The 288,358-nt window shown below is 44.1% G+C and overlaps 4 protein-coding genes, 1 long non-coding RNA gene and 1 other non-coding gene across 57 annotated transcripts in view; 2 read left to right on the top strand and 4 right to left on the bottom strand.

Annotated features, from left to right (window-relative positions):
* The window catches only part of Pde4dip (phosphodiesterase 4D interacting protein), a 196,936-nt gene extending 170,316 nt beyond the window's left edge, over positions 1–26,620 (top strand). For 5 of the 33 annotated variants that reach the window (XM_017591081.3, XM_039103044.2, XM_039103045.2 and 2 more), the window contains 20 exons: positions 319–435; positions 954–1,482; positions 2,907–3,142; positions 4,370–4,421; positions 5,382–5,605; positions 6,158–6,310; positions 8,290–8,475; positions 11,843–12,091; positions 12,850–12,981; positions 13,605–13,724; positions 15,521–15,710; positions 16,234–16,358; positions 19,001–19,234; positions 20,638–20,757; positions 21,548–21,768; positions 22,488–22,631; positions 23,616–23,754; positions 24,005–24,051; positions 24,844–24,895; positions 25,601–26,617. In XM_017591081.3, the coding sequence (XP_017446570.1) occupies positions 319–435; positions 954–1,482; positions 2,907–3,142; positions 4,370–4,421; positions 5,382–5,605; positions 6,158–6,310; positions 8,290–8,475; positions 11,843–12,091; positions 12,850–12,981; positions 13,605–13,724; positions 15,521–15,710; positions 16,234–16,358; positions 19,001–19,234; positions 20,638–20,757; positions 21,548–21,768; positions 22,488–22,631; positions 23,616–23,754; positions 24,005–24,051; positions 24,844–24,895; positions 25,601–25,743 (3,413 nt within the window). In that variant the 3' untranslated portion in view covers positions 25,744–26,617. Of the gene's footprint in view, positions 1–318; positions 436–953; positions 1,483–2,906; positions 3,143–4,369; positions 4,422–5,381; positions 5,606–6,157; positions 6,311–8,289; positions 8,476–11,842; positions 12,092–12,849; positions 12,982–13,604; positions 13,725–15,520; positions 15,711–16,233; positions 16,359–19,000; positions 19,235–20,637; positions 20,758–21,547; positions 21,769–22,487; positions 22,632–23,615; positions 23,755–24,004; positions 24,052–24,834; positions 24,896–25,600 lie in introns of all 33 variants that reach the window. The other 28 variants (NM_001389234.1, NM_022382.2, XM_039103040.2 and 25 more) reach the window with 21 other exon arrangements.
* LOC102550575 (uncharacterized) lies at positions 19,642–38,705 on the bottom strand. 3 transcript variants are annotated; one of them, XR_010063889.1, is made up of 3 exons: positions 35,245–38,705; positions 26,821–32,657; positions 19,642–23,833 (listed from the first exon to the last, which is right to left on the bottom strand). It is a non-coding gene; the product is annotated as an uncharacterized LOC102550575 (long non-coding RNA). The 3 variants fall into 3 exon arrangements; XR_010063890.1 differs by lacking the exon at positions 19,642–23,833 and having other exon boundaries at positions 25,810–28,684; positions 28,765–32,657; XR_010063891.1 differs by lacking the exon at positions 19,642–23,833 and having other exon boundaries at positions 25,810–28,659; positions 28,765–32,657.
* Trnaq-cug4 (transfer RNA glutamine (anticodon CUG) 4) lies at positions 37,211–37,282 on the bottom strand. Its single transcript has one exon. It is a non-coding gene; the product is annotated as a tRNA-Gln (tRNA).
* An 8,301-nt stretch (positions 38,706–47,006) lies between the features above and the next one.
* Prkab2 (protein kinase AMP-activated non-catalytic subunit beta 2) lies at positions 47,007–62,614 on the bottom strand. Of its 7 annotated transcripts, none has more exons than XM_006233011.4 (8): positions 62,458–62,613; positions 62,062–62,239; positions 58,471–58,637; positions 57,113–57,206; positions 56,784–56,904; positions 54,113–54,246; positions 53,416–53,484; positions 47,007–51,033 (listed from the first exon to the last, which is right to left on the bottom strand). In XM_006233011.4, the coding sequence occupies exons 2-8, from the start codon at positions 62,212–62,214 to the stop codon at positions 50,956–50,958; spliced, it is 816 nt and encodes a 271-aa protein (XP_006233073.1). In that variant the 5' UTR covers positions 62,215–62,239; positions 62,458–62,613; the 3' UTR covers positions 47,007–50,955.
* Positions 62,615–70,153: 7,539 nt separating this feature from the next.
* Positions 70,154–122,881, bottom strand: Fmo5 (flavin containing dimethylaniline monoxygenase 5). 3 transcript variants are annotated; one of them, XM_063281297.1, is made up of 9 exons: positions 122,723–122,881; positions 97,052–97,228; positions 90,466–90,654; positions 88,653–88,815; positions 87,311–87,453; positions 82,788–82,987; positions 79,237–79,589; positions 72,255–72,327; positions 70,154–71,240 (listed from the first exon to the last, which is right to left on the bottom strand). In XM_063281297.1, exons 2-9 carry the CDS (start codon positions 97,184–97,186, stop codon positions 70,895–70,897), a joined length of 1,602 nt encoding a protein of 533 aa, XP_063137367.1. In that variant the 5' UTR covers positions 97,187–97,228; positions 122,723–122,881; the 3' UTR covers positions 70,154–70,894. The 3 variants fall into 3 exon arrangements, with proteins under 3 accessions (XP_063137367.1, XP_038957658.1, NP_653340.2); XM_039101730.2 differs by lacking the exon at positions 122,723–122,881 and adding an exon at positions 122,535–122,670; NM_144739.2 differs by lacking the exon at positions 122,723–122,881 and adding an exon at positions 97,346–97,658 and having other exon boundaries at positions 70,162–71,240.
* On the top strand, positions 102,263–188,753 carry Chd1l (chromodomain helicase DNA binding protein 1-like). Of its 10 annotated transcripts, none has more exons than XM_063281904.1 (24): positions 102,263–102,539; positions 117,889–118,199; positions 127,721–127,833; positions 128,772–128,878; positions 129,390–129,504; positions 130,449–130,480; positions 133,831–133,912; positions 137,551–137,713; positions 140,280–140,435; positions 141,068–141,160; positions 141,750–141,846; positions 153,285–153,358; positions 154,697–154,807; positions 157,948–158,062; positions 158,935–159,088; positions 160,662–160,830; positions 167,520–167,668; positions 169,082–169,245; positions 169,795–170,006; positions 170,985–171,083; positions 172,959–173,029; positions 175,385–175,499; positions 176,284–176,392; positions 177,638–179,618. In XM_063281904.1, the coding sequence occupies exons 2-24, from the start codon at positions 118,145–118,147 to the stop codon at positions 177,714–177,716; spliced, it is 2,634 nt and encodes an 877-aa protein (XP_063137974.1). In that variant the 5' UTR covers positions 102,263–102,539; positions 117,889–118,144; the 3' UTR covers positions 177,717–179,618. The 10 variants fall into 10 exon arrangements, 8 of the variants coding, with proteins under 8 accessions (XP_063137974.1, XP_008759576.1, XP_008759572.1 ...); XM_008761350.4 differs by lacking the exons at positions 102,263–102,539; positions 117,889–118,199 and adding an exon at positions 122,539–122,740 and having other exon boundaries at positions 177,638–177,734; positions 178,027–179,618; XM_008761354.4 differs by lacking the exon at positions 117,889–118,199 and having other exon boundaries at positions 102,369–102,539.
* The last annotated feature ends 99,605 nt before the right edge of the window (positions 188,754–288,358 follow it).

The raw sequence follows: 288,358 nt of genomic DNA, 5'->3' as shown, positions 1-288,358 counted from the left end.
TGCCCTGTCCATTAAGGTAGCACTATATCAAATTAACCAAAATTAGACTTTCCAAGTTCACGTGCCCGTGTCTCGTTGAATAACGAACACCCCCTCAGTACAGCAGTTCCCCCTGGACAGTGCTGAGTCCACTGAGGCACTCACCAGGATTTTGAAGAATCTGTTATGGTGCAAAGGAAGAAAGAAACCATCACACGGAGAGCCAAGTCAGCTACTGACAGCCTGGAGATCAGCAAGTCCAGATGTTAGTCTGTGGCTGAGGGAACATGTGGGATGTCCAAACACCCTGTAGCATCCACTGTCTCTTTCTGAACACAGGTGAATCCCTGGTGAAGCAGGACAGCAAGCAGATCCAGGTGGACCTTCAGGACCTGGGCTATGAGACTTGTGGCCGAAGTGAGAATGAAGCTGAACGTGAGGAGACCACCAGCCCTGGTGAGTACACAGTGTGTGGGGGCCTCCTTCTCTCCCCGGAGTCACGCATTGCATTTTGGATGTCTAAGGCCACTGCCACTCATGATGCGCAGTGGGGGCAGGGAAATTGGGGCTAAAGGAGACCCAGGACCCACAGAAGGACAGGAACTTTGCAGATCTCTTCAAAATGAGATCATCAGTTTGAGATTCTCTAGTTTCTGACACACCAATAGTTTTACATCATAGCTGTCAGTAAACTCCAGAGAAGCAGTTTGTTCTTTAGTCCTTGTGCTCATTTTACATACGTGAGGCTTTGTTAATGTCTCACTTAAGGACACAGGACACTGGAAGGTTTGAATTCTGTGTCTTTGGCAAGAAATGCTAAATGTGAATGTCTGTCTACAGCCAGAACTAAAGGAAGCCCTGCCCCGGGTTTTATCCCGGTACTTATTTCTGTGACCAGCCTGCCCCCACCCCCACCCCAGAGTGTCCACAGCAGCACGCCCAGCTTTTCTTCAAGTTGTTTCTGTCTCTTTCAGAGTGTGAGGAGCACGGTAACCTGAGGCCTGTGGTGCTGGTGGAGGGCTTGTGCTCTGAGCAGGGGTACCTGGACCCTGTCTTGGTCAGCTCACCTGTGAAGAAGCCCTTGGAGAACAAGCCAGGGAAGCGAGAGGAGTTCCAGGCACAAGGAACTTCAGACGACAGCTCTCTCCTGAGGAAGGACATCCGAGATCTGAAAGCCCAGCTACAGAATGCCTACAAGGTCATTCAGAACCTGAGGAGCCGGGTCCGGTCCCTGTCTGCCACAAGCGATTACTCATCGAGTCTGGAGAGACCCCGCAAGCTGAGAGCCGTGGCAACCCTTGAGGGGGCCTCACCCCACAGTGTCACTGATGAAGACGAGGGCTGGTTGTCAGATGGCACCGGGGCTTTTTACCCTCCAGGGCTCCAGGCCAAAAAGAATCTAGAGAATCTCATCCAGAGAGTATCCCAGCTGGAGGCCCAGCTCCCCAAAACTGGACTAGAGGGGAAGCTGGCTGAGGAGCTGAGGTCCGCCTCGTGGCCTGGGTAAGGGGGGACCTGTTCAGGCCTTCACCTTGAGTGATGTCTAAGTCTATAATCAGAACGGGGCAGCCCTGGCAGTGGTAAGGGAGAATGCATCCTGGTAATCAGAAGGGGACTTATTTAAATAGTGATTGAGCTGAGGGATCATGGGGACAGCCAGAACCACATCGGATGGTGGTGGCAGATCTCTGGGCTGTCCTGTTACAGCTGTTAAAAACATGACAGTGGTATATGTGATATAGGGTAGTAGTGACACTAGTCCCAGCCGCCTGACTTGAAGTCTGCAGCTTAGGAGCTGTGCAAAGCACGAAAACGTTCCCAGTCTACTGGCTTACCTACGACATGAAGAGAAAAAGGAACCCGATTCCAGGACAGTTGTTGGGCTTAATTGAACTACCATGTGTGCTTAGGTAGTGTCTGCCATATTGTTAAGTTCTCAATGCTGGCTTCAGTTATTACGGTTTCTGATACTTTATGCTGAAAAACACTGATCAGACATAAAACTCAGCCTCTGTCCTAACTAGTGCTGAGTAATAAACCATTCCAAGACAGCGGCTTTACCATCTCATGATTCTCTGGGCTGACTCGATTCAACTGAGTCTCCCACGTGGCTGCTATCAGATAGAAGCTGAGGCCAGAGTGCTCTGAAAGGCCTTTTTGAGGTGCGCATGGATTCTTTATCCATGACGAGGCTTCTGGCTTCTCTCTTTGACCTCAAGGATTTCTCCTCTGATTGATTTCTCATGGTATGGTGGTCTTCATTGGTGTTGCTCCTGTGTGAAAGCGAGTATCTAGGACAGGATGTAGATCTTGCTAGGCAGGTAAAGAACTCTCCCTCAACTTGGCACGGTGAGGCCTCCATTGTGCTATCTAGGTTAACACGGACACAGAACCTTCCAGATCTAACTATGTAGAGAATAATCTTTCTTGCTGGTGGAAGACTGGCAAAGCCATGTTTCAGAAGAGTGTATAATGTAAGAGACTATAATTACTGTCTTTGCAAAATGCCATCTGCCACAGTATCGAGCATAGAAGAAATTCATGCATCAGATGAGATTTGAACCAGAAGATAGACAAGGTCCTAGGTGGGCCTGGGATTTAAAAAAAATTCTAAATATTTATAGAGTAGCTACGGTGTCCACCTATATTGGAGCTGTATGAGAGGTAAGATGTGGGGGTTCTTTACTCCCACAGGATTTATGGTTTGGCTTTAGCTAACATTCTAGAGAAGCTGAGAACAATGGTGTCCTCTGAGAGCTGGGTCCATAGTTTCTCAGCATGGAATTCGCCTTTAAACACCATCCATGGACAGTAGGAGTCTGAGCCGGGAGCTTCTTACGTATGTTCTCACAGAGGACTCCAGGGGCCCCCATCACTTACCACTCACAGTTTTTCATTCCTCCCTGCTTTTCTCTTTCCTGCACTAGAAAATACGATTCTTTGATTCAGGATCAGGCCCGAGAACTGTCATATCTGCGTCAGAAAATACGAGAAGGGAGAGGGATTTGTTATCTTCTCACCCAACATTCGAAAGATACAGTCAAATCTTTTGAGGACCTCCTGAGGAGCAACGACATTGACTACTACCTGGGCCAGAGCTTCCGGGAGCAACTAGCTCAAGGCGGTCAGCTGACAGACAGGCTGACCAGCAAACTCAGCACAAGTGAGTCAGCCCCTGGCACAGTCCTGGCCTTAGGTGGCCACCGTTTGTCCACAACAGCATTTTATTCCGGAGTCCAGGTTCCCCTCATGTCTTGGGGGCCATTTCTGAATCATGGCTCCTGTCAACAGCACCGAGCATGGCAGCTAGAGCCAGGCATACTGGCTTTGAAATCCCAGGACTCGGGAGGCAGGGACAGAAAATTGTGAGTTTGGGTCAACCTACAGGAAAAGGGATATGCTGTCTCCCACACAAAAGAAGGTTGATATGGGAAAGTAACGTTACACGCTCTTGAATGTGGGAGCCGTCAGCCACAGAATGTGGAGGAAAATTCCAGAGAAGAGCTGGGAAAGTCTTGTGATCAGTGAGAAAACGTATATTTCCGTCTTTAGCACCGATTTAGACATATGAGGTCATGGTTGTGACCACCATGTCAGGGATAGTCTCCTGGTGAGATTAGCTGAACTACCTGCTCACACCCTAAAGAAGCATTACCTCGCGTATTCCCTCACAAGTGGATCAGGAGACAATCTAAAAATATTAACAGTGGCAGTCATGGCAGTGCGAGGCCAAGATTAGAGAAAGGGACTGGCAGGAGGGGTAGGGGTAAGTGTGGGCAACAGAGGACTTTATGATCAAAGTATCTTCCGTACATCTATGAAAGCCTTATGGCGAAATCCATCGTTTTGTATAGTTAATTTATGTTGATTAAAAGGATATAACTCAGGGCTGGAGAAGTAGCTCAGTAAGTAAAGTGCTGGTCTGGCAAGCAAGAAGACCTGGGTTCAATCCCCAGAATCTACAGAAACAACCCGTACATGGTAGCACACACACTTGTTATCACAGCCTCAGAGAGCCAGAGACAAACGGGTCTCCTGGGCTCGCTGGCCAGACAGCCTAGCTTAGCGGGTGAGGCCAAGTTCAGTAAGGGACTGCCTCAGACAAGATGGGAAAGTGGTGAATGGCTCCTCTGAGCAATAATACCGAAGGTCGTCCCCGGCCTCAATAAGCATGCACCCTCCCACACATATATGCATATGTACATGCATACCCACATGTACATATGTACATGTATTCACATGCACACACAGAGACATAACTTGAACACTCAAAGTAAGTTTCCTGAACCTGTGTGTGGCCTAAACACTCTTCTCTGTCCTAGTGGGATCCGTGTTTTCTAAGGTGTGACACAATTCATTTAACCTGTTACTTTTTAAATTTGATTTTCAGAGGATCATAAGAGTGAAAAAGAAGAAGCTGGGCTTGAGCCACTGGCCCTCAGGTAATTCCGCAGTCAGTGTGGTAAAGGGATCCAGTCAGGGTAGCCCCAAGCTCACAGATGAGGCAGGGAAGTGGACGAGACTGATGTAGCAGATCATTGAATACTTATCGGTTTGCTTCCAATTCTTTCCTTTTGATAAGATTTTTTCTTTGCTGAAGTGATGTTTCAGGCATGGTAAGATAGAAGCAGTCTGATCCATGACCGAACCATGTGTGTTTCAAGAGTCTACTTCCTTTCCCTGCTCCCCACCCCATGAGTTTCCTACAAGGTTGGCCTGCCCTGGGTTTTATTGACAGCTAGCTTAGTGGTCACTCAGTGTCCTTGGAGAAAGAAGAATCCCATGAGAGTTTACAGAGAAAGAGGCCCAGATGGTGTAGATCCCTGGAAGGCAGGAATTCCTCAGGGGAAGTGTTCAGTTCGTAATACTCATGAACTCACTGGCTCAGGGACGTTTGTGGCCTCTGGTCTGTGCTCTTTGTGTCATGATTGTGCCTCAGACCCTGTAAGTCCTTCTCAAAATGCCTATAGTAAGGGACATGGCATTTGTGGGTCTTCTTTTTTGTTTCTTATCTGTCACTGACACATAAAGGGCCTACACTTGAGCCACCCAGCTGACTCCGCTTAGCCTAGTTTCAGATGTTGTGACAATGTTTTGTTCCACATTTTTTCAAGGCTCCTTTTGATTTTTATATTTATTGGAGATGCTAATAGTCCTCAGACTGCCACTGTCTAGTGGCCACCCATTAAGCGTCCATGCCTTAAGGGACTGGCTGCGCCTGTGCTGGTGCTCAGCATGTGGCCAGTCCACTGCAGGGCTACTCCCACCTGTCCATTTATGACCCGCATACACTCTATGTCCAGAATGATGCCCTTGGCTTACGTGGGTTTTGAGGGCTTTAGTGAAGATTAGCTGGCCTGGGTTACCTTGGCTTCACCTGTGACCTACTCCTTCCCCACCAGGCTCAGCAGGGAACTACAGGAGAAAGAGAAAGTGATTGAAGTCCTGCAGGCCAAGCTGGATACCCGGTCTCTCTCACCCCCCAGCAGCCATGCTGCGTCTGACTCCCACCGCTCTGCCAGCAGCACATCCTTCCTGTCGGATGACATAGAAGCCTGCTCTGACATGGACGTAGCCAGCGAGTACACACACTATGAAGAGAAGAAGCCCTCACCCAGTAACTCAGGTAGCATCTGCTGTCAGAGTGGTATCTTGGGTCTAGACTGAGAGGAGACCTTGGGATCCAGGCCTTATAGTCAGTCCACTTTGGTGTGTAGCTTGGCTCTGGGACTAAGTCCCTCCCGAGCACAGGCTAACTAGGGTGAGGATCCTAGTCACTTGAGTCCTGCCATCAGGCACATGGCGCCATGTAATTCCAAGTGAGAAGATGGTAGCCAACCATTACTTCTCATCGTTTCTGTCTGATAGACCTCCTTCTTTAAGATGGAGTGCCTTATGTCCTTGCAGTGTCTGCACAGTGGCCCCTGAGTATCTGTGGGCTCCCACAGCCTCTGCCATAGGAGCTCCTTCAGGATTTCCAGGTTCTGATCTCCCTCTGTCCCCTAAAGGCAGTTCTCTTACTATCTGAAAGCAAAAAAATGAATACTGCAAAAGGCCTTGTCCTTGGGGCCTTCCATGATGGCCAACCTCTGGCCCTGGTACTCCTGGATACTACAAGGCCTGGGTTCTAGTTCTCTGTGGAACACCAAGCGTTTTCTCTCCTTCACGGGTTTTGTAGACTCCATCCATCATTCAAGTCATTCTACTGTCTTGTCTTCTAACCCATCAGCAGCCAGTGCATCTCAGGGGCTTAAGGGCGAGCCCAGAAGCAGCTCCATCAGCTTGCCAACTCCCCAGAACCCCCCTAAGGAGGCCAGCCAGGCCCAGCCAGGTATGCAAAAGCCAGTGGGGGAGTAGCTTCATCTCTCTCCCAGCTGCCTGCTTGGTTTCCTTCAGGAATAAGGGTGGAAATTGCTATCATGCCCTACCCAAATCAGGAGACCATTCTCATTTAACATCTGTGTCTGATTTTTAAAAATTAGAAAGTAAGGCATCTGCAATAAGCTTTAGTCTGTGAACTGGTTTTGACAAATAGCTGGCCTTTTAAATAAGCACCTCCATTTCTTTCTCTCACTCACCCTGGGGAGCAGAGGCAACATTTTTATAGGATTACTATAACCAAAAAACAGAAAGAGACATCTACTAATTCCATACATATCGCCTTCTTAACCAGTCCAGTGCTTTTCCATGAGTGATGAAGCAAGCTTCAGAGTGAAATGCTCTCATCTTATATCACCATTGGTGGCTTTGTGAATGGTGCATATGTATTTTGGTAACAATGAAAGGAGTACATTCACTTTCATGTCTCAGCATAGCTGTCAGAGGTTTCATTGATCATCACAGTTCTGCTTCAGAGATGGCAGAGAAAGGCCAGTGCCTGCTCCCTGCCTTCCTCCATGGCTGGCTACTTTCATGTAATGTATGATGACGTCTGAGGTCCAGAAAGGCATGGTCCCATTTCTTCAGCCTTCCCAAGGGCAAGTCAACCACAGTCTTGAGCAAGAAGGCTATATACCTGCACCTGGCCTCTGTGCGAGCAGCAGCTGGACCAAGAGATCCCCCAGCATAGACAACCTACCGAAAGGCTTTCAGCTCAAAGGGAGCCTACAGTCATTGGCTTTAACACCACACTGCCTTCCCGAAAGATCCCTGGGCTGCATCTCTGGGTAGTTTGGCTGTGTGCAGCGCCACTCTGATGCAGTTTCAGCACCATGGGACCAATGATGTATTGTAGATGTGGTCATGTCTTGTAAATCAGACCTCCTCCTCAAGATAATCTTGATTTCTGCCCTGCCCCGCCCAAAGGAAAGGGGAAACAGGTTAAAGCATCTGATTTTCACCGTGTTTCTAATGATTTGACTGCCCATGGACTGCATGGATCTCCAAGGGAAAAGTTGCTTGTTTTTTGTAAACTTCTGGGCTCTACTCCCAGGGTTTATCATTCTACTACTGTTCTGCACTGAGGCAGGTCTATGTGTGCTAAGATTGGTGGTGCACATGTCTAATCCAGCACTTATGAGTATCATGATGACTTGAGGCTAGTCTGTATGGCATAGTAAGATCTTGTCAAAAGAAGGGGGTGGGAAGAAAAGGAGAAAAAGGAGAGGTAGGACCTTTTAAGAAGAAGAGGGGGGCTGGAAAAAGGAAGGAGGAAAAGAAAGACAGTACCCTCCTGGAAAAAAATGATCAAAGTATATCCCACACATGTACAGACATGTCACAATGCAGCCCATCCAATGAAGATAAGCTAATAAAAATATTAAATAGTTCTCTCAGACAGCTTTGCAGGGCACTAACGCAGCCATACCCACATGGTTGCTTCTCGTCTTATGAGTGAACACATGCTTTGGATTTCTAAAGTTTGTTCCCACCAAATCCCCACACTATACCTAAAAATAATGCCTGGTCTGGTCTGCCTTTCCATGGAAGATCCTGATGCAGTTACAAACAAAACAAAACAGAAAGTTCTAGATCAATGGAATGGATAGTCTTTTCCCAGAGCGAAGGACTGGTACCGTAGGGGAGTCATTCTGACGTTTGGTAGGATGAGCCATGCTGCCTCTGTAGCTAATTGCCAACATGATGAACAGAGGCTATATATATGCAGGTGAGCCTGACAAAGGGATAAAGAGGAGAGACCTCCAGGCTGCTTCTTAGGAGTAACTTGCCGGGCCTTGCTGGCTTAGCCCACACCGCAGCAAATACTGGCCATGTGACAGTCCGGGTCTGATCAGGGAGTGGTCGACTTTCTGTTTCTCTCTTGCTTTCTCTCTAATGATGTCTCCTCTCTCCCTAACTCTTTATTTCCAGGCTTTCACTTTAACTCCATACCCAAGCCGGCTAGCCTTTCCCAGGCACCAATGCACTTCACTGTACCCAGCTTCATGCCTTTCGGCCCCTCTGGGCCTCCCCTTCTTGGTTGCTGTGAGACACCAGTGGTGTCCTTGGCTGAGGCTCAACAAGAGCTGCAGATGCTGCAGAAGCAGCTGGGAGAAAGTGAGCACTGTCGTTGCCTTGGTGTGCTTTTGAGTGGTGGCCCACTTGTGGTTGCTCTGCATGGCTTTGGCTTAATGGTGGTAAAGGGCAAAGCACGTGTTACAGGTGGCAGATGCAGGCAAAGCTCGCTTGCTTCTTGTCTGAAATGCATCTTCTCTTGTCTCTGGGGTGTGCACATCAGCTGTGGGAGGTATTCAGAGACCTGGCACTCACAGACTGCTAACAGAGTTGGCCCAACACTGTATGTTAGTATACATCCCTGGCAGACTGGGAAATACTTATCGGTGGGTGGGATAAAGAAGTTATGCTTTGCCCTTGTGGGGGGACATAGCTAGTAAAGCTATGACCACATTCATCGACTGCTTTGGGGGGCTAGCATATCTCTTGCTGCAGACTGCTCTTAAGTGCCCAACATCATTGGCTTAACATACAAAGGGTGGTGTCTAGATTCAGAAGCAAACTCTGGTAGAGACTCTTTTCTTGTTGTTCAAAGTTCATTCTACCTTCCCCCAAAAGGAAATAGGACATGTAGATGGATAGGCTCATAAGCTCGGGCTGTGATGGTGGTTGGAATTATGTCCACCTGACTCCACAGGTGGTTAATCGTGATTGCACAGTTCACAGAAAAGCATCTGCTGGGTGTGCGCACTGATGCCTCATTGTAAGACTACGAATGTAATCCCTTTAGGTGTAAAAAACAGAATAACTATTAAAAACAACTAGTAAGAGTTTGAGAATTATGCTAAAGTCACATTCTGTGCCCACGACAGAGTGTGGGTGAGCAAGAGAAGAGTCCCCACACCTCGGGTGACCACAGATCACAGCCTAGAGTTTAAATCTGTAAAACTTCTGATGGCATTTGGATCAGCTTGAGTGTTTTTGTTTGTTTGTTTTTGTCAATCCCCAAAATGGATAGTTTGTCTAATTGAACACTCAGCTTGATTTACAGAATGCACTGGACCACAACAATGCTAATCCAGGAAACACTGCCATATGAAATCTAAGGGAATAAATCTGTCACCAGATTTCTGTAAAGCATCAGTGTAGGACTTACATAACACTACTATAGTCCTGCCTGAGCCTCACAAGAGTCCTATGCAGTGCATGGAGTTAGAGCGGGCAACTAAGATTCTAGGTAATCGCCAAGTGGGAGAGATGAGAGATGGGCTTAGAGCCTGTCTTCAGCTCCTGGTGTCTGATTTCCCCCAGACCTTTGCACTAGGATAGTTTAGATGCTCTGCTGCTTAGGCTATGAGCTGAGCCCAGTGAAAACACTCTGTTGATTCTTTCTCTTTAGAGACCAGCTGACGGTCTAGGACTTATGACCCAAGACTGTTGTGTTAGCAGTTCTGACACCAACAAATATGTCCCATGCTGAGATGGCATAAACATTCTTTGGCTTCTATTTCTTTCTCTCCAATCCCCCTTTTCTATACCTTTCTATGGCTGTCAACAGATCTCTATGAAAAGGAAAAAAATGGAAGGAGAACCCTATGCATAAAATGGTCCTTTGTGGGTTGGAGTTATAGTCTCAGGCCCTTGATGTTCGTTCAGATGGTCCCAGACTTCGTAAAGAATACCGTAGCCTTTCCTTTTCCCATCTGAAGGTGTGGTCCTCTCTGAGGGACCATCACACAGTGCTCACTGTCTATTGTGAATCACTTTTCCATGTAGACACTGGCACATGGTAGCTTCCCAGGTGTGTTGGGGGCAAAGAGCTCCCAGCATGATGTCTTTGCATGCTATGCGGCAGGAGCTCTGGATGTATAACCAGAGGAAACTGGATAACAAGGATATCCATCACTGGTACCAATCGATTTAAAACCTCTCATGACCCTTGCCTTGTTTAGGAATCAGGCAGCATTAGGTATGAAAGGAATCAGAAATCATATCATTGTTAAGTCCCTACTAAAAAGTATAAATGGTTAAATCCATAGTCTCCTCTGCTTTAATGCTAATGAGTGGCTAGGATAATGGGGAAAGGAAAGACCTACCACAATACTTCTTCAAACTTTACAGCCTGTTAAAATCTCCTGAGATGAATAAGTGTCCAGTGCTCAATATGTATCTTACACCTAGCTGTGGTAGCCCAGGTGTGTGTGTGTGTGTGTGTGTGTGTGTGTGTGTGTGTGTGTGTGTTTACCTCAGTTGATTCTAGCAGGTAGCCCACATAAGACCTTGTTCTAATTGAGGGTAAAAATGTGTCAGTAGCAGTTGTACTAACCCTCGCCCAGAGTCTGAAGTGCTTGGAGGAAATGATGGACTCATTCCTGTTGGCTTAGAGGGAGTCATCTGTCTACTTTGCCTGTGTTGCTAATCATTGGAAGAGATTGGGCTTCCACACTGTCTGAACTATGGCCCTGTGCATCCCTTTGCATGCCCCCAACACTCCTTCCCTATTCTTGGCTTTAAGAAGCAGAAGCAGTAATCTAAGCTCTGCATAGGAACCCTCCTTTCAGACACTTCCTAGACAGTTCAGAACCAGGCTAAATAGGACATCACCTGAATTCCTGCCTCTGCTTAAGGGGCTCAAGGAGAGACCTGTGTTTTCATAGGGTCTTTGAAAGCAACATCCTAGGAAAGAGGAGCTCCCACTGCTCTCCTTAGGATATGTTTGATGATTAAGGCAATGGTCTTTGTCCTTCCATGCTGTGGTGACCCCCAACCATAAAATGATTTTGTGGCTACTCCATAACTGTAATTTTGTTACTGTTATGAATCACAATGCAAATATCTGATATGCAAGATATCTGATATGCAGCCCCCATGAAAGAGTCACTCATCCCCAAAGGGGCTGCACCCCACAGGTTGAGAACCATTGCTTTAAGGTTTGATGACTGTGGAGGGGATCCAGGTCACAACTTTTCTTACACAGGGGTTTTTCCAGCCTGAACAAAGAGTTCTTCAATCTGGAAAAGTCATATCCACTGTCTCCCTGAAGGAGACATTGACTAGTTAGCCTGGAGTGATGGCAAATACAGACAAACAGATGCTACCATTAGTGGGTGTACCCAGTCAGATAGGCCGTCACATTCTTTATCCCTCACTATGGGATGACTCATACTTCCAGAACTTTTCTGGATTTGATCATAAGGAATAAAGTAGGAACGAGGAGTAGAGCCCCTGGGTTTTTCAAACCCTTCAGCATCCTCTGCCTTGGTGTCTCCTGCTCGGAAATGGAGAGGGTGAAAGTCAGGCTTGAGGCTTTGAGACTTCATCTAACTGATATTCTGTGGTGAACTGGGGTACTAACCTCCCCCCAACCCCTGCCCCGTGTCCACCACTAGTCTCCATTCTCAGCCATCTCAATGTCCTTTACTGCTCTTGGCCGCTAATACCATCTCTTACTATGTTTCTTTCTGCCCAGGTGTTAGCATTGCCCCTCCCACCTCCACATCCACGTTGCTTAGCAACCACACAGAAGCTAGCTCTCCCCGCTACAGCAACCCTGCTCAGCCCCACTCCCCAGCAAGGGGCACCATAGAGCTGGGCAGAATCCTGGAGCCTGGATACCTGGGCAGCGGCCAGTGGGACATGATGAGGCCTCAGAAAGGGAGCATCTCTGGGGAGCTGTCCTCAGGCTCCTCGATGTACCAGCTTAACTCCAAACCCACAGGTAATGTACAGAGCCCGGACTTTCTCTTCTCAGTCAGGAAATAAAAAGAAAGGATACAACTCCTCTACTCCTCAAATATGTTCTATATACAAAACTCAGTCACACCAAGTAGAGGGGTGTAAACTAAGACAAAAAGTACAATGCGGCTCAATCCCAAGAGCAAGAAACTGAGTTTCCAGGAGAAAGCCGGAAGTGAGGCGACTAGCAGGGCTACTTCTCCTGGGTCCTTCGGGGTCCTAGATCCATGCAGGGGATTCCTTCTTCCTGCCTGACTAAAAAGTGACATGGGGAAACATCGAGCATCAGCCCTTAGTTTGGTAGGTTGAAGGCATGTGGTGTTTACTTTGGCCTTCTCTCTAGGTGGGAAAGGACGGATTTTGCTAAAAATGGAGTCATTTATCAGGAAAAGGGATTGAAAAAAAGTCAGTGAGGCTTTCCCTGTCACCCCAAATCCACACCCGAGAGATGGGTCCACCTTTCCAGATGGCAGTTGGGCTCAGATCTGTCAGTTATTTTCTCAGTGATACAGAGCTCGATTTGGTCGTGGATGGAGGCCTATGGGCTTTCCTTAGCAAGGGACCACCCTGTGGTTACAAAGCTCCCTTCTTACTAAGTGAAGCTGACTGATGTGTAAAAGGACACTGGGCAAAAGGAAGGCCACATTAAGGGCAGTCTGAGTTGTCCACCGGCAGAGTTCACCTCACCCTCGTAACCAGCCTTGTGTCTCCTGCTTCTGCCTTGTCCTGGGATGGCTGCAGGGGCCGACCTGTTGGAAGAGCATTTAGGTGAGATCCGGAACCTGCGCCAGCGCCTGGAGGAGTCCATATGTGTCAATGACAGGCTACGGGAGCAGCTGCAGCATAGGCTCAGCTCCACGGCCCGAGAAAATGGTATGCAAGGCCCAGTCTCTGTCCTGACTGAAGGGAAGGCCACTAGGCAGAGCCTCACACTTTTCTCATCATTCTGATACTCTTTGCCTAACTTGATTGTCACAGTCAAGCGAAGGTTGGAGGGTTGAGGAGCCATTACCTCTGATTTGCACTCCGAGCCCAGAGACTGACTTTCCTCAGGCAAAGATTTGGCCTCTTAGCCTCAATCTGTTAATATGCAGCTGGCTGGTTCACTGTGTCCTTGTGATTGGTAACCAGTAGAGGCAGGTCTATGAGGACCCAACCCCCCCACCCACCCACTTCACCCAGGGGCCATTAGTCCCTAACTCCCCCACCCAACAAGATGTTGTCATTTGGGTGTCACTCTCTGTACATGCAATTGCTCCTTCCACACAGTAGACCCAGCTAGTCAGGGAGGAAAAGCTTCTACACAAATAGGGTGGCTGCAAGTGCTGGGTGCACACAAAGGCCGCATGCTCTGCAAACACATACTACTCGGCACCCAGCCACTGTGTTCAAGTTAATCCTTGAGGGCCAGAGATTGCTGCTGGGTTTGGAACAGCAGATCTTTGAGGGGATGGAAAGAGCAACTGTTACATGAGACGTGTGTTTCCCCCGGACAGGTTCCACCTCTCACTTCTACAGTCAGGGCCTGGAGTCCATGCCTCAGCTCTACAATGAGAACAGAGCCCTCAGGGAAGAAAACCAAAGCCTGCAGACACGGCTCAGTCATGCTTCCAGGGGTAGGTTGTGCAAAACCAGACTTCTACTTCCTCCTAGGACTGTCTCTCCCCTCACCAGGGCAATCACCAATCAAACAAGCAAAGAGAAGGCTTAAGACTGTGGTTCTCAACCTGTGGGTCAAGATACTTTTTGGGGAATCAAATGACTCTTTCACAGGGGATGCCTAGACCATCAGAAAACACAGGTGTTTACATTCTGATTCACAACAGTAGCAATATTACAGTTATGAAGTATAACTTTTTGGTGGGGGTCACCACAACATGAGGAACTGTATTAAAGGGTCACAGCATTAGGAAGGTTGAAAACCGCTGGCATAAGAGATCGTAACCCTGGCCCCCAGGCTCCTAGGTTCGATGACTGAATAACCCTAGGAAGCCTATCCTTTGAAAGCCTGCCTACATCTAAGAGCAGTGTCTGTTCTGTCAGTTTGGAATCCACCCCCTGTCTGCTCACAGCTAATTGGAACCACAAAACCAGGGACCATGCGTGTCTGTGTTCTCATGCATCCCAGAACAAGTACAGCTCTGGGCAGCTGTCTGGGTCCTGTTCTCCCTTCCTCTGCCTTCCCCTACAGTTCCCTTCAGGCTGCTCTCTGGTGGTCCTCCTATGGTTCCATGCCCTCTAGAACTTTCCCAATCCTACTTAACACTCATCTATAAGTGGATATTATTGCCCATGTGGCCTGGGAGGCAAATTACATAGTATTAATGACTTGATTAAATCAATATATAACTAATAACAAATGATTTTTATTTATAAATATCTATTGAACAGCTGTTAAAAGACTGAGAGAGATAAATGAAAGGATTAAGTCCAGAATGAAAGAATGCTTGTAGAGGCAAAAGATGAGAAGAATTGTTTCTAAGGTAGCTACTTAATACGTTTGTGCTAAGTCAGTTCAGAAAGACATGAGAGGCAGGGCCCCTGCCAGTAGATAACCAAGACTGCTGGATGAAGGCAAGGCAGAGAGATTAATCTACCAGTGCATGCTGGGACAGAGGAGGACAACCTCATGGATAGGAAATAGTGATAGAGTTCCAAATGAACACAGTTGTACCTAAGGATTAGCCTTATATAAAAGAGTCCCTATAGATCATCTTCAAAAGTTTTGACCTGGGCTCAGTGGTTAAAAGCACTGATTGCTCTTCCAGAGGTCCTGAGTTCAATTCCCAGCAACTACATGGTGGCTCACAACCATCCGTGATGGGATCTGATGCCCTCTTCTGGTGTGTCTAAAGACAGCTACAGTGTGCTCATATACAAGAAATAAATCTTTATTTTTTTCCTTCAGAGCTGGGGACCGAACCCAAGGCCTTATGCTTGCTAGGCAAGCGTTCTACCACTGAGCTAAATCCCCAACCCAAAATAAATAAATCTTTAAAAAAAAGTTTTAAGTTTTGACCTGAGAGATGTCACATGCCAGAAAACACCAGCTGTCCCAATTTTCAAAATGCTGAAAAGAATATATACTAAAAACCATAAACAGGAAATTATCACTGGTCTTTGATAAGACTGAAGATGTACAGTGGCACAGCTAAATGTGAGCATCTAGAAAACACTGAGCTTCAGCAACCCGCTGCCTCCCCTAAGAGCAAGGGCAGATGTTGTTAAACGGAGGGTCAGATACCACAAAGAAACACCACCCCCACACAACCCCCGTATGTAGGGCCAGCTAAGCAAAGCCAGACTGCTCAGCCACACAGGACCTTCCTTCTCCTGGCCTCACGTGTGTTTGGGTTTGTCTTTCTAATGAGCTTTAGGTCATGACATAAATGCCCCTGCGCCCTGCTTTCAGGACACTCCCAGGAAGTGGACCACCTGAGGGAGGCTCTGCTTTCCTCAAGTTCCCAGCTCCAGGAGCTGGAGAAGGAGCTGGAGCAGCAGAAGGCTGAGCGGCGGCAGCTTCTGGAAGACTTGCAGGAGAAGCAGGATGAGATCGTGCATTTCCGAGAGGAGAGGCTGTCCCTCCAGGAAAACAACTCCAGGTAAACAGGGCCTTGGCACGGAATAGCTTCACTTTTCAGTGCAGAAGGAATATTGACAAAGCAGTAGTTTCCTCCTTTGGAAACCTCAGTTTCTCCTTTACTAATCCTGCCTCACTTTCCTGCCTCACTGGTCACTTGGAGCAAAAGGAAGATTGCAGATTTTTTATACTACAAAGTAGAGAGATGAAATCCTGTTACAGAGGTTTCTGTCTGCCAGAGACCAGCAGGAGAGCATTCCCATACTTGCCATTAGATGTATGACATCACTCTCTTCATGAAGTACAAGTTGCTATCCTAGGGAAAGCCCTACATGTCTGTCAGCGTGGAGAACACTGTAGGGCAGAGGGGCCTGTAGTGTGCTTACACTGCTGCCTGTGCATGGACTTCAGGCTAACTTTACCTGCCCCAGGCTCTGCTCAATGAATGTGATGGCCAAGCCAACATCCCAGGCCAACGAGGCAAAGGTTGGCTCACAGCTCATTTCTCCCACACGGCTCAGTGAACCCTTGCCTCTCCTTGGCAGGCTGCAGCACAAGCTGGCCCTCCTGCAACAACAGTGTGAGGAGAAACAGCAGCTCTCCCTGTCCCTGCAGTCAGAGCTCCAGATCTACGAGTCCCTCTACGAAAATCCTAAGAAGGGCTTGAAAGGTATGCGGACCCTCTCCCAATTCTCGGTAAAACCCAAGGGTGAGGCACTGTTGACATGAACAGATCAAACCTAGGAACCCTTAAGGACAGACTGCAAGAAATCACTTCACCCACTTAATAATAAAAAGCAACTTAATCAGGGGCAAGATTATAGCATGGTCTTGTTTATATAAAGAAATACCCTGGGCTGGAGAGATGACTCTGAGGTTAAGAGCACTGTGTGCTGAAGGATAGACCATGGCGGCCCATACAGTCAGCATCTTTCCTGTCTCCCTTCCCCATGTGGAGAAATGGATTCAAAACCAAAAGGGGGAAAATGCCTAATGAAGTAGAACTAATAGGTCTCAGGTTTCAAGGCTAGGTTTAAATATCAGGTACTTTACTAAGCAGTTTCTCTGTCTGGTGAAACAAAAATCTAGTATTTGAGAATCCAAATGGAGGAGGGGAGAGAAAGGAAATTAGAGCTGGAGGTCTAAGGAGCTCACCAGGCTGAGAAGGAAAGGCAGAAGTCCAGGACTGTGGAGCAGTGTGTAAGTCTGCCTGTGGGAGCCCCTCGGTACTGGAGAGGTGAGAAGTCAGGGCAGCGGGAAGAGTGACTGCTGCCATGTAGAAAGCCTAAAAGCTGAGCCTGGAGTTTACTTTCACCGAAGACAGCTCCATGGGGAAAACAAAGTTTCAAGATGCTAAGTCTGGTAGAACATACTAGTCAGGAATTAGGAGACCTCCAATCTGGGGAGAACTTTAGATAAATGTGGAGATGTTCTAGATTAAAAGACAAGGTGCTACTGGGGAGATAAAGGACAGCAATAGCCATGCTAATTCAGAAGGAGGATAGCACATAAGGCCTCAGCCCTGGACAGGGAACCAAAGGCATCGAAGGCATAGTTTGTCCTAGGAAAAATAGGGCATCATCTGGTTATCCAACATCAAAGGTCAGCCTGGAGACACGAGTCACACTGTGGGATGGAGCAGGTGTGTGTGTGCGCGCGCGCTCGCGTGTGTGTGTGTGTGTGTGTGTGAGAGTGTGTGTGTGTGTGAGTGTGTGTGTGTGAGTTTGCATGTGTGTGAGTGTACATGTGTGTGAGTGTGCATGTGTGTATGTGTGAGTATGTGTGCGTGTGCATGCGTGTGTGTGTGCATGTGTGTGTGTGTGTGTGTGTGTGTGTGAGTGTGCGTGCCTGTGACGACAACTAGGCCATCAACTGGAAGGGGGTGGTTATATTGTTGAAAGGAGAAGGGGAAGGGGGGAGATGATATAATCTTAAACTCGATAAGGGCAATGGGTGATGGGAATTTTTTCCAAAATATTAATCAAAAGTTAGTGAGAATTTAGAACTAGAGGAAGAGAAAGTACACTAGAACTTTCATCTCTGAAGCTGCTTCATCCTGACTGCCCCTCCCCCCCCCACACACACACTGGGTGTGTGTACCCCTTTCATGCACTGTTCTGTTAGTGCTTTCTTGAGTTCATTTCAAACCAATTACCACTAATGCTCCATAATTCTTTCTTTTGAATTCCAAAGTCCAGCAAGGCAGCTAAACTGCAGGCTTCTCCATGTACTTGGATGACAAAGCCTATCTGAAGTGATGGGAGGAGAGCCAGTCTCTGTCGGCTTAGACTGTCCACATAGGCTGTGACAGAAATAATACGTGTTGGGCTAAGGGCTGTGGGCAAGATGTGCAGTGCAGGTAGTAGAAGGTGTAATAGGGTCTTGGTAAAATCCAAAACTAATTCTGCCCTTCAAAATATAAGTGGCTGTCTTAGTTAGGGTTTTACTGCTGTGAACAGACACCATGACCAGGGCAAGTCTTATAAAGGACAGCATTTAATTGGGGCTGGCTTACAGGTTCAGAGATTCAGTCCATTATCATCAAGGTGGGAGCCTGGCAGCATCCAGGCAGGCATGGTGCAGGAGCCGAGTTCTACATCTTCATCTGAAGGCTGCTAGTGGAAGACTCAATTCCAGGCAGCTAGGTTGAGGGTATTAAAGCCCATCCCACATGACACACCTACTCCAACAAGGCCACACCTCTTAATAGCACCACTCCCTGGGCCAAGCATATATAAACCAATGCAGTGGTTCTCAGGTTTCAGGTAAGAAATGTTGAATTCTAGACTGCTGATTAGCTCTTTCTATCCATGTGTCAAATACATGTGGTAAATGGAAATGAGAAATTGAAACTTCACTTAGGAATTTTGAGCCCGGGTCTAAGACCTGACTGACTTCCCTGTGGCCTGCTCCCAGAAGCCCCATGTGTTTGGCTTATCCTCTCTGCATATAGAATCCATCAAACCACCTCCCTCGACCTTCACTCCTTTTTAGTTCAGTGCTGACCTGCTTTCTAGCCTGCAGGATAAAATTTAACTGAGAGACAACACAGCAGGCTTAATCTCACGTGCCAGTCCAAATCCCCGTGGGCATGCATGACTAAACTGATCTTCAGAGAAATCCCAGGCTAGTTACATGCAGCCTTGCTGCGCTCTCCGTGCAAATAAGAAGGGTTGTGTCTCACAGACATGGGGCTGAGCCCCTGAGACTCCAGTGGGACCCTTGGCAGAAAGGAATGTCACAGAGCCATATTTGACTATCACGTGGACATGCTTGGTCGGTGCCACTGGGTTCCCTCCCTTCTGCTTTCAGCCTTCAGCCTAGATTCCTGTTACCAAGTCCCGGGTGAGTTGAGCTGCCTGGTGGCAGAGATTCGAGCTCTGAGAGTGCAGTTGGAGCAGAGCATTCAAGTGAACAACCGTCTGCGGCTGCAGCTGGAACAGCAGATGGATCACGGTGCTGGCAAAGCCAGTCTCAGTTCCTGCCCTGTTAACCAGAGCTTCTCAGCCAAGGCGGAGCTGGCAAACCAGCAGCCACCCTTCCAAGGTAAGTAAGAAGAGGGAAGCCAGAGCTTTCTGCTCTGGGGTGTCTGGGGGACAGGGGACAGTCTTGCTGAACCGATCGGGTGAGGGTCAGGCACAATCCAGGGACGCTCCGGGGCCTCCTGATTGACAGCCTGGGAAGTAGGGTCAGGCCTCCAGAATGTGATTTTGCCTCTTACAAGCCAGCATGCAGCATCCCTGGACGTGAAGCTCAGGGTAGAGAGGTAATTACAGCTGAAACTTACTTTGTCTACTTTGGGCAAAGTATTTAAACACTCAGGTGTTTTAGTCTACGCCACTTGAAAATGGGGCTTATAAAAAATATAGCCCATATAACCATATGGGCTATATTCTATAGCATTAAATAAAATAATTGTCAAGGACTTGAAACAATAAAAGTTGATTCCTCATATTTATGTAGTGCTTTAAAATTTACTAGTTCCCTCAAATATACAAGTTCATTGAAATATACAAGTTCATTCCCTCTTTTGTATTTCTCATGAGAAAATTGAATCCCAAGACATTTAATAGGCAAGCAAGGGTTACTGGGCCAAGGGATCAGGATCAGGACCAGATGACTGAGCTTTGCTGTAGTTAATAACATCCAGGGTGAGGACCAGACAGCTGAACTGCAACCTTTGTGAACCCATTCATTCTCTGGTAAACTCTTTGTTTTTGTCAGTGACATGTCAAGTGATCTCCTACTGAGCCTTTCTCCTGGTCTTCTCTCTCTCTCTCTCTCTCTCTCTCTCTCTCTCTCTCTCTCTCTCTTTCTCTCTCTCTCTTTCTCTCTCTCTCTCTCTCTCTCCCGGTCTTCTCTCTCTCTCCTGGTCTTCTCTTCTCTCTCTCTCTCTCTCTCTCTCTCTCTCTCTCTCTCTCTCTCTTCTCTCTCTCTCTCTTTCTCTCTCTCTCTCTCTTTCTCTCTCTCCCGGTCTTCTCTCTCTCTCTCTCCTGGTCTTCTCCTCTCTCTCTCTCTCTCTCTCTCTCTCTCTCTCTCTTTCTCTCTCTCTCTTTCTCTCTCTCTCTCTTTCTCTCTCTCCCGGTCTTCTCTCTCTCTCTCCTGGTCTTCTCTTCTCTTCTCTCTCTCTCTCTCTCTCTCTCTCTCTCTCTCTCTCTCTCTCACACACACACACACACACACACACACACACACACACTCATATTTATATTTCACTTCACTTCAAGTCATAATGGTACTGGACCCTACATGCAAACTTATATCCAAAATCGGACTTATAAAATACCTACTGATCTTTTGAACTAGAAATGACATTCTCAGGAAACATTCACAGTGCTCTGCCGTCTCCCCGTGCTGTGGCCTATGAGCGCCGGTTCCCTGGGGTTGATCTTGGGCTGTGCACATGCAGCATTTTGTTGACCTGACACAGTGGCTGTTGTGTTCCCTAGGTTCAGCTGCTTCCCCTCCAGTCCGGGACGTTGGCTTGAATTCTCCAGCCGTGGTCCTCCCCAGCAATTCGTGCTCTGTTCCTGGCTCAGACTCTGCCATCATCAGTAGGACAAACAATGGTAAATACAGCTACAAAAGGACTCAGGTGGTGATGGGAAATTATTGATGCAAACAACCTTTGGTTGGCTCTCTGGCCCTGCCTCACCTATGCCTAGCGATCTTTCTCAGCCTCATGCTATGCACAGGCCTCTGCCTTGGTCGCTCTGTCATCGCCCTGCCCTTGAGTAGGGCTCCTGTGTTCAACATCCTTTACCCAGAAACCTACTCAGTAATAGTATTTACCCTGACTGGTTCCCCTGTGGAAAGGCGTCACAGTATCCTTCCTTTTTGCCTGACGAAGTTTCCTGAGAAAGCAGAGCAGGTGAGAAAGGTGTGCTTCTGGCTCACCTCTGCAGGTTATGCTCCACCAGAGCAACGGGGTCACAGGACCTTAAGGGAGCTGTCGCACAGCATCTGACATCAGAACCAGAGAGCCAGGAACACGTGCATGCTAGCATTAGAGCCCCTTCATCACTCCACCCAGCTCGTGACAGGAAACAGTCCTGTCCACCATTAAGGTGTGCCTCCCCACATAAGTTAATGTCATCAAAAGGATCCACCATAGGCAAGCCCAGAGGCCACGCCTCCCAGGTAATTCTAAATTTTGTCTGGTGACACTATCGAAGTCTCTATCAAAGTGACATTAAAACGACTGTGCAGAACCCAGGTGCTCTGTGGACTCTGCCACCCTGCAGAGTGACTTGAAGGCTGACTTGCTTCTTGCCTCTCTCATTGTCCCTCTGGAGTTGGAGTTGGGGCCATTATTATCTACAACGATGGGTCCGACTTCTGCTTCTTTGTCTGCGCTAGGTTCGGATGAGTCTGCAGCAACGAAGACCCCTCCCAAGATGGAGGTCGATGCTGCTGATGGCCCATTTGCCAGTGGACACGGCAGACACGTCATCGGCCATGTGGATGACTACGACACCCTACAGCAGCAGATTGGGGAAGGGAAGCTGCTGATCCAAAAGATACTGTCTCTCACGAGGCCAGCACGCAGCGTCCCTGCACTGGACGCGCAGGGCACAGAGGTGGCCACACCTGACCTCTTAGTTACTCCCGTCCTCTGGCTGTAACTCCTTTGCCCCAGCCTTCCTTCTGTGCTTCCCATCTCCCAGCAGCCGGGGAAGTGGCTTATGTTTATTCTGTAGGGACCCTTCTCTGTCTCCCAGAGAAGGCTGACTTGATATTTTGATGGAGAACTCCAGAAAACCCTGCACTTTGATAGGAGTGCTGGCATTGGAAGGGAGCAAACCTGATAACCCAGGTTTCCCTGTTCAGACTGAGCGGAGGAGGGGAGGCAGCCATCAAAGCTCTACAGGGCACTTAGAGGTTGAGAGGGAGTAGGCACCAATGATGATGTCATTTGAGAAGCTGGACACTCATGGGTGCTTGCATAGGATAGCCGAATTCATCTACAAGGACCCACTTTTGAAGAGCAAGATAGAGTTCCCTATTGATACGCACAACAAGGCACCATAGACATGCTCTGTCCTCTGTGGTTGCGTTAGAGACAAGGGAGGTACAGCTTCTTAGTGGATGTAACACAGGGATGAGTTTTGAGGGCTTATAGGGCAGGCATCTGGGGGAAGGGTTCCAGGCAAAGGGACTGGGACTGTAAGGGGAAGCCAGGGTTTCCAGCAGGCCTCTCTTCTGTGCTTGTTGACACAGGAAACATGAGCCCCATGCTTGGAGCAACAAGATGCCCCAGTTCCAGTGATATTCATGACTCCCCGTCTTCTTTCCCCAGGCACCAGGTACCAAAAGTGTCCATGAGCTTCGGAGCAGCGCCAGGGCTCTGAACCACAGCCTAGAAGAGTCAGCTTCCCTCCTCACCATGTTCTGGAGAGCAGCTTTGCCAAACTCTCATGGTTCTGTACTGGTAGGCGAAGAGGTAAGAGGCTGTGGGTTCGGCTGGTTAAAGCCTACTTTTCCGTGCCAGTATGGCCCCGCCCTGCTCCTGACTCCTTGGCTTTCTTGATGGTCCAGGGTTATATGGAGAGTTGGGATGGGCAGAATCTTCATGGGACCTCCTGGAGCCTCAGAGCTGCCATGGCCCCATCGCTACAGTTCTAACATGTTCATTTCCCACCCTCCAACTCTTGATGAGTCACCAGAGAGAAGCAAAGAGTATGGCAGGTAGACACAGTCAGCCTGCATATCCAGACATTTCCAGGTCTTGTACCCTGAAGTTTAGCTGAGCTGGTCAAGAGACCTGCTTGTCATTTGGCCTTCCTCATCCCTAAGGTGCATGTGATCAAAAGTCCATAGGCCAGCACCATGAGCAAATGGCCTCTTAGCCATGTTCTGGGATCTCAACAGTTTTTACAGTTTGTGTCTCTGGGTCAGGCCTGGGAAAGTCAGCCACCTCCTGGGGTCTCTTGTCTCTCAGGTGGGTTGTGGCCAGCAGAATGTTAGAGGCATTTTAGGATCTCCCCCAGACTCCAGCTGCAGATAACTGTTACTGCCGTCTTTATGGGCCCACCTGTGCTAATTCAAGGTGCTTCATATCTCTGTGGTGGCAGATATCTGTAGACAGTGCCACTGTCCTCTGGCCAGTCCCCTCTCTTCAGATATAACATCCCTGAACTCCTAAGTGTCACTCATGATGAGTAATTGAGGATATTCTACTGGACCAAACAGAGCTCTGGCTTTCGTTTGGGATTTGGTGTTGGTCTAGAGCGAGGTTCTCACCAGCAGGCTTCAGTTTCCCTCCCCATTTCTGTCTGATGGCCTGGTCCTCAGCTGTCTCCTGCTGGCATTAGGGGAATTTTAATGGCGGGAATTCAATAAAAAGGTGAGAAGATAGCAATCCACTGCAAAGCTCAGGGTGTGTTTAGCCTGGGAAATGTTGTCTGAGTCTATCCCTCCTCCTCAGGGAAAACTGATGGAGAAAGAACTCCTAGACCTGCGAGCCCAAGTGTCCCAACAGCAACAGCTCCTTCAGAGCACTGCTGTGCGTCTGAAGACGGCCAACCAGAGGAAGAAAAGCATGGAGCAGTTCATCGTGAGCCATCGTAGGTGTCCCTGGAGGACATAGGGGAGGGCTTTTCCCGACTCCCAGTCTTGCAGCTCATGAACCAGAGGGACTCAGGACTGTTGAGAGAGGAGCGAATGAGATAATGGGGGTGGTGGTGGGGGTTATAGAAGGACGTGGCTAGCAACAGACCACACCCAGTAGCAGAGAAAGTGCTTTAGGGAGACGTGCCAAGCTAGCCCGACTCAGCTGATAATTTCCACATCTGTGGGGCCATTTTATGTTTCCAGTGACCAGGACCCATGATGTCTTGAAGAAAGCACGGACTAATTTAGAGGTAAGGACAGTGCTGTAGCTCCAAGCCAGCCATACCCCTCAGCCCACTGCTCTCATCCTGTCTGTGGGGCCCCTTGCTAGCTGACACTCTAAGAGGTTTCTGGTTCAGTGTAGGGTGTGGTCCCTCAGCAAGCCCCGCCTCCCTCCCCTGACCTCTCTGGGTGCCCTCATCTTTGTCATTCTCCCTCCCTTTCACTCTAGTTTTCTGTCCTTTATGTGGGATTGGTAGGCCAGGGAAATGTAGTGCAGTTGCCTCATGAGGACAGAGACATTTGGAGTCTTCCTGTGAGACCCACTGTGCACTCAAATTTCCTCAGGGGCTCTCTGGAAAAGAAAGCAGAGTAGAACCTTACAAATTGCCCCGGATGCACTGTGAGGTGGGAAGCATCCTTGTCTGTAAAGCTTCCGAACAATCTTTATCCTGACTCATTGGTGTAGAAGAAAACCTGAAAATAAACACTGCCTCTTAAGAGGAAAGATGGTCTACCCCTGGTAGGACTTCTGTACGATTACCACAAATGCCACAAATGCCAAGTGCTGCCTCTTCCCCCGGAAGAGGGTGAGAAAAGACTTGGTGCAGATGATGTGGCTAAAGATCAGAAACCATTCTCTGAGGGTAGGCTTGCCGCTGCCAGAGAAGCTGAGCATCTATCTGCTCAACACTTCCTAATCTCAGCAGGGCTAAGACCCACGCGGAAAGGGGGCTGGTCTGTGATGTAGCACACTCTTTTATCTTGGTCTAACTTCCCTTCATTCTTCTCTGACAACTCCTTTCTTTCCCGAGCCTCTGTAGCACAACACTTACAAGATTGCCTCTGTGCAGCCATATTCCTGTCCCAGCCAAGGTAACCCAGCATCCTCTGCAACACTGGCTCAGCCTGTGGAAGCTTTCCTCTCTGTTTCCTTAGGCCCCTGGAAGGCTGTCAGTGCTAGGCCTGTCACTAACTGGCTGTGTGGCTTTGGCTGACCCAAGGTAGACCTCAGCTCCGCTTGCCTCTGAGGCCCTGCTGGCTCCGCCCCTCTCAGAAAGCTGGGACGTTAGGGGCTGGGGATTTAGCTCAGTGGTAGAGCGCTTACCTAGGAAGCGCAAGGCCCTGGGTTCGGTCCCCAGCTCCGAAAAAAAAGAACCAAAAAAAAAAAAAAAGAAAGCTGGGACGTGCACTTAGCAGGAGGACTTCCCGCTGAATGTCCTCACAGCTCCTCTTTTGCCTAGCACTTCTTTCTTGGGAAATATGAAGGACCCTCTTGGTTTCCGTTTGCTTATTTGCTTCGGACTACTTGATTTGGAACATGAATGGGCTCCTGAAGGAAGATGGGCGGGGTCTGGCCACTCGACGTACAGAGGTATAAGTAGCAAGAGTCCAGGGGTGTGAAAGGCTTCCATCTAGTCTGGCCTTCAGGAGCTTCTCCAGGCCACACTCCCCCCCCTCCCCTGTGCTTCCTGCCTTCCTAACCAGGCTCCTGGCTCCAGCAATATTTGCCTCTCACTCCAGCCTCCAACAGGGCCTGAACACTCATGCTGACTAGGTGTGTTTTCTTCTTGTCTGCAGATGAAATCCTTCAGGGCCCTGATGTGCACTCCAGCCTTGTGACCCTTGCCTTCCAGGAGCCACATAAAAGGCGAAGCCAGGAGTCCTTAAAACAGCAGGAAGGGTGGGCCTGCCCGCCCCTAGTACAGCTGCCTGTCTGCTGAGGAATACCTGGTCCGACTCCTCCCCTGCTGGAGCTCCACGGAAGGGCTCAGAGATGTGTCCACATGGGACAGGCAGGAAGGAAAGTGGCATCCTGACAATGAATATGATTAGCCAAGGCCCACTGGGCCCAGCACTAAGCAAAACTCATGTAGACTGTGTAGAAGGCCCCCCGGCACTGCTTCTAGACAGCCTCAGCAGCACGGTGCCCACCTCGTTACAGTTCTCACCTCAGTATCTGTCCTCAAGATAGCCAACTCAGGGGAACTAGGACCTTACCACCCACAAACAGGATGTATGGTCCCAATGCCAACGCTCCTCAGACAGTTGTAAAAGCACACATCATTGAGTGGCAGCGTCCAGCCGGACACTGTTGGAGACTACCAAACCCCTCACTGACCCAGTCTTGGGCCAGGCCAGCTCTGTGGGCCAAGTCTGGTAGTACTTTGGTCTCTACCACCACACCAGAGAGAGTCTATATAGCAAATGTGGTAACTTGTAGGTGCCCTGCACTTAGCCTAGCACCTTCTGTTTCTTACGTGATCTCAAGTTGAACCAACTTCCTTAACTCTGCTGTCCCCTGTAATCCTAACTTCCCTCAGGGGAATTGGAGACTGGTGGCCACATCATGCCTATTGAATGTCTAGTGAACAGCATATCGGTGCCTCTTAATGGCATGGGCAAGGCCTGCTCTGTACTGAAGACTGTGTCTTCACAGTGCTCATAGGACGTGGGTGTGTGTATAAATGTATAATATAGATTTATATATGTCGCTATGGCTATGTGTTGAAGGCCAGCATAATGTGCAGAGCGATGGGTGAGAAGACGCTAAGCAGTCTTTCTTATGGCTATTAAAGCTAACTGTGTATAAAGAAATTACTTCCCTTTGCTTCTCATTTCTGTACCAGTTCCCAGAACAAGGATATAGAATATGAAAGACATGCTGCCACCATCTTGTGTCCCGCAGTGTGCGCCTTATCTTAGCTAGTCTGCCAAGGACCCCGAGTGTGAACCCTAGTCCCCCATGGATTCCACTTCAACAAGACGAAATAGATGATCATGAGCCAGGAAAAACTCACCAAACTGCAGACACAGTGTGTGCATGTGAGAAAGGCACTGCCCACAGGAAGAAGAAGGTAATCAGTAGAACAGCCACCGCGGGTGATAAAACCTGCAGTTCTTAAAGAAGTTAGGTGTGAACACATATCTGATATTGAGGAAGGGAGCATGTTTACAAACAGTGGTCCATTTTGACAACCATGAAGTTCAGCCTTCACTATTACAGGCTCCCCTGAGACAGAGCAGCTGACAGAAATGCTTCCCGGTGTCCTAAGCCAGCTTGGTGCAGACAGTGTGACTACTTTAAGGAGACTGGATGAAGCTGCCCAAACAATCTGCAGATGGAAAAGCACCATTTCCTACTGGAGAGGAGGAGGAGGAGGAGGAGGAAGAGGAGGGAGAGGAGGAGGAGCAGGAGGAGGAGGAGGAAGAGGAGGGAGAGGAGGAGGAGGAAGAGGAGGGAGAGGAGGGAGAGGAGGAGGAGGAGGGAGAGGAGGGAGAGGAGGAGGAGGAAGAGGAGGAGGAGGAGCAGGAGGAGGAGGAGGAATTAGTAGTAGTAGTAGTGGTAATAGTAATAGTTAGTGGTGGTAGTAGGAGTATAGCAGCAGCAGCAGCAGCAGTAGTAGTAGTTCCAGCTCTTGTGGAGAATTTTGATAAGACTTCTAAGAACGAGACAGACTGAACTGAGACAACTTCTGAAGGACTCACAGAAGTTATAGGAGCTGCTATTTTAAATCATGACCACTTTTAAAATTCTTCTATGGATCTGATAAATCTAGATCTCTAACATTCTAAGTCCAGGCCAACTGGACACTTCCACACTTTTTTTGTGTGTATATACAATTCATTCTGTGTGGCAAATTAAGCTGAAGCAGCCAGGGAATAAAATTTTAAAAAGATAATAAAATGCTTGGCCTAGTAAAAAAGGAGAAGGGGGAAGAGAAAATGAAGAAGAAGAAGAAGAGGAAGAAGAAGAAGGAGGAGGAGGAGGAGGAGGAGGAGGAGGAGCAGGAGGAGGAGGAGGAGGAGGAGGAGGAGGAGAAGAAGAAGAAGAAGAAGAAGAAGAAGAAGAAGAAGAAGAAGAAGAAGAAGAAGAAGAAGAAGAAGAAGAAGAAGAAGGAGAAGAAGAAGGAGAAGAAGAAGAGGAGGAGGAGGGAGAGGAGGAGGAGGAAGAGGAGGAGGAGGAGAAGAAGAGAAAAAGAAAAAGAAGAAGAAGAAGGAGGAGGATGAGGAGGAGAAGAAGAAGAAGAAGTAGTGGTGGTGGTGGTGGTGGTGGTGGTGGTGGTGGTGGTGGTGGTGGTGGTGGTGGTGGTGGTGGTGGAGGAGGAAGTGGAGGAAGAGGCAGAAAAGGAACTAGTGGAGAAAGAAGAGGGGTGAGGGGCAGCAAGAGGAGGAAGGGGTGAGGAGGGGGAAGAGGAGAAGCTATCATTAAGAAACCCAGAGGCAGAGCTGGAGAGATGCTCAGTGGCTAAGAGCACATGCTGCTCTTGAGAGGGCATACATTTGGATCCCAACAGCCATGTCAGGTGACCCACAACTGCCTCTAACTCCAGCTCCTGGGGTATCCACTGACACTGGTCTCTGCAGACTCATGGTGTACCCATGCTACCCCCACACCATATACTTTAAAATCATAAAAATAAATTTTAAAAAAGCCAACTGAACAATCACCAGAAGCTGGAGAGAGGGCTCAGTGTTAAGAGCAAGCACATGCTGCTCTTGAGAGGACCCAGGTTCAGTTCCCAGAACTCACCTGATGGCTCACAACCACCCACAGTACAGGCTCCAAGGGAGGCAGCGCTCACCAGGATGACCCACTCTCTTCAACTTGGCTCTACCACTGACCCTTTGCCGCTTCCCTAAAAAGGTCATGAAATTAGGAATCTATTGAGAAGCCAGTCCACTCGTGAAGTCAGAGCTCTCTGACTGACTGTAACTGCTGGTGCACCCAGCGCTTCACTGACCTCAGCACTCTCAATCCAAGGACTTTGAAGGGGAGTCCAGTGTTGGTCACCAGGGACAAGGAGGCATCGGAAGAGACGGGGAGATTTTCATCAGAGGATGCAAAGCTTCAGTTTCACAGAACTGAGTTCTAGAGACCCAAAGGACAGCATTGGAACTGCAGTTAATGTTTTCTACTCAAAATATGCAGACATTAGGTCTAAGTGTTCTCAGCAATACTTATACACAATGCAACAGAAAGGATAGACAGACTGGGCTGGGAGAAGGCTCAGTGGGTAGAGGAGCTTGCCAACAAGCCATGACATCCTGAACAGTGGAAGAAGAGAACCGAGTGCTTCAAGTTACCTTTGACCTCCGCACACATGACCACAGGCATACATAATAAGTAAATAAATAAAGGTAATAAAAAGTCAGATATACTAATAGCTCACTGTAGCAATAGTTCATCATATATACACATCATATATATATGTATGTATGTGTATGTCAGAGTAGATATATTGTCAATATATTCAATTTCAATATAAAACCTTTCCAAGATAGTTAAATATTGACAATACAAAGCATATAGCAAAGATACAAAAATCCATATACTGAATGTGGGATTTGGGGAGTTTTTGTATGCTTTAAAAAAAAGTCTGTTTATTTCTCCAATGGCCTCAGGAGGAAGGAGGAGGCAGAGGAAGAGGAGGAGGAAGATGAAATACCACCCCTCTCAATTTTAGCTTACTAGGGGGAAGTGATTAATGCTTTGTCAACCTTAGTCAGACTCCTCCTGAGGTCACCAGTGCAGAAAGGCCATACCACCTGTGCTTGCACCGTCAGAGCCCTATATGCCTTGACCTTTGATTCTGAAACCTCAGCTGCTCTAACCTCGTGGTCCACACTTGTATAAACCTTCTCCAATCTTCTACTTGGGTTCACTGGTCCCTGGTCATTTAGAGTTACGTAGAACCCACCACCATCATCATCATCTTCATCATCAGTGTCAACACATGGAGTCGTTCAATATGGTCCCTTCTCACGGCACACCCTGACATCATACACACAGCTTATTTTAAAGCCTTAGTGGGCTACACCGCCTTGAAATGCGTGAAGCGGAGCCACTTAGCGACCGTCTGGCTCTTATTCAATAAGGGGAAATACTGTGTTATCTGTTAAGCCATCCAGCGTATCCGACATCCTACCCCATCCCACTATTGGGTTTTTCAAGTCCTTAAGCCAACTGCTGTGAGTGACCCTTTTCTCTCTTACAGCTCTCATGAGCAATCTGTCTGAATGCTGCAGCTCCTATACAACACATGCATTAACCAGTTAGAGATGCCAAAAAGAAGAGACGCTTCAATTCCTTGCCCACAGCAAGGTCAGCATGTGGAAATCTGGAAAGCTTCTACTCTTAGCCTAGACTATTCATTCTAATAAGCATCCCACATGACACTCTCCTTCCTGTGAGGCCACTGCCTGCTGCCCAGATGCTAAGTCACATCAGGTCTAGCCTCTCCCCAGGGTGTTTCTCCTCTCTTCCTGCTCAGTCAGGCCTGGTCCCTGAAGGCTCCAGATGCAGAGGACAGCAGGACACCAGGACAAAGGTCCCTTTCCTGGTGGAGTATCATGTGAGCTGGGTACCTGGAGGCATCTTGGGGTAAGGAAGTCCTGTGGCCACTTCACTCAGCTGAGCTTTAAGATTAGATGCTCAGCTAACCCGTGCCCTTGTCAGTTGCTCTTGGTAGCCCTACCTGAAGGCTGTCAGGGCCACCCTGGGTAAGGAGGGCCTTTAAATTCTGTCTGAGGAAGAAGAGTGCCTCTCTCCCTTTAACTGACCTTAACTGCCCTAATTGGGTCAGCTGTCATGCTTGAGTTTCAGTTGGAAAACTGAATTCCCTTAGGTAGGAAAGAAAGGAAAATACATAATTAAATCCCAGTGAATAAAAGGTTATTAGAACGTTGACAGAAGCTAGGCGATGGTGGTGCATGCCTTTAATCTCAGCACTCAGGAGGCAGAAACAGGCAGGTCTCTGTGAGTTCAAACCCAGGCTGCTCTACAGAGTTCCAGGACAGTCAGGGCTGTAGAGAGACATCCTGTTCTGGCTAGAATATAAACACACCCTTAATACTCACCTTTAATCCCAAACAACGAAGGTAAAGTTAGTTTGCAGAAGGAAACACCCATGTTTGAAAGTGATGTCTAATAGAGTGGCAGAAAGTGACAAACCAGAGAAAGATTTGACAGACTAGGAAACGGTCAACACTCATGAGAAGAGAGGGGAAGGGGAGGTACTTAAGGGAGAGACAGACAGCACAGGAGGAAGAGGGTACAGTACAAGAACACAGGAGAGTTCCTGGACAGCAGTGCAGTGGAGTTAAGGGGGAGAGTAGAGCTGCAGAGAGGGAGAAGGAGGCAGTTTAACTGGGAGAGTTGTGCACAGACACATTGAAGAGAGAACAAGCTAGACACAGGTACAGACAGATGAGCAAGAAAATGAGAAGAAGCCAGAGGATTAGAAAAGAGTGCTAGAGTTAGTTTGAAGCCAAGCCAAGCAATTCAGAGGCAGAGAGAAAAGCCAGTTTGAATCAGTCAGTGTGGAGAAGAGGTTGAGGCAGAACGCTGAGTTGACCAGCCAGCCGGAACTCAGAAAGAACTAGGAAGAGGTGGACTTACGTAGCAGTAAGTCTCAGGCTGAAAACATTCTAGTCCTAGACTAGACGGAATGGAGACTAGAAGCCTCCAGGACTAGGCCGAGGTTAGCAGAGGGAGGCGGAGAGCCCCAGATGACATTACATCATCAGGCCAATAAAAGTTACTTTAAAACAAACAAAAACCATTGCTAGATACACTATGAGGATATCTCCTGAATTTTTCAAAAGTAAGTTCTTGGCCTTGTCCAGTAATTTTAATTGTTAATTATACTACAAGGGTGGGTTTCTGGAGACCAGTAGACTGCAAGAGTTCTTGTACTCTGCAGGTTTTTTTCCTTGAATACTACCCCTGTAGTAGTCAGGGTTCTCTAGAGGAACGGGACCTATAGGATGAATACACATATATACACACATATAGTTTATTTTTTGGCTTATGTTAAAATAGTGACCGTAACTATCTCACATCCAAGGGATCAAGAACCTGTGGTGGAGGTTGGGCGCTGTGGCATTTCCAATCTGGTTACTCTTCCCTGTTTACTTGACTGGATTCACAGCCACCTAGAAGACACACTTCTGGGTTTGCCCCTGAGGGAGTTTTCTAGAGAGGTTTAATGGGAAAATGGAATATCCAGAAGGCATGGCCCAGATTGAAGGTGGATCTTCCCACCTCAAAAGATCCAGATTGAAAGTGGGTCTTCCCACTTCAAATGCCCGTCACGGGTGGATCTAGCCACTTGGATTTTGGTTCATTCCAGATGTAGTCAAGTTGACAACCAAGAACAGCCATCCCACCACCCAATTCTGGGCCCTTCCTGCTCCTCTAGCTCCTCCCTGTGTGGCTGTCTAAACATGACCTGTGAGTACAACATGAAGGTCGGTCATGAAGGACCGTCAACTGTGGGGTACCGTCTGGAGAGACTTTTCAGGTCCTTTTTGTACCCAAATTCCAGGATCCAGAGTCCACCGCTGCCTCTAAGCCTTCATCCGCATCTCATTACTAAGATGGGCCTGTTGGTTCCTGCTGTTGACGTCTCACCTGCTGGACTTAGAATTTCAAGCTCCTTTCAGTGTGAACTGGTGAATTCTGTACACTCCAAGAGCTCAGCACACACCCCGCCAAGCTTCGTTAACTTAGAGGCCAAGCTCTCCAAATAAGTAGAGATTTTTGTCTGTGTGGACAGGGCAAAAAAGTGGCAGAACAGGTGCTGCTTTATTCTATTTCCAGCAGGACGAAGGTCACCGCTTGTCAACCATTTGCCTGTCAGAGAGTAAAGAGTTTAGCTCTATGTCCACATACCTCCCACCACCCTCTGCTCCTGTTTTCACTGCAAATATTAAAAAAATTGTTTTAATTCTTTATAACTTATTTGGTCTAAACTTTGAAAATACACACAAAGTCAAAATAAATGGATTGTAAAGTAAAACTCCAAGGCCATCCTTGGCAGCACAGTGAGACTGGATCACACTGGACTTAACAGAGTCAAAAATAAGAAAGAAGGAAAGAAAGAAAGAAAGAAAGAAAGAAAGAAAGAAAGAAAGAAAGAAAGAAAGGAAGGAAGGAAGGAAGGAAGAAAGGAGAGGAAGGAGAGGAAGGAAGAAAGGAGGGAGCCTGTAGTCAAAAAAGTAGTCCCTTTGCAGAAAAGTTCATCCACACCTGAAATGGATGGTTTCAACGAGGTTTTGGATTTTTGATCTGGGGCTGTATCTGTCACCTACTTTGAACTGATGTCATGGTTAGATGGAACTGAAGAACTTTAGGGGAGAAAATGATCTTTCTTTATACTGGGGAGAGACAACTCAATGTCTTCCTCAACCTGAGTCTGTCACCTAAGAACACCCAGGAAGTGTTCTATGAAAGAGGTCCTTGGGGATCAAAATGCTACTAAGGGAGCTAACGAGATGTCTTAGCCACTAAGAGTTTGCTGCTCTTGTCAAGGACCAGAGTTCAGTTCCCAGCATCCATGTAAGACCACTCAGAACTGAGGTAACTCCATCACCAGGGGACCTGACACCTTCTTAAACATAGATACAAATAATAAATATTAAAGTAACAGGTTCCCACTTTACTCTTTCCAAGTTTTAATTCTTAAGAATCTCCAAATTAGAGGATGTGAAAACTTTCACAAGTGCATATTCATTTAAACCTTACCAGCGTTTACCAAATCTTCCTGGAAAATGTAAAGAAAATGCTGTCTAAAATGGCAGTGTGCCTACCACCTCATCGGTGACCTTAACCTGGGGATGGTGTGAAGCAATACAGTTAGAGAGGAAACAGCAGGTGGAAGGAAGAGTGGATCCTGAAAATATGAGGGCAAGGAAGTGGGGGCGGGGGGCGACAGGGACAGCCATGAATGTGTAGAGAGCACTATTTTCTCCTTAAGTCCAATGCCCTGCTCCTGACCATCACTCTGGGTGGCATACCAAGGACACAGTGTGATCTGTAGGAGCTGTTTTGAGAAGCTCGTGGGTGACCAGGTCATGAAGATTCCAAGCACGAACTCACACACCGTTATGCTCCCCCTCGGGTGTTCCGGGTACAGCAGTGTGGAGGCTGCAGGCACCAGGAGGCGGGAAACAGAATGTAGCTACCTGAGTGCCTACACCTTCTCCTACTCATCGCTAATAAGGGCAACTAGGGCTTTTCTTTGGACACACCTCTAGGTGGGCTTCTCTGGGAACCTACCCAAGTAAAACCACATTTTGTGTGCTTTCCTGGGGGCTTTTTCCCGGGGGCTCCGCAGGCAAGGAAGAAGGCTCTCTGTGGTTGTGAAATTCCTAAAATTTTAACAGTTGATTTTGGGGCTGGAGAGACGGGAGCATTGACTGTTCTTCCAGAGGTCCTGAGTTCAATTCCCAGCACACATGGTGACTCACAACCATCTGTAATGGAATCCGATGCCCTCTTCTGGTGTGTCTGAAGACGGCTACAGTGTACTTATTTAAATAAATCTTTTTTTAAAAAAAAAGTTAATTTCGCCTTTTGTGGCAGGACATTGCCTGTTTGGGGTTCACCCAAAAGATAGGGCCAAGAGAATACATATTCTTCCCCATCTTTTCCCGTAGCCCTTTCTATGTTGACTATCTTTGCCCCCCCCCCCAAACACACACCTCACCACACTGTCTCTCAGGAAAAGACAGTGTGTCAAGGAGGACTGGGGTTGGACCCTAAGCAGTGGGGAATGTTACAAGGGGAAGGCAGAAAGGAAAGCACAAAAATGAAGGGGGAAGGAGGGATTGGAGTCAGTGAATCAAATCCTGCTCCGGAAAATCATTGGAGGCCACTTGAGGGTTGGGACATAGACAGCTACAAAGAAAAAGCAAGGGAAGCTTAGGGCAGGGATTTTCCATCGCAAAAGAAAGCTCCAGCAACATGAACCAGGCTGGGGCCTTCCTAAGGGCCTAAAACGCCCTTCTTTGTGTCCAGTCCCATAAAAGTATTTGTTCTCATTCCAGAAGGGGAAAACTTAAAGAATAGGCAGCGTTGTGTTTTATAAAAAGAAAGAACCAGGAATATGTTTGGTAGAGTTGTGGTATGGTGAGGTGGAAGAGGGCGCCTCTGCCAGCCCATGCTGAGGCACCCCTTCCCCCTGAGGGCCGTCATATAGTATAGAACAGCTTATTTAGGGCATGGGGAGGGGAGTGAGGTGGGGTGAGGGGTGGATTTGCAACCCTACAGCCAATCAGAAGCTGCTCAGCACAGTGATTTCATGGTGTGGTGGTGCAAATGTTAGACTCCGGATCCAGCGATCCGTGTTTGAATTTCAGTGGGAAATTTCCCACTTAGAGGAAACCAAAGTTGCTGTCTTTTACTGTGAAGCCTGAACCCGGCTTGAAGGCATACTCACTTTGTTTCCCTTCTGAGTCGGATATGATCCCAGTATCCCTGCTGCTCCTCTCTCCTGGTTCTTGCTCCTCAGGAGTCAGAGTCACAGAAATGCAGTTCTCATTTGCGGGAGCTCCGTGGAGAAAGTGCTGGCCAGTTCATCCTTGCAGGCCTAATTCCAGGCGTGTGTTATATATATGTTATATTGGTGGAGTGACTGTGTTCTTTATTTATACTTACTGAGTGCAAACCGTGGGGGTGAAAAGGGCTTTCCCAGACTCCAGCATGTTTATTTCAAGTGTCCTCTTCGATGGCTAATCTTGGGTGGTCAACTTGACAGTGTGTCAAGGAAGAGAGAGCCCCATGTGGGGAGTTGCCTAGATCAAATTGTCTGGTGGGCATGTCTGTGGATCATTCTCTTTAATGTTAATTGGTGTAGGACGGCCCAGCCCACATTGGATGGTTCATACCTTAGGCAGGTATGCGTGAGCTGAATAAGAAAGCTGAGCCAGAGCCTGAGAGCAAGCCAGCAAGTAAGCTCTCTCCACACTTTCTACTTCAAGTTCCCACCTAAAGGTCCCGTCTTGACTCCCCTCCACGATCTATGAAACAAAATAAACCCTTTCCTACCCTAGCTGCTTTTGGTCAGAATGTTTTAAATCAGCAACAGAAAAGCAAACTAGAACACCCTCAAAATGTCTGTTCTGGAGCAGGCTGGTCCCCAACTCTGTAACAGGGAGGATTATGCAAGATCTATGGCAACTATTGTCTGTATTTTTTCTACCAGTGCCCTAAGGTATCCCGCAGAGATGGGGCAAGTAAGGGGCCTCAGGAAGCTTATGGGCGTTTCTCTTTCTATCTCAGGAGCTGGCCTGCATCGTTACTTCGGATCTTCACAGACTGTGGGCCCCGGTCAGAGTCCATAGAGGAATGGGATGTTTACCCCAGCATTCGGAACAAGAGCAGTCAGTACCCACTGAGTCACGGAGGATGGGCTTCCGCGGGTAGCAGAGGAGCCAATGAGCACTACCGAGAGAGGGAAGCTGTTGAGTAGCCAGAGAGGTTTACTTTCCTGAGAAACACCAACCCAGATCTGAGGGGCTGAAGATCTTTCCATTCTGGCTCCTCAGGTTACCTGGGGGAGGGGACCGCCTCCTTGGCCAAAGCATTGGGACTTTTTTTTTTTCCCCCAAATCTCCCTCACCTCTCTCGACCATCTCTGTGGCATTTCTTTTCAGGTCCCAGACTGAACTCTCTAAAAAAAAAGTTATACTTTTCAGTATTTCGCAACTACCCAAAATTCCAACCACAGGAAAACAATTATTTAAATTTCTCCAGGCGCCTATACGTGAAGACTATTTATTTTCCTCTTACATTCCCACGGCCTTCTCCAACGGAGTTTTCCTGGGGCAGAGCTCTGGGGCTGAAGCTTCAGCTGCTGACTTCGGGCTAGTGGCCCGGGGAGGAGCCACTGCGATCTAAGCTCAGCTTTTGATCTCAATTTAGAAAACTGCTGCGGCCTCTACTGGTTTCAATAGAATCTCAGAAGTTTAATGAACTGAAACGCATTGAAACTGCTCAAACCCAAGAAGGGCTAAGCTGGTTTAAATTCCCTTCAACAGATGCAGGAACAGGAGAGGGAGCGGCGGGTGTGCGGGAAGCCAGGACGTGGTACGCTGCCTCGCGGGTGTGGGAGATCTTTCGTCCCCAGGTCACCTGAAAACATGGCAGACCTGAGGGTCGCGGAGTCGCGGTATGGCAGCGAGCCCCGGGCCAGGCCGGTCGCAGAGGACAGGATATCCTATTGCGGTGTCGTGTTCAGGCAGCTACGGTGTGGATTGGTGTCTCTGAACGGAGAGATAGGACGCAAATGCGGCAGGCAATTGATCTAAGGCAGGTGTGATGCCAGGGCCTGCTCCCCTTTCCTTCCTGTGCTAAGTCAGGGATATGAACGGAAGGAAAATAGTTCCTGTGTGAACTAAAGAGATAGGTCCCACCGAGATTTGAACTCGGATCGCTGGATTCAGAGTCCAGAGTGCTCACCATTACACCATGGAACCATATATGTGGAGAGGCTTTGACTCACGATAGGTGACCAAATCCATTTTCGACTTCCATCGTGCCCACGATTTCTTCATCAAGCACTTTTCTTACAGTCAGGATCAGAGCACCCTAATTCACAACCGGAAGAATCGCACATACGATCGTTCTGTTCCGCTCTTGGCGTGTGGGGTGTAGCGGGGTAAGTGGCTCTCAGAGAATGAGAAAGTGGACTTAACACTTTGGGAGCAGGGAAGTGCAAGGCGGTTTGTTCCTATATAGCTGGTCTCTTGTTCTGATTTACAATCCCTTGCGCAGGCGCTCTCTGGCCCACCCCCCGGAAAAGGTTTATTTTGTTTGTAATTTTTCCCCCGTATTGTCCAGAAAGCTCTAATGATTTCTATCCCGATTCCCTAATTTCTCTTCCAGCCCTCACCTCTTTACTCCTTCTTAGTCCTTGTCCCTCTCTTTCGTGCTCCTCAACCCCCGGCGCAGCCCAGGCCACAAATCATCGGGAAGTTGCAGCCATGGGAAGAAAGGAAGGCGGGCCCCCTCTGGAGGAGCGTCGCAGCATCTCTGGTCAGAATGCTGTAGGGTCTGTACAGGAGACGGGGCGAAACGATCCGGGCAGCCCTTCGAGCCAGGGCAGCGCTGGCCTAAGGTGAGTACGGGACAGAGTCAGAGGTAGGGTCTCAGTGACGCTTCGCTGAATCGCCCGGAACTGCAAGATTGTGCTTGAGTACAGTGTTTCTTTCGAGCTGGTGGCAGCTCCTCTCAGCGCCCCCTCGTGGCTACATCAGCACGTGTACGGAGAGAGAACACGGGTCTTTGATGCCATTAAGATGAGGAGAAAACTAGGTGATACTTGCCACTTTAGAATGAAAAGGTCAGCAAACTACAGCTGAGATCGATGTAGGAGGGGAACACGCGCTTCCGTCCTGGCGTCAGGTGGTAGTTGAGAAAGCATCTACATTTTACTATTCAGAATGTGGGTGGTTTCCCAAATACAGTCCTAGAGATCACGGGAAAGCACATGACTGTGTCATAGACCCTTAAAACTGCTGCAGCTTAGACCTGCAAACACCGGATGGCACAGACTGTCCCACTCAGACCTCCACAGCTAACATCTGGCCACTACTAACTCTTTTTGTCTTTTGAGACACAGTCTCTTTGTAACAGCCCTGGCTGTCGTGGAACTTGCTTTGTAGACCAGGCTGGCACTGAACTCCCAGAGAGTCTCTTGCCTCTGCCTCCTGAGCGATAGGATTAAAGGCGTTTGCCCCCACCCCCACCTACTAATTCTTTAATGGCGGACAGAGCTTTAGAGTCTGTGTGGGAGTAGACACTGAGGCCATGGATTTTCCTTAGACTGGGTTATATTAGTTTCAATAGGTGCTGAGGTTTGGATTATAAATCTTCAATACCCCTCGCTTCTCCTAAGGTTCGTGTGAAGACTAGGCTCCAGCACTTTTGAGCACAGATTTCATCAAGGGAGTATTAGGAAACGCAGCCTGCTGGGAGAAAGTGGGTCAGCGAGGGGCAACTTTGAATTGTATGCCTTGTACAGGTTTCTTTCTCTCATTCTCCCTCTTCCCTCAACTCCTGACGGCCATGGACGGAGCATCTCCACAGGGCCATATGCTCCCTGCTCTGACATGCATTGACTGTGGTAAAGATCCTGCCTCACCTTGGGTTGACAGCAAGGTGCCAGCCAAGCACGGGCAGGAACCTCTGAGATCACCAGACCAAAGAAACCTTTTCATGCTTCGTTCTCAAAAAATAACAGCAGGGAATTGCAGCTTCGGTTGTTTTCTGGTCAATAGTGGTTGTCCTGGGGCAGCCTAGAGGAGTAGAATTTAATTTTTCTCAAATTATCCTTTTATTAAATGAGTACAAAGCAAATAGATTCATGTATTTAAAAAGAGAAAAATAAGAAAAAATAAGAAAGATGGCTCAACTGTTCCCAAATATGGAAATAATTTAATCTGGAAAGAAGAGTTTCTCCAAGGAGAAAGTCCTGAATATGTGACAGACACATATTCCTGGGAAGATTCAGGGAATACAGCTCCGACTTCCTGTGGCTGCTTGGAGATCAAAAGATGGTTTAGCCAAAACCATCCAATGGAAAAAAGATAGCCTTTTCAGCAAATGGTGCTGGTTCAACTGGAGGGCAACATGTAGAAGAATGCAGATCGATCCATGCTTATCACCCTGTACAAAGCTTAAGTTCAAGTGGATCAAGGACCTCCACATCAAACCAGACACACTCAAACTAATAGAAGAAAAACTAGGGAAGCATCTGGAACACATGGGCACTGGAAAAAATTTCCTGAACAAAACACCAATGGCTTATGCTCTAAGATCAAGAATCGACAAATGGGATCTCATAAAACTGCAAAGCTTCTGTAAGGCAAAGGACACTGTGGTTAGGACAAAACGACAACCAACAGATTGGGAAAAGATCTTTACCAATCCTACAACAGATAGAGGCCTTATATCCAAAATATACAAAGAACACAAGAAGTTAGACCGCAGGGAAACAAATAACCCTATTAAAAAATGGGGTTCAGAGCTAAACAAAGAATTCACAGCTGAGGAATGCCGAATGGCTGAGAAACACCTAAAGAAATGTTCAACATCTTTAGTCATAAGGGAAATGCAAATCAAAACAACCCTGAGATTTCACCTCACACCAGTGAGAATGGCTAAGATCAAAAACTCAGGTGACAGCAGATGCTGGCGAGGATGTGGAGAAAGAGGAACACTCCTCCATTGTTGGTGGGATTGCAGACTGGTAAAACCATTCTGGAAATCAGTCTGGAGGTTCCTCAGAAAATTGGACATTGAACTGCCTGAGGATCCAGCTATACCTCTCTTGGGCATATACCCAAAAGATGCCCCAACATATAAAAAAGTCACGTGCTCCACTATGTTCATTGCAGCCTTATTTATAATAGCCAGAAGCTGGAAAGAACCCAGATGCCCTTCAACAGAGGAATGGATACAGAAAATGTGGTACATCTACACAATGGAATATTACTCAGCTATCAAAAACAATGACTTTATGAAATTCGTAGGCAAATGGTTGGAACTGGAAAATATCATCCTGAGTGAGCTAACCCAATCACAGAAAGACATACATGGTATGCACTCATTGATAAGTGGCTATTAGCCCAAATGCTTGAATTACCCTAGATCCCTAGAACAAACGAAACTCAAGATGGATGATCAAAATGTGAATGCTTCACTCCTTCTTTAAATGAGGAAAAAGAATACCCTTGGCAGGGAACGGAGAGGCAAAGATTAAAACAGAGACTGAAGGAACACCCATTCAGAGCCTGCCCCACATGTGGCCCATACATATACAGCCACCCAATTAGACAAGATGGATGAAGCAAAGAAGTGCAGACCGATAGGAGCCGGATGTAGATCGCTCCTGAGAGACACAGCCAGAATACAGCAAATACAGAGGCGAATGCCAGCAGCAAACCACTGAACTGAGAATAGGTCCCCCGTTGAAGGAATCAGAGAAAGAACTGGAAGAGCTTGAAGGGGCTCGAGACCCCATATGTACAACAATGTCAAACAACCAGAGCTTCCAGGGACTAAGCCACTACCTAAAGACTATACATGGACTGACTCTGAACTCTGACCCCATAGGTAGCAATGAATATCCTAGTAAGAGCACCAGTGGAAGGGGAAGCCCTGGGTCCTGCTAAGACTGAACCCCCAGTGAACTAGACTGGTGGGGGGAGGGCGGCAATGGGGGGAGGGTTGGGAGGGGAACACCCATAAGGAAGGAGAGGGGGGAGGGGGATGTTTGCCCGGAAACCGGGAAAGGGAATAACACTCGAAATGTATATAAGAAATACTCAAGTTAATAAAAAAAAATTAAAAAAAAAAAGATGGTTTAGGCACGTGGCTTAGAGCCTCTATAGGAAACTCTCCCAGCCTTCTTCTACCCACCTCTCAATGCCACTGTCTTCTTATATTTGAGAAGTGGGACTTGAATTAATGATTTCATGATTGAACTTGATTTCCCACATTTATGATGACTTAGCTGCCCCCAAAACTCAGGACCACTGAAGAAGGGAGGCAGAAAGATCATAACAGCCAGTGGACAGGGAGGACCAAGTCAACTGTCTTCGGGACATGACAGAACCCATGAACTCACAGTATCTGCATTTGCCAGACCAAGGCAGTGCTCTAGAGTGAAACGGGAAGGCCTTATGAGCCCCCATCCCTGGCTTAGAAGCTATTGGCAGTTGATAGCTTCTGGGGGGAGAACAGTGCGGCTCCTGGAGGTCTACCACACCCATTTGGATGGTCCAAAAATCCATGGGTATACAGGCAGCATAAATTAAGTGCCATGAGATTAAAAAGAAAACAGACAAGTTGCGAGAGAGGGAGGAGTTGGGGATGGATTTGGGAGCACTTGGGGATGAATACGATCAAAATATACCATATTTGTGTGCAAAGTTTAAAGAATAAAAGTATTACTTTTAAAAATGACCCAGGGCTGGAGAGATAAGTCAGTTGGTAAAGTGCCTCTGGGGTAGATTGAAGTCCCAAGTTTGGATCCCTAGCAAAACACCTGACATGGCAGCGTGTTCCGTGTTCCCTGCCAGTGTAGAATGGGGGCGGGGCAGACAGGACGGTCACTGGGGCTTGTGGACCAGCTAGTCATTTGCAATAAGTGAGCTCCAGGTTCTCTGAGAGACTCAGTCTGAAAATCTAAAGTGGACAGCAATAGAGAGAAATATCTGCAAAAGTGGCCCTTTTATCTTGGGGTACCCAACAGCTGTCTGATTAGACAGACATGTGGCCTCCTCAGCAGGAGGATATTCATGCCTCATACTGTAAACTTAGCTACTTATGTCTGGGGAAGTCCCAGAGGAGCTACTACTGCCAGGTTCCTGAACTAATATAATCTTATTGTTTTCTTTTTCTTTCTTTTTTTTTTTCGAACCCAGGGCCTTGAGCTTGCTAGGCAAGTGCTCTACCACTGAGCTAAATCCTCAACCCCTTCTTTTTCTTTTTTAATGATTTATTTATTATATATAAGTACACTGTATGTAGCTATCTTCAGACACACCAGAAGAGGGCATCAGATCTCTTTACAGATGGTTGTGAGCCACCATGTGGTTTCTGGGATTTGAACTCAGGACCTCTGGAAGAGCAGTCAATGCTCTTAACCACTGAGCCATCTCTCCAGCCCATCTTACTGTTTTCTAAATACCTGTCCTTATCCTCACAGGTAATCGTAGCTTTCACCCACCCCCACTTCAAACAATCTTGTTTTTGGGAAAGATGGAGATAATTACAGAGATAAGCAACTGGTGAAAATGAAGAAAGTTAGGGGCTGTGGTGACATCTGGTAACATCTGTATCACAACCCCTACACTTAAGGTTCAACGGAGATTACAGAGAAGGGAGCAGAACAGTTGGTTGTGAGAAACAGAGGCTTGGGGTATTTACTGTTAGATAGCATTCCCTAGACACGACAGAGAAGATGTACCCATGACTATCAATTTGGTTGCCAGAACAAGCATGATGACACCAGTTGACATGCCAAACATATCCCACATGGGCTCTCCCCTAGATGAAAAGCTACAGTAGCCAGTGGCTGCTGACAGAGGGAGGATCAGTTTCTTCCAGGAATGAGTGTTCATATAGGAGCTCCAATCCCAAGTGGTCATCCCAGCACATACCTAGGAGCAAAGGTAACTTGGCTCAGTAGAATGAATGTGTGTGTGTGTGTGTGTGTGTGTGTGTGTGTGTGTGTGTGTGTGTTACATATATATATATATATATATATATATATATATATATATATATATATAAACAATAAAGTAAGGGGTCATGAATCTTGAAAGGCAGCCACGGGTGGATGAGGAGTGTGGATGATATAGACACGCTGTTCACATATAAAATCTAAACAAAACCCAAAAAACCTGCCTTTTACATTAAAAGAAATCTATTGTATATAATATCAGTGTAAGAGGCCCTTAGATCTGCGGCCAGTATCACAGCGATTAAAGCGTGAAATGTTATTGATTGGAGTATGAGGCACTAAGATGAATGTTGTCCCACTCTCTCCTTCCTTCTACACACTCAATCCCCTCAAAGCCCCTGTTCTGTAAGCTTGCCTCTAGACTTCACTGACTACTTAAGTGAAAGGTCATTACTAATGTGTTGTGGTAAATATTAATTGGGGGTTTCTGCCCCATCCTAGATAATTCAGTTCCCAACCCTTTTTATTTATAATAATCCTTAAAGTACTAGAGCTGGGCAGATGTCAGCCCTCTACGCTAATTTGCCTACTCCCCTGTCTGTAACCCTGAAATATCACTTGCCAGGTTCCGCCTGGGCCACTGCTACTCCAACCGGCCAGTCTTCATGGCTCCAAGCTCACAATCTACCTACCAAGAGTCCCTTCTTCCATGTCCTTCTTCTCTCCTATAGCCCCTGACCGAGACCCTAAGCCCCTGAACTGCAGCCCTGCCTACCTCTCTTCTGCCCAGCCGAGGTTTACACAACAAAAGGTGATATAGTGAGAGCAACCAGGTCTTGCGGTATAAAATTTAGCATTTGAATATAAGCAGCAGCACATCAACCACCTACACTAAGAACTAATTTTTACTGGCATTCCTTAGGTGTTTCTCACCAAACCTACTGGAGCCAAGTTGAAGCAACAAAGTCATGAATTAAGAAAATAGTTCCCGAAAATTCTTTTATTTCTTTGATTACATTCCTAGATTACCACCATATCTGCCATTTCACTCCGTGTACAACAATAGGAAATTCCTTAAATGTTTTTCAGCCTTGTACAAAATGTATACACACACACACACACACACACACACACACACACACCCCACACACACACGGAGAGGACAGGGAGGCAGGGAAGGGGGAGGGGGTGTATAAAATGGAATTGGAAGTGATATTGTCTGTTCATATATGATGTAATATAAAATACAGAAAGCCTTAAGGATTACACACATACACAAATTAAATTTAACAAAATGACAAGATAGAAAAATCATCAAACAAAAAAATCAATGTTTTATAACATTTTATAACATTTATAACTTTTTACTATATAAAAATTTTTAAGTTTTATTTATTTAATGTATATGATACACTGTCACTGTCTTCAGACACACCAGAAGAGGGCATCAGATCCCATTGCAGATGTGAGCCACCATGTGAATGCTGGGACTTGAACTCAGGACCTCTAGAAGAACAGTCAGTAATCTTAACCACTGAGCTATCTCTCCAGCCCCATAAAATTTTATATATAACTTTACTATATAAAATTAATAAGTCCACTTATGGTAGCCTGAAATGAGTAAAACATGAGCCAAAAGACCCCAAAGCTCCATATCACAGAACCTAGAAAATGTGAGGTCACCCTATGCTCATGAACAAGATATGCTGTCCCTTTGTACCAACAGTACTGTCAAGTGAGCAGTATTACCAGCAAGTGACCAACACTACTCAAAGTGATCAGCACGTTCAATGTAACCTCTCAAATCCCAGGGTTGTTTTTTTTTTTCAGAAATAGAGAAAAAAATCCATCTTACATTCACACAGACCCTCATGAGAGATTCAGAACTGCCCAAAAAGCATCCTCGGATCAAAGTAATATGTTGACATCAAAAAACAGCTTGCAGGAGTTGGTTCTCCCATTCCCTGTAGAGTCTGAGGACCAAATTCAGGTCACCAAGCTTGGTGGCAAGTGCCTTTCTTTACTTGTGGAACCATCTCCCTGGTCCAAAAGAACACTATGAAAGAACCCCACTGAAAGTAAAGGACTTTGAGCGGCTCATGACACGGGAACTGCCACAGAAACAAAAGGTGAGGTGGGGACTGGAAGGATACAACAAAAGAAAGCCACAAAGCCTAGAGACGGTAGAAAGCACCTGGCAACCCAAGTTTGACCCTCACAGAGTTCTGGCACCCCCTGTGGTCGTTTCTGTGACCAGAACATACAGCTTTTGGAACATTCTTTCACAAGCAAGACCCCCTGCTGTCTACTCTGTAGGCCATCTCCAGACTGGACTGTTGTGCAGTTAACTGGGTTCACTCTTAGTATAGGTTCCTACACTCATTCATGTAGGCTTCCTTACACAGCTGGCTATGAATGTGCTGCTCCTCCCTCCTCCTTCTCTGTGTTCCCACTTATTGTCTCTGTAAGAAAGCTGACCTTAGTTGACTCAAGAAACCAATGTAAGGGGGACTCAGTTTGAGGATAATCCAGAAACACTCCCTCCCCCTAAGGAGTGAAAATTCCTGGAGACTCAGGATATAATGTTTTGCTGGGGCAGACACAGGTGGAAGGATGTTTTGCTATAATACATGAAAGGAATGTAAATATGACCCTACAAGACCGGGAGCTCAAGCACTGGTTTGCTTTGCTCCACCTCGCTGGTCTTTGCTGACCATATGCATGTATTGGTTCACCCTGCATTGCATTACTGAGCTCCACTTGTGGGGGCTGCAGATCATAGAAACTCACCAAAGAACTTCTCGTGGTATTCCTGCGGCGTCCACAGACTCAGTTGAACGTCCAGGCTCAGTTCCTTCTGGATGGAACTGCTGTTGTGCACTCATGTGGTGTCTGCTGCGTGGACTGGACTGCAGCTGCTGATTTGTGTTTGGTGTTTGCTACTGGACTAAACTTTGAACAACGAAGATTGGAATTGCCCCCAAAGAACTATTTCTGAAAAGGTCCACTTCCCCATATCCTAATAACCTTTCTTTCCCACTATCTTTGGTGGGTGGTAGGGTAGAAGGTAGGTTGAACCCTTATTAAAGTAGCTTGCAAAAAAATATGTGCCTACATCCCTACTTGTATGAAGGGACAGAAAGCAAACACTGTAGTCTATGTATAAACTCCCCCACCACCACAAAAAAAAAAACAAAAACAAAAACAAAAACAAAAAACCAAAAAAGCAAAACAAAACAAAAAAACCCAACCAACCAACCAACCAAACAAACAAACAAAAAAAACCCAAAACCCATGTGATGATTTGCATATGCTCAATCCAGGGAGTGGCACTATTAAGAGGTGTGGCCTTGTTGAAGTAGGTGTGTCACAGTGGGGATGGGCTTAAATAGCCTCAACCTAGCAGCCTTCAGATGATGTAGAACTCTCAGCTGTGCCTGCACCATGCCTGCCTGGATGCTGCCATGCTCCCACCTGTAAGCCAGCCCCAATTAAATGTTGTCCTTTATAAGAGTTGCCTTGGTCATGGTGTCTATTCACAGCAGTAAAACCCTAATTAAGACAATCCACGTCAGAGATCTGCTGTTAGAATACAGTATAAAATCTAGTAGACAAGTAGAGAGGGGTCAGGATAGTGGTTCCCAGCCCTGTGTCTATTAGAGTCACCTGAGAATTTTAAAAGTTCCTATGTGTGGGGTCTACACCTAAGATTTCCACTTACCTCAGTTGGAGGCGGCGGTTAGCCATTAATAGGCGTAGGCTCTTCATCGGGGACATAATGAGCAGCCAGGGGTGATAATCATCGGCCTAAGATCTCAGCTAATCTAGCATAGGACAAGAGCTAAACATACAGTTTGGAGAAAATGCTGGAAACGAATACATAAGAGTTGCAGTCCTGTAGTTAATGTTAGCATGGCCTGGGACAGAGATGGTCTCTACTTTGTCCTGTCGATTGACAGTCTTCAGGCTCTGACCAGGCTTCTGACGACTGAATCAGTAAGTAACTCACATTTTATTGCTGCATGATGCTTTTATTAAAGTTTTATGGAAAAACAAACCCACATTTTTGTGTGTTACATTATACAGTTTTCAGGCAGAGTCTGGTGGTGAGTCACGCGTGGAGAGAAGCTTTAAAGTCTTGACTTGTGTCCGGTTGTGAATCAGTGAAGCAGCTCTGCACGCCGCCATCAAAGGTCACAAACAGCACCATTTAAGAGACTCACACTTACTTAACTGCCTTCAAATTAAGTCACCCCTGCCAAATGACAAACTCAAAGTGCTACAGTGTAAACAACCAATACCCACCAAATCCAAATTCGCCTCGTATAGGCCACCCAGCACAGAATTTAGGACAAACTGATGCTGATGTCTGGCTGTCCTAAAACGCTGGGGAAGGTACTCTACAGAGAGGAATCCAAGATGGCCAACCCCTGCCATAACACTTACTCTAGGTGTCGCCTGACTATGTAGCCCAACACCTACAAATCCCTAATATTTAGTATTTCACATCAAACTTACTGCAAATGTTCTGTGCCACACTTAATTCAAATCAAGTCCACCTAACGTTGGAAGTACAAACATGTTTATTTTGAATGAAGCTTGCTACTTCAAAGCAATGGTGAGAAGAAATCAAGCTGAGACAGATCCACTTTAAAATCCCAGAGGCAGTGGATCCTACAAGAGACTTGTGATTTTTTTTCCCTTTCCTATAATTGAAAAAATAATTGGCTTTTTTACTCCAAACACTTATGTTCACTGAAGAAATCAGTCCTTCAATCTCCAGTTGTGACTGTCACTTAAGGTCAGACAGACTCCTGACCCAGAGTCCTGAAAGACCCTTCCTTCTTCCAGGTCTCATATTCATGAGGAACTGGAGTCTGCAGCAGACAGAAGACAGCAAGAACGTGGCTTTGAGGATTAGTGATGACACATGAACAAAGTATTTATCTGCTCTTAAGCCCCAAGTCACAAGAATACGAGGACAAAGTATCTCTGAGGACAGAGTGAATATCACATACACACATGTGCACGTGCACATACACACCCACACATACAGGGACTATTGCATATTGTTTTGAGGTCAAACATTTAAAAGCCCTGTTTCCCACTTTCAAGTCACATCACTCTAGCAGCATGCATGTAACAGTGACACTTTTCAAAAGGTTTACGTAAGGTCCACCAGGTCTGCAAGAAACCAGAACCTACAGGGGTGGGTGGGACACGGCTCCTCTTAGAAACGGGGAATCTTCCTTTCTACTTCAGACCCAAGAGACCAGGGCTCTTGAAGCTAGCTGTGCCTTCAGGGGTGTGGCCTACATTGGCTAATTCCTACTCAGGTCTAGGTTGACAGGGCATTAATAACCATGGCGCGACAGCTCTTCACACTGTCTAGGTCACGTCCACCTTGAGACCCTGGTGAACCTGTCATACTGATAAGGGAAGTCAAACAGAATGCAGAGGAAAAATAGAGAATAGGGCAACAGGACAAAGACAACAGTTTCTGGGCTGCTAAGTTTTTTGTACAATAAATAAAATCCAAGGATCCAGGTCCTGTCTGCTTGAACTCTTTAAGAGGAAATTTCCAGCGCCGACCCTCCAGTTTCTTGCTATCACCCTTTGGCCCATTCACTGCTTTCCTTTCCTCAGAGCCATTGCTCTACACTACAGGCCTTCTTATGGGCTGGTTTACTCTACCAAGTGACCCTGCAAAATTCTCATAGGCGGGAAAAGAAAAATGTTTTGCCTTCATTTATTTCTGAATTCTGAACCCAACTTCTTACTCTAGAAAACAAGCTGTCCCTTAAAGTAACTAAGACAAAAGCAGTAATCCCTCTGCCCCATCACAAGTGTTTCCTGGTGACAGGGGCAGAGCTCCCCAGGGCCAGGGGCCAGGGCAGGGACAGCACTGTCGAGCCCTTCTGTCTCCTTCATGTCCAGAGAAGGATCTGAAGGTTACCAGCACTGACCCCTCTATCAGCCCGAGAGACTGGAGACAGTGTTCCCCTCCCTTCTACTGCTGCGACTGTGGAGTGAAACTGAGTACACAAACACACAGACCACCCCAGCTCTCACTGTTAACAGGAAGTACAGATAGACAATCCCTCTGTGAAACAATCAAGACTTTGAACCCTCCTAGGTGGCCTGTTTCTAAATCAGCACTGAGAAAAAACAGAAAATAAATAAATAAATAAAACCTCCCAGTGTGACTGAAGAGTCTTAAGTTGATTAAAAACCAAGATGAGACTTTGGTTTTCAAAATGGCACATTATTCAGAAAGCTGACTGGACCACGAGGGTTCTCCACAGAAATGAGGTGGCTTGCGATGGCTGAGGCAGCACTTACTGCCAGGACTCATTTACTTCTCTACTATTCCCTGCGAAACATCCCGTCTTCCTACCCATGCTTGTGCTCGCAGAGGTCTCACAGCTTTCCCCTCCCTTCTACTGCTACGACTGTAGCATTGCTGTCCCAGCAACGTGTGGCAAAGCCAGGAGGTAACTGAACTGACCGGAAGGTCTCTTTCAAACGTGACTGGCCCGTCTCAGGAGACAGGAAGTCTCTCGACCACAAACAGTGCTTGATGTTTGACTTGCATTTATCTGTCAAAGGGAAGTGTCGAGATACTGGAGAATGTTCTCTTTGACTCCTGAGTAGGTTGGAATACTTCTCATTCAGTGGTTATCAGTGACCCCTCTCCCTCATCAGACACATTTAAAACGAAGAGGCAAAAGAAAAAAAAATACTTGGTTAATATTTGGTGTGAAGAGCAGTACCCTACCCTAACCCATGGTTATGAACGCCAGGGCAGTGTCCCTTGCCTTACATGTCTTTAAAGGTAGGGAAGTCCAGTGTGAGCATCCAGTGAGCCCGCATGGACTTGTGTCTAGAGCTGTGCTTGGGCAGCGAGGTGCACACGGCTGGCCACATTAACCCAAGGCTGGAGAGCTGCCTAGACTAGAGAAGAAAATCTTAAGAACCATCTGTCAAGGCCCAAGGTTCTTTAATAGCCCATTAAAATTGATGGATATGCTTTTTTTTTAATTAAAGAAAAATGTAGGCACATAAAAAAACTTTCAGGGATGAAAGATATGGAAGGTTTCCCTAAGTGCAAGCCTGCCTACAAGCTGAGTGCTCTGATAAAGAAAACCGGAGACAGGCCCACACAGCCAATACACAGGACCAACCGAGACACAACGGTGTGCATTTCTTTTCTCTAGATGTTAAAGTAAACTGCAACACACAGGGTTAGGCCTTCACTGAGCTAAAAAGGAGACCCTGGCACCTCAGGCTCTAAGGTGAGGCTCATCCCACAAACTCTTCAAAAGGGTTCCTCGCCCAGTGAGTTTTGCATTACTGGGTCATGTATGAGATCTGAGGGAAGTCATTCCACAGGGTACATAAAATGAGGAGGGTTCTTGTGGAGCAACTAGTGCCATATAAACCACGGTGGATTGTGTCACACAGTGTGGGATACAGAATCAACCCATGCAAGGAAAGCCACCCGCACGAGGCAGCTCTAAGTAGGGCAGTGGCCTGGCACACTCTGACCCTTGGACACCAGTGGTCCAGGACCTCTGCCCAACAAGGATCCTAAGAGTTTGCTATTCTCTCACTTTAGAAAAAGAAGCTTCCGGTACACCCATTCCTGCAGCCACAGCTTCCCAGTCAGGCCCTGGCAACTACCCACAGGCAGAGAGAGTGTGGACAGCTGGGCCAGGAGGCTTCTGGTAACCTTCCTCTCATATGCATATATATGGTTTTGTGTTTCTTAAAATAAACTCCATGAACTCATAAAGCTCTCGTCTGCAATCAAAGGCAAAGCAGAGCTCCTACCAGAGGCTCTGACACACACATCAGCCTCAAAACAAACAGCCTGCCAGGCTCAGAGGAGGCCAGCTCAGTTCAAAGGCAAGGGAGATGCTTCTCCAGAATCCTTGGAGGCAAGGAGTGATATCTCCTTCAGATGGGCTTATACAGCAGCGTGGTGACGTACTTCTTCTTGTAGCGATGGGTTGCGCTAAGGACCATCACACTGTCCTGCAGAGGAGAGGAGCACACACAGCTAAGTCATTCATTTGAATGGGTGGCTGCTGGCTTTTTCTGGCTCTCAGGCTTTCACAGTCACTCATTATTGTGGCAAAATACTCCATCAAGAACACGGTAAGGGAGTGAAGGGTTATTTTTGGCTCACAGTTCTGGAGCACATCACACGTGTGCACAACTGTGTGCAGCATGCTTTCCCCACTTTATCCAGTCCAGGGAATGGTCTGCTAACATTTAAGATGGGTCTTTGTATGCCAATTAATGTATTCAATATAATTTCCCCGTAAGTATGCTCAGACTCCTGTCTCTGGCTGTCCTAAGTTTTTTTTTTTTTTTTTTTCAAGTTGATAACACTACCAACACATTTACTTTTAAAGAGACAACTTAAGGGGTTGGGGATCTAGCTCAGCGGTAGAGCGCTTGCCTAGCAAGCGCAAGGCCCTGGGTTCGGTCCCCAGCTCCAAAAAAATTAAATAAATAAATAAAGAGACAACTTGAAATAAAAGAGGCTGGTTTTGGGGTTGGGGATTTAGCTCAGTGGTAGAGCGCTTGCCTAGCAAGTGCAAGGCCCTGGGTTCGGTCCCCAGCTCCGAAAAAAAGAAAAAAGAAAAAAAAAAAAAGAGGCTGGTTTTGCTGTCAAATCTAACTCAGTTCCAGTCTTAGTTCCTGTTGTGGTGTTGGTTGGTATTCCTGAATAATTTATTCAGTGGTCTCTACATCCCCCCTGCCCACCTTAACTCTTCTGTACAAAGGCTAGCAGTCCCCAGTAGCTATTCTCTGACACATACAGGAAGGTTATGAAGAAATTCTAAGTTACTACTTTATTCCGCTTCCCATTCCAAATTATACTAATGGTCTCAAGCCTAGCAACAAAAACAAATGTGCCAGCAACCATTCCCAGGACGAAATGTCAACTGTAGTAAGGGAAACAGTCCTTCTCAACACTCATTTGTGAGCCCCAAAGCAGGTCCAATGGCCACTTAGTGCCCAGGATGAACTGCAAACATCCTCTCTGACCTGGACAGAGTTGTGGATTTCCTATTCTCCCTTAAAGGAAATCTCAGACGTCCAATCTGCGGGTCAATTCCAAATGGCTGAACAACTGAAGAACACAAAGTCAAGCTGACCCAACAGGACTGTCACTTGTACTACAAGCCACACAAAGGAGCAAAGGCGCCAACTGCCAGGATGTTCTCCAGAGCACCGGTCACAGGAGACAAAACTCAGTCACATCTCCAAGAACCCCAGAAGTCCATTGCAGAGACCACTGCGGCTTGCTGTCTTCCTTCATCCTAGACTCTCTGATGAACGTGTCTCACACACACAAGCACTCTGGCTAGACTGTGCTGACAGCTCATGGCTGACACATAGCCTACCAAGGGGGAAGTAAGGCAGACGCATCCCTGCTCAGGAGAGCTGTAGACTGGAGAGCAGGTGAGAGAAAGGTGAGCAGACCTGTGTGGTGACAGACAGGAAAGCTCACAGGCAAAGCTGAGAGGTCAGAACCTCAGGCCTGTCTTATATTCACTGGCAATCTGACTTCACTGAGTCTTAGTCTCTATAAGACAGGGGTCAAAAATAATAATACTTACCTCTCAAGGTTACCGTAAAGATGAAATTCAGCAAGTTAATATTTTATATATGACCACACTCTTATTAAAGTCAGCTCTATTAGAAGTGAGGCTGAATCTCTTTGCTCTAGCTGCACATTTAAGAAATACGAGCAGCTTATAGGGAAACTACAGGGAGCACCCTGCATGTGCTTATGCCCAATCTCTGGGGATGAGACCACTCAATCTGAAGGCTCACCACTTCTCCAAGGAGTTCAGTGTGTAGACAGTCACAGAACTACACATTTATGTCAACAGCCAAGTCACAAAGACACTAAAGCAATGGAGAAACCAAGGGGTGGGAAATAGGAACCTCCAGTCAGGAATCCCTTCCTACGTAAGAGATGGAAACACCTGGGCAGACACAACTAGGACGCGGCCAGGCAGCTTGACGCCCCATTTTAAAAGGTAAAGTTTATGTCTCATTCAAGCATTTGTTGAAGGAAGCAGATGCTGAAGTTTGTTCTGCAGATGGGATCCAGCCACTATGAACTCAAGCTTAAGTAAAGAGATGAGACAAAGGGTCCAGCCACCCAAGGGAACTTAGAAGCAGAAAGGCCCCATGACTGACAGCTCAGCCCGAACACAGACCAGAGACTAAGGTTTAAACTCAACAGCCTTCGAGTCAGGAAGAGACAGCTCCCCTATACTCTCTCAGTGCCAGGCGCAGCTTTAAAAGCAGCAGCGAGTGAGTTACCACTGATGAGCTTGAGGGACCCTTACCCTTCCACTTGGGAGGCTGTGGAAGACCAGGGCTACCACTTACCTTAATGGACAGCGCATAGAGATGGTTCAGCATAACATGATTGGGCTCAGGAAGTAAGGCTGGGTCACACTAGGAGAAAAGACAACCCCCCAAATGTGACTAACGAAGAAAAACCAAACAGTGTACTCTCTAGACTGTTGAGAACTCTAAATAGGATCACTTTGTCTCCTACAAGTCATGCATTCCCAGACCAGAAAATCAAAAAATCCCTAGTCTAGGGCAGAAATGCTAAGCCCCAACATCTGCTAATTTTCTTTAAGAGAATTTAAAACGAAAACTTTGCTTAGAAATATAGATGGTTTGGGTTAAAGGGAAAAAAATCTTCCTAGGAACTATCAATTATCAACTAAGTGAAACCGTGGTTAAAAATATTTAATATAAAGTTGTGAATTTCTGTATATCCCCAATGAGAGTACCCCTTATTTTGGGTTATAATATAAGTCACAATACAGATCAATTCTAGCAGTTTGGTTCTGATTTAACCAGAAACAGAAACATCCATAAATTCTGCTACTGGTACCTAAAGAAGTTACAGTTCAATCTAGGAAAAGGAAGCCCCCATGCACAGATGCACACATGGTCTTATCACCGTAATTATGACACATCTTTGTCATAATTCTAGCCCAATGTTACTAATTCTGGCCTTGATGGTCCTAGAGATCCCCAGATGCTCTAGCAACCTGCTCAGTATACTCACTGAAATATTAGTGTCCTTGTTAAGAATAACTTGGAGGAGGTGAGGGGGCAGGATGGGTGGGGATTTGAATCTCTCCTCAGATCGAAACACATACATTTCTTGACCATAAGGCCCTGGGGGTGAGCTGGACAGGTCTGAAAAATATTTATGCAAATGTGAAGGAAAGTTGAAGGTTAGTGAGAATGCATGGGGAAGCTTGCATTGCGGCCACTAATCTTAAATGCAGTACAAGTCCTGGAACGCAAGAACCTGTGGCCTACTGGAACTGGCGCTGTCAGGCTGGAAAGGAAATCAACCTCCACATGGACCAGGAAGCTTTCCCACAAGGGAACATGATGTAAGGAAAAGCTGAGCGGTCAGGACCTAGGCTCAAGGAAACCAACCCATTTGTCAGCCATCTGACCTTGGACAGATCCCTTTGATATGGTCAGTGTGTTCATTCACAGATAAATATCTTCCTAACCTTCAATGCTTTAGGGGAAATAAAAGTGACAGTGGTTAAAATGGTGTTGTGGACTCAGTGTGAAAAGATTAGATTCCATATTTTTCCCTACCAAAGCCACAGACAACAATGTTACACACTATAAGTGTACAGTGATTGCAGTGGACAGAACAAATGCAGATGTAATCAAGAAAGTACAGATGTCCAACCATAATGTGACACACTTCATACTCACTGGGATGGCTGCCACTGAAATGGCAAATATTGGCAAAAATGTAGAGAAACTCGAAGCTTCAAACTACAGAACTCCCACTGTGGGCAGATATGTACAATAGTATAGACACTTTGGAAAACAGTATGGTTGTCTTCAAACTGTTAAACTTTGTAACCCAGTCATTCATTACAGTACATTACTGGATGTAACACCTAAGATAAAATGTAAGCCCACACAAAAGCCTGAGCATGAGTGTTCATAATCAATATTTATGATGGCTCCGAAGAGCAAGCAAAACCCAAATGTCTGTCAACAATGAATGGAGAACCACAAAGGGACTGTCATACCATGCACTTCTGCTCAGCCATAAACAGAGGCAAAGTACCGACACTTGTTTCAACAAGGACGAGCCCCGGAGCCTGCTAGAGTGAAAGAAGCCACACAGTGTCTGGTTACATTAGAGGAGGTGCCCGGAACAGGCAGATCAGGCAGCAGACTCTTGGTGACAGGCGCAGGGCCAGGAGGAAGGGATGGAGGCAGTCCATATTTTGAGGTGACAACAGTTCTAAAACTCGATATACTAAAAAAAGCATGGATAAATTGTACAATATAAAAAGATGTGTTTCGTGGTATCTGGATTATACTTTAAAAATGAAAAGGTTAAATCTATAAAATTAAATGAACTATGTTTTCACTGTTTTAACATTTTTACATTATAGCTCCAGAGAAAACATTCTAGTAATGGTTCACTTTAATAACTCAGATTTGCTTCAACATATAAGGTAGAACAATGCTGTGTTATTAAACAAAACCTCAAAAATAGACAGAACAGAGAACTTTTCCAGGAATTTTCAGTTGTTCTGGTCACTTTATCCACAAAGCACCATTGGGAGCTAACACAGGGCAATGTTCTCTCATCCTTTCTACTGAAAGGACAAGATGAATGGTGAAAAGTCACACACACGGCCACACTCACTACCTGCACGCCCCTAATTAACGTCTCCGCCTCACACCACTGGCTTAGGAAACCGAGTGACCTAAAGTGTGTGTCCTCCAGCTACACCTTCATGACTCATTGCCATACCCACTGGTTACTTGCAGATCATAAGATAATCACAGATCTAGTGGCCTCAGAAACCTTTTAAGACCACTGCCCCTCCCGCCAGTGAGGATGCTCAGGTTGACTTTCTGAGGTTATAACTAAATCTAAGTAGGTAGTTACTGTGCTGTGGACTATTTGTCCCCTGTCCTAGAGATTCTGCTATGGGGTCTGCCTCAGTTATTATGACTGAGGCTCACTGAGGGTCCAAGCCCGTGAGTTTACTGCTGGGAGCTGGAGTACAATGGCATGACTAGTAGCAGAGGCAGGCTTTGCAAACAAGGGCCTTGTCTCATTTTCTTTGCTCAGCGGATAAAGTGTGCAGCTCTCCAGGCAGGCACACCTCCCACCATACAGTAACAAGACAATGTGCCTCTGCTGTCGGAGTGAACAAGCACTTAGAAAGACCTGGGGGAAGGAGTACACATGAAACAAAACATCCAGGACTGTCCCTGCAGATTCAATTCTACATAGAGCAACTATTGGTTTGGTTTTTTTTCTCACACTCCCTCAGTGACAATTATAGTTGTAGGCTCTCATAAAATCATAATTGCCAGTTGAGCTCCCAAACTAGCTGATTCAGGTTAATAAGACAAACTAGACGCATCTAGCCTCTACAGGTAATATCACCAGATGCTCACGGAAAGTGTGAAATCTTACTGGAAATAGCATTTGATACCGCAGACTACTGGTGGATTACATAAAGGTAAAATGGAGAACAGTGTGTCAGAGTAAGAAAGGCAGACATTATACACATGGGACTTGTGTGCAAGCATGTGTGCACACATGTGTGTGTGTGAGATTATAAGATTCCGAGAAAAACATGAAAATGCAAAATAAAACAAGAAACCAGTTTGGGGAAGGAATATGCATTGTAAGAAAGACATAGCAAGAGAAAGCAATAGGATAATATTACCTCGACATGATGTCTCGGAGCTTTCCATAGAATCTAACTTTAAAGCATCAAATACTTCAAAATCAGATTTCTTGACATGGATCAAATTATTAATTGTGCCAAGCTGACTGGTAACCACAGGCTGAAACAGTGAAGAAATATAAACAAACAAATAAACAAACAAATAAATAAATGAAATAAAATTGGATTCCCTTTTAAATCTATATCATCACCCAAGTGCCCCTCTACTTTTATGACAAGTCCCTAGTAGGAAGCCTGTTGCCCACTGAACTGGAGGGTAGTGAGTCACAAGGAAGCCACTGAGGCTCCGTTGCAAATCCAGGCCTTACCTCTGATGGATCATGAACCCACTGTCCATCCACAAAGAACTTGTACTGGTGCTCTCCCTCGGGAAGATCCAGGATGGCAACAAAGTCATTATGACTAGAGAAGAAAACAGAAGGTCAAATAGGCCAAGTTCCTTAAGAAGACAGAGTGTGAAAAAGTAAGAGGAAATGATGGGGCTACTACAATGGCCTCCTAAGGCTTCCTAAGCTACAGTCCTTGTGCTCACCTCACCCCACGGTACAAATCCATTCTCTGCCTCTGTATCAGTCAACACATGTGCTTGTCAACCTCTCCCACTAACTCTGTTCTCCATCACGTGTGTGTGTGTGTGTGTGTGTGTGTGTGTGTGTGTGTGTGTGTGTGTGTTGGGGGCGGGGAGGGGAGTGATTGCCAAAATGTTTAGATTTCTTAGAGCTAGGGAGTTGTGCTCAGCCACTATGAGTGCTTGTTGTAAGCTTCAGGGCCTGAGTGTGAATCCATGGAAAAAGCTGGGCATGGGTACACACACACACACACCCCTCTGTAACTCTAGCACTGGGGGAGGGGGCGGGGGCAGGGCAGAGACAGGCAGACCCCAATCAACTGCTGACCAGTAAAACTAGTTGAAATGGAGATATTGTGGTTCAGTGAGATTGTCTCAAGGCAACAAGGCTGAAAGCCACAGAGGAAGATTCTTGGGGCTTACTGTGGCCTTCACATGCACACATATGGGTACACATGTCTGCATGTACATGCATGCACATGTACACACATACACACAAACACACGTTACACACAAAGCAGTATTCACAAATATGATTAACATAAAAGATAGGTTTGGGTTGGGAATATTTCAGGGTACCCTTTCCATAGTTTGGTGAGTCTTTTCTGGAAAATGACCCCATTATGTAGAGGGTCACTCTGACAACCACTTACATCATTCACTACTGTGTTGTCAGCGATAACTGGCATTATACCTAGAATGTCACAATGTATTTTACTTTAATACAGAAATCAAAGCAACAGGATTAGTGATTTCCAGGCTTCCTCCAGACAGGAAATGGCTTGAGAAGCACGGTCCTGAATGGCACACACACAGTGCTGTTAGAAACTCCTGAGGCCCTCTCTCTTCTTAAAAGGCAATCGGGCTGGAGAGATGGCTCAGCGGTTAAGAGTGCTGACTGCTCTTCCAGAGGTCCTGAGTTCAATTCCCAGCAACCATATGGTGGCTCACAGCCATAATGGGACCCGATGCCCTCTTCTAGTGTGTCTGAAGACAGCTACAGTGTACTCACATAAATTAAATAAATTATAAAAAAAAAAAAGGCAATTAGGTGCCGATTCCTGCATGCTGCAGACTCAACAGAATGCCTGTCCTCACCTCTTAATCAGAGGGATCTTGGTGCTCCAATTGTTGAAAGACCCAGAGATGAAGACCTCCTTGCCCCCTTCAGACCAGCGGATAACAGTAGGCCGGGCCTGCTGGGTGGGCTTCACAGAATCATCCAAATCCTGCTGCCAGGGTACAAACTCTTTGTCCCCAGGGAGCTGTAAGAAGGAGTAGGTCATCCCTAGAATAAATTATGACCCAAGGGTTTTTAAGATGTCCCAAAGGTTTTTAAGGGGCATTAAATTAGGCTTCAACTAAAGTGAGACAGCCCAAATTCAGCAACTAAATCAGAGAATGAACAAACTATAGAAAAGAACTATGGCTCACATCAGTCTCCTCAGAGAGCCTTTGGATCACCCAAAACCCTTCCTTCAGACTACCAGTTCAGCTTGTATGCAGGCAATTAGGATATGCTCCTGAACACCTCATAAGGAACTAGAAGAAAGTATGGTTCTTTAAAAGAAAATTAAGCCAGCTACATGTTTTTCAGAGGCAAACAGTTCTCTGGCAGTTACAATTAAAGTTAGAGATACCAAAATTCCTAAGTAACTAACAATGCTGTTTAGCTACTTGGTTGTACAATAGGGCATTAAAATTTAAAGGGTTGGAGATGTAGTTCAGTGCAGAGCACTTTCCTACCGAGTCTGAGGCCCTGAGTTTCATCTCTAGCACCATCATCCATCAATCGACATGAATTCGGAAACCACATCACTGACCCGGTAGAGCTGAAGTGGTTATGAAACCTTACTTGCTTACTTAGGCCAGGTTCATAAAATCACCTCAGGACGATACATGACATCCTGGAGCTCTAGGAGCACAAGATCAAAAGCAGCTTCCTTGAGCAAAAGCAGTTCCATTACTTAATGGGATTTATAGGGTTCCGAGGCCATCCTTCAGGACAGGCGTGGGCCAACCGCAGCCGTGAGCCAGACTGCTTTTACAAAGCTTCCGTTTGGAAGCAGCCATGCACGTGTGTACCTGTCATCTACAGCTCACTGCCACCATGCAGACCTGGGAGATTATGACCCTAAATTATGTGTATTAGTTGGCCTTTTACAGAAAAGGTTTACTCACCCCTCCTATGGAATGGCTTCACTGGCTGGTAAATAAGACTGCATGGTACCAGGTCAAGCATGGGTTAGAGTAAGGAAAGTCTAGCTCGTTTATTTGGGCTTTCCCCTGCTTTTTCCAAAATACAAAAAGTTTACCTTCCATTCTGTGTCTCGATAGTCCTTAAGACTACAGTACAACTACAAACCAAAGCAAATGGAAAAGGAAAAGGAAGGGACTTTTACATTATTCAAGGGACTGGATTGAGACAAAACTTTGGCCTCTGTAATCTCAGAGCAATGCACTGGGGCTGACAGTTGCATTGGGAATGTTTCCATAAGCCTCAAAACAACCCTCAAGTCTGAGTCCCGCAAAGGATTTTGTGAATATATTTTTTTAAAAAGCCTTCAGGTAACAGCACTCTTATCACGTTACAATAAACAAGGAGAAGCATTTCTTATTTTTCTCTAGGGGGTCAAGTTCTCACTGTGGTCCAGACTGGCAGTGATCCTCCTCCCGCTCTGAAACAGCTGAGATCACAGCTGTGAGGCACCATCATGTCAGCTTTAAACAGTCACCTTTTGAGGTACGTCCTAAAATGTTAGAAATACTACTTGTTGACCTGTTTGAAATCTGTTTCAGAGTGGTTGGTAGGGGAATGGCTTGGATCACAGAGGCACAGTCATTTAATGACCTTTTAGCACCATTTAAAACGGGTGACATATACGTAGTTCATTTCACTGTTCATTTTATAAGTGTGTCAGATTTCCCATAAGGTTTTTAAAGCATTCTTGGGGGATCCGGTCATACAAATAGGACTGAGGAGCACTGAGTAAGACTATTAATAAGCCTGACCTTTGAAACAAAGATGCCCCCAACCCTACTATTCTTATCAATTACTTTTATGACTTAAGGATTTTCAGTTTAGGATTTGAAAACTCCAAACTATTAATATGCCTGGCTTTGGAGCAAAGCCCTTCCACTTATGACATGACATTTCTGTGGTAGGAGTGACTGCAGCTGACTAGCAGAAAAACTGTTTACTGGAGTTAAACCCTCAGCGAAACCATCAGAACAGCAGCAAACCAGCAATTCAAATTACGGCCTGCAAATGTTTAAGGAAATTTAGTGTGGAGAGGGAGAGTACATGGGCTATGAAGTTTTCTGTCTGGGTAAGACATGGGTAATTGTTTGAACTACTTTTCTCATCTCACAGCAAGATGTGAGGGAAAGAATGATCCAGAACAGGCCTAAACGCACACAGAGCAGCCTGGCTCTTATTCAGGACACCAATTACTGCAGTCACAGTTTGACTGTACCCAAATCCTGAGTCATCAATGTAGGAACGAGCAAAAATACACGGCCTGTCTGTCACCCTGGACAAGCTTCGGAGAAGAAAATCTAGGCTGAGTGCAGGGCCCAGATAATGAGGAATCCTAGAGGAGAGGAAACAGGGAAGAGGGAACCCCAAGAAATGGCGTTCTAAATCAGGATCGAAGAAAATATGGTATATAATCCAACATTCATGTGCCATCAAAGCGGTAAATAAAACTCTTGTTTACTATCTTAAGTCTCAGTTCACTGGGGTGAGAAATGTCAAACACACCCCACCACCCCACCCAAAAACCACCCGAAGGCTTTTCTTTTTCACTTCAGAGAGCCGACCAGGAGAAATTAAATGTATTTAACGCTGACATTTCTAAAAGTAATTAGGAACATTAGAGTAGTAATCACACTGCTGTCAGCTCCGTCTGGCTCTTCTTTTGGGTGACCAAAAGTGGCCTCTGGCTGAAAGTCTGTGGAATTGAGAGCAAAAGTCTTCAGGGCATGAGAGGGTGGTTTTGAGCCTCGGGAACATTTTGAAGTACTTCTGAGGAGTGAAGGGAAGTAAGTTGCTCTCCAGGGAAGTGCAGCAAGGTGTGCAAAACGCTCAGCTACATTTTAAAACGGCACTGTTTTTTCCTTTTTTAAAAAAACTGAGCCATTAACCAAATGATGTCCTGTACTGATTCCCAAGACTAGGGGAAAGTATTCAAATAATCAAGTGATGGCTGCTCAGCCACACAACGGTGAACGAGGATGGAGGAGGGATGCAGAGCACTTACGAGAGAGCAAGAACGAGATCTACACTGAGACATTTTCAGGGAGAAGAAACCATCTAGCTATCTTGAGGGCAATTGAGAAACTGAGCTCGTATCAAGAGCTCAGACAATGCACCCTTCGAAGTTTCCACCCGCGCTCACTACCTATTCTTCCTGCAAGCTCTAGAACAGGGCAACCTGCACGTACAACCAAGGATGGGGCGGGCAGGGGATGGGTCTTTGGTACCCGTCCTAAAAGGCTGGCCCACAGATTACTCAAAGCAGCAGGAAAACAACTCCGCGCCTCTATCCTAATTTGAGGTAGTACCTACCAGGAATTAGCACCCAACATTTCTGTCCGCGCACTAGCCTTCTAATTTAAAAGCCCATAACCCTTGAGAATGAGGAAGAACCAAGAAGGGCGGAGCAGCCCGCAGCCCCGCTACCTCACCTTGGAGTCCGGCAGGCTGAAGACGCTGGGGTCGTCGGTGCTTCCCACCATGATCTTGTGCTCCTTGCCGGGGCCATGGCCGCCACCCTCAGCTCGAGCAGCCTTGGCACCGTGGCGCTCCCCGGACACCCGCTCACTGGTGGTGTTTCCCATGGCTGCAGCTCGAGTCCGGGGCAACCTGCCGCGGGGAATGACACCAGGCGGGGAACACCCCCGCGGCCGCGTCAGGAGCGCCCCGGCCCCGCCCCTGCGCCCGGGAAGGGAATCCCCGCCGCAGGAGACCGCGCCCGGGGTCCCCTCCCTTACCCGCTTCACGGACGCCTAAGCTCGGAGAACCGGCTCCAGGAGCCCTCGCTGCCCCACAGCCCGGGTCCCGCACACCCCCACGCCGCTCACCTCTGGCGATGCGCTCCGGGCTCGCGTGGCTACACGCACGCCGGCTGTTCGGCGTACAAGGAGACCAATAAAGTTATTGAAATTGAAGCCGCGCCCCAAGCCAGCGAACCGGGTTTCCTCCTAAAATGGCTACAAGGCCGGCGACGCGGTACCGCCTCTGCCTCTGGCCCCGCCCACAAGGCCTCTTGTTCCACCCCCTGCGCTCCAGCCCCGCCCCCTCCTCAGCCTCGGTCGCCTGCCTCTCTAGCCACCAGCACTTAGGCCACCTCTGTGGTGGGTGCGTGCGCAGCTCCGGCTTGGGGCGGAGCGGAGGGTGGGGTCGGGGTTGGGGCTGGGAACGACCCGCCTAGGTTGTGATAGCTGGGCGCGCCTTGCCTTCCTAAGCATTTTGTCTATCCGTGGCACACGCGCTTATTAGAAAAGCCGAAACCGAGGCCTCTCCGTGCCCTAGGTGCAGAATTAGAACCTGTACTTTATCAAACAACTTGACAGCGGTGCATAGCGGATCCACATTCGAGTGGTTTTCATACTCCGCGTAGACCTCTACAAAGCAACCTCTTTTTAGTTGTTCCAGGAGGTATGAAATAAAGAATGGGACAGAGAATTGACGAGACACGTGATGGCAGGTACTGGCATAAGGCTTACTTCTATGTGGTACCCAGCTCATCAAAGTGGTGTTTGTTCTCTTACTGTGATTAGCTGCGGGGATGCTTGCATACAGCGAAAGAGTGAAGTTTAGTCAAGGAGTCAAAAGGGGAATTGAGAGCACAGGGTAGTCTGGGAAAATATTGAGGGAGTATTGATTTGAAACCAGTCGGCTAGAAGTGAAGACAAAATAGGCTGGTGGAGGGCCCAGTGGGGTCAAAGGACTCTGGATACAGGAGAAGCTGGGTGAGCTGAGACAGTGAGAGAGGTATCCTCTGAGAGTATCGTGTTTGCCACTGAGGTTTCAGTGCTCCTGAAGTCATTAGCATTGGCAGTATCTTAGATCCGATCAAGGGTGTAGATTGATGAGATGAGGCAGACCATAAAGCCATTAGAGTTAAGAAGGTTATAGGGGAGCCTAGTGAGATGCCGCCGTGGTTAAGAGCACACGTTGCTTTTACAGGACACGGGTCTGGTTCCCAGCACCCACAAGGTGGCTCACAACCATCTGTTCCAGGGGATCCAACACCTTCCCGTGCACATACAAACATGCAGGCAAAACACTCAAATACAGATTAAAATTTTTGAAAACTAAATAATAAAAAGGAACAGTGAGATAGCAAAGAGAGTTGGAGGTCTACCTTAACATTGACTCCCTTCCTGCTTACTAAAGCATTGACTCTAACCTTAGGATATTGTCTGTCTCCACCGAGATGCATTTCTTAGCCTCCCTAATCGGTAGATAGGTAGAATGTTATGTAGAATTTCTCCATTTCTTTTCTTTGTGTATAGGACGCCCATAGAATGGCTAGACCTCTAGCAGCCACTTTGGACCAGGAGTTAGCTAAAAGCACTGGAATAAAAAAGGGAACTAAGCTGGGCATGGTGACGCATGTCTTTAACCCCTGCAGAGGCAGGCAGATCTCTGTGAGTTCAAGGCCAGCCTGCTCTACAGAACAAGTTTCAGGACAGCCAGGGCTACATAGCGAGACCCTGTCTCATCCACCACCTCCCCTCCCAGAGAAAAGAAAAAAGAAAAAAAAAGGAAATGTGCAGCTATCAAATCATCTCATAAAAGATGTCTTCCAGACATTTTTTTTATATTCGAGGGAAATAAATGTCAGTCTTGTTAGGCCATTGTTGTCTACCACAAATGTAGCTGAGCCTAATCCTACTTAATACATTGGATCGATGGAGTACTAATTACGTAGATGTTAAAATCACCTTCAGGAAGGACTGTGTCTATAGACATAGCATTGAGCTAGGTGCTAAAGTCGTCACTGAATGAAGGGGGAATAAACAGGACTATAAATAACTCCGGCTGGGACAGGTAGTGGGTGCTTCAAAAGGGCCGGAGCATCGGAGAAGCAAGAAGAGACAGCGGCAGGAGTCTGTGCTGCATCGTGAGAATGGAGGGAGAGATAAGTCCTGTTTTCTGTTTTAAGATGGGGACCTTTTAAGACCTGCTTGATTGAAGAAATACATTGTATACCGATGCCTGTTTCAAACCATACAGTGCGGATCTAATGATCTGCCCAGATTCACATCAGTGGTCTCATCCAGAGAGTTTTCTGCAAAAGCAGTTTGCCTCAAAGTTGGTTCTAGACACTACTAAGCACTCTTTAATCTCCTTTTAGAAGAGTGATAGTCACTATTCGATTTAATCCTTTAAAAACATATTCATTTTTACCTCTCATGTTACGTATGTTCATTCAATAATCATCACTAGTTTGCTGAGGCCCCACTATGCTCCAGGTGCTAACACTGGGCACTGGGAATACAGATTAATTAGTAGGCATCTATCTGAATTACTAACTCAGGGAGGGATGAGGTAAAGGAATATCTGTTTTGTGTCATGTGGTAAGGACATCCATCAAATGTGATTGGGGGCTGGGCAGTGGTTGGTGCATGCCTTTAATCCCAGCACTCCTGAGGCAGAGGCAAGCAGATCTCTGAGTTTGAGACTAGCCTGGTCTTCAGAGTGAGTTCCAGGACAGCCAGGGCTACACAGGAAAAAAAAAAAACTGTCAAGAAAACAAAACAAAACAAAACAAAACAAAAAACTTGGTGGGGGGGGAAGGTGGCTGAGGAATTGAGTATATCAGAATCTACAAGATGAGATGAGAGCACAGACATCACATCAGGGGGTGAGGAAACCGTTCCTCGAGGGGATAACAGAGGAACTGAATCTTGAAGACATGTGGCTATTATTCAGTGGAAAAGTGTGAACTTATTTTTAAAAAAAATGAAACAAAACAGTACAGCAGAGAATGGTGCCTTGCAGAGCTCCAGGTCGAAAGTCTGGAGTGGGTTATGTCTTGCTGTTAGGCAAGATAAACTAATAGTAAATACAATTACCCTGTTTATGTATACCCTGTCCTAAATGTCCGTTTTCTTGCTGGGGACTACTAGTTTAATGTGCTCAGCCTCAAGGAGCAACTTATCTAAGCGATTTTACCAAAGCCCCCAATCATAATTTATACTTATCTATCACAGGAAACAAAATTGTAGTAAGTATATTATGGTTTCTTAGAGCAACCTAATCTGAACACAATCGAAGAAACAGTCATTTAAATAAATGGTTCCAGCCTTCTTTTTTTTAAAAAAAATTTTTTTTCATTTATTTTATCTGTTAAGAGTGTTGTCCTATGAGCACCACGCACATACAGTGCCCACGGGGGCCAGAAGAGGGAGACAGATACCCTAGACTTGGCGTTACAGACAGTTGTGAAGCACCATGTGGATTCTGGGAACCAAACCCAGGTTCTCTGCAAGAGCAGCAAGTGCTCTTAACCACTGAGCCATCTCTGACTATCCAACATTTGTCTGGGAAAATTTTAGTATGCTGTAATTCAGGTCAAATTCTGAATTTAAAAACAAAACAACCCAAACAAAACAATCTTGTGTAACAACAGTTTTAGATTTAAGTTGCAAAGACAACAGGGAGACTCTACATGCTCTACACCCAGTTTTCCTCATGAGAACACGTTAGGGTGGCACATTTATTAATTTAATGCCAATATGGACACCTCAGTTTTTCGCCAGAGTACACACTATTACTAGTCCTTCAGTTTTTACTTTGTATCTCTTTTTCTCACCACTGATACTTCTTCCCTCACGGCTTTTGCATACTAGGAAGCCTTCTCAGACTTGTTTTTGATGACTTCAACAGTTCGAAGATAGTGAGGTATTTGTAGGTCATCCTGAGGTTGCCTGGTACTTTTCTCATGTCTATCCTGGGCTATCATCTGACGGAGAAACACCCCAGAGGTCTTTTCACACGTTCGACTACCAATGATTGCCGATGTTTGCATTGATGTGGGCCCCTGACTGAGGTAGTCTGTCTGATTTCTCCTCTGCAGTTCTTCCTCACCTCCTCCCTCACTAGATTCTAAAGGAACTTAATCTATGCAGTGCATCTAAGAGAGTTCTGCTTTCATTTCCTTGAGGGGCAAGAACATAAATAATCTGGAATTCTGTGTGGGAGCAGTGCTTACCCCATTCTGCCAATGTTCCCAATCATTTATCTATAACAGCATGGACTCACGTATCTTTGTGTTTCATGTTATAATCCAATACTAGGTTATTTATTGCTCAATCTTTTCTTTTTCCAATTTGGCCGCTGGGGCCGCTTTGAAATGATCTCTATGCCCCCTTGACAAGGGCTACTCAGTCCGTTTCGTCCGTTTCCTTATTCTGCGGTGTTACAAGGATACATCTTTTGGGTCATCAGATTTATATTAGGTGGGTAAGTGATGTAATCTTTTAATATGGCCAGAAGAGCAAAATGTGTAAATCGATGAGCCCAGTACATGTTCATCAGTAACGAGCTTTGTTTCTTCAGGTGTTTTAAGTTCAAGGTCCTGTTCTAGTTTTATCTTCTGCTTGGTTTAGAAATCAACGATGTTTTTGTAGTTTTACATATTCTAAGTGGAACGAGACAGTCAAATCGATTTAAAAGTACTCGCTTTGAACGATCCTGTGGTATTAGTGTCGATAAGCAGAGACTCCATTCCTGGCGGTGTAGCACTTAAATATCTTTACGCGCTAAGTGAGAGGAACTTTACATTGTAAAAGAAGAAAAATAGAGACGCCAGGCTTCAGTTTATTTTTGAACAAAAGCAATCTTCAGATTTAAAAAAAAAATCCCAGACCAACTTTAATAATGACTAACATTCAGTTTCTAAAGGACTGGGGAAGGAAAAGGGGCCCAGAAACCAGAAACCAGGGCTCAGCGCTCAAGTTCACAGAGTACACTGACATATTAGGCAGCTGTCCACATCTGCACATCATCAGGAGAGTTTGAATTCTCATGTATCTGAGTACATGCACTTATTTGTGTTAGGCCACTCCTGCAGTGGGGCAAATTACCCCCTGCTTTAATGACTGGCAACAATCCATTCACAGACACACTACACAGCACTTTTGTTCTGGAGATACACTGCCTGGCACATCCAGTACCTGACCGCAGGGAGTTAAGTGCTTCTTCGATTCTGCAGTTCCTTTCTGCTCCTGCCTTTCTGAACTACACGCAGCACACAGGAAGAACTGGTCTGGGCTGTATGCCCCTAGTTAATAGTAATATTAGTTAATATTAGTTCTAACTGAAAATGTGGACAGTCTCACTGATTCCTACTATGTAGACTCTGAAGGAAGGAGGGGGCTGGGCTGGGATAACCACACTTGCTGACCCCACCTCAACTGTTGGCATTACTTACTCCTTCAGCCGGAGCCTAATACTAGCCCTTCAAGATCAAGCCAGGGTAGCTAACTAAAAGCCTGGAATTCTTTAATCAACCTGTTGGAAGACAGCAAATTATTTAAAAGACTTTTAAACCTAGAAGGGCAATTTCCTCATTTTGTATTTTTGGTTGTTGCTTAAGCCAAGTTCTTGCTATGCAATCCTGGTTGGTCTGGAACTCACAGTGTAAACTAAGCTGGTCTTGAACCTGAGGTGACCTTTGCCAGGTCCGGAATTACAGGTATGTTACACTATGTCCAGTCTGGTAGTTTCTTTTTTTAAGAAAATAGAAGCAGGAGATAGGGAGACAGCTTGGTGAATAAGAGCATTTGCTGTGAAGGCAAGTGGACCTGAGTTCAAATCCCCAGCACCAACCTTAAAGATGGGCCTATTCAGTTACTAAAATTAATAATTAGTTAATTTATAAAATTAATGTTATTAAAATTGATAATGGATCACATTAAGAGTTCTGTGGAACCTATGGGCACTTGATTTTTGACAAAGGAGCCAAAACCATCAAATGGAAAAAAGACAGCATTTTCAGCAAATGGTGCTGGTTCAACTGGAGGTCAACATGTAGAAGAATGCAGATCGATCCATGCTTATCACCCTGTACAAAGCTTAAGTCCAAGTGGATCAAGGACCTCCACATCAAACCAGATACACTCAAACTAATAGAAGAAAAACTAGGGAAGCATCTGGAACACATGGGCACTGGAAAAAATTTCCTGAACAGAACACCAATGGCTTATGCTCTAAGATCAAGAATCGACAAATGGGATCTCATAAAACTGCAAAGCTTCTGTAAGGCAAAGGACACTGTGGTTAGGACAAAACGACAACCAACAGATTGGGAAAAGATCTTTACCAATCCTACAACAGATAGAGGGCTTATATCCAAAATATACAAAGAACTCAAGAAGTTAGACCGCAGGGAGACAAATAACCCTATTAAAAAATGGGGTTCAGAGCTAAACAAAGAATTCACAGCTGAAGAATGCCAAATGGCTGAGAAACACCTAAAGAATTGTTCAACATCTTTAGTCATAAGGGAAATGCAAATCAAAACAACCCTGAGATTTCACCTCACACCAGTGAGAATGGCTAAGATCAAAAACTCAGGTGACAGCAGATGCTGACGAGGATGCGGAGAAAGAGGAACACTCCTCCATTGTTGGTGGGATTGCAGACTGGTACAACCATTCTGGAAATCAGTCTGGAGGTTCCTCAGAAAATTGGACATTGAACTGCCTGAGGACCCAGCTATACCTCTCTTGGGCATATACCCAAAAGATGCCCCAACATATAAAAAAGTCACGTGCTCCACTATGTTCATTGCAGCCTTATTTATAATAGCCAGAAGCTGGAAAGAACCCAGATGCCCTTCAACAGAGGAATGGATACAGAAAATGTGGTACATCTACACAATGGAATATTACTCAGCTATCAAAAACAATGACTTTATGAAATTCGTAGGCAAATGGTTGGAACTGGAAAATATCATCCTGAGTGAGGTAACCCAATCACAGAAAAACACACATGGTATGCACTCATTGATAAGTGGCTATTAGCCCAAATGCTTGAATTACCCTAGATGCCTAGAACAAATGAAACTCAAGACGGATGATCAAAGTGTGAATGCTTCACTCCTTCTTTAAAAGGGGAACAAGAATACCCTTGGGAGGGAATAGAGAGGCAAAGATTAAAACAGACACAGAAGGAACACCCATTCAGAGCCTGCCCCACATGTGGCCCATGCATATACAGCCATTCAATTAGACAAGATGGATGAAGCAAAGAAGTGCAGGCTGACAGGAGCCGGATGTAGATCTCTCCTGAGAGACACAGCCAGAATACAGCAAACACAGAGGCGTATGCCAGCAGCAAACCACTGAATTGAGAATAGGACCCCCGTTGAAGGAATCAGAGAAAGAACTGGAAGAGCTTGAAGGGGCTCGAGACCCCATATGTAAAACAATGCCAAGCAACCAGAGCTTCCAGGGACTAAGCCACTACCTAAAGACTATACATGGACTGACCCTGGACTCTGACCTCATAGGTAGCAATGAATATCCCAGTAAGAGCACCAGTGGAAGGGGAAGCCCTGGGTCCTGCTAAGACTGAACCCCCAGTGAACTAGATTGTTGGGGGGAGGGCAACAAGGGGGGGAGGATGGGGAGGGGAACACCCATAAAGAAGGGGAGGGGGGAGGGGAATGTTTGCCCGGAAACCGGGAAAGGGAATAACACTTGAAATGTATATAAGAAATACTCAAGTTAATAAAAAGAAATCTAAAAAAAAAAAAAAGAGTTCTGTGGAGTCAGCCACTTATTTATTAGATTGACTTAGAGATGCCACCTTATTTCATAAACATCAATGAACATTTATTTAGCATGTGCCACATGTCGGAACTTAGCTAACAATGTATTTTCTGTCTTGCCCATATGATACCCTCACTGTATTAATCACGAGGCCAGAAGTTCCTCACTGTCTGCACCCTTGATCTTGGACTTCCAGCCCTCAGCACCAGATGTTCTTCTTTCTGAACTGTCCCTCTGTGGGGATTCCAGGAATAGGCACATGGGCTCTGCTTACAAGGTCAAGTTCTAGCCAGTAAGCGCTTGATGATGTGAGCAGTCTTTTCAAGAGGTGTTGTCATCCAACGAGGTCTAGCTGTGCAATATTAGAAACACAACAGAGTCAAGCACTAAGAGAACTCTGCTAATGACATACAAAGATGACAAGAGAGGTCTGAGCTCACGGCCTGGAAACTACCGGGAGAAATTAGAGGCTCAAGAGAGGAGATGAATTAATTAATGAAAACCCAGTATCACAGAAGGAAAAACAAGAAAGATTAATGATTGATGGAGGAGAGAGAGGGGGAGGAAGGGAGAGAAGAGGAGGGAGGCAGAGAGAGATTGATTGATTGATTGATTGACTGATTGTGATTGATTCCTGTGCAGTATGAAGCTGAGTGTTCAGTCTTGTCATTTCTGAAGGTGTCGCTAGATGGCGCTTTCCAGTGGAAGCGGGAGCATTGAGCTGCCACATCTAAAAATAAGCCAGGATGACAGCCAGGAAAGTGACAGCCAGCATGAGGACACGCACAGTCACCAGTGACGTCCCAGAGCTGTCCCTTTCCACCACTCTTGTCATCAGAGGCTTTCGTATACGATCTTCTGTGGTGAGAATAGTTTTTCGGGCTCCAGCCCACTTCCCCGGGCCCTGTAGACGATACTGGACCGGAGTACAGGGTCCTACAAGTAACTGGAATGCCAGCTTAGGGTCGGTGAAGGCCAGAGACAGGAGATTGGGCCTGACACCCACCAAATCTGCAATCTCTTCCATGGTGTCTATATAGTCTCCCTGGATGGTATGACGCTGGCTGTCCACATACCTAAAGCAAAGAAGACCGAAGTTTTAGGCTATCAGCAATTCATGTAAACAGCAAGGCAACTAATCAGCTAATCGGTGCTTTGTGTGTCTATTTGGGGTTTTGATATCGTGCTTAGAACTGCGAAAAGAGTTAGGACGATCTGTTACCTTTCGTAAGGACCTTACGATGCACTAGACTGTAGGTTGATGTCAGTATGCATGTGAAGGCGGACAAGATAAAACGAGAGCGCGCAGCGGTTCGCGTGACGCGCACCTTTATTGTTTACAGCAACAAGACTAACGCATAAACACTCTGCTCAAGAAAGTCAAACATGAGGGTTGGGGATTTAGCTCAGTGGTAGAGCGCTTGCCTAGCGAGCGCAAGGCCCTGGGTTCGGTCCCCAGCTCCAAAAAAACCAAAAAAAAAAAAAAAAAAAAAAAAAAAAAAAAAGAAAGTCAAACATGGATAAGCCTTCAGGTAAATATTCTGGTCTGGATGGGAAGATAGAAATGGAGAGAGAAGGTAGATAAGAGGGCTGTGGCAGCTTCAGGGCTTGCGGAGGGAGTTATAATGCGTGGGTGGTGGGGCGTGGGGCAAAGGATGAGCAGGACCAGCAACTCCGCTGCACAACTTCAGGAGTCAAAAGGCTGGAAATAGAGCCCCGGGTAAGAGCTGTTAGAAAGGCTTACTGCTTGCCCCTACAGGCAGGGGAGCGTTATCCGAGTATAATTTTCCTCTTTCAGCTGACAGCACAGCTAGCGTTTAAGTGACCCTCACCAAAGATACACCCCATGTTCATTCGGTGTGGTTTTTTCCCCTCCTCAACTTCTTTTAGGCCCTAAGCATAGCCTTTAAACATGACCGATAGGATTCTCTCTCCTTCTTCGTCCACATGGAAACCACAGGTGCCATCATTCCCTCTGCGTCACAGTGTAATAGAAATCCTTAAGCCCACACATGGAAATTAAATATAGCACAATATTCTCCTTATTGAGAAATACAAAGTGTCCATATGTCTTCCTGAGAGCTTCTTACCTTTTTGCCATTTCCTCTCGAGTCTTATTTATTTCTGCCATCATTTCACTTTGGGAGGGCAATTTCTTTAGCCCTAAAGAGAAAAAATTAAAACAGAGGCTTTAATTACTTCAGAATAAGCAGTGATCCTATGGCAATCACCACACTGTGGAGAATTCAAAGAACTACAGGGCCTCAGAAGGGGTTATCAAATGCATTCAGTCCTGTCACTACCAGGATGTGAGGGTAAATGTTGAGCACTGTACATCTGGAAAGCAGACACTGGAAATGCTCCCAAATCCAAATTTCTTTTGAGCACTAAGGAGATGTCTTAAGGTGCTGGAGAGATGGCTCAGAGGTTAAGAGCACTGGCCGCTCTTCCAGAGGTCCTGAGTTCAATTCCTAACAGTCATATGGTGGCTCAAAACCATCTGTAATGAGATCTGGTGCCCTCTGGTGGCCTGCAGGCATACATGCAGGCAGAGCACTGTATACATATATATGTGTGTATATATATGTGTACACACACACACACACCACGAAGATGCTATAAGTAAAAGATGCTCCACAATGATCTCACGTATCAGGTTGCACCCAAAGGCAGGCATGGCAGTATAAAGTCCCATAAAATGGCTATGCACAATGGTATATAGGAAAAAGCAATTAATTTCATGTTTAGACTAGGGTCTCAGCCCAGAGATAACCTGTTACACAAACGCAAACTGCCCAAACTCTGCAACTGGGGATACTTCCGGACCCAAGCATTTCTGATAAGGAGCCCCCCTCTTTTCCTCTGAAGTATACTGATGTGCATAGGTTACTTTAGTTTGCCTTGCAAGATATATTTTAATTATTTCTCTGATTTTTGAGATTATAATACAATTATATTTCCTTTTCTCTTCAAACCATCTTTTACACCCCTTCTTGCTCTTTCAAAGTTATGACCTCTTTTTTCATTTATTACATGTATATATGCATGTGCATATATGTTCCTAAATATAACCCGTCCAGTCTGTATAATGTTACTGGTATGTGTACGTTTTCAGGGCTGATCATTTGGTATTGCATAAGCAACTGGCGTGTTCTCCCTGAGGAGGACTATCTCCTCGCCTGCTCTCAGCATTTCTTACTGCCTATAGTTTTTGTGCAGCGTTGATGTCCTGTGCTCTTTCCCCTTCTACTTAGGCATGTCTATTTGCGGTCCTTGTTCAGTTCATGTTTGTCTCTATTTGTGGTCCTTGTTCAGTTCATGTTTGTGTCTATTTGCGGTCCTTATTCAGTTCATGTTTGGGTAGCCATGTTGGTGGGACTTTTGGGGTGCAACTTCTGACATTATTACACAGTCTCACAGAAAACTCCCTGATCCTCCAGACATTACAATCTTTCCAGCCCACTTTAAGGGATGTGGAAGGGCGGGGAAGACAGCCATGCACTGGTATCTTGATGATAAAGACATTTATACTTCAAGAGAAGATGGAGGTAAGACGACTCATCATGATATTTTATACTCAAGTCCCATGGATGGTCAGCTTTGCTGAGTTCTGTTATTTGATAGGAGATGGGGGTACAGTCGAGGGCAACTCATAAACTCAATCTTCACAAGTAAGTTTAAGTTCTGTGTGCAAACAGTTCCGAAAGTGATGCCAATGGTACCAGCTAGATAAAGTCCAAATAGTATCTGAGCCAAAATGACTCCAGACTAACCAGTCTTCCTCACAGAAAATGACTCCAGACTAACCAGTCTTCCTCACAGAAAATGACTCCAGACTAACCAGTCTTCCTCACAGAAAGTGACTCCAGACTAACCAGTCTTCCTCACAGAAAGTGACTCCAGACTAACCAGTCTTCCTCACAGAAAGTGACTCCAGACTAACCAGTCTTCCTCACAGAAAGTGACTCCAGACTAACCAGTCTTCCTCACAGAAAGTGACTCCAGACTAACCAGTCTTCCTCACAGAAAATGACTCCAGACTAACCAGTCTTCCTCACAGAAAGTGACTCCAGACTAACCAGTCTTCCTCACAGAAAATGACTCCAGACTAACCAGTCTTCTTCACAGAAAAGTAGGCACTGGGCACATTCCATAAAACTCTGAAACATTTAATTTTAGATTGAAATAGAGCTTCTCTAATGCAATAAAGACTGCTATTAAGCAATTTTCTTACTTCTCCTTAAACATGTGTGGTCACGGAGACTTTATGTATTCCCAAAATGTGGCACGACTGTTTGGCTGCTCTATTTGCTGGAACATTCTTTGTAGTAACCCTCACATCTACTTTTACACCACTTGAAACACTGGGCCTAACTCTGCTTTTGGGTGAGGGTTGCGTTTTAACACGTGGCAAGCTTTGAAACAAGAAATTACAACTCTTTAAAGTCATTTTACTATTAGGGCAATCTTAAGTCCCTTTTTAACAGACTACACGTCCTCTGCCATTTTGGTGGTTTCCCTTTTCTGAGCACACCAGACACTCTTCTGATAGTCTTTCTAAACATGGAATCCAGAAACCCAGTACCCAAGAATACCCTTCTGTGTTTTCCACGTGTTCTCTCATCTGAGCCATGAGAATTGTCCCTTACAGTTCAGGAGGAGACACTATAATGCTTCCTGCTTCAACCACAGGTTTTTAGGGTGTTTAAGAAACTCATGTGGGGGTGCTGGAGAGATGGCTCAGCGATTAAGAGCACTGACTGTTCTTCCAGAGGTCCTGAGTTCAATACGAAGCAACCACATGGTGGCTCACAATCATCTGTAGTGGGATCCAATGCCCTCTTCTGGTGTGTGTGAAGACAGCTACCCTGTACTCATAAATAAAATAAATAAGTCTTAAAAAAAATCCAGGCCACTTCTCCTGATTTAACTAAAAGCTTTACTTTTAATAATGGCGCACATTATGAAAGAGGTCTCCTTTCTTGGCTGAGAGACAGCCAGTTCATTTTTAAAAATTCTATAGCTAAGACAGACAAAGATGTGTAGAATAATCTGATGTAGTTCTTTCTTGATTCATCACCTCTACTTTGATTTAAGCATTCCCTTGTTTAAATATAATTTTTAAAATTGTGTTTAAATTTCGCTGGTCCAGTGTTCACAAATAGCATATGGCCCACTGGATAGAACTGAGAGAAATTGAGAAATGATAAAAATTGGAAAATTTGATCAACCATCAGCCATGAGTTTTCAGTAGGGAGAGAAAGCTCTAATTCCAACAAAAACTCTTGATTATTTTAAATTAAACAGTAATGGCAATAAATTGTAGTATTACAACTGTATAAGGAACCTTAGTCGGTTCCCTCTGTTCTGTACTGCATTACATCATCCTCCCAGCCAATTAAGCCAGGCAGGCGGAGGCTCCTTCCTGGTTTCCTTGCATTCCTCATGATTTCAGAAGCCATCTGTTTTATCCTGAAATGGTGCCGGCTGACAGGTTCTTCTTCTCAAACTGATGTTATGCATCCGTCAAAATTTCACTCTACGGTTCTGGTTGGACCCTTCAAAACAATGCTGAGCAAATCTACTTTCTTCTACGGGCCATGCATTTGAAAATTTAAAAGGAAAACCTTGTTCTTCCTTAGGTTTGACTTCTGTAGCCTAAACTTCTTAGCCACTTGATATGCATTCAGATGGTGTGCTTTCAAATCCCTTAAGTCCTATGTGTCTTTTATGTGTCTGATTGTTCTCTCTGCCTGCCTGTCTGTCTGTCTGTCTGTCTGTCTGTCTGCCTGCCTGCCTGCCTGTGCACCATGCTTGGTGCCCCTGCAGGTCAGCATCAGATCCCCTGAAACTGGAGTTACAGGTGTTTGAGCCACCATGCGGGTGCTGAGGAATGAGCCGCAGTTATCTGCAAGAGCAGCAGACGCTCTTCACTTTTGGGCCATCTCCTCAGCCCTGTTTGGGCCATTTTTATCTCTTCCTCTCTTCACTACATTCTTGCCTTTTTTTTTCCCATCCCAAAATTTATTTTCAGGTTGGGGTTTTAGTCTGATTAGAAAAGAACAGTTTTACTATCCTCAAACCCCAGGATTCCACAGTGATGTTGGATTTCAGGAGGTCTTCAGCAAGGCTTGTCACCCTAATCAAATGAGCAACGGAGACGACTGAGAAACACTAAACTTCCACAGAGAAGATAGGTTGAACTCGACTCAGGTTCAGTGAAAGTGCAGAAACATTAGTCACTAAGGTAAGCTCTGTCCATCCTGAAGACAGGCTGGTGGTAGCTTTAAGATTTCATCTTGATTTTTGACTAAGGAGCCAAAACCATCCAATGGAAAAAGATAGCATTTTCAGCAAATGGTGCTGGTTCAACTGGAGGTCAACATGTAGAAGAATGCAGATCGATCCATGCTTATCACCCTGTACAAAGCTTAAGTCCAAGTGGATCAAGGACCTCCACATCAAACCAGATACACTCAAACTAAGAAGAAAAACTAGGGCAGCATCTTGAACACATGGGCACTGGAGAAGATTTCCTGAACAGAACACCAATGGCTTATGCTCTAAGATCAAGAATGGACAAATGGGATCTCATAAAACTGCAAAGCTTCTGTAAGGCAAAGGACACTGTGGTTAGGACAAAACGACAACCAACAGATTGGGAAAAGATCTTTACCAATCCTACAACAGTTAGAGGGCTTATATCCAAAATATACAAAGAACTCAAGAAGTTAGACCGCAGGGAGACAAATAACCCTATTAAAAAAATGGGGTTCAGAGCTAAACAAAGAATTCACAGCTGAAGAATGCCAAATGGCTGAGAAACACCTAAAGAATTGTTCAACATCTTTAGTCATAAGGGAAATGCAAATCAAAACAACCCTGAGATTTCACTTCACACCAGTGAGAATGGCTAAGATCAAAAACTCAGGTGACAGCAGATGCTGGCGAGGATGTGGAGAAAGAGGAACACTCCTCCATTGTTGGTGGGATTGCAGACTGGTACAACCATTCTGGAAATCAGTCTGGAGGTTCCTCAGAAAATTGGACATTGAACTACCTGAGGACCCAGCTATACCTCTCTTGGGCATATACCCAAGAGATGCCCCAACATATAACAAAGACACATGCTCCACTATGTTCATAGCAGCCTTATTTATAATAGCCAGAAGCTGGAAAGAACCCAGAGGCCCTTCAACAGAGGAATGGATACAGAAAATGTGGTACATCTACACAATGGAATATTACTCAGCTATCAAAAACAATGACTTTATGAAATCCATAGGCAAATGGATGGAACTGGAAAATATCATCCTGAGTGAGGTAACCCAATCACAGAAAAACACACACAGTATGCATTCATTGATAAGTGGCTATTAGCCCAAATGCTTGAATTACCCTAGATGCCTAGAACAAATGAAACTCAAGACGGCTGATCAAAATGTGAATGCTTCACTCCTTCTTTAAAAGGGGAACAAGAGGGCTGGAGAGATGGCTCAGTGGTTAAGAGCACCCGACTGCTCTTCCAGAGGTCATGAGTTCAATTCCCAGCAACCACATGGTGGCTCACAACCATCTGTAAAGAGATCCGATTCCCTCTTCTGGTGTATCTGAAGACAGCTACAGTGTACTTATATATAATAAATGAATAAATCTTAAAAAAAGGGGGGGGGAACAAGAATACCCTTGGGAGGGAATAGGGAGGCAAAGTTTAGAACAGAGGCAGAAGTGGCCCATACATATACAGCCACCCAATTAGACAAGATGGATGAAGCAAAGAAGTGCAGGCCGACAGGAACCAGATGTAGATCTCTCCTGAGAGACACAATCAGAATACAGCAAATACAGAGGTGAATGCCAGCAGCAAACCACTGAACTGAGAATGGGACCCCTGTTAAAGGAATCAGAGAAAGGACTGGAAGAGCTTGAAGGGGCTCGAGACCCCATATGAACAACAATGCCAAGCAACCAGAGCTTCCAGGGACTAAGCCGCTACCTAAAGACTATACATGGACTGACCCTGGACTCTGACCCCATAGGTAGCAATGAATAGCCTAATAAGGGCACCAGCTGAAGGGGAAGCCCTGGGTCCTGGTAAGACTGAACCCCCAGTGAACGTGATTGTTGGGGGGAGAGTGGTAATGGGGGGAGGATGGGGAGGGGAAGCCCATATAGAAGGGGAGGGGGAGGGGCTGGGGGATATTGGCCCGGAAACCGGGAAAGGGAATAACAATTGAAATGTAAATAAGAAATACTCAAGTTAATAAAGAAAAAAAAAGATTTCATCTGGAGATGCCTTGTAGCCTTCAGCAAGGCTTGTCACCCTGCTGACTCACACCAGATCTATTATCCTAAACTCGGACACCTTTTCACACAGAGCTGAAGTTGGAAGAGGGGCCTAAGGGGGGAGGGACAAAGGACTTGAGAAATCTAACATTCCACTTTCTGAATGGTTCTCTAAGCATCTCTTAGTTCAGTGGTTCCAAACCTTTGTAATGCTGTGACTCTTTAATATAGACACTCTTTAATAGTGACCCACAACTATAAAGCTATTTTCGTTGAAACTTTATAACTGTAATTTTACTACTGTTATGACGCCTAATGTACTGATATGAGACTATTGTGGAAGGACCATTTGACCTCCAAAGGGGTCAACCCACAGGCTAAGAACTGCTGTCTATGGCTGACTTTACCTCCAATGAAAGAATCATTTAATGCTGCACATATATACGATCTGCTTACAACCTAGATGAGTAGATTCTAGTCTGTAATGAGCATTGGAGTCACCTTGAGAACATTTTTCTCAATGATCGTAAGGTAACACTGCCTCTGAACTGAGCATTTCAAGGAATGGGATTAAAGCAATGGGAGTTAAGAAAGATTTCTGATGTGATTTTCATGTGTATCTACGGATATAAATTACTACTTTTGGAGTCACTGAAAATGAAACTTCTGGCACTAGCTCTGTGCCCAGCACTGTCCAAATCATACTTGCCCTGTAGGTATTTATAAGCACTTGTCTGGGTATAGTTAAAGCGTTTCACCAACCTGTCAATGTGCATCATCACTTACCTTTGAACACCTGAGTGGCCCAGCGTCCTTGGAGCTCTGAAATAGGCATAATGGCTCCCAAGGGCTGAATTAAACCGATGATTGCAAGAGTTGGTTTTTCCAGGTTAGGGGGAAAGACCTTTTTATACAAGGAGACCTTGTTTTGGACTACTTTGACAGAGTCCTCAAGAAAAGGAAAGGCAAAGCTGTAGCCTGTGGCAAAGATGACCACATCAATGTCATCCTCCCTGGAGCCATCTTCAAATATGGCGGCCGTCTCTGTGAATTCCTTCACATTGCCTTTCACCTTCACCAAGCCAGAAATGATACGATTGGGCAGGTCATCGTTTATCGTTGGATGCTGACCCAGAGCACTGTAAGTGGGTAAGGAGGATAAAGAGGTGAGGTGAGAGGGAAGAAAGAAATAAGCATGTAAACTTCTGCTCTGGTGGTCAAAGGCACACATGCTCACCCTTCTATCTGGCTAAGGGAGCTGCAGAAGGCCTACCATATACTAGCTCGGAATACATCAGGACATCAGTGCTGCATAGCTTGGAAAGGGAGGGTACTGGGTGAATGAAGGGCGAAGAATTTTATCTGAGGAGTGTGTAAGTGGTTTCTCAGGTAACAGCAATGTTCTGAGGTATGGTCAGGATACTGACCAATAGTTTTCAGATAACTCTCAAGAAACGGCAGAAATAGACCAGAAACATTATGTTCAGTCCAGTTCCAGTTCCAAAGGCCCAAGAGATAGACTTAAATCATTATTTTCCAAACCACAAACAGATCACATATGTATAGCAATCTATAGTCTATATGCAGATAGCTTTTCTGTGAATTAAATTACTTGACTCTCAGTCTTCATGATGGAAGTTGGGTAGGTGTCATTATCCGTGGTTTATAGATGGGAAAACAGGCCTGGAGCAGTTGCATGACTTCCCAGAGTTCCACAGTTTAAGTTCTTAGACTGTCTGTCAAAATAGCTTTGTATACTTCTGATGGGGTGAGGAGTGTCACCTGGTGATATCAGGGAGTAAGGTGCCAGGCGTCTGCTTCCAGCTTCTTGAGTCTTTTCTTTTTAAATTAATTATTTATTTTATGCATGTGAGTACACTGTCACTGTCTTCAGACACACCAGAAGAGGGCATCGGATCCCATTACAGATGGTTGTGAGCCACCATGTGGTGCTGGGAATTGAACCCAGGTCCGTTGGAAGAACAGCCAGTGCTATTAGTCACTGACTCATCTCTACAGACCACAGAATGGAGATTATTAAAGATACTATTATGTTACCTGCTTCTTAGTATTTCTCTTAAAGGTTGGATTTATTATTTATTTATTATTATTTATTATTTTAATTATTATTTATTATGTGTGAGGACATGTGTGTATGTATATGCGCCATGTGCAAATCTAGCTCTTGTAGAGGCCAGAGACATTGGATCCTCTGGAACTGGTGATACAAGGGGTTGTGAGCCTCTGCTGTGGGTGCTGGGAACAGAACCTGAATCTTGTGCAGGAGCAGAAAGTACTCTCAACCCCCCAATCATCTCTCTCCAGTGCCATTTAAAATACCTGTATGGCTTTGCACTGGCTCCTTCTAAACCTTATTTAGAAGACCAAATAAGCTTTCATGCCTCATGAACATGAATATACTTAATGTAATGTAATAAAGGAAAGACCATTATACAAGTCAGAATTTAGAGATGATCAGTACTGTTTCTATAAAGGTCTATGTTAAAAAAAGAGAACTGGAATTATTATTTCAGATTAAGAAAAATTATGAATATATAACAGACTGTAGGAGTGTGAGCAATACACTTTAGAAAGCATAAAAAGCTATAAATAATACTGTTGGGGAAACTGTTGAAACTTTAACATGCTAATATTTTAAATGTATTTTTATCAATTATAAATTTTCTGACTGTGATACCTGTGTCATGGATATTCCAAAGAATGTCCTTTTTCTTATGTGATACATGCTGAAATATTTTAGGTAACATGCCTTAATGATTACAAGGCACTCTCTCGCGCGCTGTTAAAACATGTTCACCTACGTATGTGCACATGCTGCACAGACGGCGATCTATGGATACTTCTGGAGGGGACGGAAAAGAAAGAAGATATAGTGAGCTGTTCAAATAGGAAATCTAGGTGAGAGGTGTACGTGAGTGGACTTTGTATTTTCTAATTGCGCAACTTTTATATAGATCCAAACACTTAACAAAAATAAAACAAAGCCAGGGGAATGATGGCTCAACAGGTAAATATCTCTCCGGGCAAGTCTGACAGCCTGAAACTATACAGTAGAAAGAGAGGAACGCCTCTCACAGGCTGTCCTCTGGCCTAGACAATGTGGACCCTGCATGTGACTCTGCCCCACCATCAAATAAATAGATAAAATAAAAAGGGCACAAAATAAAGCATTTTAAAAAAATTAGTCTTTAGAAATGTTTCCATAGAAGTTTTAACAATGATCGATTGTATGTGTGTGAGTGTGCGTATGTGTGTCTCTCTGTGTGTATGTATGTGGGTTCATGTGCCACAGTGGTGTACAGAGGTCAGAGGTCAACTTGTAGGGGCCAATTCTTTCCTTCTACTGTGTGGGTCCTGGGGATTGAACTCATCACGCTTGGCAGCCAGCGCCTTTACTCTGGAACTGTGTCACCGCTCCAGGTCCATTCCTTGAGTTCTAATGTCACTCTATGTTCCCACTGTAGTCCATGCTTTGCTGGTGCCCCCCCCCCCCCACACATACACACATGCACTATAGTCCTGGAGACTGAATGCAAACTCACACACACACACACACACACACACTATAGTCCTGGAGACTGAATGCAAACTCACTCAGACTGAGTCATCTACTGTGCTATATTCCAACCATCTTGTATTTCCACCTCTTCTCATTACGTTGCTCAGGATGGCTAGTTTTGATCTAGGAGTCGTCCTGCTTCCACTTCCCCAGTAGCTAGGATTCTCGTAATCCTGTACCACCAGGTCTGTCTCTGTGTGGATTTTTCAAAAACCACGTTTTCTTTTCCTTCTTATTAGCATTTTTAAGGCAGCATTGATTTTCTAGAATGTGCGTCATTTCTTTTGTGTTGACCTTCGACAAGTTACTTTGTCTTTATAAGATTCAATTTATCTTTGCTTAGAGAATGAGCATTAAAATAAGACCGGCTGAAAGGCTGGGAAGATAGCATAGGGCTCACTGAGCTCTCCACTTACAGAAAGTCTCCAGAGGCAGGGTGTTACCAAGACGCCCTTTCCCGTCTATCTCGCGCACGGGGTGATGAGTGCAGGCTTGTTGGATGAGCGAGCACTATCGCCCACTACTGTTCCGCTGCTGTCGTTGAGGGACATATATGAAGAACTGACAGAACGAGAGAAGAGCTCCTGCCAATGGAACATGCTGAAATCCTACAGAGCAGCAAGTCGGAAAAGGGAGTTCTGAGCCTGTGGACGTTCTTAAAGCTTCGGTAACAGCAGTGCTACTACGAGCCCACGTCAGTGGCCCTTGTCTTTGTGCCTTGGCCATCTCCAGCCCCACTCCCATCTTGGAAACGTACCTGTGCTTAGGCTTCAGGCCAAACATTTCATGATCAAACCTTTGGTTCAACTGTTTTTCCATATATCTGTTTTTCAGGGCTGAGCCACAGATCTTTGACAGATAGTTGGTAATTCGAGAAGAAAGCAGAATATCAATAGGATATCCATGTTTCCCTACGCGGTTCAAGATCCAAGCTCCTCTCCTGGTACTGAGGAACACCTAGGGCATGGGAGACATGGTTTGTTGTGATCAGTCTGCCTCACAGTCCTTCAGAAGTAGCCCCATTCTCCTGAAGGTTAAGTTCAAACTCACCAGTGTTTTAGTCCCACAGAACCTTGTCAACAGAACGCCTTGCTGTTTCCTTCCTATACACTCCTATGGTTAAGCTGGTGTGTGCGCTGGCCATGGATACACCTTGCTGGGACCTCCTGCTACTTGCAAAACAAGCCCTTTTCTTATAAAGCCGTGGTTTTCAACCTTCCTAATGCTGCAACACTTTTATACAGTTCCTCATGTTATGGTGACTCCCAACCATAAAACTATTTTCTTTTTAGTTTTTTTTATCTTTATTAACTTAAGTATTTTTTACTTACATTTCAATTGTTATTCCCCTTCCTGGTTTCCAGGCCAACATCCCCCTAGCCCTTCCTCCTCCCCTTCTACATGGGCTTCCCCTCCCCATCCTCCCCCCATTATCACTCTCCCCACAACAATCACGTTCACTGGGGGTTCAGTCTTGGCAGGACCCAGGGCTTCCCCTTCCACTGGTGATCTTACTAGGATATTCATTGCTACCTATGAGGTCAGAGTCCAGGGTCAGTCCCTGGAAGCTCTGGTTGCTTGGCATTGTTGTACATATGGGGTCTCGAGCCCCTTCAAGCTCTTCCAGTTCTTTCTCTGATTCCTTCAACGGGGGTCCCGTTCTCAGTTCAGTGGTTTGCTGCTGGCATTCACCTCTGTATTTGCTGTATTCTGGCTGTGTCTCTCAGAAGAGATCTATATCTGGTTCCTGTCGTTCTGCACTTCTTTGCTTCATCCATCTTATCTAGTTTGGTGGCTGTATATGTATGGGCCACATGTGGGGCAGGCTCTGAATGGTTGTTGCTTCAGTCTCTGTTCTAAACTTTGCCTCCCTATTCCCTGCCAAGGGTATTCTTGTTCCCCTTTTAAAGAAGGAGTGAAGCATTTCCATTTTGATAATCCTTCTTGAGTTTCATGTGTTCTAGGCATCTAGGGTAATTCAAGCATTTGGGCTAATAGCCACTTATCAATGAGTGCATACCAAGTGTGTTTTTCTGTGATTGGGTTACCTCACTCAGGATGATATTTTCCAGTTCCATCCATTTGCCTATGGATTTCATAAAGTCATTGTTTTTGATAGCTGAGTAATATTCCATTGTGTAGATGTGCCACATTTTCTGTATCCATTCCTCTGTTGAAGGGCCTCTGGGTTCTTTCCAGCTTCTGGCTATTATAAATAAGGCTGCTATGAACATAGTGGAGCATGTGTCTTTGTTATATGTTGGGGCATCTCTTGGGTATATGCCCAAGAGAGGTATAGCTGGGTCCTCAGGTAGTTCAATGTCCAATTTTCTGAGGAACCTCCAGACTGATTTCCAGAATGGTTGTACCAGTCTGCAATCCCACCAACAATGGAGGAGTGTTCCTCTTTCTCCACATCCTCGCCAGCATCTGCTGTCACCTGAGTTTTTGATCTTAGCCATTCTCACTGGTGTGAGGTGAAATCTCAGGGTTATTTTGATTTGCATTTCTCTTATGACTAAAGATGTTGAACATTTCTTTAGGTGTTTCTCAGCCATTTGGCATTCCTCAGCTGTGAATTCTTTGTTTAGCTCTGAACCCCATTTTTTTTTGGTTCTTTTTTTTTTCGGAGCTGGGGACCGAACCCAGGGCCTTGCACTTCCTAGGTAAGCGCTCTACCACTGAGCTAAATCCCCAGCCCCTCTGAACCCCATTTTTAATAGGGTTATTTGTCTCCCTGTGGTCTAACTTCTTGAGTTCTTTGTATATTTTGGATATAAGCCCTCTATCTGTTGTAGGATTGGTAAAGATCTTTTCCCAATCTGTTGGTTGTCGTTTTGTCCTAACCACACTGTCCTTTGCCTTACAGAAGCTTTGCAGCATAAAACTATTTTCATGTCTACTTCATAACTGTGATTTTGCTACTCTTATGAACCATAATGTTATATGGTCTTTGCAATGTTATATGGACTTGTATAATGGTCTTTCCTTTATTATATTACATTGAGTATACTCATGTTCATGAGGCATGAAAGCTTATTTGGTCTTCTAAAATTCCTGTTTTCTGATGGTCTTAGAATGACCCCTGTGAAAAGGTCATTTGATTCCAAAGAGGGTCGAGACCCACAGGTAGAGAATGACTGTCATAAACCCTCCTGCATCCATAGTATTTTGGGTTTCAGATCAAATCTGCTCCTTCTGTCAGGACACCGCTGACCTTCCAAGGCGATCATTTCTCTCCACCTCCTGAACTTTTCCTAGTACTTGCCACCTATAGAACTCATTAGAAAGCACAGAGATGGGGCTGGAGACATGGCTTGGTGGGTAAAGCACCTGCAGCCACATAAGCTCCATCCCTGAGGCCTACATGGGGGAATGAGAGAGCCTGCTCCTGTGGGCTGTCCTCTGACCCCCACAGATGCATTACTCCATGCACACCACTCCTTCCCCACACAGAACAAATAAGTGTAAGCATTAAAAAAACACCTATAAATCCATAAAGGTGAAAGTGACTGCACATCACTTAGCCCAAAACCCTTAGTCATTTTTTGCTGCCAACACTGCTTGCAGTGTTAGAAAACCTTGTTAATCATTCGTATAGTTTATATTATACCATTTGTCACCAACAACCCCGTTAGAAATATCATAAATATCTATCTCATTTATTTATAAGCTCTGGACCTCTGAGTGTGTTTCCACAGAGCTATATATAGCCTGTGCACCATCTCCCAGCACATCGATCTCACTCCTTATTGATATTGGTTACCTATAGCCTATAAGTAAGCTGCTGAGACTGGCCCTTCACATTTTAAGTGACACAGTGACTCTTAAGGAAGGCCCTGCCATCCCCACTTTATGGTTGAGGGGCACGGAGAGAGCAAATCATGCAGCCTAAGGTCATATAACTAGAGAGTGGCAAAGCTGACCTTCCTACCGTGTCTAAGAACTATTTCCCTGATTGTTGAAAACATGAAGGCTGCTGGTGGAACTATAGCAGACTATAGTCTTCCTGTGTTGCACACTGGCCAAAGTCCATGTTCAAAACTGACTACAAGCTATGTTCAGTTACCAGTAAGATTATTACTTCTCCTCATCTGCCTCTCCCCTAGAGGTGGGTTCTAAGGCTGTAGGAAATGTGTATTGCTTCAAGGTCTTTTGTCTAGGCTCTTAGGCAGTGGGCTGCCTGTCCGCAGCGGGAGGACCTTTCCTCCACACATACATTTCCACCAATGGAAACCCAAGGGCTCGTGTACTGATGCTTCTGCATATCACAGATGAAAGCATGTGCACATTCCTAAGAAGCAGATGGTCTGCGTGTAAGCTGCACACCCTCGGGCAAGGTTGGACTGTGCTCAGAGGTGGACTAAGAAGCTCCCCACTTACTCAACAGTGACAGCAAAAACATACAGCCCAAGATTATTGTGAGAAATGGCGTTTTTGTAAACGGTGATATACAGGAAGCACTCGATAAGTGTCTTGTGCCCGTTACGCTTTAATTTCAGTTTCCCATCTCTACCTTTTTACAATAAACAACATATTTATAAATCGTATCTTAAAAGGACTGTGTAAGGAAACTATTTAACCAGTGTAGTCCTGTCTCTTCATCAATTCACTACTCTATTGGCAATAGGGAAATGTCTACCTGGTTTTTAGTAAATGTGATGATGCTGTTTTTCTGCAAATATGCTTCAAATTACTTTAACAAAAATCCTCAATGCTAAAATTTTCTTAAATGATATTTGCTCAGTAACTCTGCCCCATAATGCTTCTTCTCATGCCTAATCATGAAGGTGATTTCCTACGTTACCCCAGGAGTTAATTCTACACTTACTAGGAAATCATGACATAAGCACAAAAGGACATTTCTCTTCACAAAATTATGCTGGGCTGGAGAGATGGTTCAGTGGTTAAGAACACTTGCTACTGTCACAAAAGACCCAAGTTTGGCACTCAGCTCCCACATCAGGTGCTCACAGCTTCAGGAGAATCTGATGCCTCTGTATTCATGTGTACACACACATGCACACACACACACACACATACACACACACACAGTATAATAAAAATAAATCTTTAACTTCCTTGATACATTGATTGCATTACACATTTGATTTACAGGATCTATACGAAGCATCAGCCCTAATGCTGAAGCTTGGGCAGCAGACAAGCCCCGTGTATTTGCTGCTGGCCTGGGTGGGACCTGTGCCAGTCTCTACACTCCTTGGTGGTCCTACCTCCTTGCTAAGAGTGAAGCAAAGTAAACCACTCATTCATGCAAACCTGCTTGGCTGTGTGGCTGATCTCTACGGCCAGATCTCCTCCAGAATTCCCAATGCCAATGACAATGACCCTTTTCCCGGTAAATTCCACTGGGTTCTTATATTCTCGACTGTGGAAGTACTTTCCTTTGAACTTTTCAATTCCTAGAAGAGAAGAAATAATTATTGGGGGTGGAGCGGTTTGTATGAAGGTTATTATTTGTCAAAGCATGTATTGTTCCCTTTTGTGGAATTTAAAGTTTAACCTTCTATTTTCCACACTCTCCTTTATTAAGCAACTCTTCTTGCCTTTCTGAACACTTTTGCTTCTTTCTTCTCCCACTGCCTTTGTGATTCCCTGCCATAAGGCATCTGCATTTTGAATTTGCAGATACAAGTCCAGATGGCCTCAGAAAACCTCCCTTCTCCTCTATCTGTTCAACGCCACACCTCTATGTGCACATTGGGCATACATAGAATGTATTTTTAAAGGGAAAAGGTCCAGGCCAGAATCATGAAATAAAATGCTTTAAGCTTTTGCTTCATTCTTAGAAATTCATTATTTCCACTGTTTTCTTCTTCAATTTAAGAAAAATCTCTGATTCCAATTAGCACAAATCAGGGACTCCAGCCTTCCTTTTGGTCCTTGGGAAAACACAGTCACCATGAGTTTAAATACAGTCCCGTGCTATTGGACAGAGAGACAGTCATTCTGAGAAGCAGGTTGAAGATGGATTTCATCACTGGACAGATACTATACACACCTAGGTGGTACAGGTCAGTCAAAAGACGCAGTGAACCTGAGTGTGTGAGGCTGTGTTGGTATAATATGGCCTATGATTGTATAGCACAGATCTCAAATACATAGGGTTCCACAAAGTATAGTATTGTAAATGTATAATCAGCAAGTTACTTATTGCCCAGTGTTATGTATTTAACAGGTACTCATGCTATAACTTTAAATAACTTGACAGTGCCATAGATTGGTACACCAGTGTCACCATAAACAGTGTCTCGTGCCTGAGTATCACAGTGGCTAAGCCCTTACTAGACAGCAGGATATTTTCAGCTCCATTACAATGTTATAGGGCTAACGTTGTACATGTAGTCATTTCTTGACAAAGATGACATTCGTGGCTCATGACAGTAGACATGATAATCTTCCTCTAGCTTCCAAACTGTAATCCTTTCCACTTTCAAAATGGCAGTAATACGAATTACAAAACACAGGGGAATGCACTTAATTAGGGTAAGGCTTTATTTTTAAACCCCACAGTAAGAATCACTCAGACCATTCCCCTCCCATTCCTCAGAGGTCATACCATAGCCATGGCTGCAGCGTCTTCCCTCAGTGGGTCACTCACCAGGAAAGCTGTCCAGGGGCAGGTGAGGGTCCGTGTGATGACCTGTGCAAACCAGGACTCCATCGAAGACGTCTACCTGCTCTTTCCCTTCATGCTCAGTGACCACTTGCCACTGGCCTGAGGTAGAGAAATCAGGCTGCTTCTTCACGCTGCACACTGTGGTCTAAAAGTGACAGGGATCTGTAGTTATAGCCTATAGAGTATATGTCTTCCCTGAGACAACTCCCTACAGAATGTTATATAAACAGTTGTCACGGGCACCGTCACGGGGTTTCTGTATGACTATTTGATTCGCACACAGCGGGAACAAAGCTTGGGGCTTCTGCCAAGCATCAGCGACATATTCACTAATGGCCTGTCCCTCCTCTATCCCCTGCTATCCCCACCTCCATGTCTGCTTCTCCCAGTGCAAACCAGGAGTGGCTGGCCTTTAACACATGACTAAGATACAGGTCTCCCTTCATTGGGACTGGAACACCATCCCGGTGGCCCTCCTTGTATGTGATGGAGTCTTCCTCTGCCTTCTACAGACGCTTGTTTTACAGGTGACCCTAAAGAGGCTGTGAGATGAGATGGCTGGTGGCATAATTTTTAGCTTTGTAATAAATAAGTAAGTAAGTAAGTAAGTAAGTAAATAAATAAATAAATAAATAAATAAATAAACAAGGATTCCTCTGCGAGGCTTAAGTACACCAAGAATGTGTTCCGGCCTGTGTCTGAAGCCTCGGGCACAGGGTCTCAGTGGGCCGAAAGTGATCCCACCTAGATCCGATATCTTGGCCCACACAGTGGTCTCTGTCCTGAGCATTTACACAGGCTAGGGCCTTTGCTTGGATCACACTTCTGTTCCTTCTTCTCTTGGCAGACTCCTATTCATTCTTCACTCAGCCCGGACACAATCTGCTCTGCAGTCGACCTTCCCTGGAGGCTGATGCCTGGTGTCTTCCTCTGAGCAGCGATGGGAGTCTCCTCAGATGTTCCTCTTCACTTTCATTTTCATTGTTTGTTTGTTTGTTTTTGGTCTCTGCATTTTTACTGCTTAGCCCAGAGCCAAGCTTATTCAAGTAATGAATACACAAAGGGCAGTCTATGGGCTGCATGCCAGGCCTTGAGAGTTGCCATTGAGTGTAACATTGATCATGATTTAGCAGAAGAGTCAGGAAGGTTTGGGCTTTTGCAGGGTGTCATAAATATTTTTTTTCCCAATGGGCACAATTTCAAATCATAGAAACATGCTAGAAAACTTCAGAGAAAGAAGGAACCAGAAACAATCTGGGACAATCATGTTGGTTTGTAAGCAAGGGAATTTATAGAAATTGAAGGTGAGAAACGCTGTGGCCTAAGAGCACAAGTTAATCTGTGGTTGAGCAAGGGCCATTGTTCAAGGCATGGCCCTTCATTCAGTGAACTTCCTCTCCCCAGAACTGACCTCTCTGCCTCCCCGCTGGCTTCCCAACAACCATAGCACGGGGTTGAAATTACATAAAACAGCATGTGGTAAAGCTAAGTGATCTTGGACATGGAGATTTTAAAGGTCTGACTCCCACCAGTCCCCCTCGTCAGTTTTTATTAAAGCCAGCATGAAAGGAAAGCATGGTAAGCACCCTAGCAGGTGGCTTCCTGTTTCTTCAGCCACGATGTATAGGATAGAGGGCTTTCCTTGAACGTTTCCCAAGAACCAAGAGGGCCAGAGGAGAGTCTTTGTGTTGTATATGTCTCTTTCAAGTAAGTCTCCACAGACAACATAGGTAAATGAGCTTTGTGATTCACTGACGTGATGAACAATTTCAAACAGGAAGTAAAAACCTCTTACCTTGAATTGGATATATTTGAGAAGGCCAAACTCTTTGGCGTACATCCTGAAATACTCCAGGACCTGGGAGTTGTGCATGAAGTTAGGGTAATGATCTGGAATAGGGTAGTCACTGAAACACATCATCTCCTTGGAAGTGTTGATGATCACAGACTTATAAATACTGGCCCTTCCTTCCTCAGGGTTTTCCTGTGCAAATAAGAAGTATTTATGGCAACCTGAGGATCAACCTTATGAAATACAAGTAGCCAATGAACATGTAAAAAAGTCACACACACACACACACACACATACACACACACACACACACACACACACGCACCCCATACAATGTCAAATCTATTTTTTCTTTTTTCTATTTTTCGGAGCTGGGGACCGAACCCAGGGCCTTGCGTTTGCTAGGCAAGCGCTCTACCACTGAGCTAAATCCCCAGTCCTATGTAAGAATATTGAAAGGGGCCTATTATAACTTGAAATGAAAGAGTAATATGCATACTATGAAATTAAATGTACATCCTAATCATCTAGTATACATTACATATACTTATGTTTATATAATTACATATTGTATATAACCTCTCCCTTGTTTAATATATCTCCTTTGAGTACACTGTATTAATTATATATAATTTGTACATATAGTCTGAATAGGAAAATAGTTTATTATAAAGGTGGAATTTTTTCTTTCATTTTTATTAAAATGTTTATTAAACACTGACAAGGACAGAAAACTCTCAGTGGACTAGTATAGAAAGATACTTTCTCAAGTCAATAAGAGACAATTTAAAACATGCAAGTAGACGATAGCTTGCTAAACAGTAAGAGACCGAGTGCTTTGGTTTGATTAGGAACACAAAGATGTTCTTTTGGGACATTCCCAGAGAGGATTGCACTCGAAGTCCTAGCTGTATGCCCTACAAGTCCTGAAAGAGGAAATAAAAACGAATTTCGTGACCAATTAGGTGAATGTTTATGAAAAGCAAACCCCAAAGAACGAAATGTTAAACCGACAACTACACAATACAGGCAGGCCATGGGAGAGAGGAGAACACGGCCAGGCTGGGAGAGCAAACAGAGCCAGGCCATGTGAAAGCAGGCCCACACGGCCAGGCCATGGGAAAGCAGGTGAACACGAGTCACTGCAGGGTGAGAGGTGGCTCAGTTGGTTCAGTGCTCACCTTGCAAGCATGAGGACTAAGTTCAAGCCCCAGAACCTACATTAAGAAATGCCTGGTGTGGCAGGCTAGAGAGATGGCTCAGAGGTTGAGAGCACTGGCTGCTCTTCCAGAGGTCCTGAGTTCAATTCCCAGCAAGTACATGGTGGCTCACAACCATCTATAGTGATATCAGACACCCTCTTCTGACATATGTATACAGAATACTGTATGCATAATAAGTAAATAAATCTTAAAAAAAAAAGCCTGGTATGGGGTCATGTGCTTGCAATTGCAACACCAAAGAGGTGCAACACCGAAGAGGTCTAGGCAACTGAGCCCTGGGGCTTGCTGCCAGACAACCTCATATTCTTAGCAAGTAGAGACTCTCCTAAAAAATGCACCATGCCTGAGAGCAACACTTAAGGTTGCATACATAGGAACTGTACACGTACACACTTGTACACACACACACACACACGTATGCACACGCGAGCACACACACACAGAGGGGGGAGGGGAAGAGGAGGGAGGGAGGGAGGGAGAGACAGAGAGAGAGAGAGACAGAGACAGAGTCAGTCAGTTCCATAGCCAGGCTTGACGTTTGTAAGCTCGGCACTCAGAAGCACCTGAAGGCTGCTGACGTTCGGTGTCAGCATGAACTACATAATAAATTCCAGACAATCCTGAGATATAGAGCAAGACCCTCAAAAATAAACAAGTTAGTAACCTGAAGGGTTAAAATTTCTAAAAGTTAGTCCTGAACAAAGTCTGACTATGCCTAAAAGAATTTGAGATAGGGCTCCAAGGACACTGGCCATCTGGAGCTACCCCTGGAGCTACCTCCCTTCCCTTCCTTCACCCCCTGATACGAGTCATCCCTTAGCTGAGCGAGATAAGACACCTTGCCCATACTGCCAAGATGCTAGAATGCTTTGTTAATACAATTCCGCACAGAAAAAAAAATAACTGTACACCCTTTGTACTAACCAATTTGTTTTCCCTATATAAGCTCCGGCCTAGAGAGGCTCGGGGCTGGACTCAATCTCCTGTGTGAGATATGTGTCAGCCCGAGATCTCGTAAATAAAACTGCCTCTTGCTGATTACATCAAGACTGGCTTCTCGTGTTTCCTGGGGGTACCCCAACCCGTGACTGGAGCGAGAGTCTCCCCAGAATCTGGGGGTCTTTCAACCTACCTGTATGTCAGAAATGAACCACTGAAAATTTTAATTTTAAAAATAGACCATGTACAAGCCCATCCTCCTCTTAAATGCTTAGGTATTGAAAGAGCAATATGACTAAACTCCAAAACACAGATAAAGAGATCAAACATAGACATAACTGAAAGCTGGCATCTTCATGGATTGGAAGAGTCAATACTGTGACGATCCTGCTCCTCCTACTTGCCCTGAAAACACAGCTAGTCCCTGGCAGCATTTCAGCAAACGCTGTATAGGTATTAACAAATGGATTCTGGAGACTTCTGGAAATAGCCAACAGTCCTTAGGTGTGGCTGGCCATAGTAACTTTCTTCCAAAGGCAGAAAAGATGAACTTTACACCAGCCAAGCCTGACCAACTCCACTGAAAGTTGTAACACAAGCAGGGCCAATCATTACAAGAAAGGATACCCTTGATACACAGAAAGCAGGAATTCACCTCCAGGATCTTCTTCAGGCTAGCCAGGAGTAAAAGACCAAACAAATTCAAAGGAGGCTATTCTACAAAATACCCAACCAGTCCTCCTCAAACCTACCAGAGATAGCAAAACCAAGGGGGTAAAAGAAACAAAGCAAGAAAATCTAAGAAACCATCCAAGCCATGAGGAGCCTTGAGAGATACAACTACCAAGTCTTAGGGGGATCCTGGAATAGAAAAAAAAAAGGCATCAGAAGAACAAAGTAAATCTAAACAAAGCAAGGGCTTATGAGACTTCCTGCCTCACTGGTCATGATCAATATATCCCACTAGTGTAGGATGCTAACAATGGAAACGAGGCAAAGTCCCAAGTGCCAGGGTAGCAGATGTTTACCACCATGCCTGAAGAACACATATAAAATTATTGTCAGAAAGTGTTAGTCTATATCATGAAGAAGGAGGCAATACTAGGGAAGGTGAGAAGAAAAAGAACAGTGGGAGGAGAATCCGAATGACAGCATCTGAGAGGGTGTTCATGAGGCAGGCAAAGACAGGATAAAGCAGTCACAGGAAAACATCGGGAGTGGCCGGTGACAAGGAAAGAAAACACCTGGATCACAGGGATCGGTCACTGAAAAGGGAGCTCTAGTGTTCTTAACTGGATACGGGGTGCCCGGGGCAGAACCTCAAAGTGCTGGGTTCAGATCTATATAAGACATCTAAAATTAATTGATCAATTAACTTAATGGCACCAAGAGAAGGACAGCATGACTCCAAATAGTAAGCAAGGGGGTGACAGAAACAACTTCAGTAGATGAATTCGCAGGAAATCACTAAGGATGTGAAGTGTCCATGAGTGTCTGGTACCTCAGTTTCCACAGCTATGTGACGACCAAGTGTGAGAATGAAGGCTTGTGGCTTCAGGAGCATCCTAAGCAGACAGAAGGACAGTATGCTCCTCAGGGATATTTATGTATGTATGTATGTATGTATGTATGTATGTATGTATGTATGTATGTTTTTGAGACAGGATCACACTATGTCTCTCGAGCTGGTCTGGAACTCCCTGTGTTCACTAGGCTGGCCTCAAACTCACAGACATCTGCCTGTCTCTGCCTCCTGTGTGCTGAGATCAAAGGCATGTGCCACTGTGCCCAGCTACATTTTAAAGTCTGTTTATTTAAAACTCCATCTGCCTCTGCCTCTCAAGTGCTGGGATAAGGGGTGTGGGTCGTCACACCTGGTTCAGAAACCGGTTTAAACATATTGGGAAGTTCATACATGTAGACATGCCAGGCATCATACATGCTAGCTCACACATGCCAGGCATCATGGGTGACTCTGGACTAGAATGCTGAACCATGCAGATGTGTCTAACAAAAGCCAGGGTATTATGCCAAAACATGGCTCACTGATTTACATAAGGTTGGCACAATTCTGCCAAGGGGACGATCAGAAAATAAATAAAGTTCATTGACTCTTTCAACAACAGTCATTTCAAGATACTTTAGCAATGAAAACCACAAACCTGATTTTCTGGCATAATGTTAGATACTCTCCTGGCCTCCACCCTTCGGTTGCTGATTTCATGCTTGTTTTGGAATTCCTAAACCTGGCTCTGGTGCTCAGCAGAGGTACCAAGTGCGTAGGTCCCAATCCATGCCAACTAAGTAATAACTGGCATGACACACTGATCACCCAGAATTGTCAGAAGTGACCGGCACACTTAGTCACTTCCTGCTCGTAATAACTTTACGAAGTAGGCACTATGTAAGCTCTTTCTTGAAGAAACAACAGACACAAAGAAGTGATTTCCCCTAAGTTCCACCCCTTCTAGGTGACAGACACGGGCTTGGAAGCTAAAATAATGTTCTCAACCCCTACGCTTACTGGAATCCTTTTGAAATTTTACTGGATTTCAAAAGTAGACTTTTCTCTTGATTACAAAACCAACCAACCAACCAAACAAAAAGCCTAATCAACAAGCTTTTCAGCCCAAGGCTGTGATAAAGGAATGGGGGTGGGGGGTTCTTAGGGAATCCATTCCCCATCTGAACGAGAACCAAAGGCTAACAGAGCAGACGTCTCCTCTGTCCAGAGTCATGGTGCAGTCAGGGCTGCACCTCCATTTAACTGTGGAGTGACATGCAGCTGCCTTTAAGGATGTGGCTGGCACGGCTATATTTTATGAAAAATGGAACCCACTCATGGGACTTCAGCACTACTCTGAAGATGAGTTCAAGAAGCAAGCCCAGCGTGTGCCTGTGTGGAAGTCAGTGAAGTTAGCTGACATTCACTTAATAAGTAAGTTTGTTTAAGGCAGGGTCACTCTACATAGTCATGGATGACCTGGAACTCACGTGTAGACCAGGTTGGTCTCCACCACACAGGGATCTGCCTGCCTCTGTTGCCCCAGTGCTGGGATTAAAGCATCCAGCACCATTCCCAGCTCATATTTTAATCTTATTAGCACGTGCCTGGTTAGATATGCATAGGGTTCAAATGAAACTGACGAATAAGGCTAGAGATGAGCAAAGGCCAGGGAATTTGACCTCTTCTCCAGGGAAGGGAGGTTTAAAGCACACAGGACAATCTTATTTTTATATTCTGTTCAGTGACTAGCATGGTCAGCGTTACCTCAGGTGAGAAGGAAATTTGTGTGCATTAGTGTGAGTGTGTGTGTGTGTGCGTGTGTGTATGTACATGTTCTCTCCCCCTCTCTCCCTGTTCTGTCTCCTCTGTCTCTGTCTGTTGATGTCTGTCTCTGTCTCTGACTCTTGTCTGTGTGCGCGTGTGTGTAGTACATGAAGAGGCTAAAGGTCAATGTTGGCTGTTCTCCTTAGCTGCTCCCCACCTTACGATTTGAGATAGGACATTTTCCTGAACTTGGAGCTAGAAGACTGCTTTCCCCGGTAGCTGGAAAGTCTCAGGACTCCTCCCATCTCTGCAACTGTCCCCACAATTGGGATTACAAGGGCTTGCTGCTCCACTAGGCTTCTTACTTTCCTTTAGTTTCCTTTCCTTTCCTTTTGTTTCGTTTTGTTTCCTTTCCTTCCTTCCTTACCCCCTCCATCTCTCTCTCCCTCTCTCCCTCCCTCCCTTTCTTCCTGGTGAGTGTTAGGGATGAAGCTCAGACCTTCCTGTTCCTGTACTAAGTACTTAGCGTTTTCTAGAAAAGCCACCTTCCCAGCTTCCCAATAATAATAAATTATTATTATTATTATTATTTTATTTTATTTTATATGTGTGAGTGTTTTGCCTGCATGCATGTTTATGGGCTATGCTCACACTTGGTATCAAAAGAGGGTGTCAGGTCCCCTGGAGCTGGGCTTTATGGTACTGGTGAGCTGGAACTGAACTCGGGTCCTCTGAAAGAGCAAATGCTCTTATCTGCTGCATCGGCTCTCCAGTGCCACTCCAGGAACTGCTTTCAATAGAGAAGATTGAAGGCCTTGCGAACAGACCCTAGGCTCGATGTCTATTTCAGGAGCCGGGGACAAGCAGCGAACTTCTAACGTTTGCTACTCTACCACGTCACAGATTGTTCCCCGTGAAGTTCAGAAACAAACAAGCAAACAAGAAGCTCTGGTCTGCGTGCCGTTTTCATGGCAACAAAAAAGGGAAATAAGTGGCATTTCACTTTGTAGCCGGTCTACAGAAAGGAACCGGCCTAAAATCTGACTCCTGTCATTGCGGAATTCAAGTAACTACCTTGCGCAGCCTGTATGGGATAACAAGAGTAGCTACAGAGTTGCACAGAGTCCTTCAAGTCTTAGGGGATAAGGAGATTTACCTGGTACCTCCACAGTCCTCCGATGTCATCAGACATTTCAAAGCAGACAGGTTCCAAACCCTCTTCTAGGCAGCACTTGATGCAGGTGAGCCCGCTGGCTCCTGATCCAATTACAGCGATCCTTTTCTTGGCCATGGTCGCCAGAAAGCTTCACTGGTTGGGTTAGAGTCACTTGTCCTAAAGAAAGAATGACAAGAGAGAGTGAACATACATCAGGCCACAGGTAAGATCTGGGCCGGGACACGCAAACCAATGTACCAAGAGTTGTGCCTGGACCGCGGCACAGGAAGGTACCTGCTCAGGGCACTGCTCCACTAGCTCGGGACTAAGCGGGGGCTACAACTCCTGGCAGAGCAGCAGTGCCTCAGATAAACACTGGCCAATGGGGAGGGGCTGTGCCGTCCCACCTCCTATCCCGCCCTCCTAAGGGCGTGCACCCTTCTTCCGTAAACGCAAAGGAAACAGCTCAGAATGTTTTGGGAAGAAAACAATAACATTATATATGTTTTAATCTATAGCTTCTCAGCAGCACTCCCACAGGGAGAGCGACCCTCCAGGCTCCATCCCTTCCTACTTTTCCTTCAGGGTTCACTTTCAACTTCCCGCTAAACTCAGCCCTTCAGAAGCAACCCTTGTTCCTTTGTTTAAAAAGTGAACTTTCTATAATCCCTTCAAACAGGTGCTTGTCCTGGCTACTCCTCTCCTCAGATCTTTGAGCCCACTATTACAGTAGGAATTTGATATTGCAGCGTGCTCGGCTGACGGCTGGGGGGAGGAGGGGACAGTGACGAGTGCATTGTGCTTCCTAGGTAGAAGAGCTTCCAGGTCAATGCAGGAAATCAACGCATATGCACATAATTTCAATCAAATGCATACTTTAAAAAAAGTGACTTTTCGCCCATATTTTCCATTTTGAAATGTAACTTAAACATTTCAAATGTAAAATCGGGTAAAACTACCCATCTAATGGCTCTAGGATTCATGTATGGCAGCAGCATGCAAATGTGCATTTGTAGACAGGGCGAATTGTGTCTGAAGCCTTCAGTCGTTATTGGCCCTGTATAACACTACTTGGTGTATTTACTGACTTTGCTCAACATGGTTTGGTGGCAACAACACAAGTCCTTGGCTCTGAGGGCTCAGTATCTCCCTTCCAGACCAATGGTCAACATGGGGGTTTACTGTACATAGTTCAAATGACCTAAAGGAAATCAATTGTATAACCCTCTCAGCAAACCCAGGAGGCAAGCACTACTCTAATCACCTCCAGTGTGCAGTTGGAAATCATGGAGCAAGACAGGGAGGCAACCCCAGCAGGCTGGCTCCAAGCACCTTACTTCTGCATGCAGCTCCCTAGCACCTGAGGAGTTTAGCAACAAGCCCTTCTCCCATTGCCTCACTTTTCTGTTGTTCTTTCTTTTTGCCTAACACCAGCTATTACCTGTTCCTATGTTAGTTGAACTACTTTTTAACTGACCTATCACTTCGTTTGTTTCGACTACTTTAAAATGAATTTTAAAAAATAATTCACTGGCTTGGAGAATCGTTTTGCTGTCTCAGGAAGACTCCTGCAGACTGTGTTGTCTCAGTGAATGGAAACATAGCAAACACGAGGAGTGGGAACCTACGACACTCTACCTCATAGTGGGTGCACAGAGCCTCCAAGCTCATACAGGATAGAACTGACCATGACCAGTATGGTCTTGCCCCTCATTGAATTCTCTCTGGAAATGGTCTCACAGACATTCCTAAAGTTGTGCCCACAAATCTCCTAGGTGATTCTACACCCTGTCAAACTGACAATGAATATTAACTGTAACACCAGTGTTCATAGTGCCTATAAAGGTCAATGAGAGTGTTACTGCATTGCAATCTTTTAAAAAATTTTGTTTATTTTTACTTTAGGAGCATGAGTGTTTTGACTTTATGTACGTCTGGACAGTATGTACATGCCTAGTGCCTCCAGAGGCCAGAAGACTATGCCTGATCTCCTGGAGCTGGACTTACAGATGGTTTTGAGTTGCCATTTGGTTGCTGGCAACTGAACCCAGGTCTTCTGCAAGAGCAGCTGGTATTCTTGTCTTCTGAGTCATCTCCCTGGCTATGTTTTCTTTCTCTCTTTCTGTCTTTCTGTCTGTCTGTCTGTCTTCCTTCCTTCCTTCCTTCTTTCCTTTTTTTTTTAAAGGCAGCTTACAACTCTTTTTTTAAAAAGATTTATCTATTTATTATAAGTACACTGTAGCTGTCTTCAGACACACCAGAAGAGGGCATCAGATCCCATTACAGATGGTTGTGAACCACCATCTGTTGCTGGGATTTGAACTCAGGACCTCTGGAAGAGCAGTCAGTGCTCTTAAGGGCTGAGCCATCTCTCCAGCCCCCCATTAGGCTTTCTTATTTCCTACTTCTTTTTGCTAAGTCTGCATTTTGCTTACATTCATTCAATAACTACCCTGCTCTGGAGGACACTTGTAAGCTGGTCTCTGTGTAAAGTGGAATGGGCCTGAGTCTTGGCTAAAGGCTGGCTGTGAAGCCAGTTGCCTCACTTGCAAACTGATTGTGGCATGACCCCGGCTCACCATTGGGGAGCTTATTTGTTACCATAGCAAAGTCTGTAACAGTCACCAGGAGTTCAGGGGTCACACACACACACACACACAGCACAATACCGATTGCATGTCCGCCATGTTGTAGGTACCTGGTTCACAGAAAAGGGGGAGGGAAAACTCATAAGGACACAGAGAGATACATCACGGACGCTGGGGGAGGCTGAAAACATGACCCCAAAGGTATCCACATCCCAGCTCCCTACAACCTGAACGTTACCTTATATGACAAAAAGCCTAGCGGTTGGGAGGAAGCTAAGTTCCTGAGGCAGGAAGATCATCTCGCATAACCTGAGTGGTTCCCCTGCAAGGGCAAGGATGCATTTTAGAGGGGGAGTGTGTGGGAGATAGCAGACTATAGAACCAGAAGACCATTGGTCACTGGAAGCAGGATGGAGTGCAGAGGCTTGAACAAGCAAGGAGACATTATCTCTCCCGCAGCCCCCAACCAGGTGAGGCCCCAAGATGCTGACCACAGGATCAACATGTTTTAAGTTTGAGAGAATGGTAAGGCTATCACTTTAAGTGTTCATAAAGTTTTGATCCCCCCACCCCCAAGTCAACTGAATAACTATAAAAAGGGTTCGATAAGAGGGGCTGGAGAGAGCTAGCTCAGTGGTTAAGAATACTGGCTGCTCCTGCCCACTTCCGGCCTCCATGGCTACTAAGCATGCACGTGTTGCATTTACACGCACGCAGGCAAAGCATCCACACACATAAAAAACAAAGCTTGGCTTTGAAAGAGGCAGAGTATAAAGCAGCTGGTTTGTGTGGTGTGGAGAATGGTTTACAAGAGCCGTACGGCTGCGTTTGAATGAGTGACTGTATCATGTAAGCGGTGTGCCAGGTAAGGGACTAAGTTATGAGAGAAACAATAAAACGCCATCAAAATGGATGCTCAAGATATCTAACAGAAGCCGACTGGGAAAGCTCCACTGAAGTCGCCCGCTGGAGTTTCCAATTGAGAGTTCAGTGTTCTCTTTGAGGCAGATAGCTAGAGTTATTGGTTAAACTTTTTTTATTTAAAAAAAAGATGAGTATTTTATAGCTGAACTTTTTGTTTTTGAATGTATTTTTATATTATGAGATGAATAATAAGAACCTTTATTGGAAATGGCTTATATGTTAGGTTTTTATTTTTCCATGTTGTGTAGTGTGGATATTTACATGTAAGTTTCTCTCTGTGTCTGTCTGTCTCTGTCTGTCTGTCTGTCTGTCTGTCTGTCTGTCTGTCTGTCTCTCTCTCTCTCTGTGTGTGTGTGTGTGTGTGTGTGTGTGTGTGTGTGTGTATGCACGCTGGCACTTGGGTAGGCGTCGTGTGGAGTGGAGCGTTGCCTCTCCTGATCAATGCCAGGGGAACTGGAGTGAGAAACCAGGGAACCCAAGGCAGCCAAACACTTGAGTGTAATTAGCAGGACAAGGCACATTTTCATTATTATAGTTCTTTGAAAACAGAGTTAGGAGCTTACAGTTCAGCAGAGAAATCTGCTTCATAGCCAGCACGTTCAAGGTTGTTTAAAGCACACCAATGTTAGTTGTCAAAAAAAAAAAAAAAAGAGTCTGAGTTACAGGACAGCTTTTATTCTAACTGTTCTCTAGAAACTGATGAAGGCTGCAGGCATTCCTGCGTCCTCCGTATATGTGATAGTATTCCGAATTCCTTCTTGAGAAATATCAACACAGAGGATCCATACCCATCACAAACACATTAGATCCTCAATTCAAACCCCAACAGCAGAGGCTGATGCCGAGATCATCCTGGATTGCTCTTCTACCTCATCCAACCGGGCAGGCTCTCGCAGTGAAGCCACGGTTTGCTGCTATGGCTAGTGTTGCTAATCACTAGTTCTGGGGATCCCATCTCTGCCTTCTATGGCTGGCAGACCACCATGCCATCCTAGCATTGACATGGTTTCCAATCCTCTGACATTTTTTGGCAAGGGTTTAACCACTAAACCATCTCCCCAGCCCCCTAAAGTTGTTTTAAAGGCGTGTTTGCTGTTCTTATTTTGGAGCTAGTATTGTTATTTTGTTACAGAGTTAGGGGGAGCAGCCTATTCCCAGACAAGGGGCCTTGGAGGGCACTTTGATACAAACACATTTGAGTCTCAAATGGGAGTTAGGGACCATGTGTTTGGAGGGCACTAGCCTTTTAGTTTAACAATGTATATTGTTGTAAATAATATATTATATAGTATATAATGTATTTATATATAGTATAACAAATGTTATACTTGGCCTTTAAGTTGCTCATGCATTCTTATAGTGTACTCTAATCCTGTTACTCTTTGCTCATTTACTTGGCAGCATAAAAGAACACTCTGCTCTGTCTGAGACTCTATCAGGAATGACAGCTAAACGCCTTAATGGAGCTTCCCCTGCTAGATGTTTGTAAGCCTCTAATTTGATGATAACTTTCTTCCGCCATTATTTGCACTTTACTTAAGAGCCTTACCCTACCGAAAACTCCAGTTAAATGATTTAATAGGTCTTCCCCAGTTGATTCCTCCAGATATTTTGAGCACCCGACTTGACAATGTTTTACTTTCTTTGTACCTCTCACTTGTTAATCATTCTTTTCCTTCAGTTTGCTATCGTGGACTTTTGGATGAGAACGGCCCCCGTGGGCTCCTAATATTTGAATGTTTGGTTCCTAGTTGATACGGCAGTTTGGGAGAGATTAGGCTGTGTGCCCTGTTGAAGGAGGTGTGTCACTGGGGGTGGGCCTCAAGTCCTCAAAGCCCAGCTCTAGATCCAGTCTCTCTCATTCTGCTTTATGCTGTGGATCAGATGTAAGCTCTCAGCCGCTGCTCTAGAGCCATGACTACCTGCCTGTCGCCATGCTCCCTGGCGTGACGGTCACAGACTCACCCTCTGAAACGGTAAGTCCCCAATTAAATACTTTCTTTTATAAGTTGCCTTGGTCATGGTGTCTCTGCACAGCAAGAGAACAGTCACTATATCAGCTGTGTACTTGAGAAACTCACTCAAAACCAAAATATCTATCATCTATCAATCTATCATATATCAACCTATCATATATATCAAAACCAAAACAACTATCATAAATCATTCTTTAGATCACACAGAACATAACTGGCATATTATGATTTACGAGATCTTTAAAGGTTTCTTTTCTTTTTTTTTTTTTAAGATTTATTCATTTATAAGTACACTGTAGCTGTCCTCAAATACACCAGAAGAGGGCATCGGATCTCCTTACAGATGGTTGTGAGCCACCATATGGTTGCTGGGAATTGAACTCATGACCTCTGGAAGAGCAATCGGGTGCTCTTAACCGCTGAGCCATCTCTCCAGCCTCTTATGAGATCTTTAAATGTCACTCTATAATTGCAGTTTTAGACACTGAAGACCTTTGCCCTCCTAATTCTTGCAGTGAACACTCGGAGTGCTAGGTGTCTGTGGGTACAGCTCTGTTCCTTCATCACCAGCTTCATCATCATCCCACGCGGCTCCTTCCATTTTTAGAAAACATTTTATTTATTAATTTGTTTTATGCACATGAGTGCTCTATCTGCATGTATACCTGCATGCTATCTGATCACGCTATAGATGGTTGTGAGCCACCATGTGGTTGCTGGGGTTTGAACCCAGGTCCTCAGGAAGAGCAGTCAGTGCTCTTAACCACTGAGCCATCCTCCAGCCTCCCTCCCACTTTTTATGAGTTCCTTCTTTAAATCAGATATAGCATCTTACAGATGTATAGATATTCTTAATCTGCTACATTGGGCCATGTATGGAATTTAGAATCAACTTTTCTTTACAAAAAATAAAATTGAAAACAGTAAGTAGGCAAGAAAATAGTGAAGAGTATTATAAAAGATTATACTTTTGATGAAAAGGGCAAATGTTTTAAGTAAAGATACATTTTCTATAAGAATTTTGTCTTAAAAATTAAAAATAACAACAGCTCTCCCAAAGGTACAAAGCCAAGTCACAGGAAATCTAAGTTATACAAGGTTTACAGAGGATGAAACTTAAAGATAAGGTATGGTTAATGATAAAGCTCACAGGCTTACCCCATGGAGATGAGTCACTCAAAAATGAAGCTGATAGATTGACCCTTGACCTGTGGGATCAATCAAGACCCAGGGAACTATGGGGCCTCTCTGGTAAGTCATTTGTCCTCTTAATCAGGAAGGTCATGGAGTCTCCAAAGACTGGACTTTAATCAGTACACATAGAATAGAGAGAATTGTCAATAGAGAGGGAAATGTCCCCTAATTGTGATCCTAATTCACTGATAAATGATCCAACAACATCAACAAGTTCCTGAGAGCACAGAACAACTGAGAGTGCTGAGAGTACTTAAGTACCTGCGAGTCACCCCCAAAGTCTCACCTCAACTGACTTTTCACAGCTTATCTGTGGCTGTATATGTGGTCCTAAACTCCTACCCAACAACAAAACAAAAGCTGACTTCTGGGGAACCACTTTTAGTCAATTGAAAGAGACAATTTGTCAAATTCCATAAAGTTATTACCTGGGTTCACTTGTCCAAAATTAAAACCCTGTTCTCCAAAATCCACTCAAACAAACCAACCGAACAAACAAACAAAAACAAAAAAAAGGCCCACTAAAACAGTAGACCAGTTAAACACACTTTTCTCTGCATAAGTCACACACTCCCCCAAAATGTGTATTGCTTGGGACCCTCTGCGGCTCAGAGGCTCTGACTAACTTTTAGTCTCTGAGGCAGCCTCGGCTAGTTTCTACTAAATGGCGCAAATGTCCAATCTGATACACCATCGTTTTCCTGCTGCTGTAGACTTAATAATCTCCTGACAATACCCCAATCACAACTATCACAGAAAACACCAACATACATGATTCTATGACTTTCATCTATACCAACCAGAAAGGGTAAGAAAATAATGGGCTCGTTGACAATAGCAAGCAAAAGTAGACAATTCCTATGGATATTCCAAAAAGAAATATTCAAAAACTATATGAGGCAAACAGTAAACTCTGAAAGTCATAGAACAGGCCTGTTCTATTTTATTCCTAGTAAGGAATTTTAATACTGTGAAGACAATCAAGTCTCGGGCTGCAGAGATGGCTCAGTGGTTAAGAGCATTGTCTGCTCTTTCAGACACACACTCATACATACGGGAGACTTCTGATCACACACTCCTACATACAAGAGACTGCTGACCACACATTCATACATACGGGAGACTACTGACCACACACATACTCATACATACGGGAGTTGAGCAGTAGTAAAGTTGTTATTTCAAATCCCTGGGATAAAAGATGACTGCTCCCTGCTTGGGAAATAAATTAGATTTTGATTTTATGAAGAATAAAAAACAAACCTGAGAGACGAATGTTTAAAGAAAAAGCCCTAGATAAACAACTAAGAAAATGCTGATGTAATAAAAAGCTTTTCTTTTCTTTTTTTTTTAAAGATTTATTTTATTAATATGAGTACGCTGTAGCTACCTTCAGACACACCAGAAGAGGACATCAGATCCTATTACAGATGGTTGTGAGCCACCATGTGGTTGCTGGGACTTGAACTCAGGAACTTTGGAAGAACAGCTAGTGCTCTTAACCACTGAGCCATCTCTCCAGCCCCATAAAAAGCTTTTCTTATTAAAAGATAAAAACTATAAAAAGATAAAAAAGAAAAAACTATGAAAACAGTTCTACACACAGAACTCCAAACTTCTACACATAAGGGATGCTTGACAAGGGATAAATCACAGCAATGTCATAATTTTCTACATGGAAACATTTATAACATATTCACCAAAGGATTAAGATCTAAAATGTTTGATCATAACAAAAAATGAAGTATATGGATAGCTTTTTTTTAACAACAACAAAAGCCTGGCCAACCAGTTTATAAAATGGTATTCGATTAGATAAGTAGCCAAAGAAATTTTAGACCGTGAGATCTATTTCCCTCATAAGACTACAAAACAAAAGGTTGGTTTATTCAGAGCTAGAGAAGTGAACCAGAATAACCCACAACATAAGTGGAGAGGGGCGGTGTGCCTCCCTGGAGAACGGCGTATCAGCGTTTATCCCAAGTGTAAGCTCCGTTTGCCCATCGATTCCCTTGCCAGGTTCCTGCAGAAACAGCTGCACATACTTGTGAGCAAAACTGTATATCACAACTTGCAAGTGAGCTCGCGTTTAGCTGCAGTTGTCAGACTGTGAGGACTCTAGCACTAAGTAGTTTCCAGGAGGTCAACATTTTTTCATTAATTTTATCATTTCTGAAATGAGAAATAGAGCCCATTGAGATGGCTTAGTGCAGTAGAGGCTCTCACAGATGAGCCTGACAACCTGAGGTCAATCGACCGCTGGGACCCATGCGATAGATGGTGAGAACCGATTCCTGCAAGTTGTCCTCTGACCATGTACCAGGACATGTGCACATAAAATAAATAAAATTTAAAAAACCCAAACCAAACCCAACAACCTTGTAAATGCAGAATAGAATATTTCCTACCTGAAGTGAATATATGAGCTGGCATGCACCCAGATTGGCATTAGCAGTAAAAAATTGGAAACCATTCCATATATATTCAGTATAGGGAAGGACTCTATTATTGTGTGATAACCATACTAATTCTAGAACTCTATGGAGATGCGTTGATACCCTTTTAGTGAGAGTCATTCATTCTGGCATAGGAAAGGGTTACCAACACAGCCCTTCCTGCTTTGGAGAGCTTTCCTCTAAGCTAGCATATTTAGAACTTCAACTCATGCTATAGCAAAACTGCTGCATCCAGCATGGCTCCAGCAATACACTGACTGAGGATGATGAGGGAATGAGGAAACAACAGACAAATGGACACGGAAAAGCTGGGTTTGAATGGACTGGGTTCTCTCATGGAGAAACTGCAGTACCCCAGAAGTTCACCGTCGTTATACAGAGTTAAATAGAGAGGTTACTGCCACCACTGCACAAGGAGGCGGGACTTACGATACACAGCTGGAACACAGAGACAGGGGTAGCTAGCTAATCTTGGTGGGAGCAGTTTCTGTGGGAAAGCGGTCGTCAGGCCATAAATATCCAGAGGGAGAAAGCTTCTGTGGACATTTTCTGCAGGCACAGTTAACATCCATGCATGGACCATAAGGGAAGGTTTTGCCATTTCCCTGAGTCTAACCCAGGGGGGGCTCTGTCATTTCCCCATGGGTCTGAGACTAAGGGTCCTGGACATGACTGTGCCTACGTCAACAGCACACACTGACTCAAGACTTCATTCACTCACTTCCTTTCTCTGCCTCCTTATACAACATATCCATCCATCTACATTACAAAAAACAAATCCACGGGCTCTTTCCACTGGAAAACACTAGAAGTCATCGAAGTCATATGAGTGAGGGCTTGCACGACCAATCACATCACAGAGAAGAACGTGGACACTTGAAAATAGGTAATGTGCCAAATCTGGCTAACCATGACCTCCATAGCATGTGTGTGTGTGTGTGTATGTGTGTGTGTGTGTGTGTGTGTGTGTGTGTATCTTCAGAGTCCACACCTATATGCTCTAAAAATAGGGAAACTACTATCTTTATGGACACACCTCTCCCCCAGCTAATGAGATTCCCATTGAACCTCAACAATGAGGTTTAACTTCCTATTTGTCTTCATTGGTGCAATTCAGACACTGTGTGATTCTCAACTAAAGTCTTTGGGTCCTTCACAATACCCTTGGACATTCAAATTCACTTTTAGTTTCTTATAAATCAAATGTTCACCTCATATGGTAGGTAACATCATTTCTCCTCATTTAAATAACTATGTCACATAGGCTTTTTGAAGCCTTTTCTAATCACTAGAATGGCCTGATTATAAAGACTATGACAGTTTTGGGGTGAAGACAGGAGCACCCCTGGGCTCACATTCTAGTTGTGTCTTAGGAACGTAAGCACGTATGCACCAGGTATGTTCATTTTTCCAACCTAAGATTCAGGCTTTATGGAACAAGGGCATAGGAGATCTTGGGGTTCCTGCTGATTAGGGAAAAGAAAAAGAAGGCTGGAAGAATCCTTAGGGTTGTGGTTTTGGTTAGAGATAAGTGCCCAAAGACATTTGGGGACCATTTTGCCTTTGTGGAACCTTATAATTTAGATAACCTGCTCTTTATGTGGAAATATGCTTGAAAAGCTAAATTCCAAAGTCAACAAACTCAGACTTTTCAGAGGCTATAAAGTGAACCACACAGACCACTTACTGCTCAAAAAAGAACAGAAAATGTGAAGTCGTATAGAACCAATTTGATGGCAGAATGATAGTCAAAGGCATTAAGGGAAAAAAGAAACCAGGCAAATGAAAGTCCCGAGGGTAGGTCTCAGTTCAGAGTTGCCTACAATATCCAGGCTATGTTCTCAAACATTTACTTGACAACATTCCAGTGCAGTGCCCTTACTGAGGAGGATGGATTTCCTGAAATGACTGGGCTTTTAATGTACTATGTTGCTGTAAAATTAGAAAAAACTGGTGTCTTTTATCCCGTACTAGATCTGGCACCGTAGTGCCCCAAGATATCTGGTAGATATCTTCATCTCAGTCAGCAAAGCCTCTCACCCGCTTTGCTCTATTCTATATCACACTGCCGATGGCTTCTCTGAGCCTGGCAACAATCTCTCTACCCATCTAGTTCCTAAGGCAGGTTGCCACCATGCCAGATATAAATATCCCAATTCCATGGCGGCCCAATATCTCCAGCCACCACATACTCTCTTAAATTCAATTAAATCACTACATGAGAGAACACACAACACAATAACCTCTGATCCAGTTGATAATATATAATTTGCCTACCTAGACACACAAAGCCCTGTATACATCCATCCCTTAAGAATATTGATAACGACCTGTAAATGTGCAGAGAGGAATCTTAACATCAGCCTCCATGTTCTCTCCGCTGCCTCTCCCCATCTCCTGTTCCTGTCTCCTCCCCCCTTTAAAACTTTTCTCCTGCCCATCCTTCCTTCTCATCCAATAACAGGCTTCGTTCTATCTTGTACCTGCCTTCACCTGTATAATGACACCATTCTACATTGCTACATATTGTTTTCTACAACAGACAAGATTTGGTCACTGATGCAATGAAGGTTGCCAGGGTAACCAACTGATTTGTGGATTGGATTTGAGGCCTGCTCTATAGGAGGGAATTCACACTTGGTCAAAAGTCTATAGTTTGGGATGTCCAAAAAGCCCAGTAGGAAATCTCAGAAACTGTCACCCTGCTAAATGGTCACATTGTTAAAGTGCCTTCTGACTGTCTAATGGGCAAGGGTGCTGTGTAATGCTATCTTTTGGATATGGTATGGTCAGTGGACTCATGAGCTCACTGTGTAAGACCAGCACAAGATGAAGTCAACAAGATCACTGCATTCCATCAGGAAACACTAATCAGACTCAAGGGTTTCAAAAGGAAGGAGGAAGAGGAGGGGCAGGAAGTAGAGAGGGGGAATGTCTTGGTGTATAGGAGGGGATATGATTAAGGTTCAATGTTTACATGTGTGAAACTATCATAGGATAAATAAAAGACAACCTATTAAAATATGTCAGCTGGATGTGGTCGTGAGCACCTTGTATCCTAGCACTCAAGAGGCAGATGTAGATGAATCTCTAAGTTTGAGGCCAGTCTGTTTTACAGAGTGAGTTCTAGGACAACCAGAACTCACTGTAGAGAGACCTTGATTCAAAAAACAAAAACAGACTTCCAGTTTCTAGCTGGCGCCCAAACCTTGCTGATCCTGGCCCACAGCTCCCTGCTCCCAAACCCTGTTGGAGAGAGAGCTCATCACCCAGACGTGTGGGCACTCCTGAGACTACAGGGCAGGAGAGACTTCCACTCCTGCCCATCTTTTCCCACATCTCTGGCCCAAGAGGAAACTGTATAGGGCCTCTGAGAACAGGAAGATAGGGGCACTTAAGCTGCAGGAGCCCTGCGGTCCAGACTGCGCCCAGATCTGAAGGGACCCGGTCAAACAGCTCTCTGCACCCAAATCCCGTGGGAGAGAGAGTTTGACCTTCAAAGGGGCAGACACGCCTGGGAAACCAGAGGAGATTACTTTCTGCCCACATTTCTGACTCTAGAGGAAAACACCTAACGCCATCAGGGGCCCCTGTGCACAGGGACCCAAAAGTAGGGGCAGGCCCTTCTGGTTGCTGCCCTCACGGACAGCTGAAACCCAGCACTGAGGAGCGACTTCATGTCCGAGACCAGAGGTAAGACCAACTTTTCTGCTCCAAGTGACGTGCCTGGTGGACTCAGGACACATGCCCACAGGAACAGCTGAAAGCCAGTAGACAGGAACGACTACACACCTGAAAGCAGAACACTCTGTTCCCATAACTGGCTGAAAGAAAACAGGCAAACAGGTATACAGCACTCCTGACACACAGGCCTATAGGACAGTCAAGCCAATGCCAGAAATAGCAGAACAAGGTAACACCAGAGTCAACCTGTTGGTGAGAGGCAAGCACAAGAATCCAAGCAACAGAAACCAAGACTACATGGCATCATCAGAGCCCAATTCTCCCACCAAAGCAAAAACTGAATATCCAAACACACAAGAAAAGCAAAATCTAGATTTAAAATCACATTTGATCATGATGATGGAGAACTTTAAGAAAGACATAAAGAACTCCTTTAGAGAAATGCAGGAAAACACAAGTAAACAAGTAGAAGTCCTTAGAGAGGAAACACAAAAATCCCCGAAAGAATGATAGGAAAACGCAATCAAACAGGTGAAGGAATTGGAAGTGGAAATAGAAACAATAAAGAAAGCACAAAGGGAGACAAACTTGAATATAGAAAACCAAAGGAAGAGACAAGGAGCCGTAGATACAAGCTTCACCAACAGAATATAAGAGATAGAAGAGAATCTTCTCAGGCGCAGAAGATTCCATAGAAATCATCGACACAACTGTTAAAGATAATGTAAAACAGAAAAAGCTACTGGTCCAAAACATACAGGAAATACAGGACACAATGAGAAGATCAAACCTAAGGATAATAGGTATAGAAGAGAGTGAAGACTCCCAGCTCAAAGGACCAGTAAATATCTTCAACAAAATCATAGAAGAAAACTTCCCTAACCTAAAGAAAGAGATACCCATAAACACACAAGAAGCCTACAAAACTCCAAATAGATTGGACCAGAAAAGAAACACCTCCCGTCACATAATAGTCAAAACACCAAATGCACAAAATAAAGAAAGAATATTAAAAGCAGTAAGGGAAAAAGGTCAAGTAACATATAAAGGCAGACCTATCAGAATTACACCAGACTTCTCACCAGAGACTATGAAAGCTAGAAGATCCTGGACAGATGTCATACAGATCCTAAAAGAACACAAATGCCGGCCCAGGTTACTGTATCCGGCAAAACTCTCAATTAACATAGATGGAGAAACCAAGATATTCCATGACAAAACCAAATTTATATAATATCTTTCTACAAATCCAGTGCTACAAAGGATAATAAATGGTAAAGCCCAACACAAGGAGGCAAGCTACACCCTAGAAAAAGCAAGAAACTAATCATTTTGCAACAAAACAAAGAGAAGACAAGCACACAAACATAATCTCACATCCAAATATGAAGATAACAGGAAACAACAATCACTATTCCTTAATATCTCTCAACATCAATGGATTCAATTCCCCAATAAAAAGACACAGATTTAACAAACTGGATACGTAATGAAGACTCAGCATTTCGCTGCCTACAGGAAACACACCTCAGAGACAGAGACAGACACTACCTCAGAGTGAAAGGCTGGAAAACAACTTTCCAAGCAAATGGTCTGAAGAAGCAAGCTCTAGTAGCCATTCTAATATCAAATAAAATCAATTTTCAACTAAAAGTCATCAAAAAAGGTAAGGAAGGACACTTCATATTCATCAAAGGAAAAATCCACCAAGATGAACTCTCAATCCTAAATATGTATGCTTCAAATACAAGGGCACCTACATACATAAAAGAAACCTTACTACAGCTCAAAGCACACATTGCACCTCACACAATAACAGTAGGAGATTTCAACATCCCACTCTCATCAATGGACAGATCATGGAAACAGAAATTAAACAGAGACATAGACAGACTAAGAGAAGTCATGAACCAAATGGACTTAACAGATATTTATAGAACATTCTATCCTAAAACAAAATGATATATCTTCTTCTCACCACCTCATGGTCATTTTTCCAAAATTGATCATATAATCAGGCAGAAAACAGGCCTTAACAGATCCAGAAAGACAGAAATAATCCCAGCGTCCTATCAGACCACCATGGGCTAAAGCTGGTCTTCAATAACAATAAGGAAAGAACACCCACATATACATGGAAATTGAACAATGCTCTACTCAATGATAACCTGGTCAAGGAAGAAATAAAGAAATGAAAAACTTCTTAGAATTTAATGAAAATGAAGGTACAACATAACTCATAAACTTATGAGACAGAATGAAAGCTGTGCTAAGAAGAAAACTCATAGCTCTGGGTGCTTGCAGAAAGAAACAGGAGAGAGCATATATCAGGAGCTTGACAGCACACCTAAAAGATCTAGAACAAAAAGAAGCAAATACACTCAGGAGGAGTAGAAGGCAGGAAATAATCAAACTCAGAGCTGAAATCAACCAAGTAGAAACAAAAAGGACCATACAAAGAATCAACAGAACCAAAAGTTGGTTCTTTGAGAAAATCAACAAGATAGATAAACCAGAAAAACCCTTAGCCAGACTAACCAGAGGAGACAGAGAGTGTGTCCAAATTAACAAAATCAGAAATGGAAAGGGAGACATAACTACAGAATCAGAGGAAATTAAAAAAATCATGAGATCCTACTACAAAGCCTATATTCAACAAAACTTGAAAATCAGGAGGAAATGGACAATTTCCTAGACAGATAGCAGGTACCAAAGTTAAATCAGGAACCTATAAACCATTTAAACAACCCCATAACTCCTAAAGAAATAGAAGCAGTCATTAAAGTCTCCCAACCAAAAAGAGCCCAGATCCAGATGGGTTCAGTGCAGAATTCTATCAGACCTTCATAGAAGACCTCATACCAATACTGTCCAAACTATTCCACGAAATTGAAACAGATGGAGCGCTACTGAATTCCTTCTATGAAGCCACAATTACTCTTATACCTAAACTACACAAAGACCCAACAAAGAAAGAGAACTTCAGAACAGTTTCCCTTATGAATATCAACGCAAAAATACTCAATAAAAGTCTTGCAAACCGAATCCAAGAGCACATCAAAACAGTCATCCATCATGATCAAGTTGGCTTCATCCCAGGTACGCAGGGATGGTTTAATATACGGAAAACCATCAATGTAATCCACTATATAAACAAACTGAAAGATAAAAACCACATGATCATTTCATTAGATGATGAGAAAGCATTTGACAAAATTCAACACCCCTTCATGATAAAAGTCCTGGAAAGAATAGGAATTCAAGGCCCATACCTAAACATAGTAAAAGCCATATACAGCAAACCAGTGGCTAACATTAAACTAAATGGAGAAAAACTTGAAGCAATCCCACTAAAATCAGGGACTAGACAAGGCTGCTCACTCTCTCCCTACTTATTCAATATAATTCTCGAAGTCCTAGCCGGAACACAGAAAACAAAAAGAGATCAAAGGTATACAGATTGGAAAGGAAGAAGTCAAAATATCACTATTTGCAAATGATATGATAGTATATTTAAGTGATCCCAAAAGTTAAACCAGAGAAGTACTACACCTGATAAACACCTTCAGCAAAGTGGCTGGGTATAAAATTAACTCAAATAATTCAGTAGCCTTCCTCTACACAAAAGAGAAACAAGCCGAGAAAGAAATTAGGGAAACAACACCCTTCATAATAGTCCCAAATAATATAAAATACCTCCATGTGACTTTAACCAAGCAAATGAAAGATCTGTATGATAAGAACTTCAAGTCTCTGAAGAAAGAAATTGAAGAAGATCTCAGAAGATGGAAAGATCTCCCATGCTCATGGATTGGCAGGATTAATATAGTAAAAATGGTCATTTTACCAAAAGCAATCTACAGATTCAAGGCAATCCCCATCAAAATTGCAATCCAATTTTTCATAGAGTTAGACAGAACAATTTGCAGACTCATCTGGAATAACAAAAAACCCAGGATATCTAAAACTATCCTCAACAATAAAAGGACTTCCGGGGGAATCACTATCCCTGAACTTAAGCAGTATTATAGAGCAATAGTGATAAAAAAAACTGTGTGGTATTGGTACAGAGACAGGCAGATAGACCAATGGAATAGAATTGAAGACCCAGAAATGAACCCACACACGTATGGTCACTTGATTTTTGACAAAGGAGCCAAAACCATCCAATGGAAAAAAGATAGCCTTTTCAGCAAATGGTGCTGGTTCAACTGGAGGTCAGCATGTAGAAGAATGCAGATCGATCCATGCTTATTACCCTGTACAAATCTTAAGTCCAAGTGGATCAAGGACCTCCACATCAAACCAGTACACTCAAACTAATAGAAGAAAAAGTGTGGACAAATCTCAAAGACATGGGTACTGGAGAAAATTTCCTGAAGAAAACACCAATGGCTTATGCTCTAAGATCAAGAATCGACAAGTGGGATCTCAAAATACAAAGCTTGTATAAGGCAAAGGACACTGTTGTTAGGACAAAATGGCAACCAACATATTGGGAAAAGATCTTTCCCAATCCTACAACTGATAGAGGGCTTATATCCAAAATATACAAAGAACTCACAGTTAGACTGCATGGAGACAATAATCCTATTTAAAAAATGGGGTTCACAGCTAAACAAAGAATTCACAGCTGAGGAATGCCAAATGGCTGAGAAACACCTAAAGAAATGTTCAACATCTTTAGTCATAAGGGAAATAAAAAAACAACCCTGAGATTCCACCTCACACCAGTCAGAATGGCTAAGACCAAAAACTCTGGTGACAGCAGGTGATAGCCAGGATGTGGAGAAAGAGGAACACTCCTCCATTGTTGGTGGGATTGCAGACTGGTACAACCATTCTGGAAATCAGTCTGGAGGTTCCTCAGAAAATTGGATATTTTACTACCTGAGGATCCAGCTATACCTCTCTTGGGCATATACCCAAATGATGCCCCAACATATAACTAAGACACGTGCTCCACTATGTTTATAGCAGCCTTTTTTTATAATAGCCAGAAGCTGGAAAGAACCCAGATGCCCTTCAACAGAGGAATGGATACAGAAAATGTGGTACATCTACACAATGGAATATTACTCATCTATCAAAAACAATGACTTTATGAAATTCGTAGGCAAATGGATGGAACTGGAAAATATCATCCTGAGTGAGCTAACCCAATCACAGTAAAACACACACAGTATGCACTCATTGATAAGTGGCTATTAGCCCAAATGCTTGAATTACCCTAGATGCACAGAACACATGAGTCTCAAGAAGGATGATCAAAATGCAAATACTTCACTCCTTCTTTAAAAGGGGAACAAGAATACCCTTGGGAGGGGATAGGGAGGCAAAGTTCAGAACAGAAGCTGAAGGAACACCCATTCAGAGCCTGCTCTACATGTGGTCCATACATATACAGCCACCAAACTAGATAAGATGGATGAAGCAAAGAAGTGCAGGCTGACAGGAACTGGATGTAGATCTCTTCTGAGAGACACAGCCAGAATATGGCAAATACATAGGCAAATGCCAGCAGCAAAGCACTGAACTGAGAACGGGACCCCCGTTGAAGGAATCAGAGAAAGGACTTAAAGAGCTGAAGGGGCTTGAGACCTCATATGAACAACAATGCCAACCAACCAGAGCCTCCAGGGACTAAGCCACTACTCAAAGTCTATACATGAACTGACTCTGGGCTCCAACCTCATAGGTAGCAATAAATAGCCTAGTAAGAGCACCAGTGGAAGGGGAAGCCCTTCGTCCTGCCAAGACTGAACCCCAGTGAACGGGATTCTTGTGAGGAGGGCGGTAATGGGGGAGGATGGGGAGGGGACACCCATATAGAAGGGGAAGGGAAGGCTGGGGGATGTTGGCATGGAAACTGGGTAAGGGAATAACATTTGAAATGTAAATAAGAAATGCCCAATTTAATAAAGATGGAAAAAACCAAAAAAACAAAAATAAAACTCCAACCAATGAACCAACCACTTCCAAAATACCTCATATATTATTTGATGCTAAAAATGGATTATCACCTTAAATTTATAATGTATTTTTCCCTTTTTTGAGAAGGAAAACTGAAGTCTCTTTCGTTCACTGTAGGGCACTGACATCCTCTTCAGTCCAAAAGTAAAAATCTGCACAAACTTCTCTCTGTAGTTGCCGCCATTACAGCCTTGTGTCTGCCTCACTGGATGCTGCCAGTGAGCTACTGTGACCCCAGGGAGCAAGGACACAGAGAGCAAACATGACCTGCAGGTGACCTGTGCTTAATCACGCTTGTTTTGGAAGGAGCTGCGAAGGTCATGGTTTTAGGGGTAATTTAATGATCGATAATCTCACTGAGATGCTGTTGCCAGATGCTTGCCTTCATCCGTGGAGAAATCACAGGAAGAATTTAAATGAATACACCTGTATAGCGGGTTAGGACTTGACTTATTTCCAGTTAAGGCTGACTCATGAGAATCATCACCATGTTTCTTCAGCTTTCTGTGCTGTGACTGGCCCATCCCGGGAATCTTCCCTGTGTGTCAAGGTTTTAACAAATACAGGTCTTAAATTTGGAATTGCTTCCACACACCTGGCTTAATCAGTCGGGTACCTATTCTGGGGCAGGCAAATGTTTAACAATCATAAGGCAAACATAACCAGTACGTTGAGACATTGCAGTCATGCGTACAATGTCTAATGGCAGAAACGTGCATCTCCAGCACCCCAAACACCTGTTCTTGTGTTGGAACACTCATAGTTATTTCTGCTGGTTCATTTCAATCTTCAGTTAACTTTGTCAAGCACTGGCACCTTACTATACAAAACAACAGTAAAGATTGTTCTTCCTATGCACCTGTATCCCTGTCCCTCTAACTGCCCTCCTCCATCCTGACCCCACCTCTTCTCTGCGTGCTGGTTGGAATGGGGATAGGCTCTCAGCTGGCAGCACTGCTAGGGGAGGTTTCAGAAGTGTTTCGGTTTGCTGCAGGAAATATGTCATTCGAGAAGACTTTGAGAACTTAAAGATTTACATTGCTAATTTGATAGCTCTCTCTTGGTGCTTTCGGTTTAAGATATGAGTGCCACATGCCACGTGATGTGGATGGATGTTTATCCTTCTGGAACCAGAATGTCAAATAAAGCCTTCCTTAGTCTTAGTGTTTAATCACAACAACAGAAAAGTAACTAAGCTACTCTAGTATCTACTATTCTACCCCTCTATATCCATGATACCAAGATTTTTGGTGTCCAGCTGAACTGAGAATGTCCCATATTTTTCTGTCTGTGCCAGACTCACTTTGTTTAACATGAGCCATCTGGGCTCATTCACGTTGTTGTAAAGGAGAGAATTTTGTTCCTTTAATGACTGAGTGGTAGTCCATCATGTGTGTGGTGACTCATGCCCTGAGTTCTGGCTCTCAGAAAGCTGAGGAAGTGAGATCATGGGTTCAAAGCCAGCGTAGGCTACATAGTGAGTACAGCATGGACTACACAGCAAGACTCTTGTCTCAAAAGGCCACATACATACATGTACATATATGTGTACATGCACACATACCCATATCGGTATGTTACACATGTATGCATATGTATTACAATTTGTATGTATATATGTCACCTTACACATACTCATTGAATGAAGCAAGCTGTGTGTGTATAATGAAGTTGAAGCTTGCTTCACACACAGACACACAGACACACACACCCTCACACATTGGGCAGATGGAGCACAGCTCCAATCATTTCAGATACATACATATAACATGCATTAGGTGGACGGGGAAAACTTCAACAGGCTTCAACAACTTCAACAACTTTATTTTTTCTCTTAGACTTTTTATACCCTCTAAGACAAAAGTTCTCCAAAAGATTACCTCATAGCCATACTCTCTAAAAACTGTCACCATAAGAACAGGTTCTTTAAGAACAGACTGAAATCATTACACAAAAGGAAATTACAAGAGGATTATTGATTGTGTGTTCTTTTGGAACTCACACTTAACTAAACTTCTCCCATCTATCTGTCTCTCTACAAGGACATTGTAACCCCAAAAGCAATAATTCTGTTGTAAGCACACGAAGACCCACCTTCCGGAGAGGGATGTGTACCGCTGTCCTCGGGAAGGCTGTGGAAGAACCTACACAGCCGTGTTCAACCTGCAGCGCCACATACTCTCCTTCCGTGAGGAAAAGTGCCCATCTGTGTGTGAGCACGCTGGCAGTGGCCAGACGTTTGCAGTGAAACAAAGTCTCATGAGGCACAGTGTCGTGCACGGTCCTGACTAGAAGAGGATGGAGCTCAGGCAGACCACCTCGAGAGACGCAGCTTGGCCTCTCGCCTCAGCGGGTACGTCCCTCCTAAGAGGAGACAAGAGCCAGATTGCTCCTTGCCTAACAGCGCGGAGTCCAGCAGCGGCCTGGAGGCCAAGATGCTTGCCCCAGCTGCGTCACTTACTGTCCACTAGTCAGGAAGGACTTCAGAGCAGCCAGCAGAGGCTTCTGGAGAAGCAGGACTTCTCATTAAAATCATTGACACAGGAAAAAAAATAATTCTGTTGTCACCGATTAACAACATTTAAGCAAGCCCGTCTATAGTAGCATTTTTTTCCTATGCTTAGCTGACAACAATTTGTATTTAATAGAAATAGATCCTCATCTGCCTTACGTCTTATTTTTGAAGAGTTGTTCAGCTAACCTGGCGAGTCATCTATTGTCTATTCTGACACTCCTTATAGAATGGTTTACTCTTTGTTCATAACCCCATCTTCTCATGGTGCACACCAAAACCTGTGACTGCATCCCCAGATCATAAGCTCCAGGGACTGAGACCCAACCTAGAATGAATGTTTTATTTGATCGTTAACCTATCGCAAACCTATCTCTCTCCCAAGTACAACTGTGTGTCTGCAGTGCATGAGAGCTCACTGTGTTCCCTTTCTAGCCTATGAGGCCCTCACTACTCTGCAAGGCACGGGGCATTCTACTCTTTTTTTTTTTTTTCTTTTTTTCGGAGCTGGGGACCGAACCCAGGGCCTTGCGCTTGCTAGGCAAGCGCTCTACCACTGAGCTAAATCCCCAACCCCAGCATTCTACTCTTTCTTCTACCTTTATTATATCTTCCTGGCAAAAGAACCTCAACCATCTCCTTAAACTTTCTATCAACTACTCTAACTTCCTAAAAACTATTTTAATCAAACCAGTTCTGTAGTCATTAGTTCATCTGAATAATATTATTTTATGAAAGTCCATCTTCATATTGATCTGCAGGAAAGTCACGCAACGGAGTGAGATGTCTCCCAAGAGGCAACCACCGCAGGCTATAGGCAGTGAGGGTCTCCCCAGACCCCTTCGCACCACGCTAGATATATGAGAAATACAGCAATGACGGACACGAGGAGGCCCAGCAGCAGCAGGAAGCCACCCAGAGATGAAGCCCCTGGCTGCTGTGCCTCTCCACTTGCCCACTGCAGTCCCTCCTGCACGGTGTCCACTAAGTCCACATTGTGGCTATTATGAGAAAAGCAGCTGCAGTGAGCATGGAGGTGAGATAGTGCTCTGAAAGCGACCATCGCTTCTTTAGATAGATATGCAGTAGTGGGGCCGCTCTGTCATATTACTGTTCTATTCCTAGATGGATGAGGAACTCAATATTTTCATGATTGTGCTCATTTGTGTTCCCACCAACAGTGAATGGGAGTCCCTCTGTCTTCATGTACTTCCAGGATTCTTGACAGTCTCCAAATCCCTCATCCTTCTTTCCTTCATTTGACTTTTTCTACCGTGTATGCAGGCTGAATTCCAAAAGTCAGCCCTCTGCATTCCGTTTCTCTATAGGTGACTCTATAGGTAAGAGTATAACTAGATATAGGTATCTATCTACGTAGCTGCTCTTCACCGGGACAACCATAAACCACCTCCTGCCCATGCTTTCGCAATGGCCTCCTGTCTCCCTGCTTCCTCCTCGCCTTCTATAGACTCATTCCATATATGATCCAGGGTAAAACCTGGTACACAGACCTGGGATTTCCCAGCTACTCTTTTTTCTTAGCTGTGTTTTAAATGTCAGAGTCTCTGGAATATTTTAAGTTAAAAAACAGGAGTGCTTTTGAATAAGTGCTTTGGCAGACATAGTTAGCAGATTGGAACCTGGGGGGAAGAATGAAGTGAGACAGAGAGACCAGGTGCAAAGGCATCCCGGAGAAGCCCTTGAGAGTCCCACGTCCCTCACAAGGTTTTGAGGAAGCACAGCCACAGACAAGCTGTCCTGCACAGTCAGTCCAGTCCCACGGTGCCACGCTGATAGCTTTTGTTCCGCATCAATCATCTTCTGGATTTTATTTTTTATTTATTATTAGATTGAGGGGAGGGAAGTGTGACAATGTGTGTGGTGTGTGTGTCTGTGTGTGTGTGAATCCTGTGAGAGTCAATTCTCTCCTCCTACCATGTGGTTCCAGAGATATAACTTTGGTCTTCAGGCACACACAACAAGTATTTTTACCCTCTCAGGGGAGCTACACCAAATGACTAATTAAAACACGCTTAAGGCCAAAATACTTTTGCCTCAAGATACTACTCTTCTCTCATTCTAAAAAAAAAAAAAAAACAAACAAAAAAAAAACAAAAACAAACAAAGAAAACAAACAAAAAACCTCAAACTTTACTTCATACAGACATTTCCCGAAATTGTTTTCTGTACTTAAGTGAAGAACCAGGTGTGATGGTTTTTGCAAATGCTTGGCCCAGGGACTGGCACTATTAGAAGGTGTGGCCTTGTTGGAGGAAGTGTGTCACTGTGGGGGTGGGCTTGGGCTTGGAGACCCTCCTCCGAGCTGCCTGAGGGTGCTGAGTCTGTTCCTGGCTTCCTTTGGGTGAAGATGTAGAACTCAGCTCCTCCTGCACCATGCCTGCCTGCTGCGATGCTGCCATGTTCCCGCCTTGATGATAATGGACTGAACTTTTGAACCTATAAGCCAGCCCCAAGCAAATGTTGTCCTTTATAAAACTTACATTGGTCATGGTGTTTGTTCACAGCTAACTAAGACACCAGGTTGCACTTGAGTGGAGAACAACTCAGAAGAACTGGAGTGCCTCAGGCTATGGTGTTGGCATTGCCTGCCTGTATTATTAACTGAATTCTATTTCCCCAGTACAGGGGAAATCTGGCACATGATGGTCGGCAGTGTTGGTTAAATGACAACTGACATGCAAAGCCAAGCCCTTAGTGAGCATTTTGGGTGATTTGGGGATCCAAGGGTATGACCAGAGGTGCTCCCAGAGTCCTGATTTAGGGGACTCTCAACAACCAGGTCCGGCCATTTACCCCTCCCCCCTAAATCAAATGGAAGAAATTAAAGTGAAGTACAGAATGGATTCAGTACAGCTCTATTGGGAAAACAGGGGGCAAATGTGCTCAGTTCTACTGGGAAGGGACAGAGAACACACTATATTCTTATATTTTTGGTTGTGAGCCTAGCCTTTAACGGCTGAGCCATCTCTCCAGCCCAACACACTATATTCTTAAGAGCCCACTAGTACTTCATACTGTAAACAAGAATCTTCAAGTACCCACTGAGAACAGTTTCTTTGTTTTGAGTAAATCTTTAACCTTGCTCCATGAAATGGTTGTAATACTAGTGGTGACGTGATCCCAGAGGGATGCAATGACCGTGGTGTATCTGACACCTCCCCTTTTGATCTGGTTGATAAGTATCTAAGATCTGGTTCTTTGTGTTCCTGGAGAAGTCTGTATAACAGGACGGGTAAAGTCCCTTAGTCATTAGAGGGCTACTTCTGCATAGTGGGGCCAGCCTTGGTTTTTCATAGGACAATGAGGCCATTAGTTTTTGTTTGTTTGTTTGTCTGTTTTTTAATCACAAGTAGATGTTCTGTTTGAATGGCTACTCTTGGAATCCTGAGGGGGAGGAAAGTTCTCTCACACTTTATTTTTTGGTTCTTTTTTTTTTTTTCTTTTTTTTTTTTTTCGGAGCTGGGGACCGAACCCAGGGCCTTGCGCTTCCTAGGTAAGCGCTCTACCACTGAGCTAAATCCCCAGCCCCACACTTTATTTTTAAGACAAGGTTTAATGCAGCCTAGGCTGGTTTCAAACTTGTGTGGCTGACGATGACCTTGAGCTTCTGGTTCTCCTGCTCCCACCTCCCCAGCGCTAGGATTACAGGCGCTCATCCTCATGCCCAACTTACAGGGCACCAGAGGCAAGCATCCTGCCAATTGAGCTTTGATATTTATTATTATTTATTGACACCTTCCTGCTATAACTCACAAATTCTCTTGCCTTAGCCTCCCCAGTGCTGAGATTATAGGAATGTACACCAGGTTCCTTTCTTTGAATGTGTTTTATCACTAACGTATCTTAGGAGATAAAGTTAATGCTATTTTGGTGTTTTCAGTCATAAATGAGGAGAAAGGTTAGATAAATATAGGATTCATTGACCTTGTAGTACCAGTTTTTAGGCATACACATCTTAACTGAAAACATGGAAAGCTGCTCAGGAATCTGACCCAAAGTTTAAAGGAGACAGATAAGAAATTAAGAGGGGAGCCTGCTAAGCTTTGAGGCTGCTGTTAGCTACCCACGGAACCCAAATTAGGAGTCAGAGCTTTTAGCAAAGGCAGCCTCTAAGCTCCAGTCGCAAAAGCACACTTAGACCAGAGCCTTCCGCACCTTCATGCTTCTGCGGCGTGTGAATGCGCGCGAACTGTGCCCTCTGGCGGCGGCGCGCGGGAGCGAAGGCGCGGGGCCGTGGGCGGAGCCTTTCGGGATGGCGGGTGGCTCGCCGCGCTTCTTGCAGGCGCTGCGGGCCGGGGACCGACCCGAGCCAGTGCGGACGCGGGTGCAGGAACAGGACTTACAGGAGTGGGGCTTGACTGGTGAGCCGGCCGGGGAGGCCCGGGAGGGGGCGGGAGCCGGGAAGGTGCGCGGCGGCGCAGGCCTACGCGGGGACAGCCCGGCAGCCAGAAGCTTCCGGGTTACTCCAGCTCCTCCCAGTCTCCGTTTCCCCGCGGACTGGGCATGCGCACTCACTTGTTGCGGCTTCTTAAAGCTACGCTGGTCGCGTTGTCCCGCAAAGTTTGTCCTGTCCTTTACCTCTTGTGCTTTGGTGTTAAGCCCACTTGCCACTACGAGTCCCATGTGTGGGGATCCCACATGTGGGAGCCCCAGGTGTTCAGACACCAGGTGTGTAGGCTCCAGATATGGAGACGCCAGGCGTGCAGACCCCAGTGGACCGGGAACCACCGCATCCCGCGGCGTCCTCTATTCAACACCCCTAGACTCCTTTCCTTATGTATTTTCTGGGAATGTAGTGCTGGTTTAACGGAAAGTCATAATGGCTCATCAATTGTCCCATATGGTCTTGTATTTGGGTTTTTATTAGGTGGCCTTGGCTCTGGGAGGGAGCATTGGTCAGCCCAGATGAGAAGCACGTTAAAGCTACGTACACATTCATACACAGATTTACATTATGATAGGTTTGTTTTGGATTTAGATAGTTAATATTATTTTTCATTGTGGCTTTTTTAGACACCCGTACTGTTATTTTACCCTCTTCTTCTGAGTAGTTAGCTAGGTTTCCAGTGCTGGGCAGACATGTTTTCCCTCTTACTGAGCAGGACTTTCTCCTCCCTCCCAAAAGTGTGCTCCTCCCTTACCATGCCCCCATGTGTATCTGATTTAAATCTGTGCAGATCAAATCCAGCTGCATGTAATACCCCAGGAGGAGTCGATATGTGTAGGGGCATTCTTGTTACTAGAAAGTGATCAGATAGGAGGTTGCAGGTTCAAATGCATGGGGTAGATAATCAAATGTATATATTACCACAGCCAAATACTTATTATAGTTATGAATTTAATACTTTAGATTTGTCATTTTATGTGTGAATGTTTTTCCTGCATGTGTGTGTATGTACTGCATGGGTGCCTGGTACCTATGGAGGTCAGAAGAGGACATTGGAGCCTCTGGGGCTGGACTTCCAGAGTTGTGAGCTTCCACGAGGGCACTGGGAGTCTTGAGTCTCTGCAAGAGCAACAGTGTTCTTAACCTCTGAGTTGACTGTCTTAACCCATAGCTGTGGACTTTTAAATCCTCATCATAGTGTATCCAGAATACAGAGTGCGGAATGTTTGTATGTTTCTTCACATTGAGCAACACTGGTAATTTCTAATTTGAAAGGTTTAAGTAGATTTTTTATGGTTTACCAGAATGTTTATTTGGTTATTAGTAATGGTGGAAATTTGGTTATGCATCTTTGGATTAAAAAGAACCTTAGGACTTTTTTGGTGTGTGTGTGTGTTTGTTTGCTCTGTCACTTTGGCCCTCTTCCTGAGAGTGAGAGACTAACCTGGACACTAGAGGTTAGGAAGCAGAATGTATTTTCCCCATAGAACCAGTTCTCCGTGGTTCTGTTATGATTTGGTTGTACAAAAGGAAGCATGTAATTTGGAGCGGGAAAGCCACAGACAGTTTGGAGTTGGGGTTGAGGTGTTTCCAGTTTTTTTTCTTGGCTCTGACCGTGGGCTTTGGCTAGGACAGCCTCTATGTTGGCGTGGATTAAGGTGATCAATCAGTTTCTGGAGCTGACTGTGCAATGGCCTGGGTTTTTGTTTTTGTTGCTTCCCATTCTTGGAGGTTGACTTGGTGGGCCAGTTCTGTGGTGCTGACTCACTGTTCTATCCAGGTGCTAACCTTAAGGCTATTCCTCTAGTCTTTTCAACAACTTTACAGTGATCTAATTCTCTGTATTAAACCCTAATTCTCTGTATTAAACTCTTTTTCTGTCTAAACTACTTAGGATAATTTCTATCTCAACATCTGACTCTTTTTTTTTTTTAAAGATTTATTTATTTTATGTATGTGAGTACACTGTCACTGTTCAGACACACCAGAAGAGGGCATCAGATCCCATTACCAATGGTTGTGAGCCACCATCTGGTTGCTGGGATTTGAACTCAGGACCCCTGGAAGAGCAGTCAGTGCCCTTAACCGATGAGCCATCTCTCCAGCCCTGTTTTTAGGTTTGTTTGTTTGTTTTTGTGGTTTCACCTCTCTTCCTGCAGTGCTGAAAACCTCTGTGTGCTGGTTTGTGTTAAGTCATCATTTTCTTGTGACAATCACAAGGGAGTTCTGTGCCTGGGTCAGGGGCTGCTTGCGTATTTAAAGAAAATGTTATTTCTTCTCCTTACCTGCTGTCTCACCATGGATGCCACTTTGTTTTTCCTTTCTGGATGTTTTGTTTTGTTGTTTTCCTAATACTGGTGATGTCTTCCAGTTGTTTGGATGTGAATATCTCTATTTGCTTTATCTCTTTGTTTTTCTCATCCAATTTTTAATTTGAATATTTTCACTTCGTTTTTGAGTTCTTTTTCTATTCTAGATAGTAGGATTTTCTCTTACATATATGAACTCGCAAAACAATTAGTTTGCTCAAATTTATCAGATTTATTTTATGTATTTTTTTGTTTGCCTGTTTTTGGTGTCAAGAGTAAGACTTTGGGCTGGAAGGATGGCTCAGTGGGTGAAGGTGCTTGCATGTAGAGACCTAAAGACCTGAGTTCGGGTCCTGGTGCTCCAAGGTGGTGGTGGGAGAACCGACTCCCAAGAGTTGTCCTCTAACCTCTATAAGTGCACTGTCACTCATGTGGCTCCACTAGCACATACATGCATGTACCCTATGCACAAATTAAAAAGGAAAAACGAACTGTGGTCTCTATAGAGCATAAAGATTTTGTGCTTGAGCCTGTGATCTATTTTGACTTAATTTTTGTTCCTTAAGTTTTGATGGAGTGGTTCTTTTTTTTTTCTTTTAAAGGTTTATTTATTTATTATATACATTGTAGGTATCTTCAGACACACCAGAAAAGGGCATCATCAGATCTTATTACAGATGGTTGTGAGCCACCATGTAGTTGCTGGGATTTGAACTCAGGACCTTTAGAAGAGCAGTTGGTGCTCTTAACCACTGAGCCATCTCTCCAGCCTGCTTAAGTTTTAACATATTAGGTTTCTATTTTCATTCAGACTGGTGTAGTTCTTTCCCTTGAGACTTTTGAAATGGGTTATTTAAAAGATTTGTAAGTATGTGTCCTTTAGTTTCCTGGAGCTTGAAGCTTCCTTGTTACATTTGGCTGCATCGTGGTCAGCACCGTTGTATCCTTTGAGGCTTGTCTGCTGGCCTTTAGTTTGGTGGATATTCCACAGCACAGAAGAGAATGCATATTCCACACTGTTGGGCGCCAGCAGGCCTGTGGTCCTGTTTGAGAAACACATTTCCTGGGGTTGGGGATTTAGCTCAGTGGTGAGAAACACATTTCCTTTCTCTTTCTAGCATCCAGAGGTTGACGGTTTGGACTTGCTCCCTGGCTCCAGGCGTAGAGCCAGCAACTTTGTATCTTTTGGATCCTTCTTCTGTAGGCATTGCTAGTGTCCATGTGCCTTTCTCCTTTGTATTTGTTCTAGTGATAGAGCAGCTCTTCCCACCCCAATTAACCCTCATAGACACTCTAAGAGATTTAGTTACATCTTCTCAAGCTGACAGGATAAACCAAAGCATGTTACTTGTAAAAAGTAACAGGAGGGCATCCGGTTTGGAGGAGTTTTTAAGTCTTTTAATGGTCTGCAGGGTAAGAGTCTCAAAACGAGGCTCCCACAGGTTTACCTTCTTCTGCCTCATCTATAACTTTAAATTTGCTCACTTACCCTCCTTTGCCAAATTATACATTTCTCATGTTTCTCTCTTATCCCTGGATTCTCACTGTAAATCTGACTAAAAGTAGTAAGCAGAGTCTGTGCCACAGTCTACATGCTGAATTGTATTGAAATTCCTTTTGTTAAGAATTTTGAACCATTTTGAATTCAGCCTCAGGACCCCAGCAGAACAAAGGCAGTTAGTTTCCCAGTGTGCACCAGGTCAACCCCCCCCCCCCCCATCCTCCCAAAATCTGTTCTCTGATCCATACTCCTGAATTCCTGTTGGCATTCTGGTTTTCTAAATGCCCACCAGTGTCCAGCTTACAGGACTCTAGGTCTTCTTTAGGCTACAGCTCTAGGCTCTTAACTTCCCGCTTGCAAACCAGTTCTATAAATCACAAGGCCAGATTGATCACAGCAGTGACCCCATTTCTTGGTACCAATTTTCAGTGACAGAATAGCCGATGAAAGTAATTTAAGGAAGGCAGCATTTATGCAGACTTAGGATGTGGAGATAAAGGCCACTGCAGGATGCCTGGTAGTTGGAGCCGGTCCCAGAGAGGGCAGGAGGAGGAGGCAGCTGACGATACTGTGGCACAGGCGAGCTTGGGTCAAAGGTGGAGTCAGACTGTTGCTCCAAGGTCTTCCTCTAGTTTCTTCCTCCACTTCCTCCAGCTGAGCCCCACACCCTAATGCTTCCACCAACCAACCAAATTGCGTCTCTTGCTAGGACCTAAGTTTGAAGTAAATGAGCCTGTGGAAGACATTTAACATCCAAGCACTGTGAAATACATACTCTTTCTGTCGACCCATTGTTCCTTGTTGAAGCGTGGTGTGAAGTAGTCCGGTCTGCCTCTCTCCGTAGCATGCACAGCCCCTGTGCTGTTTGTCCATGAGCTACGTTAGTAATGCTCGTCTCCGGGACTGAGTAGCAGGGATGTGAGGCTCCGTAGACTTTCTGTCAGGTGGATTAGGTGACAAAGACAACATGCTTTAGGAGTCTGAATGAGTGACAGATGGTGACCAAGTCTGCATAAGAAGTAGCGGCGAAGTGAGTGCCGTGGCTGGTCAGATTTGGAGTGTGGGAGGTGAGGCTGCCATAGAGCCCGAGGCTTGCCGGAATTTCTGCTCTTCTCTTCGGACCGCTTCTGTTTTTTATTTCTAGGGATTCGTCTACGCTCTTACCAACTGGAGGGAGTCAACTGGCTAGTCCAGTGCTTCCATGGCCAGAATGGCTGCATCCTGGGAGACGAGATGGGCCTGGGGAAGACCTGCCAGGTATGTTAGTGTGGACCGAGCACGGCTCACGTCCACACAGCTCATGGTTATCTTTACACGCTCAGTGCAGCACTGTGTTTCTTTTTACTCTTCTGGTTTTTTTTGTTTTTTTTTTTCGGAGCTGGGGACTGAACCCTGGGCCTTGCGCTTGCTAGGCAAGTGCTCTACCACTGAGCTAAATCCCCAACCAGCACTGTGTTTCTTACTAGGGGATGAAATACATAAAGTAGCATGCTGAAGGATTGAGATCTTAGAGCTGCTTTTTCTAGTCTGAGTTTTAAAAATGGTTCCATTGCCCTTGTTTGACCTTTTTTTTGAGTTTTTTTTTTTTTTTTTAATATGTGTTTGGGAGAAGGCATGCTAATGGCCCTGGCCCAGGACTTTTCTCTATAAAAAAATAATTTACCCATTTTAGCATCAAGTGGATTATGACTTCCTTAGCAGTGTTTTGTGTGGTATCCACTTTCTGGATCTCTCTCAGGATAACTCGGTGTGAATGTGGTGCCCTGTGGTTTCTAAATTCAAAGCTAACTAGTGGTATTAAAGGAAGCAGCATACAGTGTAGAGACCCAGAGAGTCAGATCGTTAGGACGCTGTTAGGCAGGCGGAGTATTGATATTGACTCTTCAGCCGAGATGATGAGCAAAACTGTCATTCGTGGGTTTGGGTTGACAGACAGCCCAGTTGCATCATACCACATGGTTAATCACATGGGCTGGGGCGGTTCTAATCTATAGAATCTTAAAGACAGGGTAGTCAGGATACACAGGCAAATGCCATGGTGATAGCACTTCACATTCTGACATTCAGGGCTCTTATCAGTCGTTTGAGGGTGTGTGTGTGTGTGTGTGTGTGTGTGTGTCCCAGTGGTTGTAAGGATCTTGTGATTATTTCCCATGAGGAAGTGTGATCAGAACTGGTATTTTTCTCTGTTCCAGACCATCGCTCTCCTCATTTACTTGGTGGGGAGACTGAACGACGAAGGGCCGTTTCTGATCCTTTGTCCCTTGTCTGTTTTGAGCAACTGGAAAGAAGAGATGGAGAGGTGCGGAGTGGATTAGATGAACTGTTATTTTTTGCATTGCTTAAGATATTCTGGCTGGTGTAAAAAAATATGGTAAAATAACAGTGTCTTATGCAGCTAATGAATTTATTCTAGAAGGGCTGAACTGAAGCAAGGTAGGTAGGCACTGGGGATCCAGGAGAATGGTCCAGGTCTTATTACTTCTGTCTGGCAACTTAAAAGTCAGTATTCATTTTTAATGAAGTTTATTGCACTGAAGAAAGCTATCCTTTTCATATCGATGTAGGGAATGACTAATGTGAGGAAAGTTTTCTTTTAAAAGCCAGTGCCATGCCTTTAGACAAGGCCTAAACATTTACATCAGGGCCTAACCATGACCCTAGGCATAGTTTGGAGGCCCCTTGACTCTTTCTGGATGCCAGGCCTGCTGGGGTCTGCACGTTGCACTGTCTCATGCAGTGTGGCTTGGTAACCTACACTGTCCCATGGGTGGCTCTAACATTGCCCTGTCTGCCTCTTCTCTTTGCTTCAGATTTGCTCCAGGTCTTTCCTGTGTGACATACACAGGTGACAAGGAAGAGAGAGCCCGCCGTCAGCAGGACCTAAGACAGGAGTCGGGTTTTCATGTGCTGCTGACGACCTATGAGGTAGCCATCTGCTTCTCTAGCAAGAACTCCTAACGTGGGTCAAAGGCGTTATTAAAACCACTGTGATTCTATTTAAGCAGAGCATACTTTAGGGGGTCTGGAGGGAAGAAAGTGACCCTTCACCTCATTCTCAAAGGGACTTTGTGACCACAGAAGTGAAGGATCATGGGGCTTTGTGTTGGTTAGCTTCCTTCTCTGTCATCTCTGCTGCTTCGTAGGGGGTGGTCTTGGAGGAGGCACTTGAGCGCCTCTTGGATGAACAGAAGTGGTGAGGGAAAGGGGCTCTTGTTTGGTAACTAGAGCAGGGAAGTAGGGGATACTTAGCGTCTTAGTTACGGCTTCTCTTGCTCTGATGACAATAATACCTAAGGCAGCACAAGGAACAAAGAGTTTATTCATCTTATACCTAACAGTCCATCACTGAGGGGAGTCAGCAGGAAGTCAAGGCAGGAGCTGATGCAGAGGCTGCGGGGCAATGCTGCTCCGTGGCTTGCTCAGCCTGCTTCCTTACAGAACCCAGGACCACCAGCCCAGGGGTGGCCCCACCCACAGCGAGCTAGGCACCCCATATCAGCCATCGATCAAGAACACACTCTACAGACTTGGCCACAGGCCATTCTGGTGGGGGCAGTTTCACGACTAAAGTGCTCTCCTTCCAGTGACTCTGGCTTGTGTGCACTTGACTCAGAGCAGGCCAGCACACGTACCTACAGTCTCATTGTTAGTTCTTGTTAGATGAAGACTTGGGCGCTTGTAAGCGAGATCTTCCCCTTAGCTGACTCCCTTTTGTCTGGACTTGGTAGGACGCTCAGTGCCTCATGTCTCACTAGGGAAGCAAAGGCAGAGCTGTTGTAACCAGAGAGTCCCCAAGACAGGCAAGTAGCTGGTCAGCCCCAGAACATCCCAGCACCAGCCTCCTTAACATGTCTCCCTTACTTTTCCAGATTTGCCTGAAAGATGCCTCATTTCTAAAATCGTGAGTAGGTTGCGCTGCCCAGGACCTGTTGCATGAGCCGTGAGGGTCACCTGTTCCCTTCCTGCTGTGGAATTCTGCCCTCCCCTGTGTTTGTCTTATTTTGAAGTCTTGATGGCTAACATAGATTTTATGGCTTCTGTTTAACATTTTCTTTTACTGAAGTAAGCATAGTATCTCGTCCACAAGAGGAATGTATGTTTTCCCCTATATTCCCTTTCGTCTATTTTAATATCATTTTACTTGGAGGAGAGTACTAGAGACTGAAGCCAGGATTGCACATGCGAGGCAAGAGTACTGCCCGTGAGTCCTCAGTGTCTCACCCCTTCCTTTTCTTTTTAACTGGCCGGTCTGTCTGCTCACCTACTCTCCCTCACCATGTGTGTCTGGATCTGTGTGCTTGCCTCTGTGTGTGTGTGTGTGTGTGTGTGTGTGTGTGTGTGAGAGAGAGAGAGAGTCTGTGTGTGTGTGTGTGTGTGTGTGTGTGTGAGAGAGAGAGAGAGAGAGAGAGAGAGAGAGAGACAGAGAGAGAGAGAGACAGACAGACAGACAGACAGACAGAGAGAGTTGATACTCCATCTTCCACTGTTTTCTGTCACTGTGCAGCACATTCCAGACTAGCTGACCCTTGAGGTCTGATTCTCGTCTGATGTCCCCTTTGCCATAGGTGTGCTGGGACCACAGATGCACTTTTGACTTTTTTAACTTGGGTTGCAGAGACTCAACCTAGGCCACCAGGCTTGCACATCAAGAACTTTTACCTGCTGAGTCAGCTCCCTGACCCCGTTAATGGTCTGTCACTGGAAAGGAACTAAGAGAAAGCTCAGCAGTACCAGGAAACTTGGTCAGAGGGCAAACTCACAAAGACACAGTTCAGTTAGGAGTGAGAAGTGCGCGGAGGGTCTAAAGAGGTGGCTCAGTGGTGAGCGTGCTTGCTGCCCTTCCAGCAGACCTGAGAGAGCACAGCCCACACCACTGGCTCGCAGCTGCCTGAAAAAGGCCACACCTCCTAATCGTGCTACTCCCTAGGGCCACGCATTCAAACACATGAGTCTGTGGTGGCCATAACCCCTGCTGTGAGCATGCACATGTGCACACACACACACACACACACACACACACACACACACACACACAAATTTAAGAACTCATAAAACCCCTCTTAGACAGGTTACTCTACAGATGAAGAAGATGAAGCTTGGGTAGCCCACAGAGGCCAAGGTCCTAGTTCTGTTTCTGTTGCTGTGATAAATATGTGACCCCACACGGAGAGGGAAGGGCTTATTTCACCTTACAGTTTACTGCTCATCACAGAGGGAAAACAAAGAAGGAGCTTGAAGCAGAGATACTGAGGGAAATACGTTTACAGCCCACTGTTCCTGACTTCCCCAGCTAGCAGGCCTGGGGTTGACACCACCCACAGTGGGCTAGGCCTTATATCCATTAGCAATTAAGACATGCATCAGAGATGTGGTCACAGGCCAGTCTGATGGGGGCAGTGGCTCAATTGAGTTTCCCCTTCTCAAATGTGTCAAGTTGACAACCAAGATTAGCTGTTTTTACAGTTAATGAAGCAGGGCTTCGGTGGCAGCACCCAGTGCTGCCAACCCTCCTATGTATCTAGCTGCACCGAGTGTTGCATTCTCAGGAGAAACGCTGTCTCTCTGTCTCAGGTAATCTGCTCTAAGCACATTGGTAGGAGGGCTTAAGGACGTAATAAATGAGGGCCATTTATAATGTTGACTCCCACAGCTTAGATGTATTCTATAGTGTGGTGACGCTGTCCTATGGGCAGTGTACACCTCTCATGGCCACTGCCTACCCGTGTACTTTATCCATCTTGAGTGCATCTTGTCCCTGGGCTCCTTGTGCTCTCCCAGGGTCTCTAGTCCTTCCCCCATCTGCAGAAGATGAATGAGATAAAGGGCACAGGCCCCCGAGTTCCTTCTCCATCTATCGGTGCAGAATTTTCTTCCCATCTCCGTGGTTTGTGGTTTGTCTGTTTTTGGTATAGACTCTTCCTATGCAAACCAAACCTGAGGATCTGAGCTCTATCCCAGAACCCACATGGGGAAGAAAAGAATCAACTCCTACAAGTTGTCCTCTGACCACATACACCATGGCACACACATGCCACCCCCAGATAAATACATCTAAAAGATAATGTCTAAAATATAATGCGATATCCCATGATGTTTACAAGCAAAATTAAGTCTTAATAGGTTCTACATTTTATCTTTTGTTTGACTTTTTTTCTTTTTTGCAATTTTTAAGGACATACAATATTCATGTCTTGTTTGGTTAATTTTTTGTTTGGAGACTGTTTTGCATGTAGTCCTGGCTGACCCTGCTGTGTAGCTAAGGCTAGCCTCACAGTTGTGGTATCCTTGTACACCTACCTCCCAAGTGCTAGGGTTACAGATGTGTTCTACCACGCCCAGCTAACCTTCGTATCACAGTGACCACATACGCCTTTTCATGTAACCATATGCTTTATCAAGTATTAATACACATTTATTTTCAACTTTTGCAATTTTAACTAATATATTCCAGAACACACTCATGGATATATATTTACCATATTTGGGGAAGACGTGCAATGGAATTCCCAAAATATTTGTCAAAATGTGCTTTTATAGCCAAAGCATAGTGATCTATGCCTGTGATCTCAGCACTTGGGAGGCTGAGGCAGGAGGATTGCACATTTGAGGCCTGTTGGAGCTGCATAGAAATATGCACGTGCGTGTGTGTATGTGTATGTCCTTTTTGACTGGGACTTCCTGATAAATTGTTCTAACTATGAACATACAGCAAATCACGCTTTGTAGGAATCACTGAGGACCTTAGGGTCCACAGAGGAGGGGAGGAGGGGGCCGTCTCTGTAGTGCCTGGTTCTGTTCAGGACTTGTTTAAACCCACCTTTTTGTCTTCTGTGGCACAGCTATCTCTTTAAGGTTTCTTATGGGTTTGACTCTCAGTTCTGCTCTGGTAAGCCTGACCAAATTACCTCAACTTTCTGAGCCTCCGTCTCCCTATTGGTCCCATTCTGTCTGCTCATCGTGTCCTTTTGGACTAAACACACAGAACTACAAGTTCAGGACCTGGCACTTGGTTATAAATGTTTTTCCTCTCTCTGGCTTTGGCTCCTTCCTTCCTGCCTGCCATCTTCTCTGTCGTGGGGGGAAGTTCCTTGAATGAACCGCCTTGTGCCGCAGCTGTTGTCCAGTCAGTAGGGAGGTGCTTCGGACGTGTCTCAAGGCCAGCTGTGATAGTCTTTCTAACAGTAGTTGCGGTTCTGTAGCATTCTAGACGCTCTGAGTTGCACAAAGCTGAAAGTGGATTTTCTCTCACAGCTTCTCTTGGAGTGTCCTTGCTGTGGATGAAGCTCACAGATTGAAAAACCAGAGCTCCCTGCTGCATAGGACACTTTCAGAGGTAAATTCACAGGGTAGCTTTGGTTCTCATCTAAATGCCTGCTGTTGAAGATCGACTTTTAAAGAGTGGTTTTCATTTGAACACAAAGTTGAGCAGCAGATGCAGAGACACCCCTCAAACCCTCTATTCACACCTTCCCTCATCATCAACATCCCCGATCAGAGCAGTGAATTTGTCGCAAATGCTGGAACAGTTTTCACATCATCACTCAGAGTCTGTAACTCACAGATTCACTTTTGATATTGTAGAGGCTGCTTGGTTGGGAGAATTATACAATGGCATCTACCCACCATTGCAGTATCATGCATGGTGATGTCACTGCTCTGACAATACTCTGGAGCCCCGCTTCCTCATCCCTCCCCCTAAAGAACGTTAACCAGGTGCATTCTGTAATTACAGCAGTCTGGAGGGTGAGGGAAGACGGCCGCACAGTCAGACCTTTTTAACAAATAGTTAGACCTGAATAGCATAGACTCAACTGAAACCTTTTCTTTCAGTCAGATTACTTCCAGGCTAAATAATCACTTGGGGGTTTGGGGGCAGACAGAATATGTAATGTCTTTCCTTTTACCTTTTGTAAGGCAGTGTTTATTAAAATCTGGTTGTCAAATGTGACCCCACTCCAGGAAAGCGCATTGCACTTTTGGAAGCATTTCACCTCTCTTTGATCATCTTGGTTTCTTTGCAGAAATGACCTCACTATAAATCTGTTTCCCTAGCAGACACATTGGGCATGTTGTGCCTCTTTCCCACTACCTGTTCCAAGCATTTAGTGGCCCACACGAGGACCAGTTCCATACCGTCGAGTCCTCTGCTGTCTTTGTTATAAAGTGTGATCCACTGTTCTCGTCTTCTCTTGGCTTCTCACACTGTTCTGGAAACACGGGCATGACTCCCCGGGTTTTTCAGAGATGTTTGTGAAAAGTGGTCTTTCTCCTAGCTGAAAGGCTCGATCATTCACGAGACTCCTCGTTTTGGTAGTGATGAAGTTTGGCCCCATCCCATAACAAATCAGGTCCAGAGAGGCGTCGGAAAGAAAACCTTTGATCAGTGTTCTGTAGTTACTGGCCTAGAAGTTGCATTTTTGGGTGTTTGAAAGCAGATAGGTTCTGTGGAGATCGCTGCCCCCTCATAGGCATCTTCTGGCTCTGGTACCATTGCCTTCATCTTGGGGACCCTTAACAGTGCCTCTTTCCCAGGAGGTTTTCACGTTAGTCCCTTTGTGCTGCTTTAACGCGGTGCCACAGGCTGGGTCAGAACAAAAAGACATTTATTTATCTCACAGTTCTGAAGGCTGGAAAGTCAGATCAAGCTGTTGGGGACTTTGCACTGTGATCTCATATGGCAGAAGGGCAGGAGAGAGAAGAGAAAGCTAGCTTAATGATTCTCTTAAGTGCCCATGATCCCATTCAAAAGGAGCGGCTATGGCCTAATTACCTCTTAGAGGGACACCCCCTCATACCGCCACGTTGTGTGTCTTGTGGAGGGAGCACATTGAGTGATGGCAGTCGTCATATTCTAGGTCTCCATCCTTGTAAGAGAATGCTTCATAAACTCCTGTGCCAGTTTACTGACGTAGAGTGAGAGAAGAGGCAGGCACAGTAAAGGGGCCCCGGGCTTGTGGATTTGACATGGGGAGATTCATTTTGGACAGGTCAGCGTTCCTTTTAGGTCCTTTTGGATTGCAGATCATTGGATGGTTGAAAAGAGAATTCGTTTATTTAGGTGAGCTATAGTGACACTTGGGAGGCAGAGGCAAGCAGGTCTCTTAGTTTGAGGCCAGCCTGGTCTACACAGTGAGTTCCAGGACAGCCAGGGCTTCATAGTCAGACCCCGTCTTAAAAAGAAGAGAGAGAGAGAGAGAGAGAGAGAGAGAGAGAGAGAGAGAGAGAGAGAACACGAGCGAGAGAGCGCGAGCCAAACAAAACCATTTATTTATTTATTGGACTGAAAGGTGGGAAAGTGGATTGATTCTGTCTGTTTTTATATCTGTCAATTTTAATACAGTTTTCAGTTTATTTATGAAAATCAGAAGTGATCTAAATGCGAAAACAGTTAGTGCCAGACTTTTTATGTCATACTCACAGTGCATTTACCAACTAAAGTTGCCATTATGTGGAAAAATACTTAATATTTAATAAGGAATGTACTTACATAGTATTTTATACACAGACCTTGTAAAGTACTATAAAGGCAGATTGTTTCTGACTTTTATTTTCCAGTTGTAAGTTTTGATGCAAAAAAGGACTCTACTTTGAATCAAAAATTTTATGCATGTCCTAGGAAAAGCTAAATATCATGACTAGTGGTTACCTGTGTGAGCCTGCAGTTTTTGATCTTCTCAACTCTTTACTGAAATACACCTTGTGAATTCTGATTACCATACTTTAAAAAGAATAAAAAGAAATCTCAGTCCAGATAGCTGAAGTACTTCAAAAACATCATCTAACCAGCAGAGCCGGGACTGATGGGTAGGTAGTGAATGGACATTTCAGAAAGAACAAAAGGAGGTTGCCAAGACTTCTGTAGTAAGCTCTAACTGGTCACGTCACATCACTTTTTACTCCAAAGGCAGTGTGTCCTCTTATGATTCACCCAGAGCCAAAATCTAGACAGACAAGAAAAGGGAAAGACCCCATGACCCACTCCTGCATTAACATCTCAGTGTATCTTGTATGTGCATCTGTGTATGTGTGCGCATCTGCATAGTGGCCACTGTATTTTGACATTTAAAATAGCAGACATAGGGTTTATGGCGTTTCTATCTTGTTACATTAATTTTGATAGCTCCTGTTACGTCAGCTTAGGGGTTGACCAACCTTGATCTAATGTCTCTTGTTAATGTTTTTCTTTCTCCTTCTGAGCAAAGCAAACTGATATACGGAGGAAGCAGGGGCGGGGTGGGATTCCCAGCAGTAGGAGGGGTCCCAAAGGAGGACCTGATGTTCCTGTTTCTCTTAACTTTTTATTTCATCACCAATTACTAGTATTTAATTACTGAAAGGAATTTTCTATTTTTGGCTTTCTCATTTGTTCCCGACTGTTCAGGAATATCGTGTGGCACAGTGTCTGGAAAAATACAGAAGTCTTGATAGTCCATAAGGTTTTACAAAAGACATGGTTTTGGTATCAGTCTTGCTTCTTACCTGTAGTGTTAGGGCTCCGTGTGTTAGCTTTTTACTTCTCCATCTCCACATGCACATACATACATGTCTCATTTGTCTCAGTAAGCTCCCCAATGTCATGTGCAACCCATAATTTAACTCTCTAAGACTAACAATAGTGTATCCCATGCTGCTCTGTAACACTTGTGCAGGACGTGGTGTATTGCATCCTTACAATGCTGTCTTCTTTGTAGGACTCCTCCTCCTCCTCTTCCTCCTCATCCTCCTCCTCTTCCCTCTCCTCTTTCTTCTCCCTCTCCTCTTCCTCCTTCTTTTTTCTTCCCCTTTCTTCTTCTTTCTTCTTCTTCTTCCTCCTCGTTCAAACTGGAGTCACTTCCTTTATCAAATAAAACACACAGCCGGAACCGGAGCTTGCCCGTGTCATGTACCTTAGTCCTTCCCACTCGTTGTTGGGTAACCCAGACTTTCCTCCAGCCTGTGGGGGGTTTAATTTTGTTGGTCTGTGTGTTTGAGTTCTCAGTGGTTTTCCGTCTCCTGCTCACCGGAACTCCCATCCAGAACAGCCTCCAGGAGCTCTACTCTCTTCTCAGCGTCGTGGAGCCTGATCTCTTCTGCAGAGAGCAGGTGGAAGATTTCGTTCAGTGTTACCAGGACATTGAGAAAGAGTCCAAATCAGGTAGGTCTCTCTCTTCCTAATCATCCTCAGGAGGGTTTGGCACAGAAGCTGCCACCATATCTAATAGTTGTAGATAGAAGATAGACAACCAGAAGACCCGGGAGGCAAGGAGCCACAAACAGAAGGCCCGTGCTAGATGCCTTGCTGTCCTCACTTGTCGCTTATGCTTGACTCTCTGGGGCTCATTAATTCATTTTTGAAAGAGGTGAGAGGGTCCCTACCACAGGCCATACTGCCATGCAGTGCCCTGTAGCACTCTTTCTTTTTAACCATGCAGTCAAACCACTAGTTTGAGAGAGGTGAGATGTGCAAGTGTATGCGTTTGTGTGTATTGGGGATGGGGAGGAGGGGCATGCTTTATCCTTCATGCAGGTGGTAGCTTTCTCTTGTACCTTTGCCCCTCTGTTCCATAGAAATATCTGACTGCTTATATACTACCCTCGAATGCTTATCCAATATAATGATTGTGTGTGTATGTACTGGTTAAGTTTGAGTTAGAGGGGCTTTTCCCAGCAGAAATCTTGGACTGTAGGCTAAAGATTTCTCCTATATAACTCCCATGATAAGTTATAGTTGCCAGATAAGTTTTAGCCATCCCATCAGATATGATAGGGACATACTGTGCTACCGTGTTGCCTCTTGTTCTGTGAGAGTCCAGTTTAGCTGGTTATCTATCCTGCATGTTTATTTTCTATGTCTGGCAATCCTAACGTAGTGAGATTCTGATTTAGAATGGCTTTGACGTTCTAGATACCTGGTGAGGGAACAAAGGGTTTGATGCCAAAAGAAACAGATTTGAATGCTGACAACGTTGGCAGTCAGCTCTGTGGCTTTGCTCGTGGAGCAGTACTTGTCTCTGATATTAAAATGGGCACAGTTGCTTGCACAAATTCTAAGCTGTAATGCTGCTCAATAGGAATAGATGCAAAACACCCTCCAAATAGGAGAGCCTCCCATACCTAGGACTCTAAGTAAGAGCAGAGTTCTTAGGTGTCCCAGTTCCTGGGTTAAGAGCTAATGGCAGTGAAAGCAGCCAAGAGGTGGAGTAGGAGGAAGAAGTATAGACAGACAGACAGTCCTCCCCTATGATGTGGCTTGGGGTTTTTATGTTGTGGAACAATGCACACTCAGTGGAAAATGCATGCAGATTTTGACCTGCTGCCAGTACCCAGCATTTGTACAGATTCATGAGGCACAATGTAGTGTGTGGATTCATGGATACACTGGGTAGTGATGGAACGGGCCTATCATCTCTTTATGATGAGTGCTTTCAGATGCTGCCTTCTGCCATAGTACATTGTATATGTGCATGAAATTGTCAAAGAAGAAAATCAGTAAAGGTTTGCATAAAAATGCTTTCTTCTTAACTCCGTTGTGCTGTATAGCACATTATTGCTATATAAATGTAAGTGCTCAGTATCAGTGATTGTGAGGGAAATGCAAATCAAAGCCACAAAGAGGACTGGAGATTGGGCCCAGGGCTTTTCCTGAGGACCCAGGTTGTCTTCCCAGCACCCACGTGAAGGCTCACAACATCTGAAACTCCATTCCAGGGATGACACCCTCATCTGATCTTTGTAGGCATTTCACACACATGGTGCCTTTACACACATGCAGGCAAAATGTTAATACACACAGAATTCAAATAAATATTAAAATACAAAAAAAGCCTACAATGACGTACCATTTACCCCCCTTCCCCAAGATCCCAAACGCCAACGAGGGCGTGGAGACTGATGGGTTAAATAGAAATCAGTAAATACAGAGGTGAGGTGCCTCAGAGAGCTAAACAATGCAGCTACTATCCTAGAACACCACAGTCCTGTGAAGGGAGCGGAACCACGCCCACATTGCACTCCTCATGGTAGGCAAGCTAGATAAAGGTCACATGGCACAGATACCCACCAGGATACTGCTTAGCCGCAGAAACTCAAAGATTCTGTCTTTTCCTGGGTTAGTGATGGGGTAAGATTTTCTCCGCTCAGGCTGGGCAGGCATCAGCACTCGCTTCTCAGTCAGCCATGAGAGTGGGCCTTCATGGCGCCTGCATTGCCGAACCGCCTGAATAGAGCTGCCAGTGACGTTGATTCTCTCTGTGTGTCTGTCTCTCTCTCCTCTCTCTCTCTCCTCTCTCTCTCTCTCTCTCTCTCTCTCTCTCTCTCTCTCTCTCTCTCCCTCCCTCCCTCCCTCCCTCCCTCCCTCCCTCTCTCTCTCTCTCTCTCTCTCCCTCTCTCTCTCTCTGTGTGCGCGCGCGCGCGTGCACGCACTAGCAAGCGTGTGGAGGTCAGAGGACAGCTTGTGTAGGTCCGTGTTTTCTTTCTACCACACGGATCCCGGGATCAAGCTGTGGTCATCACACTTGACAGCAATCACCTTCACCCATCGGCTGTCCTGCTGGCTCTCAGCACTGTATTTATTAACTTTATTTTCCCTAACTGAAAACTTTTTAAAGCATTTTTAAGGTAGACCAGGATAAGCCATGCTGTTTGGTAGATTCCGAATCGTGTTCAGTGGCGGAGTGCCTGCCTTCATTCTACACTCTTACCTATCCGTCTTTCTTACACAGCCAGTGAGCTGCACAGACTCCTGCGGCCTTTCCTCCTGAGGCGAGTGAAAGCTCAGGTGGCCACAGAGCTTCCCAAGAAGACAGAGGTGGTGATATACCATGGCATGTCAGCACTGCAGAAAAAGTACTACAAGGCCATCTTGATGAAAGACCTAGGTATGGGGCTGTGGCTGTCGAGAAGCTGAGAGGGCGTGGCTTTCAGGCAGGAAGTGCTCAGTAATCAGGCTCCCTCTGTACAAGAAGTACAGGAAGGGGCGGGGTCTTAAGTTCTGAGGGATTCTCAGGTGGGCTGGGCTGGCAGTGAGGGTGGCTGGGGCTCTCCAGAGTAGCTCAGAGTTGGTTGTTGAGTTCAGTTCGTTCTTTCCTCTGGCCCCATTTTCCTTACTGCCTTGAAGCCAGCACTTCTGAGCGCTCTAGTCCTGCCCTGTCTTTCCGGCCCATTGGACGCCTAACGAGCTGCAAAATGTTGTTGACTCAGACTCACCGGGAGGCGTGGGGAGTAAGAAGGGAAGCATCTCTTGATTTCCATCTTGTCTCGTCCTGCTCCCCCACTCCAGAACAGTTAGAGTGGGAAGGGTGAAGGTTGGAAAAAGGATAGTAAGGTGCTAAGTTCATTTTACAGTTTAGTGTTCCTTCTTAAGCGAGAGGGATGGCTAAGCAAGCTTCACACATGCCTTCCGTCCAGTGGGAGGCTACATGTGTGATCAAGTCTGTGAGGCTGTGGAGATGTGGGAGGAGAGGGTTGCTTTGGTAATCTTTCATTCCTCCTATTGTCTTTATGATTTCAGATGCATTTGAGAACGAGACGGCAAAGAAAGTCAAACTCCAGAATGTCCTAACGCAGCTTCGGAAGTGTGTGGACCACCCATATCTGTTTGATGGTGAGTGGATAGTGCACAGTCCCTCCTCACTGTTTTGTTAACAGTCTGTCCCTAAGACCACAGCAAGGTGCGCCCCTCGGGGAGGTGCGCCCCTCAGGGAGATGTGCCCTCCAGGGAGTTGTGCCCCTCAGGGAGTTGTGCCCCTCAGGAGGTGCGCCCCTCAGGGAGGTGCGCCCCCCAGGGAGGTGTGCCGTTTGTATCTTTGGCTGCAGTGAGGTTGGTGGGTTTATGCTCACTTTTTTGTATCAGTGTTACCTCACACATCTCTGTTGGTTTCTTAACATTCTTCCTAATATCCTTTTAGATTATGTTTTTCTTTTCTTTTCTTTTTTTTTTTTACTCCAAGGTTCAGTCATAGACTCTACACTATGTTTGTTTTGTCTTTTTGTTCTCTGAGAAGGTGGACATGTTTTAAGCTTATTTTCTGCTGACCCCCACTCCCCTCTCTTGGTATTGACATTGGAAAATCAAAGTGTTCTCCAGAGCCGCAGTTTGGGTTTCCCTGGGTGTCTCCCCACCGTTCATTTCTCCGTTAGGGAGTCTGCTCCTAGCCAGGCACATTACTGGAGATGGGTTCTTTCTTCCCTAGGTGTGGAACCAGAGCCCTTTGAAGTTGGAGAGCACCTGATTGAGGCCAGTGGGAAACTTCACCTGCTGGACAGGCTGCTGGCATTTCTGTACTCTGGGTAGGCAATGGGTTTACCCTGGACAGGCTGCTGGCTTTTCTGTACTCTGGGTAGGCAATGGGTTTACCCTGGACAGGCTGCTGGCTTTTCTGTACTCTGGATAGACAGTGGGTTTACCCTGGACAGGCTGCTGGCTTTTCTGTACTCTGGGTAGACAGTGGGTTTACCCTGGACAGGCTGCTGGCTTTTCTGTACTCTGGGTAGGCAATGGGTTTACCCTGGACAGGCTGCTGCTGGCTTTTCTGTACCCTGGATAGACAGTGGGTTTACCCTGGACAGGCTGCTGGCTTTTCTGTACCCTGGATAGACAGTGGGTTTACACTTAGTACTTTGAGCTGGTAACCATTAAAACCCAAATGGTGAAGAGCCATTTCTTGAGATTGGTCCAAGTTTCCTTTCTTCAGGGCCTGGATTAGGGTTCTCCCTTCCCTGCTACTGCTCCTGGCCCTGCCATCCCATCCCTGCACCATCATCCTTTTGTCAGGATTCCTATAGCCATTAGGATCCCAAGTCAGCATTGGCAGTGTCCTCTGATGTGCCGTCTGACTCACCAGTGTGTGGTGTCCTTATCTCTGTGACCTTGTTCTGTTCCCCCAGGACAGAGACAGCACTGATCTCTTCTTCCACGATTGCCTGTTAGCAGCTTGTGTTGAATCAGTATTTATCACAGGGACTCAGTTAGTGATTCCGCCCAGGTACTCTTCAGGTCTTAGTTCAAACTCAAGGGGAACTTGGGGGACATTTTCTCAGAGACAAGCATTGGCCATCAAAAGATCTTGTGTAGTAGTGTTTTGCTGCTTGGTTTTTAGCTTGTTCTCCGAGGAAGAAAAGGGATGACTTCAGGTGTCATCAGAAGTACTGCCTATGTTTTCCGAGACTCAGTCACTTACTGGCCTGGAGCTCAGCAGTTTGCCTAGACTACCTGTCCAGCAGGCCTAGGGGAGCTTCTGCCTCTGCCTCTTTGGGGCCGAGATGCTGTGCCTGCCACAACTCCCAACACTTTTTACATGGGTTCTAGAGAGCAAGCTCAGGCCTGGTACTCATGAGGCAGGCCCTTTACTGATTGAGCCATCTCCCCACCCCTAACGTCCCCCTAGCCCATGACGTCATTCTCCTTATTTTATTTTTTTTAAAGATTATATGTATTTTATGTGTTGTCAGTTTTGCCTACATGCATGTTATAGTCAGTGTACCGTGCATGTGCAGTAGCCATACACAGGCCAAGAGAGAGTGTCGAATCCCCCGGAACTGGAGTTACTGCTGGTTGTCAGCTGCTTGATGGGTTCTTGGGGTCAAACCCAGGTCCTCTAGAACAGAGCAGCCAGTGCTTTTAAGTGCTGAGCCATCTCTCCAGCCCAAGACTTCATCTTTCTTTTCTTTTCTTTCTTTCCCATGCAAACACAAGTTTATTTTCCGACGCATTGGGACCTTCAATCACCCCCTTGTGGCGAGTGACTAGAAGGCGACCCCGAATGGCTATAACAAGCAGTTCTTATACTTTTTAGGGGTACAGGTTACATCAGCAAGGTTATAGTTTAAACTTATTGGCTAAGCGTTTTGACCTTTGAATCTATTGGCTAGCAAGCACACGACATGTGATTCAAACTCTTATCTGGGACCAGAGGGTCAGGTAACTGTCAGTACATTCTGCAGCGTTTCAAGAATGTCCTGTTCTAGGGGCTGGGGATTTAGCTCAGTGGTAGAGCGCTTACCTAGGAAGCACAAGGCCCCGGGTTCGGTCCCCAGCTCCGAAAAAAAGAACCAAAAAAAAAAAAAAAAAGAATGTCCTGTTCTTGCTCTTTCTAAGAATTGTGGCTGGAGAATTGAACTTGGCCTAGCCTTGACCCGAGGCGGGAAGCTGGTACTTAGCCTAACCTTGACCTGAGGCAGCGGGTGTAAGGCTGGCGAAAGCCCCTGGGGTCCCCAAGAGCTACCTGCCTTCTACCAGGCCAAGCCTCTTTATAGCTCTTACCCTTTAGTAAGAACTAGGGTCCTTCATTCCCCCCTTTTTCTTGCACAAGCTCCAATCCTAGAGCTATACTCAGATGTCTTGGAGAACTAACTCATATTCTTCAGGTCTCGTCCTCAGGGTCTCATGTCGTTGGCCCAGGACCATCAGCCGCACTGCACCTGTTCTCTCTCTTATGAAGGCTCTAAGCTTGTTCAATATGCAGGGTCCAAAGGTCAACAGTAGTAGGAGAATGATTAAGGGTTGTAAGGGGGTGGATATGAGGGTGGTTAACCAAGGGGAGGCATCAAAAAGAGAGTGATACCAGCGTTTGGATTTTTTTTTCTTTTTGGCGCTGCTCTTAACTTTCTCATACTTTGGCTAGGGACTCTCTAACCCCCGAGTGATTTACATAAAAACAGCATTCCTCATGTACTGCAGCAAGATGTAGTCCTCCCTGTTGTGAAAACACCAAAGCTAGACCTCTTCTGTTCTGTAACGCAGCCTCCACCAGGGAATCAACATAACTTTCTCAATGGGAGATGGATTTCCCTAGGCATTGAGTATCTTCAGCAATATGTGCTTTGAGGCCGTTATAATTCTTACCTTGTAGGGTTAACGCCGAAATCCTGGTACCTGCCCAGCTAGGCCTGCTCCCAAAATATGGCCAAGGTCAAAGAAACAGGTTCTCTTTTCTGGACCATTAGGCTTCCAGTCGGGTTCACTAGTAGAGCCTAGAGGACAGTTTCTTCAGAATAATAGGTTATGAGGGGCACCGACTAGACTAGTACACAAAACCCTTTAGGGTGGGAGGAGTTGAGAATTTCCCCATGTACACCAGGGGTCAACCCTGTGGTGCAAGCCCAACAGTCTTGACTGGGGGGACTATCCAGCTTGAAGGTACAGAAGAGTTAGTCTGGTTGCATACATGTAGATGGGGAGTTGGAACCTCTCCAGTACCGCCTGATATGGCCTGATATGGTCTGTAAGGTCAGTGCAGGCCCCTTGAGACCATCTGCATGTCCCATCATCTTCTGAAATGCTATACTCTGCAGCCAGTCTCATTCCCTCATAGAAGGGAGGCTTTGTATTCTAACATAACCAACATGAGGTGGTGAGTTCAGGCTGTGAGACATTTAGGATCTCGAAGGTTTTAACATCATAGACCAGAGAGGGTCTACCAGTTCAGAGGGCTTGAGGAAAGGAATGGGGGTTGAGGTCCCGGAGGGGCAGGTGCTCAAAGAGGCTAGGAGCTACAGGCTTTAAGAGGTTGGGTCAATATTGTCTTAGAGGGTGCTAACACTGGGTTAGGTCCCAGCGCTATGGGTAAAAGGTCAGTAAGTGGCTGTACCAAAAGTCTAATGGTAAAAAGTAACCCAGGATCATATCCTCCTGTGATCCATAGTCGAAGACCCCAGGACTTCCCCATTTCCCATCCCTTAGCCCGTTTTCCTCTGTCTGAAAACCTAAGCTTTACCAGTGTACCTGTGCCTTCCCTAGCTATGGTGACAAGGTCCTCCCGTGAGGTTGTCCAGAGGTTATTACCTCCCACAGACGTCTCGCATCCCCATGCTGCACAGTAAAATTGCTCTGGTCCTCCATACTTGGAGGTCCTATTTCCTCCTGGGCAGATGTAGAATGTTCTCCATCGGCAGCTGGGATATGAGTCCCTTAGAGTCTTTTGAGTATCAGAATCTGGCCATGAACCTTCAGCCAGTTTACATAGATCAAATGTTAGGTCGGGAAACCAGGAGCTACTCACAGGTTGTCTGGCGGTTTTGAGTGGAGCCCAGTATCCCGTATCGGGGTTCTCCACTATCCAAGGGTTGGTGGGAGTTTAAGGCCGCAAAGCGGCCAGGCAGGAGGAAGTACCATAGCCCCTTCATGGTGTCTCTTGTCCAATGGAGGGGTGGGAATCTTGAGCTTGAGCGGATTGTCTGTCTTGATTCCTGGGAGTGGGGTGTCTGCAGGTTTCACATGAGAAGCATGCACCCAGGCTGCAATACCGTCCACCTTGAGGGCTGTGAGAGTGGTTAGCAGCACCAGGAAGGGTCCCTTCCACTGAGGTTCCAGTGACTGTGTCCGATGCCTCCGGACATAGACCCAGTCATCAGACTGGAAACGTGAGGGGTCTGTGGCATCCCTGACATCAAGCTCAAGCTGTTCCTCTGATCACTGTTCCTCGTGACCTCATAGGGGAGTCTGGCTTCCCGGCCAATGCACCAAATGTAAGGCTCGAGTCTTAACTACAGGGAGACCCCCCAAGTGAGACTCGAGAACGGAGTTCAATGCAAACGCAAGAGGTTTATTTTCCAGCACAGCGGGGTTGACCTTCAGTCAGCCCATCATGGCGGGTGAAAATTGATCCTGAAACGTCATTCTTTTTTTTTTTTTTCTCTTCCATTTTTATTAAATTGCATATTTCTTGTTTGCATTTCAAATGTTATTCCCTTTCCCAGTTTCCTGTCCATCAGCCCCCTAACTCCTTTCCCTCCCCTTCTATATGGGTGTTCCCCTCCCCATACTTCCCCCATTACTGCCCTCCCCCAACAATCCCCTGTACTGGGGATCGAACCTTGGCAGGACCAAGGACTTCCCCTTCCACTAGTTCCCCAACAAGCCTATTCATTGCTCCCTATGAATTTGGAGCCCAGGGTCCGTTCATGTACAGTCTCTGGGTAGTGGTTTAGTCCCTGGAAGCTCTGGTTGGTTGGCACTATTGTTCTTATGGGGTTACAAGCCCCTTCAGCTCCTTCAGTCCTTTCTCTGATTCTTTCAAGAGGGGTCCCGTTCTCAGTTCAGTGGTTTGCTGCTGGCATTCGCTTCTGTATTTGACATGCTCTGGCTGTGTCTCTCAGGAGCGATCCATCTCTGGTTCCTGTCGGCCTGCACTTCTTAGTTTCATCCATCTTATCTAGGTTTGGTGGCTGTATATGTATGGGCCTCATGTGGGGGGCAGGCTCTGAATGGGTGTTCCTTCTGCCTCTGTTCTAAACTTTGCCTCCCTATTCCCTCCCAAGGGTATTCTTGTTCCTCTTTTAAAGAAGGACTGAAGCATCCAAATTTTGGTCATCCTTCTTGATTTCATGTGTTCTGTGCATCTAGGGTAATTCGAGCATTTGAGCTAATATCCACTTATCAATGAGTGCGTACCATGTGTGTTTTTCTGTGATTGGGTTACCTCACACAGGATGATATTTTCCAGTTCCCTCCATTTGCCTATGAATTTCATAAAGGCATTGTTTTTGATAGCTGAGTAATATTCCATTGTGTAGATGTACCACATTTTCTGTATCCATTCCTCTGTTGAAGGGCCTCTGGGTTCTTTCCAGCTTCTGGCTAGTATAAATAAGGCTGCTGTGAACATAGTGGAGCATGTATCTTTGTTGTATGTTGGAGCATCTTTTGGGTATATGCCCAGGAGAGGTATAGCTGGGTCCTCAGGTAGTTCAATGTCCAATTTTCTGAGGAACCTCCATACTGATTTCCAGAATGGTTGTACCAGTCTGCAATCCCACCAACAATGGAGGAGTGTTCCTCTTTCTCCACATCCTCGCCAGCATCTGCTGTCATCTGAGTTTTTGATCTTATCCATTCTCACTGGTGTGAGGTGGAATCTCAGGGTTGTTTTGATTTGTATTTCCCTGATGATTAAGAATGTTGAACATTTCTTTAGGTGCTTCTCAGCCATTCCATATTCTGCAGCTGTGAATCCTTTGATTAGCTCTGTACCCCATTTTTTTTTCTTTTTTTCAGAGCTGGGGACTGAACACAGGGCCTAGCGCTTGCTAGGCAAGCGCTTGTACCCCATTTTTTAATAAGGTTATTTGGCTCTCTAGAGTCTAACTTTTTTGAGTTCATTGTATATTTTGCATATTAGCCTTCTATCAGATGTAGAATTGGTAAAGATCTGTTCCCAATCTGTTGGTTGTCATTTTGTCCTAATGACAGTGTCCTTTGCCTTACAGAAGCTTTGCAGTTTTATGAGGTCCCATTTGTCAATTCTTCATCTCAGAGCATAAGCCATTGGTGTTCTGTTCAGGAAATTTTGTCCAGTGCCTATGTGTTTGAGGCTCTTCCCCACTTTTTCTTCTATTAGTTTGAGTGTATCTGGTTTGATGTAGAGGTCCTTGATCCACTTGGACTTAAGCTTTGTACAGGGTGATAAGCATGGATCGATCTGCATTCTTCTACATGCTGACCTCTAGTTGAACCAGCACCATTTGCTGAAAATGCTATCTTTTTTCCATTGGATGGTTTTGGCTCCTTTGTCAAAAATCAAGTGACCATAGGTGTGTGGGTTCATTTCTGGGTCTTCAATTCTATTCCACTGGACTATCTGCCTGTCTCTGTACCAATAACATACAGTTTTTATGAGTATTGTTATGTAATACTGCTTGAGGTCAGGGATGGTGATTCCCCCAGAAGTCCTTTTATTGTTGAGGATACTTTTAGCTATCCTTAGTTTTTTGTTATTCCAAGTGAATTTGCAAATTGTTCTTTCTACCTCTATGAAGAATTGGATTGGAATTTTGATGGGGATTGCATTGAATCTGTAGATTGCTTTTGGTAAAATGGCCATTTTTACTATATTAATTCTACCAATCCATGAGCCTGGGAGATCTTTCCATCTTCTGAGATCTTCAATTTCTTTCTTCAGAGGCCTGAAGTTCTTATCATACAGATCTTTCACTTGCTTGGTTAAAGTCATACCGAGGTATTTTATATTATTTGGGACTGTTATGAAGGGTGTTGTTTCCCTAATTTCTTTCTTAGCCTGTTTATCTTTTGTGTAGAGGAAGGCTACTGATTTGTTTGAGTTAATTTTATACCCAGCCACTTTGCTGAAGTTGTTTATCAGGCTTAGTAGTTCTCTGGTGGAACATTTGGGGTCACTTAAGTATACTATCATATCATCTGCAAATAGTGATATTTTGACTTCTTCCTTTCCAGTTTCTATCCCTTTGACTTCTTTTTGTTGTCTGATTTTTCTGGCTAGGACTTTGAGAACTATATTGAATAAGTAGGGAGAGAGTGGGCAGCCTTGTCTAGTCCCTGATTTTAGTGGGATTGCTTCAAGTTTCTCTCCATTTAGCTTAATGTTAGCTACTGGTTTGCTGTATATGGCTTTTACTATGTTTAGGTATGGGCCTTGAATTCCTATTCTTTCCAGGACTTTATCATGAAGGGTTGTTGAATTTTGTCAAATGCTTTCTCAGCATCTAATGAAATGATCATGTGGTTTTTATCCTTGAGTTTGTTTATAAAGTGGATTACGTTGATGGTTTTCTGTATATTGAACCATCCCTGCATATCTGGGATGAAGCCAACTTGATCATGATGGATGACTGTTTTGATGTGCTCTTGGATTCGGTTTGCAAGACTTTTATTGAGTATTTTTGCATCAATATTCATAAGGGAAATTGTTCTGACGTTCTCTTTCTTTGTTGGGTCTTTGTGTGGTTTAGGTATAAGAGTAATTGTGGCTTCATAGAAGGAATTTGGTAGTGCTCCATCTGTTTCAATTTTGTGGAATAGTTTAGACAGTATTAGTATGAGGTCTTCTATGAAGGTCTGATAGATTTCTGCACTAAACCCATCTGGATCTGGGCTCTTTTTGGTTGGGAGACTTTTAATGACTGCTTCTATTTCTTTAGGAGTTATAGGGTTGTTAAAATGGTTTATCTGTTCCTGATTTAACTTTGATACCTGGTATTTGTCTGGAAAACTGTCCATTTCCTTCTGATTTCCCAGTTTTATTGAATATAGGCTTTCATAATAGGATCTGATGATTTTTTGAATTTCCTCAGATTCTGTTGTTATGTCTCCCTTTTCATTTCTGATTTTGTTAATTTGGACAAACTCTCTGTGCCCTCTGGTTAGTTTGGCAAAGGATTTATCTATCTTGATTTCCTCAAAGAACCAACTTTTGGTTCTCTTGATTCTTCATATAGTCCTTTTTGTTTCTACTTGGTTGATTTCAGCCCTGAGTTTGATTATTTCCTGCCTTCTACTCCTTTGGGGTATATTTGCTTCTTTTTGTTCTAGAGCTTTTAGGTGTGCTGTCAAGCTGCTGATGTATGCTCTCTCCTGTTTCTTTCTCCAGACACTTAGAGCTATGAGTTTTCCTCTTGGTTCAGCTTACATTTTGTCCCATAAGTTTGGGTATGTTGTACCTTCACTTTCATTAAATTCTAAGAAGTCTTTTATTTCTTTATTTATTTCTTTCTTGACCAAGTTATCATTTAGTAGAGCATTGTTCAACTTCCATGTATATGTGGGCTTTCTTTCTTTATTGTTATTGAAGATCAGCTTTAGTCCATGGTGGTCTGATAGGATGCATGGGTTCATTTCTATCTTTCTGTGTCTGTTGATGTCTGTTTTGTGACCAATTATATGGTCAATTTTGGAGAAGGTACCATGAGGTGGTGAGAAGAAGATATATCCTTTTGTTTTAGGATGGAATGTTCTATAGATATCAGCTAAATCAATTTGGTTCATGACTTCTGTTATTCTGTCTATGTCTCTGTTTAATTTCTGTTTCCATGATCTGTCCATTGATGAGAGTGGGGTGTCGAAATCTCCTACAAGTATTTCATGAGGTGCAATGTGTGCTTTGAGCTGTAGTAAGGTTTCTTTATGTATGTAGGTGCCCTTGTATTTGGAGCATAGATATTTAGGATTGAGAGTTCATGTTGGTGGATTTTTCCTTTGATGAATATGAAGTGTCCTTCCTTATCTTTTTTGATGGCTTTTGGTTGAAAGTCAATTTTATTCGACATTAGATATCAGCTTGCTTCTTCACACTATTTGATTGGAAAGTGTTTTTTCCAGCCTTTTACTCTGGGGTAGTGTCTGTCTTTATCTCTGAGGTGTGTTTCCTATAGGTAGTAAAATGCTCTGTCCTCTTTACATATCCAGTCTGATAATTTGTGTCTTTTTATTGGGAAATTGAGTCCATTACTGTTAAGAGATATTAAGGGGGGTTGGGGATTTAGCTCAGTGGTAGAGCGCTTGCCTAGCAAGCACAAGGCCCTGGGTTCGGTCCCCAGCTCCGAAAAAGAAAAGAAAAAAAAAAGAGAGAGATATTAAGGAATAGTGATGGTTACTTCCTGTTATTTTCGTATTTGGAGTTGGGATTATGTTTGTGTGCTTCTCTTCTTTTGGTTTTGTTCCAAGGAGATTACTTTCTTGTTTTTTCTAGTGTGTAGTTTACCTCCTTGTGTTGGGCTTTTCCATGTATTATCCTTCGTAGGGCTGGATTTGTAGAAAGTTATTGTGTGAATTTGGTTTTGTCATGGAATATCTTGGTTTCTCCCTCAATGTTAATTGAGAGTTTTGCTGGATATAGTAGCCTGGGCTGGCTGGCATTTGTGTTCTCTTAGGGTCTGTATGACATCTGTGCAGGATCTTCTGGCTTTCATAGTCTCTGGTGAGAAGTCTCGTGTAATTCTGATAGGTCCGCCTTTATATGTTACTTGACCTTTTTCCCCTACTGCTTTTAATATTCTTTTTTGTTTTGTGCATTTGGTGTTTTGACTATTATGTGACAGGAGGTGTTTCTTTTCTGGTCCAATCTATTTGGAGTTCTGTAGGCTTCTTGTATGTTTAAGGGCATCTCTATTTTTAGGTTAGGGAAGTTTTCTTCTATGATTTTGTTGAAGATATTTACTGGTCCTTTGAGTTGGGAGTCTTCACTTTCTTATATACCTATTATCCTTAGGTTTGATCTTCTCATTGTGTCCTGGATTTCCTGTATGTTTTGGGCCAGTAGCTTTTTCCGTTTTACATTATCTTTGACAGTTGTGTCGATGATTTCTATGGTATCTTCTGCCCCTGCGATTCTCTCTTCTATCTCTTTTATTCTGTTGGTCGTGCTAGCATCTATGACTCCTGATCTCTTCCCTAGGTTTTCTATCTCCTGGGTTTTCTCTCTTTGTGCTTTCTTTATTGTTTCTATTTCCATTTTTAACTCGTTGATGGTTTTGTTCATTTCCTTCTCCTGTTTGGTTGTTTTTTTCCAGTTCTCTAAGTGATTTTTGTGTTTCCTCTTTAAGGGCTTCTACTTGTTTACTTGTGTTGTCCTATAATTCTTTAAGGGTGTTATTTATGACCCTCTTAAGGTCCTCCATCATGAGGATTAAATATGGTTTTGAATCTCTATCCTGCTTTTCCAGTGTATTTGGATATCCATTGTTTGCTTTGGTGGGAGAACTGGGCTCTGATGATGCCAACCAGTCTTGGTTTCTGTTACTTGGGTTCCTGCACTTGCCTCTCCCCATCGGGTTGTCTCTGGTGTTAGCCATTCTTGCTGTTTCTAATGGTGGTTGACCTTCCTGTTGGCCTGTGTGCCAGCACTCCTGTATACCTGTTTTCCTATTTTCTTTCAGCCAGTTATGGGAACAGAGTGTTCTGCTCTGAGGTGTTTAGTCGCTCCTGGTGGCTGGCTTTCAGCTCTCTGTGAGGGCAGCAACTGGAAGGAAGGGTACTGCCCCTACTGCTCCTAGGTCCCTGTGAGCAGGGGCCACAGGTGGCGCTAGGTGTTTTCCTCTTAAGTCGGAAATGTAAGCAGAGAGTAGTCTCCTCTAGGTTCTCAGGGGTGTCTGCACCTCTCAGGGTCTACCTCTTCCCCACTCCCGGCAGGATTTGGGTTCAGGGAGCTGTTTGACTGGTTCAGTTCAGATCCAGGCACAGATCTGGACGGCAGGGCTCCTGCAGCTGACTGCTCCCATATTCCTGTGTCTAGAGGCATTATGCAGTTTCCTCTTGGGTCAGGAATGTGGGCAAAGGTGGGCAGAAGTGGCAGTCTGTCCTGCCCTGCAGTCTCAGGATTGCCTGCACTTCGGGGTGAACAGCTCTCTCTCACACGGGAATTGGGAGCAGGGAATTGTGGGTCGGGATCAGAGAGCCTAAGACTTCATTCTTAATCCATCATTTATCTTTCTTCTTTCATCAAGTGTCTTGGGAAATGAAATGTCATTTGCCCACTTCTAAAGGAACCATCTCTGAATTTTTAATTAAAATAACTAATACGAGTGACTTTCTCCCGAATAAGATTAGCGATTGATAGATGGCTGGCCATGGTTTTCCAGGTCTTAGCATTTGCATTTGTGTTTGAATTTTACATGTTGCTCTATATAACTAATGTGTTTTATCTTGCTTTTGGCGTGAAAGCTTGTGTTACTTTCAGTTGACTGAGTTGACATTCCAGTGAGGTCTCTGGTCCATCTGGGGCTGCCCGTAGCCTGTGGTGTATTGACAGATGCCCTTGGGAATTTCTCCACTATAGCTCAAGAACTGCCACGTTGCAGGGAACAGAACATTCTTTACATAACGTTCTTAGGGTTTTCGAAGAAGGCTTTAAGTTATATTTATACCTTAGTATTTCATTTATTTATAAACTTGGGTTGTACTTTACCAAAGAATTTTGCTTGAGGGAAATATATCTTAAATATTAATAGAATTGTCACCTTTATTTTTTTCTTGCCAGGGGCCACCGGGTTTTACTCTTCTCCCAGATGACCCACATGTTGGATATTCTGCAAGACTATATGGATTACAGAGGTGATTCCCCTCACCCACCTCATTCCCTGAGTCACATACGGAACAGTCAGTCACACGAGGCGAGGGAATTACAAAGAGAAAATGTCGCCACACACTCTTCAGAGTCGCAAGCAGAGGAGGGGTGTGGAGGAAGCAGTGCAGCACAGAGGGATGTGTGGCCGGAAGTCAGCAGCTGCGCTTCCACTGCAGCACGCGGGGATGTGTGGCCGGAAGTCAGCAGCTGCGCTCCCACTGCAGCATGCGGGGATGTGTGGCCGGAAGTCAGCAGCTGCGCTTCCACTGCAGCACGCGGGGATGTGTGGCCGGAAGTCAGCAGCCGCGCTCCCACTGCAGCATGCGGGGATGTGTGGCCGGAAGTCAGCAGCCGCGCTCCCACTGCAGCATGCGGGGATGTGTGGCCGGAAGTTAGCAGCCGAGCTCCCACTGCAACATGCAGGGATGTGTGGCCGGAAGTCAGCAGCCGCACTCCCACTGGTTACGTGGTTTGCGGTTATGGGCACAGGGTCGGATGCTGGCAAAGTGTTACATGTATAATAGACAAGTTTCAGTGGCAGTAACTTTCAGGGTCATGAAACATTCATTTCAGCAGCAGAGCACATACTCAGAGCCACTAGACAGACGCAAATACAGACATCCCACAAAATCAACGGGAGAGGCCGGGCCAGTTCTTAATTATTTAACACTAAGGGGTGGGGGTGATACCTGAGGATTCTGCTTAGCATAAAATAAAACGGAACAGCTGTAACTGTGGTTGACCTCAAGCCCCCGGGTGAAGGGGGATGAGCTCCAGACCTCGCAGTTTGAGTTCGACTGCAGTTAAGTCCAGACTGGAACTTACTGTACTAATTATACTTGATGCTCCTCTAATACCGTGGGGTGCCTAGGAAGGGCCCTCTTGGGAATCCCCGGAGTACAAGCAGAGCTCATGTTCAGAGTGCTCTCTCGTCTGGATCGAGATGACAGGAGGACACGCTCTCCTCCAGCTTCAGAGAAAGGCAAACACTGAGCCTCCAGACACAGTCCCTCACCTTCCCCCCATCCTTCTGCTTACCAAGCTCAGTCTGCCATGGGGCGACTGTTCACGACTACTTGGGAATGGTCAGAACTACATATTAACGCCACGTCAAGTGCATTTAAGAACATGAATATGTTCTGATGTGTTCTCTTGGAGAATGGTAGTACTGCCTCCTGAAATTCCCATGGGAATGGTTAGAGGTAGAGCTTCTGTCTGTACATGGAAAGGGTAGAACTGATGTCTGCTTTGGATTGATCTTTGTTCGTTCCCCAGAGTCCTTGGAAAGAATTAACAGGTTGCCCCGCTTTCTCCTCTTTGTCAAGGGTACAGCTATGAGCGTGTGGATGGCTCCGTGAGAGGAGAGGAGAGACACCTGGCCATTAAGAACTTTGGAAAACAGCCCATCTTTGTTTTCCTCCTGAGCACCCGGGCAGGTAGGCTACACAGGTCTTGACAAGACCAGGCAACTGGTCTGGTAGAGAGCTTGACATTCTAGCCATTAGTCTCTAGCGTCTCTGAAAGATGGGGTCGTTACTGAGGGGTCAGAAGGAGGGAATGGAGGCCGTTGCTATGGTTGATGGAGGGGCTGGACTTGTAGCATGGGACCTTATACCCGAGCTGTGGGCCCGTCCAGGAGCTGCGACTGAAGCCTGAGTCCTTCGAAATCATTCTAACCTGCTTTGACTCCTGCCCTGGACGTCCAGAGAGATTTCCGTGGGAAGTTTTGTGCACATGCCTGGATGCCGATCTTCTTCCCAGCTCTGACAGGGGGTGCGAGAGCCAGTTCCCTTTCTCCAGGGTTACTTCTCCAACAGAGCAAAGGTTAAAATTCGGTTAGAGTAGATTGTTAGCTAATTAGAATTAGGACAATGTTTATATATATAACTTTAGTCATAAATATTATTTATCACATTCATGGGATGTTATCAGGAAGAGGGTGCCTTTAGCTTTTGGAACAGGTTTTGGATCATCTTTAAATAACTTGTTAACTCACATTCTCAGTTCTGTCACTTTATCTCTTTAAGAAACCTTTTTACTTATGTGCACGTGCCTGCTTGTTTCTGTGTGCGTGCAGGTGCACTGGGAGGAAAGAAGAGGGTGTCAGGTCTCCAGACTGGAGTCACAGTTGTGTCAGCCAGCAGACAGGGGCAAGAGCAAGAGCATGTTCTCTGCAGGAGCAGTGCGCACTCTTACCTCCTCTCCAACCCCTGGCTCCCTGTTTCTGATCAAGTGAAATCTGGAATAGACGTGGTGAATACAGAAATGTGTGTTCCTCTGTTAGAGAGAGATCAGCATCTCAACGAAAAGGTTCAGTCTTATTAGGAAGCGTTCACCGAGTGATTGGTATAAGGGCGTCTAGAAGGAGCACGGGATAGAATCTGTGGCGAGGAGATTATTTTCCAGAGTATGCCCTATAATAATAATAATAATAATAATAATAATAATAATAATAATAATAATGTATAATAATGTATGATGTAATCGGATCCTCTGGGCATGTCTTTCTCCCAAGGCCACAGCCTGCATCTCAGTCCTTCATTTATATCATCATCTGTCTGTAGCAGTGTGAAGAGAAACTTAGAGGGTCAGGTCAACCAGTGGGAACACAGTTCTACTTGTGATATTTAAAAATGTCATCCTTTGAGCTCTTTGTTTGAAACGTCTGAGGTTAGGAAGAACGAGCAGATCACACTGCAGTTGACTTCCTTGGAGAGCCCTGAGCAGATCCTGTAGGAGCAGAAGCACCTGGGCACTTCTTTTTGCAGAAGCAGACCATGGTACTCACTGCCATGGTTCTGCTGCAGCCATGCCGCAGTCTCAGCACTCACCATCCAGGGTCCAAGTGTCTCTGTGGATGAGTCATGTTGCCACCAGGGGGCAGCAATAGCTCATCAATATGTCTCAACAATTATGAGCAGACTTACTGAAAAGATACCACTCATGGACTTGAGTGTTAGCATGCATGCTCACGTGGCAGGTACAGGGCCCTAGGTGCCTCTCCTGGCACCGCAGGGGAAGGGGAACCCACCCCTCGTTGAGAAGAGCTGCATTTTGATAGCCTTAACCTGGGAAGGACGGTGCACATCTTTATAGAGTGTGAGGCCCTAGGGACCAGATCACCGGTGGTGATGTTGCAGATTTCTAAATGAGACAAGTACCTGGAGCTGCTCAAAGTGTGGTGAACAAGGACAGGCTCTGGAGCTGGCGCGATGGAACAGCCTGCAGCACTGGCTGCTTAGGAAGCTCAGTGTAACCGACTGCCTCAGCCTGCAAGCTTGAGTCAGTCCTGGGCAACACAGTAGGACCCGGTCTCAAAAAAAGAAAAGAAAACAAAAAGGAAAGAAAGAAAAAAGAAAAGAAAACCTCCAAGGGCAACCACAAAAGAAAATGGACCTAACAGGTTCAAGAGCCATACATGGAAGACCCAATCTTAGCTCTTTTGTCTTCTAGCTGTGCAACTTTGAATAAGTGTTTTGACTTCTCTGTGTTTCCATCTCCCTATCAACAAAAGGCGATGATGAAAGGCTGGAGCCCATGAGGTGGTTGTGTGGGGTATGAGAAGGGTCTGTGCAAACTGCTCAAACGTAGCCAGTGATGCCTAAGTGTACTAGCCCTGCTAGGCAACCTGGCTCCCCTCAGTACTCAGTCTTTATCCACTCTTTATCCCAGGTTTGATTTTATATGAAAGCTTAATTAGAATATCCCTGCCTGGCTTGTCTTGAGACCCAGCTGGGAGTCAGTAGTCCTTCTGAGAGGTAACCTTTAATTCAAGCTCTCGGAATAAGCCCCATCAGGTTCCCTTGTTTCAGCTGTGATCTCTAATGACCCTGACAAGCGCCGGTCCATTTTGTATTAGTTTTCACATTAATCAAAGAGAAAAGGCTGTAATGTGCTTTCACGGTTCTTTTAATTCCCGGAACCCATGGTTGCATCTCACCCTGCAGCACCAAAGAAAGCCCAGAAAGTGACTGGTTGTGTCACACTACATATGGTCAGAGTGGACACGGTTACAGAACACCTGGCTAAGGCTTCTGTAGGGAGTGGGGCACACAACACAGGATGTGGGGACCAGACATGGGGACAGCACACAGTCTCTCATTCTGCCCAGGAGCAGCAGCACACCTCCTCAGCATATCAGAGATCTTGCTATAGCCTGGCTTGTGAGTGTGGGTAAGGGCTCTTCCCTTATGAACACCCACACAGATTGTCCTATGCTCACGGCTCCTTTCTGAAGGAGTCTATGTCCTTTTCTCTGCAGATTGTCCTAGGTGAAATGCAGCCAAATGTTTTAAATGAGGGGGGAGGGCAGATATAAAATTGCTTCATGCTCCCGACTCGAGCATCTTCCGTGGTTGCTTGTCAATACTCCCCCATTCTGCTGTGCGTGATGATTCAGTCCTCCCAAGTCAGGCCAGAGGAGGTTAAGGGAGCAAGTGTGACCATACCAGGCTCCAGAGCTGTGGGTGAACATCCGTCTGACTGATTTCAGTCGATCAGTGAGAGCCTGTCTGACTGTCTTTATTCTCCCGTCCTTGTCTGTGCCTTGGGTGACAGAATTCTCACCTTGTTCCAGGCGGAGTGGGCATGAACTTAACAGCAGCAGATACCGTTATTTTTGTCGACAGTGATTTTAATCCTCAGAATGACTTGCAGGCGGCTGCCCGAGCTCACCGGATCGGCCAGAACAAGTGAGTGAGTTGAGCATCGGTGGTTTTCCACTTCCTCGGTCTATTAGACACTCCTGGGCTAGGAAGGAGGGAGAAACAGAGTCCCTGGTGACGGCCCCAAATGGGGATTGGAGAGGCTCCAGTGTGAGCTTAGCTTCGCTGCCGGCCCCTGCAGCTGCCCCGGCTGGGTCACACTGTGGTCCACACTCATTCTGTTGAACAAAGAGCCAGATTATGAAAGGATTAGAAGGAATTGTTAGAAATTATTTACTCATCGAGCTAAGAACGGCATCACTATAAACAAACAAGCAAACCAACCAACCAACCAAAGGCCAAAGAAGTGAGCTCAATAATGTTCTTGTAGATTTGTCTCATATTGCTTTACTTGGGCATTTTTAATCTTATTGGCCTTTTGCTCATATGTTATGGTTTTCAATCTTGAGTTTTTATCAGTTTTATTTGTGTGTGTGTGTGTGTGTGTGTGTGTGTGTGTGTGTGTGCATATGCACATATGTATTTGTTTCTTGTAGGTTTTTTTTTTTTTTCTGGTTTGGTTTTTTTTTTTTTTTCTCTACCTTTTTTCTAAGAGAGAAAGAAGGCCTGGCGTTGGATGGGTAAGGAAGGCCTGGGACCTTGAGGATGATAGTGACCGAGGAGGTTTTCCTTGGCTGCAGATGACATACTTCCTTTCTCCCTTTGTCCTTGCCTCCACTATTGGAAAGGTTCAGAGGTAACTGAAGGCCGGCCGTGTCTTGCAAGTACCCAGGGCCCAGTCACGGCGTCCTTCTAACAATGCCCTGTGTAGGGACGGTGCTTGCTTTTGCGTCCTTTCAGGTGTCTTCTCCTGACTTCGTACACACTTATCACACTGCTGTTGTTGGACTCGCTCACAGGTCTGTTAAAGTCATCCGGCTCATCGGCCGAGACACCGTGGAAGAAATTGTGTATAGGAAGGCGGCCTCCAAACTGCAGCTTACCAACATGGTCATAGAAGGAGGCCATTTCACCCTAGGAGCCCAGAAACCTGCAGCTGAGGCCGACTTACAGGTTAGGATCAGTTCTTACCCTCAGGCTCACCCGGTACCTGGGTAAGTTGTACCTGCCTTGGTGTCTGCTATGTGTAGGGGACTGTAGGTGTAAACATGAGCAATATGTGTGTGTGTGTGTGTGTGTGTGTGTGTGTATCTATATCTATATCTATATCTATATCTATCTATATCTATATCTATATCTATATCTATATCTATATCTATATATATATATATATAGAGAGAGAGAGAGAGAGAGAGAATCAAAGGGGTGGGTGCCAGGCTGTCTAACCTGGGTTTAAATCCAGGCCTCATCAGTCACTGCTTGTGTGGCTTGAAGCAGATACCATAATCTCAGGGCTATACCTTCTTTGCTTTCCTCAAAGTGAGGGCTCTATTAGTTATGTCTGAGGACACTGAAAATTAGAGGATTACAAACAAAACCCAAGGTAATCATAGCAATCGATTCTGTCTTAGTTTCTTTTCTTCTTGCTTTGATAAAACACCAGACAAAATCAACTTAAAGGAGAGCAGGTTTGTTTTAGCTCACAGTTCAGATTCAGCACGGCAGGGAAGTCAGACCTCAGGAGCCCAAAGCAGCCGATGTCATAGCTACAGTAAAAAGGCAGGGGCCATGACGGGTGTGCACAACCCCATTCTCTACGGGCCAGGATACAAATGCAGGAAGTGCTCTGCCCACTCTTGGTGCAGCTCTTCCCACCTCCGTGGACCTAATCAACACGGCTTTCCAGTGTGGCTGGAGGCATTGAGTGCAGATCTCTCCTCCGAATCCCATCACAGGTAGTTGGCTTTCTTTGGCTTTTAGTACCAAATGCAGAGTCAGTCACATTGGTTATGTACAGCAGTGTTAAATATAAATGTATCCAGATGTCGGTGCTTCAACGAACTGTGGAAGGCATTCACAAGCTATTACAGCGTACCTTAAAGGTTTCCAAGTTGCAGATACAACGGGCTAGAGATAAACATTCCAGTCATAAAGGGCAAGACGCAAGTGAGCCGGAGTTATTGTTCGAGAATATGCAGAGTCCGGAGCTAGGAAATGCCATCTGAGCCCTGTGTGAATGACCCAGTGAGTGGGTGAGGGGACTCGGAGAAGGGTGAAGGAAGGAAGCAGAAGACAGTCTCTGACTGGGTGTTGGAACCGGCCTTTGCCACAGTGGCAAGCAGGGAGCACTGTGGAAGCAGATCGACAGAGGGGTCACCCAGTGATGAGATCCAGAGGTTTAGCAGGGAGAATCCAGCTGAGTCTGACTTCTCTTGAGGTTCCTGGAAAGGCCTGTGAGGATGAGTCTTTGGGAGGGACTCTGGGAAATGCTTTAAACGACTGTCATTCTTACAAACAGCATTGGGAGTTTCTCCGTGGTGTGTTGTTATGAAGGCTGACAAAGTCAGTAACTGATAATCCTGTATCGCCCATCTGTTTACCGGTCATCTACCTGTGATGGACAGGAAATGCTGGCTGCCCGCCCATCAGAGAAGGAAGGCTCTTGTCCTAGCCATTAGCAAGTCACCCACATCTCCACGGCTTTTTTTCATCAGAATTAACTAGACTTTTGTTTTCTCCGTTAAAGTTAAGTGAGATACTCAAATTCGGCTTGGATAAGCTGCTGTCCTCTGAGGGGAGCTCCATGGATGAAATAGACCTGAAGTCCATCCTGGGAGAAACCAAAGATGGCCAGTGGACCCCTGATGCTCTGCCCGCAGCAGCAGAAGGAGAAAGCAGAGAACAAGAGGAAGGAAGTGAGTTTGTCTTAAAAACAGCCACAAACGTGCAGGGAGGTTTGGGTTGTGGTTTAGGAGGGATCAGTTCTAGAGACCGTCCTGTGGGCTGCAGAGGATGGTATCCTGTTGCTGTGGATGAACTGTTGCATTCGTTCTGTGGGACGGCTTAACTCTGAGGTCTTTGTTGTTTCTTAGTCTGGCCGACCTCTCTGGAGATGAGAGTGGGTTATTGAAGTCTCCACTATTATCGAATCAGGTCCTGTCTGACCCTGTATGTCTGGTTCTGTTTGTTTTTATTAAGTTGGGAACCCCAGTGTTGGTGTCCATATTTAAATGTCTTGTCCTTCTGATGAGCGGCTCTCCTCAGAAGTATACAGCAGCCCTCTTTCCTGACTGATTTTGGTCTGTAGTCTCGCTTTAAGTTTGCTTCCCTGACTTCCACACTTCCACCTGCAGTTGTGGTACCTCAGCCTGGCATATTTCTTGGAGATAGTAGTTAGATTTACTTTATTTTATTTTATTTGCCAGCTAGCTCATCTGTGACTCTTTGGTGAGCTGAGTTCATTTGCATTTCGGTTCTCATTGACATAGTTACTACTCTGTAATTTTGCCGGCTCCTTTATATTTGTTCTTTCCCGTCTTCTGTTAGTATTAAGGTTTGCTGTGTACTGTGTTGGGCTGAGATTCCATCCCAGCTCTCCTTTATTCTCCTTTCAGGACTTTTATTCGTTTCTATGTGTTCATGACAGACTCTCTTCCTTCCCCTCTGTGTGAGTATTCCTGGAAGTGCCTTCTGCAGTGCTGGCTTGTGCTTGCCGTGAAATCTCCCCCATCTTCCATGCTCCCCACTGCTCCACCCCTGTGTGTGTGTGTGTGTGTGTGTGTGTGTGTGTGTGTGTGTGTGTGTGGTCTGTCTGTATGTGGTCTATGTATGTGCTGTATATGTGTGTATGTGGTATGTGTGTGGTCTGTCTGTATGTGGTCTATGTATGTGGTGTATATGTGTGTATATGTGGTATGTGTGTGGTCTGTCTGTATAGTATGGGTGGTTGTGTGTGTGTGTGTGTGTGTGATATGTGTGGTTGTGTGCATGTGTGATACGTGTGGTTGTATGTGTGCGTGTGTGGGTATGGTCTGTATGTATGTGTGCATATGTGTGTATGTAGTATGTGTGTGGTCGGTCTGGGTGGTATGTGTGATGTGTGGTGTGTGGTGTGCGTGTGGTCTCTGTGTCTGTGTAGTATGAGTGTGAGCATGTGTGGTCTGTGTATGCTTTGTGTATGTCTGTGTATGGGGGTGTGTGTGTGTTTGTGTGTGTATGTGTCTGTATGTGTGTGTGTGTTACAGATGCTTGTGTATACATGGATGTGTGGAAGCACATGTGGGGCTAGAAGAGGGTGTTGTGTGTCAGGATCTCTCCCTGAACTTGGAGCTCACATTTCTGTGTGAGCTGGCATCCAGCAAGGCCCAGCAATTCTCTTGTCTCAGTCCTCCACAGTGCGGGGGTAGCAGATGTGCAGGGATGACAGGTATATGGGGGTGACAGGTATATGGTGGTGACAGGTATATGGAGGTGACAGGTGTGTGTGGGTGACAGGTGTGTGTGGGTGACAGGTGTGTGTGGGTGACAGGTGTGTGGGGGTGACAGGTGTACAGAGGACCATGCCCAGCCTGTCTGTAAGTGCTAAGATCAAACTCATATCTCCATGCTTGAATGTATTTTTTTTTAAAGATTTATTTATTTTTATTTTATGTGTTTGGGCTTTTGTGTACCACATGCCCGAGGAGGCCAGAAAAGGGCACAGGGTCACCTGGGACTGGAGTTACAGGTGGTTGTGAGCTGGCACTCAGGTGCTGGGGATCAAACCTTGGTCTGCTGGGAAAAACAGCAGCTGCTGTTAACCCCCGGGCCATCTCCCCAGACCCTGGATGTTGTGTTTGTTGACCCTGTCTGCCATCTTTGAGATTCTTGCTGTTTGGTGAGTGTTTTGGTGAATCCTCTTCCCTCTTTTTCCTTGTTCAGAATCTTTCGCCTTGGTTTTATTGTTTACTCCACATCGCTGCTCTTCTCCTCTGTTGGGAAACCTTCCCTCTGCGCTGCTGGCTCTCCTCCTGTCCTGGACTCATCTGTTCATGTGTAGCCCTTTCAGGTCACTGATTCTCCACCTTTGCAGTCTTTCCCAGGCGTTGTCCGTGGTTTAGTATCTTTGAGTTCAGTAGCTGGGAGGTGATTGTTGGGAGATCCATGCTGCCTTGCTTGTTCTTGCTTTTTGTTTCTGTGTTCCGATATCTTGGGCCATAGACGACCAATAGGTAGCTTTAGAGTTTGATCTGCCAGCTGGTCTCAGAGCTGTCAATCTGGGATAAGCTCAGTTGATGAGATCTGTCCTGCCACAAAGGACAGGGGCTGTCTCTCCAGCCTTCTGCCACCTGCATGCACCTGCTTGCCAGTGGCTGGCCCTCCTGCTTGCCATAGCTGCCTTGCAGGGCCTTCCCTCACCTATGTTGTGCCAAGCCAGCTTGAAGCTCTCTCCCTATGCATGTCCCTTCATCTCACACCGTGGAGTAGGATGCTTGTTTGTTTATTTGTTTTATCAATAGAGTCTCAAGATGGCAGGTTGCTGCCTTCCAAGTGTGATTGAATTAATGGTCTCTTTGAGGCTGACCTGTAGCTGGCGGAGTTACCGTCTCACCAAAGCCTGCATCTGAGTTTTCAAGAGCCGTGGGCTTGTCTGGAGGGCCAGCTTAGCTCTGTGATAGCTTTCTGCCCTTCCTACTTCCTGCACCCCTCACCTGCTGGGGCTTTGCCTCTTCCATGCAGCTTTCTTCTCTCGCTCTTTTCTGGAAGGCTTTTGCCTCATTCCTGAGTTTCCAAAGCACCTCTTCTAGGTGAGTCTTTGGGATAAAGTCTTTTCCACTTTCTGTGACCGTTGTCACACAGAGACAGCCTTTAGTCTGCCATCTTACCCCAAACTGAATGGCTTACTTTTAGTTTATTTTATTGTGTATGAGTGTCCTGCCTGCATGTGTTTGTGCACCTCATGCATACACTGTCTGAGGTGCACATCATGCAAACACTGGCTGAGAAGGTTACACGATCCCCTGGAACTGGACTCATGGACAGTTGTTAGCTGCCGTGTGAATGTTGGGACTGAAGCAGGTCTGTTGCAAAAACAGCAGGTGTTCTTAAGTACCAAGCCACCTCTTAGTCCTGAATGGTTTGCCTTGTAAATCCAACATACACTGATCAGCAGTGCAGACTGTCATGCGCTAGACACAGGTGTGTGCATGGTTTTCTCTCCGCTTCCCGTCACCGCTTCTAGCTCAGACCACCTTCTGCCTGAGAACTCGGCCCTTATAACCTGGGGTGACAGGTAGGCCGGGCATCTCCTCTGGCTTCTCCAGAAGCTGATTTTCCACCACTTGCCTTCTCTTTCCCTTTGCTGTAGCACCGTGAGAAGGGGACACTTACCCTAACCACAGCCCCAACACACACGGAGCACGTGCCGTCCAAACTGCTTGCCTACAGTACTTCCTAGTCTCTTCATTTCCCTTTGTGGTTATTGCTCTGGTGCTCCAGGACTCTGTCTGTCCACGCTACCTCATGCTACCTCATACACCCTGCCGCCTGCTCGCCTGTTCAGTGTGTGTGTCTGGGTTTTGCAGCTGCTGGCACTGAGCTAGATGTCTGTTTTCTATTCACTTGCAAATGGGAGTTTCTAGTACTTCCTGACTCTTCCTTTTGTAGCGGGCATGGACTAGGGGGATTCTTATGGGATGCGTGGAGAAACTGGAGTTTAGGCAGCTGGTCACTTCAGGGGACACTGCTCTTTGACCCTTGTCATGTTTTATCTTTTGATTTCATACAATAGCATCCTATTTGTATTCTTCGAGACGCTTTCTTGTTCTCTAAATTGTAGCCTGCTGCCTTTCAAAGGTGTGGTATTGTCCCTGATTCTTCTTTGAGAACATTTGTTGCAGGTCTAGAACATATATTACCAGAAGGACATTTGTTGTATTTTTCAAAAGATCCCCTGCACTCTTATCCACTGCATTGCTTCTTCCCCCCTGCCCCCTGTTTTGGAATCTTTTCATTCTTGTTCATAGTCTCCTAGAGCGTGCCTGGTGTCCACTGGCAGTCTAGCCAGGTACGGTGACAGGAGGCTAGCAGGCAGCACTGCTGTGAGCACATAGATGCTGCCAGGGCCCCACCCCCACATGGTGAGCCAGATTTTGCATAGAGGGAGCCGTCCTACACACTCATATTTTGAAGTGTTTAATTGGCCAGTGTAGAGACAAATACTCTAATATCATCCAGGAAGAGTGAGGGGCTGACATAAACTTTGATTTAAGCTGAAAAGAAGGGCGCATCGGTGGCTGTGTGTTGCAGTGTTTTGGGTGTGCGGATGCTCTCTTGAGGCCCCACCCGTGATACTCCACACTTGTGAATTCTAAGCTTTTGGAGGGTGGAGAGGGTCTCTCCTCAGGGTTAACATCGACTGAGCACCCCTGTTCCGCGCCCGTGGCTCATGTTAATCTGTTGCTCCCTTCAGCCACTTTACTGAGAGTGCTGGGATTGTCCATTTACCATTGCCTCATATATCTTTCTCAAAACCCTGTTACTGCCATTTAAAGGTTTCAGGTGAAGGGAGAAATAGATGCATGTGGCTGTATTTTTAAGTTACATTTGATTACCTTAAATACCAAAGCTTACATCCATTTTTTTCAGCCATTTAGATTAATTTCAGCTTTTTTTCTCCAACATTTGCCAGAACAAAATAAAATTGCCGTGCTTTCAGAAAGATCCGTACACTTCTAAGTCAATCTGACTGCTAAAAAATTATATATTTTTAGACAGGCCAACTGCTAAGGGGAAAAATCCCCCATAGAATTAGCATTTGGAAGCTTGTCTTTGATGAACGGGTCTAGACTCCCTAGGTAGTAGGTGGCTGGACTGGCAGGGTGTATATGAGGGTCTAGGGTAGTGGTTCTCAACCTTCCTAATGCTGTGACCCTTTGATACAGTTCCTCATGTTGTGGTGACCCCAACCATACAATTACTTTTATTGCTACTTCATAACTTTAATCTTTCTGTTATGAATTGTAACATACAGAGCTGATGGTCAGGATATCTGATAGGCAACCCCTGTGAAAGGGTCATTCAGCCCCCAAAAGGGTTGAGAGCCAGGTTGAGGACTGATGGTCTGGGATGTGGTTTCAGCCTCCTCTTGGCTGCAGCCTGAGGGTGCAGGATTTAAAACAGCATCTGTGGATATGAAAGACTCATCATTAAAGCAGCCCCAGTGGCAAATCCCAAATATGATCAGTTTACCTTGAATGCCAGGGTTCTTAGAAGACACATTTATGTTAGAAGTTAGCATTTCGTGCTGCTTGTAGCTACATCTGTTGATTGTGTTGTGACACTTCTCAGGTCTTTATTTTCTTTTCCACTTGTTGATAGAGCATCTCACTGAAAGCCCCCTGCTGATTTAATTAGCAAATGCCAATTAGAATTACAGCTGGTTAGAGTTTGGTACAAGTGTGAAGCAATTGATCTCTTGGGAATGAAAATGTTTTGCTTTTGTACTCTCCAGGGAAAACATACTTATAGCTGACTTCCCAATGCTCTGAAAATACAGGGTTTGGCAACATGAGCTGTTAAGCACACTTCGGCTTCTTGTCCTCACCTGTTTGTGGGTGCCGATCACGGATGGTTCTCGCTTGATTCCTGATCTTGACTGTTCACCCATCCTCACCAAACCTCTGTCTGTCTTCAAAACGACTCCATAAATGTGTGCTTTGCTCTTTCACACAGTTATAAAACGCAAACACTCAGAGCGGTCGCTGCTCGTCTGGTTCAGATTCTGCCACCTGTGCCGGGTACCTCACAGCTGCCTGCAGCTTCAGCTCTGGGGGATTTGACACCCTCTTCTTGTACCCACAGGCACAGTACACGTGTACAAACCCACACATGCACGGATACACACAATTAAAAATGAAATCTGAAAAATAAAGCAAAATAGAGACCTCGCAAAATGAGTGCCGCTCAAGAATGTCTTCTCTGTATGGTTATCTACTGAATAGAGCCCTCGGGCCTCAGAATCAGCACGCCCCTCCTTCAGCTGAATAGCTATGGGAAGTGAGGGACTCACCCCCACCCCCACCCACTCGAGCCTCTGTTAGCCAGGATGCAGATGCTAGGCAGGAAGGCGCAGCGTGGGGACTTCAGAGCTGTAGGAGCAGGGATCCCTTCTGTGCTGCTTCGTTTTCTCCAGCTCTCTGCCATTTGTCCTTTCTGTGTCACTGGGAGCCAGCAGAGTATTAAATGTGTGCTTGACACTAAAAATGGGGGTTCACTAGGGAGCCTGCATGTCAGGGAGATTCATGCTGAGGAGCAGAATGGTGGGTGCATTCACCCCATTCTGGATGGACACTTGGCAGGGTGAAGGGGTTCCCCAGTCCTTGGTCATCGAGGATGGACCAGCGGGGCCCTGAACTGTGTTTTGTCCTATGACAAGAGAACATACAGGATTCCCATGCAGGGTCCAAAGGTGTTCCTGACAGGAAAGAAAGTGGTGTGGCCGTAAGCTGGCCTTGTCTCATTTTAGATTATGACCCATTTCCGTGTTGTCTACGAGAGCTGCTTTGAATAGTATTGATCCATTTCCCCGTGCCTGACTTCCCTTTCTCTGGCTTTGTGTCCACAGAAAACCACATGTACTTATTTGAAGGCAGAGACTATTCTAAGGAGCCCAGTAAGGAAGACAGGAAGTCGTTTGAACAGCTGGTGAATCTTCAGAAAACTCTTCTAGAGAAGACGAGTCATGGGGGCCGGTCCCTCCGGAATAAAGGCAGTGTAAGAGCTGTTCTTTTCTATACATCCATGAGTTCTTCAAACTGTTGCCCTAAGAAAGCAAAGGGTGCTGCTGGGGTCACTTCGGTCTCTTGGGATGGGTTGTAATAAGTGAACTGCACTCTAGTAAAATGTTCTGAAAGCACTGGTCATACAGGGGAGGAGCTGGAGGGATGGCACACTGGTTAGGAGCCATTCCCGTCCTCAGGAGGGCCCAGATTCCCAGCATCTACATAGCAGCTCACATTCTTGTAACTGCAGTTCTAGGGGCACCCAACACTCTCCTCCGACCTCTACAGGCTCCTGCACACACGTGGTTCACATACATATATGCAAGTGCAGCACTCATACACATGAAGTGTAAAATAAATCTTTAAAAGACATTAAGGACTGGCACGGTGGTTCATCAGGTAAGAGCACTTGGCTGTGCTAGTCTGGTCGCCTGAGTGTGATTTCCAGAATCATTGGAGAAAAGAGACCCGACTCCCAAAAGTTGTCCTCTGACCATCACACTTGTGCCATACACAGATACTCATGTGCACGTACACACACACACACACACACACACACACACACACACACACACAGACACACACACACACACTATCTTTCTTCTCACACACATATATATTAGTAATAAATAAAATAAAAATTTATTTTTATAGAAGAGTGAAGTTGAGCATTGTGGGGCATGCCTATAATCCCAGCACTTGGGAACTGGAGGCAAGAGGATCGGGAGTTCAAGTACAGACTATTTCTATAATAAGTTCTAGGATAGCCTGGGCTACATGAGACCCTGCCTCCAAATACACATTAGGATGAAACATGTGCCTTATGACTTCATGCAAGTAAAAGCGGCTCGTGGCCCTCTAAGCCACCCGTTAGGGATCTCGTTGTTACGAGAAGGCCATGCCTGCTGTCGCCTTGTGACCCTAAGTCGTCATTCATTCATTCATTCGTAGGATGGCAGTCATAAACGACATGCGATGTTCCAGTGCCTGGCACTTCATGTATGCTCTGCAGAACCGTCACTTAAGTAATGAGGCTGCTGAAACCACACGGTTCAAAAAAGCATATAGTGATTTGTAGAAAGTTGCGCTAAAATTGTTTAAGCTCGGGCTGGCATCCTGTAAGCTATGATATCAGTTGAGAAAGAAAAGTTCTTTGTTCTTCATGAAGTGATTTGACTGCCTCTACCCACTTCAATGCTTTGGCTGGGTTTGGCACCCAGTGGCCACGGTGCCTGTGAGGCGTTGTGTTTAGCAGTGACCCACAGTGACCCACAGTCAGTGCCCACCACACAGGCAGAGTGGGGATCCGCTGTTTCCATTGCTCCCATACAGAGTGCTTTAGACGGAGCTCGCAGAGGAGCAGCAGGCCTTGAGTTTCCTGACCGTGGGTCTTTGTCTCTCTAAGGTTCTTATCCCAGGCCTTGCAGAAGGGCCCATCAAAAGGAAGAAGATTCTAAGTCCAGAAGAGCTGGAGGACAGACAGAAGAAAAGACAGGAAGCAGCAGCCAAGAGAAAGAAGCTAATGGAGGAGAAGAAGAAGGCTAAGGAGGAGGCTGAACACAGGAAGAAGTCTGTCTGCATTTTATCAGGATGGGGGTCACTGTTGCTGGGGGAGTCTTGTGTGGCAAGCCCAAGCTGACATGGCTTTAAGGACGGGAAACTGTGATCACTCTAGTTCTTACTGGAGACAGAGTCCAATTTTAAAGATTAGACCTTTATATTTAGTCCTCAGTGCCAAGGCGAAGATGCATTCTGTCCAACAAGAACCCATCTGTCTGTCTATCTATGTATCTGTTTATCTGTTTAGAGTGTGTGTGTGTGTGTGTGTGTGTGCGTGTGTGCGTGTGTGTGTTTGTGCGCGCGTGCGTGTGTAAGCACAGCACACAGGAGATCAGAGGGCAGCTTGCAGGCAGTTCTTTCCCTTCACCCCATTGGCTCCTGGGATTGAACTCAGGTTGTCAGGCCCTGAGACACTTGGTGGCTTCTTGGGAGGCAGTTAGCCTAATCAGTAAACCTTGCTTATTTACATGTAGGTAGAAAACTTTAATTGGGGAATTCACTTGTCACCTCCTATAAGTAGATCATTATTAATTCCTCTCTCTCTCTGGTCTGGTGAAGGATGGCCTGGTGGGAATCCAACGGTTATCAGTCCTTCTGCCTGCCCTCAGAGGACAGCGAGCTTGAGGACCTCGAGGACCTCGAGGATGGAGACGAGACTTCTGCCGAGCTAGATTATGAAGATCTAGACTTGACCTCCATTAACTATGTTAGCGGTGACGTCACCCACCCCCAGGCTGGCGAAGAGGACGCTGTCATTGTGCACTGTGTCGGTACGAGTAGTGGGCTGGGACCCTGAGAATACCTTGTCTTTATGATGCCAAGAACGTGGAAGGCTAAGGTCAAATGTGACCTAACCGTGATCATCCCAGTGCGGCATTATATGGCCAGGGGGCGTGGCTTCCATCAGTGAGAGTTGACTCTTTACTGCTTTGAGTTACCCGATCTCCTTGGACCCCAGGTCCTTATACACAGGGCTGTTGGTATCAGCTTTATCCTCTGCACAACGTGTCTAAGAGGGCGGGCTGAGGTGACCCTTGGAAAGTAAATACATCCTGTGAGGAGCAGCAAAATCCCACGTGTGCTCCGCCTGCGACCAGCATGCTTTAGCCTCCTCCACCTGGAATCCTCTTTCCCCAGTAACCACACTGATCATGTGCAAGCGCCTGCTTCCCGTCCTGTAAGCGAAGAGGCCTCCGTCTTTGCCTTCTAGCTTCTTCTGTCCTGCTCTCCTCTGTGATGCAATGGTTTATTTGACTGTCTCATTGCACTAGGAAGTGGAGCTGGGACTGCTGTTGTTGTTCACTGGTATAAGCTTTGTGCTTAGAACGGTGCTTGGCACGTCGATATATGAGCCAATGTATGGAGGGTAAATGAGTATAAACACAAGCGGTAGACAGCTGGGCTAGTGCCAGCTTGAGTCGAGTCCTACTTTTCTTCCTCCTTACTGTGTGTGCAAGTGTCCACTCCATTCCGTCTGTCCGCTCTGCTCTGTATTCTGCACTCCACCCCTTACATCCCGCAGTCATAGGCGCCAGAGCTTCTCTCTCACAACACTTCATTCCTGACATTCCCATCTTGACCATTCTTGGCACAATGTATTCTACTATACCTTCTAGAATAGTCTAGGAGATTAGCTATATTTCCTTGTCTAAAAAGTCATTCTCCCACAAGCCTATTGTGTGCCTTTGGTTTCCTGAGTCCCAGACTAGACTTGCCTCCTGTAGATGGACATTTTCTCTCTCCATCAGATGACTCTGGCCGCTGGGGCAGAGGTGGCTTATTCACAGCTCTGGAAGCACGGTCCGCTGAACCAAGAAAAATATATGAGCTGGCTGGGAAAATGAAAGGTAAGATGCAGAGGAGAGGAGAGGCTCAAGGAGACAGGAGAGGACACTTAAAATAGTACATGGGGTGGGCCGGGGTGTAGTGCAGGCGAGAAGCACCGGCTGGGGCCTGGCTCCTGCCATCTGTTGCTCCTCGTGTGTGACTTTGAGACAGACCATGACACAGTGCCTCTTTTCTCATAATTTGTGGATGACACTGTTGCCACCTTCCTTGGGGCTGTAATAAGGCTGGTAGATGCAGTTGTTCTGACTGACGACCAGCTCCTGCTCACCCTCCGACCATCTCCCGAGAAGAGCATCACACCTAGTAGAGAGAAATCGGACAGCTCGGGCTTGGTGCTGTGGGGAAGCCAGGCTACCACACTCCCGGACGACAGAAGTCAGGTTGTGTAAGGACTGGGGGACTTGATGGACAGTTCAGCCTTTGGTACCAGAGCCAGGGAAATCACCTTCTTTTATGTGCAGCAGTCACAGTGTACAGAGTTCACATGTTTCACAGACGTCTACTAAGCAGTGTGACAGTAATTTCGCACAGCTGTATTTTTAATGACCCCCACACACACACACACAGGCAGTCAAGTGGGCTACTTCCTGTTCCAGTGTCATGTGAGAATCTGAATGCAAAACTCCCTTTTGGCTCACTTTGACTCCGGGTTTCTAGAGTAGAGATACAATTAAATGTACAATTAAAGAGATGGTGGTGAAGGCAAAGAGACCCATAGTATGTCACGAGTGGAATTAGAAAGTCACTGGTTGGGGTTGGGGATTTAGCTCAGTGGTACAGCGCTTGCCTAGCAAACGCAAGGCCCTGGGTTCGGTCCCCAGCTCCGAAAAAAAGAAAAAGAAGAAAAAAAAAAAAAGAAAGTCACTGGATTTTGCCCTTCTCAGTGATCATATTTCCTTGGAACCCTGGAGGAGTTTGCAGTCTGAAATGTGCTATATAGATGTAAAGAGCAGTGGTCAGCGTAACTAGAGAGGAACCGTGCATCTCTCCAAAGAGAGATTAAGGTTGGGCAAGACTGGAGCTGCTAGGGAAGGCTGAGAGCATTGCCTTGGGTCTGAGAAGATGAGTTCCCATTGCTGGAAGGAGGGGGAGGACTGTAGAGTTTCCAGTGTTATCTCATTCTTCTGTATCTTCCCCAGGCTTAGCATTCCCAGGTCCCAATGACTGCAGGATATAGGCAGTGACAGCCCCAGGCAGCCCAGGGTAGAGCCACCATCCAAGGGGGAGGGGACGCTTAGCCACTGTCATAGAGACCATTCCCAGGTAGTCTGCTTATTTGGGAAATCTGATCTGGAGAATGACTTAAAAGATTAGGGTTTGTGGGTTACTTGTCATTTTTGTTGAAACAGAAAATTAACACTGGGTCTGTAAAGCCCAGAACTAAAATGGCCCGTTTGTCTAGCGCATTGGCTTGATTTGATCTGCATGAGAGGGACATGTACAGGTGAAACGGTAGAGCGCAGTGTGTGGGTGATTTAAGACAAACAGGAACTCACCCAGCCTCATCCCTCTCCCTCTCTGAATCACTGTGATGGCCACAGGGCACCAGGTTGGTGACGTGAGGACCAGAGTTTGGAGGGAAACAGCTGAGGACCTGCCGAAGAGGATGACAAGTCAGGGAAAGGGCTGAAAAAAATTCAGAGGGAGGCGCAGTACCAAAGCTAACTGGAGCAAGCCATGGTGGCCCATGCCTATAGTCCTGGAACCAGGGAGGCCAAGGCAAGGCAGGAGGATTGCTGCAGTCTCAAGGGTAGCCTGAGCTACAGAGTAAGATACTATTTCAGAAAGCAAAAAAGTAACAGAAAAGTGATTGGCGTTAGAAAATGAACCCTTTAGGAAATTAATGTTCTTTTTACTCTCTCTCAAAACCTCAGATCTGAGTTTGGGCGATGTCCTTTTATTTCCCATCGATGATAAAGAGTCACGAGACAAGGGGCAAGACCTGGTAAGTAAAAGCCTGTCACATGCCAGGACTAAAGCTTGGCTTGTAACAGGTACTCTTGACATGCCCACTGCCAGCATCTGCAGTAACACAGTGGCTTGGGACTGTGACATCTGTGCCATCTAGTGGGTGGCTTCAGCCTTAGAAACATATTGCAGTGTTGCTCGAGACAGCATGACCAAGGGGGACAGTCGGTTCTGTTTGCATTCACTTTACGTCTGGATCACAGACCTCCCTCCTCCCACTCTCACAAGTCCCTTCCTCCATTGCTCCCTCCTCTTCTCTCCAGAGAAGGGGAATCCTCCTTGGTACCACCTTACTCTGGGACATCTAGTCCTAGCAGGACTGGGCACATCCTCTTCCACTGAGGCCAACCATGCAGGCCAGGTGGGGGAAGGGCATCCAGTGACAGAGAACAGAGACTGAGATAGTCCCGGTTCCAACTGTTGGGGGACCCACATGAGGACCAAGCTGCACATTTCCTACAAATGGTAGGAATCTAGGTTTAGCCCCTGCATGCTCCCTAGTTGGTGGCCCAGTCTCTGAACTCCCATAGGCCCATAGTTGACTCTGTAGGTCTAATTGTGGTGTCCTTGACCCATCTGGCTTGTTCAATTCTATCCCTACTCGGTTCCAACTGTTGGGGGACCCACATGAGGACCAAGCTGCACATTTCCTACAAATGGTAGGAATCTAGGTTTAGCCCCTGCATGCTCCCTAGTTGGTGGCCCAGTCTCTGAACTCCCATAGGCCCATAGTTGACTCTGTAGGTCTAATTGTGGTGTCCTTGACCCATCTGGCTTGTTCAATTCTATCCCTACTCTTCCACAAGACTTCCTGAACTCTGCCTGATGTTGGGCTGTGGGTCTCTGCATCTGCCTCCATCTGCTGCTGGATGAAGCCTCTCAGGAGACAGCTATGCTAAGTTCCTGTCAGCAAGCATACAAGATGTGCTGGGATAAAGACGGAGCAGAGACTGAGGGAACAGCTAACCAATGGCTGCCCCAGCCTGAGACCCATCCCATGCTAGAGACACTATTAGTGATAGTCTGCTGTGCTTGCAGACAGGGGCCTAGGGGCCTTTCTAATAGCATTACATGACAGCCACCTTCTCACCGTGTCCTCACAGTCTGCCCTCTGTGTATACACATATTGATGCCTTTCTACATGTCCTAATTTCGTGTGTGTGTGTGTGTGTGTGTGTGTGTGTGTGTGTGTGTGTGTGTGTACTTGCATGTGCACATGCATGTTGGTTTAGAGGACAACTTGCAACTGTCTATTGTCTATCCACCATGTGGGGCTTTGGGATCAGGCTCGGGTCGTAGGCTTCGCAGCCAGCCCTTTCTGTTCCTTTTAACATTAGTACTCCACGAGGTGCTGGCCCATAGAGTATGCCCCAGAGCATTTCCTGAGCAGAATAAGAAAGTGTGATGTAAAATTCTCAGGGTTTATCATTTTTGTTTATACAAAAATTTGTGCGAAGGATTATGCTTTCAAGCCGGCAGAAGACAGGAAGCAGCCCACACCTCCTCTGCTTTGCATCTTAAGGATCTCCTCCTTGCTTTCAGTTGGAGAATCTGTAGTGAGTTTTATTTTTTACCACATCCACCTGACTGTCTCTCAGGGCCAAATCCATGAATTTTGAGCCAGATCACTGCTGACTTAGAAAAAGAGTTAGTGAGACCAAGAGATGCTCACACTCAAAGACCTGTGTGGCTTACAGCAAAGTGTCTTCTTCTTCTCTCAGTAATTTCTACAACGCTGTATGAAGTGGGCGGAAAGGGACAACAGTATCCGTGCATAAGAAACAGAATCAGGCTGGTGGCTGTGGCGGGGGTTGCATGCTTGCCTAGCCTGGGCTTAATCTCACCCAGCTCTGGAGAAGGAAGGCTGCAGTGTACAGCAGCATGGCAGCATGTCTGGATGGTTTGCATTGGCCTCAGCAATTCCCGGGAGGATCTCTGGGGGTGGGGGGGTCGGCACTGCCATCACAGGGCTTGTTAGGATGGGAATGGGATGACTCTTGTCCTGGGGCTGTGGAGTCGATGGGCAACAGTTAGAGGGCTGAAATACAGAACTCCGAACTCCGACACAATATCAAGTTTCTCTTCTCCCGAGAACAGTTAGGAAAGTCCGTGTTTTGGACTCTGGCTTGACCTTATCTTGAAAGAAGAAAGAAAAGCCTACATAAGTTGCCATGATGTAAGATGGGCCAGCTAAGTCGTATGTTGGAGTATGCTGCTGTCCAGGCAGCATCCAGAAGGGGTAGGGCTGAGCCTTGGTCCTCCGTAACGGTTTGTGTCTTGTGGGTGGCCCCTCACGTGTGCCTCGTCAGCTTTCGAGTGCTTACTCTTTCAGTTGGCCTTGGTGGTGGCTCAGCACCGCGATCGTACCAATGTCCTGTCTGGCATTAAGATGGCAGCCCTAGAAGAGGGCCTGAAGAAGATACTTTTAGCAGCAAAGAAGAAGAAAGGTAAGCCTTCCCTCTGTGCTCAGGATGAGGAGGATTTCTGTCCAGACATGTGCTGTGACTTTTGAAGGGAGGCAAGAAATGCCAAGACTCTCCTTGATGTGCCTGATAGAATCAAACCAGAGGTCTCACCTACATCATTTATGTTTGCATAGCCCTTCCTTTGTGGGCTATGTCCAGCCGATGGGCACTGTTGTCATGGTTACGAAGCAGTCCTTAGCTTTCTCGCCTGTCTGTCCAAGCCTAGCGTGTCTCAGTGTTTGTGAGATTCTTGACTTGTGGGAGAATTTGTGCTAGTTAATTTATGATTTACCCATCAGTCAGAATCCATGCCCATCCCATCTACTTACATCTAGAACCTGTGCGTTCTTGCGTTCAAGAGAAAAGCGTACTTTCCCCCTCTTCCGTGTAGATGTTAGGTCTGGCTCTTCCAGTCCCATGCTCCCAGAAGGCTCTGTTAAATCGAACTTCAAATGTCCCATTTATTTGAACCTACATACTGTCACACGGCTGTTTACCTGTGCTCCGTCTCCTCCCATCTTCCCAGTGGATCTCTCCGCCTGGCTCTCTCTCCTCTCAGATGTCCTACCCCCTATTTCCCGCCTACGCCATTGGCCACCAGATGTATTATTGACAGGCGCCACGTCCATACAGGCATCGGATATCCTCTCTACATTCCATTTCCTACACAGGATACTTTTAACATTGTAACTGTATACTTTGTATGAAACCATCAATAATTATTTTCTCCTGTATATATTTTATTTTGTCATAATCTTTTCAATAGCAAGTGTTCATCTTCCACGAATTGGACATGCTACAAAGGGTTTTAACTGGTATGGTACTGAAAGACTTATTCGGAAACACTTGGCTACCCGAGGCATCCCAACTTTCATGTATCCTTTTGTGGTCTGATTATACATACTTCAAACAATGAGGAGAATCATACTGCATCTCCTGATCATGCTGTTTGATCCAAGGCTGTCTACCGTCATGTCCTTCATTCTGTCCCTCTTCAATGAGACGTAACTAAGAGACACTTTCTAGCTTGTACGATCCAGAGTATACACCCAAGAGAATAAATACCCACAAGCATTTCTGGGGGCGCAGAACTAGATTAGGACAAGGCTCAGCAGATAAAGATGCTTGCCTCAAAGCTGGACGGCCTAAGCTCAGTCCCCAGAGTCTGCATGGTAGAGGGAAGGAGAGAACTGACTTCTGTAAGTTTCATCTGACCTCCTCACATGCACCACACATATATAAAGTATGTGGAAGCTGGGTATGGTAGCATTTGCCTTGAATTCCAGCACTCAGGGACAGAGATAGGCAACTCTGAGTCTGGAGACAGACTGATGATCTACAGAGCTAGTTCAGGACAGCCAGTGGCACACAGATAAAGTCTGCCTAAATCAATCAATCAATCAATCAATCAATCAATCAGGGGAAAGTTAGCTGTACAGTTGATAACATCTTTTCTTGTCACTTCTCCTGAGACCCTTCAGGTCTATAGTAGAGGCCTAATTCTAAGCACCTAATTCTATTCACCGATATTAACTTAAATAAGTCAACTCTTGTTTTAGAGCCCTTTGATGTACTCTTCTTTGTTTTTCGTTTTAATTACAGTGTTTACACATGCTAGGAAAGCACACCCCCACTGGGTGACACCACCACCCCTTTCTGAAGTACTCTTAAGAGTAGTGCGAAATCCACTGCGAGGATTAAGTTCCCATCTATATTCACCACAATAATATTTTTTTCTCAAGACCTGGCTCTATAGGCCAGCATTTTTAAATTGTAAGCTGTGTCCAAAATGGCTAGAAACAACAGAATTAACCTCTAGGTTCTCTATATAGAAAGTCTTATCTTCTTACCTAGATCCTTATTGTGCACTCCATGTGGTCCCTAAAGGATTTATGTCCCTATAAAGCCTTAATAAAGAAGTCACATTTTATGTGCTTGTGCAATGTCAGTAATTTTAGTACCCCACATAACAGTGACCATCACGAGTTCCCACAATAGTAGAAGAGTTTCTGACCTGAAGAGAAGGCATTAAGTGTTTTACAATGATTACCTGAGCACTAGTAGTTTGAGGAAGGTTGAGTTACAGTGATGAGATGTGCCTTCCTTAACCATCTCTGCAGATACTACTTTCCCAGAAGTAAGGCTGCTGCCTGCCATTCACAGCCTGCATCCCCCACCTCAGCACCACTGGTTCCTTAGCAACCAGCCCAGCATCAGGTCCAGTTTTCAGCAACCAGTTAGTTTGATTCATGTCCCCAGAGCAGCCATTAGTTTTCAGAAAACAAGGCTGTCTTTGGTCATGTCCTCCGCTGTGGAATTTCTGAGCTAGTCTTTTCCGAATTCTAATTCTGTTCGCCTGGGAGTGTTCCTGTAATACAGGAATGCACAGCTTATATGGGAAAGCCCTTTGGCTTCAGATTGCCTGAGCTTTATAATAATAAATTTCCTATTGTTAATGGTTACGTTGCTTTTTTTCCTCACTGAGTCTAGTTTTCTTACCCTCCACCAGACTGGTGCACGGAAGGGAGAGCTGAGTGAAGACAGGGTGGGGAGAAGCTACTTCAGCCAACTCATGCCTTCAAAGTGAACACCAGAGCAGAGGCTGGCGACAGACTCGCCAGCCTTCCGCACCAGCAGGACTCCCTGCCCTTCTTGACTCAGTATTGGGATCCTGAAGACAGGTGGTTGGCCTGGAGACCTGCCAAGTGTGACTTTAGGAAACCCTGAGTATCCTTTCCTCCACTTGCAAAGCCAGTGTAGTTTCAGTATGCCGCTCCTGGCTGGCACAGCGTGACCTGTGAGCATCCCTGGAACAGAGAACCACTGGAAGAGCAGTCTTGGAGGCCAGGCCATGTAAGCAGTGGTTCGCCACACCTGTGTGAGCCTTGGCTTTCGACAGCTGTCTTCGAGCTGAGAGTGGACTCACACGAGATGCCCGTAGTGCATGGGTGAAGAAAGTGCAGCCTATTACAGGAGTACGGCACTACTCAGCCATAGGGAAGAATGAAGTCGTATCATTTTCAGCAGAGTGGAGGGAACTGGAGATTACTGTAGGAAGTAAGCAGAACACAAGAAGACACTGTTCTCTGTCGGGACCGAGGCTGCAGAACTCCAAGCTGTAAGTGGAATAATCATTACAGACAGGATATATGCGGCTGAATTGATCAGCGAGCCCTGTGTTCACGGTCATAAAAGCACACCAGGCCCGCTTAACGTCCGCTAACACATGCTGCAGTAAAAATAAGTACCATGTTAATCCCACGGATTTGAGGAGGAAGACCACCAACCCAAATTATGTCCCAATCAAATCAGCCCTGGGCCAGTTTCCCAAACCTCCTTCATAGGGCAGATCTGCAGGGTCGGGGGTTTTGTAAGCAAGCACCTTCCGCACAGATCCCCCAGGAGGTGGGTTTACAGATAAACTGCCAGGTCAAAGTAGCTCAGATTCCAGGAATCAGAAACTTACATTTTACAGTAAAGAGAAACCTAACTGAGCTAGCATATCAAAATGTCTCCTGATTACAAAACAGAGACAGACTGGTTCCTCATATGCCTTACAGGTATCTAATGGGCATATTGGTGTATTAATTAGTTCCTTAGGAACCAAAGACTTTGAGAAAGATCTTTCCTTACTCCTTTTCCACATCATATGAAACAATTTGGGGCACACAAATGTCACTTGAAATGGTATGTAAATTGCTAGCCTCCAGTATGAGAGAAGCATTAAGCCTCTGCCATCACTGATAAATTGGAAATGGAGTGTATACATAAGCATAAAACCTGAAAACAGAGAAGCTTGCCATTTTTTGTGATCCCCTGACTAGCAATAGCCACTTAAAACTTCTCCCTATGTTTCACTAACATATCAGTGGCATTCAAGTACAGATTCATAGTCACGCTAAACATAGCTGGCTAGCCAACCCAATGGAAGTCACAGTGGGAAACCGTGCTAGTTACAGGTACAGCTTGGCTGAAATCTCATTCCAGGAAGAAAAGGCTGGCTAAAGCTAAGGAAAGTAAGCTGCCATCCCTCTGTCTTTAAAGGTCTATACATATAAGTTGTCTTTCCCATTAAAACTTTTTAATTGCAAAATTAAAAAAGTTAATTTCTCATTTCCTTTCCAGTAATACCTCAATTTAAGTGTTCCTATATTCAGTTTTCATTTCATACACATAAACGCACACACAAAGACATACATACATGTGTACTACGTAGACACACACTCCCATATGCACACCCCACATACTCTTGTGTACACATGCTTGAATACATTCACCAGCACCCACATGTATGCACTCGCACACTCCTCATGCACACAGGTTTTACTCTTGCTTCTCCAACAGAGAATCAGTAGAAAGGATACCAGTAACTTCTGAGTCATGAAATCCATTGTTTATTTTTTGAGTTTCACCATGACCTCCCAGTAGAGTTCATTCCTGTGATTATTTCTTAACCCATGGAACCACTCTTGTCTTAGCTTCTGTGATAAGATACTTTTCTGTCACAAAATAATGTCAGTTTATCTTTTCTCATGTTTACTTTTTAATTTTTTTTTTTTACCCCAGTGTATTAGCTCCTGGGAGACGCTGTGATCAGATGTCACAGGTTAGATGGTTTAAACAGCCAGTCACAAGTCCAGGATGAAGGCATTGGCAGATTGGCTACAGCATGTGTTCCTGGTGTGCCTGTTCAGTGGAATTATATCTGAGGATTTCTCAAACCTAAAGACATCCAAGCAGGATGAATCCAGACCCACAAATAGACATGGCCAGATAAGACCCTGCATGACATGTTGCATTCAAAATGTCAAAAATAAGCAGATAAACCCTACAGAGGCTATCAGAGGACAATGTTCCTCATAAGGAAACATCAGAGTAACATCAGGTGTCTTATCAACAACCCCCAAAGCCAGGAAAGCGTGAACTGGCATATTATATACACTAAAAGTAAATAAGCAACTCAATGAAGTTATCTTTTTAAATTGGTGGAGAAATAAAAATTGAAATATTTTAAAAATAAGCATACAGGGCTTAAGTGATGGTTTAGAGGTTAAGAACACTGCTCTTCAGAAGACTAGAATTTAATTCCCAGAACCTACATATTGGCTCACATTTATCTGTAACTCCAGTTCCAGGGGATCCAATGTCTTTTCTGGTCTCTGGCACCAGGCACATGTGAGGTGCATACAGACTTACATTCAGGAAAAACACCACACATATACAATATTAATTAGGTAAGTTGTATAATTGCTAAGGGAGTACTATGCACAGAAGAAAAAGGCAATTTCACCCATGAGAACACAAAAAGGGTACATACATTACATGAGAAGAATGACAGAGAATAGATGGGAAAGAAACATTCAACACAGCAAATGAGAAACCCCCAATACTGGAAGAAGAACCCCCAATAAGTCAGCCAACTCTAACAAGCAGCGTGATTGTCAGCTATGCAAACCTCTTTCCATAGTAACCTTGAATGCAAAGGCTCACAAAAGACACAGGTTGACTCAAAAAACTAGATCCAACGTCGTCATCAGTACCGAACTTGGGAAATGCACAAATAATTGGAGACTGAACAATATACTTTTGAATGAACAGTGGGTTCTTGAGGAAATCAGAATTTTAAAAACTCCTAAGATCAAATGAAACACAGTCTACAAGATACATCCAAGTCAGTCCCAAGAGAGAAGTTTATAGCTATAAGATGATCAAAGAGAGATTTCAGATAACTTAGTGATCCACCTCAGGCTGTGGCAAAGATTATGGCAGAAGTGAATGAAACAGGAAATAAATGCATTGAATTGATCAAAGAGCTGTTTGAGACGATAAATGAGTGACAACCAAAGCTAAACTAACCAAAAGCAAGAGAAGACCCAAATGATTCCGTTTAGAGGTAAAAGGGCACTCGTGGGCTGGCTCAGTGGCTCAGTGGGTGCTTGTTCTGCAAGTTTGAGAATTTGCTCAGATTCTCACCACCCACATAGAATGGCACCCACAGCTGTGCGTGCTGCCAACACCATCAGGGTGTGGTGACAAGTAGGTCCAGAGTGCTCATTGATCGGCCAGTCTTGCTCAAAACGTTGACTGTAGAATCAATGAGAAACCCTGTCTCAAGCTAGTAAGGTAGAGAGCAACACAGGAAGCTACCCAGTGCCCCGCTCTGTCCTTCATGCGTGCCCATGATCATCCATACCTTTATATACCTCACGCACTTCACTAAAATGTCTTCCCAAGGAGATGCACACAATGTCTAACCTTCCTCCTAAGTGTCCAATGACAAGGAGGTACAATTACACTCGGAAACCACTGAGTTTATTGAGCTTACAGAGCACAGGTAAGGGGTTACTTACTGCGGGTGCCCTCACCAGACAGTCTAAATCTAGGAGGAATAATGGTGTTTTGGTAGCCACATAGATGGAGTCCTTCTGTCCTAGTGTTCTCGAGCCGCATACTCTATCCACAAGTAGTTAGATCAGAGCTGCGTACCACAGGTAGAAGGGGCAACTGGACACTCCTTCGAGGGTCTGGTGAGCTCCCGTGCCCTTCTGTGAGGGGATGTCAACGGTCATCATGCCCAGTGGGGATAATCTTTGCAAGTTAGCACAGGCAAAGTCCACCTGATGGCAGTTGCTTGTCTTGTAGAACAACTCTGTCCAGCATACACCATACATGAGAGAAGGGGTAGGGGAGAAAGGAAGGAAGGAGAAAGAAAAGGGAACGTTGTAATAAACTAAGATTCCAAAGAGCTAGAGAAACTTCGAAACATAAAATTCTAAACACAAGACCAACTGTTCCAGTTTATTTTGTTATATTCTATAACAAAGAGCATGGTTTACCGGAAGTCCCACACCCACGGATCCCGGCCCGCAGCAGCTCTCTGCTCCCAGACCCCGTGGGAAGGAGACCTCACCGCCTGGTCAGGTGGGCACTCCTGAGGCTGCAGAGCAGAAGAGACCACCAACACTGCCCACCCCTGCCCACATCCCTGGCCCAAGAGGAAACTGTATAAGGCCTCTGGGCTCCCGTGGGGGAGGGCCCAGGAGCGGCAGGACCCCTGCCTGAGACACCGCCGGAACCTGAGGGAAACAGACCAGATAAACAGTTCTCTGCACCCAAATCCCGTGGGAGGGAGAGCTAAACCTTCAGAGAGGCAGACAAGCCTGGGAAACCAGAAGAGACTGCTCTCTGCACACACATCTCAGACGCCAGAGGAAAACACCAAACGCCATCTGGAACCCTGGTACACTGAAGCTCCCAGAAGGGGCGGCACAGGTCTTCCTGGTTGCTGCCGCCGCAAAGAGCCCGTGGGCAGCACCCCGAGAGCGAACCTGAGCCTCGGGACCACAGGTAAGACCAACTTGTATGCTGCAAGTGACCTGCCTGGTGAACTCAAGACACAGGCCCACAGGAACAGCTGAAGACCTGTACAGAGGAAAAACTACACGCACGAAAGCAGAACACTCTGTCGCCATAACAGGCTGAAAGAAAACAGGAAAATAGGTCTACAGCACTCCTGACACACAGGCTTATAGGAGAGTCTAGCCACTGTCAGAAATAGCAGAACAAAGTAACACTAGAGATAATCTGATGGAGAGGGGCAAGCGCAGGAACCCAAGCAACAGAAACCAAGACGACATGGCATCATCAGAGCCCAATTCTCCCACCAAAACAAACATGGAATGTCCAAACACACCAGAAAAGCAAGATCTAGTTTCAAAATCATATTTGATCATGATGCTGGAGGACTTCAAGAAAGACGTGAAGAACTCCCTTAGAGAAACACAGGAAAACACTAATAAACAAGTAGAAGCCTACAGAGAGGAATCGCAAAAATGCCTGAAAGAATTCCAGGAAAACATAAATAAACAAGTAGAAGCCCATAGAGAGGAGACACAAAAATCCCTGAAAGAATATCAGGAAATCATAAATAAACAAGTAGAAGCCCATAGAGAGGAGTCAAAAAAATCCCTGAAAGAATTCCAGGAAAATACAATCAAACAGTTGAAGGAATTAAAAATGGAAATAGAAGCAATCAAGAAAGAACACATGGAAAAAACCCTGGATATAGAAAACCAAAAGAAGAGACAAGGAGCTGTAGATACGAGCTTCACCAACAGAATACAAGAGATGGAAGAGAGAATCTCAGGAGCAGAAGATTCCATAGAAATCATTGACTCAACTGTCAAAGATAATGTAAAGCAGAAAAAGCTACTGGTCCAAAAGATACAGGAAATCCAGGACTCAATGAGAAGATCAAACCTAAGGATAATAGGTATAGAAGAGAGTGAAGACTCCCAGCTCAAAGGACCAGTAAATATCTTCAACAAAATCATAGAAGAAAACTTCCCTAACCTAAAAAAAGAGATACCCATAGGCACACAAGAAGCCTACAGAACTCCAAATAGATTGGACCAGAAAAGAAACACCTCCCGTCACATAATAGTCAAAACACCAAACGCACAAAATAAAGAAAGAATATTAAAAGCAGTAAGGGAAAAAGGTCAAGTAACATATAAAGGCAGACCTATCAGAATTACACCAAACTTTTCACCAGAAACTATGAAAGCCAGAAGATCCTGACAGATGTCATACAGACCCTAAGAGATCACAAATGCCAGCCCAGGTTACTGTATCCTGCAAAACTCTCAATTAACATAGATGGAGAAACCAAGATATTCCATGACAAAACCAAATTTACACAATATCTTTCTACAAATCCAGCACTACAAAGGATAAGAAATGGTAAAGCCCAACATAAGGAGGCAAGCTATACCCTAGAAGAAGCAAGAAACTAATCGTCTTGGCAACAAAACAAAGAGAATGAAAGCACACAAACATAACCTCACATCCAAATATGAATATAACGGGAAGCAATAATCACTATTCCTTAATATCTCTCAACATCAATGGCCTCAACTCCCTAATAAAAAGACATAGATTAACAAACTGGATACGCAATGAGGACCCTGCATTCTGCTGCCTACAGGAAACACACCTCAGAGACAAAGACAGACACTACCTCAGAGTGAAAGGCTGGAAAACAACTTTCCAAGCAAATGGTCAGAAGAAGCAAGCTGGAGTAGCCATTCTAATATCAAATAAAATCAATTTTCAACTAAAAGTCATCAAAAAAGATAAGGAAGGACACTTCATATTCATCAAAGGAAAAATCCACCAAGATGAACTCTCAATCCTAAATATCTATGCCCCAAATACAAGGGCACCTACATACGTAAAAGAAACCTTACTAAAGCTCAAAACACACATTGCACCTCACACAATAATAGTGGGAGATTTCAACACCCCACTCTCATCAATGGACAGATCATGGAAACAGAAATTAAACAGAGATGTAGACAGACTAAGAGAAGTCATGAGCCAAATGGACTTAATGGATATTTATAGAACATTCTATCCTAAAGCAAAAGGATATACCTTCTTCTCAGCTCCTCATGGTACTTTCTCCAAAATTGACCATATAATTGGTCAAAAAACGGGCCTCAACAGGTACAGAAAGATAGAAATAATCCCATGCCTGCTATCGGACCACCAGGGCCTAAAACTGGTCTTCAATAACAATCAAGGAAGAATGTCCACATATACTTGGAAATTGAACAATGCTCTACTCAATGATAACCTGGTCAAGGAAGAAATAAAGAAAGAAATTAAAAACTTTTTAGAATTTAATGAAAATGAAGGTACAACATACCCAAACTTATGGGACACAATGAAAGCTGTGCTAAGAGGAAAACTCATAGCGCTGAGTGCCTGCAGAAAGAAACAGGTAAGAGCATATGTCAGCAGCTTGACAGCACACCTAAAAGCTCTAGAACAAAAAGAAGCAAATACACCCAGGAGGAGTAGAAGGCAGGAAATAATCAAACTCAGAGCTGAAATCAACCAAGTAGAAACAAAAAGGACCATAGAAAGAATCAACAGAACCAAAAGTTGGTTCTTTGAGAAAATCAACAAGATAGATAAACCCTTAGCCAGACTAACGAGAGGACACAGAGAGTGCATCCAAATTAACAAAATCAGAAATGAAAAGGGAGACATAACAACAGATTCAGAGGAAATTCAAAAAATCATCAGATCTTACTATAAAAACCTATATTCAACAAAACTTGAAAATCTTCAGGAAATGGACAATTTCCTAGACAGATACCAGGTACCGAAGTTAAATCAGGAACAGATAAACCAGTTAAACAACCCCATAACTCCTAAGGGAATAGAAGCAGTCATTAAAGGTCTCCCAACCAAAAAGAGCCCAGGTCCAGACGGGTTTAGTGCAGAATTCTATCAAACCTTCATAGAAGACCTCATACCAATATTATCCAAACTATTCCACAAAATTGAAACAGATGGATCACTACCGAATACCTTCTACGAAGCCACAATTACTCTTATACCTAAACCACACAAAGACACAACAAAGAAAGAGAACTTCAGACCAATTTCCCTTATGAATATCGACGCAAAAATACTCAACGAAATTCTGGCAAACCGAATCCAAGAGCACATCAAAACAATCATCCACCATGACCAAGTAGGCTTCATCCCAGGCATGCAGGGATGGTTTAATATACGGAAAACCATCAACGTGATCCATTATATAAAAAAACTGAAAGAACAAAACCACATGATCATTTCATTAGACGCTGAGAAAGCATTTGACAAAATTCAACACCCCTTCATGATAAAAGTCCTGGAAAGAATAGGAATTCAAGGCCCATACCTGAACATAGTAAAAGCCATATACAGCAAACCAGTTGCTAACATTAAACTAAATGGAGAGAAACTTGAAGCAATCCCACTAAAATCAGGGACTAGAGAAGGCTGCCCACTCTCTCCCTACTTATTCAATATAGTTCTTGAAGTTCTAGCCAGAGCAATCAGACAACAAAAGGAGGTCAAGGGGAATCAGATCGGAAAAGAAGAAGTCAAAATATCACTATTTGCAGATGATATGATAGTATATTTAAGTGATCCCAAAAGTTCCACCAGAGAACTACTAAAGCTGATAAACAACTTCAGCAAAGTGGCTGGGTATAAAATTAACTCAAATAAATCAGTTGCCTTCCTCTATACAAAAGAGAAACAAGCCGAGAAAGAAATTAGGGAAACGACACCCTTCATAATAGACCCAAATAATATAAAGTACCTCGGTGTGACTTTAACAAAGCAAGTAAAAGATCTGTACAATAAGAACTTCAAGACACTGAAGAAAGAAATTGAAGAAGACCTCAGAAGATGGAAAGATCTCCCATGCTCATGGATTGGCAGGATTAATATAGTAAAAATGGCCATTTTACCAAAAGCAATCTACAGTTTCAATGCAATCCCCATCAAAATACCAATCCAATTCTTCAAAGAGTTAGACAGAACAATTTGCAAATTCATCTGGAATAACAAAAAACCCAGCATAGCTAAAGCTATCCTCAACGATAAAAGGACTTCAGGGGGAATCACTATCCCTGAACTCAAGCAGTATTACAGAGCAATAGTGATAAAAACTGCATGGTATTGGTACAGAGACAGACAGATAGACCAATGGAATAGAATTGAAGACCCAGAAATGAACCCACACACCTATGGTCACTTGATTTTTGACAAAGGAGCCAAAACCATGAAATGGAAAAAAGATAGCATTTTCAGCAAATGGTGCTGGTTCAACTGGAGGTCAACGTGTAGAAGAATGCAGATCGATCCATGCTTATCACCCTGTACAAAGCTTAAGTCCAAGTGGATCAAGGACCTCCACATCAAACCAGACACACTCAAACTAATAGAAGAAAAACTAGGGCAGCATCTGGAACACATGGGCACTGGAAAAAATTTCCTAAACAAAACACCAATGGCTTATGCTCTAAGATCAAGAATCGACAAATGGGATCTCATAAAACTGCAAAGCTTCTGTAAGGCAAAGAACACTGTGGTTAGGACAAAACGGCAACCAAGAGATTGGGAAAAGATCTTTACCAATCCTACAACAGATAGAGGCCTTATATCCAAAATATACCAAGAACTCAAGAAGTTAGACCGCAGGGAAACAAATAACCCTATTTAAAAATGGGGTTCAGAGCTAAACAAAGAATTCACAGCTGAGGAATGCCGAATGGCTGAGAAACACCTAAAGAAATGTTCAACATCTTTAGTCATAAGGGAAATGCAAATCAAAACAACCCTGAGATTTCACCTCACACCAGTGAGAATGGCTAAGATCAAAAACTCAGGGGCCAACAGATGCTGGCGAGGATGTGGAGAAAGAGGAACACTCCTCCATTGTTGATGGGATTGCAGACTGGTACAACCATTCTGGAAATCAGTCTGGAGGATCCTCAGAAAACTGGACATTGAGCTGCCTGAGGATCCAGCTATACCTCTCTTGGGCATATACCCAAAAGATGCCCCAACATATAAAAAAGACACGTGCTCCACTATGTTCATTGCAGCCTTATTTATAATAGCCAGAAGCTGGAAAGAACCCAGATGCCCTTCAACAGAGGAATGGATACAGAAAATGTGGTACATCTACACAATGGAATATTACTCAGCTATCCAAAACAACGACTTCATGAAATTCGTAGGCAAATGGTTGGAACTGGAAAATATCATCCTGAGTGAGCTAACCCAATCACAGAAAGACATACATGGTATGCACTCATTGATAAGTGGCTATTAGCCCAAATTCTTGAACTACCCTAGATGCCTAGAACAAATGAAACTCAAGACGGATGATCAAAATGTGAATGCTTCACTCCTTCTTTAAAAGGGGAACAAGAATACCCTTGGCAGGGAAGAGAGAGGCAAAGATTAAAACAGAGACTGAAGGAACACCCATTCAGAGCCTGCCCCACATGTGGCCCATACATATACAGCCACCCAATTAGACATGATGGATGAAGCAAAGAAGTGCATGCCGACAGGAGCCGGATGTAGATCGCTCCTGAGAGACACAGCCAGAATACAGCAAATACAGAGGCGAATGCCAGCAGCAAACCACTGAACTGAGAATAGGACTCCCGTTGAAGGAATCAGAGAAAGGGCTGAAAGAGCTTGAAGGGGCTCGAGACCCCATATGTACAACAATGCTAAGCAACCAGAGCTTCCAGGGACTAAGCCACTACCTAAAGACTATACATGGACTGACCCTGGACTCTGACCTCATAGGTAGCAATGAATATCCTAGTAAGAGCACCAGTGGAAGGGGAAGCCCTGGGTCCTGCTAAGACTGAACCCCCAGTGAACTAGACTGGTGGGGGGAGGGCGGCAATGGGGGGATGGTTGGGAGGGGAACACCCATAAGGAAGGGGAGGGGGGAGGGGGATATTTGCCCGGATACCGGGAAAGGGAATAACACTCGAAATGTATATAAGAAATACTCAAGTTAATAAAAAAAAAAAAACCTGACCTGAAATATTACTGAAAAAACAAACAAACAAACAAACAAAAAAACAAACAAAAAAAAAAAAAAACAAAGAGCATAACCAAAACAACTTGGGGAAGAAGGAAGTGATTTGGGCTTACAGTTCCAGAAGGGTCAGAGTCCATCGTGGTGGGGAATCAGGGCCACAGGAAACAGGACAGCTGAGGGCTCATGTCTCAAACTCTAAACAGTAAGTCAGAGCAATTGTGAATGGCACATAGCTTTTAAAATTTCAAGCCCATCCCCAGTGCCCTTCTTCCAGCGAGCCCACACCTTGTGAATCTAGCCAAACAGCATCGCCAGCTGGGATCCCAGCATTTAAACACCAGAGCCTGTGTGGGACATTCATGTTCAAACCACCACACCGTCCAGAGCTCAGACCAGAAAACAGAGACAGACTCATTACTAGCAATGTGATGGGAGTAGTTAAAAATCTCACGAAAAAAGAACTCAGGGGTAAAGAGATTTCTTGCTGAATTTCAGGAAAATCTAAAACCACTTCTGAAAATGTTGTACAAAACAGAAATAGGAATGAACACCTGCAAATTCATTCCATAAAGTCAGCATTACCCTGACACCAAAACCAGGTATCACAACATAACAACAACGAAACAAAAACAAGCAAACAAAAATCCTTATAGACCAATCTCGCTGATGAACACTGGGAAAAAATGCCAACAAAATGCTTGAAAACTAAGCTCAAGAGCACACCAAGATCATACACCATGACCAACTTTGTTTCAGCCCAGCAATACCATGCTGGTTCAATATATGCAAGCATGTAATACATGTAACATATGTAATGCAGCATGTAATAGGCCCAAAGACAGAAATCTTACGATCATCTTGATGGATGCAGAAAATGCATTTGACAAAGTTCAGCAAGTCTTAAGGACAAGAGTAATGAAGACAGTTGGGATTGACGGAGCATAGCACAACATAATAAAGGCTACACCAGGCACAGCCAACATTATACGAAGTGTAGAAAACAGGTTTGTTTTTTTTTTTTTAATCTAGAATGAGACAAAGATATCCATTCTTTTATTCTTATTCAAAATAATGTTTGAACAATTGGCCAAAGCAATAAAACAAGAGGGATATATAAGACAGATAAAAAAATGGAAAGAAGTAAAAATATTTACTATTGCAAATGATGTAATTCTATACTTAAAAGACCCCACAGATTCCAACAGAAGACTATTAGACCTATTTCAGTGAAGTTTTAGGACATAAAATCAATACACAAAAATCAACATCTTTTTTATATATATACTAATTTGGCTATATACACATTTGCTGAGAAACTATCTCATTCACAATAGCTTCAAAAATATCAAGGAATATACCTAGCCAGGGAGGTGGAAGACCCCTCAATGAAAACATTAAGATACTGAAAATTTGAATAAGACGCTAGACCATGCACGGTAAGACCATGTCTCCAAAACCAAACAAAACTCTATTACAGAGCCCTAGTGACAGAGGTAGTATATTAATGGAATAAAATGTATACCTTGGTAAATGGAACATAATAGAGAAAATAAATACCCAGAAATAAACCCAAATAGCCATGGCCATCTAATTTTTGACAAAGTTGCCAACATATGCTTGAAATAAGATAGCCTATTAAATAAATGGTGCTTGCAAGTCTGAATTTCCACATGCAGAAAAATAAGTTTAGATTCATATCTCTCACCTGTAGCAAAGTCAGTTCAATGTGAATCAAAGAACTTGATTTAAAACTCTAAATGCATAAACAGCTAAAGAAAAACAAGAAATACTTCGAGATATAGGTATGGGCAAGAACTTTGAGGAGAACTCCAGTAGCACAGGATTGGGATCATGTGGTGTTAAAATGTTTCTGCATAGCAAGAGAAACTGTGAACAGAGCAAACAGCATGCAGGATGGGAAAGACCTTTCCTCACTATGCCTGATATGGGGTTAGTAGAACAACTAAAGAACAGAAAACTAAACACCGAAACCCCCAAAACTGCCCATTAGGGAATGGATCAATGGACTGAAAGGTCAGTTCCTAAGGACTACAAACAGCCCATAATTATTTTTAAAGTATTTAACACCCTTAGCTCTCAGAAATTGCAAGCTGAAACTTGCCATGCAGGCATAAGGACCTAAATTCAACCTTTTGTGCACGCACATGCACACAGAGCCAGATGTGCCAGACGCTTATAACCCAAGCACTGGGGATGTAGAGAAGAGCTCCCTGGTTAGGTCCAGTCCAATGAGAGACCCCTCCCCTGCCAAAAAACCAAGGTAGACTATCTCTCCTGAGGCATGACACCTCAGGTTGTTCCCTGGCTTCTATTGCATATGTGTGCACACACAACAAAATTGTTTTGAGATTCCATATCATGCCAGTCAGAATGGCTATCATAAAGACACCGATTGACAGCACCACTGAGGAGGATGCAGAGGGAAGGAGCACACTCATTCACTGTTGATGGGAGCATAAACGTGCAGCAGCAACTGTGGACTCGGTGCGAAGAATTATCAAAAAGAAAAACGGAATACAATATGTCCCCATTACACCCTCCTAGACATATACCAAAAATCCTCTGCATCCTACTCAGAGACATTTTTCGTGACTGTTGCTACTCTACATAATAGCTAGGAAATGGAATAGGCCTAGATGTCCATCAACTGATGAGTAGATAATGAGGATACGCTATATATATATATATATATATATATATATATATATATACACACAATAGTATTCGATTCAGGTATAAAACATGAACTTTTGAGTGAGGTAACCCAGATCCAAAAGGATATACATGGTATGTACTCACTGATAAGTGGATATTAGCCAAAAAGTACAGAATACCCAGGATACAGCCCACAGACTTTAAGAAGTTTAACAAGCAGGAAGGCCCAGGTAAGGATGCTTCAATCCCACTTAGAGGGGGAAACAAAACACAGGAGACAGAGGGAGGATGTATGTGGGTGGGAGAGTAGAGGGAGAGGGGAAAAGGGGAACAGGATCAGGTATCAAGGAGGGGACAGGAGAGAAACCCAGAGGACCAGGAGAATGAATGGAAATATGTAATTTCTGGGGATGAGAGGTCAGGGAACTCTCTAGAAAGTACCAGACGCCTGGGAGATGAGAGACTCTCAGGGCTCAGTGGGGGTGACCTTAGCCAAAATGCGCAGCAGTGGGGAAAGAGAACTCTATAAGATTCCACCTCCAGTAGACAGGGCCCCAAGTGGAGGGACAGGGTTACCAACCCACAGTCAAAATTCTGAGCCAGAATTGTTCCCATCTGAAAGAACTGCAGGGACAAAAATGGAGAAGAGACTGAAGGAAAGGCTGTCTAGTGACTGGTCCAGCTTGGGATCCATCTCAAGGGGGTAGAAGGGAGGCACCAAGCCCTGACACTGTTACTGAAGCTATGATGTCCTTACAGACAGGAGCCTGGCATGGTTGTCCTCTGAGAGGCTCAACAAGCATCTGACTGAGACAGAGGCAGATACTTAATACACAACCACTGGACCCCTGTGGAGGAATTAGGGGAAGCTGAAGGGGAGGGGAACCCCATAGGAAACCAGCAGTCTCAACTAACCTGGGCTCCTGGGAGATCCCAGAGATGGAGCCACCACACAACATACACGGGCTGGGCCACAGCCCCAGGCACATATATAGTACAGAACTGCCTGGTCTGTGAGAAGATGTGCCTAATCCTCCTTGAGAGACCTGAGACCCCAGGGAAGGAGATACCCTCTCAGAGGCAAGAGGGAGGTGGAATGGTGTGAGGAACCATGGGGTGGGGTGTGGGGGGTAATGGCTGGACTGTAAATAAATAAAATAATTAATTAAAAAATGAACTTTGCTAGAAAATGGATGTAGCAGAACTATCTTAAGTAACTCAGGCTCAGAAAGATAAAAGATGCTTTGTCTCATCTTCTACTTCGTGTGTATGTGGGAATGGCTGAGTAGCAGACATGAAACCGGAAAGGGTCCACGAGAAATACTAAGGAGGCGGGAGAGAAACATGAGATGAAACTGGAAAGGGAAAGGCAGCGGGAGGAAAGAGAAGCAGGACATGGGGAGCAAGGAAGTGATTTGTGATGTGGGGATCAATTAAACTAAGTGTGCATGAAAATGTCATAGGGAGTTCTGTTGCTGTGTATCTAATTACAAAATAAATTTAAAAAGAAAATTGATCTTCATACTTTACCAGTCAGTCATCAGAGCAGCACGTTTATCTACCAACTGAGTGCATATCTCTAGGTTTTTGAAAACCTTATTTTTTATTTATTCCTTGAAATTTTCATGTATGTATACAATGAATGGTGATTATATGTACCTACTGTTTCCTCCTCCATTCCCCACCCCCCGGACACCTTCGACACATCTCCCTCTCAACTGCATAGTCTTTTCCTATTCGTGTCCCTAGAAGTCCACTTAGCACTGTCTATGTGTGCATGTCAATCAGGCCTGGGGCCATTCACTGCAGGACAGGCACACCACTACTGGGCACACCTGTTGGACAGTCTGACTCCATCTTAAGATTAGAAATCATCTTCTTACAAGGTCAAAATAAATTCATTCCTGTGTTCTATAAAATTTGGACTTGACTAGTTCTTGACTCATTTTCTGGAACTTGACGTGTTCTGTACCCTATACTCTAACACCTACCCCGATAAGACGATCTGCCAAGTACTTGAGATGTTCAACCAAGTTTCTTTGTAACCAAAATTCCTCTAGAAATCTCCCAACCCTTAAAAGACCTCTAGTCTTACAGTAGTTAGGGCTAGAGAAACCCATTGTCTTCTGCGTTCAATGCCATTTTCTCAAACCCAGCTTTAGGGAGATAACTCTGAACAAGACCAAACCAAACAAAAAAAAATCCCCCAAAAACAAAAAAACAAAACAAAAAACTTGCATAATTTAACCAAAGAACTTAGGTAATGAATGGCCTTCCTTACTCTTGTTTGGTGGGGATTAACACACCCTCAAGGAACAGTGACTTCCCTAGTAGCCATTGACTGCTGATAGCTTAGCTGTGGGTGAGTTCTCACTCTCACTTAGTGCTGAACATTCAACAGCCATTTGTTCTCAGCCCTCTAACCAGGTATCTGTCTCTGCATTAACCACTGCCCACGGTGAAATAAAAGCTTCTCTAAAGTTGAGAGTAGCATGATATATGGATAGCGACATAAATATTTAGAAGACATTTTGACAACATGACCATCTAGGGCCTAGACCCTCCAAACCATGGCCTTTTGACCAGGCTTACAATATCACATGTGTCTCCCCACCTATGGACCAGTTCTCAAACCCAGTCAGAAAGCAGGTTGGTTACCACTATAACCTTTGATGCCACTGTTACACCAATGGGATATTCTTGCTTAGCAAGTTGGTATGGTTGAATATCAGATCCAGCACTGATTAGGACCATTGATGTCTTTCCGCCTCTGTGGTCTGAATAACACCTTCCATTAAAAACTTCCTCACTGGTTCATAAGGGCTGAAGCACAGCCTTCTGGGAGTCCTCGCAGACCAACTCAATAGTCAAATAAATCTAGACTGCTACATGCCACTGAATTCTTTAGTTGTTTGTTACAAATATATTTGTTATAAATATATTAACATAGTGAGAAAACAGCCATTTCATTGCAGGCCACATAGATGCCACGTACAGTAAAAATAGAATGTCTGGGTGGGTATCATACCTGTAGTCTCAGCACTCAGGAGATAGCATCATGAACTCCGACTTAGCCACCTAGTGGAAGACACTCACACACAGACACACAGACACACACACACACACACCACAGACACACACACATACCACACAGACACACAGGGGGGGGTAGGGAGGGAGAGGGAGAGAGACTGACTAATGGGGGTGAGCAGAAAGGTGGGAGCTAGAGGAATATCCAGTTCTTACATACATCTATCTTTATCCCACTGCAGAAGCATACTATGGTCTAGACATACTTTGCGATTTGGATTACCACCAATGAAAACTTGCACGTGTGTTGAGCAATCCAGCACTTGATGGGAAGAGTTATTGCTGCTCTTGTTCTGTAATAGCTATGTGCACAGCAGGAGCCAAGAGCTGGAAAGGGTAACCAGACAGAGTAGAATTCATAGCAAAACATCAAGGAAGACCACCTCATATTTACAAAGCGTATACGACAAATCTAATTGTTAACTTTTGTGTTCCTATAGCTGCAGATTTAAGTGGGTTTATCATCATATGATATGATAGTAACCCTTTTACTAACATACCTGAGGGGGAAATTGTTTTATCACTGTAAATTTTGAAAAGGATTTCAACAAACTAAGAATCATTCCTTATATCTAAAAGATGAATAAATAAAGATAATGAAAATATAAATTGATGGCTGCAGCCTAAACAAGATGAAATAAACTTGTTACTGCCATTAATATTTTGCCAAGGAAGCTTTAAAGCCACTTCTACTACATCAGGAACAAAACAAAGATACCTATTAATGCCATCTCCTTGGTGAGTTCAGTGTCCTGGAGGGTTTTAGCTAATGTAAAAGGAAAGAAAAAAATTAGAGACATAAGAATCATAAAGACAAGAAAATGATCTCTGTATAAAAGGAGAATCATACACCCATTCAGAGTCTGCCCCACATGTGGCCCATACATATACAGCCACCCAATTAGACAAGATGGATGAAGCAAAGAAGTGCAGGCCGACAGGAACCAGATGTAGATCTCTCCTGAGAGACACAGCCAGAATACAGCAAATACAGAGGCGAATGCCAGCAGCAAACCACTGAACTGAGAACGGGACCCCCGTTGAAGGAATCAGAGAAAGGACTGAAAGAGCTTGAAGGGGCTTGAGACCCCATATGTACAACAATGCCAAGCAACCAGAGCCTCCAGGGACTAAGCCACTACCTAAAGACTATACATGGACTGACCCTGGACTCTGACCTCATAGGTAGCAATGAATAGCCTAGTAAGAGCACCAGTGGAAGTGATTGTTGGGGGAGGGCATTAATGGGGGAGAATGGGGAGGGGAACACCCATAAAGAAGGGGTGAGGGAGGGGCTAGGGGGTGTTGGCTTGGAAACCGGGAAAGGGAATAACAATCGAAATGTAATTACCCAAGTTATTAAAGATGAAAGAAAAAAAAGGAGAATCATTTTCATATCTATTGTGAGAGTCAGCAGAGGAGAAACATTTGATACTGTTGGGCAGCCTAGGAGAACGGAGCTACATGCATGGATAAAAAACAGCCCCACTGCCGTAGACTGGAATCTAAATGAGTTCCCAGGTTTTCCTTATTCTTAAATGTCTTAAGTTAATGTACAAAACAATGGGCTTCACTGTGCCTCCGTTGTATCTGCGCCATCAGACCTTGCTCCCCTTTGCCTCCATTCCCACCTCTCTCCCTGTGTCCTCTTTCCTCTTCTAGTTCCTTTACGTCTCCCATGTGGCCTTTGTGTTGGCTTGGATGAGAGTGGCCCCCACAGGCTCATACATTTGCACACCTGATTCCAGTCGGTAGAACTGTTTGGGAAGGGTTAGGAGGTGTGGCCTTGGTTGAGGAGGTACATCACTCGGGGTGGGCTGTGAGGTTCCAAAAGCTCACACCATTCCCAGTTACCTCTTCCTGCTTCCGACTTGCAGATGCTTCATGAACTCTCAACTGCTGCTTCAATGCCTGCCCGCCTGCTGCCGTGTTCCCCCACATGCTGGTCATGGACTCATGCTATGCCCCCAGTCATCTCGTCTATAAATTGCCTTGGCTATGGTATTTTCACAGAGAAAAAAAGTAACTAGATAGCCCCCTTCTTTTTCTTCATTGTGTGTATTCTATACCGTATTTCACATCTGTAAGGGCTCTGCTTCCTGTCCCCTAATCTCCTTTGTAGTTTCATGACCCATAAACATAAAATATAATTAATTACACATGCATAAAATTTAAAATATAGGTTCCACATAAAAGAGAAAACTTGCAATGCAGTATTTGCAGTATTTGAGTCTGGCTTATTAAGTGATTTCTTGAGGCATCCATTTTTATGTAAATGTTATGATTTTATTTTTCTTTATGTGGAAATAAAGTCCAATTGGGTATGTGAATCATTTCTTTATTCATTCATCCCTTGATGGACATCCAGGCCTATTCCATTTCCTGGCTATTGTGAACAGAGTAGCTGTAAACATCAATGTGCAAGTATGTCTGAAGACTGATGACCTGGCATCCTGTGGGCGCCTGCCTGAGTGATACTCCTGCATTGTGTGGTGTTTTGAGGAGCCCCCATACTGACTTCCACAGCGGCTGCACCAGTTCACGTTGCAGCAGCAGGGAGCAGAGGTTGTTCCTTTCCAGTATCCTCACCAGGATCTGCTGTCGTTTGTTTTCTTCGTGATGCCCACTCTGACTAGAGGAAGATGAAATCTCTAGTTTTAACTTACTTTCTCTGATGGCTAAGGAAGTTTAACCATGTTTCAAATATTTATTCAGCATTTGCATTTATTTGCAGAATTGTCCATTTAATTCATAAGACCACTTATTGATTGATCATGGGGGTGTTTATTTTTGCATACTTTATATATTGTAGACATTAGTTTTCTGTCTGATGTTAGTTGTGTAGACTGTGTGTTCACTAAGGTGATTGCTTCCTTTGCTGCTAGGGGATCTTTATTTCATGCAATCCATCTGTCAATGAGTGTGTGTGTGTGTGTGTGTGTGTGTGTGTGTGTGTGTGTGTGTGTGTGTAGGGGGGTGGGGATGGGGCTGTTTCCAGTAGTGTTGGAGTCCTGTTCAGAAAATCCTAGTGTATGCCTATATCTTGACACGTTCTCACATATAGTTTCAAATCTTACAAATAAGGTTTTGATCCATTTCTAATTGTTTTTTTTAATTTTTTTTGTTTTTTGTTTTTAACCTTTTTGTAGGATAAGAGATATGGGTCTGCTTCACTCATCTACATTTGGAAATCCAGCTTTCCCAGAACCATTTACTAAGGAAGCTGTATCCGCCATTTATATGTTAGACAGCTTTGTAAAAGGAAACCATTAGGCTGTTCTAGCTGTGGGTTTGCTTTTGGACCCTCTCCTCAGTTGGCCTATGTGTCTGCTTTGTGCCAGTACCATATGATGGCTCTATAATATAATTTGGATTTGGAAATTATTCCTTATATACCACTGTTCTTTCTGCTAGTGACTGCTTTCACTATGTGGGTCCTTTTAAATTCACAGTTTGAAGGTATATAATACTTATATGTTTGATTTTGAATTATATACATGAAATTGAAATATGTATAAAATTCCAGCATTGCCTTGACTCTTTACTTTGTGTGGCCTATAACTGATACTAATAATAGTGAATAAGCTTAAAGCTCAAATCTCAGTTTCTAAATAAAAGCTCCAGAAGACAATTTGAAATGGTCTCCAATGGCCATGTTCTGAATTTGAACATCAAAATAAATAATGGTAGCAATGATTATGACCCACTTTTTTTTTAAAAAAAAAATAGGACTCCAGCCAGTTCTGAGGCTGAAACAGATGTTTTATTTTCCAATCTGCTTTTATACCACTTTAATTACATGCAGAATAATAACATCCGTTCTGGGTCAATAACAAGCAAGGCTCCTGTAAACACCTTTCTGGGGGTTACTCAGCGTGCTCTGAGCTTTGCATACACTCAAATGTAAATGTTCTTATTCAGAGCCCATTTCCTGAGCCCAAGCCCAAAACCAGATTTCTGCCCTGGGCTTCTTTCTTTTGTCCTGATAATGTCAGATTTCCACCAAGTGTCTGGAAGCAAGTGGCCCCAAAGGCTCCCTACATCTCCCTCTTTTTTATATCATAAACAATACTGAACCTGTCTTAGGTTGTTCTGACAAGAATGCCTTCCTTACAGGTCATGGAATATGCATTATCAAAAGCAATGCACTTCTGTCTTAGGTTGGTAAGGCTCTGTGCAGAATCTCATCTGTCTTTGGCTTGCCAGCCTACTAAATTAATAGCTTAGTATGGAGATCCATATTTAGTTTTAAGCCATATATCTTAGTGGCCAACATGTTGCTGTTGTTAAAGGCAGGCTTTATCACAATGGGCAGGAGTAAAAGTATTCCCAGGCTCTGAATGGGTGTTCCTTCTGCCTCTGTTCTAAACTTTGCCTCCCTATTCCCTGCCAAGGGTATTCTTGTTCCCGTTTTAAAGAAGGAGTGAAGCATTCGCATTTTTTTTTGACCCAATTGGTAAGATATAATTGCCCACTTAAACATACAAAGCCCGGTACCATCCATCCCTTAGGAACATTGATAACAACCTGTAAATACACAGAGCAGAATCTTAACATCATCTGCCTCTCTCCATCTCCTGTCTCCTCCTTTCTCTCCTAGTCTCCTCCTCCTCCTTCAAACTTCTCTTCCGCCCATCCTTCCTTCTCCTCCAATGACAGGCTTCCTTCTATCCTGTACCTGCCCCTCACCTGTACTTTACAAATTCAATGGGGTGGTGGTTTTGGTAAAGTCATCTGACTTCTGAGTACTTGACTAGGCAGCTGAACTTGGGGCAGTGGAATTAGCATCAAAATACAGATAACTTCAGGGCAAACCACAACAACTGACTACTTAATGTATTTATGGAGACTAGTGTAAAATCTCCCAGCCAAAGGTGTACATTATCCAAATGAATCCTTCTAGTTGCCCACTGTGCTTTATAAATGAGGCCATCAAGGTCACTGAAGACCTTGCCCGAGACCATCAGTTGAAGGCAGAACAAGAATTCAAAGCCTTAGCACTGTCCTGCTGCTTCACCAGAGAAGCTAAAAGTGCAGCTGGGTGCAGTAGGCCAGGACAGTTCAGACCCAAGACCTTTCTACCTGGGAAGTTTACACCAATACTTCAAAACAGAAGCATTCGCATTTTGATCATCCTTCTTGAGTTTCATGTGTTCTGTGCATCTAGGGTAATTCAAGCTTTTGGGCTAATATCCACTTATCAATGAGTGCATACCATGTGTGTTTTTCTGTGATTGGGTTACCTCGCTCAGGATGATATTTTCCAGTTCCATCCAATTGCCTATGAATTTCATAAAGTCATTGTTTTTGATAGCTGAGTAATATTCCATTGTGTAGATGTACCAGTGGAAGGGGAAGCCCTTGGTCCTGCCAAGACTGAACCCGCAGTGAACGTGACTGTTGGGGGGAGGGTGGTAATAGGGGGAGGATGGGAAGGGGAAGCCCATATAGGAGGGCAGGGGGAGGGGTTAGGGGGATGTTGGCCCGGAAACCGGGAAGGGGAATAACAATCGAAATGTAAATAAGAAATACTCAAGTTAATAAAGATTAAAAAAAAGTATTCCCAGGACAAGAAGGGCTAGCACGATCAAGCTAAATATGCTATTCTTGAAGCTTGACCAAGATGGAAATACTGACCTCAGGCCATGAATAACTTTATCAACAATATCAGCATCGAGTCTCAGTTGAGCAGCGTTTTTTAAATTTATAATCTCGGTATGCAAAGTCAAAACATCTGGAGAAGTGTTAGAATTATGCCAAATGCATTGTAAGTGTCTTTGAACCTTTTTCCAATTATAGTGACTATCCTTGTAAAGTTTAGAAGTAACACAAATCCATTGGTATTTAGCATGATTCTCAAGATGGCTTCCTGCTCTTAAACTCTGAACCTTCTCTCCAATAATTTGAATAGTATTATAAAGATCATCAATCCATTCTTCCAAATCCCTAAATCCTCTTGAATACTCAAAACATTAGTAACATTTTTGCTAAATGATTAACAAAAGTAGCTGTCTTAACTTCTTGTGTCAAAGAAATAGTGCTATTAATTAAATAGCTATACCACTATACCAGCAATAATCAAACCCACTATCCTATTGCTTCTGCTTAAAGCCCGACTCACGTCTTCCAATATTTGCAAGCCTTTGTCAGAATATCAAGGTCCTATAATACTCACAAGCAATGAAACAAAAGCTGGTTGATAGACCATAACAGACATATCAGATTTCAACACATTAATACAATTAGAAAGTGTACAATTAATATAACTTACATTAAATACTGTGGAAGAAACAAAAGTAATTTTTAACATGACCAATTAATAAAAGATTAGGAGTTAACATATGCACTAACATTTGTTCAAAATCCAGATCCTGTATCAATTTTATCTACCGTAAGTATAACTTCATACAAGAGAATTGTGAATTTTTAAATGTCTCTGAAAATGTCCAGAAATGTCTTCCAAAGGAAAACTGTTATTTCCAATATTGGATTGATTTTCAGACCAGTCTATGATTGAGTTAGAATAACTTGTCACATTAAAGGAAAGAGAAGAGACATTATAACTTCTCTTTTTAATTTTTTGAAGGCAGTTTCCACAGTCTCCATGTTCTCTGTCCCAGAAGGTCTAAAAGTTTGAAGCAAGGCAGCTTGTCCAATCTGGAATATAGGCAAGCAAAGGTGGGTCAGGAACATATGTCCAATACAGCTTCCCTGTCACCATGGTCAGGGCACTCAGCAGCTCACTGGTCAGCATTGTTCTTACCGGCCTCAGGATGCCTCACCAGTCACTCTGGCAGCTAGCACACTCCTGCAGCATCCTGTAGAAAAAACACAAACATGCCCTCTTCCCCATATTAATACCTGATCAGGACCATGCCATATGCCAGTGAGTGGATCCTTCCATTTCACCTAGGCACAAGTATGCCTAGATGTAGGGTGCCATAGACACTCAGAGAGTTCCTTGGCATCCAAATTTTAAAATTTAAAATAAAAGAACATTATTTAAATAATTGTGTGGTATACAGGGTTATAACTCCCCCTTTTTATTTCATGAAGATATTGTTTTAAAGTTTCACAATAGCTGTTTCACAACAATACCTTGTCCTTGAGGATAAGAAACCCCAGTAATTAATATGGGTAATATTAAATTGTTGACAAAACATCTCAAATGCTTGACTGCAGCAGACAGTTATCTGTTATCTGTTTCAATCTGATTTGAAACACCAAGCATAGAGAAAACAACATTTTTACATTTTTAGTTGCTTCTCTCGTTAAAACAGTTGCAAGTAGAAAGCCTGAAAAAATGTCGATAGTCGTGTGTACATATTTTAATTTTCCAAAATCAGAAATGAGTAACATCCATTTGCAGTAATTGATTAGGTTTAAGTCCTCAAGGATTAACACCATTATGTGGTATAGGAGGAAATTGAAGACACTGAGGACAAGTATTTACAATTTGACTTGTACATTCTCTAGAAATACCAAATTATTGTCGCAAGCTATTACTGTTTTGATGATGTAAGGAAGGAGATTGTTTGGCTAATTGTTCCTATATAAGGCCTATAGTCTGCCTGGCATACAAATCTGCTGTGGCATTGTCCTCACTAAGGGGTCCGGGCAGTCCAGTATGAGCTCTTAAATGTTCTGTAAAGTAAGGAACAGAATATTCTCCTAAATTCAGTTGTATTTGCATAAATAATTGCAAAATCTGAGAATTAGCAGTATTTAAAAAAAGGAACAATCTCAATCAATTGCAAACCTATCAATATACAAATCGAAAGCTTGATTTTTCAACATTTCAAAAACAGTGGCTACAGCACGTAATTCAATAATCTGTGCTGAAGCCAGAGGAAACTCAAGAGAATAAACATGTGAACCAATTACATATGCTGCCTTCTCATTAGATGAGCCATCTATAAATACAGTACGCGCATTTTCTATCGTCTGCATGTGTAAATTTACAGGAAATACAAAAGCATGTATAGAGGCAAATAGTAACAACTTGTCTTTTGGATAATGATAATCAATTTTGCCTGAAAAGTTTGCACGTGCAGTAGGCCAAATATCGGTATTCTGCAATAACCAATTTAATTGCTGTTTGGAATAAGGAACAAATCAGGTGGTTTCCCAAAATATTTCTGCAACTCCTTCCTACAATTCTGTATTAATACAATAACAGCTTCATAATAGGATCTTAAAACTTGGAGAGGAAGAAAGATGAATCCACATTAATGGTCCCTTTTGCCAAAGGACTGCTGTGGGTACAACCAACCAACCATTGATCATAGTCTATACAATGTATCTGTTGTTGACACATAGCTTCCAGCTTCCTCTACTTTCTGTAAAGCTATTCCTCCCTCATCAGTTCATTGTCAAGGGGATTCGCATCTCTCTAAAGAATATCAGAGGTTTAAATTCTCCCGTGGTAAGCTTAAGGTGAGGTCTTACCCAATTAACATCTCACAGCTTTTGAAAAGAATTTAAGGTAAACTTTGTTTAGGATATAACTGATGTCTCAAATATTGCAAAGGATTGCCTTTGAATCTTTTCTGGACCAACAACTACTTCAAAAATTTAAAGCTCTTTGTATAAGAACAAAGCTTGTAGTAAAACTCCTTCAGAGGGATCAGCTAATAAAATATCTATATAATAAATAATGTTCACTGGAAGATTCAGAGTCCTAACTTCTTGTATTGAAGCAATGATACACTTTTGACATAATGTAGGCTATAAGCCATTCCTTGAGACAAAACTTCCCAATGATATCACTTCATGGGCTCTCCAAAATTACAAGCAAGCTCACTAAATGCTAACCTTTCATATTCACCAGGATGCAAAGAAATAGTATAAAAATAATCCTCCAAATCCTTAATAATTCTCTATACATCTCCCCAAATAGCAGTTGGAGTAAGCAAACCAGGCTGTACCCTCTCACAAGTTCCATAGCCCCATCGACCCTTCGCAAACCCTGCAGCAATCTCCACTTGCTTGATTTTTTTTCCTTATTACAAATACGTGTGAGTTAGAATCCTGAGCCTGTGATCGATCTGCAAACTGCAGCCAATGGAACACTGGCAGTTTAACCACAATCTTAAACTTTCCCTTGTAACACCAGAGCACAACCACAACTTTGGAAAGCAAATTCAACCTCCAATGATCAATCCAGTCTCCAAAATCCAGTCTCTCCAAAACACCAAGTCCATCCCTCATGCTACAAAGTTTGGCTGCCAGTTCCTACACACAGCCTCCAATACCTCAAGGAGACATTTCCCTAAATCTTATCTTTTGTAAGTCTGATTTCTAGGATAAGAATTACACAAAATATTACCCAAGTTAGAAGTATCTTTAGAGAGCTGTTTCCCTGGATTGGCTCATGCCAAGTGTTGTCTAGAATGACTATATTGGAATTATCAGTTTTAAGCCAACTTTCTGTTACCAATGTTACAAATTTTTAACCATACCCAGTAACTTAAAAGCCAATAATCTATAACCAAGACATGTAGAGCTTGTTTATACATTTAAAATCAGTCAGAAACAAAAATGGAGTGGCTACACATATCTTATATATTTAGACCAAACACAATTCTTACTTTTTCTAGCTGTAATTTTAAGTGAGTAGCACTTTGTCACCTGATGAATTCAATAAACACAATCACAGAGAATTTTCTAACAATTGTCAGATCCCTTACCATAGAAGCTGAGAAGCTGCTGGCCCCTTTAAGAGCAGTTTGTGCAGACAATCAGCCTCTGGCAGGGATTCTCCAGCTATGATGGTCTCCTAGATACAGGTACAGGGCTCCAAAGGCCAATGGAAACTGCTTTTTTTAAAAAAAAATTGAAACAAGTTAAAACAAAATCAAGGGGTAAATGACTTGCAGATAGAGTTTTAACCATTTTTTCTTTTGAACATGAAACACAGAACAGCATTCAAGCAACGGAACAAAAACACAGACATAAACTGACAGACATGGACAGATTGGTGCACCAAGAGACAGACAATAGACATAGAGGGGAGAGAACTAGATGGTGTCCCACCAAAGGGACCCAGCACCAGAAATAAGCATTTCTCCAATAGGAGCCAGCAAGGAGGCAGGATGTCTCCCGACCTCCTTCTGTCTCTAGGAAAGCTCCGAAAAAGGTTATGCTCATTTTCCTTCTCTTTTGCCAAAGCATCTGTGGAGAGTCCATGGGAAGACTGTTTTTCTCAAACCCATTTTCTCTCATGTCTAGAGTGTAAACTGTCTTTAGTCAGGGTCCAAAGACTGAAAGAATCTATGAAAATTATCTTTGCTTCTCTAGATTTTAGCATAACTCTAAAAGAACACATACACAAAAACACTTTACTGTTACCTTGTCCCTTTTCACAAGGTTTATTCACTGCTGGCCCAAATCTTCCTTACTTTCCTTCACACATGCTTTCAATTCCCTTGGTGTCCTTCACTGTATCCCGCTTACTGGAGCTCCAACCTTGAGACACCATTTGACCAAGCCAGCGCAGTTGGTCAACAGGTTCTCCAGGGCAGGAGTGAGGATTGAAAAGAAAAAGAGACAATTAGACAACATTTAACATGACTCCAGCCAGTTCTGAGGCTGAAGCCTATGACCCACTTTTTAAACTGCCCCCTTTTCATGCTACCAATAATAGATGGACTATAGAAAGATTCCTTCAGAAGCCCGTGGAAGGAATAAAAGAACAATTGTCACAAAGTGCCCATTTTGTGAAAACTGTAGAAATAAGCAAATCAAGCAAAAGTTATTTGTTCTATACAGCAAATTCCAGGTCAACCAGAGCTACACAGTGAGGCCTTATCTCAAAAAAAAAAATCAGTCATTAAAACTAGTTTCAAGTTTTAGAAAGAAGAGCAACAATGTTACCAACCAACAATGTTGCTACCGATTACTTACTCGTTAGGAATCAGGAAGTGGGAATTGTATAGTTTAATACATCGCGCCTAGCAGACATGATGATTGTCATACAGGGCCAACAGGAGAAGCAGAGCTGAGGTATTGCTAAATGTCCCAGATGAATGCTCTCCAAACCTGGACTGGAAAAGTCTCAGAACAGGAAGAGAGTCATAAGGTACTTTGGTGAGAGCCACCATACAAACTGCTCCACCAACCCAAAGTGTCAGGGACCTTTTTTTTGTTTCCTGTTGGTGCCAACTTTTCCACCCACAGTGCCTGTCCATGTTAGCTTTACTCCAGCCTTGGTACACCCTAGAGCCACCTGGGGAGGAAGTCTCTATGGAGGGGTTGTCCAGATCACGCTTGCCTTTGAGCACATCTGCAGGGAAATGCCTTGATTTTTATTTGACACAGGAGGACCTAGATCACTGTGGACAGCACCATTCCGTGGGCTGAGGTGATAAGAAACTTAGTTAAGCTTAAGCCTATGTAAAAGCCATCTAAACACCATTCCTGCTGCAGGTTCCCACCGGGCCCTCCCACAATGATGGACTGGAACCTATAGCATGAAAAAGGCCCTGCTCTCCCCTAAGTTACTCTTAGTCGTGGCATTTTTAATCATGAACACAGAATGAAGCTAGAACAATAGCTGATATAGAAATGAGAATAAGCCAGTTTCAGGAGAGCAGGAGAAATGAACAAGGCTCTAATGAGGGACTAGAAACCAGAGGAAGAAGAATATGTAAACAGTCAGAAATGGCCGTTTATTACCACGACTTGCCAAAAAGGAAAAGAAAATAACAACTTAAACACAGAAGATTATTCCTCCACTTTTTTTATAAATAAAACTGTTGCAAGGGAGGCCCACCAAAGACATCGCGTGGCCACTCTTAAAGCCAAAAACAAAGCCTTCATTGCCATCAACAGAGGCACAGGGAGCTTGTCCAAATCCTGCAGCCCCAAGCCCTACAGCTCTTTGTCTTTTATGCACAAAAACCATATCATGGTTGCCACATTTCATTAGCAAGAAGCAGAACTACAGAAGCCCAAAAGCAAGGTTAGTACACGTAGGAACTTTTTTACTTGAAGACTTTCCTGGAACTGTGGACTAGGTCTCTGTTTCTGTTTTGGCAGGTGTTGGGGGCTAAGTGCTGGGTTTTAAGGTCAGAGCGGTGCCTCTGACATGGGACCTGTCGTGTGGAGTTTTGCTACAAAACTAAAAAAAGTTTAAGCTAAAGTTTCATGATAAATTAACTTTAGGATTAGATGAGGATGGATAATAGAGGACCAAGTGGGAGAAATATTCCAAAAATCAGACGAGAGATATTAAGATAGCATTATGAAGCACACAGGAGGTAGAGGAAAGTGGATCTCGATGAGTTCAAGGCCAGCTTGGTTTACATAGTGAGTTCCAGGCCAGCAAGAGGGACACAGACCCACTCTGAGAAAAGAAAGGAAAACGCATTATGAGAAAAGAAACTTATCAGAAGTAGAACCAGGGAGTCTAACATGCAAAGACAAGTTCAAGAAAGAAACCAGATGGAGGCAGTACGTCAACTAAGAAGATCAAAACTTCCTAGGTCAATTTAGAATTGCGTCTGTAAGTTTAAGTTATCCTATAAGTGCCAGTCAAAATTGATGGTGTGCTGATGAATACTGGTTGTCAAGAGGATGGATCTAGAATCCCCAAAGAGACAAACCACTGGTGTCATCTATGTGCAAGCTTCTAGACTAGATCAAAAGGAGATGACCTACCTTGATATTCATGACACTGCTCCATGAGCTAAGATCCTGAGTGGGATAAAAAGGAGAAAGCAAGCTAGCTGCTAGCATTTATTCAGCAAATATAATGTGACCGGCTGATTCAGACTCCTGTCCCGGTGCCTTCTCCACAATGATAGATGACCTTGAAACCATCCAGTCATCCACTTCAGCAGTACCTCAAAGCTTTCTGCATCTCTCATAGTCCCCGAGTGGTCACCATCAGGTCTACTGAGCTAAAACAAATCCCTCTACAATTTGCATTGGTCAGATACCTCTCATATCAACAAGAAATATAAGTAACGTAAAATTGGTGCTGAGAAGTGGGGCTGTTGTGATCAACAGGATCACGTGGTTCTGAGGCCTTCTCAGCTCATTTGTATGAGGCATATGCCAGAGTTTCTAACTGTGGGCTAAAGCCCTAGAATTCTGTAATCACTGAGCCATTCTGGTGAACCTGAAAGACCAGAAGATTTCAATAGGAAAAAGGGGGCTCTCTGGGGAATGGGGCTTTGGGGATATCCATGCAATGCTCTATCTGGCTGCATCTGCCTATGTTTTGAGAACACGAGTGAGGCTGAACTAAAAAGTAATGGGTTAATTTGTTTGCTGGAGGAAATCTCAAGAGGGGATAGCATTCCACCTGGGTCCTGGTCACTGCTCTTATCCAACAGTGAGAGAGCAATGTGGGGGGCAGAGCCTATGAAAAATGTGTACCATTAAAGAGAAACCTTCATTCTATGTTGAGACCACAGGAAAAGTGACCTCAGAGTAAGACCCCGTCTACTGCAGGCTCTGTCTATGGAAAACCCAAATTTATTTGAGGGGAAAGAGCCTTACTTTCCTAAGCCTCACTTAGCTTTATGTCAACTTGACACAAACCACAGGCATCTCAGGAGAAGGACCCTCCGTTGAGAAACTGTCTTCATAAGACTGGCCTGTGGACGAGTCTGTTAGGCATTTTCTTTTTTGATTACTGATTGATGTGGGAGGGCCCAGCCCATGGTGGAGGGTTTCACCTTCAGGAAGTTAGGCCTGCATGGTGTAAGAAAGTAGGCTGAGAAAGCCACGAAGAGCAAGCCAGTAAGCAGTATTCCTACATGGTCTCTGTATCGGTTCCTACCTATAGGCTCCCGGCATCGCTTCCTGCCCTGGCTGCTTGGCTTCAGTTGCAGGCTATGACCTGGGTGTTATGAGAAGAAATAAACTCTTTCTTAAGTAAGCTGTTTTTGGTCGTGGTGTTTTATCACAGCAACAAAACCTTAACTTAGACACTGATTAAAAATGACTCCTAGAGAGCTGCTTCTCCAGTGTCAGCACACAAAGGCCCTTGCAGTTATGGGAGCCAGACTACATCCTGAGCAGGCGGTAGAACTGGTGTTGTGATCCACATGAATTTTATAGGCATGGGAGATGCAATATGGAGATCATGGAGTCTTGTCCCACATCTCTGAAGGTGGTGTGGGGCAAGACTGGAATCCTGCATGGAGCCCTTATGAAGGTGAATCATAGTTGAAATGGAAACTATGATATTGGAGACACCGGAATCCTGGGACATCTGCTGAGGAAATCTGCAAGCACAGCATGAACCCAGAGAGATGCCACATGTGTTATAGGAGGCAGAGTGGGGCAGCAGGAGTGCCCTAGGCCTTTGGAGCCCAGATGATGCCACCGTGAGCTCTAGATGACAGGCTTGGAACTGCAGAAATTTGTGTTTTCCCTGCTGGGTTTCTGTCTTTCTTTAGTCTGATCTTTCCCAGTTATGGTCCCATTCCTCTCTTTTGGAATTGGGTTGTTACTCGGTATCATTTAAAATTCTTTAAGAGACTGCCTGAGTCTCAAAAGAGACTCTACATTACTCCTTTTGAACTGTACTAAAATGGTTAGAGACGATGTGGACTTTTGAAGTTGTCCTTCAAAAATTTTAAAACAATCCAAACTGGTTTTAATTCATTTTGCATTGTGAAATGTCCCAGATCTTTGAGAAGAGGAAGTAGAAAGTCATGGCTTAAAAGTAATATATTTTGGGGCTGGAGAGATGGCTCAGCAGTTAAGAGCACTGACTGCTCTTCCAGAGGTCCTGAGTTCAATTCCCAGCAACCACATGGTGGCTCACAACCATCTGGGATCCAATGTCCTCTTCTGGTGTGTCTGATGACAGCTACAGCATACTCATATAAAAATAAATAAATATTAAAAAAAGTAATATATTTTGGTGTGAAGTTGACAAGGAATAGACTTGTGCTTAATACTGATTGTCATCTTGACAGGATCTAGAAATCCCTAGGAGGCAATCTTTAGGGGCGTCTCTGAAGGTGTTTCTAGATTAGCTTCACTGGGATGAGATGTCCCACACTGTGATGGCTTATATGTGTTCAGTCCAGGGAGTGGCACGATTAGAAGGTGTCTTATTAGAGTAGGTGTGTCACTGTGGGTGTGGGCATTAATACCCTTGTCCTAGGTTTCTAGAAATCAGTGTTCTCCTAACAGATATCCAATGAAGATGTAAAACTCTCAGCTCCTCCTGCACCATGCCTGCCTGGATGCTGCCATGCTACCACCTTGCTGATAATGGACCGAACCTCTGAACCTGTAAGCCAGCCCCAATTAAATGTTGGCCTTATAAGAGTTGTTTTGGGACCCGCGGATCCCGGCCCGCAGCAGCTCTCTGCTCCCAAACCCCGTGGGAGAAAGACCTCACTGCCTGGTCAGGTGGGCACTCCTGAGGCTGCAGAGCGGAAGAGACCACCAACACTGCCCACCCCTGCCCACATCCCTGGCCCAAGAGGAAACTGTATATGGCCTCTGGGTTCCCGTGGGGGAGGGCCCAGGAGCGGCAGGACCCCTGCGCCTGAGACACCACCGGAACCTGAAGGGACAGACCGGATAAACAGTTCTCTGCACCCAAATCCCGTGGGAGGGAGAGCTAAACCTACAGAGAGGCAGACACGCCTGGGAAACCAGAAGAAACTGCACTCTGCACACATCTCTGACGCCAGAGGAAAACACCAAACGCCATCTGGAACCCTGGTGCACGGAGGCTCCCGGAAACGGCGGCGGCGCAGATCTTCCTGGTTGCTGCCGCCGCGGAGAGCTCGTAGGCAGCACCCCACGAGCAAACTTGAGCCTCGGGACCACAGGTAAGACAAACTTTTCTGCTGCAAGTGACCTGCCTGGTGAACACCAGACACAGGCCCACAGGAACAGCTGAAGACCTGTAGAGAGGAAAAACTACACGCCCGAAAGCAGAACACTCTGTCCCCATAACTGGCTGAAAGAAAACAGGAAAACAGGTCTACAGCACTCCTGACACACAGGCTTATAGGACAGTCTAGCCACTGTCAGAAATAGCAGAACAAAGTAACACTAGAGATAATCTGATGGTGAGAGGCAAGTGTAGGAACCCAAGCAACAGAAACCAAGACTACATGGCATCATCTGAGCCCAATTCTCCCACCAAAGCAAACACGGAATATCCAAACACACCAGAAAAGCAAGATCTAGTTTCAAAATCATATTTGATCATGATGCTGGAGGACTTCAAGAAAGACGTGAAGAACTCCCTTAGAGAACAAGTAGAAGCCTACAGAGAGGAATCGCAAAAATCCCTGAAAGGATTCCAGGAAATCATAAATAAACAAGTAGAAGCCCATAGAGAGGAGTCACAAAAATCCCTGAAAGAATTCCAGGAAAACACAATCAAACAGTTGAAGGAATTAAAAATGGAAATAGAAGCAATCAAGAAAGAACACATGGAAACAACCCTGGATATAGAAAACCAAAAGAAGAGACAAGGAGCTGTAGATACAAGCTTCACCAATAGAATACAAGAGATGGAAGAGAGAATCTCAGGAGCAGAAGATTCCATAGAAATCATTGACTCAACTGTCAAAGATAATGTAAAGCAGAAAAAGCTACTGGTCCAAAACATACAGGAAATCCAGGACTCAATGAGAAGATCAAACCTAAGGATAATAGGTATAGAAGAGAGTGAAGACTCCCAGCTCAAAGGACCAGTAAATATCTTCAACAAAATCATAGAAGAAAACTTCCCTAACCTAAAAAAAGAGATACCCATAAGCATACAAGAAGCCTATAGAACTCCAAATAGATTGGACCAGAAAAGAAACACCTCCCGTCACATAATAGTCAAAACACCAAATGCACAAAATAAAGAAAGAATATTAAAAGCAGTAAGGGAAAAAGGTCAAGTAACATATAAAGGCAGACCTATCAGAATTACACCAAACTTTTCACCAGAAACTATGAAAGCCAGAAGATCCTGACAGATGTCATACAGACACTAAGAGATCACAAATGCCAGCCCAGGTTACTGTATCCTGCAAAACTCTCAATTAACATAGATGGAGAAACCAAGATATTCCATGACAAAACCAAATTTATACAATATCTTTCTACAAATCCAGCACTACAAAGGATAAGAAATGGTAAAGCCCAACATAAGGAGGCAAGCTATACCCTAGAAGAAACAAGAAACTAATCATCTTGGCAACAAAACAAAGAGAAGAAAAGCACACAAACATAACCTCACATCCAAATATGAATATAACAGGAAGCAATACTCACTATTCCTTAATATCTCTCAACATCAATGGCCTCAACTTCCCAATAAAAAGACATAGATTAACAAACTGGATACGCAACGAGGACCCTGCATTCTGCTGCCTACAGGAAACACACCTCAGAGACAAAGACAGACATTACCTCAGAGTGAAAGGCTGGAAAACAACTTTCCAAGCAAATGGTCAGAAGAAGCAAGCTGGAGTAGCCATTCTAATATCAAATAAAATCAATTTTCAACTAAAAGTCATCAAAAAAGATAAGGAAGGACACTTCATATTCATCAAAGGAAAAATCCACCAAGATGAACTCTCAATCCTAAATATCTATGCCCCAAATACAAGGGCACCTACATATGTAAAAGAAACCTTACTAAAGCTCAAAACACACATTGCACCTCACACAGTAATAGTAGGAGACTTCAACACCCCACTCTCATCAATGGACAGATCATGGAAACAGAAATTAAACAGAGACGTAGACAGACTAAGAGAAGTCATGAGCCAAATGGACTTAACAGATATTTATAGAACATTCTACCCTAAAGCAAAAGGATATACCTTCTTCTCAGCTCCTCATGGTACTTTCTCCAAAACTGACCAAATAATTGGTCAAAAAACGGGCCTCAACAGGTACAGAAAGATAGAAATAATCCCATGCCTGCTATCGGACCACCACGGCCTAAAACTGGTCTTCAATAACAATAAGGGAAGAATGCCCACATATACGTGGAAATTGAACAATGCTCTACTCAATGATAACCTGGTCAAGGAAGAAATAAAGAAAGAAATTAAAGACTTTTTAGAATTTAATGAAAATGAAGGTACAATATACCCAAACTTATGGGACACAATGAAAGCTGTGCTAAGAGGAAAACTCATAGCGCTGAGTGCCTGCAGAAAGAAACAGGAAAGAGCATATGTCAGCAGCTTGACAGCACACCTAAAAGCTCTAGAACAAAAAGAAGCAAACACACCCAAGAGGAGTAGAAGGCAGGAAATAATCAAACTCAGAGCTGAAATCAACCAAGTAGAAACAAAAAGGACCATAGAAAGAATCAACAGAACCAAAAGTTGGTTCTTTGAGAAAATCAACAAGATAGATAAACCCTTAGCCAGACTAACGAGAGGACACAGAGAGTGTGTCTGTATTAACAAAATCAGAAATGAAAAGGGAGACATAACTACAGATTCAGAGGAAATTAAAAAAATCATCAGATCTTAGTATAAAAGCCTATTTTCAACAAAACTTGAAAATCTGCAGGAAATGGACAATTTCCTAGACATATACCAGGTACCGAAGTTAAATCAGGAACAGATAAACCAGTTAAACAACCCCATAACTCCTAAGGAAATAGAAGCAGTCATTAAAGGTCTCCCAACCAAAAAGAGCCCAGGTCCAGACAGGTTGAGTGCAGAATTCTATCAGACCTTCATAGAAGACCTCATACCAATATTATCCAAACTATTCCACAAAATTGAAACAGATGGAGGACTACCGAATTCCTTCTATGAAGCCACAATTACTCTTATACCTAAACCACACAAAGACCCAACAAAGAAAGAGAACTTCAGAACAATTTCCCTTATGAATATCGACGCAAAAATACTCAATAAAATTCTGGCAAACTGAATCCAAGAGCACATCAAAACAATCATCCACCATGATCAAGTAGGCTTCATCCCAGGCATGCAGGGATGGTTTAATATACGGAAAACCATCAACGTGATCCATTATATAAAAAAACTGAAAGAACAAAACCACATGATCATTTCATTAGATGCTGAGAAAGCATTTGACAAAATTCAACACCCCTTCATGATAAAAGTCCTGGAAAGAATAGGAATTCAAGGCCCATACCTAAACATAGTAAAAGCCATATACAGCAAACCAGTTGCTAACATTAAACTAAATGGAGAGAAACTTGAAGCAATCCCACTAAAATCAGGGACTAGACAGGGCTGCCCACTCTCTCCCTACTTATTCAATATAGTTCTTGACGTTCTAGCCAGAGCAATCAGACAATAAAATGAGGTCAAGGGGATACAGATCGGAAAAGAAGAAGTCAAAATATCACTATTTGCAGATGATATGATAGTATATTTAAGTGATCCTAAAAGTTCCACCAGAGAACTACTAAAGCTGATAAACAACTTCAGCAAAGTGGCTGGGTATAAAATTAACTCAAATAAATCAGTAGCCTTCCTCTACACAAAAGAGAAAAAAGCCCAGAAAGAAATTAGGGAAACGACACCCTTCATAATAGACCCAAATAATATAAAGTACCTCGGTGTGACTTTAACCAAGCAAGTAAAAGATTTGTACAATAAGAACTTCAAGACTCTGAAGAAAGAAATTGAAGAAGACCTCAGAAGATGGAAAGATCTCCCATGCTCATGGATTGGCAGGATTAATATAGTAAAAATTGCCATTTTACCAAAAGCAATCTACAGATTCAATGCAATTCCCATCAAAATACCAATCCAATTCTTCAAAGAGTTAGACAGAACAATTTGCAAATTCATCTGGAATAACAAAAAACCCAGGATAGCTAAAGCTATCCTCAACAATAAAGGGACTTCAGGGGGAATCACTATCCCTGAACTCAAGCAGTATTACAGAGCAATAGTGATAAAAACTGCCTGGTATTGGTACAGAGACAGACAGATAGACCAATGGAACAGAATTGAAGACCCAGAAATGAACCCACACACCTATGGTCACTTGATTTTTGACAAAGGAGCCAAAACCATCAAATGGAAAAAAGATAGCATTTTTAGCAAATGGTGCTGGTTCAACATGTAGAAGGTCAACATGTAGAAGAATTCAGATCGATCCATGCTTATCACCCTGTACAAAGCTTAGGACCAAGTGGATCAAGGACCTCCACATCAAATCAGATACACTCAAACTAATAGAAGAAAAACTAGGGCAGCATCTGGAACACATGGGCACTGGAAAAAATTTCCTGAACAAAACACCAATGGCTTATGCTCTAAGATCAAGAATCGACAAATGGGATCTCATAAAACTGCAAAGCTTCTGTAAGGCAAAGGACACTGTGGTTAGGACAAAACGGCAACCAACAGATTGGGAAAAGATCTTTACCAATCCTACAACAGATAGAGGCCTTATATCCAAAATATACAAAGAACTCAAGAAGTTAGACCACAGGGAGACAAATAACCCTATTTAAAAATGGGGTTCAGAGCTAAACAAAGAATTCACAGCTGAGGAATGCCGAATGGCTGAGAAACACCTAAAGAAATGTTCAACATCTTTAGTCATAAGGGAAATGCAAATCAAAACAACCCTGAGATTTCACCTCACACCAGTGAGAATGGCTAAGATCAAAAACTCAGATGACAGCAGATGCTGGCAAGGATGCGGAGAAAGAGGAACACTCCTCCATTGTTGGTGGGATTGCAGACTGGTACAACCATTCTGGAAATCAGTCTGGAGGTTCCTCAGAAAATTGGACATTGAACTGCCTGAGGATCCAGCTATACCTCTCTTGGGCATATACCCAAAAGATGCCCCAACATATAAAAAAGTCACATGCTCCACTATGTTCATAGCAGCCTTATTTATAATAGCCAGAAGCTGGAAAGAACCCAGTTGCCCTTCAACAGAGGAATGGATACAGAAAATGTGGTACATCTACACAATGGAATATTACTCAGCTATCAAAAACAATGACTTTATGAAATTCGTAGGCAAATGGTCGGAACTGGAAAATATCATCCTGAGTGAGGTAACCCAATCACAGAAAAACACACATGGTATGCACTCATTGATAAGTGGCTATTAGCCCAAATACTTGAATTACCCTAGATGCCTAGAACAAATGAAACTCAAGACGGATGATCAAAATGTGAATGTTTCACTCCTTCGTTAAAAGGGGAACAAGAATACCCGTGGCAGGGAATAGAGAGGCAAAGATTAAAACAGACACAGAAGGAACACCCATTCAGAGCCTGCCCCACATGTGTCCCATGCATATACAGCCATCCAATTAGACAAGATGGATGAAGCAAAGAAGTGCATGCCGACAGGAGCCGGATGTAGATCGCTCCTGAGAGACACAGCCAGAATACAGCAAACACAGAGGTGTATGCCAGCAGGAAACCACTGAATTGAGAATAGGACCCCCGTTGAAGGAATCAGAGAAAGAACTGGAAGAGCTTGAAGGGGCTCGAGACCCCATATGTACAACAATGCCAAGCAACCAGAGCTTCCAGGGTCTAAGCCACTACCTAAAGACTATACATGGACTGACCCTGGACTCTGACCTCATAGGTAGCAATGAATATCCCAGTAAGAGCACCAGTGGAAGGGGAAGCCCTGGGTCCTGCTAAGACTGAACCCCCAGTGAACTAGATTGTTGGGGGGAGGGCGACAAGGGGGGGAGGATGGGGAGGGGAACACCCATAAAGAAGGGGAGGGGGAGGGGGATGTTTGCCCAGAAACCGGGAAAGGGAATAACACTCGAAATGTATATAAGAAATAGTCAAGTTAATAACAATAAATAAATAAATAAATAAATAAATAAATAAATAAATGTAATTATGAATTGTTAAGCCTAAGATATCCAAGATTCTAAGATAATTTTTGACATATACAGTGTTTATTTTCATTATGATTTCACTATTGGAAAACAAATAAATACTTTCATGAAAATTGCTAATCAAAAAAAAAAAAAAAAAAAAGAGCACTAGCTACTCTTCCAGAAGACCCAGGTTCAATTCCCAGCACCCAGAAAAAAAAAAAAAAAAAAAGAGTTGTTTTGGTCATGGTGTCTGTTCGCAACAGTAAAACCCTAAGGAAGGCAACACTAAATGCTTATGGTACTCAACATCCCAGGGGATGGGGTCCTGGATAGAATGGAAAGGAGAAAGCAAGTTTAGTTTATTCTGTCTTTGTCTCTGTCTCTTTCTCTTTCTCTGTCTGTCTGTCTGTCTGCTTCCTGCTGGGGAAGCAATGTGCTGAGCAGTCATGGCTTCCCCACCATGATGCACTGTAACTTCCAACTGTGAATCCGAATAAGCCTTTCCTTCCTACAGTGGCTCGTGTTGTTGGGCATTTGTCACAACAACAAGAAAAGTAACTAATGCAGACGGGAGAAGACAACTTAAAATTATTCTAGTTTTTTTTTCAACCAGAGGGTAATAGATAGATCTTCTCATCCTCCAAAGAAAAGGGTAACCTGTTCTTTTCTGTGTTTCATTTTGTCCTGACACTCTTGCACTGTGCTGCCGAGGTTGGTCTCATCCACTCTCCTCCACTTCCTTAGTGCTGGGATTTCAGGTGTGCAACAGCAAGACTGGCATAAAGGGGTTTGTTTGTTTGTTTTTTAAGTAAAGGTAAAATAATTGCACCGGACTTCCCCTCTGAAGGTAATGAGTAAGGCTATGGCATAACAATGGCAGACAGTTAAGGGAGGGCTGTGATGTGAGACTCTTACCTGGCCAAGCTACTGTTTAATTAGCACAGGAGTCAGAGGTCATGCCATCCTCATCTGGGACCTAAAGAAGGTGCTGAAGAAAGAACTGTGACAGAAAGCTTATGTCCCCCCAACTCCTATGCTGCAATCTCAATTGCCAAGTGATGGCATCAAACTTGAGAGGGGCCAAGTTCTGGGGAATGGTATTACGAAAGAGAACTTAGCGACATCCCTGTCTTTTGATTATGTAAGGTCGTAGTGACAGTGGTTTTTCCAGTCAGACCTTTGTCTTCTCTCACTCCAAGAATGGAGTGGGTGGGAAAAATGGGGAAACAGACAAGGGGACATTTACTTGCCATATGTGAGTACTTTAAGTGGATGAGTAGGAAGTAGAAGCAGGCAGCTGAGACTGTGACAGCTCTAGGTCTCAGCAAGTCTGGGTGCCAGTGTCACAGATACAAGCCTAGCAGAGGGCACTTCCTTTCAGAGCCAGGATGCAGATCTGTGGAGGGTGGGGAATAGGTCTCCCATGTCTAGCAGGTGTTGAAGGCTGAAGAAGTCCCTCTGTTTGCAACTGGATTAGCAAATGAGACCAATGAACACACACACACACACACACACACACACACACACACACACAGAGACAGACACACACGCACACATGTAAACACGCACACACACACACTGAGAATTCTCAGTCCCGGAACTATGAACTGGGAAAGGTTAGAAGGAAAGGGCATGAAACCCCAGCCTCATGACTGCTACAAGGCAAAAGCAGCCTGCTGGCTGTGTTGGGGTGTTGGTGTGTATCTGAGTTTGTTTTCAGCAGTCTTCATGCTCAGCTGACACAACCAAAGCCCCGATCTCTCCATGGGCCCAGCCATTAGTTGCTGTGGGTTGCCAAACAGCCTGACGGGAGGTCAGGGGCCCGGCTTGTGAGGAGCTCTGCTCCTATATTTATCATTAAGAAGACGGGCCCTCACGCGGCACGAAATGTGACACGACCTTCATCTTAGACTCCTCGGCCTTCAGATCGGACAAAATACTCTCCTGCTTTTACATATCTACCTAGTTCATAGTGTGTCATGATTCGTTGTGGGTGTGAACTTGCATTGATTCAGGGGTGAGCAGAGGATTGGTAAAGTGTACTTCCGGCTATGTCTGTGAGAAAGTTTCTACAGAAGATTGGCATTTGGATCCTCATGCTGAATGGAAAGACCGCCCAGCAGCAGCCAAAGAACTGCTGAGCCGAGCAGAACAAAGCTCACAAAGGAGCAACCCACTTTCCCTTATTCCAGCCTCTCCCTCTGGAGCCGGTGCAGCGTCCTGCCCTTGAAGAGCAGCCTCAGGCTCCTCATCCTTCGCACTCAGCTTGCCCCAGCCGCCTTCCGGGTGGGTGGGAACTGTCCAGCATTGAGTCTCGTGCGTGCAATATCACAGGTCTCTCTCCGCTGAACTTTCCGTGTTCTTTCATTGGGCTGCAGCTTTCCTTGGCTCTACAGCTTGTCCACTACGCTGGGACTGCTCAGCTGCTGATCATGGGATCCAATTCAAGAAACTCCTCACACAAGTGTTATCTCCTGATTGGTTCACTACTAAGTATTTTGATGAAATAGCCTGAATAGACTAAGACAGAAGGTTTGAAAACGATAAATAAATAGGAATCTCATGACAAAGTATTGTATTAGTTGTGTTATTGTCGTTGTTGTTATTACAATTAAAATGGGCTAGGAGTCCATGGTGGCAAGACTGGGGCATGGTGGCTAAGGTTGGAGGCCAAAAGCACACAACTTAAACTGAAAGCAGGAAAAAAGAGAGAGAAAGGGGGAGGGGGACAGGGAGAGGGACAGGGAGAGGGAGGGGAGAGAGAGAGAGAGAGAGAGAGAGAGAGAGAGAGAGAGAGAGAGAGAACTAGAAACGTCATGAGTCTTTACATTCTCAAAGCCGGTCCCCAGTGGCTCACTTCCTCCAGCAAGGCCACACCCCCAAACCTACCCAAACAGCTCCACTAACTGGGGCCCACGTATTCAAATTCCTGAGACGGACATCTCATTTAAATCTCTACCGAAATGCTGAAAAGAAAGCAAGCGGGTGACGAGTTCACAGCAAAAACTGAACTCTGTCTCTAGCCTCCGTGTCCCTTCCCCAAGCTGCCTTATCAAGCTACCTTATTACATGCATGTATGTTTATATCTAAATGGACTGTGGTTGTTAGCATTCCTTCTAGGCTTCTCTCAACAGTTACCTGGCAACAGCTAGGTAGGCCTGGCTTGCTATAAAAGAGGCTGTTTGGCTCCTCCTTGATCTCTGTCCATCTCTCTCTGACTGTCTTCTCTCCCTGACCCCTTTGTCCCTCTTTCCCCTTTCCCCTCCCCATTCTCTCTCTCCATGTACTCCTAGCCTACCTCCCCTCCCACCCACCCACCCCGTGTCTGTCTGTCTTTCCCTGTCTCTACTCTCTCATCAGTTCCCCTTCCCATGCCCTAAATAGACTATTCTACACTATATCTGTCGTATGGCTGGTTCCACAGAGGGAAGGGATGCCTCAGCATGGGCTCGCCAAGGCACCCCTCCCACACCATACCGAGCTCTACTAAATATATATCAGCTCTTTTTAAATAAAATACAACAGTGATAATCTCTGGAGTATACACTTTCAGTGATAGACAAGGACACTCAAAATAAGAGACATTTTGCAAAGAAAATTCTAGCATAAAATATTCTAAAAAGTCTGAGTAAGCCAGAGGGGATGGCCGATGAGGTGGAGGTGAAGATGATGGCTGTGATGTTATTTTCACCTTTCCTGGTTTTCAGACGGAGGAAACTATAGTGAAACAGTTCAGTGCGTACCAGAGACAAAGGTACAGAACACTGAGCTTCAGTGGTCTAATTAGCTCCGATTAGTAATTAATTCATTGGAAAACATACTGTCAACGAGGTTGAACCCCAGAGAGGTGCTTGAGGGAGTAGACTTTCAATGCAGAAAAGGTTGAACAGTGCAAAGCCAAGGGCGCCATGAACTCTTGCCCCTCGTCAAGAAGCTAGCTCCATTGACATCTGTTTACAAAGGAGAAAGAGATGTGTTCTCTTTAATGGACCCTCTACGGAGGACCCATGCCCAATACAAAACGATCTCAGTGATAGTTTGAGGTTTTGTTGTTGTTTTTTTTTTTTTTTTTTTTTTTGTGTGTGTGTCTCATACTGCTTTGTTTGGGCATTATTTGTGTGTGTGTGTGTGTGTGTGTGTGTGTGTGTGTGTGTATAATGCTGTCTGTGTTTCTTGTGTTTTTAAATTTTTCATTCTCTTTTTAGTTCTGTTTGTTGTTTGCCTTTTGTTTACTAATGAGCATTAAAAAGGGCATGGAGTTGGGTAGGTGAGGAGTGAGAGGATCTGGAAGGAGTTGGAAGATTGGAAACTATGATCAGAATATAGTGGAGAAAAAATTCTTTTCTCAATTAAAGGAAAAAAAAAACCCAAGAGGTACTAAAAGGATTGGTGTTTCCAAACTGCTTTCCCATAAAGGATATTATTTACTCTTTGGGAGAAAGTGTAGCTGACTTGTTACAAAGTAAACAACTTAAGATTTAGTTAGGTGGTGTAGAACCTTAGGCTAGGCCTGTTTTCTTCTCTTTAAACAGAGCAAATTAAATAGAACAATATGTTTTGATTACTAGTGCTGGTAAAGAAAAGGTAGTCATTAAATGAACTGAACAATGAAACCAATTAACATGGGACAAAAAAGAACAAACAACAATTTGATACAACTGGCAACATTAGGAAGAGGAAAAAAAGATTCAAGTGCACTGTTAGATACAGAGCAAGACAGTCAACTACATCAGCCAGGATATTTTACACTAAATTTCTTCATAAAATACACGAAGTGTCAGATGAAATTTAAAATGCCCACCTCTATGTACCATTTACATGAAGAAAGGCAAAATTAAAGACATGCACAATGAAAGTCTCTCTCCTCTCTCTCTCTCTCTCTCTCTCTCTCTCTCTCTCTCTGTCACACACATACACACACACACACACACACACACACACACACACAGATGGTCTTTGTCACCAATTTCTGGCACTGAACTTCAAAACCCTTGAGATTTTCTGAGTAATAGGAATGTCTTTGTTATGCTAATGAGGCAACTCCAGGTGGAGGCCTTAGATAGCTTCAAAATGGTGACTGTCAGAGAACCAATCACATGATTAGAAGGCTGGAACTTTCAAAGACTTGACCTTGGAAGAGAGGAAGGATGCTGGAGATTAACTTCAATCATAAGGCTAGTGATTTAATCAATTCTGCCTATATAATGAATGACGGAGAAAAAAATACCAGATCACTGAAGCTTGCAGGAGCTTCCTGGTTGGAGAATACATTGTGAGGGGAAACATGCCTGATGCCACAAGAGAACCCCCTCTTCTTCCTCCTCCTCCCAGACCAGGCCCTGTGTTTGTTATGTCCTTGAATTATCTTTTGTGTCTTGCCACGATGTAAGTGTAAGGGTAATGTTTTATTTTTATTTTTCTTAATACATGTGGGTATATGTATATATATACATACATACATATATATATGGACATGCACATACATATATATATGTGTATATATTTGTGTATAGATACATGTGTGTGTGCATATATATGTGAGTGTGTATGTATGTGAGCATGTGTGTGTACCTGTGTGTGTGTAGAGTTGGTGGTCAGAAGACAATTTTGAATATTTCTTTTCATCATGCAAACTCCAGGGATAGATCTCAAGTTGTCAGGCATGGTGGCAAGTGCCATTACCTACTGAGTCATCTTGCTGACCCATGCTTTAATTAATTTAAGCCTGAAGTGGATTTTAGAAACCTTCGAATGTAGAGGACACGACCTGTGGTCGAGTAGGCTCAAGACAGATCTCCATTTTAATGAGGTAGCTAAAGGCTTGGAGTCTTAGCCAATGAACTTTCCTTCCCAGTCACTCCTTCCTGCAAAAGGCATTTAATCTCAGGCCCACTCTGAGAAGTGGGGTACGGTTTTACTCATCCACTTTCTGCTGTGACGATAACTGTCTTAAAGCCATGGACTATCTCTTTCCATTGGAATCTGCCGTGGGGAGTCATGGAGAAGGCCTTCGCCTATAGAGCCGCAATCTACTCTCCAGTAGAAGGCCTCTCTGTGCTCCCAGCCATGACATCACCAAGGTAAGCCCAAACCTCAAGCAATGAAGGAAAGAATTCTCCCTGTTGGATCAGCCAGAGCTCCCCCATCCCGGCCCCTGGCCCCAGGTTAAATCCAGTCCGCAGGGCCCCACTCCGTTCTCAGCTCTTCCAAGGCACCCCAGAGGCACCTGGGTGTCCAAGAGACTGAGAAGAAAATGGCCCGGCCTTGTTGCAGGCCCGGGGACCCCGGAGCCAGCTCCAGCTATCCTACACCTCAGACTCTGCTTCCCCATCCCAGAGTGGTGTCCCGTGGCTTCTCTTCAACCGGGCACCCACCTGGGGACAGTGTGGGGTAAGCGCAGTCAACTCCTGAGTCCTGCCTCCTTGGGCAGCCTTGCCCTGTGGCAGAGCGGACATGGGACCCACGACCTTACAATCAGACACTCCCTTCTGCAGGCACTGAACACATTAGGCACACACTGAAACAGACCCACACACATACATGCAAATTAATATAAGAATAAATCTTAAAACAAAGACCCAGCCACCCCTTCCTATCTCAGGGCAGTCCCTGAATCTCCATGGAAACCAAATCCACTTAAGCTCAAGTCCCTTATCCAAGCTGGCATCCTAGGTGGATATAAGCCACATATATCCTCTTACGTATTTTAAATCATTTCTAAACTTTATATCAAGCTTTGTAAAACGCAAACACTATGTAAATAACCGTTCCTCTGTGCTGCTTAGGGAATAGGGGTCAGAAAATGTCTGTACATGATCACTGTAGACAGTTTATCTAGTCTGGGGTTGATTGAATATGTAACTATTGAATACACATGGCCAACTGTTTTAAGAAACACATTTAAAATAATCCTTGGATAAACACACACGCATGGGCGTGCGTGCGCCACCCCCCCATCAAACCTGAACCATTCTCCACTCTAATCCCTGATGCTGACACAATGAGCACTCCAAGAACTTAGCATTAAATATCTTTATCACTTGACAAGTTAAGCATAAAATGATTTAGTGTGCATTGTAAGGAGTTAAAGTGAACATCAAAGTAACCAGAAAGAAGGAATGGATTAAGGCCGAGTTGACATATGAAATACAATAAAAGCTAGAAAGGATAGTAAGCGAAAGCTTCATTGAGAAAGAAGGTAGCAGAGAGCCACAGACTCAGAGAAGGACATGCGGAATGGTGCTGCTGTCAGGGACCCACCAGAGGAGCCTGCCCGGACACGGGTCCCAGCCCTCACAATGTCTTTATTAGTCACTATACTGAGTTCCTTCTCACAGCTTCTAAACAGTTCACACTGGAGGAGAACCCGCTCCTTTATGTCCCTCTGCATGATATGCCACAAGTGTTCATCTAGAATGAAAAGAAGGTGTGACCCATCTGAATCTAGATTCTGGGCTTCCTCATGCTCAGCAAGTTTTCTCCATCACCATCCCGCTGTTGGTGGGGACAGGCACCATGGGCTCTGCTGTAGCTGGGTAAGACACTGGGAGAAACCTGTTGCTTCTGTGGCACTCGGGATATGTTTTTGTGCTTACAGGGTCACCCCTGAGAGAGGCTCAGGCCTTCACTGAGGTCCCAAACACACAGTGTTCTCACTGGATGACTTAAAAAGACTTTCTGTGGGCCCAAACTCATACCCAAGTAGTCTTCTCTGGTGGATACCTCACAACAATGTTGCTGTGTCAAACTTACAGCAAAAAGGAAGTGTATGACTTTTGTGAAAACATTAATGATTAAAATACTGGTTTTAAAAAGAAACAAGTAGAAAGGATCTGTGGTGCTCTGAATATTGGCCCCCACAAGGCCCGTAGAGAGTGGCCCTGTTGGAGTAGCTGTGGCTTTGTTGGAGGAAGTGTGTCACTGGGAGTAGGCTTTGAGTCTCAGATGCTCAAGCCAGGCCCAGCATCTCATGCTCCTCCTGCTGCCTGCCCGTCTGATGGCGAACTCCCAGCTACCTCTCCAGCACCGTGTCTGCACCAGCACCGCGTCTGCACCAGCACCGCGTCTGCACCAGCACCGCGTCTGCACCAGCACCGCGTCTGCACCAGCACCGCGTCTACACCAGCACCGCGTCTGCACCAGCACCGCGTCTGCACCAGCACCGCGTCTGCACCAGCACCGCGTCTGCACCAGCACCGCGTCTGCACCAGCACCGCGTCTGCTCCAGCACCGCGTCTGCACGCTTCCCACCATGACAATAGTGGACTAAACCTCTGAACTGTGAGCCAGCCCCAATCAAGTGTTTCCCTTTCTAAGAGTTGCGTGGTCACGGTGACTGTTCACAGCAATAGGAACCTTAATTAAGACAATATCCTAAGGGGAAAAATAAAGTAAATCCAAAGTCCTGGTACACAGAGCTACTCTTCTGCTCTGCTCGTCACCAAGGAAACCAGTTAAGGCTGCAATATGTAGTTTGTGCTGCCAAAGGAGTCCCAGTGTCTACTCCAGACAAGAGGACAGCAAGCTTTCTCCATCACCACCTTCCTTGCACCTCGGATGGAATTTTGTCACACTGCAGACCTTCTGGAAATCGTCTGATGACAGTAGCAAAAGTACAAGGGCTGGAGAGGTGGCTCGGCAGCTAAGAGAGCTTGCCATTCTTCCCAGGGACCCTGGTTCAATTCCCAGCACTTACGTGAGTCCTGTGACGCCAGTTCCAGGGGATCTGATGCCTCTTACTGTCCTCCTTTGGCTGTTACGTGCACACACTCAGGCATCCGTACTCAGGTGGAAAGGATCATTTTTTTTAAAAGCCCTTCTATCACATGGTCTCAATATAAAAATGTATCGTACGAATATAAAATACAGGCTTACACACATAAACACATAAAAGCTGATTCCTTTACTAAACGTGAGACACAGCATGCCATTTGCACATAGCTGCATTTATACTGTGTGAACTGGAGATAATTATCTCTTCAACAACTGAGGATGGAAAGATGGGCGGGCCACTTGGGGGCCCCACAGCATCCAGTAGTGACTTTAGAAAGGCTAAGCCTGGGAAGTGAGGTCACTATAGCCTAGGACTAAAGAGTATGAAAGACTTACTCTGGAGGAACATAAAAACAAACCCCCAAAAGAACCAAACTGGGCTGGGTGTGCTGGTGTACACTTTAAGCTAAGCGCCTGGGAGGAAAAAGCAAGGATGTATCTTCATGAGTTTGAGGGCAGTCTGGTCTACACAGCATGTTCCAGGCCAGCCAAAGTGACACAGTGAGACCCTGTCTCAAAACCAAAACCAAAACCAAAACCAAAACCAAAACCAAAACCAAAACCAAAACCAAAACCAAAACCAAAACCATTAACCAAATAAACCAAACTAACCACAGCTAAGAATACAGTTCAAGAATCTTTGTCCTCCCAGTGGAAAAACTGAAATCAAGCAACCAACCATGTGTAAGTCCCAGCCTGCCGTTTCTAATAAGACAGGACATATTCCACACGTGTCAGGAGAAAACCAAGGCTGCCAGGAGGCAACCTGACACGAGATTTCAAGGGACACGGGAGGTTGATCAAACAGGAAAATGTTCAGCAGGTGCTATAAATACACATGTGCTCAGAAATGTAAAGAAAAATGAACACGACAGAAAAATAGAATACATAAATACAAAGAGAGCTCAAGAAACGAGACATAACACGGCAGACATGAGCATTCTCCTACGAGACGATGAAAAGAGCTCAGAGACTACAGGAGGGAATGTTATTTGGAAAGGCATCGCAGCAGAATTTGTCCAAAGGGTATCAGCTGGGCAAGTCTCCGTGGCTCTCAGAATACTATGCCATGTAGCACAGCATCGTCAGCAAGCTGCCAGGGCAGAGACAGTCCTGGAAAGAATGGCTCGATGCTGTCAGGTGTTTGTGAAGGCTGCAAACACAGAATGGAGTCTCAGGGCGAGAGGCGTGACTCTGCGGGAGGGCGTGGCCCAGGATGAGTCAGCGCCTGGGTCGGATTCCAGCCCCACTAAACAGCAGCAAACAAAAAGGATAGGCGCGATGGCTCAGTGGCTCAGCTATGAAGTTACAGAACCGAAAAGGCAGAGCGAGGAGGACCAAAAAATACAAGCTAGCCTGGGCTACACAGTGAGATACTGCCTCGAAAACTAAAATCAAAGACTCCCGGGGAACCTCAAACAAGACTCGCCCCCCCCCCACACACACATGCACCAATCACTTCAACACACATCACGATTATTTTTAGAAGAAAGCAGAAACATCATCAACCTGAAGAGGAAAATTAGAAAAAAGAAATTATACACATAGAGACAAAAACGGAAAAAGCAAAGACTATAATTTCTAAGACTATCAGCCATTCTGTCAGTTCAAAGCCAAAGCAGCAGCTTTCATGTAGGGAAGGAGAGGGAGAAATGCCCCGTATACCCAGAATTTTCCGTCTAGTGAAATTATCCTGTAGAAATGAAAGCTAAATTAGAACTATTTTCAGATAAACAAAAGATGAGATAATTAAAGACGAGATGCAGAACCACACGATGAAAAACGGCACAGGATAGTTTGCAGGAGAAACCAGAATGATGTCACTGCATTCACTTACAGAAGTGCAAAGCTGGAAATGGAGCACATGTGGGTCAACCGAAAAGGAGTGCTTCAGAGAGATGGCTCAGCGGTTAAGAGCTCTGACTGCTCTTCCAGAGGTCCTGAGTTCAATTCCCAGCAACCACATGGTGGCTCACAACCATTTGTAATGGGGTCTGATGCTGTCTTCTGGTGTGGCTGAAGACAGCGACAGTGTACCCACATATATGAAATAAATAAAGAAGTTTTTTTTTAAAAAAGGTGTGTCTCCTAATGTGTGAGGTCTTCAGTGAAGAACTGTCTGTTAATATGAAAACAATAACGTACTGTTGTTTAGAACACAGAAACAAAATGCAAGACAGTAATAGCATAAAGGACAAGAGAAAGATTTGGAGCAAATGCTGTAAGGTTTCAAATCACATATTAAAATAGGGAATAGTGTACACCTTTAATCCCAGCACTTGGAAGGCAGAGGCAGGTAGATCTGTAGGTTCAAGGCCGGCCTGATCTGTAGAGAGTTCCAGGTCAGCCAGGGTTACACAGTGAGACTGTGTCTAAACAAAACAAAAGCAAAAAACAAACCAACCAACCAAAACCATCAACCTAAACACCGAAACCCACAAATCATATGCGAAGCGTTATAATGTATTGTAAAGGTATACTGTAATAAGCCAAAGATGCTTAATTTAAACTATAGAGCAATATGGGGCAATGACATGGACATTTGTGAACAACACGTTTTGTGAAAAATTCTAGTAGTCATAGTTTTAAAATCTAACCAAAATACGTGAAATATAATTTTAGATTTTATGCGTCAGTTAGTGGGTATACACACCACGTATATTCAGTACCCATGGAGGCCACAAGAGGGCATCAGATCTCCTGGAGCTGGAAGAGCAGGCCATTGTCAGCTACCAGCAGTGGATGGTCTTAACTACTGATCCATCTTTCCAGCCCCTAAACACAAAGATTTTAATATTTTTATTTAACATAATATATTTTAAAATTATTGCAATATAAAAAATCACAAAAATATTAACAAGATATTTTTACATTCTAACACCTGTAATGTTATATTTTATATAACATAAATTTATATTTTAATCCATTTCAATTTGAATCGTAGCTTCTCATTAGAAATATATAATCTGTATATGGATTGGATAGAATTTGTAATTGAAAGAAATAGGTTCCTATACTGAATTTGTTCTAAACACACAAAACAATTTCCAGTAGCTCATATAACTATCAGTTTTTATATTTAAATTCAGGTTAATTGAAATGAACTACTAGACTCGAGGATTCAGCTCTGATAGGTGCAGAGCTCAGAAGTCATTGCATTTGCCCTAATAGCATGAAAACAAACAAGCCATCTTGGAAATAGAATGTGTGTAGTCCTTTTTTTCCAGCCCATCCTAAAATCAAAGTTGCCATGTAGTGTTGTTCCACAGTGAGATCTGGAGAAAAGCAAACACGAAAAGCAGCAGGCAGGATCTACCCTGCAGCAGAAGCTTGCAGCTATCCACCAGCAGAAACCCCAAACTGCACTCTGGGATCCGGAGAGATGGTCTAAGCTCCCAGCTCCAACCTCCTGGTGTCTCTATCATCATTTCCATGTCACTCTCGGCTTCTGTGTTGACCCCTCTGGACCTGTCTGCAGGAATCTTGTTCTTACCATACATTGCCTGGCCTCCTAGAACTTGCTTTGAAACAGTCAGAAGGGACTACGTGTTTGTTATAACTAGACTTGAGTGTGAGATGGATTTTGGAATAACTATGATTAATAGGTTGGAAACTCTGACGTAAAACTCAGAAAACATGCCAAAATAGATGGACAATGCAAACCAGGATTAAACGTACCAGCCGCCCTTCTAAAGGACCCAGACTTCATCTCCAGCACCCACATGTCCTCTCACAACTCTAGTTCCAGGGACCCAACACTCTCTTCCAGTCTCCATGGCCAGTGCACACATATGGTGCATATGCAGGCAAAACATCTATCTATCTATCTATCTATCTATCTATCTATCTATCTATCTATCATCTATCTATCTACATACATACATACATGTATACATACATACACGCACATACACACATACATATATATGCACATGAATTTTAAAAATTCCAATTCTGATGAACTGCTGGAGACCCAGTGTGCTCTAAGGTGATCAAGAAACTACCAAGCTCAAAGTCTTAGGTCCCCACATTTTCATGAGTTTTCACTCCAGAACCTATATTGTCTTTTTATGAAAAACCAAGAAAGTATTTCCTCCTGTGGCTCTGACAAGTTGAGAGGAAACCATCTTGGAATAAACCCTGGGTGTTTTTCACATAAAGACCTGCTCTCTGTGGGAAGACTTGAACCTAGCATCACCCCACCCAGACAGCAGCACCCTGGCTTTCCTGTCCCACTTAAGAGAGAGCTGTAGTAATTGTGGAGGTCACACCCAGAGATGCAAGCCCAGGGAAAGAGTAAGACTCGATCACAGGATTCTAAATGCTTCTTCCTCGGATTTTATCACCATCTCAACAGGGCTTCAGTGTAACAACAGCAGATTGCCGCTACAAGACCCACGAAACACCCAAACAGTAGTGAAAAATACATTTAAACACTCAGAAGGGACTACACACTTATTAAAACTCGTCTTGAATATGATGCAGAGTTTGGAATAACTATGACTGACGGGTGAGGAACTCTGATGGAAAATTCAGGAAATATACAAAATTAGATGGACACTCAGAGCGGAAGAAGGCCGAGGGGCTCAGCTGCTGCTGCTCCTGACACTGTCCAAATGATCCTGGTTTCCAGGCTAGCATGACTCATGAGGTCACGGAAACTTCCACTCAGATGTCAGAGGAAGTCCTAGAGTTCAGGCAGTGTACAGTAAGAACGAGATTCCTGCAGACAGGTCCAGAGAGGTCAACCCAGAAGATTCGAGAGTGATGTGGAAGAGATGATAGAGACACCAGGATGATGGAGCTGCCAGACACATGACCTCCTGCAAGCAAATGTGAAGGCAGCAACCGTAGAGGGAAGCAGCGTGGATCCCTGGGCAGCATCCGAAGGATGCTCTCGTCATTCCATGGATCCTGGATCCTGGAACCTGGACACGGAGTCACAAGGTTCAATGTTTGCCCTGATGGACCTCAGTCTTGCTTTGGTTCCATTTTTTCCTTCTCTACTCCCCCTTGGAATGAGAATTAATCTGCACCACGTACTTTGGAAGTATGCAACATGTTTTGAATGTATAGAAGCATGATCCTAAAGGGCATGTATTAAGTCTCGGAGAAAACTTAGAACTGGGACTTTTAAATGATATTTTATCTGTTAATATGGCTATAGATGTTCTTGGAGATGGAATAAATATATTTTGCATTATGGGATGGGCATGAGCTTTTAGGGCATCATTGCTGTTATGGCTTAAGAAGATGGGAGATGTGTTTGGTTGTAAAGTGTCTTAGTCAGGGTTTCTATTCCTGCACAAAACATCATGACCAAGAAGCAAGCTGGGGAGGAAAAGGTTTATTCAGCTTACACTTCCACATTGCTGTTCATCACCAAAGGAAGTCAGGACTGGAACTCAAGCAGGTCAGGAAGCAGGAGGTGATGCAGAGGACATGGAGGAATGTTACTTACTGGGTTGCTTCCCCTGGCTTGCTCAGCTGCTCTCTTATAGACCCCAAGACTACCAGTCCATGGATGGCACCACCCACAATGTGCCCTCCCCCACTTGATCACTAATTGAGGAAACGCCTCACAGCTGGGTCTCATGGAGTTATTTCTTCAAGGGAGGCTCCTTTCTCCATGATAACTCCAGCTTGTATCAAGTAGACACACAAAACCAGCCAGTACATCAAGTTAACAGGGAGTTGACTAGTTGGACTTGTGGTGGTTAATCTTCATTGACAAGTTAAATGGCTTGAGAAATACACAGAGATTACAAAAGCACACCTCAGTGTGTCTGTGCTGGCATTTCAGGGAAATGAACTCAAGGGAAAGGATATTGCTGGATTTCTGAGGCAGCATAAAAGAGAGACCAGTCTGACCTTCAACAGATGGGACTGTGATCCTAGCACGCATGGCAAAGGGTAGTCTTCCTCTCATTGGAATTGAAGGCTCTGCCAGGGGGGAAAGCTGACTGTGTCCCTTGGTAGGGGCAGGGCAAGGGACTTGGGAATGAAGAAGTTGTTGCATCTTTAAGGGTCTGGTACATGTGTTTCCTGCAGTTTCCTTCCTGAAATAGTTTGCCCGTGGCAAAACAGACTACACTGGAAGACAGGCTGTGTCTACAGACATTCTTTTCTGGACTGACAAAGCTGGACAAAAGCATGTGTAATTTCACAGGGATCCTGTTTTCAACCAAGGCCCTATGTAAGAGTATATGCCCTGGGGTGCCCACCGAATACACTAGAGGTCTATGTGTAATATAAGAGGAAGAGGTCTGCTAGTGTAGCACTTCTTTCTCTGATTTTTGACCACCATTACTGAGCTGTTGTTTCTATCCTACCCTCTTATGGTGGACTAGAAACTCTAAAACCCTTAGCCAGAACAAACTGCTCCTTATAAAATTATTTTTCTAAGACATTTGTCATTGCAATCAATGTCTAGAATATTGCAATGCAAGTCTAAAATAGTTTCGATGACTAAAGGATAGAGAGGACACACACACACATGCACACACATACACTCTCACACACATACACACATATACATATACACATAATACACTCACACACTCACACTCACACACATACACACATATACATACACACACACACTCACACACTCACACACACATATTCACACACACAGAGGGAAAGAGAGAGAGAGAGAGAGAGAGAGAGAGAGAGAGAGAGAGAGAGAGCACTACTGAAAGTACTTCTCTTCTCTTTTGGCGCATTGATTCGATCTAGTGGGTGGTCCACAGGGTAAGAAGCTGAGGAAGCCCCTCATCACAGACTCTAATTTCTCTTTGGAGTAACAGGCAAGGCTAAGGGACCGAGCAGCTTCTAAGGGATCAAGGGAGACTAAAGCCTCATCAGCATTACAGAAGTTTTTCGTATGGTATGGCTTTGTGCTAGGATGTGTTGTTCCCATCTACACAATAGGATGAAAGCCAAATAAACTGAACATCACCAACTTTTCATGGATTCTTCACAAACTTGAGATTACTACCAGGGCATCACTACTGGAAAGACAGTCAATTGCACAGAACCTGCAGCTGAACTGGACTAAAACTGCCAAGACTGCTAAGGGCATGCAACGGTAACTGACCAACCTGAGCCAATGCCTGGGGATGCCATCTAAAAAATACTCTCATTCTTTCATGACTTTATCTCCAAGAAGCCAACCAAGTTCTCTCAATCAAAATAGATTTTTTTTGGAAGGCACCTTGTATTTTGGGTAGGGTAGTGGAGTGGTTGTGGGATCAGGGGTGTAACCCTTTTGGAATGATCCCCTAGGAGTGTGTTCCCACAGCAAAGTTCTGTCCTCAAGAGGAACCACTTTGCCAGAGGCGTGCGGTCCATCTGCACAGCCTGTATAGTTCAAAGACCCCACCCTGCTAACTGTCATACAGAAGACAGCTTGCTTTTCTACCATGTGGTTCTTCCCTTTGTCTCTAGAGAGATGGTCCTGACAGTCTGATTACCAACAAACCTTCCCTGGAATGGTTCTGTCTGATGATTTCACTGGGCCCTCACGGACATCACTGAGGCATCCAGAAAGTGATGATACAATTTCAAAAGGTATATTACACATAATTGGAATGCCACATGGAGGGTATAGCTGTGTAATAAAAATGGCCAAGCATTTCCAGAAACAACAATTGGCACCAATCCTCTGGCACAGGAAGTTCAGAGACGGAGGACCAGGGAGCACTTGCCTGTCATGCTCAGGGTCTGAGTTCATCTCAGCACCTTAAAACAGAACAAGACCACCAATCAAACAGCAAGAAACAAACCAGAGAAAACCTTGCATGAAAAGGAAGAGAAAGAACAAAAGCAGACTGTGGAGAACTAAGGAACAGGGCCACAGATGGGTTCTTATCAGAAAGCTGAAAGCAAGAAGGGGAGGGAGAGCGGGGTAGTTAATTGTTGAAAGAGACAAATCCAGTGGCTTAGAATTCTATACCCACTGAAACTATCCTTATTGACACATTCTTTCCCTTGGGAAGTTGAAGAGAAAAAGGTGGTAGAGAGAGAAGAGAAAGATGGCTGTGACCTTCTATGGGGCATGTGAGGGTCTTAGGAATCAAGTGGTTGCAGCACAGAGCTCCCCTCCTGTGGTCTCTCCTTCCTGAAGTAGTTTGCCCAAGGTGAGGCAGACTGGCTCACCTGACACTCCTCTCTAAGATGACAGTGACCTGTAACCTTGTAGAAGCCCCGTTTTAGGGACCAGGCCCTCATCACTTTTAAACAAAATGGAGAGAATCCAGCAGCAGCAGCAGACCTGGCCTGCCACGGTGCTCAGGGGAACAGGAAGAGGATTAAATCAGACATGTGGGTTTATCAAAGGGAGAAATGAAGATAAAATCAAATGTCCTGCTTCTCTTAATATGAGTTGACAAGTAGATTCTTTTTTTAAAAAAATTATTTATTTTTATGTATAAAAATTTATTTATTGATTTTATGTATATGAGCACACTGTCGCTGTCTTCAGACACACCAGAAGAGGGCATCAGATCCCATTACAGATGGTTGTGAGCCACGAGGTGGTTGCTGGGAATTGAGCTCAGGACCTCTGGAAGAGCAGCCAGTGACCCTAACCACTAAGCCATCTCCCAAGCCCAAGCTGATTGTTTAATGACAGTAACTGTGCATTGGGTGACTATTGTCATGGACAAGAGAAACGAATGACAACAGAATCCTTAGAGACGGGAGCAGAGAACTGAGAAGAGGCCGTGTTGTCCTTGTTCCACACAAAGCTAAGGTAGACACGTTAACTACAAAATTACTGTTCAAACTCTATGCCAACCACTAATAAAACAGAAAAAGAATGTGGTTGATATGCTGATGGAGAATAAATTGAGTTATATAAACTCAAAAAAGGGAAAGTAAAACAATTAAGAAACAAGAGCTATGAGTGGATTCAATGGCATCAATAATGAGAATTATCCAATGAAAAGGCAGATTGTAACAGTGGCTAAAACAGAGTGTTTAACTGCTGTATTTGAGTAGCCCACACCCCTCCAGAATGCTTGTAACTCAGGATGCCTTAGACCAGGCTTTTGCGTGTGACCTGTCCGCTGCTGCCTGCTGAGATTAAAGGCAGGTTCCACCACTCCTGGACCAAATGTCATACTCATTGTTAGTTTCCTGTCACTTAAAAAAATGAAATAAATAAAATTGCTTTTAACAAAAAGCTGATTACCTTCCCTACCAACTGGTCACTGCAGACAGTATATTAAAAGAGAGAGCCTTTCAAAATGGTGGCCTACTGACTGTATGAGAGTAATTGTGGGAAACCAGGAGATGGTGGACCTGGAGTAAGATGGCCTAGCTTTCTGAACCCAACTTTTAAGGATCCAAATTGTCATCCTGGAGAAGCAGGGAACATTATCACTTTCATTTTACAGTTCATGAAAACTTAAAAGCAAAAGTCCCTTTAAGGCTGGGTGGGGTGGTGCACACCTTCAATTCCAGCACTTGGGAGGCAGAGGCAGGAGGATTTCTCTGAGTTCTAGGTGAGCCAAGGCTGCACAGTGAGAGGGAGGGAGGAACTGGAGAGACGGCCCAGTAGTTAAGAACGCTTCCTGCTGGGGCTGGGGATTTAGCTCAGTGGTAGAGCGCTTACCTAGGAAGTGCAAGGCCCTGGGTTCGGTCCCCAGCTCCGAAAAAAAAAAAAGAACCAAAAAAAAAAAAAAAAAAAAAAAGAATGCTTCCTGCTCCTGTCGGGTTCAGGTCCCAGCACCTACCCAGCTCTTCACAACCATCTGTACCTCCAGTCCGAGGGGACCCATAGCCTCCACAGGCCCTGCATGTCCACGGTGCCCTTACATACATGCAGGCAAAACACTCATACACATAAAACAAGACTAAATATGTTTAAAAGCCCTTTGTGTCTTTTAAGCACCTTTTAAAAAAATCTCAGGACCCCCCTCCTCCAAAATCTGGTCCAGCACCTAGCCCATGGCCCTCCTCTGTGTTGCAACCTTTCTTTGTTAGTCCCAACACCCACGGCGGTTCTGTAGGAAGTGGGTGTCACTCATCCTCTGGATGAACTTTGCATCTTTCTTGGGCTCTGAGAGATGAAGGCTGGGGCCAAGGATGCAGCAAACCACCAGGAGGCAAATGGTGCTTTCTGGACTCTCCAGCAACTCGGTCTGGTCCTCTTCCCAGGTTTCCTTGTTGGCAGGCGGCCACCTGTGAAGTGTGCACACTTCCAAGCAAATGGCTCCAGGAACTCATAATTGCTGGCAAACGTGTGCGGATTTTAATGGCCCGTTTTCATTAGCCTTGTGTGAAATCACCTGTCTCTGTGTTGTTACCCAACTTAATTGTCAATTATGGTGATTAAGCTTGGCTTTCACTACCATCGCTGGTAATCATTAGTATTATCTCTGAGGCTGAACCAAGGAGAAGAAAAATCATTCCGGAGGTGCAGGCGAAGCAGCAGCAGCTTTCTTTGGGTTGAACCAAACCTGAGTAGAGCTGTCATTTCCTATCTGCATCTTAGGACAGCTCACCCCTCTCATCACTGCATATCCTGTCAGCATAAGGGTTCTTGGTCCCTCCCTGTCCACCTCTCCGGAGTTGACACCATAGCTAATTATAGACAGTAGGTCAGACAGTTACAACCCTTTCGATGCCTTTTAGCAGTGTCTACGAGCTGAAGAATCATCGGGGGAGCCCCAGAATATGGTTTTTATGACGGTGTAGAAATTCCACTATTGGGAAATTTGAGAATTTTGTTTTGTTTTTATAAGATTTGTATTTATTTATGTGTACGTATGTCTGGCTTCGTGTACATGTGCATGTAATACCCATATATTCCTGAAGAGGGCAGCAGATCCTCTCAGAGGTAGAGTTACAGGCACTACTAGCAGAGAACTGAACTCCAGTCCTTTAGCTCAGTGGTAGAGCGCTTGCCTAGCAAGCACAAGGCCCTGGGTTTGGTCCCCAGCACCGAAAAAAAAGAAAAAAGAAAAAAAAAGAGCATCAGACTATCCCAACCTCTGAGCCATCTCTCCAGCCTCATTCAGATTCTACTTTTGCATCACTAAACTGCTGATTTCAAGCACTCTGCCTTGGTTTCTGTTATATAGACTCATTAAACTGTGCTTCCTGACTGATACTTTACTTTTCCTGGCATTTAACATGAACAGTAATGAAAATGGAGGACGCCATCGTCCCTCTTCCTCCCACTTCACGCATTTCACTTTCGTAAAAATTCCCAAGCCCATTTCTGTTATGCTTTTATGGGATTTCAGGACATGGCGAAAATAGTGAAAGGCATTTAAAAAACGATGATATCATTAGACACCATCTTCAGTGTGTGAGTGCCACGTGTGTCCCCGAGGTTTACGACACTCTTAAGATTTGATGACTTTCTTTATCTCCCCAAAACCCTTTGAGGAAACTAATAATGCATCTTTTTTTCCCTGAAAATTCTAATTTAATGGGAAAAAAGGAAATTATGTCATGTAAGCTTAAGGGATGAGAAGTGGGAATCGGTGACTGCTCGATGCCTTCTGGGATAGAAGAAGAAAAAAGCTGCAGCTCGCAGTCTTAATACAAACATCCAGAGCCACAACCTCGCAGAGTTCACCTTGCAAGCCCAGGCTGAGGCCGGGGGAGATAAAGGAATTAGCTTCCTGGATGCATCTTTCCCTGCCTCAATAGTTTCGTTCAGGTTTAATGCTGCTTGGGGCACTTTGTCTTTAGAGGCCTGGTGACAACAAATGCTTGTGGGGCAGCTCTCGAGCCCCTGTCTGTACTCAGCACCACAGACAGCAGGATCTCCACCACCTCCTTTTCCCTCCACCATACACAGTGAAAGATTGGAACCTGACTGCCTTAGGGCAGTCTTTAACTGCTGTGAGTAAATGTTTCTCTTGCAATAGAAATATTTGCTATTTTTAATTTTCCCAAGGAGAGAGCATAATTTAGAATATCACCTAAAAATAAACTTTGAGCACACGGGACCGTTTATTTTCTCTCCTTGAAGCTTTGCCAACTGTCTCTTTCCTAAGTCCCCATGGCAAAATAAAACCATTGTTTTGCTGGTATTCTGCTCTTCGTCCCAACATGGACTACCCGGTTTCCTTATAAAGGGTGCTGGTTGTTCTTGTGTGGGCCTTTGTTAGGGTTTCTACTGCTGTGATAAACCCCATGACCCAAAGCAACTTGGGAAGAAAGGGTTTATTTCGGCTTACACTTCCAGGGAACTTCATCTGGGTAAGGGACTCAAGCCAGGGCCTGACGCAGAAGTCATGGAGGAGCTTACTAGCTTGTTCCTCCTGGCTTGCTCAGCCTGCTTTCTTATATAGTTCAGGACCACCAGCCTAGGGTTGGTACTTCCCACAGTGGGCTGGTTCCTTCTATGTCAAGAAGACACCCTAAAGATTTGTCTATAGGTCAATCCTATGGAGGCATTTTCTCAGTTGAGAGCCCCTTTCCCAAATGAGTCTAGCTTGAGTCAAGTTGACATAAAGATAAGGGGGACACTATTTACCTCATTTTGTTCCTTGGTTATTGTTATGAGAGTCCAGATTATTAACCAAAAACGTGGCCAAGAGAATTTCTTCTCAGAGCCTGAGAAAGCAGGAAGAGGCCGAGGAGGAGAAGAGAATTTTCAAATGCTCACACTCATAAAGGATAGGTACCTCCTAGGGAGTTCATGGCCTCTCTGTGGACGGATTCAGAATAGGGTGCGTATCTGGTTGCTCAGAAGTGCTGTAAAAGACTGATCAATGCTTCTCTATTCGTCAGGGTTCTCCCAACCTTGTCTAGAGCTTTGTGATAAGGCCCTCAGAATAGCTGACTCTGGTCTAACTTGAAAGTCTTTTATTTCCTGCTTAGAGTGCTAGCATCTCCCAGGAGGGCCCAGTCTGTGTTGTATTCCTTCCTTTCCTACAATGGAGCACAGTGTCTGGTCCAAAGAGGACAGCAACACTGCTAAACAGGCCTGAGCTGCGACTCACCACCACCCACAGCACTCAGCGTGCCAGCTCATTACAGGGATGGTAGAAGCTGTGTTAGACACTCATTTTCTTCCCGTAAGGTTTCCACCCTCAATTCATAGAAACAAAGCGTGACAACGGCTTCCATAGCGGGGCCTCTTGACCTGATCCCTGTTTGCGTAGACCCTGATACAGCCATCCAACAGCTAGCAGGACAACGGATTGCTGTTTCCAGACCCTTCCTTGCTTGTCCTTTGAGCTCAGGGACCCGTTTCTTTCTGGTGATTTAAATTTGGAACTGCCTCCAAGATTTCAGCCCCGAGTATCAAAAGCTCCTAGAATTTCTCTGCAAAACTTCCTTGCTTCAACCATCTCCGCCAGTTGGGGTTTCTGAGGAAATGAACCAAAGCAGGCAGTGGTTGCCATGGTGACCGAGTCTCTCTGGAGCGAAGTCAGGGGAGCATCCATTTAAAGGAAAGGGGGAACAATATTGTACCAGAATGGCCATCTGCTATGAATGAAGTGGTCTTGGAGAAAGAATTGAGTTGAGGGGGGCAGTGGTGGAGCCTTGAGGGATGTAGGACCACTGGAATCAACAACTCAGGGAAGACCAAGGGAAGTGACCACACAGCAGTGACATTCTAGCCTAGGAGAGGAGGTGTGTTTCCTCAGAATTCCTCAGCCTTCTGGGAGTGGCAGCAGAGAAGACAGACAGGGCCCAGCATGGTCGAAATCTGCTTTGTGTAGATTACACACACCTGTGGCACAGTCACACCCACCATGGCTGACAGTCACGGGCACAGCAGTAGTTCCTGACACAGTTCACCATAGCTTGAACAGAAGCACACCTGTGTGCAGCAGACGCATCCAGGAAAGCAGAACTCATTCATGGGTCTGCTGAGAATCCCTAAATCACAGGGTTTTTACGAGAGTGAGCCTGGTAATTTATTGATAGGGGCAGAAGCACCTGCTGCATAGTTTATGCTCAGTCAGATCTCGACATTTTTTTAAAAGCCATTTTCTCAGAATCTGACAAATGTTCTATCTTAAGTTACCACACAGCTAGCATGTCTCTTCAAAACGCTTACAGGTGATGGACACGCCACCACGTGGGCCTGGAAGACAAGCTGCCTTTACCTCATAATTCAGTACAAACATGCTGTTCTCCAGAGGAAAGCCAGGCACCTTTTGGCCTCTGTCCTCCAGAACTCCTCATTGTCTCTCAGAATGATGTTGCATCACAAAACAGCCTTTGCCTGAGGTCTAGATTGAAGTTGGCCAAACCTTTACCAGCAGGTTACACTCTTGAAGGACAGCCGTGGCATACTCAAACGTGTTTCTTGTTCTTTCCTTTCATTTCATTCTGCCGGCAGCTCCAGCTACATTCCTTTCTGTCCCCCAGAGGAGGGCAAAGTCCAGGGCTCTTGGAGGAGAAGACACAAGGTCGGCAGCAGAGGCCATGCTCATCAACAAAGCCAAGCATAGACTTCTCTTTTCCTTGCTGTCCATTATAGCTGAGAGGTCTAAGATGAGATTTGGGGTTACGGGAGGTGTACAGAGGTTGCCCTAGCTGCTTGCTTTGATTTCAGTCCGTTCAAACAAACCCAACTCAGACAAAGAACGTCTCTCCGAGGTCTGGTCTAGGCCATGGGGATCTTGTGTTGGGAAAGACCTTACATTGTGGAGTGTTACTTTACTTGCTTGGGTTTGCATTTTCCCTTGCCTATGGCCCTCAGCACCTCTCCATGCAGAGTTGCCAGGTCGGGGACAGGGTTTGATCATGACCACATCTATTGAATTAAATACCACTTATATAATTCCAGTGTCACCCTGATACCCTGTTCTACCCCAAACAATACCTGGTTCAGTATTCATCTTACCCCTTCAACCTTGATTTCCTCATCAAGTTAAGATACCAGAGCAATAGGTAGCTTGATTTCAGCTTGTGTAACTGGGAACTTTGAAAAATTCATTGTTGTACTTTTTTTTAAAGATTTATTTACTTTACGTATATAAGTATAGTGTCCCTGTCTTCAGACACACGAGAAACAAGCATTGGATCTCATTACAAACGGTTGTGAGCCACGATGTGGTTGCTGGGAATTGAACTCAGGACCTCTGGAAGAGCAATCAGTGCTCTTAACCGCTAAGCCACCTCTCCAGTCCCTCACTGTTGTACTTTTTAAAAAGATTTCTTTATTTTTCTATGTTGAGAATGCATGTATGTGTGTCAAGTGCACGCCTGATGCTCCCAGAGCACAGAAGACGGCAACTGATTTTCTGGAGCAGAGCATACAGGAGTTGTGAACCTCCTGATGACGACTGAGAATTAAACTGAGGTCCACTACAGAATCAGCAAATAGTCTTAACTATTCTCAGGCCGAGCTCCTTCTCCAGCCCCTGTACTTATTTTTTAAACTTTTAAAAATCTATTAGTCATTTGAAACAAGAATTATGTTTTATTTTTGTCTATGAAAGCATGAATGTAATATATCTTATATAATAGTTCCCTAAAACACAATGTTTTTACACTGAAAAAAATTCTCAAAGTTTAAAAACAGGACCCATGAAATCCCAGGACACTACCCACATCCGGGAAGGAATTTCCTCTCAAACTTTCATGGCAAGTGGGATTGACGCTCCTCAAAGGTAATGCCTGCGGCCTCGCATTTAGTCTGCCCACAGTTGAACCACATTTGTGCTGGGAAATGCCTCTCTGTGATGGCACCCGATGAGCTGTGAGCAGCTCTCGTAGCCACACAGTCCCCGCGGAAGCTCCTTTTACAGTCACCAAGTCCGCACCAGCCCATCTCAAAGCCCCTTGGGCACTCAAATCAGCTTTTCTGTCACCTGGGCCTCAATATCCTCCGTAGTTTTATACATTCTTCAGAAAAATGCCTTTCAACTTGTTCCGACCTGCTATCACTCCTGAGGGTGTGGTTGGATAACTGTTCTTGTGAGTTGTGGTACCCAGAACAACCCCCCCACACAATAGTGAGGCAAAATGGCAGACCGCCCGCCCGCCCGTAGTGTTCCCGGAAGTGGATGTGCGGGCTTCTCAGCGTACTGCTGCGGCGTGAATCTTACTCATCCCGAACTGGGGTACTGGGTTTAGAGAATAGGTAGATGACTCTGTGTTTATTTCTCTTCATGAATGTAATGTTCCCACGAACTAGGAAAGCTGAACAGATGGGTTTTGAATGTTGATTCTGTCAGGAGCAACCGTCCTTCAAGAGGATCACTCATTCTAATAGGTGCAAATCACTTAACCTACCCTACGTATAGAAGGTACTTAATAGATAGTAGATTATGTAATCACAAGTAGCCAATTATGAATTAAGACAGTCTCTAAGTTTGCTGACACATCTTGATTGCAGAGGGTTTTTATTTATTTATTTATTCATTCATTTATTTATTTTTTATTTTAGAGCTTACAGTGATGACGTCCTCATTCCGCCGTATCATGCACTGTGAGAATATCCCACACTGTTACGTTTTCTTCTGTTCCTCCTCCCTCCTGCTAAGCCTTTTGTACCACGAATCTCTTGTTTCTTTTCATCCTTCAATAAGTGGCACACTCCTCTTACCCCTGTCCTCTCTCTTCTCTGTGTCTTTTGCTTTTGGCTCAGTTTCTCATCATTAACTTTCCACCCAAGTTTTTGTGTGTGTGTGTGTGTGTGTAACCTGGTTCTATGTCCTTTCTCCTCCCCTCTGGGGACTATCCTATCCCCTCTGACCTCAAATGAACCCCAGGTCTCCTCAGAGCACATGTCTATGGTCTTCTCAAGGGGAGGGTGCATTTTTTTATGTGTCTGCTAATAGATTAGTCATGGGTCAGAAAGCAGCAAAAATGGTTTCAGACAATTGTGATAATCAGTGTTAACTGTAAACCTGACAGAACCTGGGCTGACCTGGGGGATGGGCAGCTGGGTTGCCTGTGCGAGATTCTTCTGACTGTGTTGAGGTGGGAAGACCTGCCCACCGTGGGTGGGCACATTTTTTTCTATCCATTCAGCTGTTCTTATGGGCGTGTTAGTCACACAGATAGAGCGTCATTCTAGCCTGATGTACATAGTTTTGAAACAAAAACAATTCTTCAAAAACAAAACATATAAAAGTGGTAAAGGGTTCCACTTAGAGCAAAGAGGCAGGGACAACAGGAGGGGAACAAGAACAATGTAGGGAAGAGAGCATCAGGCTGGCCTTAACTATAGGCTCTTCCTGCCTCAGCCTCCTGAGGGACTAGGCTCAATCATGAGTTTGTATAGAATGAAGAGCCTTCCTTCATTCCTTAGGGACTTTACCAAGGAAGAAGTCAGAGATTGGCTGCTGTGGAAGCCGTGATTTATGTCTGACATACACCTTTCTTACCTTCCCATGTATGTCATAATGCTGTCTTTCATTGGTATTCTTGCCATGCCATCTTTCTCAGGGCGTATGCTAGGAAGACGGGATGTTGTTCCCTAATCTGTGCATTCTGTCCTGGGAACAGTGTTAGTGTCCTAATGGCGGGAAGTAATGAACATTGATAAACCGTCAGAGAAGAATAAGACATTCTTTAGTGATGAGTTCATTTGTAGAAGTTGGGAAACTTCCCAGGTAACACCGCCACCTGACCTGAATGTATGAGGAAGATGCAGCAAGTGTCCAGGGGTGTGACAGGGCTTAATGTAGCTGATGTTTGCCATCTGGGCTTATGATCGCTCCATCTTTCCCTTCCTGTTCCCCTGTGTAGGCCTTATCTACACCACAGAAAAGCTCGCTTCTGACTTCTGTCTTCTAGCCTAACCACATTTTTAACTCTCTCACAACAAGTACTACCGACTTCTGTCTGAGCTACTTTTTTTTACTGGTGTGAGGAGACATCATGACCAAGGCAACCTACAGAAGAAAACATTTAGTTGGGAGCTTACAGCTTCAGAGAGAGAGTCCATAACCATCACGAAGGTGACAATGGCGGCAAGCTGGTAGGCCAGGCTCTGGAGCAGTAGCTGAAAGTTCACATGGCATCTTATTCAGAAGTTGGGTGGGGGAAAGACGGAGACAGAGAGAGACTGGTCTCAGTGGGTACTTTTGAAACCTCAAAGCCTAGCCACAGTGACACACCTCCTCCAACAAGGCCACACCTTCTAATAAACTGTTCTTACCAAGTAGGGACTAAGCATTCCTATATGAGCCTGTGAGGACCATTCTTATTCAAATGATCACACTCTTCTTTGTTCTGTGTATATTAGATAATGAACTGGACTTATACAAAGCAAGACGTTTCTGATTAGATTCCAACCTGGAAAGGCAATCATAAAATGGGCTAATAAGGACCAAATAAAAATAAACAATATAATACGTGAGACCGTCTCAAACTGTTTACCCAAGTTCTGAGTCAACCTTACCCTTTGCTGAGGTTTGGGCATGAAATCTCCAGTAAGATGGCGTTGAGCAGGGAGGCCCTTGCAGGCTTAGATAGCAGAAAGTAATTAGGTCACAGGGAATCCATTATACAAATAAATAGATGAACATCGTTTCTGGGGAGGGAGTTAGGTCTCTCGTTAGCCTGGATTATTTTAAATGCTGGCTCTATCTGCAAGACACCATTTACCTTCTGCATCTTTGTCATGCTGTGATGCAGCCAGAGGGCCCTCGCCAGGGCACCGGCAGCATGCCATTTAGACTCAGTAACCCAAAGAATCATGAGCCACATAACCCTAATTAGGTACCTGCTCAGGACCTAGCAATAACAAAATACACTCAACGGTCTTTTTCAGAGATAAAGCAGTGTAGCCCATTGCTCTCTTAAACCTTCATTCCTACCCCAGATTTCATAATTGTTTATCTTTGGTTCAAAGAACCAGATAACCCTAAGTAAGTATGGGCAACTGAGAAAGAAAGATTGCACTATTCTTCATTTTAAAACAGACAAACGAATAGGCCAGCCATGGTGTTATACACCTTCAATCTCAACATTTAGGAGACAGAGGCAGGTGGATCCCTAGAGTTGTGGCCAGAGCTACACAGTGAGAACCTGTCTAAAATAAACAAAACAGAATCAGGGCTATCAGGACCACCCAGCCAGGAAAGGCTCTTGCAAGTCGATGACTTGAGATGAAGCCTCAGAACCCATGATGAGGAGAACAGTCTTCCACAAGTGGTCTTCTGACCTCCACACATGAGCTATGCATGCTTGCTTTGGTGGTGCACACATTCCTGCACTCACAAACACCCTTCACACAGCTATAATAAGATGAGATGTAATCCCTGGGCTCCTTGTCTCTTAAATAGCTGATGGGAAACATATAGCTTAAAATGATGCAGCCACTATATGAAAGAGACAGGATTCAAGCTCGCCCCGTCCAGGTACTGTCAGCACTGTCTCCAGGATCCATCAGGGTTCAGGCACATCTAAGTGGTGTCCTCTGATTTCAGTAAAGATTTTCTTCTAACCCATCCTGACTTCTATTTTGTTATCATTCCTGGGCTGTCTTATTGGGATAAAGCACGGGTTTCAGGCTCTCTTAGTATCAATAAAATAAAATATAAGTTTGGCCACCTGCCACCACTTCCTCTGGTCACAGCCAGAAGTCTTTCTTCCCTGCCTGACTCTTAAGACTAAATACAGAGCCTGCTGGAATCCCCCTCCGGGCTCACCTGCTGTTTCTTTTACTCATTTTCTAATAAACAGCATACGGAGAAGGAGAACAATTAGCCTTGTTAGCTGTCACTGCCAGGAGCAGGACCCTCTGTGACTTTCTTTTTCAAAAAGGAGTACTGTTTTATCCTTTCAGAGAAAGAGCAGGAGCTGTTTCTCTTCCCCAAACAGATTTTTCTCACCAGGGAGCCTTTGAGTTTATGAGAAATGACTTCTCTCAAACAATCGCTCCACAAAGTTGGTGAAAGGGCAGAGCATTTCCAGCTTTAAAAAAAAAAAAAAGCTGTTCACGTTTTATTTTGAATACAATATTTTTATTAATTCCTTGAGAATTTCATACAATGTATTTTGCTCATACTCATTTCCACCCCATCCCTGAACTCACCATATTCTTATGTCTATCCCTCCTCCCTACCCCTCTAATTTTGTGCTTTCTTTTTAAAATAACTATTATGCCTAAACGATGTTGTGCATATATTCCTGAGTGTGGGGCCATCCGCTGCAGCAGGGCCCACCTACCAGGAGCCACACCCTTGAAGAGACCTGACTCCCTCCTCAGGAAGCAGTCGGCTGTCTGTCCACAGCTCCTCCGTTACAGGTGGGAGCTTATGAAGCCCTTCCCCACTCCGTGTTATAACGTTGACTGGCTTGCTCTTGTAAATGCCTTGGTAAATCTATTCTTATAGGATGAGCTTTTTTAAAATGCAAATTGAAACTGAATTACAAAGAGCACCGGCAATTGCATCTTACCACAGTCTCCAAGAAGGAAGCCAGAGGCACTCACAGCTATGGACCTGCTAACGCTTTTTTCTTTCTTTCTATTTCCCATGCAATTGCAAGACAGCGCTAATACTAAAGGACGCTGCTGAGCCACCAAGTCAATCAATTGTGGATCCATCCTTACAAAATAAATCAATCCGCAACCATCCTGGGAGCAGAAAGGCCAGCAGTGTGATTCATTCCCTTTTGAAATCAGAGCAACCATAGGGACAGTCGGTGGATGCTTCCTACCATCATATGGGTCCATTTAACAGGGAAGTGGTTTTTTTTCCAAGCTATTTATTTATTTAAAAGATTTATTATTGCTTACATGTATGCCTGCAGGCCAGAAGAGGGCACCAGATCTCATTATAGATGGTTATGAGCCACCATGTAGTCCCTGGGAATTGAACTCAGAAACTCTGGAAAAGCAGAGATCGCTCTTAACCTCTGACCCATAACTCCAGCCCTCAAGCCTTTTATTTTAAAAGAACTATTTATTTTATGTGTATGAGTACACGGTAGCCATCTTGACACACCAGAAGAGGGTATCAGATCCCATTACAGATGGCTGTAAGTCACCATGTGGTTGCTGGGAATTGAACTCAGGACCTCCGGAAGAGCAGTCAGTGCTCTTAACCGCTGAGACATCTCTCCAGTCCCAACATTGAGTCTTAAGTGAAACAAACGCTCACGCCTACTAATGGGTTGTTCATAGGATCCAAAGTGATTTCCTGAAAGAAAATCCTCTCTTGGATTCAATATAGGGCTACATTTTCTAAATACAGTCTAAAAATACAGTAGAGTTTGTTTATAATTCCAGTTAGATGTACTTATCTCTGGCTATTCTAAGCTACTGGCAAAATCAGCCCCCAACCCCCGCACGTGTCGCCCAATTTTCACTACAACTGTGAAATACTTAAGAGGAGACAGTTATACCACTGAGCCCTCCCTGTGGGAATTCATGTCTTATTTAGTCCCTCGTGCTCCCAATAGGGCAAATAGGAATGTCTCTTGTGCAGATGTGAACCGGAGCTCGGGAATGCTGATAGCTCGCCCAAGGTGAGCAAGTTGTTTCACTATAGATAGCGGGGCTCAAAACCTTAGTGTCTGCCCCACTCAGGTATTTCACAGCTCCTGGCTGGTGTTCTCGGGGAGCTGTCTCTACCAGAAATCCAGGAATGGTCTGTATGGTACTCAGCTTTCTGTCACTAGTGTAAATTACCAGAGATAAATAAATTAGGAAGCAAAAAAGGCTCGAGTTATGGTTCTGGAGTTTTTCAGTTGAGACTATGAGTGGGCTTTCTTGCTTTGAGCCTCAGTATTGAAAGGAAACGTATCCTAGCAATCCCAGCAGTCAGGAGTCAAGGAATACCACAAAGTCACACAGGATGGCGGCTTCTTCGGAGTAAGAGAGAAGCAGCCAGGGAACTGAGCAGGAAAGAGTCTTATATAGGGTTTCTCAGGGGCGGCGTTTTCCAGGGTGGGGTTTTCAAACCTGGAAGTGAGCTAGGACCTTTGACCCTGCACTCACTCACCCATGGCCCAGTTTCACTCATACCTCTTGATCTCACTCGTGCTTGGAAGGATGGTGGAAAAGGCTACGGAGGAAGCCTTTTTATCGTGGTTTTAATTTTCTGCAGAGATCGTATATATGGCTCTTTGCTCCTCCTGGAAAACCTTGCCTTGAATTCTCTTTTTGGCGAGAACACGGAACATAATCACTGTGTTAGGCTGATAAAATGTATTAGTGATGGATTACTACAAAAATCTCTCCATTCTAAATCCTCACGCACCACGTCTTTTCTCTGGCCTTAGAGGTTGCGGTAGACAAGCCAGTGCCCCGCCCATCATGCTGAATCATCTCGGCAATGCAGCTTTGATGGGAATCAGTTGAGTTATCGTGCGTGTAATCTTTCGCCAGTCCCCCGCTCCCCCCTTTCATACATCCATATTCATCACTTTTATCAGAAGACAATCCGTTCTGGAAAGGCAGCTGCTTGCTAAATAAATTGCCATTCCTTAGCCGCTGAATCCAACAGGCTGTTTTTCTTAACTGCGGTGAATTTGTTCTGACAACAGCGCACGCCAGTCATTTGCTCTTTTCCTTTCATGATTTGGTTTTATTATTAATCTATTCATTATGTTTATTGGCTCTGTACGTTATTTGAGAGCCTCAATGCATATTTGCATGGGCAATAAAAGAGCTAGACTCAACCACTGCAGCATCCAGACTAATAATGCAGGCAAGGCAGAGAGTGAACTTCTCTGTGATAAACGCTAAAGAGGGAGGTCGGGCTGACTGACCCCACCTCCTAGCAAATGATCCTGACCAAACAAATGCCATCAAGCAATTGGTTAGGCTCAGTTTCTTTCTACTTAATTCAAATTCAAGAGTAAATTGCCCTTCTGAAAAAAAAATATTGAGATATGATTCAGACACCATGAATTTATCCCTTGAAGGTGTATGACCCAGTGCATTAGGACATGTTCAAAAATTGTGTTGCTGTGACCTCCAAAGTCAAGATCTCCCTAAGAAATTTGTAGCTATTTGTAGTCCAGCACCTGGCATCCTAGCAACTGCTTTGTAAGTAAATGTCTCTCAACCAATTTCTCATCTCTCAATGTTTTAACAAAGAAGAGGCCTTTATTTATATTACTGGCACCAGGTCTACACCTGAGAATTGAAGACTCCCCCAAAACAGAGCCCACCCGGCCAAGTCAGGGGCTTTTGAAGGCAAAGAACACAGTTACGTTCTGTCTGGTGCCAGCAGAAGGTCATCTCTTGCAAAGCAGGCTTTGGCTACAGCAGCAGAAACAACAGCTTCATTCCTGTCCTAAGCGTTCCTTAGAGCCCTTAACATTTGGAAGTCCAATTTTGCTTTATAGCCCTTTCTTGGTTTTTTGCTTTTTGCATTTTTTTTCTGAGACAGGGTTTCTCTATTTCGCTCTGGTTGTCTTGAAACTCACCCTGTAGACCAGGCTGGTCTCGAACTCAGAGATCCACCTGCCTCTGCCTCCTGAGTGCTGGATTAAAGGTGTGCGCCACTATCAGGCTGCTTTATAACTCTTTTAAGCACACAAATTTATACTTAAACATAAAGTTAGCTATCAACACAGCCTTAGCTATCACACAGCTCCAAAGTAAGAACATTTTCTTTTTTAAACATTTTTTACTCACTAAAAAATAGTTTATTCATTCTATTGGTTAATTAGGTAAACTTCTGATGATAAAACCAAAAGCAACAAACAAACCAAAACCAAGTTCAAAAGAATTTTGAAGAACTGGAATGTTTAGTAAACTAGCCACACCCGGCTGAACTGGACTTGAACATGGACGATGTCTGTTGACGGTGCTTACCTTCCTCTAACACATAAAGAGATAGTCACACTTCTGCTCCGTCACTGAGAAAAACTTCTTCTTTCTTGGTGAGCTGACCCTACCTCTTTTTGACAGCTCTCTCCTTTCTCCTTTCTTTGGTTTGCCCGCTTTGCATATCTTAAGGAATAAGGGCAAGGTTCCAAGTGTCTCCATCCTTTTTTGTTTTTTTGTTTTTTTTTTTAGCTGGGGACCAAACCCAGGGTCTTGCGCTTGCTAGGCAAGTGCTCTACCACTGAGCCAAATCCCCAACCCCAAGTGTCTCCATCTTAAGAACCAGCTTTTTGCTATTTCTGGGCCCACAGCTTTACCTGCATTTCCAGAGGCCATCTGCCATCAGGGACTATCAAGTGAGACCCCTCTCCCCAATTCCCTGCCTGTTGGGTCATTGTTCCCATCCTGTGTGCTCCCCTAAACCCAACAGTGGTAAGCTCTACCCTGTCCCTTGTGCTCACCAGACCCCAGCCCATAGCTCTGCCTAACTCCCAGAGGCCTGCTAGGATGGCCAAGTGGGACACCTACGTCCCAATCTCCTGCCTGCTGGGTCCCCCCCCCCCCCCCCGGCAAGCCCAGCAGTGGTAACCCCCACCCTACACGCCTCCCCCCACCTCCCACATTCCATTTCCCTGCCTACAGCTCTACCTGCATTCCCAGAGGCTTGCTGCCATCTTGACTACCAGATGAGACCCCTGTACCTCCAATCCCTTGCCTGCTGGTCCCCTAAAGCACAACCATTAGTGATAAACTGTACCTGCTTCCCTGCACCCCATTTTCTGGCCCACAACTCTGTCTGCATTACTGGAGACCTGTTAATACCAGGGACTAATATGAACAATGTTAACAAGAGCCACGGTGGGGCTGGGGATTTAGCTCAGTGGTAGAGCGCTTACCTAGGAAGCGCAAGGCCCTGGGTTCAGTCCCCAGCTCCGAAAAAAAGAACCAAAAAAAAAAAAAAAAGAGCCACGGCAAAATGGTGCCACCAGAACTCTAGCAAGCCCTGGATATTCTAACACAGCTGAAACAAAAGAAAAAATGACCTTAAATTAAAATTTATGAAGATGGTAGAGGACTTTAAAGAGAAAATTAGTAAATCCCTTAGAGAAATATGGGAAAATACAATCAAACAGGTGAAGGAAATAAATAAAACTGTTTAAGACCTAAGAATGGAAATAGAAGCAATAAAGAAAACACAATCTGAGGGAATCCTGGAGATGGAAAAGGTAGGTAAGAGAACAGAAACTTTAGAAGCAAGCATAGCCAATATATTAGAGATGAAAGAGAGAATCTCAAGCACGGAAGATACAATAGAAGAAAATGATATGTCTGTCAAAGAAAATGTTAAATCTAAAAAGTTTCTAACAAAAACATCACAGGAAATTTGGGACACTATGAAAAGACCAAACCTAAGAATAATGGGAACAGAAGGGGGAGGTTACCAGCTCAAAGGCCCAGAAAACATTTTCAACAAAATCATAAAAGAAAATTTCCCTAACCCCAAAAAAGAGATGCCTATAAACACACAAGACACTTATAGAAACATCAAATAGATTGGAACAAAAAAGAAAATCCCATCGCTACATAATAATCAAAACACTAAATGTACAGAACAATGAAAGAATATTAAAAGCTGCAAGGGAAAAAGGGCATGTAATATACTAATCAGACATATCAGAATTACACCAGATTCTCAACAGAGACTTTTAAAACCTGAAGGGACAGGACAGATGTCTTGCAGTCTCTAAGAGACTAGAGATGCCAGCCCAGACTACTATACTACTATACCCAGCAAAACTTGCAATCATAGATAGAGAAAACAAGATATTCTATTACAGAACCAGATTTTTTAAAAAAATCTATCCACAAATCCATCTCTACGGAGCATACTAAAAAAAAACAAAACAAAAACAAAAACAAAAACAAAAAAAAACTCCAGCTCAAGGAAGGTTAACTACACTCAAGAAAATACAGAAAATAAATAACCCTACACCAGCAAAACCGAAAGAAGGGAAGCATACACATACATGTGCATACACAATCAACATAAAAATACAGGAATTAACACTCATTGGTCAATGTCTCTCAATATCTCTTAACATCAATGGACTCAATGACACAGGCCAACATAATGGATGCATTATTTTGCTGCATACAAGAAACACACCTCAACAACAAAGGTAGATATTACCTCAGAGTAAAGGTCTGGGAAAAGATTTTCCAAGCAAATGAACCCAAGAAGCAAGCTGGAGTAGCTATTCTAATATCTAATAAAATAGACTCTCAACAAAATTAATCAAAAGAGATGGGGAAGGACACTTCATACTTATCAAAGGAAAAATCCACCAAGATAACATGCCAATTGTGAATATCTATACCCCAAATGCAAGGACACCTACATTTGAAAAGGAAACATTTCTATTACTTAAGTCACATATTGAACCCCATTCTCACCAATGGACAGGCATTCACACAAAAACTAAACAAAGAAAAATGAAACTAACAGATGTTATGAATCAAATGGAGCTAACAGATACCTACAGAACATTTCACCCAAAACACAAAAGAAAATATTTTCCCCTCAGCACCTCACAGAAAGCTTTCCAAAGCTGACTATATGCTTGGCCACAAAGCAAGTCTCAACAGATACAAGAAAATTGAAACAATTCCCTGTATCTTGTCAGACCACTGTGTATTAAATCTGCACTTCAACAATAACAGAAACAACAGAAAGCCTACATATTCATGGAAACTAAACAACCTTCTACTCAATGTCCACTAGGTTAAGGAAGAAATAAAGGAATCAAAGACTTTCTAGAATTCAGGGAAAATGAATTCACAACTTACCCAAACTTAAAGGAACACAATGAAAGCAGTGCTAAGAGGAAAACTCATAGCTCTGAGTGCCTGCAAAAAGAAATTGGAGAGAGAGTAAACTAGCAATTTAACTGCAGACCTGAAAGCTCTAAACCAAAAGAGGCAAACACACCTAAGAGGAGTAGACAACAGGGAAACAATCAAACTCAGGACTGAAAAAAAAATCAATTAGAAACAGAGAACAATACAAAGAATCAAGGAAACCAATAGCTGGTTCTTTGAGAAGATCAATAAGATAGTGAAGCTAACTAAAATGCAGAGAGACAGTATCCAATAAACAAAATCAGAAATGAAAAGGGAAATATAACAACAGACACTGAGAAAATTCTAAGAATTATCAGGTCTTAATCCAAAAGGATTATTAGGTCTTACTCCACAAAATTGGAAAATTTACATGAAATGGACATTTTTTTTGATAGACCCTGCTTACCAAAGTCAAATCAAAATCAGATAAACAATCTAAATAGATTTATAACCCCTAAAAATAGAAGCAATCATTAAAAAGCACCTTTTTTATTTAAAAAAAAAAAGCAAAGCCCAGGTTTTGGTATCGAATTCTACCAGACTTTCAAAGAACAGCTGATACCAACACTCCCCAAATTATTACACAAAATAGAAACAGAATGAACACTGCCAAACTCATCCTACAAAGAAGTCACAGTCACAAAGTCACCCTGACACCTACACTCAACAAAGAAAGAGAACTTCATACCAGTCTCCCTTATGAACATTGATGCAAAAATACTCAGTAAAATATTCAAACTGAATCCAAGAATATATCAGATACATCACCCACAACAATCAACTAGGCTTCATCCCAGGGATGTTTCAACATATGAAAATCCATCGACCTAATCTACCATATAAACAAACTGAAAGGAAAAAAAAACTCAACTAATCCTTTCATTAGATGCCGGAAAAACCTTTGACAAAATCTAACACCCCTTTATGGTAAGTCTTGGAGAGATCAGGGATATACGCCCCTTACCTAAAGACAATAAAGGCAACATTCAGCAAGCCAATAGTCAACATCAGATTAAATGGAGAAAAACCTAAAACAATTCCACTAAAATCAGGGACAAGACAAGGCTGAGTACTCTCCCCTTTTCCCTTCAGTATAGTACTTAATGTCCTAGCCAGAGCAATAAGACAACTAAAAGACATCAACTAAAGGAGATCAAGGGGATACAGACTGGAAGAGAAGAAGTAGAAATCAAAGTATTTGCGGATGATATAATAGCATACATAAGTAACCACAAAAAGTCTACCTGAGAACTCTTACAACTGATAAACGCCTTCAGCAAAGTTTATCATAAAAAATTTATGGATAAAAAAATTAACTCAAAAAGAAAAAAAAATCAGTAACCCTCCTATGTACAAAAGATAAACAGGGCCTGAAAAAAAATTAGGGAAACAATGCCCTTCATAATAGCTACAAATAATATAAAATATCTTGAGGTAACTCTAGCAAAGGATGTGAAGACCTATCTGACAAGAACTCCAAATCTTTGAAGAAAGGAGTTAAAGATGGTTTCAGAAGGTGGAAAGATCTCTCATGCTCATGGATCAGTAGGATTAACATCCTTCCAAAAGCAATCTACAGATTCCATAAAATTCCCATCAAAATTCTTTACAAATCTTGAAAGAACAAATACTCAACTTCATATGAAAGAAAGGATGGATAAAACAATTTTTACAATAAGAGAACTTCTAGAAGTATCACCATCTCAGATTTCAAGCTGTAGAGCAATTAGTAATAAAAACCACATTGTCCAAGCATAAAAAGACAGGTTGATCAATGAAATTGAATTTGAATGACCAGAAGTAAAACCACACACTTATGAACACTTGATTTTTGACATGACAAGTCAAAACTATACAATGGAAAAAAGAAAATGACTTCAGTAAATGTTGCTGGTCTAACTGGATGTCTGCATTGTAGAAGAATACAAATGCAGCCATATTTATTACCCTACACAAAAGTCAAGACCAGGTGAATCAAAGACCTCAACATAAAACTGGATACACTAAATCTAATAGAAAAGAAAGTGAGGAATACCCTTGAACACATTGGCACGGGAGACAACTTCCTGAACAGAAGAACAGCTTGGGTGCTAAGATCAACAATTAATAGATGGGACCTCATGAAACTGAAAAGCTTCTGTAAGGCAAAGGACACTGTCAATAGGATAAAACACCAGCCTACAGAATGGGAAAACGTTTTCATCAATTCCACATCCTACAGAAGGCTCACATCCAAAACATGTAAAGAAACTAGATATCAACAAACCAAATAACCTGACTAAAAATAGGGTACAGGTCTAAACAAGGAATTTTTAATATGAAAATTTCTAATGGACAAGAGTTACTTAAAGAAAGGTTTGGCATCTTTAACTATCAGAGAAATGCAAATCAAAACCACTCTGAGATTCCAACTTACACTCATTTGAATGACTAAGGTAAAAAACTCAAGCAACAGCTCACACTGTCCAGTATGTGGAACAAGAACACACACACACACACACACACACACACACACACACACACACACACACCGTGTAAAAGAGGGTTGGGGAGGGGCGAGGAGGACAGAAGGAGCCAGAGGAGTCAAGAATACCACAAGAAAACCTACAGAATCAACTAACCTGGGCCCGTAGGTGTTCATAGACTGAACCGCCAACCAGGCTGCATGCATGGGACAGACCTAGGCCCTCTGAACATATGTAATAATTTTACATCTGTGTCTTCCTGTGGGACTCCTGAAGCAGGAGCAAAGGCTGCCTCTGACATATCACCTGTCTTTGGATCCCTTCCCCTTGACTGGACCTTGTCTAGCCTCAATAGAAGATGTGTCTAATCTAACAGCAACTTGATATGCCAAAGTTGGTTGAGATCCATGGGAAGCCTTCCCTTTTCTCAGGAAAAGAGGAGGACTGGAGGATGGAGAGAGGGGAAGTGAGAGGGACAGCCTGGGAGGAGAGAATGGAGGAGAAGCTCCGATTGGGACGTAAATAACTTGATGATGATGATGATGATGATGATGATGATGATGATGATGGTGGTGGTGGTGGTGGTGGTGGTGGTGGTGGTGGTGGTGGTGACGATGACGACGACGACGACGACAACAATGACGACGACGATGATGATGTACACTACCGAGCCCAGCCCAAGATTTCGTCTTTAGTTATGTGTATATGTGTGTGCCTGTATGTGCGTTACGTGCATGAGTGTGTTGCCTATGGAGGCTAGGAAAAGGTGTCTGATCTCGTGGAGCTAGTGTTACAGGCAGCTGTAAGCCACGTGCTCTGTCCTGAGAACTGAACTGGGTCCTCTGTGTAAGCAGTCTTCATTCTTCGCCATGAGCCATCACTCCAGACCCCCGCTTCTGCAGTTACAGAGGCTGTGACATACACCTCCTCAGTCTACTTCTGCCGGTTGCAGAAGCGAGGTCCTCTGACCCTCTTCCCTTCTGGGCTCTCTCCAAGTTCCAGTGACTTCTGCATCAAGTGCAACTCTGGTTCTTTCCCCTCTACTCAGACGTGTGCTTTTACTTACTCAGGTAATTCCTGTTAATCTTCTTAAACCACAGAGCAGACGTCTGTGCTTCGCTCCGCATTCACGGAAAGGACTCATACTCTTGTTTCCCAGTTGCTTCAGTTATCTTATTAGCATATGTAATTGTTCATCCATGATGGACTAAGTTGTCTGAACCTGTGCGTCAAATCTTTCCCTCAAAAGCAAGGGGGAAAAGCCTCCAAAATATACTAAGTAAGGGTTTCATTGTAACATTTCCAGCACCCATGTGGTGTATTCTGACTTTATGCACCCTCTCTGTTAAGTTCAGATCTTCTCCTCCCCTCTGCCTTTCCCCTTTTCCTTTGTATCTCTGATGGTTTATAGTGCTCCAGTTGCCGACTTTATTTGAAGATGCCTGTCCATCACTACTATTAGAACAGTATGTAGACATTCCTGAAATTTAGTGAAGCTGGAAAATGTTTATTGGTTTGAAAACACTACAATACTCCCTGATTTTACTCACTCTAACCTGTGAGGCTTCCATGAAGAGCAAACTGAGAGGGTTTCCCCCCTTGCTTTTGAGGGAAAGGTTTGACTCACAGTTTCAGACAACGTAGTTCATCATGGATGAACAACTACATTTGCTAATAAGATAACTAAATTAGAAACCAAATTATTGCTATAGATTTTTCATATATACACTCTTTTTTTCTTTTCTTTTTTTCAGAGCTGGGGACCGAACCCAGGGCCTTGCACTTGCTAGGCAAGCGCTCTACCACTGAGCTAAATCCCCAACTATAGATTTTTAATTCATTTTTATTATTTTTTGTGTATATGGGTGTTTCAGCTGCATGTGTGGCTGTGTACCACATGCACGCATAGTGCCCACAGTACTAACGGGTCTGGAGAGATGTTTCAGAGTTCAGGGAACTGGCTGCTCTTCTAGAAGACCCAGGTTCAATTTCCAGCACCCACGTGGTGGCTCGCCACCATCTGTAACTCAAACCCCGGGTTGCCTGACACCTTCTGTCCTCCATGGTGTTGCATGCAGTGATGCACGGAAGTACACACAGGTAAGACAGCCATACCCGTAAAACAAAATAATAGCTGAAATCGAAAGAGATAGGTGTGACGTGCCTGCCTGCATTCAAGTGACCGAGGTCTGCAGGTTTAAGCCAGCCTAGGCTACATAGACCCCATCTCTAAACATCAACAAAAAATCCATGGTAAAAATACTTTTAACATTTATTTTAAATATCCATTGTCTAATCTTTATTTAGTAAACGTATCCATCAGTTTGCCAGGCATGGTAGTACACATCTGTATGCCAGCTCTTACTTAAGAAGCTGAGGCAGGAGGATAGTGTTTTAAACCAACTTGAAATGCATAGCAAGATCCTTACTCCTGCCGACACTATCTCCACCACACACACACACACACACACATACACACACACACACACACACACATACACACATGCATATACACAGACAGACACACACACACAATACACACACACATACACACACATACTCACACATGCATATACACAGACAGACAGACACACACAATCACACACAATACACACACACATACACACACACTCACAACTCACACATGCTCACACACACACACATACACACACAATACACACACATATACACACACAACACACACACAATACACACACAATACACGCACACACAATACACACACACACTCACAACTCACACACACACACACACACACACACACACACACACACACACACCCCAAAAGAGAAAAAAGTCATCGCTGAATAAGAGACCTATTTTAGTCAGGGGTCTCTAGAGAAACAGGACTGATCGCATGACTATATATTTAAAAAGAGGATGTATTAAATCATTTGGGTTGGATAGTCTGTCGGTGGCTGACAGCCTGTGGAGAGGCTGAGAGCCCATTTGACTCCACGAAGCACTTTCCTGTAAGCTTCTGTCCATTCATCCACTTGTGAACATGAGTGTGTTCGGAAAAGCTTCACATGAGGATGCTTTGAACCAGCTCTTTGATAATTACCAGTTAAAGGAGATTTAGGCTGGAGGGGAGAGGGAATATGAAACGATGCTTCCAAAGGAAAGAAGACCTGCAGAGACTGACGTTTGAGGGACTGCTACATTTGAGGGACTGCAGAGCCGCAGGAGGGGTCTGGGGCAAGTGGTGAGGATAAGGGGTGGTGCAGGAGAAAATTAGGCTGGAATGTGGGTCCCAGTTAGGTGAGGAAGGGCTTCATGCGTCAAACGGGATGAGCAGTGACCAAGATGGGGCCCTTCAAAGTCCTACAATGTTCTTTTGTTTTAACCCGGTTTGGAGGGCTGCAAGCAACGGCTTTATGCTGTATTTTGTGGCTCATGGCTTTGTTGAATCAGAGATAGGAACATTTCAGAAGGAGAGAAAGCATCATTAATGACATTCTCATTTGCAAATAAAGCCCTGGCCCACGGAAAAAACTTTGAAAGTCATTGATCGGTTTTAAAACCTCAGTCCCACCTCCAGTTCCTAACTGCCTCTCTCAAACAAATAGATCTCCACTTTACATCCTGCTCTCTGCCCCTCTCCCAGTCTTCCCCTTCCACAATCCATCCCCTTCTCCTCCAAGCAGGTGCCCTCCCACCCCCCAGGTATCCCCTGACCCTGGCACATCAAGTCTCTGTGGGGCTAGGCGCATCCTCTCCCACTGAGGCCAGACAAGGCAGCCCAGCTAGAAGAACATATCCCATGAGCAGGCAACAGCTTTTGGGATAGCCTCTGCTCCAGGAACCACATGAAGACCAAGCAGCATTTGGAAAAACTTTTGGAGATTTAGTGATGCTTCCCCTCCTCTTTCTGCAGAACTGCCAGATAGTGATATCTCTTGATTGCGACAGCATGGCCTCTTTCTTTGGAAGTCTGTGAAGGGTGAACTGTACGGACCTCCAGCCACCTGATACTTTTGGTCTAGGGCTCGTCTTAACCTCAGTGTGTGTGATGGCACGGAGCATCCCCAGGCAGAGGGCGAAAGGGCTTTCCATCTCATTATGTTAGTTTTATCATAAAACTGTTATTGAGGAGCAGTTGAAAATACCAGGATGCTTTATGAGAGCTCTGGGCTTCTTAAGCTCTCCTGTGGCTCCTAACGAGAGCATAACCACAAAATTATTACAGGGAGGTTTTTTTCCCTTCAACCAATAAAAATGACACATTTTTTTTCTGAGTCTGAACTAGAAAACAACTTTTGCACGTCCCTGCTGTCATTTACCTGCACATGGTGCAAGCACTTATTTTTGGTTCTTAATGAATGCACGGAGCTTCTAATTATTTAGGGATGTGATTAAATTAGTTTCTCGGTGGCTTGGTGTCGCAGGAGAAATCTTTTAATTTGCACACTCCTACGGCTGATGTATCTTGCAAACAGTGACTATTTAGCAATCCCCGTTGCCACTCATTTGCCACTGCTACTCCAACTCGTTGACTTTGAAAGTTTTAATAGTGCCCAGTGAAACTTTTAATTGCCACTGATTAGTGTTTAGCCTTCCTGAGGCAGGCTGTTAGGGGACACAGCCTGCTCTGCAGAGAAGTGCTTGCATAGGTCTTCTATGGAGATCGTAGGAAGAGCAGTTCTCCTTCTTAGTCCTCTGTTGTCCCCCGCCCCCCTCTTAACAAAGCACCTTTGAAGACTTGCCTGACTTATTTTATTTTTGGTTTTTATCTTCCCGCAGATGCTTGTTGGAAACTCTGCAAAGTAGAACAGAAATGCAAACAAAGCCACGATTCCAACCTTAAATTCTGACAATGTAATTCAAAGTTGGAAGACTTTAAGCTACTTTAAACTTTAAAGTAACAATAACAACAACAAAAAATAGGGTCTAGAGAGATATCTTAGGAGTTAAGTACTGAATGTTCTTGCAGAGGACCAGAGCTCAGCACCCATGTCAGATAGCTCACAGTTGCCTCCAACTCCAGCTCCAGGAGATCTAGTGGCCTCTATAGTCAGACACTTTCATGTGCACATACCTAACATGAGTGTACGCACAGATGTGTAAAATAAACCTTGAACCTCTCATTCCTGCTCGTCTCATCTGCCCTATTTACCTGTTCCACTGTGAGATATTACCACTGATCTTCACTGAGCCCAACAGACCGTGTCCGAACACAAAAGTCAATTCATCTTCCATGTCAAAATACCTCCATGTGATCAGTGTTGTATTTGGAGTCATTGTGGGTTATGAGACTCAGGATCAGAGCTGATTTTAGGGAGAATGGTAGGCAGAGGCCTAACGGAGCAGGCTACAGATGGAAAGACGGTAGTATGAACATCTTAATGAATCCTGACGCAGGGTTCCTCCCCACCTTAGACCATGTACATTCTCGAATGAAAGATCACACATGGTTTTTCTATTTTCCTATGCCGTAAGCAGCACCGTAGCTGGTTAACTGCCTCCACGCTGCGGAGCCTCCACGCTGCCGAGCCTCCACGCTGCCTAGCCTCCACGCTGCCGAGCCTCCACGCTGCCTAGCCTCCACGCTGCCGAGCCTCCACGCTGCCTAGCCTCCACGCTGTGGAGCCTCCACGCTGCCTAGCCTCCACGCTGCCGAGACTCCACGCTGCCGAGCCTCCACGCTGCCAAGCCTCCATGCTGCGGAGCCTCCACGCTGCCGAGCCTCCACGCTGTTGGAATCCACTTCCTACCCCCATTATTATTTACTAATGTCTGCGTTCCTTCTTGGCTGCTGTTGACCCAGTTGAGCAGCCCTCTGGTCTGTGTTCTCCTGGCCCTTTTACATGGCGGCTCTGGTTCTCTCTCCTGCACATTCTTCTTCTATGGCTGCTCTCTTCTCTCCTGCACATTCTCCTAAGATTTGGCAGCTCTCTGTCTCCCTCCTTCCTCGTGGTCCCAAGCCCTGGAAACTTAAATCTTGCCTATGTCTCTTCTCCCCAGCGATTGGCTGCTGGCATCTTTTTTTTTTTTTTTTTTTCTGATTAGAGTTAACTGAGGACAGGGTTCTTCAATGTCTTACATGAGGACCCTCTCATACAAACAGTTTTGGGGGACCTGAATTAACATCAGAATAAAAATAGCTTTGGGCCAACCTACAACAGAAGGGAGCCAGGGCATGCTGTCCTTGGTCACTTATCTGTGAACACCCAGTCTTAGGAGATTTCCCTCAAATGAAATTCTAGTCAGAAAATTCCTTGACCAGGAGTGGAGAGGTCTCTCAGTTGCCAGAAGAATTGTCAAGCATGCACTGAGTTTGCTCTCTGGTATCTCACAGACTCGGTGCAGTGATACCCACCAGCACTTGAGAGTTGGAGGCAGGAGAATTAATAGTTTAAAGCCAATTTTTTGACTATTTAGAGAGTTCAAGGCCAGCCTCCATCCCTTGAAACCTTGTCTCAAGAAAAAAATATTTACCATTTCCATTTATTGTTTCATTAATGACTTCGTTAGTTAATTTCAATGAGTATCCAAATTGGATACCGCTAGCAGATGGTTAAGCTCAGCAAACGCATTGTCTGTGGCTCCATAAACATTCACTGAAATTAACTAATGCAGTTTGGGTAGTCACTGGGTAGATTGTCTTTTCTGGGGTTTGTACCTTGACTGTTTGCTGTGCCTTTGTTAGCTGTGTACTTACAGATACTGTGGCTGTTACACATGCTGCTCCAAACACACTGTATTCTTCTAATACCTACGTCCGTCTAGCTCAGACAATGCCTCTCTTGGCTCCAGGAGTTTTTCTTGTCTGAAGGCCTCCAGTTGTTTCTCTTATGTGGACTCGGTTTTATATCTCAAGGGCATGCATCTCCCTGAAACCCCTCACCCCCAACTCCCATCCCCCGTCCCCCATCTAAATAAGCTTCAGGGTCACTTGTCCAAGGGCAAGGCACAATATTGCTTAGGCCACGCTTCATTCTCAAGGCACCTGTCTGTCATTGTAGTCACCCCACTTCCCTATTCTTCCATGAATTTCTGTTAAAGGAGAAGCTTCACATCAGAAACTGTCATTTTGCTCAGTCCCATGCTACAGATTCGTGCCTGTTGTAGATACAGCAAACAACAGTTGCTTCCTGCAGGGTCCCTTTTGTTAATTCCTGTCCAGAGCATGGCCTTGCTGTGGGTGGCTTTGTGCAGCGGTAACAAGGATTGCACCAAAAACACAAAGATGGCAGGCAGCAAGGTTAGTCCTCCCTGGAAAGTCTGCTCATGTTTCGTGTGTCTGCTTACTTATTGTAGGATCAGAAAAAGAGAAAGTAGTTGCATGAGTGTCACGAGCGTGTGCAGTGATATGCTTATTAAAGTTAAAAGTCAGATGCTTTCCTAGTTTATCTGATAGATTTGCTGATGGGAACGGGGTGAGCCAAACAGAGTGCATAGTGGACATTTGCAGTGGATTAAACTAGATGGGTATTGAGTTGAAGCCCTGAGACTCTGGTAAAAGCATATGATAAAGTAGACCCATCTTTGGAACATGTCATAGGGAGAGTAGATTTAAATGAAGAATGACTTGATTGTCTGAACCCTGTCAAATCTACTCAGAAAAAGAGGTTCCTAAGTGGGTTGCTAGCCACAATTAATAGTAATTTGACAATTCTTGTGATGCTTTCCAGTAAATGAGAAAGCAAATGGCTATGATTAATAGGCAGTGGATCAATTTTGTAGGTCAACATCTCAGCTGCCTGTTTTCAACAAAATTTAGGGACTAGCTGACACGCTTGATATGCTTCGCTGTTGTTGATTATATAATACCATGTAATTTGGGTATCTGTTTATTTACTGTAGGGTTAAAAAAGAAGTAATTGCATGATTGTTATGAGCAGGCAGAGGAATATGCTTATTTAAATTAAAAGTCAGGCTATTTTCCTAGTTTGTCTAATAGGTTTGATGAGGACTGGGTTAGCGAAACAGATTGCATAGATTGCATTAAAAAAATTACTTAAAAAGTTCTACCCTAAGCAAACAGACACACAAATCACATAGTATTATATAACCAACAACACCAAAGTATATCAGATCATCCCTAAATTTTGTTGAAAGCAAGCAGTTGAGACTCTGACATTAAAAATTGATTTGGGTATCTCAGAACAGAGTTGAAAGATCTGAATGGCAGTTGTGTAACTAAAGAGTTTTTATTTCTAGTGATTCATTTTCTTGGGCTTACTGCTTATTAACAAAAGTTATGAAAGTCGCAGGGTGCTATAAAAAATACAGAGTTGAGGAAGAACTGATGTCAAACTCAATCTTGTCTTGGCAATAAGTTATACAGAATAGATGAAACAACCCCTCCCTTTTCTTCTCTCTTCTCTTCCTTCCTTTTCTTTTCCATTCCTTCCTTCCTTCCTTTCTTCCATTTTTAAAACAGGCTTTCACCATGCAGCCCGGGTTGACCTGGAACTCCCTTTATCGATCAGGCTGGCCTCAAACTCACAGAGATCTGCCTGCCTCTGCTTGCCAAGTGCTGAGATTAAAGGTGTGTGCTACGACTCCTGTCTGAAACAGCCTTCCTTAAAAGGCCATTTCTAGTGAGAATTTATACTCTTACGATTAACAGTACTTTTCAAAATCTGAAATTATTTCATTAATTGTGTACTATATTATTAATACTGAACTTATAATTTTGATACTTAAGAGTTTTGTGGCAATGGGAAATTTAATTTTTTAAATTTTACCAGAACATAACATATATTGCACTAAAATATATTGCTTATAAAATGTAAGTTCAATATGAAAATAAAATAATTTACATTTCTATCTCTTTTTAAGAGCGCATATTGTTCTTTGTTAAATGTAGTTTTCAAGATTATAATATAATTACATTTCTTCCTTCCCTCTCCTTCCTCCAAACTTTCTCATAAGCCTCTCCCCTTGTTTTTCACTAATTGTTATAATTTCTAACTTTTGTTGGGATTACAGGCAGACACCACCATGTCTGACTTATGTAGTTTTTAAAATGAATCACAATACTTATAAAACTGCTATTCAAAAATGTATTAAAAAGTCGTAAAGGGGTCTTTTTTAAGTGTGACATTTTATGAAAATATAACAGTGTTGATGACCCTGGAAAGTGTATCCTTTGCAGTCTTTCAAAATAACGAGGAAAAAAATCTTAGGTGCTGTTTAACAACATGGGTGTTATAATCACTTCCCAGATTTTTGGCTGAGATCAAGTGTAAAATGTAGGTAATATGATACTGGGCTTCAAAGTTCAAAGTCCTCATTAGGAAACATGTTTGAAGTCTACCACCCCTTTCCGGAACAAACATGTCTCCAGCCCAATCATCGGTATTTGAAATAAAACCATCACTAGTAAAATCTAAAGTGTTACTCCACTTCCGCTGAGATGTCACTGTGTTGGGTGTGATCTTATATCCTTGGTGTTCTCTCTCTCTCTCTCTCTATATATATATATATATACATATATATATATATATATGTATATATATATGTATACATATGAATGATTCAAGGACCTCACCTCATGAGCCTTGATGAAAGTAGAAGTTAGTAAAGGGAGACTTCCTCCTCCTCAGGTGCCTGCCCAACCACACCAACACTCTTCCCTAGGACAACCTCCCTCCTATCCTCCGGTTTCATCACCTCCTGTCTTTCAGTTGTTCTTGCTCCCTCTCACCTCCAACCACTGCAAATCTATTGGGTTGTTGGTATGTAGAGGTTTTTGTTAATAGAGTTTTGCTATGTAGGCCAGGCAGACCTCAAACTCAAGATTCTCTTGCTTCTGCCCCTCTAAAGCTGAGATTTCATGTACATGTCATCACAAGGCTTCCACTGGGCTTTTTAACATTATCCTTTAGAAAATTCAAGTCATATGAAAATCAGAAAAAACATACCAGCAAGATGGCTCAGCAGGCAAAGGTATCTGCTACAAATCTTGTTGCCACATGGTGTAAGGAAAGAATTCCCAGAGTTGTCTTCTGACCTCTGACCTCCACATATGGCCTGCACACTTGCGCGCGCGTGCGCACACACACACACACACACACACACACACACACACACACACACGCTTGCATATGCTACATAAATGCTTAAACATTAAAATCATACAAACAGTCTGGAGAAGTGAGTAGTCTCTTAGTTTTCTACAGGGAATACATTTTTTTCCACCATAGAAAAAGTTAGTAATAGAAGACAAAGGCTTTAGAAATGAATATGGAATTTAGTTTACAATTTGAATCACAAAAAATACCCTTAGGAAATCATGTTATTATATATGCTTGTACGTATGCCTACTTTACACATAATACATGATAACTAAATGTTTCCAGCACCCTTTAGATGCCGAGTATGTTTTTAATACCCAGTGCATTGTATATTTCTGCTTGTAAGACATTAATTATAAATAAAAATGAAGCAACGTCATTGTAAAGACAAATCAGACACAAAAACACAACTTGAATCCTCCCACCTTAGAATCTTCAGGTATAACTGGGGATTCTTTGAATTAACATTTATGTAGATACAATGTTTACTAAAGGATAAGTGATAAAAATGTGCTGGCTGAAGTTCAATATGTTATTAAAATTCAATAGTGTGATGAGACAAATAACCTCTAATATTTGTCTTTAAAAATTAATAGTAATTATAGCTATTATTTAGAATATTAAACACACAAAGTTTTATTTTCTTTAGGAACAGTACTATATCTCTGACCTTGTTTAGTATTCCTGACACATGATAATAGCAAGCAGACAATATCTATCATTTTATTATTGTTTACAATTCTCTATAAGCACTAAAGCCCATCATCATATATCCCTGTGGACTATCCTCACTGCCACAAATATATGGGAAATAAACAACATTCTCTCTCTCTCTCTCTCTCTCTCTCTCTCTCTCTCTCTCTCTCTCTCTCTCTGTGTGTGTGTGTGTGTGTGTGTGTGTGTGTGTGTGTGTGTGTAGTAAGAGTAGTAGGAGAAATTATTATTTAAGTCCCTGCCTGGAGTTTCTACCTCACCTTTGGTTATTGAGTTCCAAGATAAAACACACACACACAACCTTTATATTTTTCGTAAGCCTTAAACAGCCCAGCAGCTGAGCAGCTGCCTACCCTCCATGCTGCTAGAATCTGCTTTCCTATCAACAACCTTTAGTTATTACTTACTATTTGCTATGCTCCATCTGGGCTGCTTTTAACTCCAATTGGGCAGTCCTCAGGAACAAGCTCTCTTGACTCTTAACCCATGGTGTCTGCTCCTTCCTCGTGGTCCCAAGCCTGGGAAACTTAAATCCCACTTATGTCTCTTCTGCCCAGTTTTTGGCTGTAGCCATTTTTATTTACCAATCACAATTAAGTAGGGGCAAGGTCACTTAGCATCTCTTGTCTCAGGGGCAACCAGTTTGGGGACCCAATTAGCATTAGAATACTGTTCAGTGTGTGTGCTGGGATCTGAGGTTGAGTATTCTAGAAGAATTGCAAGTGTTCTTATCTGCTGAAACATAGTTCCAGGCCCAACAACATAATGACATCCCATTAGACCATCACTACTTGTTGAAGATGTTTTCTTTTCTATTGTATAATTCTGGCTTATTCATCAAAAACCAAGTGTCCAAAGTGGTGTGGATTTATGTTTGGGTCCTCAGTTTGATTTCATTGATTAACCTGTCTGTTAATGCCAATACCATATAGTTTTATTACAATAGCTCTGTAATAAAGCCTGAAATCAGGGATGTTGGAAGCTCTTTTATTGTACAGGATTGTTTTAGCTTTCCTGGGTTTGTTTTCCCATATGAAGCTGAGTATTGTTTTTTCAAAGTCTGTAAAGAATTGTGTTGGAATTTTGATGGGAATTGCATTAAATCTGTAGATTGCTTTTGGTAAGATGGCCATTTTTACAAGGTTGATTCTACTGATTCATGAGCACGGGGGAAATCTTTCCATTTTCTCACATTTTCTTCAATTTCTTTCTTCAAATTTCTTCAAAATTGAAGTTCTTGTCATATAGGTCTTTCACTTGCTTGGTTACAGTTACCAGAAGATATTTTATATTACTTGTGGCTGTTATGAAGGGTGCATTTTATTTTTAGTTTTTGAGACAAAAGTCTCTCTACTATGCAGCTCCGGCTGTCCTGGAACTCACTCTGTGGTCTAGACTGGTCTCAAACTCAGAGTTTCACCTGCCTTTGCTCCTGAGAGCTGGAATTAAAGGCATGTGCCACCACGCCCAGCTACCATGAAGAATTCTACCAGGCTTTCAAAGAAAAATTAATGCCAATATTGCTCAAATTACTCTGCAAAATAGAAACTGAAGGAACACTGTCCTATTCTTTTTTTAAAGCAACTATTGCCCAAATACCAAAACCACACAAAAACACAACAACAAAAAGGAATTTATAAACCAATATCTCTTGTAAACATAAATGCAAAAATTCTCAATAAAATACCTGCAAACAGGGGTTGGGGATTTAGCTCAGTGGTAGAGCGCTTGCCTAGGAAGCGCAAGGCCCTGGCTTCAGTCCCCAGCTCCGAAAAAAAAAAAATACCTGCAAACAAAGTCCAAAAATACATAAGAAATATTCGCCATGATCAAGTAGGCTTCATCCCAGAGATATAGGGATGATTCAACATATATAAATTGATTAATGTAACCCACTGAATTATGCAGACTAAAATACGAAAAAAAAACCCACATGATCATCCTGTTAGATACAGAACAAGCTTCAGAAAAATTCAACACCCTTTCATGATAGAAATCCTAGAGAGACTATGAATACAAAGGACATGTCTCAACATAATGAAGTCAATTGACATCTAGCCTATAGCCAGCATCACCCTAAGCTGGAGCGACTCAAAGCAACTCCACTAAAGGCAAGAGCAAGACAAGGTCGTCCATCTCTCCTTATCTCTTCAGCATAGTACTTAAAGCCCTAACTAGAGCAATACAATAACTACAGAATATCCACAGTATAAAAATTGGAAGGGAAGAAGTGCAGATGGTATGGTAAAATATATAAGTGACCCAAAACCCACCAGGAAACATCTCTATAGCCTATAACTTTCAGCAAAGTATCAGGAAACAAAATTAAAAGAATTCTGATATACAAGTGTCAAACAGGTGGAGAAAAAAGTCAAGGAAGCAGTAACTTTCACGATAGCCAAATAAATACAGGAATCTTGGGATAACTCTAGCCAAGTGTGTAAAAAGTCTTGTATAATTTAAAAACCACCTCTAAGACATTGAAAAAGAAATTGAAGAAGACATCAGAGAATAAAAAGATACCCCATGCCTATAAATAAATAGAATTAATATTGTGAAAATGATCATCTCACTAAATCAATATACAGACTCAACATAATCCATACCAAAACACAACACAATTCTTCATAGAAATTGACAAAACAATTTCAGGGGAAACACACACACACACACACACACACACACACACACACACACACACACACACAAACCAGGACAACTAAAACAATCCTAAGCAATCCTAAAGAACTTCTGGAAGTCTCATCATCCTAGTTTCAAGCTGTACTAGAGATCTATGTAATTAAACAGCATGGTATTGGCATAAAAACAGATATGTTGATGTATAGAGGAGAACTGAAGACCTAAACGTAAATGCACACATCAATTGACATCTGATTTTTGACAGAAAAGCCAGAAATACACACTGGAAAACAGACGGCATTTTTAACAAATGGTGCCATTCGAGCTGGGTAATGGAAGATAGAAGAATGAAAATAGCTCCGTATTTATAACCCTCCACAAAACTCAACTTTAACTTATGGATTAACATAAGGCCAGATACACTGAATCTGATAAATGAGAAAGTAGGGAATCACCTTGAACTCCTTAGCATATTCTGAACAGTCCACTGATAGCACAGGCAATAAGACCAGCAATTAAAAAATGGAACCTCACAACAATAAAACAATGACTAAAAATATGCATGTAGGAAGAAATATAAATGAAGTCACCAAATAATGAGGGAGATAATGCCCCATCTTGACATCTTACGGCACCAAGTGAAAGCTCTCACATCAGGACCAGGAATGGGTTACATCTAGTTGAGTCATTGGCCAAAAGGGCCCCATGAAAACCTCCAAACATCTCAGGTTGTTACCAAGACTATTGCTTGGTCTCTACAAACAGGGAGTAAGACCCTATTGCCAAAGACAACCTTTACTTATGTCATTGAACATTGAAAAGTAAAGGTTATGCCTAAGTGGGGGCTTCCCCCCTACTGACTGGCATTTATGGCACTGGAAGGTGCCCTGTTAATTAATTAAAATTACGTTAATTAATTTATTGAAATTATTTATTTGATTTAATTTATTAATTTAAAATAAACATAGTTATTTGCAAGGAGATTTAGTAGAATGGCTTACAGGCTGTGGTTTGGCTAGTCCAGTAATATCTATCTACCAATAGAAGGTCCAGAAATCCAGTAATTTAGTCCATGAGGTCTCCAATATACACTGGAATCCCAAAGAAGTAGGCTATAATGCCTGTGAAGAAATGGACTTGCTGGACAGAGTAGGAGCAAGTAGGCAAAGAGAGACCCAGCTCCCTTTTTCCATGCCAGGATTTCATTCCCTCTTTCCGTATTCTCCCAAGGTTTCTTCTGCTCTTCCTCTCTGCGAATGTATCTAACATCACTACATTGAGCACATTCGGGACTATGACACTGAATTTTATGTTGTACATATTTTACCACTGCACAGTTATTTTGTAAGGGTGTCTGTCAATCTGCACAGACCATTAGCTATTAACAAATGCAGGGCTTCAAACTGATGCTACAAATGTTGAGCTTGAGGCAGTTGGGTTGACAGTTGGTAGTTACAGTTTGACATTAGTAAGAGGCTCCAACTTTGATTCCCAGGAGACTACCAAGAATCTCAGGACCAGATGTGAAGGGAAGGCTCACTCCTCTGGCAGGAAGCCTCTACTAAGAGTCTCTGCTAAACAAAGCCCTCATTTCCAATGAGATACCAAAACTCTCAAAGATTCCCCTAGGTGGAGAAAGGCCAAACTGTGGGCAAGTTTAAGCACTGAGTCACCCTTGGGCCCAGCTGCAGGGCAGCAGAGTTCCAGACAGGGAACTGGGTTCTGTTAATACAAAGTGGGTCTGCAGGCATTATTCCTAGCAATTAATTCTTTGAATAAAGAAAACACATGCTACTTCTGGACCATGATACGGGTTACTCAAGTGCTCCATGGTGGGAACCTGATGTCTCCAGTTTGCTTTCACTGCCTTAGAACTTGGGCTTGGGACTATGGTCAGAGAAATAGTCCATTAACTTCTTTTTCCCTGCTGACTTTTAGTACAAAAGAGTTTGTCAGTATGAAGTATTTATGCATTTATGGAATATTTAAGTGATGATCATTTGACATTCTTATTTGTTAGCAGCTTTCATTGAAAATCTAAATAGTGGTTTTTAACTCACTTGTGGATTTGGGTATACATTTAAATATGCCGTCAAGTTGCCACAGTACCTCAACACTGCCTCCTATTTGACAGAAGCATGAGCAGGACTGGGAACCAAGGTACTCAGCCTACCCAGGTTCTATCCTGGGCTGGGATCCATCAGCAGTGTCCTTTAATAAATTCAGTTTCCCCATCTCTAAATTAAAATTGCTGGCTTCTGCCTGTCTCCCAGGAGGTCTGTCATAACCAGGTCATGGGAGGACTGCCTAAACCCAGGGGACAGTAGGCCTTCTCTAACCAGGGACATAGGAGGCTCCCCTAACCAGAGACAGCATAACCTGCCTCCCACAAGACGTGCTATAACCCATGTCACAGAGCTCTACCTGGCCCCAACGAGGCAGGCTCTTGTCAGAGACACCCAGGCCAGTTAACACCAGAGATAACCAGATAGTGAGAGACAAACATAAGTGAATAAATAACAGCCAATGTAATTTGGCACCTTCAGAACCCAGTTCTCTTACTACTGCAAGCCCTGGATACCCTAACACACCTGAAAAGCAAGATGTTGACCTAAAAGCCTATCTCATGAAGATAACAGAGGTCATTAAGGAGGATGTAAATAACTCACTTAAAGAAATACAGTAAAACATAGGCAAACAGGTAGAAGCCCTTAAAGAGGAAACAAATAAACCCTTTAAAGAAATACAGGAAAATGCAATCAAAACAGGTGAGGGATTGAATAAAAATGGTCCAAGACCTAAAAATGGAAATAGAAACAATAAAGAAACTACAAATGGAGACAACCCTAGAGATGGAAAACATAGGAAAGTGATCCAGAGCTACAGATGCAAGGTGTTAACCAACAGAATACAAGAGATAGAAAAGAGAATTTCAGGTTTAGAAGATAATGTAGAAGAATTGACACAACAGTCAAAGAAAACACAAAGTATAAAAAGCTCCTAACCCAAACCATCCAGGAAATTCAGGACACAATGAAAAGACCAAAGCTAAGAATAATAGGAATAGAAGAGAGTGAAGATTCCCAGTTCAAAGGGTCAGAAAACATCTTCAACAAAACCATACAAGAAAACTTCCCTAACCTAAAGGAAGATGGCCATAAATGTACAAAAAGCCTACAGAATGCCTAATAGATTTGATCAGAAAAGAAAATCCTCCAGTCATATAATAATCAAAACACTAAATGCACAAAATAAAGAAAGAATATTAAAAGCAGAAAAGAGACAAAAACCAAATAACACATAAAGGCAGACTTATCAGAATTACACAAGACTTCTCAACAGACACTTTAAATGCCAGAAGATCCTGGGCAGATGTTATACAGACCCTAAGAGAACACAAATGCCAGCCCAGGCTACTATACCCAGCAAAACACTCAATTACCATATATGGAGAAACCAAGATATTCCATGACCAAACTTAAACAATATTTTCTACCAATTCGCCCCTACAGAGGATACTAGAAGACAAACTCCAATGCAAGGAGGGTACCTATACCCAAGAAATTAATCATCTCACAACAAACCCTAATGAAGAGACTCACACACACATAATACCGCCTCCAATAACAAAAGTAACAGGAACCAACAATCACTGGTCTTTAATATCTCTCAAGATCAATGGACTCAGTTCCCCAATATAAAGACAAATGCTAACAGAGTGGACAGGTAAGCAGGATCCAGAATTTTGCTGCATACAAGAAACACCACAGTAACAAGAGATACTACTTCAGAGTAAAAGGATAGAAAAAAGTTTTCCAAGCAATTGGTCCAAAGAAACAAGCTGCAGTAAGCATTCTAATGTTCAGTCTTGGCAGGGCTTCTCCTTCCATTGGTGCCCAACAAGACCATCCCTCTGCTACATATTCAGCTGGAGCCATGGGTCAGTCCATGTGTATTCTTTGGATGGTGGTTTAGTCCCTGGGAGCTCTGGTTGGTTGGTATTATTGTTCTTATGTTGTTCTTATGGGGTTGCAAACCCCTTCAGCTCCTTCAATCCTTTCTCTAATTCCTCTGAGGGGACTCAGTTCTCAGTTCAATGGTTGGCTGCAAGCATTTGCCTCTGTATTTGTCATGCTCTGGCAGAACCTCTCAGGAGACAGCTATATCAGGCTCCTGTCAGCATGCTTTTTTTGGCATCAGCAATATTGTCTGGGTTTGGTAACTGTATGTGTATGGACTGGATCCCCAGGTGGGGCACTCTCTGGATGGCATTTCTTTCAGTCTCTGCTCAAAACTTTGTCTCCATATTTCCTTCTGTGAACATTTTTGTTCCCCCTTCTAAGAAGAACTGAAGCATCTCCATTTTGGTTGTCCTTCTTCTTGAGCTTCATGCGGTCTGTGGATTGTATCATTGGGTAATCCGAGCTTTTGGGCTAATATCCACTTATCAGTGAGTACATACCATGTGTGTTTTTATGGCTTATGCTCTAAGATCAAGAATTGATGAATGGGACTTCATAAAATTGCAAAGCTTCTGTAAGGCAAAGGACAATTGTCATTAAGACAAAATGGCAACCAACAGATTGGGAAAAGATCTTTACCAATCCTACATCCTATAGAGGGCTAATATCCAATATATACAAAGAACTCAAGAAGTTAGACTCCAGAGAATCAAATAACCCTATTATAAATGTGGTACAGACCTAAACAAAGAATTCTCAACTGAGGACTATCAAATGGCTGAGAAGCACCTAAAGAAATGTTCAACATCTTTAGTCATCAGGAAAATGAAAATCAAACAACCCTGAGATACCACTTCACACGAGTCAGAATGTCTAAGATCAAAAACTCAGGTGATACCAGATGCTGGTGAGGATGTGGAGAAAGAGGAACACTCCTCCATTGTTGGTGAGATTATAAGCTGGTACAACCATTCTGGAAATCAGTCTGGAGGTTCCTCAGAAAATTAGACATAGTACTACCTGAGGACGTAGCTATCCCATTCCTGGGCATATACCTAAATGATGCTCCAACATATAACAAGGACACATGCTCCAGTATGTTCATAGCAGCCTTATTTCTAATAGCTAGAAGCTGGAAAGAACCCAGACGTCCCTCAACAGAGGAATGGATACAGAAAATGTGGTACATTTACACAATGGAGTACTACTCAGCTATTAAAAACAATGACTTCATGAAATTCATAGGCAAATGGATGGAAGTAGAAAATATTATCCTGAGTGAGGTACCCCAATCACAAAAAAGACATACTCTTAAAAGGAAAAATTCACCAAGACAAAGTCTCAATTTTGAACATCTATGCCCCAAATACAAAGGCACCCACATTCATAAAAGAAACGTTATTAAAGCTCAAAACACACATTGAACCTCACACAATAATAGTGGGAGACTTCAATACCCCTGTTTCACCAATGGGCAGGTCATTAAAACAGAAACTAAACAGAGACACAGTGAACCTAATAGAAGTTATGCCCCAAATGGATTTAACAGATATATACAGAACATTTTATCCTAAAACAAAAAAATATACCTTCTTCTCAGGACCTCATAGTACCTTCTCCAAAACTGATCTTATAATTGGACACAAAACAGCTCTCAACAGATACAATAAGATTGAAATAATCCCATGCATCCTGTCAGATCACCACAGACTAAGGCTAGGCTTCAATAACCACAAAAAGAACAGAAACCCCACAAAGTCTTGGAAACTGAACAACTCTTTACTCAATGATAACTTGTTTAGGGAAGAAAGAGAAAGAAATCAAAGACTTTCTAGCAGAGCCTACCCAAACTTATGGGACACAATGAAATCAATGAATCAATGCTAATAGGAAAATTTATAACACTAAGTGTCTTTATAAAGAAATTGGAGAGATTCTACACTAGCAACTTAACAGCACAGTTGAAATCTCTAGAACAAAAATAAGCAAACACACCCAAGAGGAGTAGGGGGCAGGAAATAATCAAACTCAGGTCTGAAACCAACCAATTATAAACAAAGGGAATGGTACAAAGAATCAACAAAACCACGAGCTGGTTCTTTGAGGAAGTCAACTAGATAAACCCTTAGCCAAACTAAAGGGCAGTTTAGCAAACTAAAGAGACAGTATCCAAATTAACAAAATCAGAAACGAAGAGGGAGACATAACAACAGAAATGGAAGAAATTCAAAAAAGTCATTAGATCTTCTACAAAAGCTTATACTCAACAAAACTAGAAAATCTAGATGAAATGGTTGATTTTCTAGACAGATATCACAGGCCAAACTTAAATCAAGATCAGGTAACCTATCTAAACTGTCCCATAACCCTAAGGAAATAAAAACAGTTATTTAAACCCCACCCCCAGCCCCAAAGCCCAGGGCCAGATGGTTTTAGTGCAGAATTCTGTCAGACTTTAAAAGAAGACCTAATACCAATACTCCTCAAACTATTCCACAAAATAGGAACAGAAGAGACACTACCTAATTTGTTCTTTGAAGCCACAGTTACTCTGATACCAAAAACCACACAAAGATCTGATAAAGAAAGAGAACTTCAGACCAATTTTGCTTATGAATATTGATGCAAAAATACTCAATAAAATTCTTGCAGATAGAATCTAAGAACATATCAAAACAATCATTCACCATGACCAAGTAGGCTTCATCCCAAGGATGCAGGGATGGTTCAATATATGAGAATCCATCAATGTAATCTGCTATATAAACAAACTCAAAGAAAAAAAATCACATGATCATCTCATTAGATGCTGAAAAAGCTTTTGACAAAATACAACACCCCTTCAGCAGTAGAATCGCTGGGTCATGCGGTAGTTCTATTTTTTAATTTTTTTTGAAGAGCCTCCAAACTGACTCACTTACTGGCTGTGTTAATTTGCATGTCCACCACTAGAGAGTAAGCATTCCTTTTTCCCACACCCTCCTCAATATTTACTAGCAGATTTTTGGGTGGTAGTCATTCCATCTTGGGTGAGGTAATAGCTCAAAGTGGTTTTAATTTGCATTTACTTTAATTTCATGTTGACTTAGGATGTTGAACACTTTTTAAAAAATAGTTGTTGGCCATTTTTATTTTTTTCTTCTGAAAACTGTTCATTTTGTCAGTCCATTTGTCGATTGGCAGTTTTATTTCATTGGTTTTTAATTTCTGGGTATTAGTTTCATGTCTGAAGTATAGCTGGTAAAGATTTTCTCCCAACCTGTGGGCTGTCTGTTTGCTCTGCTGTGTGGAAACTTTTCAATTTTATGAAGCTGCATCTGTTGATGCTTGGGGCTGGTCCCTGTGCTATTGGTGTTCTGCTAAGAAACCTCTTGTCAATGCTAGTGTCTTACACAGAGCAGCAGACTTTACCAGTGAAGATGTCTTTTCTGTCTACTCCCATTTCCTTGCAGCCTCTAGATATCCTTTTACTGTCAATGTCAGGAGCAGTGAAAGCCATCTCTCCCAACAGGTGAATGGCAGAGACTAAAGTAGGTGCTCTAGGCAGGGAAGTGGACGTCAACCTGAGACTGACAGATGCAATTACCTTTTCATTTTACATGAGCAACTCAGCTGTGGTGGAGACAAGTTGGCTTTCAAGCTCAGTATTGATTCTTTTTTGCTATATTGTTTTTGTTTTTGTTTTTGTTTTTCTCGGAGCTGAAGACCGAACCCAGGGCCTTGGCTTGCTAGGCAAGTGCTCCACCACTGAGCTAAATCCCCAACCCCTCATTATTATTGATTCTTAAGCTTGAGTGTTTTCTACACTATTTTATGACCTCCATGCTCATCTTATGTGAACCACATCTTGATGTGTGAGCAGCTAGTCCTGGGCTGAGCATGTTTACACATGTATACACACACACACACACATGTATGCGCACATACCCTTTCCTCTGAGACAGAAATGTGGTCAAATTTCTTTTGCGGTGATTCTTTGGATTGGGATCAATAAACACATAGCAACACCAGTGTAGGGAAGCCACACCAAGGGCCAAGATAATCCACCTGATTTGCATTTCGAACCAAAAATTAAACCCAAGACAAGAACAAACAAGCAAACCAAATCTCTCCTGGTGATGAGCTGAAAGCAAGAAGCCCATCTCCTAGCTGTCTGTATGTAATTCTGCGTGCTTTTCCTTGCTCAATTATTTGTACTGAGAAGCAGGGTTAATATAAAGCCATAACTGAGAGCCCTGCTTCCAGATGATTTACTGTCAAATTAATGCAGAGTAGTTCATCACTTGTAATGTCTCTTTGCATACATCTATTTTCATTAAAACAGTCTTTACTAATTAACAACTCAGGCCCAAATATTTAGAATGAATGTCACTGTCATCCCAACCCCCCCGTCCCACACACACACACACACACACACACACACACACACACACAGAGACACACACACAGACACACACACATACACAGACACACACACACACAGACACACACACACACACACACACACATTAAAAATAGCATAGGGCTACACGGGAGAGAGGGCCTAGTAGTTAATAATGCTTGCTATTTGCTGCTCTCGCAGAGGACCTGGGTTTCATTTCCAGCACCCACACAGCAGCTCACAACCACCTGGAACTCCAGTTCCAGAGGATCCAACATGCTCTCTGTCCTCCATGGACACTAAACATACATGTGGTGTATATGTACACAGACATGCAAGCAAACAGTCATACACATAAAATAAATCTTTCAAAAATTATCAGGGACAAACAAATATAGGGGAAACCTATAAGTGGGCACTTGGGGGAAGTCTTGGTCTGTAACGTGGCTATGAGCTTGCCTTGCAAGCACTAGGACCCATTAAATACAATAGGCATGTGCTCATGGTTTTACTGCCTGTCGGGAGGTGGAGACGGAAGTGTTCCCTGAGTTTTGTTTGCTGGGTGCACTTCAGGCCAGTAAGAGACTGTCTCAAAGGAGAGGGACAGCATTCTTGAGGATAACATCTGAATCTATCCAGCTTCCATATGCATGCACACCTGCACACATGTAATATATGTAAACATGTAAATGTGATGCGATACCTCATAATTTCATTTGGAAAAATGACTCAGACAGTTTTTGTACAGAGATCTAAGCAATAAATTTTCTTTCCTCTAACTCTCCTTCAAAACAGCTACTGCTACTTGTGTACATGGTCGGGGGATGAAAACAGCACATTCCTTGGAAGTTTCTTCTGGTCATACAACTTTGCCAGTGTCTCTCTCTCTCTCTCTCTCTCTCTCTCTCTCTCTCTCTCTCTCTCTCTCTCTCTCCTCCCCCCTCCTCTGTCTCTCATACATGCACATGCACACTTTCACTTTCATACCATTCACATTTGACAGCAAACGTGTAGGGTTTCCATACCAACCAATTCTGTGCAGTTCTTAAGGTTCCTCCAATCTAATTCAACTCGGGCACCATCTACCTGGAGTGAGCACCAAATCTCCATTATATACTAAGCCCACAAGAAGATACTACTCCAAATCTCAGCCACAGGTCTGGGCCACCCATACTTCTCAATGACTGGTTATAAGCCGGAAACAACGCAGATGTCCCATGACAAAAAATTGGATACAGAAAATGTGGTTCATTTACACAACGGAATACTATTTAGCTATTAAGAATGAGGCCATCATGAGTTTTGCAGGCAAATGGATGGAACAAGAAAATATCATCCTGAGTGAGGTAACTCAGACCCAAAAGGACATGCACAGTATGTTCTCACTAATAAGTGGATATTAGCCACAAAAAAAGTACAGATACAATCCACAGAACTCTAAAAAGGTCAACAAGCTGAGGGGCCCAAGTGAGGATACCTCAGTCCCACTTGGGAGGGAGAAGAAAGCAACCACAAGGGGGGGAGGGGGAACAAGGAAGGGAAAGGGGGTAGGGGTTGGGGGAGAGGGGAACATGATCTGGTATTGTGGAGGGGGGTGGCTAAAGCCCTGAAGGACAGCAGAAAGAATGGAAACAGGTAACCCCAGGAAGAAGGAGGTTGGGACAACCCTCTAGAATGTACCAGAGACCTGGGAAGTGAGAGACTCTTAGGACTCAAAGGGGAGACCCTAGATGAGATGCCCTACAGTGGGGAGAGGGAACTTATTGGGTCCACCTCCAGCAGAAAGACAGGGCATCAAGTGAGGGCTGGGCTTGCCATCTCACAGTCAAAACTCTGACCCATAATTCTTCCTGTCTGAAAGAACTGCAGGGATGGAAATGAAGAAGAGCCTGAGGCAAAGAAGGTCCAGTGACAGGCCCAAAGTGGGATCCAGCTCAAGGGGCAGCCCCAAGACCTGACACCATTACTGAGGCTATGGAGCACTAACCAAAAAGGACCTATCATGACTGCTCTCCAACGAGACCCAACAAGCAGCTGAGAAGAGTCAGATGCAGATATGTGCACCCAACCAATGAACAGAAGCTGCTGACCCCTCTAGTTGAATTATGGAAAAGCTGGAAGAAGCTGCAGGAGGACCAGCAGTCTCAACTAACCTGGATCCCTGAGATCTTTTAGCCACTAGATCACCAACCAGGCAATATACACCACCTGAGATGAGGCCTCCAACATATATACAACAGAGGACTCCCAGGTCTGGGTTCAGTCAGAGAAGATGCACCTATCCCTCAAGAGACTGAAGACCCCAGGTCCACCCCAGTTTAGAGGTCTGGTGGGGTGGAGAGTGAGGAGTGGGGACATCCTCGTGGAGACACGGGGAGGGGGGGAGTATGGGACGTGGAACTGTCGGGGGATGGGGGATGGACCTGGAGGGGAATAAAATCTGAAGTGTAAAAATAAATAAATAATAAATAGATTTTTAAAAATAAATAAATAAACAAATTGGAGGTTGCTCAAATTCCTTCCTTAACTCTAACACATGGATGAGGTTTTTCCAGCTCTCAAGGAAATGTTTCACTCATGTGAGAGCATTGGTTTACTGCTTTTTTCTTTCCTGATATATTTATTGCAGAGGATGCAACATAGAAACAGCTAGATGGAGGCAAAACCCAGCGGTGGGGTAGGAAGTACAACCTCCATATCCTTTCTGGATGAGGCGCCCTCCTAGAACCTTGCTACATTCTTTGCCAGTTCAGTAACTCAAGTCTCATCTCTCAGGAGTATTTATGGGGTTTGCTCTGCCATTCTCAGGGTCAATAGACGAGACTGAATGTTTCCATCCATCTTTCTCATGACTGTTCTCAGCCTTTAGCTAACAGGGATTAGCTATAAAGCCATCTCTTTAGATTGACTCCGATCAGCATAGGAATCACAAAGGACATTTCTGTCATCTGGGAAATTATAAAGGAACTGCGTGCTGAGCCTGTGTAACAAGTTAAATATTTGTTAAACTACAACTGCTGATCATAATGGCGAGAGCGTGCTTTAGAGGGTGCAGGTGAGGTAAGCTCTAGATGTAGTGACGTCATAGGAAAGCGAAGGAGAGATGGTCGCTTTCAACATTGCCAGCTTTTGGTGTTTTCTTAACTTTGTTTAAACTTTCTGCCATAATCATGACCTTGTCCACTTTTATTCTTTTTTTTTTTTACTTCATTAAACTGGACTCAGACTATGGGACTGGAAGACAGGAGATCTGGTTCGTGCAACCGGCTCCAGCATTATAGATCTGCAATCTTAGTGATCTGTAGTTTTCACACTTATACATTAGAGCTACCTTACACTACTGCTGTTAGGACTGAAAAATACAGTGTACAGAAAACACTCTGCACAACGCTTGGCACAGATGGCTTCTATAAATGTCAATTACTACCATTGATGTTGTTAACAATTATGGGTGATTAACTTAACTCTTTTCACTGGTTATAAGTGCAATTTCAGATTACTTGCTGAATTATGGGAGTATAAAGAACATGTGAATAGGGGCCTGCTATGTTCTTGTTTGTTGAATTTACATAAACACAAACCTTGACAATGAGAGATCTCTGAAATCAAAGTGTCTGTTGAACTGTCACAGAGACTCAGTCCTGGGACCACAACCTATGGCATTCAGCAGCCAGGCCAGGAAGCACCTGGAAATATCTACCATCCCTAGAGCTAAGGTATTTTTGTAAAATTGAAGCACCAGGAAGAAAGCATGCCTTGCTTAAAGTGAACTTACATTTGCTATACATAACAGGCACGATCATGCTAAACTAAGAGAGCCTGGAGTAGGAGCATGACCGTGCTAAGTCCGGACAGCTTAGAGTAGGAGGACAATCTTAAGAAGTGCTTCACTTCTGGCTTGCGTCTGGTAAAAGTTTGGAAAGTTTATAATATGTACAGGAAATATCCCAGTAGTCAACTGAATGACACATCCGGATTTCTCCAGTATCTATTGCCTGGCTCATGAACCCCACTCTCTGGTTACAAGGTAAATGATACAGGAAGCATAATACCATAAAGGTTCTGCTTTCATTGGAAGACACCGGCTCAATGGAACAGAGAAGAAAAAGCAAGAGGGTGAGGAAAAGGGTCATGCACTTCTGCTCAAGTGAGTGACCGCAGGCAGTCTACACGTCTGAGGCAACTAAAATTATAGAGACAGTCTGCACTATGATCGGGAGAGTGACGACACAGAGAATCTTTTTAATGTCTGATTCTAAATGTGCAAACCACTCTGTCCTGCACTCTTCCTATTTCCCCTGCACAGGGGTCTCCCTGGCTCAGGCTCCTGAATGGTGATATGGTGATGTTGTTTTAAGTTGCTGGCTTTATTCTCTCTCTCTCTCTCTCTCTCTCTCTCTCTCTCTCTCTGCATTCTCTCATCTCCTGGAGTCACCTTAGCTCCTCTATTTCTCTTTACCATCCCCCTCTCTCTACCATTCTTCTGCATTATCTCCTCCCTTCTGTTTTCTCTGGTGCTAATTGCTAGTCTTACTCTGCTATTTTCTTCCCATTCTTGCCTTCATTCACAAATGCCATAGCGTGTATCATATTATTGTTCTCCTTTATCCAACAAAAGTAATTAGAGTTGAAAGGGAGATTTTTGTAATTGGCTCTTACTGAATTTTCAGAGCGGACTTTCGCAGTTAGTATTCTACTCTCACAGTGCTACTGAGCTCATTGAGCTACACTTCCAGCCCAGTGACAAGGAGCCATGCCTCAACCTGAGTACAACACAGTTCCACTCGGACACTGCAAATACTTCCCATGAGCCCATGGAGGTAACTAAAAGTCTAAACAATGATCTAATCCCAGATGTGCAAGTCCCAATGCAGAAACATGAGACACAGATAGTACGCAGCTTCCAAAAGATTACCAATTCCCTAATAACGGCTTCCAATGAGAGTGAATTAGATGAACTCTCAAAGAAATCAGAAGTATGATTTTAAGAATTTTGAATAAAGCCAAAGAGGACTTGTGAAAACTCCTATAGAGATTCAAAGAGAACACAAACAAAAAGACTGGATATAATAAGTAAGTCAATGTATGATATGGAGAACCTAGAAAGGAAGACACTTCCTTTATTTTATTATGTGACAAAGCAAACATTAAACTAGAATTAGTTAGAAGAGATAAAGAAGGTCACTTTTTTATGATTAAGGGAAAACCCATCAAGAAATTATAACAGTCATATACATAACTGAGCATCTGTTCGCCTAATTTATTGGATATTAAAGCACAGACAGTTCAGCACAATTATAATGGGTAACTTCAACATACCACTATCGCCAATGGACATGCCATTAAGAAAGTGAATATAGAAATATCAGTAAAGAAACATCAGGGTTCAATTATACTGTATGGACTTAACAGATATCTAAAAAATACTCTACCCATATACCTCTCAATAGCCTACAGGACTGTGTCTAAAATAGATAATATCCTAGTACATAAAAGAAATTTCAAAAAGAATCCCAAGAAAACTGAACTAATTTCTTGTATTTTATCTGATCGCAATAAAATAAAACTAGAAATTAATAGTCATAGAAACTACAGAAAATATACAAACTCATGGGCGTTCAACAGTACATTATGGAGTAGTGACTGAGCTGGCAACTAAATTAAATTTCCTAGAAAAAAAATCACAGTACTGAATCTGTAGAATGTAACCAAAACAATTCTAAGGAGGAAATTTATATCAATAAATGCTTATATTCAAAAGTCAAGGAACTGGAGAACTGGCTCATCAATTAAGAGCACTCGCTGCTCTCGAGGACCTGAACCAGAGCCCAGGCTCACATGAGGCAACCCACATCTATTTGTAATTCCTGTTCTAAGGCATCTGATACCCTCTTATAGCCTGTGCTGGAACTGCAGACACATGGTGTACATTCACACACACACACACACACACACACACACACACACACACACACTCAAATGCATAAAACAAATATTTTAAAGTGATAAATATCTCAAACAGCAGAATGATGAGATTTAAGGTTTTAGGAAAACAAGAGAAAGTCAAATCCCAAAGCATAAACAATAATGATCAGGAAATAAATTATTGAAGTTGAAACAAAAGCACTCTACAAAGAATCGATAAAACAAGGAGTTTTTAGGTTTTTTTTTTAAAGATAAGATCAACAACTATTAACTGACCTATCCAAAAGAGAGGGAAGACACAAATGAACAAAGTTAGACATGAAAGAGGTGACATTACAAGATACCAATAGTATTCAAAGAATCAACTAAACATATTTTGAAAACCTGCATTTCAAATTGAAAACTTACAAAGCAAGTTTTTGATATTTCTAGACAGATATGGCCTATAAAAATTAAATCGAGAAAAAATAAACAACATAGATACATGCATAATTAGTGAAACAGTAATAAAAAGTCTCCCAACAAAGAGATGTCTAGGCCTAGATATATTCACTGCTGAACATTACTAGATATTTCAGGAGCTAACACCAATGATCCTCAGATGTAGAAAAGGAAAGAACATTGTAAACACATTTCCTAATACTGCATAACAGAACAATAAAAAGTAAAACAGATTGTGCCCTAGTCTCCCTGGTGGACATAGATGCAAGACCCTTAATAAAACACTTGCAAATAGAAATGAACGACACTTTGAAGAGATCATTCACAGGTAGAGCATGGGAACGTACCTTTAATACCAGCACTTGGGAGGCAGAGGCAGGTAGAATTCTAAGTTCAAGGTCAGCCTGCTCTATATAGTAAGTTCCAGGCCAGCCAAAGTTATGTAGTGAGATCTTCTCTCAAAAACAAAGAGAAAGGATTCTTCATTATACAGTCAAGTGGATTTATTCCAGAAAATCAAGCAATGGTGGCTCGACATATGCAAATCAGTAAATGTGATCGATCATATAAATAGACTCAGGACAGAAATCACATGATCATCTTAGTAGATGAAGAAAAGGCCTTTGACAAAGTCCAATCTACCTTTGCAATAGAAACTGTGAAGGACTTAGGAATAGAAGGAACATACATCAACATAATAAAAGCTATATATGATAAATCTATAGCTAATACTATGTAATGGGGGAAATAAGGCATTTCCACTAAAATCAGGAATGAGATCAATATGAGCACTTTCTTCATTCTTAATATCATCTTGGATGTACTAGATCAGTATCATACGAGAAGGAAATGCAAGAGATAATATTAGCAAAGCAGGATGGTGAGATGTCTCAGTGGGTAATGGTACCAGCTGTCAAACCTGATGACCTTAGCTTAAACCCTGGGACACACATGGTAGGTGAGGGCCAAAAACTGTCACATGTGTGCTATGACACACACACACACACACACACACACACACACACACACACACACAAACTAAATAGATAAAAATTTTGGTAGAAAGGGAGATAAATTATTCATATTTGTATATGATATATTCTAGATGCAATAAGTAATAAAGACTCCTCTGGAAATTTCTTAGAATTGATTTCAACAATTTCAAACAATTTCAACAAAGAGGTAGGATACAAAATCAATGTGGAACAAATAGTAACTCTCCTATTTAAAAATATTGAATATGCTAAGAAAAGTGATCAGGAACATAATCCCATTCATGATAGTTAAAAAAAATTCTAGGAATAATCCCAATCCAGGATGTAAAAGACCTCTACCATGAAAAATTTGAAGCTCTGAAGAAAAGAAAAGTGGACTCTAGAAGATCTCCCATGCGCATAGATAGCGAGAATCCATGTCATAAATATGTTTGTAAAAAGATGATAACAAATTCAGAGCATTCCTTACCAAAATTCCAATGGTATTCCTCGCAGAAATAGTACAGTAATCCTAAAATTCATATGAAACACAACAGATTCCAAATAGCTTAAGTAATTATAAGTGTAAAGGGTGATGTTGTCAGGATCAAAATACTTGACTTCAACTCCAAGCAAAGACAGCATGGTGCCTGCCCAAGATACAAATGTTGATTGTGGTGGTTTGAATGAAATGTCCCCCATACTCTTAGACATCTGAGCATGTGGATCCTTGCTAGTGACACTATTTGGGTAGTGTCTTACCCATCTAGCTGAGGTCACACCTCCTTCAACAAGGCCACACTCCCTAATCCTTTCCAAACAGTACATCAACTGAGGACTAAGCATAGAAAATATCTGAGCCTAAGGTTTCATTCAAACCACCAAATTCCACTCCCTGGCCACATGGGCTTATAGCCATATGATGCATTTAGTCTAACTTCAAAAGTTCCCGGGGTTGGGGATTTAGCTCAGTGGTAGAGCGCTTGCCTAGCAAGCGCAAGGCCCTGGGTTCAGTCCCCAGCTCCGAAAAAAAAAAGTCCCCATAGTCTTTTGAGGCTGACCCAGCAGGTGTCCAAGGCAAGGAAGTGAACTAGAGAAGAGATGAAAATGAAAAGCCGGTTAAGATTGATTTCATCAACCTGGATCAGACTTCAGGAGTTTAAGACCACGTGATTCATCATTCCATAATTCCAGGTGCACAATAAAGCTTAAGGTCTTACTACTTAGAAACTCCTTTACAAAGTACATGTGACTAAAAGGGTGAGTTCTATATCTAAAAGGTCTAGAATCTAGGTTTCTGACCAAAATAGCACAGAGGTCATCAGTATGTAAAGTGCACATGATATCTCCCCTAAAGATTAGGTCTAGTAATTCTGTGAGCTAAAGACAATGGTCTCTGGAGGGAAAGTCTGGAATAAACATTCTGGGGAATTTGGGTGAGGTCTGCCTTTGCAGAAAAAGATGGTGAGCTCTACATTTTAGTTAGGATTTCCATTGGTATGAAGGGACACCATGACCATGGTAACTTTTATAAAGGAAAACAGTTAACTGGGGCTGGCTTACAGTTTCAGATATTTATTCCATTATTATCATGGCAGGAAGCATGACACTACGCAGGCAGACATGGTATTGGAGAGGTAGCTGAAAGTTATACATCCGGATCAGCAGGCAGCAGAAAAAGAGAATGATATTGGGCCTGATTTGAGCATTTGAAACCTCAGAGCCCACTCTTCAGTGGTAAACTTTTTCCAGCAAGCTCAGTCCTACTCCAACAAGGCCACATTTCCTAATAATGCCACTCCCTCTAGGCCTGTGGAGACCATTTTTATTCAAACTACCACAATCTACTTTCCCAGATAGTAAAATGGTCACCAACTAGGTCATTACAACATTTGCTCTTCACTTTCTAAACAGAATACAGGTATTTTGTCTCCTCCATAAGGAGAGGTCCTCATGTGTTTAACATCCTTGGTTTCTCTGGTGATCTGTGGGTGTAAGGACTTTTGTGCACCCAAAATGCTTTTATAGTTTTAACACTTTAAGTCCAACGTCAATTCTGAGACATGAAACAATATCTTATCTGTAACCTCTTGTAAAATTAAAATATAAAAGCAAATCACATTCCAACATACAGTGACACAGAATATACATTACCATCTCAAAAAATGAGGAAAGGGAGCATAGTGAGAAAATGCTGGACCAAAGAAAGAACAAAACTCAACAGGACAAACTCCAAATCCTTCATCTTCACGTCTGAGGCCAAGTGTTCTTTAGATCTCCAAATCCTTTTGTATGTATTGACTGCAACACACTTTTCTCTCAGGATAGTTCTACACCCTGTTGACAGCTATGAATCTGGCATCTCCAAATCTTGGGGGCTCCAAGCAACATAGGCTTCATCTTCATAGCTTCACACAGTTACCTCTTCTCCAGTCCTCCAGTGAGGGATGGGTCTGGCTTCAGCAGCCTTCCTTAACTTCCGAGGACTATTCTATAACCCCATTTCTGTTTCTTTCTTGATTCTAAAGCCAGAATCACCTGACCAAAGCTGCCAAGTTCTTCTGCCTACTAGGGCTGAAACCTGGACCACCCCCTCTCCTTGATTTATATTTGCATAAATCTTTGTGTTGTTGATGGTTTCCTTTGAGCCTTATACTTCCTTTTAATTTCTTTCACAAATTGGAAGCTTAGCTAGTGAGATCTGACCCCACCATTCCCAAGCTCCATTTTCATCAGGCCTTTCTTCAAACTTTTTATCTTCTTGAGCACAGGACATTTCATGGATGCCCCCTTTCTCCTCAAACTGTAAATTTTTATTTCTTTTTGCCATTTGCTCTTTTTTCATTATAGATCTGCAGGATCAATAAAAACTATGTGACACCATCAATACTAGGCTAACTTGAATTCTCCTCTGCCAACATTAATTCAATTTAGCCTCATGCAGGTTTTAAGAACAAGGGCAAAAGTAGTCACATTCTCTGCAAAAAAATCATAAAAATGCTCTTTAGGTCACCTGATAATATTCTCCCCTCTAAAACTTCTTGATCTGAGCCCCCATATACCACACCACCCTCAACATAACTGTTTTCTATGTTTCTACTAGGATGGGCCCAGTAAATCCTGCTTAAAGTGTTCAGTTGCTTCTCTAGTCCAAAGTTTCAAAGTCTTTCATATTCTTCCAACCAAAAACATGGTCAGCCTTTAACAGCAATACCCCAGTCCCTGTTACCAATTTCTGTTTTAGTCATTATTCTACTGCTGTGAAGAGACACCAATACCAAGGTAACTCTTATGAAGGAAAACTAGGGCTTAGTTAGTATTACTATAAGTTTCAGAGGATTAGTGTGTTACCATCATGGCAGAAAGTAGATAGGCGGACCTTAAACAGAGAGTACTTCTGCAATCATGTCTGCTCAGAGTTGTTCATTTAACCTAGGGCCAAATGTCACCCCTTTAAAAATACTTATTTTTATTTTAAATTATATTTATGTATCTGTGGAAGGGCATATGCTGTGGGTGCCATCGCCTGAAGAGGCCAGAAAAAGATACTGCATCTCCTGGAGCTGGTGTTACAGGTGATTGAGAGCGGGCAGACGTAGGGGTGGGAACTGAACTATGGTCCTCTGCAAGAGCAGTAAGCACTTTCCTGCTGAGCCATCTTTTCTAGATCCCAACGGCACATTTTTAAATTGATTCTTATAGCCAAAGATAATTGTTTCAAGAGAATTTATGCAGTCTATTTTATTTTGCCTTGACGATCTTTCCCTCGTTTCAATTTCCTTGACTCCACAGATAGCTTACCATGGTGTGCCGACCTCTATCGCCCTACTTATCCTTAATATCCTATTTATCTCTCTCTGGGTGTTATTTAGATAGATCTATATCTTCTGTGGTGATGATGTTTTGTGTGTGTGTGTGTGTGTGTGTGTGTGTGTGTGTGTGTGCGTGCGCGCGCGCGCACAAGTGTCAGTCAACATGTAGATCAACTGCTTCTATAAGATAAGTTTTCCAGTTATCATGGAACTGCCAACAGAGTTGTAAATGTGTTTTTTTGTACTGTGCATCATGCTGAGTGGTGTGATGTGGTGTTTCCTAGGCTCTGCCCATGCCAGAAGGCTAGTCATCCTGGCCCAAATTGTAAAATATTTGGCAATGTAACATCTTAATAATTTGGGGGAAAGTTTTGATTTTATATGTATGCAGGCAAATCCTGACCTTCGATGAACAAGCCACAGTGACTGACGCCACGTACAGAGAATGGTTAATGAGCTAGAGAGGAGCTGATTTCCAAGAGATCACACGGACTCACTTAGCTTCTGCTATATCACTGGAGCTTGTGATTAAACAATGTAACACACGGGACATCAGTGGTATCTGGGGAGCAAGGTTGTTGGTTGTGGGCAACCGAGAATGTCATTTCAAGCCAATGAGATTAAGTTAAGGCACCTGCAGCCAAGCAACTGACCTGAGTTTGATCCCTGGGACTCTCATGGTGGAGGATGAGAACTTATTTCTGTCACCAGAAAGCTACTGTTTTCTGGTTTTCACATGCATTGTGGTATGTGTGTGCAATTAATTAATTAATTAATATATCCAAACAAAATATGATGAAAAACTATGGCTTCGGATGATCCTTGACATTGAGGCCTCCAAAGAACTATAGTTGTCTCTGCTTTCCTCTCTAGGTGCCCCCCCTCCCCTACCTATCCCTGGCCAGTTTTCCCCCTTGTGTGTACCTGTTTTCTATTGAAATTCATCTATCGCCACATTCTCTCATCTGTACTTGATCCTGACCACAGAATTCTCACAAAGAATGTATTTCTGTGTCCAGCAAGGTCCTCATTAACAGACTACTAATAAATAGACAGATGCACACTTCTTTTAGCTTTCTGACATGTAAAGAGCTTCTCCTCCTCCTCATCCT

This window comes from Rattus norvegicus, chromosome 2 (assembly GCF_036323735.1).
Source record: "Rattus norvegicus strain BN/NHsdMcwi chromosome 2, GRCr8, whole genome shotgun sequence".
NCBI classification, from domain to species: Eukaryota; Metazoa; Chordata; class Mammalia; order Rodentia; family Muridae; genus Rattus; species Rattus norvegicus.
This window is presented reverse-complemented; position numbering and strand designations above follow the sequence as displayed.

Excerpts from the sequence above, each read along its gene's own strand:
- Prkab2 (XM_006233011.4), bottom strand. The coding sequence starts at position 62,214 with ATGGGAAACACCACCAGTGAGCGGGTGTCCGGGGAGCGCCACGGTGCC. Across the intron at positions 58,638-62,061 it reads TCAGCCTGCCGGACTCCAAG|CTCCCTGGGGACAAAGAGTT; the intron begins GTGAGGTAGCGG and ends TCCTTCTTACAG. Across the intron at positions 54,247-56,783 it reads CTCCGAGACATCATGTCGAG|ACCTGTCCAGCTCACCCCCA; the intron begins GTAATATTATCC and ends AATATTTTTCAG.
- Fmo5 (XM_063281297.1), bottom strand. The coding sequence starts at position 97,186 with ATGGCCAAGAAAAGGATCGCTGTAATTGGATCAGGAGCCAGCGGGCTC. Across the intron at positions 90,655-97,051 it reads GAGGACTGTGGAGGTACCAG|GAAAACCCTGAGGAAGGAAG; the intron begins GTAAATCTCCTT and ends TTATTTGCACAG. Across the intron at positions 88,816-90,465 it reads TCAAATATATCCAATTCAAG|ACCACAGTGTGCAGCGTGAA; the intron begins GTAAGAGGTTTT and ends TGTCACTTTTAG.
- Chd1l (XM_063281902.1), top strand. The coding sequence starts at position 184,372 with ATGAATATAACGGGAAGCAATAATCACTATTCCTTAATATCTCTCAAC.